Source organism: Peromyscus eremicus, chromosome 8a (assembly GCF_949786415.1).
Source record: "Peromyscus eremicus chromosome 8a, PerEre_H2_v1, whole genome shotgun sequence".
NCBI classification, from domain to species: domain Eukaryota; kingdom Metazoa; phylum Chordata; class Mammalia; order Rodentia; family Cricetidae; genus Peromyscus; species Peromyscus eremicus.
The window spans coordinates 59542917-59830360 of NC_081423.1; the positions used below are offsets into that span (position 1 = coordinate 59542917).

The 287444-nt window shown below is 49.5% G+C and overlaps 4 protein-coding genes and 1 pseudogene across 7 annotated transcripts; 3 read left to right on the plus strand and 2 right to left on the minus strand.

Annotated features, from left to right (window-relative positions):
- Window positions 1-223: 223 nt before the first annotated feature.
- Abr (ABR activator of RhoGEF and GTPase) lies at window positions 224-147127 on the minus strand. Of its 4 annotated transcripts, XM_059271234.1 has the most exons (23): window positions 146718-147127; window positions 95189-95373; window positions 72634-72732; window positions 65030-65215; window positions 58734-58841; window positions 55149-55209; window positions 50694-50746; window positions 50029-50169; window positions 48307-48428; window positions 45984-46149; window positions 43561-43683; window positions 43129-43204; window positions 42596-42700; window positions 41605-41679; window positions 39755-39852; window positions 39263-39394; window positions 8997-9056; window positions 8666-8775; window positions 7793-7932; window positions 6846-6980; window positions 5969-6074; window positions 3185-3332; window positions 224-2619 (listed from the first exon to the last, which is right to left on the minus strand). In XM_059271234.1, exons 1-23 carry the CDS (start codon window positions 146776-146778, stop codon window positions 2530-2532), a joined length of 2580 nt encoding a protein of 859 aa, XP_059127217.1. In that variant the 5' UTR covers window positions 146779-147127; the 3' UTR covers window positions 224-2529. The 4 variants fall into 4 exon arrangements, with proteins under 4 accessions (XP_059127217.1, XP_059127216.1, XP_059127218.1 ...); XM_059271233.1 differs by lacking the exon at window positions 146718-147127 and having other exon boundaries at window positions 95189-95470; XM_059271235.1 differs by lacking the exons at window positions 95189-95373; window positions 146718-147127 and adding an exon at window positions 80246-80414.
- Window positions 147128-177879: 30752 nt separating this feature from the next.
- On the plus strand, window positions 177880-182479 carry LOC131917022 (large ribosomal subunit protein uL11-like; annotated as a pseudogene).
- Window positions 182480-202688: 20209 nt separating this feature from the next.
- Window positions 202689-204118, minus strand: LOC131917024 (breakpoint cluster region protein-like). Its single transcript, XM_059270671.1, has one exon. The coding sequence runs from the start codon at window positions 203817-203819 to the stop codon at window positions 202689-202691; it is 1131 nt and encodes a 376-aa protein (XP_059126654.1). The 5' UTR covers window positions 203820-204118.
- A 41748-nt stretch (window positions 204119-245866) lies between these two features.
- On the plus strand, window positions 245867-246559 carry Bhlha9 (basic helix-loop-helix family member a9). Its single transcript, XM_059269922.1, has one exon. The coding sequence runs from the start codon at window positions 245867-245869 to the stop codon at window positions 246557-246559; it is 693 nt and encodes a 230-aa protein (XP_059125905.1).
- Window positions 246560-252928: 6369 nt separating this feature from the next.
- On the plus strand, window positions 252929-271820 carry Trarg1 (trafficking regulator of GLUT4 (SLC2A4) 1). The gene is made up of 3 exons (XM_059271238.1): window positions 252929-253747; window positions 268367-268499; window positions 270513-271820. Exons 1-3 carry the CDS (start codon window positions 253370-253372, stop codon window positions 270521-270523), a joined length of 522 nt encoding a protein of 173 aa, XP_059127221.1. The 5' UTR covers window positions 252929-253369; the 3' UTR covers window positions 270524-271820.
- Window positions 271821-287444: the final 15624 nt, after the last annotated feature.

Consider the following 287444-nt stretch of genomic DNA (forward strand, 5'->3'; position numbering starts at 1 on the left):
GTGAGTGTCCCATGAAGGGAACTACAGCACCTGGAAATGTGGGTAGAGTGACAAGCAGGCTTTCCCCTCCAACTGCCACAGCCCCAACGTCAGAAGAGAGTTCGAGGATAGACAGATGGACAGGTTCCTGGAAACACATCTGGGTGCAGCTGGAAGGACTTAAATATTTAGATTGGTGATCGTCCCTGGACTACTGAGAACACAAACATCCACACCACAGGGCTGAGTTTTGTGCAAATGTTGGGGCTTTGCATTTTTTTTTATTAACATTTCCCTCTCACATGGTTTACATCAATTTATAATAATCTACATTAAGTTTAAACAGAACAGAGACAAAAAAAATATATCCATACCAACTTATTAGGGGTTCCATCCTACCTCGTCAGCAAAAGCTGGCAGCCCTCATTCACTGCCCAAGCAAGTGCAAGCATGCCTGGGATTCCTGGACCCTGTCTCCCGGTGCCTTGCTGGCAGTGATGGGGTTCTGGGCTGCATGGCCCCTGTCTCAGGAGAAACACCAGATACTTCCTTGGTGCCCCACTTGGGGTGGAATTTATAAATAATAGAAACCATTAATAATTCTCAGTTCCTCTTCCAGCCCTCTTGCTGTTATATTGCCTAAGCAACCTGGGGACTGCAGTAGCTAATGCCCAGAAGCCAACATTCCTTGTTTTGAAGAGACAGGAGGCACTGTTTTGATGGGCTTTGATAATTTGTTACTGTCAATCCTTTGGAAGTAAGAGTGCCACACATCAGCACCTGAGTGCCAAGATAGTAGCTAGATGATATGATCTCTACACTCACAGGCATTCTCTTCCACCTGTCTGAGACAGCAAGGCTCCTTGTTAAACTGCTAATAGGCAGTTGGGAAGTTGGCATTCCTTTCTCCTGTATGCACAAACTGTACCGTTCTGTCAAAGGCAACAGGTATGAATAGGACCTGAAAGAGCCCTGCCTCTCACCTAGCAGACACAATAGCTTGGGGGCCAGCAAACCCATCTTTAGACTTAGCCCTGAGCACACACAATGAGGGCTGGTCTCCCCAATCCTGAGGGCCAAGAATCAACTCTGCCACATAGAAGATACAGGAAGCTGTGTCGTAGCTCAAGCTCCTATGACAGGAGCATCTTTCCCTGCTAATTGCCACTGGACTGGAAATGGTGCTTTGGGAATAAATCTCTTTCTAGTACCAAGCAATAAGTTGCAGAGTTGGGAATGACACCTGCTGACCCATCCTCTGGAGCCCCAGCAGACACACAAGGGCGACAGCCTGTCCTCCAACTTCTAGAAAGCTTGGGATCACCCACAGGGCTGGATTTAGGAGCTGGGGCAGTGCCGGGGCAGGACCATTCCAGCTGGGTTGTGCCTTCTGTTCCTAGGCTCTGGAGCATGCATGGCAATGTGGCTGCCCCGTGGCAGTGCTTGGCTGTTGAGAGTGTAAAATCTAAGGCAAAAGTACCACGAGGTATATGAGGTTCCAGGTTCCAGGACAGAGCCTGCTTTCACCTGGACCCCTGATTCAGCCACAGAAGTTGCCCTCCAGGAGGTCATGCTCCCCTACAACAGCCTCTGCGGGTCTTTACTGTGAAGACTGGCTTCCCTTGACTTGCCCCTGCTGCCTGCTCCATCCGTCTTGTTCCTTCACAGCCTGGGCGCCCACCACACCCTCAGGTGTGTTCCTGACCTCTCTTGATAGCAGGACACTTGTGAGTCATCACACTCAAAACAACACCAGGGGAAAGGGAACAGAAAATTCAGCAGTAGAAGAAACAGTTGAAGATGCCTCATGGTAGGCAGGAAATAGAACAGACAAACCCCAGAAAGGGTAATTCTCAAATAGAACATTCCAGAAATCAGGTCTCCAGCTCTGTGCTAAGCTGAGAATTAGTGTGTGTCTGTCTCCTTGTTCAACGTCTGCACAGACAGCAAGGAAAGCAGGTGTGAGGCCAAGGGTGGCACACAGCACATGGGACAGGCCACCACTGCCCGGGGCCTCTGCAGAACTTTCCAGTGATGGAGCAAAACCCCACGCTGCACATGCATGCAGCAGGCTGGGAAGATGGAGAGGGCAGAGACACTGCAGGGAGGCTGCAGTCTGGGAGCAGGGCCAGGATAGGAGAAGCCGGCAGCAGTCACACAGCGCAAAATAAAAGTCCCCAGACTGGACTCAGGCAGAAAGAAAGCGTTGAAGAAATGAAAGAACAAAGCAGGCCATCTGTGCCCACACCGGCTCAGCCACTACCCTTTCTGCATGACAAATATACATAGAACAATTCTTAGACAGCACGGAGCATCAGACACACACAGGTACAGAGGGCAGGAGCTGGGGGGTGGTGAGGAGGCTCGGGGCTGGTCAGCTGGCTTTGTACAAGGTGGCACAAGAGATGCTCAAGTTGCAGATCTCGGAAGGTGGCTTCCCCTGGACTCCCGAGGGCTAGGCTGGGGAGTTTCGTTGCAGTCTTTTCAAGTCTATGTTGGGCTCTGGCTGGAGGGCTGCCTCCGGCCACCCCCACAGCTGCCCACCTCCGGCTACACATCTGTGGAGAAGTACAGTGTGTTCCGCTTCAGTTCTGCGAAGGAAATGGGGGGATGCTGCAGGTAGTAAAGCAGGACCTGGACCTGTGGGGAAACAAGGAGACTGAGGTTGTGGTCCTCATGTCCCAGACCCTCCTTCACCTGCGAGGCTGAGAAGAAATGACTCCCAAGCTGCAGCCAAGTCTGTGTTGCCCATGTCCCACCCCAGGCTCATTCTGGCCTCTCTCCCTTTTTTGGAAGCCCAGGTTCCTTCGCTCATTTCCAGCACTAGAGGGTGCTGCAGAGCCAAGGGTCAGGGAGCCATTTCCGTGTCTAAGTCAAAAGCTTCTAGTGTGGGCCTGAGATCAGCTTTGGTTGGGCAGCCTATCCTAGGTATTGACCCTGAAAGTAACCCCAGAACTTTCATACATTTGGTCAACCCCCTGGCTCCAAACCTGCTATACCCAAGACTGAGGTACTCTCAGGAAAGCAGCAAGCGCCTGCACAGACACTCTTCAACTCTTGTCTAGACCCATACATTGTGTTTCGGCCTAAGCAGGGAGGATCTGTAGCTCTGTGCTTGGGCACCCTATATACCACTGGTTTAGCTGCTTAGGAGGAGAGGTGGGGCCTCTGAACTGCCTAGAGGCCTCCACAGTGCTGGTAGTACCTGGGCCATGACGTCATGGGACCAGATGTCTGCAGCTGATGTGAGATGTGCTTTGCTCTCCACTTCTGAGGGTCTCAGTAACGTGGGGCCAAACACAGTGGCCAGGTTGTGAAGTGACATCTTGTTGATGGGTTCCTTCTCAGCAACCCTGAGGGAAAGGAAGGAGAACAGAGAAGTCACTCTTCAGCAGCCCCAGGAGACCTGGGATGCCGAGAGCTAAAGGCACTTGAAGAAGCTCCCTCAGGCATCAAGGGAGCAGTCACCTAGCTTCCCTTCCTACAGGTGGGAAGGACATTAGGCTAAGGGATATTTCTGTAACACACCCCCAGCACCTAGGCTATGTGCCAAGCTGATGGAAAACTGCCAGTCAGGACTAACAACTATCAATGGCATCACCCCTGACTTAGATAAAATCATTACAATAAGATGGAGCACACACTGGCTGTGGTGGTACACAACTTTAATCCCAGCACTAGAAAGGAAGGCAGAGGCAAGTGAATCTCTGTGAGTTCAAAGCCAGCCTGGTCTACAGAGTGAGTTCCAGGACAGCCAGGACTACATAGAGAGACCCTGTCTCGAAAACAAACAATGGAGACTACATTGTTCTAAGAACTCTGTGTAATACTGTACACTGTCAGTCATTGTGAGCCAAGTACCATTATCCTAGAGGTGAGGAAACCAAATACAGTCACACACTGAGAGGTGCCAGAGCTGGCTTCGGAGCCCAAGAGCTCATCATCTTACCATTTTGCTTTTTATTCAGAATCCAACAGTAGTACAGTTGTGGGGGTCGACAGTGACTGGGGCAGGCCAGGAGGACATGCTGCCCAGAGGCATCTGCTAGCTGAGTCTGCAGTTAGGCAGGCTGTTGTAGCAGGAGCAGCTGTGACCAGAGGCAAGTCAGCATTGCGTTCCCCACCGCCTCGGATGGGTGTGCTCATGGGCCTGCTCTGGCTCCTTCCAGAGTTTCCCTGCTTTTCTCTTATGTAACAGGCCAGGTACTCTGTTACCATGTCCCCTGAGTGACAGTGGGAGCTGCCATCTGTGGCTACTGTCCAGGAAGACTCAGTATCACCAAACACATCAAGAAATCCTAGACCTCCCCGACTCCATACTAGGAAATGTTTCTGAGGCTTTGATACACACACACCCTGGACAGGGCCTCTCATCCTACTCTCAATGCAACTCCCACCCTCTGGGCAGGAGTCACAAATGTGCCTGCTGACTGCTTTGGAAACGGGTACACACACACACACACACACACACACACACACACACACACACACACACACCCAGATGTGGGCCCAGTTCCCAGGGTGGAAAGCCTAATGAATTTTCCCTCCCATTCCTTCTTAGCGTGTCCTCCCACAATGTTCACCGAACTATTTGGGAACTGGTTGGGACTTTGGTCCTCGCCAAACCAGAGGGAGGGACATTGTCTCATGATGGGAAAAACAAGGCACCAGCCCCGCTGTGTCTAAGTCTCCACTGGCCCGCCAGAGCCTGGCCTGGCAGAACCAGAGCCAGCGCCTGGACGAGGGGATGAGCTCAGAGGTGCTGGCCTAAGGTAGCAGGTGGATTTAAGGGACACCAAGTGACCTAACCTTCCAGCTGGTGTCTGTGATCAGTCCTGGGCTGAAAAGTGAGTGACGAGGACTCCTTGGTACTACGTTTGGTACTCAACACTAGAATGGATGTCACTTGAACAGCTCTGGTTTGCCTTACCATGAGAGGAGTGAGGGAAGGGGAGAAGGGTCGTAGTTTAGGACTTGGAAGATGTGGATTTTAAGTACAATTTTCCAAGCAAGTCCCCACTGGGCTTGGGTCTCCGTTTCTCTGTTTCATAACATATGGGCCAAGACCAGTAAGTTTAAATTCTTTTTTGTTGTTGTTGTTGAAAGATTTATTTATTTACTTATTTATTTATTTATTTATTATATATACAGTGTTCTGCCTGCTGTATGCCTGTGGGCCAGAAGAGGGCGCAGATCTCACTACAGATGGTTGTGATCCACCATGTGGTTGCTGGGAATTGAACCCAGGACCTCTGGAAGAGCAGCCAGTGCTGTTAACCTCTGAGCCATCTCTCCAGCCCCCAGGTTTCAAATTCTTAACTGACTCATAATAAACACAGTTGATGATGTAACCCAGGACACACATCTACAGGTAACTGAACAAACAGTACTTTTGCCGGCAGCACACCCTATTGCTACCCTGTTTCACTGAAAAAAATGCCACACTGGGCTGGTGGGGTGGCTCAGTGGTTAAAGTCCTTGCTGCCAATTCTGACAACCTGAGTCCAGCCCTAGAACCCACATAGGAGGAGAAGAGAAATGACTTCTACAGCTTGTCCTCTGACCTCCACATGCAAGGCACGGCGCACACATACATACACACATGCACAAAATAATAAATGTACACAAAGAAAAATCTACACCGACTAAATGGCTGCATCTGGGGCCCACAGATTAAAACCCACCTGAGGCCCTGTGCTTTACCCCCCATTCTAAGAGGGTCTCCTTATGTTTCCCAAGCTGTTCTTGATTGTTCCAGCAATCCCCTGCCTTAGCATCCTGACAAGAGGCATGTGCCACTGTGCCATGACCAGTTACTTTAGGCTGCAATGAGGAGCCACAGTTTCCCAACAACAGCATGAGTTCAGGGGGTTGAAAACAACCGCTCAGGCGTCTGGGTGGCCGAGCACAGGCCAGTACCCAGGAGGCGGAAGTGAGAAGATGGGTCTGGCGGGACAGGTGACAGCTCTGGGTTGCCCCCCCCCCTTACCTTTTCAAGTGTTCCAGCAGGAAAAGGAAGGTGATGAGGTTGGGGTCGGGCAGGGAGCGGAGCAGGTGCATCATGCAGTTCTCCTTGGCAGCAGGGTCTGACAGGGCTGCAGGAGGAGAAAGGGCAGGGCCTGGTTGGAGGCCCAGAAGCCTGGCCCACAGAGGGAGGGCCTGGTCCGTGCATGGACTGTCTGTCAGCAGCGGGTTCCCCTGAGATGCCGCACCATGGGTAACACGGCTAGAAGGCAGGCTGGGGGAGCAGTCTCTTCCTTCCCTCCTGCGCTAGCCATTACCCCAGGACCACACAATCCACACTCTACGCTGGTTTAATCCAGTAGTTGCACATTACTAGGGGTGGGATGTTTCCCATCAAATACTTCTGAGGCTGGTGCCTACACTGACCAGCCTCCCCTAGGTTTCACATTCTCCATGGGGTCCAAAGCCCTGTCTGCCTCAGGAGAAGATGGGAACACTGTGCCAGGCCTGGAAGAGGCCCATCTAGGTGGGCACAGGAGCTCCACTGGCTAGTACCTGGGCAATGAGGAGAGCCATTCTGTGGGGCTCAGGACAGCTGCCCCCAGTATGGTATGGTTTAAACCAGCTTCCTCTCTGGCCCTGGGAGCTAGCAGCTCAGCGCCTTCTTCCCTAAATGCCTGTGTTTCTAGGAAGCAGATCAGTTTGTAAGGAGGAGCCATAAAGGGGACACCAAGGCAGGGGACAAGGGACAGAAGTCCACCTTCCCACCTCACTCTCAGGTCCTTCAGCCACCAGAGAGAGAGTACACTGGACAAGCCACTGGCAGGAATGCCCGGGGCATCTCCTGCTTTGCAGCCTAGGAGACTTAGCCCAGCCAACCCTCGGGACGCCAGAAACCTCACCGATGCCCTCCATGAAGGCTGGGTAAAGTCGGTCTGTGAGGAGGGGCTCCGGCAGTTCCCGGAAGTAGAGCTTGAGGGTGCCAGCGATGGCGTTGATGTCCATGTCACTCAGCATCAGCAGGATGTCCTTGTTATCTGTACAGGAGGGGGCAGAGCCTGAGGCTACACTGACCTGGGACACCTGTTCCTCACGGGCAGCCCTCAGAACGGTTTCTGTCCCTCAGACCTCGACCCACGGCACTTCAGCCTCTGGCTTCCCCTTACAAAGGCAGGACATACGTGGTGCCCACCAGCTCTGTTATGTCCACTCAGCTGTCATCTGTGGGAAAGGGCAGCAGGGGACAAGCTGGGGTCTATCTGCTGTGGCTTCCCAGCAGAGAGGAGGGACATAACTTGTCACCCAGAGTACCAGAGCCACATCCACACCACATAGCACACACCTAATCGCATGTTCCCATATCCCAGCATGCTCTCAGCCCCTATCCTATCCTTACCTACCTAGACCTAGTTCAGGCATTCTGAGCATTGGGTATGCTAACACTGTCTCAGCCTGACCCAGCAGGATGGAGAAGAGGAACCCGAAGGCCAGACCCCACCACAGAAGGGCTCTGTCGAGGAAGACCTGCCCCATGGTAACGGGGCAGAGACAGCAGTAGAGAGGAGCCTGAGCCAGCAGTATATATTCTGGAGTCCCAAAGGTCTCAGCTGAAGTTCAGGTATGAAAACTTCCACACCGGGTAACCCAGAGTAAGGGACCTGACCTCTCTGAATGCCATCCTTATTTGAGTGAAGAGAGACTAAGTGACAAGATGTAAAACATGTAACTAACTTGTCAGGGGGCCTCAGAAACAGCTTCTCTCATGCTATCACAAACTACAGACCAAGGTTCCTCTGTTCTCCACCAGCTGCTCGGGAACCATCCATGCCCACTGGGCTTCCCTACTCACTGGCATCAAAGACGGCCTTGAGTGCCTGGATGTCCGTGGCCACCCCCGATATCCTGTAGATGCCAACCTCTTCAATGCCCCTCTTCTCCACCTCTTCCACGCACTGCCGCACGATGTAGGGCACCTTGGAGCGCTCCCGCCTGCAGGACATGGGTGCACAGGAGAGGGATGGAGGGAGCTTCTCACACTGGCTGGACCCTCTAGTTCCTCCACAGCCTTTCTCAGCCTTGTGCAGCTTGGGGCCCTTGGGGTCAGGAGTCAAGGCAAGGAAGGCCTGGGGAAAAGGCTATCCCACTCCCTAAAGCCTGCTTGCTGAGGTACGGCATCGAGCATGCGTGGAAGAAGTCCTAGAGACTGGTGACAGAACCCCACTGGATTTGAGTGCTTGTGGGTAGGGTAGTTCAGTGGCAGAGCACTTCTGTAGCAAGTGTGAGACCCTGGGTCTGCACCCTACCCATGCAATTAAAAAAAAAATGTTCAGGGGAAAAGGAAAAACAACAAACAGAAAATGTTCACGGGGAAGCTAAGCAGGGTAGGTCAAGACCTGGGAACAAAGCGCCCAGAGGGGCAGGGTAACCGAAAGGGTGTGGCCCTTTCCCAGCCAGCCACCCTGACTCCAGCTTACTGCTGCCAAGCCCAAACGTGGGCCCAAGGCCACTGTCACTTCTTATTGACTGCAGGGCACAGACACTCTGGCTTCCCCCAGGACCGTCCACTGTTTCCATCCTGGACCACTTATTTCTAAAGTGTCCTAGGAGCCGTTTCTGGCCTCCAAACTACTTGCCTGTGGCACGGGCAGGCAGGGGGGCTGGAAGGTGGGATGGGGCGGGCACCCGGGTACCAAAGCTACTCGGTCTCCACGGCAGTACCTACTTGGTCACCACGCTGATCTTCACTCCGAAGACGCCGGTTTGCTTTTTGGATGGGGTCCTCTTCAGGCTCATGTCACGGCTGGTAAATTTCATGGAGAATTCCACTTTGATCTGGTCAGGGGGTGGAGTAGGTACAAATCCCCCAGGGCATGAGTGTCACCAGACATAGGTCTCTCTCCCCAGGACTGTAAGCAGGGCTACCCTCAAGCTGGCAGGGGATGGGGAAGGGTATGGCCACGGAGGAGAGGACACTGGTCTGAGGGAGGTGCAAGCAGTCTAGCACCCAGGGGAGGGTGGCAGGAGGGTGGCCGCCATGGCTCCGATGTCCTTACCCCATTCATTTCAATCACATCCGTATGCCAGTTCTTGGTTTCCACAGTCTGTGGATCCAGCTGCGGGGGGCGGGGGAGGGGGAGAGAAGGAGGACAGGTCAGGGCCCAGCTTCCCTATCGGTCAGCAGCTGCTTTGCAAGACAGGAAAGGGTTGGAAAGGGTTGGAAAGGCAGAAGCCTGGATGCTCATCTTTAGATCAACCTGCTAAAGTAGTCTGAGCCCACAATCCTCTGCCCACTCCCTCCCAGTCTTTCCTAGGGATGGCCCCTGATTCCCTGAAGAGAAGGGGCACCTTCTATGACACACCGTGCTCGTCACACTGTGCTGGGTCCTGACCACATTACAGTCAGAGGTGACCTGTCACCTCATTTCACAGACACATAAACTGCACACTGAGAGAGCACAACGCAGTACACACTTAGATGAGCGTGGAACGTGAGGGGACAGCAGGGTTTCCTGATTTCCGTGAGGGCACTGAGCCCTTGGCACCTACATGGAGAACGAGACGCTCAAGCTTCACTATGCTCATGCATTTATATCCCCAGCTGTCCTCCACCTCAGCATGTTTTAAAGTCAACATCTCAACATTACTATGGCAAGTTTTAAGTAGCTGTAAAGAATATCATTTCCAGGATAATGTAAATATTGACATCTTAAAATGATGACATCATTCTTTAAGTGTATGCAGTGGAATCTAATTACCATAGTGACTCAACACCCACCATCATCCACTTCAACACAAGGATGAGCTCATCTTTTGAGGTGACAAGGCCCATCTGACAATGCGGTCAGGAGCCAACACAGAGTGATGGGCACAGTGCCTCACAGAGGTTGCCCCTCTCCTCCAAGGGATCGGAGCTGATTCAACTCTCCCTGCCCACCTTCATCCTGGACAAATCTCTATACCTTCAGGGGTACGTGTGCCTAAACACAGGGCACCGTCCCCACAGGGGAAGAAATGTATGTGAGTCAGCCCAGGCCCTTCCTGCGTCGGTCCCCTCTGAAGGGGTCTGGGGTACACCTAGCTGGCTCTGAGCCTGGGTCCAACAGTCAGTTCCATGCACGGAGGAGGAATGGAATTAAGAACAGAAGAAGAATGCAGCATGGGGAGAACCAATACGCACATCTTCCTTGGGCAGAGCCCCTGCCCACAGGAAGGCCTCCAACAAAGACAGCTACCCGTGTGACGCTGCCTAGACCCTCTCATTCAGAAGGCCGCGGACTCTAGTGAGGCCCAACAGAAGCCCCAACTCTGGCCTGAACTTCCGTTTTCTCTCAGCTTTTGTCCCCAAATCCTCGGCCTGCTTTTTCCCAGTTCCTCTTCTGTACCTAGACAGGGCCTCTGTCTGCCCTGATTCTATCCCCTAGAAGTGGCCACACAGGGTAGAGGGATCTCAACTGTCCTTCCCCGGCTGACTGAGACAGATGCATCCCTTGCTTTGGAGGTTTCTGAGACAGGGTCTTGCTATGTCACACTGGCTGCCCTGGAACTCTCAATCCTCCTGCCTCAGCCTCTGAGTGCTGGGATTTCAGATGTGCATAACCATGCCTGGCTTAGGGCCAATCCTTTTGAAAGTAAGTCTTTCTTTCTTTTTTTCTTTTTCCTTCCCTTTCTTTCTTTCTTTCTTTCTTTCTTTCTTTCTTTCTTTCTTTCTTTCTTTCTTTCTTTTTCTTTCTTTCTTTCTTTCTTTTCCCAAGACAGGTGTAGTTTTGGTGTCTGTCCTGGATCTCACTCTGTAGCCCAGGCTGGCCTCGAACTCACAGAGATCCACCTGGCTCTGCCTCCTGAATGCTGGGATTAAAGGCGTGCACCACCACTGCCAGGCTAAAGTAAGTCTTTCTAAGCACCAGCAGAAACCTCAGGCTCTTTGATGTCCCGACACCTACCAGGATTCACCTTACATCCCTTTTCGGTCTTGACCCTATGATCTGGCACCTCCTCTTGATGGAGCCAATGGTCCCCACCCCTGGAGTGGCATCCAGACATAACCGGAGTTTGGAAATGGCAGGTCAGGGCTGACCTGGGGCTCCCATTCTACCTCATGAATTTGGTGGGTCACCGAGGCTCCACGAGCCTTGACTTCTTCCCAGTGGTAGCCATGCCTACCTCACAGGGCTGCCTGACAAGAGTTTGAGCATGCTGTGACAAACCCTTTGCACACACGTCAGTTCATCAACATAACCCACTAGTTAGTATGGTTCAAGCCTTCACAGTCGTTCCCATTCTGAAGACCAGGACACGGAGACTTAAACAGTACAAGGAACCTACCCAGTGTCCAAGACCCAGGGAATGGGTACTGGGTGCAGTCAAGTCTCCCCGACTTACTCTCTCTGCTCAATCTGTAGGACACCATGCAACATGACTAGCCTGGCACCTGTACTTTGGAGTGGTGGCTGCTGGCACCATGATTCTTTCAGAAGAAACACCAGACCTCTTGGGATGGAGTCTGGTGTCTAGCTGCTTCTAGAACAAACTTCCTGTTTCTTCTCTTCCCCATATGAGTCTGTTTTCGTAGGAGATCCCCCGCCCACCACACCCCTACCCCCAGACAGGGTTTCTCTGTGTAGCCCTGGCTGTCCTGGAACTCACTCTGTAGACAAGGCTAGCCTTGAACTCACAGAGATCCCCCTGCCTCTGCCTCCCAAGCGCTGGAATTAAAGATGTGCGCCAACACCCCCACCCCCATCCCGCTCCTGGGAGCTTCTGAAACAGGTAAAGCCCCTTCTGATGCTAAGGTCTAGCTCTAGCTTGCTGTGGGTTCACATGCTCCAGCCTTTCTCAGAACAGCTATGGATAAGGCGCCCTTCTTTTTTCTTTGAGTCCCCACCACTACCATGTTCCTTGGTTCCTGCCACAGGTGTGGCTCTAGCACTCCCTTACAAAGACCTGCCCGGCTTCTCAGTGCCCTGACAATGATGCTCCATTTCCCAGGAGGCCGGCAGCCTCGAGAAACCAAGTCTATTTCAGGATGTCATTTAAATACAGAGAAGGGAGGGTGGGGCGCCAGAGGGACATGGCACATTTTCCAGAGAAATGATGCTGCCTGAGTTGCTGTGACTATTTATAACCCCTGGGAACTGTGGACTCTGCTATTTCCTGATTAGATTAGTGCTCAGGGTACAGGAGCCAGCCCTGGGGATGTCAGTCAGAGGGGACAACCCTGAGTCCCAGAAGACAGGTGCCATCCATGGGTCCCGGGCACAGGCACTGAGTGGGAGGTAGCAGACCATGTGAAGGAGAAAGGCGGATGGGGCTTATGAGGGGCTAGGTGGGGGAGAGCCACAGGTAACATACCTGCAGAGAGGCTCCTCCAGGGTAGGGCTCAGGTAAGAGAGAAACAGGTCCCAAAACCCCTTAGAGGAAGTTATTAAGCAGTGGCCATATACACATAACAACTCAACTGTCTGTGCATTTAGCCTCAATCCCATTGTGGCCACACATTCTGCCTTCTCCCTAAGAGAAGTGGAGGCCTGTAGACTATTGTCCAAGAGTGCACCAGACCATGAGCCACACAATGCAGGGGCTCTGCTAGAATCCCAGTCAGCTATCACTCTTTTCAGACGAAGTGGCCGGTACGTAGGGCAGGAAGCGCCCACATGGTCTTCTAAGGGTGAGGCTCAGAAGCTCCAAGGATAGAGGACACTCAGTGTGAGTTTCGGGAACATCTTCAGATGGGGAAGCCCTTCCTCCCCAGGCCCAGCTTTCACCAGCAGCCCAGGCAGGTAACCCTGTCACTTCTTGGCCACGTCCCTGGGCCTGGCATTTAACAAAGCAAGTCTGTGTGACCCTTACCACCGGAGTCTCTCTTCCTAGTCTCTGTCGGGTGACAAAGCCATCCTCGAGCCTGAATTGTGACTGCTGGGACACATTCCACCATGCCCCATGTCCTCTTCTATCACACAGCCTAGCCCATCGGGGAACGAGGGGTGTTGTTTCACTTTCTGACAGGCCCTCCTGTGGGCTGTTTCATCTTCAGGAAGAGGCCCGGCTTTGAGCAGCTGGGACAGACAGAAAGGCAGAGCCAGCCACCTCGGGTCTCAGTGGAGAGAGGCAGAGGTATGAGCAGTCTTCAGAAGCAGTGCTCTGAGAGGATGCACCCATGGGCTCAGGGGATGATGCATACCCCTGATGACAAGGTTCAGCAAGGTTCCAGGCCTCCACCTCCGAAAGGGAGACCCCCTTCCTTCTCTCTCTCTCTCTCTCTCTCTCTCTCTGTGAGTGAAAATTTAATTGTAATAAAACATTTTAAAGCAAGTTCCTACGGTTAAGAAATCTGCTTTTCCGGCCGGGCAGGCAGATCTCTGTGAGTTCAAGGCTAATCTGGTCTACAAAGCTAGTTCCAGGAAAGGCGCAAAGCTACACAGAGAAACCCTGTCTCGAAAAACCAAAAAAAAAAAAAAAAGAAAAAGAAAAAGAAATCTGCTTTTCCAAGGGGTAGGGGAGCAAGCTGATTTCGCAAGCATTTTTACCGAGTCCACGTTTGGGGGGTTTCTGCTGCTCCTTGTCACCCCATCCATCCTCTTTTCCCACACAAAGTCGCCTCCTGGTATGGCTAGGGCAGGACAGAGCAAGGTGCTTTCTTAGAGCCTCCTCCTACCATTGCCACAGCACTGGAGACCTGAAGTCCCGCCCCCGGGGCTGCTCCTACCATTCCTACACTAATGTGCCTGTGGCCTCCTGAGACGGAGACCCATCCTTGCCCTTTTCTGGAAGGGAATAGTCTCCCCTCTCCCCTCACAAAGTCTTAGAGATTTACAAAAATGAAGCGCTCTTTAACACAGGCAATAAATCCAGGGTGCTAAAGCCGCTCACTCTGACAAGGGCAGCGCAGGAGCCGCGTGAGTCAAGAACCTCGATAAAACCAGCTGCTGACAGGTACTAAATGAAAGGTAGTCTGGGTGTTTCTGGGGATCCTCGTCACTGGCTGACCAGGCCATGGAGCCTGGGCCCCGAGCCTGGCAGGTACCGTGTTGGCTGTGAGTCCAATACTGAGGCCACAGTGGCGGTCTCGGGCTGACTTTCTCCCCTTGCCTTCGGTGCCGTCACAGGCTTAGGGCTGGCTCCCTTGGAAAACTAAGCCAGCCTGTCATTGGGACACACCACAGGCATGAGAGGCACAGCAGGGCAGGCAGAGGGGAAGAGGATCTGCCAAGAGACAGCCTCGCCCTCCTGCAGCAGGGCACTTAAGATTCTGTCCACGTGGCTGCTGAGCTCGGGGAAGGGCAGAGGAACATGCCTCCATCCTGCCTTCCAGCTCAGCAACTGGGTCCGAAGAGACCAGGGTCAGGCTCAGGAAACTGTCGCCTCATCTTCCCAGTGGCCTGGCAGCCTCACTGTGAAGCCCGGCCAGCTCTGCCTTTCTAGGCCTCTCCCTTTGGAGGAGGTACAGCGGGGCTGGGACCAGGCTGCTCTCACAGTGCTCTGTGGCTCTGTGGTTTGTCCTCTCCTCCCAAGCCAGCCACAGGTGAGCTAAGCTGACTCCCTAGTCCCAGACACCCAGGGGAGGCCCCTTTGCTTCTCCTTGCTTCCCCGCCCCCTCGCAAGAACTCTCAAGTTCCCGGGGCCCACATATGGAAGGGGTTTAGCAGCTTGGAAGGAGGCTTTTATTGAAGCCAGGTTAGCGTCTTAGTCCCACAGCAACCTGCCTTTTCCTGCGCTCCACCCAGGGCACTCAGCCTGTCCTAGGCAGACCACACTCTTAGCCTCTGGCTGGGCATGGCTGAACTTTGAGGAGGAGCAGACGAAACTCAAAACTGGGCCGCTTGTGGACCTCCACCTCTCCACTAGTCCTGGCGCTCTGCCAAGGCCTTCCCTACTCAGGGCCACCCTCGGGATTTCACCCCAGGGCCAAGCTGCAAGTAAAAAATAAGTATTCCACCCTGCCCCTGCCCAGGGCCATGCTGGGGTCAGCAGGGCAGCAAGGGCAGGGGGCGGCAGCCCAGTCTGGAGGCATTCAGGACCAAAGCAGCGGAGGAGGCCCTCAGCTGCCTGAGGCAGTAGCCTTTCCAAAGTCCAAGCTGGCTACTGTTGGAATGCCAAGGGTCTGGAAGACCACCATGGGCTCAAAGGCCTCGACTTGCAGTGATTTCATAAGAATTACAAAGTCCTCTTCAGAAGCTGACTTTACCTCCCCACCCTGGCTAGGAACATTTTTTTCTACGGACAGAGCCTACTTCTAGTGAAAATGAGGACACTGGCAATTCCACTGTGCGGATCTGAATAGACTCCTCTCCAGGCCTCACATCTGCTCCGCATCTCACGTTCACATACATCATCAACAACATCCCTGTGGCCGCTGAGGTACAGCAAACTGGGCCAGGTGGCACACCCTACCCACAAAGCAGACGGGCAGGAACCTTGCCCCTCTACATGTTCCCATCTAGGTTATCAACTGCCTGCATGGCCACCTTGCTCACTGGACATCTGAGAAATAGCCATAGAACCCGGGGAAGTTCTGGGCCTCCTCCTTGGAGGCCACATAAGGCTGGTGGTATAGGTGAGAACCTATATATAGAGCCAAGCTGTTTGGATTTTAGAGCCAGCTCCTCTGCTAAGCACTGTGTGACATCATCTGGGTCACTCTCTAAGCCTCCATTCCCTCATATATAAAACGGCACCGAGAACACCAGAACTCACCTCAGAGCATCAAGAGCTAAGACTGATGCCTGGGACCCAGGCACGCTCAAAACACACCAACATTACCGAGTTGGCTGAAAGGCTCCAGGGGCTTCCTTCTTGGTCACTGACAGGTCCCTATGCCTTCAACTTCGATCCCTCCACTCTGCATGACCTGTGCCTGCCTCTGGACACACCTGTGCTGGGGCTTCTGTCTGTAGGTTACTTTGTCTGGACTGCACTGTCCCTAGATCTTCCACAGCCAAACCATGAAAGTCCACCATTTCAATTTTCCATGCTAAGCCTCCCAACTCTCCCTCTCTAATCCACTACCCTATGTTCTTTTCTTCCCAAATCATCCAGCCTGAAGTTACTCTACTTATTGACTGACTTCTTTAGATCAGGCCTCCCTGCCTGGGCCCCTCGATATCCCTTGGCCCTGCACACAGGAAGCACTCCGTCAACATCTATGGCCCAGGATGTGGGGGATGGAGACAGCAATAGCTTTCTACCAGGGTTCCTTCAAGACAGGAGCCAAACATTCCCATTTGTCTCTCTTCTCCATGTTCGGTGAATGGCTGGCCATGGCCCACATGCATCCATGTGGCCTCTCCCCTCCGGACTCTGCTGTGTGTGGAGAGTTTAATGCTTTGTAATAGGGATTAAGTCTTAGCCAAGACCATCGTATGAGCTGGATCCACAGAGATCATCCCATTCAGTTCCTTCACTGCACTGACTCCAGAAAGAAGAGACTTATCCAAGGTCTCACGGCAAGTTAAGCTATTTTTCCAAGACTGAAAGAATGAAGCCCCTTGGCTCCTACCAACCCAGGGCACTTTCTCCTCTAGAAGTCTGTGTCACATGAATCCGGGGCAGCTTCGAGGGTGCATTCTAGAGCATGAGCACAGCACTCAAGTACCTGATGGGAATGGGTGCTGTGGGTGCCACTGCACTGGCTCTGTTTCTCTGAGACACCAGCTATAGATAGGGTCACTGTCCAGGAGAGAGATGACGGCACGTTGTCTCAGGCCCTGTTTCAAGCTAAGCCGGGCTAGGGGACATTTCCTCAGGCACCTTTCCCTCTCTGCAGAAGCCCAGGAATAGCTCCTATGGCTCCTGTGGGACCAAAGACAACACACCTGGTCTATGGCTCCTGGACACCCAAGACCGACACTGGCTTTCTCCTGGGCATTGAGCAGGTCCCAGGAGCAGGGGGTGGTGTGTTCCTCTAGGCCACCAGGGAGCTGACAGAATGCCAGTGTTCCTTCCTGTCCCCAGCATGCTGTGACAGACGAAAGGAAGACAAATAGTCCCTTGTCAGCTCAGCAGAGGGCCGAGTCTCTGCATCTGAGTGCCCTTCACCAACACGTGGACACCCCCAGACAGCACCTGCAGAAGTTTCAGGGAGCCTTCCTAATGCCCTCCACAGCTCTGTCCTGGGCCTGGGACCTCACTATCTCTGGACACTACTGCAGTCCTGGGTGCCAGCAGCTCTGGCCTTTGAGGAACCACTTTGGTTGGCAGGCTCAGAAACCTCTGGTCCAAGGCCATCTAAAAGCAGGGCACCAAGCCCAGGAGGGCCAACTGGCCACCCTGTGTATAGGATCAGACATGCTGGAGAGCACCAGAGAGGCCTGGCACTTACCTCACACAGTACCAAGAGCTAAGACATCCAGGTGCCAAAACCTTTGACAAGTTCATCCTGAGCAAGGACTTCCACCTCAGGGTGTAGGACCCCGTGCACCAGCACATTGTGTACAGTGCGGCTCTGCATCTGGAGGAGGCTACCGTGCATCCGATATGCAGAGTCGCGGACTTTGGAGAGACAGCCCAGTGGAAGGTGGGGGAGCTGGGGTTGAGAGACTATTCGTGTGGTCCCAGAAGTCAGAGTTCCTCACTTCGGAGGGGTAAGCCCAGTGGCTGTGTGGAACGTAAGGGTCACAGAAATCCTACTTCCCAGCTGATGGTCTGACCACAGTCCTGCCCCACAGAGGTCTGGGAGGAAGAGGGTTGTAGGGTCTCTAGTCCCTGGGGAAGCGCTCCTGTTCTTTTGTCTACAGTTGAAGGACTACTACAGGGATGTGGTTGGGTCCGTGAATGGCAAAGGCACACAAAGCAAGTTCTTCTCTTTGAGAGTAAGGAGTCAGGGAGGGTGGCAGCGGGGCCGAGCATCAGGCAGCCACAGGCAGGGCATTTCTACTGCAGAAGCTTTTATCTCTCCTCCCTACCTCCTTCTCAGAAAGGGTTTTATTATTTAGCTTTCTTTTTTATTTATTTATTTTTTTATTATTTTTGTTGTTGTTTTGGTTTTGGCTTTTTTTTTTTTTTTTTTTTTTTGGTTTTTCGAGACAGGGTTTCTCTGTGTAGTTTTGGTGCCTATCCTGGATCTTGCTCTGCAGACCAGGCTGGCCTTGAACTCACAGAGATCCACCTGGCTCTACCTCCCGAGTGCTGGGATTAAAGGCGTGCGCCACTGCCACCTGGCACTATTTAGCTTTCTATGTAGCACAGGCTACACTCAAATATGTGGTGGTCCTCCTGTCTCAGCTTTGAAGACTAGGATGACAGGTTTGTGCCACCACACAAGTGTTAAGGTCTCTCTTGATGTTCAGAGCCAGAATGAATGAACGAGCCTAAGACAGGTGTGTGTATCTTTTATCTAGTACTCTTGAACCCTCCATGGCAGGAACAGCTAGGAAATGGCTAAGTGAATGTCTTGGGATGTGCATGTTGTACACAAACCTGTGCTGGAAAGATCTGTCAAGCTAAATGACACACTAGAGGGGACTAGGAGCTGTCCTAACAATGGAGTCCTCTTCTACGGTCCTCAAGCTAACAATAGAACTCCCTTCTACAGTCCTCCTAAGCTCAAAGGTCCCCTACACAACTGTCCTCAAGGTGTCCTGTATCTTATCCTTTCTCACGTACTACCTCTGACCCTTTATGTAAACAGGGTTGGGTTAACAGCCATCACAGAACATGTGTACTTAGCAACATCAGCCCCCTTCTTGCTAAGAGAAGCTCTTCAAAATCCTGGACTTCTCAGGCCCACAGGGCCATTCTTTGAAACAGAGACAAAGGCTCAGAAGCTTTCCTCAACTCTCCCCTGCCCCCTGTATCTTCAATTCAGACTGAATCTCCACTTCTGGCCAGTATCTGGTCTGAATGAGAAGCATCTTTGTCTTGGGTGAGTGAAATAGAAAGAGTCTTGATTTCCTCACTGGACAAATGTCTCTGGCCTGGCCATGCTTCGGGCTTCTTACTCAGCCTCTGTGATTCCCACAAGGGGCCTTATTAAAACCTTGGGCTGTTCTGGGATTAGGAATGGAATTCCTCCTTCAGTCCCTTCCCCTCTTAGGTTCAATCTAAGAATCTAGATCCAGGCAGGACAGGAGGAAGGGCAAAAACCCTGAGCTTGTTCTACTTGAATATGATTGGAGAGAGAGAGAGAGAGAGAGAGAGAGAGAGAGAGAGAGAGAGAGAGAGAGAAATTGAAATGCAAGTTAAATACTGCACGTCCTGGCAGAACCCACAAAGCCAAATGCCACGTGTGTCCTCTGCTAAATGCTTGCACAACAAACCAACCACCAAGCCAGGGCCTAGAATGAGGCTTCAGCCCCAGAACTCTCCTTGCGGACAAAAGCAACTCCAGCATGGCCCCTAGGAGAGTCCCTGGACCTCCGTCTCTGTTCCTCCAGCAAACACAGGTCTCACACTATTTCAAAGGCTCTATTTTAACATCAGGACCTTTCTATCAGAACAGACTTTTCAGGCCCAGTGTGGGGTCCGAGATGAGTCACCCTCCCCTCCCCTCCGGCTTTTAATGGCTTTGGTTAGAGAGGACCAAAGGCCACAGGTATCTCAGCATTCACGACATCAAATTCTTAGGGCACAGAGTTAATAAGGTGGTCCCTCCTGTCAGGCTGGGCAGACACCCCCCCCCCTCCCCCGCCTAAGGCCTGCCTCATCTCAGCACCCTCAGCCTGGCAGTGAGACACTCTGAAATAAGTAGACTAACTCAGCTACAGAAGGGAGAGGAAAACAGGCTTCTCCCCCCCGCCCCCTCCCCCCACTGGCCTATGCACAATGAGGCAGGCTCAGGAGGGTAGATGTCCCTGTCACCTGCAGTGTCAATGACACTGACACATTTTGTCACACAGCATGTCCTAGGGGACTGAATCACCAGCTACAAAGCACAGCCCTGCGCCACGGCCACCCTGCAGTCACACTGGCACCAACAAGCTCAGCAGCCCAGCACCTGGCTGGCTCGCCGCTGCCACCCTCAGCCAGAGATCACACGAGAAACGGAAGTGTCAGATGCCACTGAAAGCCAAGCCGGCCAATGAGTTCCTAAAGTGGCTTCTGTTTTGCCAGCCGCAAATGAAAGGGGAAGCGAAAATGTGGCTTTCAAGGGTTAGAATTTTAACCAGCCCTGCCAGGTACCCAGGGTAGCAGGCAGGTAGACTGCGAGGCTCTGACCAGCTCACTTTAGGTCAGGAACCTGCTAGAGCACTTTCTTGCCAACCTTGAGGTTTGGGAAGGATGCGCTCTGGGCTGGTGTCTGCTGGCCTCAGCAAGACCTGGGAGAGGAGGACAGGGTGGGGGTGGCTCCAGGCTGCCGGCAACAGACAGCTGCCTCAGCACAGAGGGGCTCTGGTAGCTGCCAGGGCCAGTAGGGCTCTGCTCGCTGGGTCCCCAGGGAGACTGAAGGTGACCCAGGGGCCAAAGCAGGACAGCTCAAGTTGCTGCCCTGCCCAGCACTTTCCAGGACTGATGTCACCTCTATAGGGTCAAGTACGCCTCACTGGCCGGAGATCAAACCAAACAGGAGCCAATGGGCCCAAGATCATTCTTCTTGGCAGGGGCTGGTTGGCACAGGGATTGGCAGAAGATCTTCCTCTAAGATCTAGGGAGACTTGCAAGTCCCATCACAGACTCCATGTCCAGGTGAAGGATTACCAAGGCTCTGGCCAGCCAGAACCGGCACCTTGTAACAACGTAGGCAGTTGATCTGGTCTGTACAGTTATCAAGCGTTTACTGTGTGCTGGGCACTGGGTCTGGCTTCTCCTTGGCTGCCTGAGGCCAGGGCCGAAAGCCAGCCCCAAGGCAGCCTGCCCAGCTGCAGGACAGTTAGCTTCTATCTCGGACTTTAATCCCAACTCAGGTTTGGGGCTGTAGGCAAGACCCTGCAGGGAGCTTGCCCTGGCCTAGCTTGGTCAGGAACCCCCAGACATGCTGTGTGAGTTGCTGGATAACCAGTTGGCACCAGGCCAGCAGTTGTCTGGGTGGTCCCTAAAGAAGCAGTCTACAGCCCCTAGACTCAGCACATTACTCCCTCTCCACCACCAGTCCCTCCTCCCTGGTGGCAATGATCCTTTCAGCTTGCACAAAGAAAGCTCACAAGGCAGAGCATGCTGAGGTGCCCATCAGCAAACGGATGGAGAGCTGACATCCGTAAGAGACGGTTGGGGGTAATCATGCCCGTGCTGGGCTCCTGGGAGGACAGTAAGATCCAGTGAGGCTGTCTGTCTATTTCTATTCCTGCCAGCTTATACTCAGGAGGAAGCCAGTCAGGGTCCACTTGCTTAGGAGACAAACCTCCTTCTGCTGAACGAGGGACAGACACAAAGAAGGCAGCCAGGGTTAGGGTGGGGGTTGCCACTAGCTTTTATCACTAAGTTCAAGCCACTTAAAGCATACTCATACCCATATTCCAGCCTCTGTCTTGGGACTTCCGGGATCCAGCAGGAGCAGTAGTGCAGAGGTAGAGTCCCCAGCGGCCCCAGCCCTCCCTCAGCCCTGCAGCCCTTCTATCCCTCCGCCACCCCTCCAGCCCCTGCTAGCACCTTATGACGGAGCAGCTTACTGCGCACTCGGCCCCAGAGCCGGGCGCCAGTATTGGGCACACGCTTGCTTCCTGGCTCCTCCAGTTGATCCAGGCAGCAGTGATCCAGGGATTCGCACACTGCCTTCAGGCTGCAGTCGGGCTGAGGCAGGATGTCCGTCATGCCAGCGGCCAGCCTGCCGGTCCAGCTCCGGGCAGAAATGTGGAGAGGCGCACAAGCGGCTCTAGGGAGAGCCGCCGCGGTCTGCGCACAAGTGCTTAGCAGGGACTGTTAGTGGGGCAGTCCCGAAGCAGCAGCGGGTGTGGGGCTCCGGTTTCTCCTCCCCTCCCTCGGCGCCCTCCTCCTCCTTCCCCCTCCCTAGAGACTGCAGCCGGGAAGCAGCAGAGTCTGAGCGCAGCACCAGGGCCCAGTGCCTCCCCTCAGGCAGCCTGCTGCCCGGTCAGGTGAGCTGCAGCTCCCGGGACGCGGAGTGCGGTGTGCGCCAGGGCCAGCTGCAGACAGTACACAGAACACTCCCGCCCCACAGAAGGAAGTGACTCAAAGAAGGATTGGGAGCTGCCCCCCCCCCCCAAAACCATGCAGGCCCGGGGTTTAACTCTTGGCAAGCTGGGGCTTCTCCTCACCCACCCTCTACCTCTCCTTCCAGCCTCTACTAAATAGAGTTTGACAAGCAGCTAAGCACAAGCCAGTTCTTAGTCGTTAACTCCTTCACCACCAGGCTGCTCCCGGGACTTGGGTAGGTATCAAGGGCAAGGCAGAGGGGACTTCCAGGGTCCACAGTTGTGGGTAATGGCCATGAAGAGCTGCCCACCTCTCTCACCAAGGACTGCTTTGAAGTTGCACTTCCTACTCACTCAACTCCGGCCCTGAGGCAAGTTCCTCCATGCCAACTTGGTGGCAGGGCCAGACACTTGTTTGTGCTCTCAAGCCTCCTGTGGCAAAGGTACAGAATAAAGAAGCAGTCTCTGGGGCTTCAGCAGTCCCAGCGGGTATCAGGTCTCTGGGACCCTCACCAAGAACTTTGTGAAAGCATATGTGGCCCTGGGGTGTCTGACATTTAGCTGCAGCCCTGTGCACCTCACCAACAAAGACTTTTGCTACAGGGGCGGAGGATGCCCAAGAGCACAGGGCAACGGCAGTGTCTCGGGAGACAGAACTAGTAAGTGCTTGCTTTTTTTCTCTTTTCCTTTTCTGAGGCAGGCCCTCTAATGTAGCACTGGCTCTGTAGACCAGGCTGGCCTCAAACTCAGAGATCCGCCTGCCTCTGCCTCCCCAGCGCTGGGATTAAAGATGTGTGCCACCATGCCCAGCTAGCTCTTGTTCAAACTGCAGAATGAGAACTGACTCCTTTCTCAAGCTAACCATGCAACTTAAGAGTGTGATACTTAGAGAGAAGAGAAAAGCCAGAACCCTAGATGGCAAGGGTATATGCAACCCAGGTATTCTGGCCATCCCATCACTGCAAAGCTGGGCATGTACAGGAAGGAAACTTGGCTCTTCACGGTGCCAACCAAGAACCCTGCATGGGGCTTTCAACACTGCACTTCCACGACAGTGCTGCTCCTCGTTTCCATTTCAGAGTTGTGAGAACTGGGACTCACAGGGAAGCAACGTCCTGGCTTGAGGTACAGATACAGCTGCAGCTGGGAAGGGACAGGCAAAGCCCCCATGGGTCACAATCACTGCCTGGCTGAAGTGTGGATAGTTCTCAGGATTAGAGGGAAAGTGATGGACTGGAGTATAGGTACCAGTCCCGGCCCTCTGAACACCCCTGCTGGTTCCCAACCAGTGACAGTCCCTGGGATTTTTTATTTCTGTCCTTGTTACCTTTCTGGGAAAGGGGCAGTTTAACTGCAGGGCCAGCCAAGAACTGGCAGAGAAAGACTGCTCTCTGAGTGGTCAGCACCACACTGACCCTCTCTCTATAAGGACTAGAAACTTCCCTCCAGCCTCATGAAGGACAAACATTCCTACGTGTACATTTGAGCAAATGGAGTGACTAGAATAGACTGAGATTAGTGTGGCACCTCTGCCCTCTGCACTTCGGAGGACTGACATCTTGGGTGGCGCAGAGGAGTTTTACCTAGGTGCCAGGAGGAGGGCCTGGCTAAGTGTCTGACCCTGGAGTAGGGCCTGAGAAATCAGATGAACCAAAAGCCAGGCATGACAAAGCTGCCAGCCCGGGGGCGGCAGGGGGGAGATGGGACTTAACACTCCACAGAACGCAGAAGGACTTTTGTGCACCTACTATATAGCACATGAGGATGGAGGTGTCCTTCAAGAAGCTCAGGGTTATACCACCAGGACAGTGAAGAAAAACTACCCCAAAAGTTGAGAGGAAGATCAACTATAGCCGGAGGGGATCAGGGATGCTTTGTGGAAAGGAGGCACTCTATGCATGGGTAAAGTCGCTCCATCCCTCCCCCAGGTCCCTGCTGTGCTCAGCATCCTCTTCACAAAGGTGCAGTGGCTGGTTGCATAACTAGCTGGGAAGGCACCATCTGAACTGCTCACCTCATTCACCTGCTGCACACACACAGCTGGTACCTGGTGCTGGCGGGTTCATTTCAGAATGGCTGACATGGGCTTCCTAAGGTTCTCTTCCCAATAGCTGGGTCAAACGCCACGGAGTGCAGTCTCAGGGAAATGTGTACCGCTCCCACCACTAATGTGTGGGAGAAGAGGGGCAGGATAAATCCCGTTCCCAAAGTCCCACACTTGTCTGTCTTGAGAACCCCAGGCTCAACACTTGTCTGGGTAAAGCAAGCTCTGATTGGATGAGCAATGGCCAACTGGTCTCCATGGTGACAAAGGTGCCTTAGCAGATGGGTAGCTGAGTTGGGAGGCTCTTCCCTGGAGATACTCAGCTTTCCTTTCCTCCCAAAGGACTGGGGCCTTCCTCTGGGGACAGCACAGATTTGCCTTTTCTTTTCCAAGCCTCACTCATTCCTTCCTGGAATCTGTGTCCTAGGAGCAGGGTAGAGGAGGGGGTGTCCAAGAAGAACGTCCCAGTGAGTTCCTCAAAAGCAACCGTCTGAACACTGGTCTCTGCAGCCAATCACAGACGGTCCTCATCTGCGCTCTAGATAAGCAAGGCTCACACCAGCCTGGCCACCCAGGAAGTAATCACATCCCCTCCTGCTGTGCTCTCCCTGTTCATTCAGCCACACCTGGCCAAACTGCCTCTGAGGACATGCAGCTCCCCCTCCCCAGCCCTCCATGCCTGTATAAACAGAGCTTGGGTGGTAAGGTCTCCTGAAGGAACAGATGTCGCTGCCTTTGGAATTAAAAACATCCCTGGTGGACTGCCACATTCTCCACCATCCCTTCCCTAGTCTCCTGGCCAGAGCAAAGAGTAGCTGTTCCTAGGGCGAGGTAGGTAGGACCCTAGGCTATATGCAGAGAGAGGGAACCCTCTAAACAGCACAGACGTGACTGAAACAAGATTGGGTTATCAGCAGTCTCACTGCTGAGGGAAAGGAGGTCAAAAGGGCTAATGCCCAGCCTGAAACATGGGCTGGGTCTCCCACACAGGGACAGGGTCTCCCACAGCACTACCTTGCCACCAGCTATGGGTGGGAAAGTTTTCAGGCAAGTCCTCCAGCCTATGAACACAGGAGGAAGGCTCTTTCTCAGAACCTCAGAATATGGAGGCTGCCTCTCCAGAGTGACCTCCATTTTCTCAGAACAACTTTCACCTCCTCCCAGTCTAGACTGGAACCCCAATTCCTTGCCCTTGTCTTGTAGTTCAAATGCTAGCTCCCCCTACTGGGGACTCAAGAGTGATAGAGGAAGCTCCCCAAAACAAGCCACTCTGAGAATCCTGGTAGAACCAGGAGCCTGGGGGAGGTGGGTGAGGAGGGAGCCCCTGGGTCTCAGAAGAGAGCAACATGGCACGGGCCTAAAGAAACAGAGCTGGAAGGCAGACGAATGGAGACCAGGTCCTATGGAAAGGCCATGCCAGCTGGGGATGAGATGGCACATCACAAGAGAAAACAGTGGGGAACAGGAGAGGGCCTGGGCCTCTCCACATTGATGGCTTTGCAGGTAGGTCCTACTGTTCTGGTGGAAACTCCACCTCATCCACTCACCCCGCAACCCCGGCATCCACATACCCAAAGAGTCTGGAATGTTCTGGTGGAAGCTCCACCTCAATCCCCCTCCCCAGTCTCTCTCTCCTCAAACCCTGCCTCATCTCAGCCCGCCAAACACGGCTCCTCCCCCAGAGATGCTCAAGACCACTCCCACAGGGTATTTAAACTGCTCCCCAGAAAACAGTGGTTTTTCAGTCTCTCTTCCACATCTCCTCTGGGGGCCTGGAAAATCACCCAGGAGCGTTTTACCCATTAAACTTAGGCTTTTCCTTAATTTGGTTTGATTTAGTCTGATTTGGATTGCTGTGTCGGTGGAGAAGCTTATTGGGGGTGCAAAAACTTTTCACCTACATTCCTGTGTGCTCTTATCTTGATAGGTACCCATCTGTGCTGGATAGTTTTATGTCAACTTGACTCAAGCTAAAATCATCTGAGAGAAGGGAACCTCAATTAAGAATGTGCCTCCAGCCAGGCATAGTGACACACACCTTTAATCCCAGCACTCAGGAGGCAGAGGCAGGTGGATCTCTGTCAGTTCCAGGCCAGCCAGGGCTACACAGAGAAACCCTGTCTCAAAAAAACAAAACAAAAAAAACCACCACCAACAACAAAAATCTGGCTACAGGCAAACCTGTAGGGCATTTTCTTAATTAGCGATCAATGGGGGAGGGTCCTTCCCCATCTGTGGGTGGTTCCATCCCTGGGCTGAAGGTCCTGGGTTCTATAAGAAAAAGGGCTGAATAAGCCATGGGAAGCAAGCCAGTAAGCAGTACCCCTCTGTTTAGAATAATGTTTTTGTACACTGTGAAGACATATCTTTGCCAAGGTGCCTTCTGATGGATTAATAAAGAGCTAATGGCCAATAGCTAGGCAGGAAGAGGTTAGGTTGGACTTGTGCATAGGGAAAAAGAGTGGGAGTGGGGGGGGGGAATGGGTGTCACTAGCCAGATGCAGAGGAAACAGGAGATGAACATGCTGTAATGAAAAAAGTTACCAACATATGGTAGAGTGTAGATAAGAAAAATGGGTTAATTTAAGATGTAAGAGCTAGTTAGTAACAAGCCTAAGCTATCGACCAAGCTTATCAACCATTTATAATTAATAGGAAGTCTCTGTGTGGTTATTTGGGAGCTGGCTAGTGGGACAGAGCTGACTGACGGGACAGAAAAACTCCGCCTACAAATGGCACAAAATGTGGGGTGAGGCCACATATATCCACATAAAACCTAAAAAAAGCTTAAGAAAAGGTTCCAAACACACAAAAACACAGCCAAACACAGTTTCCTAGTCCCACAGTCTCTCATATGGGCCACGGTACAGAGAGATGTCTCCTGGCCCCTGCCTGCGGGCTTGAGACACCAGGGTGAGTCCTGCCAGCATGCCATGAACTGGTGGGTTTAAGTTTTGCTCATGCAGACAGAAAAGATTACAGATACAGAATAGAGACAGACCCAGATGGAACAGTGTGTTTAAAAATGTACATAGGCTTGGGAGAGAAGAGAAAGGATATAGAAAGTCACAGAAGTTAAAAAAAAAAAAGAGCCATGTAGAGATGGAAAATACACGGAGTCTGGATCCTGTATGTCATTGTGCTGTCTGTAAATTTTTTGATTGTTGATGAAAGAGAGATAGCTGCTAAGAGACATTGGATTATGATAACTGCCAGATTATACCAATCTATATATTTTTAAAATACCTTGACTTCAAAATAGAAGTCAAAAGATATGTTGTTTTGGGGAAAAGGTTATGTTTTTGTTCCCACAGAAAACAAAAGGCTATGGATTCGTTCAAGGTTGAAGATAATCAGGTTTGATCAGGGAAGACCCCCTGAAAATCCAGGCTACAGACATAAAGAAATAAACTAAAAAAAAAAACAAAAAACCAAAAAACAAAACAAACAAACAAAAATCCCCAAAAAACAAACAAACTACAAAACACATAATGTATATTTTACCTGCTCAAATATAAAACAAAAAAATCATCTGTGGCTGATTTGTGTACAATATACAGTCTATACTGTACTAATAATACAGATATATATATATATATATATATATATATATGTTACCTTAAAAGTTTATGTATTTCCAGAGGGCCCAGACACCCATAAAAATGGATGGCCCAGGTGATCCAACATCTCACAATACCTCTGTTGCAGTTTCCTCAGAGTTCTGCATCCAGAACAGCTTCAAGGCTGATGGCTGAGACAGTCCAGCCTCACAGACTACTCCAGCCAAGACTTAATCATTATCCTAAATTTTCTCAGGATCCCCCAAAGATTCCAGCACTCTCAGACAACAGGAAGCAATCTAGAAAAAACACCCACATTCCCAAAAGAAAGATTATGGATGTTTGTCTTTGCTTAGGGGGGTTGGTTGCACATTATTATTGGTCATGATTAAAAAAAAAAAAACTAAGCAAAGGAATTAGATTCAAACATCTCTTTCTGAAGGAAAAAAAGGGGATCTAATATAGAAATGATGAGATAAAAGGATAAATTATTGAATTTACTTTAATCTAAAAGCATCTACTAATCTTAAATATTTTACATGGGTATGGATTTTGGTTTATTGATACAAATTTAACGTTATTTTTGTTATACTGTATGTATGTTTCTACTCTTGTTTGGGGTATTATGCTTATGCAGCTCATTTAAAAATGTAATGTATAATTAAGAAATACAGGTTAGTAGTTAGTCATCTATAATAATCAAACTTATAGTCCTATTAGGTATGTTCCAAATTAGATATATTTAGATAGATAAATGGTCTTCAAACACTTCAAAGACCTATAGAATATGGCATTTTAAATGTTTTAATAACATAAGGCATTTCATGACAGTGAGACATATCAGCTCCTGGCAGCATCAATTTACTTCAGAGAAGATGATGGGCACTGAAGAAACTCCATATGGAGTTTACTTCTTTTGTGGCAAGAGTTAGCCACTGGGCAAAGAAACTACCCTTGCCTCAATTGCTGACAGTATCAAATGCTGCTAAACTGGATGCGAAAGAAAAGTGACTGCCAAGACAAGGCAGGACAGTCCTTCCAGATTCCCTGCTTCTTAGAAATGTCTGTCAGATATACTAGGCCTGTAGGCCAAAGATGGATGCTCCAACATTACAGAAGAACTTTAGGTGATTGTCCAAGCAGTCAGATGTCCCTGTCATTAGGTAATATTACACCTTTCTGGGGTCTTTGATGGAGTTAAAGACTAAATGATTAGACTTAAAAAGTTTTCCTTAGTTATGCGAAAAGGTAAATTAGGTACAAAAACCTTAGACTCACAAAGATAGATAATAGAATATTTTCTCTGCTTTTGCCAAATACAAATGGATTGGATATTGCAACTGTAATTCTTACTTGGTAACTGTTTTTGTTATATATAGTTTACTCTGTTAAAAGTTTAAAACCTTTTTTAATTAGACAGAGGGGGGAAATGTTATGGAATAATCTTTTTGTACACTTTGAAGATTTGTCTTTTCCAAGGTGCCTTCTGATGGATTAATAACGAGCTAATGGCCAAAAGATAGGCAGGAAGAGGTTAGGTGGGACTTGGGGACAGGGAAAAGGGGGGGGGGTGCGGCGGTATGGCAGGGTTGCTAGTCAACATGCAGAGGAAGCAGGAGATTAACATGCTGTACTGGAAAAGGATATGTGGTAGAGTGTAGATAAAAAATGAGTTAATTTAAGATGTAAAAGCTAGTGAGTTAGTAACAAGCCTAAGCTATCAGCTGAGTATTTATAATTAATAATAAGTCTCTGTGTGGTTATTTGGGAGCCGGCTAGCAGGACAAAGCTGACTGGAAGGACAGAAAAACTCCACCTACATCCCTCCATTGCCTCTGCATCAGCTCCTGCTTCCAAGTTTCTGCCCTGCTTGAGTTCCTGTACTGACTTTCTTCAATGATGAATAGTGAGACTAGGTGGTGGCAGCACATGCCTTTAATCCCAGCAGTTGGGAGGCAGAAGCAGGTAGATGTCCGTGAGTTCTAGGCCAGCGTGGTCTACAAAGCAAGGCCCAGGACAGCCAGGGCTGTTGAGAGAAACTCAGTCTCAAAAAAACCATGAAAAAAATTGCAAATGGTGATTTGGAAGTGTAAGCCAAATAAACAGTTTCCTCCCCAAACTGTGTTTGGTCATGGTGTTTCATCACAGAAATAGGAACTCTAACTAAGACACCACCATCCTAGTTAAAACACATATACTGATAGTCAGCAGTCTTTCCAAGCTGAGAAATCAAGACCTGTTTCTAAGGCTATCAAAGTCCTTAGTATCCGCTATGTTCAGACCTCACTAGGCCCAGCAATGGGAACCCCTAGCTCTAAGTCAGCAAGCAACCAATTAGCAGAGCTAAGCCAAGAAGCTACTTTTCACTCACTTATTCATCCACCACTGAATAGATACCCACTACATGCTGGGCAGAGACCTTCTTACAGCTCAGAGCAGAACTCGGCCTAACGGCACCCTGGCCACTCCCCACTGAGTATCCCATGCCCTGACTCAATAGAAGCAATCAGGGCCCTTTAGGAAGTCTGCTCCCCTCCCAGGCTCCAGAGCTTCTCAAGAGCCTTTCCCCTGCCTGATAAACATCCATGTATGGGGTTATAGCAATTTAAGCTCTGGAACCCCGAGTCTTGGTTCCTAAGCAGGTGTCCATAGCTACAGATTCCAGGATTGGCCCGAGTTTGAAATATACTGTAGCTAGGATACAAAAATCTACCAAGGACCCCAAGGTGACCTGTCCCCTCAGAAGCCTGTCCTGGTTTACAGATGGTCCAAAGTCCTGACTCCAATACAGCCTCTCTTCACGCTGCCTGACCACCCCAGGTTGCTGTTCCCAGGGTTTACAGTGGCTATAGGTAGATAAGAGAGGTTGAAATAGCCTACGAGTTTATCTGCTTTGGAAAGACTGGATGGACAGCATGTCCCTGGCAACCCCTGGTGTTTCTCATGGCACATTTGACCGTGGAAAGGGTGGAAAATCCACTTGAGCCTTTGGGAACACTTTGGTTATTTAGAACTAAACCCACCCAGGGGCAGGGTGGGAAAAACACCCACTCCATCCCTACATGCCCATCTACTCTATCCCAACTCCAGGACAGGACACAGGCAGCAGCCAGGAACATGCACAGGCGAGATCCCCTGGGTCACTTGCCTGCTCCTTGTCACTGGAAGGTGTTACCCGATCTCCTGGCATAGCCAGTGAGCAGGGAACCCCAGAGGTGTGCCTTGGACACATGAAGCCTCTCAGGCCACACTACAGCAGAGAGTATCCTGAAACTGGAGTTACAGACAGTTGTGAGTTACCACGTGGGTGCTAGGAACTGAACCCGGGGCCTCTGCAAGGGTAGTAAAAGCTCTTAACTGCTGAGCCATCTCTTTTCCAGCCCCTCAGATGCAATTTCATGCCCCAATCTCTCTACCTCACAATCAGATAAAAAAAATAAAAGCCGAGTGGTGAGTCTGGCTGAGATCGGATGGGGAACTCGTCCACGCTGTTCCTTATCCCTCACCCATCTCGGGGCTATGCACGGTCCTGCTGCAAGTTCCCAGGCTGGACAGGCTGCACCAGGCCTTAGATTCTCCTCTCCGGTGTCTACGGTTCAGAGCCCAAGTTCTCTTAAGCACAGTCCACAGTTCTCAAGAGAAATGCAGCTTCCTTTGACAGCAGCCACCAGCCCCCACTCCCCCTCCTGTGGGTGGGGAAGTAGGGAATTACAGAGATTAAGAACCTTTCTACCCCTTCTGTTTGGTGACAGGGTCTCACTCTGTAGCTCTGGCTAGCCTGAAACTCACTTTGTAGCCCGGGCTGGCCTCGAACTCACAGAGATCTGCCTGGCTCTGCCTCCCGAGTGCTGGGATTAAAGGCGTGCGCCACCACCGCCCGGCTCAATTCTTAATTTCTACTTTGGAAAAACTGCAGGTGCCTCCTACCTCTCAAGGGCTTCCAGTGAGCTGACACTTATCCATTCATTCAGAGCTGTGTTCTCTAGGCCGTTTTGGATTCTCAAGTCACTCTGGAGTCCGCCTGGAAGCTACTGCAGCCCAGCCATTACCTTTAAGGGTATGAACAGGCTGCATGTGGAGCACACTCGCAAAACCAAATACCTAATCGCACAGGGTGAAGACTCAGCCAATAGCAAGCACAGTACCTAGACCCAAGCACAGTACCTAGACCCTCAGTGCCATGAACATCAGACCCTCTTGGGGAAGGCAGCAGAACCCATTCTACGGGTACCCTCTACTGGCACTCATAGGCAGTTTCAGCCATAACTCAGGGAGTTCCTTGAAATTTTTCTGCTGAGTCCTTTTCTTAAAGCTTTTGGAACAAATTAAAGTAGGCATTAGATCAGTTATTTTGATTTCTAGGAGGGCAAAGCAGCAGCCCCCACCTGAAGGGAAGGCTCCTGATGTTCATCTAGGTTTGAGAAGACATGCTCTGGGAGGTATCCAGGGCCACCTGCTGGCACTGAACCTGTCTTCTGCCTCTGAGCCTGGGAGCCCCCAAGCCAGAGCTGAGAGGATAGTAACCTTCCCATGGTTTGCAAAGGTGTTCTGAGAGTCTGAAGGAAGCTTGTAGCAAGATCCTTTCTGGATTGGCTTCCTGGTGTGTCTCCTACCCTCAGAGACGGGGCTAGCGGAGAGGCATCAAGCCTTCATACCAAAATGGAATTCCCAGCTAGAGAGGAGCAGGAGGAAGGGAGCTTCAATCTACTTCCTGTCAAATGCATCTGGTCTCTCCCATCTTCAGGATGCACTGGTAGCGTCCAGGTGCCCCAAATCAGGAACACCTGGGCAATGGAGGCCGCTCAGCTGAGGCTCGCACTCTCACGGGTCTGCCCGTGCCCCCAAGACAAATGTACCTCTACCCACTCTCCATGCATGCCATCCAGACCGGCCCTGAGGGGTGACAGCAGGGCCACTGGGCCGGGGAAAAGGAGTCTACAACAGCTGGAGCAGATGAGTTCCTGGCAGGACAGTCACCTAGATCCTCGTAAGGGGTGATGTATGAGACAAGGAGCAAAACCAAGCCTGTCCCCACGTGCCTCCAGGACTATCAAGTGGTAGTGACCATGGCAAAGGAAGGCACCCCACCTGGGGCAGCACCGAGAGCAGCTGGCAGCAGGACCACAAAACATGAACTGGGGGCAGACAGAGAGAAGCGGGGAGGAAGAGAGCTTGGAAGCTGCCTGGACACTCCTACCTGGCACAGGCTGGAGGCAGGGAGGGAGTCCATCTTTCAGAGAGGCTATCCCTATGTTCTAGGGCAGGGAGCTACCAGGGGGCTGGGATGTGTGTACCAGGACGGGGGTGGAGGGACAAAAGGTGGAGGGCCAGGGCTTCCCCACCCCAGCCCCCTGACTTCCATTCCTAATTCAAACATGCTCTCTCCCAGGGAGCAGGGACCTGGCTGTGGTCACTGTGTTTATAAACAAAGCCTGCTGGACAAACAGGACAAAGTGTCGAGGAGTTCCATTAACAGCCTTGTCATCTACTCAGGGAAAGACTATAGGTCATCTGGGCAGTGTCCCAGAACCAGGCTATCAGGGCAAGAGCTGGCTCATAGGGCCATCAGAGAGAGCCAAGTGGGGACAAGAGACCCCCTCAGGGGCTGGAGGGTAGGGGCTAGTGGGTGAACCTTTGACTCCTGCTCCAGCAGGCTCCCGACCCATGCTCCTTCTAAGCTCTCTCCCTCAGCAGAGTAATTGAGACCAGAAGCAGTTCTCCTACAGCTGACAAAGGCCCCTTGTTCCAGGGCTCCTCACACCGTGCTCTGAGCCAGCAGTGAGCAGCCCTAGGAGAAGAGCACAGCTGCTCCTCACAGAACAGGGTCACCTCGGATCCTCCATCACAGCTGGTCCAACTCCACCACCGAAAGAGAACAGACCCTGACGTGGCCACCCCAGTTCAAACCCAGAGGACTCTGGCAGGTAGCGGCAGCCGTAGGAGGGGACTTTTTGGACAAGGTATCTCCAGAATCCCTGGAGTGAGGAGCAGCTGGGCCTGCCAGCTTAGGGCAAAGGTCCTCGTCATCACCCAAGTATTAAATGTTCCAGGCCCTGTCCCAAGGGCATCAGGGACTCTCACACTCAGTTCTCATCATAACCCGGTTTACAGGGACGGGTGGAACAACTCACCCCATTCTCTCAAATAATGAACAGAAGGAGCTGGACATGGAGCCCTGGCTCTGTCTGGCCTCGAAGACCCTTCCAGGCTGGCTGAAGGAGCAAGTCCTCTCATGGTTTCCTTACTATGTTGGGAAGTCCTGTTCTCTCAGGATCCTCTACTCCCTGTTCGTCCCTTACAGGGGCCCAGCAGACAAATTCAAGGATAAAACAGGGAAAGGCCTGGACGTGACGCAGGCCTCTGACCTGCTCCTCCAGATAGATTGCATTCCCTGCATCTTAGGAGATGGCAGTGAAGAGTGGAATTAGTTCCCACTCCTGAGGAGGAAAATGAGGATCCAAGAGGCCAGGGAACCAGGGGTTAGCTCTCTGACCCACAGCCCGGCTCCCCCAGTCTCAGGCCGTCAGGCAGCACACTCAGTAACTGCCGAGAGGAGGAAGGACAGGAGAGCTGAGGAAGGAAGGAGAGGGAAGAGACAGAGTCTGCGGAAGGTCAGAGGTGGCTTAACCACACCAAGCTCCTAGTTGTGTCCCGGGGTCACGGAACTCTGCTATCTCTTCACAGGTGGAAGTAACAAGCACGCACGGCGCTAGGAAAGGAGACTATGAAATGGCCACCTCCAAAGACTAGGCTGTTTTAATCCACTTAGAACTATGAGCGTCTACGATGGAACAAATGCAAATGTCCACAGATGGATAAACGGTATATCCACGTATAAAATGTGGTGTATCGGTAAGAGTGAAGTATTACTCAGCCCTCAAAAGGAAGGAAGGGGGAAGCTGAACACGTGAACCCTGAAGGCACTATGCTAAGTCTTCCAAGGAGGCAAGCAGAGTGGTGGTGGCCGGAGGGTGGGGGAGGGGGGGAGGGCAGTTAGCATTTGATGGGTCCACGGAGCTGTCAGAGAGGAAGGCGGAAAGTTCCAAAGCCACATGGTGGTGATGGTTACAAGAAAATGTATGAACAGATTCCCACAAGATTCCTCTGACCTCTACAGGTGTGCTGTGGCCTGTGCCTGCCTCCCTACCTCTCCTTCCCCACAAAACAAACAAACAAACAAACAATAAAAGGCTGAAGTAGGGCACAGTGGCACATTCCTATAATCCTACACTAGGGAGAGAGAGGCAAGAGAAGCAGGAACTCAAAGTCAGCCTTGAATACACAGAGAATACGAGGCCAGCCTGGGCTATAACGAACCCTTGTATGGGGGAATAGAAAATTAAGAATGTTTAGATACTGTCAGATCTGCCAGTTTGGGCACTAGAGGTAGTTGACTGGACTTCACGACTTCCTCCATTTATTTATAAGAGCTCTAATCCCTTTTAAGTGGCTTGGTCATAAACGTCAAAGAAATCTCCCCAGCTTGCCTTTCCCCTTCAGACCCAGCCAGCCAGGACAGGTTGGACCCTGGGAATATGCTAATGGGCCAGCGGGTAGGTCTCAGTTGGGGAGATCACATCTGGAGTCTGGAGTGGTGTAGCTGGAAATAGACTAGGATAAACATAGAGGAGTCCCCTGGGAGCAGGGAACCAAAGCAGACTAATGGGGGATGCTTCAGGCTGAGCTGTTACCCTGGCCTGGCTGGGCTGCGGGTAGGCCAGTGGAGAAGAGATACAGTGGGAAGGCTGTAAGCAAATTCCCAAGTAATAACCCAGTGGGTCTGGAAAGAAAGGGATGACTCCTAAGCCTGGAAGAGAGATGGATCAAGCTGGTAAGGTGTTTCAATAAGTCTGCAGTGGCAAGGGCAGAGGCCTACAAGTCCCACACTGTCGCCATTCTACCTATGAACACTGCTATGTACTCATCCGCCCTTCAGCCAACCAGGCTTGGCCAGCTCTGGATGGGGGTCCCTGAACCTGTGAGAACACAGACGAGCTGTGTGAAGGTAGGCAGGCCACTCATCCTTTTCGGTCTTGGATTCCTTCTCCTCAAGACAGGATCAAATTCCTTTGGCCTCAAACCCTACAGACATCTTCTTTTAGTCACTCCTTCAATCCCTCCCGCTTGCCTGGCTCACAGCCCCTCCTGTTCAGGGCAAGCTGGATGCCTTCATTTCCTGGGCTACTCCCTGCACATTCCTGCCCCCATGCGCCTGCCCTGAGGGTTCCTCCCCCAAATGCCTGCCTCACTTCTGCTGACCCAGAACCCACTAGCTAAAGTAACAAAGCCTTAAGAGGGCAATTACCATGCCTCTATATAAACTGATTCAAAGTACTTCCAATAATGTGCTTTTAAAAGGTGTATCTAAAGACTATACCATGAAAATAGAAAAAAAACATACAAAAACACACATTATGATTAAGCCTACTTAGAGGTGTACATACCCAAGGGAGGGGGGAAAAAAGCACAGAATTACATGATAAAGGGGCCGCTCCAGGGCTGTGGGACAGGCTTCTGTAGTGCTGGGCTCTTCTTCAGTCCTCTGCTGGCATCTTGTACTGCTCTCTGGTGGCCTGGGATGCAATGGCATCCTAGCCCTTCGATCTGACAGGGTACCCTCCTACACTTCTGGGTGCTCGCTACAGGGGCACTGGAATCTCTCACCTCCAAATTTATAACCCTGACTGGCTCTTTTCCACGCAATCTACTTCTTTCTAGGTGTACTAGGCAGAGATGTCCTGTGCCCAGAGGTGACGGTGCTCCAATCAAAGGCAGTCTGAGGCTCTTTTGGTTTTTTGAGACAGGGTTTCTCTGTGTAGTTTTGGTGCCTGTCCTGGAACTCACTTTGTAGCCCAGGCTGGCCTTGAACTCACAGAGATCCGCCTGCCTCTGCCTCCTGAGTGCTGGGATTAGAGGCGTGTGCCACCACGGCCCGGCCCTGAGGCTCTTCTTATGCCAGACAGCAGAACATCACTCCAGCTCCTTGACCAGACCGTTAGCCATGCCAAGACCTTTTCACCTGGGCTGCAAAATTCTTGATAAAAGGACCAAGATGCAGAGACACAGCACCAAGGAGATAGTGTGGCCTTCTCTACATCCAGTCAGCAGAGGCACCTTGGCCTCGGTGTCCTCATCTGTGAAGTAGGACAGGGAGGTCACCTTCCTTGCAGAGCTGTAGCAGGATCACCTCAGGCAGCACTTGGATATGAGCTCCCAAGAGTAGAGTACTGAACACACATGGTAGTGACTGGAGCTCCCAACTGCCTGCACTGAATGCTGCATCCAACCAGGCCTCCAGCTCCAGCTGCTCGGCTTCCACCATGGCCAGAGAGAGCAACTCATCACAAGAGCAAGTGCTTAGCACTCACATGAGGAGTCCCCTGGCTGGGCGGCGTGGAGATGAGCTGGGGAGAAAGGGGGCTTTCTCTCCACCTTCCCATTGGGCATTCCTTGGCTCCTAGCTCCACCATAAAGTCACCTTTGGCTCTGCCCCTAGGGCCCACTGAAAGGAAGCAACCTGGGCTCCAGAGCTAAGCCGGTTACCTTCCTTAGATATGTGGCAGCTATGGGAACAGGTTGTTCTACAGCTCTGTGGGGCCTGGCCATGTGGGACCGTCCAGTGCAGACTCTCCTTCCAGCCTGGCTATCCTGAGTGGTTCTGAGGTAGTTACAGAGCAAGACTTTATGAGCCCACAACACCCCTTCCCCAGCGCACAGGAGACTGGTGAGGTAGCACCATGGCTCAGAGCCCAGGGCTGTGCTCAGGAGGCTGAGTGCTAGGGCACTTCAAAGGCCTCTGGAGGCTGTGGGCTTCCAGCTGCCCACTCACTGGCCTGGTCAGCTGGCAGCAGGAACGTTTGTGTTTCTTTTAATATCAACTCCCAGGCATTTAACATTCCTCGAAGCTTAAACACAGAAACATTTCCCTTAGCAGAATGTGCTCTCTGCTTTGCCAAATACAACCTGGAAGCCTCCCCTCCCCCACTACCTCCCATCTGCTCCTGTCTCCAAGAGTCAATGATTTATGGTGTCTCCACGGGCTCTAAGTAGCACATTGAGGGCAGAAGCAGCGGGGCTGCCATCCAGGTGGGATGGCCCTGGCCCTGGTATCTGAATTGTAGAGAGGCTGTGGGCCACAATGCTCTCTGAGCTGGCTGCCCCTGTCACCCTTGCGTTTCACAACCATCAGCGGTCCAGGCAATGTGGCAGCTTCTCACATCTCTTGGCTGAGTGTCTCCCTACCTACAGGCTGGCCAGGCAAGCCTGGGAACCATTCCCTGCCTATTCCTTGGGCCGTGCCCAAGGAAACCGAGATGGGATTCCTGCTACTTAAGAGGCCATGTGACAGGGATTGGATTTAAAGAGCTTTCTGTCATCATCCTCATTCCTGAAACAATGAAAGGCTGGCACAAGGTTGCCTAGCAGCACTGTCTCCCTGGAGACAGCACCAAGGAACGGGGTACAGGTCCCTCAGCACCAGGAAATGCGTGCTTAGGAACACGAGGCAGACGGCTGGGCCTCTACTGGAGGGCACCACTCCTCTCCTCAGACACGGAATGCACGGCAGGTGGGGGATGGGGACACCCACACAGTTCCCAATGGCACCCAGTCAACTTCATATAAAACTTCAGCCTCAAAACGCACCAGAGAACAATCATTTCCTAACAAAAGGCCTAGAGAGATGGCTCAGTGGTTAAGACCACTCGGAGGACCCAGGTTCAGTTCCCAGCACCCACATGGCAGCTCACAAGCATCCTTAACTCCAAGGGATCCATCACCCTCCTCTGGTTCTGTGGGCACCAGGCATATACATGGTGAACACACATACATGCAGATAAAATATGCATAAACATAAAATAATGAAAACAAATATTAAAAAAAAAGTTGACGCTCCCTGCTCAAGACTAACCCAGTGGGCCTATTGGGGTCAAGGGTTAAGAAACCTGGAGCACCAGTGCCTATGGGCCAGCCTTGCCATTATCTCCCTTGATTTCACGGTCACAGATCCTACGGCCACTGTGTCTTCAGCATGAGGCCACATAAAGTGCCAGGCAGCAGTGTGAATGGCTCCATGCTAATGTTATCACTAAGTAGATAGCAACCGCCTTCAGAACTGGCACAATGTTCCATCGGAAAGAGTACGCACAAGACCTTTTTCCCATTTCCATCTTAAGGGCGCCAAGAAATATGAGCACTCACCCTGAGGATCTGACTCTACTGATATTCCAAGGCCCTGCCCTGGGACACTGACTCCCAACACAGGTAAAGCCAGTGTAGCAATTTCGAGCCCAGCTGCCCAGCTGATCCTAAGCCCTTCTGGTAGAACATCGAACAGTGGGGGACACGTGACTCCCTCCGGTCTCACGCTCATAGCAGATACTGCTCATTACAAACAGCGACCTCTTTTCCCCGCTTATGACAGCCTTGGAATGCTTCCCAACACAGTGTCACACAAAAAGCCACCAACAGACTGAAAGTAACTGTGGAAACAAAGGCAGCTACTCCCTTAGACCTGTCTACCTTGCAGAAACACGGTGGTCTACCTGAGCCAGGTATGGTGGCTGGGAATCCAGTATCTATGGGCAGCTGGGACACAGCAAGGAGCCAACTTTGGGGAACTTGTCTCAGCTCTGAGCCAAAGTCACAAAAGATCAAAGGACGTGCGAGGACTCCTTAACTGTCTCAGCCTGGCTCCTTACCTGGATCTGCCCCTTGCCCATGATCTTGTCCACAATCTCATTGTTGTCCTTGTTGACCTTGGTCTTGTCATAGCACTTCTCATAGCACAGGATCCTCAGGGACTGCGAACCCTCCAGCTCAATCTCAAACTCCTGGTGACAGACGGAAGGAACAAAGGCTCTGAGTCCCTGAAGGCTGTGTGGCTTCCCTGCTTCCCAGCAAGAGTGGGCCTTGGCTGTGCAAGGCAGAGGTGAGCAGGACCCTGGAGACCACACCACAAGACACAGAGGGGCACCGGTACTTTCTGGGGACCTCCAGGTGACTGGTGGAGCAGGGTTTGGGAACCTTAGTGGACAGCCCAGGATTCATTGACCTAAACACTGGTCTGCAGGCAGATGACTAACGGGAAGTACCGGTTAAGGGAGACACAGCTGGTGCAGCCAGTGATGCAGCCACCCCCAGCAGAGAGGCATGCTCAACGACAAACAGGGACACGAGCCTCCTCTACTCACCTCATCCCACTTGGGCTCTGTCGTGTCCCGAAACACCCTGGTTTTAGCTTTGCTGACAAAATAGCCAAAGGAATCCACCTCCAGAGTACAGTACAGATCTGCAGGGGGAAACAGACAGACCGAGTGAGGCCCGAACAACCCAGGAACGGAGCCAGGACCCAAGGAGTGGTAGTCAAGGGCTCAGGGAGGAAGGGGCACAGGTTCTGAAGGGCAGGGCCTGAGCCTTGGTATCAAGGGTGCAGCATCTGTATAGACTATGCCACCTGGGCAAATCCTTGGTGCCTCGGCTTCCCACGTACAAAGCAGAAATTGTATTAGTGACCGTAGGGAGATGCCAGGAGACCAGGGCAGGAAATGAGCCTGAAAAGGCTTTGAACATGCCAAGGCACTGGCCACTCTTGTTTTTTCTCTGAGTATGCCGTAGGTGTTCTGTAAATTCAGTGCCGCTCAGCCTTTTGAGCTCCTAACCCTTCAAGGACAAAGGAGACCTGCTTCCTGTCTTTGAAGTGCTCACAGCAGGAGAGGCACATTATAAGAGACACCACAGCAGGGCAGGTGCCAAGACTATACTTCACCCTGAGCATGATGGGGACACAAAGCCTGTTCACCCCAGAAGCATGGGGAGGCTTTCCAGCAATACTGACCGACTTAGGGGCCCATAGCATGAACTTGTTATGAAGCAGCAGGAGGCAGAAGCCCTGAATTTCTGAGCCTGTGTACTATATCAGTAAGTCATTTCATATCCCTGTGACTCAGTTCCCTCATCTGGCACACAGGAACTATAAAGTGACTGTACAAGAAGTAGAGTAGGAAGTTTAATTAAAGATAGGTGTGATGGTTGCACGCCTTTTAATCCCAGCAGGGGCAGGTGGATCTCTGTGAGTTCAAGGCCAGTCTGGTCAACAGAGTGAGTTCCAGGCCAGCCAGAATGACACGGTGAGATCTTGTCTTAAAAAAAGTTTAATTGGGATAGAGTATTGCTCAGCAGTAAAACATTTACCTATTATGTGCAAGAAATGAGGATCTATCTCCAGTATCCCAAACACTGTATACACACACAGTGATATTTAAGCCCAGTTTTAGGTCAATAAAAACAGATGTAATTGCCTTAATTTTTATTTTTTTTGAGGCATAGTAGTACACTTCTTTAATTCCAGTACTCAGGAGGCAGAGGTAAGTAGATCTCTGAGTTTGAAGCTAGCCTGGTCTACATAGCAGGTTCTAGATCAACCAGGGCTACAGAGAGACATTCTCAAACAAAATTTGGAAAAAATCTGTTTTAGATTTATTTTATGTGTGTGAGTGTTTTGCTTGCATATATGTCTATGTACCACATATGTACCTGGGGCTTGAGGAAGGCATCGGATCCCCTGGAACTGGAGTTACAGATGGCTGTGACCCACAATGTGGGTGCTGGGAACTGAACCCAAGTCCCTCTCCAGGAGCAACAAGTGCTCTTAACCACTGAGCCATCTCTCCAGGCCTGTGACTGCCTTTTATGGAGAAGTAAGCTGAAGCTCAGAAAGGTTAGAAAACATGCCCAGGGTCACAGAGTTTACAATCACAAGACCTGGGTTTGAGTCTAGGTGTCTGCAGCTCAAGAGGAAAAGTCTGAAGGACAGCAGATCTTGGAGACAAAGGGGAAAAGTAACTTCGCTGACAAGAGGGATTGGCTTCTGGACTTTGAGGGAAAGTCCCACAACTCCAGGCACATCGGCAGGGCCCCAGCTCAGGGAGATCAGAGCTGAGCAGATGAGGGGAGGAACCCTGCATACTGGGACCACAGGGAGTGGCTATGAACGATGGACAGTGGCCACAGAACGTCTTCCTAGGGTCGAGGAGGCACTTACTGGCTGATTGTTTAAACCCCTTGGCAGAATGGACGATGACGTGAAGGAAACCATACAGTCCTGGAGACTCGTCGTCTGCAAGAGAGCAAAGACTGGAGGATAGAGGTGCCAGGGACTCACCAGCTGGTGGGAAGGCAGACAGGGGGCCTTGGTCCACAGCACCACCTGGTGGCCGGCTGGGAAACAAGCCCAAGGCCCACTATTTTCCCACAGTGTGAGCTACCCTAGGAAGGGAGGGGGTCCCTCTCCCCTCTGTTCAGATTGGGAACTAGAACAAATGTCTTAGGCCAGGCATTTAGTACGTTCCCTCCCTGGGAACACAGCTGATCCCAAGGCTGCCCTCCTCTGCCTAAAATGGAAATGAACTGATCTGAGTCACTCTGTTCTAATGGAAAAGAAAAGCCTCCAAGGAAGGCTTGGCCCTTGTTTGGGACACAAAGGTCCCCAGGTGAGCCTGAAATCCCAGCACTGGGAAGGCAGAGACTGGAGGTTCACAAAGCGGACACCCTCCCAGCACCCGGGAGCACACTCTGGGCCAGTCCCCAGCCTCATAGCAGCTCTCCCTGCTTAGACCCACCCACAAACTCCTTGCTTGGCATTCAAGGCCTTCCATGTCTACCTCCTAAAACACCTGTCCTGATTTCTCACAGCCTTCTCCAGTCTACTATCTCGTCCTTCCCCCCAACCCCTGCCCCATTCTGCAGCCTTCTGTTCTGGTTTGGAGACTTCTTCATGAACTCAACACCACCCCAGTGCTCCAGGGCACAGATTTTCCCCTCAAACTAGAGGGGGCCAAGGAACACCTGAGCCCTTCAGAGAGTACCTCCCATCTACAATCCCTGTGCACCGGCAGGAAAACAGTTCCAGTCACATTGGGCAGAGAGACCAGCCATTAGCAGCCATGCCTTTCCTTGGTCCTTGTATAAGACCCCTAGCAATGTTCCAGTAGCCTGGACCTGCTGGCCGGGCAGCCTAGAGTTCCAAATCTTACCATCTTTATTGCTGGTGACAGGAATGTTGTGCACAGTCCTAAGCTTGAAACAGGATCCCGTGAGCACCTGGAGCTCCACAGAGCTCAGGACAAAGGCCTGGAGATCTGTGGGAGGAGCCAGGAGGAGACAGAGCTTCATTATAGGTTCACTAGGACCTGCAGCTCTTCCTTGAAGATGCTTCAGGGAATCAGCTTAGTTGGAGTTGGTTCTTTGGGTGGAGGGAAGTCCTGCAGGTGTTCACACGATCACGGTTGTGGGTGCTGTCAGAGGCAGCAGTGAGTAAAGAGGCTCGGGTGTGTGAGTGGGAAGCAAGAGGAGGGAGGACACCCAACCCAGAGCCCTGGGTGGCCTGCTATGAATTCACTGTGTGCCTTAATCAGACCTCAACTGATTACGGTAACATCCCAAGATCGTCACCTCCCCAGCATCTTGAAAGGTCACTATGAGGGCTGAAGAGAGTCACTGGACATGCCAAGCTGGGAGAGACACAAGGGACGCCTTCAGAACAGCGTGGGACGGGATGGGGCTCTACCTTTCCTCTGCAGCTTCTGGATTGCTTCTCTCCACTCCGACCTCTCATAGTCAGAGGACAGGAGAAACAGGTAACTCTGGAGGGAGAGAGAAGAGTTCAGTGCAGTGACCACAGCTGGACAAGGCGTACCCCCAACTTCTAGGCTCCCCATCAAAGCCTCTTCTTACTCAGGCCCCTCTGAGACTGAAGGAAGAGGCAGCTAGGGTGGGGCTGTCCTTTTAGGAAGCCAGGTTAACAAGAGTGGCAGTGCCAAGGGTGCCCAGCAGAGGGCAGTAGCTTTCTGCTACCAAGGAGAGCTATCTAGGGCTGTGGCAGATTTCTTGGGAAATGGGGGTCCCAGCCCCCGTCCCTGATTCCCATGGGTCAATGCCAGAAGTGGGCAGCCCTGAACGAAGGGAACAACAGGTAGCCCTTCACCCTGCTCGTCCTGACCTTTCCATTCCGATTGTGTATCCGGAACGGGATTGTGGGGGAATTGAGCAGCAGCAAGAACTCGTTCTCAAACATCTTCTTTTTGAGGCGCTCAATGGCTCGGCTCTGTCCCTTGTTGGCCTTCTGCAGGGGACAAGACACGGGTGTTTTCCCTCGTACAAAAACTTCACATCTTGCTCAGCTGCGCTAAGCACGACATTCTCCTGTGTGCTAATCCGTTTTTTATTTGCCGTATTTCATGAGGTTTTGATATCTAGGGCCTAGGTATGCACCTCCTAAGAGCCAGCTAATTCCCAACTAACCCTTCTGTGAGTTTACCATTCGCATGCAGCTAACACAAGGCTGCAGCCCTGACCCTCTTTACAGAACATCCAATGTCAGGCCAGATAACCAGACCACCCCAAAGCCAGAGCCCCCCAGTAGTATGGGAACTAGCCAATCCGAAGCATCTCCTCTACTGTGCTTCACCGAGGAAACCCCAATGACCTGACTAGTCCTGGATAATAGTAGTAAGGCCTCTTCTCACAGATTCTATAAGTGAACTCTCATACTCTCCCCCGACACTCATCAGCCTCTATTAGAAAGCCCTCGGACACCCTGCAGCATTGAGTCCCAGCTGCTGATCCGACAGCAGGGCCTCCGAGCCTGGCCTGTGACCTCATACGCCACCAAAGCTTGCCCGCTCGCTAACAAGTCTGTCCCGCACTGCCCAAGTAGATTTCTCTAATTTCCCAACTTTCTATTTCATCGAGGAAGCTTCCTGTACTTCAAATCTCAGGGTCACTGACATTCCCAAGCTCTCTGATTTGGATGAACCTCCTCTTTTTTCCCTTCATGGATGTGTGTGATGTGCATGTGTGTGTTCACATGTGTGCTCACACACACGTGCAGGCCTAAAGTCTTGATAGCCAGCTCGCTCTGGGTAATTCCAAGTGCTGGAATTACAGAAGGGCCGCCTCCTTCAGCTAGTGCCTCCTTCAGCTAGTACTCACACAGGTTCTTTTTGTCTGAACTCTGGTCTTCTTGCTTGCACGGCAAGCGTTTTAACCACTGAGCCATCTCCCCAGCCCTTAACGTAAGAGTCTGGCAAAACTCCCACAAACCTCGCAGGCAGCCCTTCCTGTAGGAAGAAGGTAATCAACTTTCTCTGCCAACTGAATGCACACAACTGTCCAGCCATGTCACTTGTAGAGACTCCAGACGCAGGGCAGTAATGTGCACTGTAGACCTGCCTATGGGGAAGGAACCAGGGACACTCCAAATGCACAAATGCACGTTTGGCAGTTGAGACAGAATATACTCTAGCTGCTAAAGGGACTCCGACAGTCCAGAGTTCCAGGTGTAGTTCTGTGAGCAGCTTAGAAAGTACCAGAACAGGACACATGGTCTTGTGACGCACCCCCTCCCCCACATACGCACCCACATATACTTCAAGTTGTTAATAGTGTAAGGTGAGTGGCAATCACTTTTATTCTACCTACTAGCACTGTAAGCATTTATTACACTGACAACTAGAAAAATGAGTTTTAATAATTATTGTATTTATTTGTATATTTTTGATTTTTTGAGACAAGGTCTCTCTGTGTAGCCTTGGCTGTTCTGGAATTCGCTCTATAGACCAGGCTGGCCTCGAACTCAGAGAGCTGTCTGCCTCTGCCTCCCGAGTGCTGGGATTAAAGGCGTGCGCCACCACCGCCTGGCTTTGATTCCTCCTCTTTAAAAGTTCTAACTTTCTAGTTATTTTGTACAGTTTTTCTACAGCATGGTCTGTGAATACGACCCACAGGCTATCAGGTTTTTCAAAAGATTAGAGGTTCACTTTGTGGACTAATATAGAGAACTATTTGGGGACGTTCTATGAGTGACAAGAATCTCAGGGTTTCTTTTGTCTTTAAGGTTTATTTATTTATTTGGTATTTTGCCTGCATGTATGTCTGTGAAGGTGTCAGATCCCCTGGAATTGGAGCTATAGACAGCAGTAAACTGGGTGCTGGGAATTGAACCCGGGTCCTCTGGAAGAGCAGCCAGTGCTCTTAACCTCTGAGCTATCTCTCCAGCCCAAGAATCTCAGTTTTCTTTCTTAGCATACGCTTAGTGCCTGACAGATGAGGACGGCCAACTGTGGTACTCGGGTCCACTCCCTAGTTATCTGCCCTTTAGAGGTGTCACTTCTCATGAGGCCTCCTGTGCTGTTCAGGCTGCTTTTTCTCAAGAAAGCCTCTCATCCCTCCTCCTCTTCCCCTTTCTACACTGTTCAACAAACACCAAGGAAGCGCTCCATAATTAAACCCACTAGCTCTAGGCACTGGTCCTGGCCTCCCTCAGTACTGACACAGCAGGGGCTCCCATTCTTGAGTCCTGCCTCCCCTACCACAGCCAGTCCACCACCTCCCAGAACACCCAGTTCAAAAACATGCACTTACCTCCTTCTGGATCTCACTCTTGAGGGCAGAGATCTTCATTTTCATGTCCTCTAGCTCGTGGTCTGGGAAGGGGTGCACCTGGGGACTGGCCTCTGACTCCTCAGGGGATGGGAACACTAAGTCAGCCAGGGGGATGTACCACTTACAGTCATATTGCTGATGCTTTCTGTAAGCAAGCAGGGAGACGTGAGCTGAGCGAAGTGGCCTCTTCAACGCAAACTGCTCACCCAGAGCAAAAAAACTACCCACAAAGGGATCTGCCGAGACTCATGGGAGGCAGGAGCACTCCCTGCCCTTGAGGACATCAAGCACACACATGTGGAGTATCGAGAATCAGGTCTGGGTCTTCACCTTGATAGTCTTTTCACCCAGTAGGACTAGTGCTTCTAAATATCCAAATTGTTGTGTATTGAGAAGAATGAAGCCTTGCTGGCTGGGCTCATGTTTTCTTACCATGTGCCTTGCACCCTGCCAGCTTCTCTGGTCTATCCATATTGAAGCTCACATTCATGGTCCTTTACAGTAGGGATGGGCAACAGATGCTATTCTGAATGCCAGTTCTGATCCATCTCTATGGATCAGAGAGATGTCACACAGAGCCCTGGACTGAGGGTTATGAAACTACATCCAAGCTGGGTGTGGTGGCATATGACTTTAATCCCAGCACTCAGAGGCAGAGGCAGGTGGATCTCTATAAATTCAAGGCCAACTTGGTCTACATAGACAGTTCCAGGCCAGGTAAGGCTACATAGTAAGACCTCATCCCAATCAATCGCTCGATCAGGCAAGCTAGCTAGCTAGCTACATCCACACCTAGTGGGAAAGGGTGCCATGGCTGATTATTAGTATCTGCTGTGGGAGAAGGACTGAAGGTAGAGGGGGCTCCATGTCTTGCTAGTCATGCTGCAGACCCTGTCCCTGATTACCTCCCTTCCCAGCAGACACTGGTGGCTCATGAATGTAACACAGGAGCATAAACACAGTGCACTGCTTACTACTGGCATCTCCGCGGTCTCATTCCTGGGAGTCGTGCCCTCAGCAGAAGCCCACAGGACCTCCTCCCTGCTCTGACTTCCTCTGAGAATTAGATTTGCTTCCAATTCTGGTCCCTTATGTTTCAATAAGCACACAGATCTTCTACAGTGTGAGGCAACATATTGAGCACATAGTAGGTTATAAATGTAGCTGGAAGAATATGTGAGTAAATACGGAGCAACCTTTTCTGGTCATGCACAAAGTGTGTCCACACTACTGAAAAGGAGTTGAAAAGGAGCGTCTGAGTTACTAGGGTTCAAATCCTATCTCCTCCATTTCTAGTTGTGTGACCTTAGGCAACCTATCTGCCTTCTCCATGACTTCTGACTGTGAGACAGGGAAAACAATAACCACTCCGTGAAGGTGATAGGAAGATTAGAAATAATGTATCTGAAACATTGTCATAGCACTTGGAGTGGCAGAAGCCCTCAACAAATGGCAGCAGATGTAATGAATATTCACAGAATTGTAGTTAGCTGGGAGTAGTGGTGCACACCTTTAATCTCAGCACTTGGGAGGCAGAGACAGGCGGATCTCTGTGAGTTCGAGGCCAGCCTGGGCTACAAAGTGAGTTCCAGGACAGCTAGGGGCTGTTACACAGAGAAATCCTGTCTCGAAAAACAAAAACAAAACTTTGTCTAATGAGGAGAGAATTCTTGCGTAAATTATGGCATACGCACTTAATATCACGCAGAAAAGTAAAGCAGTGGCTGTGACATTCAGCAGCAGTAAGAAAAATGCTTACGGCAAGGAACAGAAAAGGCAGAGCCCAAGCTAGATGAAGTTGTGCACACCTTTAATCCAAGTGCTGGGCAGGCAGAGGCGGCAGATCTCTATGAGTTCAAGGTCTACATAGTGAGTTCCAAGACAGCCAGAGCTACAAAGAGAGATGCTGTCTCAAAAATACCCCCCCAAAAAAATAAATAAAAAAGCAGAGCCCCCAATTGGGCATTCTCTGTTAGTACAACTATGAGAAAAAGCACAAAAAAATTAAAAAAGTACAGGAAAGAAATACAGTCACAGAAGACTTAACACTTATCTTCAAGTAGGTTATTTTTTCCTCTAATATATGACCTTTATCATTAAAACAACATGATTCTTTTTTAGAAAAGATTACACAGTAAAACCGAATTGAACATATGTGTGTGGTCTCACACTGTCACCCTGGAAGCCTTAAACTTGCTGTGAACTCTGTGTTAGCCTCCCTCCAGATGGGAGCCACCGCTCCTGGGTAACACGCGGGCACTGCCGCGGTCCTCGACTGTGACCCCACTCCCCACACTCTCACCCTGCAGAGGTCTTCTTCAGCTTGGCACACAGTAGGACATCTGTGAAGAGAAAGACGTGCCGCAGCTTCCGGGAGCTCTCAGACATTTCTACCAGGAAGCCATCCTTCACCAGCTGCCGAGTCTGAGGGAGACAGGACACCCCGACCTGCTCAGAGGGGAGAGAGCAGCGGGGGCCCGGCCTGCACTGCACTGGTTTTGGAGTCTTGACTCTGTCCTTTCTCAGCTGTGCTCCCCTCTAATCTCGGATTTACTGTCTGTACAGCGCAGAGGCCGGGATCTGCCTTGGGAAGCAGCATCGGCCGTGGGATATAGCACAGTGCGCGGACACAGGGTATGCCATTAACATAACTCAGTAACCACACCCTCTCCCACAGCTCTCAGCAGCTTGCCCTGGATCAAAACTCTCTGGAATGACTTGGTTTCTCCATCCTTGGCCATGAACACCTCCAACCTCACAGCCCTCCACCCCCCCCATGGAGAGTTTGATCTAGTTTTGGCTCATCTTGCCCAGCCAACCTACTCAGGCTCCTCTACACTACTTCTCAGTGGATTATTCAACTGTGGATGGAAGACCCTGGGCTTCCCTGAGGGGGAGGGACTGCAGCAATCCGAAGCATTTCGCTGTCTATGAGCCATGCAGTGTTTCCTCCCTGCCATCCTCGGAGCCGGCGGGCTTCTCCGGAGCGGTCACCATCTATCTAGTCCAGCCTTCCCTGTGTGCACTCTATACTGTGTGACCTACATACACTCCCGTCTGTGCGTGAGCATGCTGAAAGGGTATGATTAAGACAACCCGAAACCGAAGGTGCTCCGTGCCTTCTAGAGATTTTTTTTTTTCAGATACCGCCACAGTAAGACCATTTTCAGCAGTGCCATTTTCCGAGGTGGTGCAAACCAGGGCTGGGCTTGCATGCCCGCTCCATGCCCCATTAGTCATGCTCCAGACCCTGTCTCTCATTACTTCGCTTCCCAGCAGACATGAGAGGCTCATAAATGTAACAAAGGAGCATAAACCCAGTCAGCCTTCCCTCCTAAATGCTACTTAATTATCTCGATTAGACAGAAGGTACTGAATCTGGGCCGGACTGGTGACCCCTGAGGGTCACAGTCTCCCCAATTCTTCACACGGCGTTCTCCCTCTTCCATCAGGAAGCTTCCCACACCATCCCAGGAGAGCCGAAGTGCCACATCTAGGCGTTTCCAAGGACGTTTCAGCAGCCTGGGAGGCCTAAGCCATCTCCAGTACTAGTGCTTCCTGCTGCTGGGCCCGTTGCCTAGTGCTGGCCTACCTACTGTGTAGACGGAGCGTCTCCCAGGGCCTCCCTGAGATCATCACCCCAACCGGAGCAAGGAGATGTCAAGAATGAAGTACCCAGAGGCCCAGCGTCTGGTGGGGGCAATGTGTGGAGATTTACAGCCCAGTAAACATCTGACTCTGACATTTTTGTTTAAGGACGCTTGTACCAGTCTCAGAGATTGTCTAGGCTCAGTTTCCTTTTCTGTCTTACCAGGTTATTACTGGGACCAATGAGACAACAGTCTTAAAAGTTCTTAACTGGACCTGACATGGTATAGATATGGCCGAGGGTGCAGGCCTCCCTTTGGCTGTGGGTACACAGGACACTCAGTATGATGCCTAGCATCAAGGACAGCAGGGACAAGGGACCTGGCCCACTGTCTACTCAGTCTAGGTGTGGAGTTGTGCAGGGCCCAGAACTCACCTCCCCCTTGGGGGTTGTGACTGCAGTCCGGCGGGGATCAATGTCCTCGTTAATGCTAGACAGGAAATTCTGGGAGATTCGGAGGGCATCTTGGAGCAGCGGGTAGTCTGGGTGGTCCACAGGTGTGTGCTTCAACAGATCCTGGGAAAGGACGGGGCAGGGTAGTGAGTTGAGAGGGGACCAGCTCAAGTTCAGTGAGAAGACAGTGGGGGTCACGCAATCCCCCAAAGGACTCTGAGGGGGTACTCTAGGACCCACACTCTAGTCCAGCTCTGCCTGTGTCAGAGCAGCAGTGGTGACTTCTGCGGCGGTCAGGACTCTTTTCCCTAGGGGCAGCAGCTGGGTCGAGCCTCAGCTCACCAAGCAGCTGGGGTACACGCTTCTGCCCACTGCACAGCTGCTCCCAGGACCCTGGAGACCACAAGGCAGGGATGAAGCAGCAGCAAGTGTCTGCCTCCTAGGGAGCATTTGGCCAAATATCAAGCTTACTAGCCAAGCTATATATAGGACCTGGCCCCGTTGGCATGGTTACCATAGGCTAGGCAGGCACAATCAGGGCTCAGGGACCCTCTGCCTTGCTCCCCAAATGGAGTCTCAGTGACTCCCAGTACTTCCACATAAAATTCCTAACCCGCCCCCTGGCCACTCTGGGGCCCCACACTCACGTGTAGGACCAGGGTGCTCCGAGTGACCCGGTCAATAGGCTTGTAGAGCAGAGCTGTAAGGAAGGTGGACAAAGGAAACAGGAAATGAAGTCCCAACTCTGGATCACAGAGGTGAGCTGTTGACCTTTAATCTGTCTTGTTTCTCCGAATGAATATTCACTCGGAAGCCACGTGGGTTCTGTGGCAACCCATACCTCTGTTTTTACTCCATGGACAGGCTAAATAAAAGGAACAGGGGACACACACAGCTCTGTCCACTCTGGCTCCCCCTCCACCTCAACCAGGCTCTCACAGCTGAAGCGCCCCTGGACCCCATTTACAACCACACAGATATACCCAAGGTAGACCCTGCAAGAGTTCAACACACTATAGTGCCCTTGGGACTCCAGGATGGCGGGAGGCACCTGCCACTTTTCCAGAAAGGATACCTCCCTCATGCCAATCATTCTCATGCTCTTCCAGTCTACGACAGACACACCCAGGTGAGAACCTCACTCTGCATTCATCCTCACATATTTGGCCTCAGCTCTATGAAAAAAGACTCTTCTTCATGCCCTCGACCCCATCGACATCATCAGCTGAGGGGCCAAAAGGCAAGCCAGAGCCAGATCACCACCAAAATGCTCCATCCTCCAGCCGGATCACCACCAAAATGCTCCAGCCTCCAGCCGGATCACCACCAAAATGCTCCATCCTCAAGCCGAATCACCACCAGAAGGCTCCATCCTCAAGCCGGATCACCACCAAAATGCTCCATTCTCAAGCCAGTGGCAGATTGAGGGGCAAAGACTTCTTGAAGGAATTTGGGTAGAGTCTTGCTATAGAAGCCCCCAAGAAGCTGCAAATCCAAGGTCAGCCAGGTCCCATGTGCCACGCTCCTCTGTGACCCAGACAATGAATAATGATCACTGAGATTCATTAGGGATAGTAGAGGCCGCAACCAGCAGCCCAACACTTCCTGTGTACTGGTCTTCCCAGCCTGGTGGTTCAGTGCTGGCCCTACACCTGGGTCTTCAAGTCCTGGGACCAGGTCCTTTGGCATGCTGCCACAGGTGCTCTAAGCAAAATGTTGGCTGAGGAAAGAGAACCCTAAGTGAATGTCCCATAGAACCTGGCCAGATCCTAGACACTTCACACTTGGACCTCCCCCAAACCAGAGTCCCAAAGCCCTAGATGCCTTGTGAACTGCTAAGCAAACACTTGAGGGGACACCCTGCAGATCTGAGGACGTGTTCTTGAGGTGTGCTAAGCACCCTAGCCTAGCCCTTGCTTGGCTGCCCATGAGGATCACATGCCAGCTCTTAAAAGAAACAGATGTCCCCTCTACACTCCATCGACTAAATGAAGATCTCCAAAGGATAAAAAAGCTATTCTGCTGACATGGACATGTATTAGCAGCCAGAAAACGCTGTTTTATGCAAACACAACACCTGTAACTTTTTTGTAGCTCTTTCTTAACAGGCCAATTCTAGCTACCCCCTGACGGCCCACAGGGGATGGAATAGGCAGATTCATGGGTTTGGGGTGTACCGGGACAGTGAGGGAAAAGCTTGGTCATGCGCATGGGTCTCATTTCCGAGGCTGTCTAAGGCACCCCACCCACCTGTGGCTCAAGCATCTGCACCACAGTGGGAAGAGTCAGACTAGAACCACTGAGACCTGATGGCAGGCACAAGGTCAACAGACAGGCTGGGTGGGCCCAGAGTCCCATCCCCCAGGAAAGCTGACACTGCACCATCATCCTCTGCAGCCCTCTCCGGGTCCCAGGAGGGAGAGGTTTCTGACTAAGCTCAGAGTCTGCAGAAATGGTGGGTCAGGTTTCAGGGGGGGTTATTAATACGCCTGAAGTCACCTCAAGAGTCCATCTGACAGGGCCATGGAATGAATTCCGCAGTTCTGGCACTGGCCAAGGGGGATCAGATGGGTGGGAGGGGATCGATCAAGGAAGGTTGCCCCCAGTGCCTTTGCTTGCCCTGGCTTCTGAATGACCCCCCCTTGCTCCACTGGCCCCGCCCCTTCCTTGTTCCTGGGCTCTGCAGGGCAGCCAATTTTCTTCTCCTGCATCACACTTTCCCCTCTCTTCTGGGATAGGTGCCTTCCAACAAGTTGTCTTGCTTGTCTCTCTCCCTCCTCCAGGAAGCCTTCCCTGACCACACCTTTATAAACACCAATATGAACAAGCTGGTCTCTTGCCAGGTTTCACGGAACTGCCTTGTGGGCACTGTTTCCTGTCATTATAAAGTGACACAATTTTCACTAGCCCACTTTCACGGTGCACACTCAGGCACACGTTACTTGCCTATCATCACAAAGCCTTGAGAGGTGGTTAGGCTTTGAATTTTGGTTCACCCATGTGCTTACAACTGGACTATCTTCTTCCTCAAGAGAGAGTGGGGTGGTGGAACTCCACATGTAAGTGTTCTCCATCTACCTAGGTGAGTTCTCGCTGTAGAGGCAGCTCCCATCCTACTTCCCACTTTGAAGCAGACTTCAAAGATTATGGTATCACGAGGACCAAAGAGATCCCTGGACTCCAGGTCTCGGGACTGCTTCAGTAAGACCGAGCTACCTTCTCAGGAGGGAAGAGGGAGCAGAGAGCTGACCCTTCTCCCTTGTTAGAAAACCAGCAGACACTTAACCAGCCCCTCAGCCAGGCCCAGCATTTCCTCCCTGACCCGACAACAGCGCTTCAAGACCCGCTCTTCACCGGGCCCCAGCCTGTTGGAATCAGCTGAAGGGCAGCACAAAGGCTGCTCCCACCATGAGCACGGGACACACAGCAACCTGAGGAACACAAGGGGGCGGTGGTCCAGAGCAGCTAGCTCCCTGACATACAGGCCTTTAGGAAAGAGCTGGCAACCTCAGCCAGCATCTTTCCTCCAGCAGACTGCCACCCCCCCCCCTCAGATCAGCCTGAAATGGGAGCCCTAGGTTACCACGGAGATAGGCACGCAGAGTGACTGAGAAGGGTGCAGACAAAACGCCTGGTGGGAGGGGAGAGGAAGGTCCTTCACCAGCTACCTGCCTCCCTGACACACATGGACCCACAGCAGGGAGCCTGGAGGGCAGCATGTGCCCCTCTCACCCTGCCAGAGGCAGCTTAGGTCACCCGCCTGGTCTGGACTCCCTGCCTGCACCTGCTTCGGCATCCTTATGAGCAGGAGCCTGGCTAACAGCATGTGCCCGTCCCAGGACACCTCCTCACCCCAACTGAAGGAACTGAAGGCACAGAGGCTGTTCCAAGTCCCTTCCACTGAAGTGGGCGTGTGACCTTCACAAAGCAGCAGCCGGCCACACCCCCCTCGCAAGCGGACCTTCTGCACTGAGTGTTGGGACCTGGGCTCCGGGTCTTTTAAGGGATGTTAATACTGCTGGGGGTGGGGGGGGGGGAACAACCAGCTAGCTACCCCCTGTTCTCCCAGAGCCGTCCAGAGAGGAGACAGCGTGTGCACTGAGCACACAATACATCGGCTGCTCAGCATCCTCTCTGCTCACGAAACAAAGAAACTCCCAACTTCTCTCTCCCGCTCAGGCTGGCGCCTCGTGCCTTGAGGTGCAGCTGTCCAGACTGTCCCTCTGCTGCTCCCAGCTGTCCTTTGCCCCACCTCAGGCCTTTAGGTACAGCCTGTCACCTTCCTTAGCCTCTTCAGGAAGTTGCTCAATGCCTCTCATGCACGCACATGCTCAAACACCAGTTTCACACACAGCCTCAGGAGTACCTGGACCCTTCTAAGCCTGGACCCTCCATTTCCAAGATACTCTGCCCCTCTGCTGTGCAGCCTCTGGATTTCAACTCCAGGCTGACCACAAAAGCAAACCCAAGTGGGTTCAGCCACATGGCCGTCCTCCCTTCCTTGCAGCCCCTAAATCCTGCTGACCAGACTGAAGTCTATTCTCGCCGGCGGCCCCCAGATGGCTTAAGGCATGGCACTTCCCACGGAGGGGCGCCTGGGTTACCATAGGTGCAGTTACAGCAGAAGCGAATAATGAAGAGGATTTCCATGGCAGCCTCTCTCCCCGCAGCGGGGACCTGCAGCCATTGCTCCAGGCTCCTGGCTCTCCTCCGCACTCCAGCCACACTCCAGCACTCGGCCACCTTGCTGGCTGCTGCTGCACAGCCTCCAGAATCAAGCAGCCGCTTCCTTCCTTCCGAGTGCTCATCCAACAAGGGGGAGGGCAGGAGCGTGGAGAGGCAGGAGGAGGAAGGGAGGGGAGGAGGGAGGAGGGACCAAATGCCTGCTGGCATCCTAAGGAGGAGCACGTTTGTAGCTGGCCTGCTGCCTAGGGAGGAGAGGCAGGCAGGCGGGCAGGCACAAACAGACAGACACACACAGACACACAGACACACACACACACACACACACACACACACACACAGGCCACCACGTTCACACAGCCCATAGTTCACTAAAACAAAGGAAGACAACTGTAATCCAGTCCACTCCCCCAAAGTACCTTCCATGGTGACTGACGTATGGCTGTCCTTAGAGTCCTTGGGACCTTTCACTTTGAGTTCCTGTGAGAAGGAGGAGAAAAATCACTACCAGGTCTGTCCCCCAGCCTCCCTCTCTTATTGGAGAGAAGGGGGGCTTTGAAATTCAGGGCATACGTAATGAAGAGACAGGAAGACAGACTCTGGGAGCCAGAGTTAAGACTGATTACTAGAAAGTTCTGCGGCAAAACGAACTCCTAAGACCTGCCCCCCACCCCCACCCCCCGATGCCCTCTAAAGGATGAGTGTGGCCAAGAGCAGGGACCCTCTCCACTGCCAACCGCTCCTCAGGGATGTACATACATTAGCCCTGGGAAGACAGAGCTGAAGTCAATAAGCATTAGGTATGCCGGCTGACCTTTGGGAATGACAGAGGGGATCTGCACACCTGGGAATATGCAGGGAGGAGATGGGCTTGGAGTCCACAGGGCGGGCGAAGCTGAACCCTCCCCACATAAGGACTAACCCAGCCCCAGCCCTGTCGACATTCCCCACTACCTCTCCTGGGACCTATGACAAGTGATCCAGGAATACATTCGGGGAACAGACTTTGGGCACCAGAGATCTTCAGATCTAAACCTCTTCCATCTGCTTTAGACGAAGAGACACCCCAGCCTTTGCCAACAGGACAGTGCAGCCTGAAACTGGAGCTGAAATGCAACTCTCACTAGGCAAGATGAGCCGCAGTCTACAAGAGGCATGTCCTCCTGGGAGGCAAGGGGGCAAGGTGAGGCCAAGGTCATGTGCCCATGTGATGCTGCCTGCTCTGCTTGGAGGGAGGCAAGGCCCACACAGTAGGAGCTCATTTCCTACACCATCTCCAGCTGTTTCTAGACAGAGAAAACCCCCAGGAAATGAGCCTGGCATGGGGTGGGGTGGGGTGGGGGAGGCGGGTGGTTAACTCAGCTTCTCTAGACTGAGTCTGTCTCTCACTGGTGCCTGGATTCCCTGCTTTAAGGGATTGTGGTCCACACCCCCTCCAGTGCAGCCTAGAGGTATGAAATCACTGCTGCTGCAGAGAAGGACCTAATTGCAGTAATTAAGTGGCAGCGCCAGCAGGAAGCATCAGCGTCATCTCTACTGAGTGAGTCAAGATGAGCAGCCACCTGGCAGAGGGCCATGGGCCTGGCTCTGTCCTCTGGAATAGGCTTTGGGGACTGGGGGGGCGGGGAGTACTTAATGCATGGATGCGAGGGGGTACTTCTGCATGGATGCACAGAGAACAAGCAGTCAGCCAGGCTAAGAGGGGACTTCACAGTCTCTGGACACTCTCTAGACCATGATGACCTCTGGGTACCCAGGGACACAGCAGCCACTGTGAACACACACCAGGGAGTCCAGTTCATTCCCAGAGAAGGTGGGATGCTGAAAGGAAGCATCATGTCTCCAGCCAAGAGGGATTTCCCCACCCTTGTCCTAGGAGGACACTAGGGACAAGAAGTTTCTTCTTGGGAGAAGAAACTGAGCACAAGCCTCCTCTCTGCGGCTTCCTATTCTTCTAGAAACTGAACAGAACATGTGTTTCTAGAGGTGAAGCATAAGATCCATGTGATTATACACCCAAACCTACAATTTCACATCTGCTTTTTCTAATAATCAAACTGCCATTTTTTTCTTTTTTAAAATTTATCTTATTTATTTAGGCTGTCTACCTCTCCCTCCCCTCATCACCATCTCGCTTGCTTTTATTTTTTTATTTTATATGCATTGATGTAAAGGCGTCAGATCCCCTGGAAACGGAGTTACAGACAGCTGTGAGCTGCCATGTGGGTGCTGGGAATTGAACCCGGGTCCTCTGGAAAAGCAGCCAGTGCTCTTAGCTGCTGAGCCATCTCTCCAGCCCCTCCATCTCTCCCTTTCTTAAGACAGGGTCTCACTATCTATGTAGCCCTGGCTGGCCTGGAAGTGGCTATATAGACCAGGCTGGCCTTGAACTCACAGAGATCCACTTGCCTCTGCCTCCTGAGTCCTGGGATTACAGGTGTGTGTCATCACACCTGGCATCACATTTTCATTTCCACCTGTCCAACTGCTGCGTGGTCTCTAGACTGATTCCAAGTTAGGTATAATGTGGAATCCCAGCAGTTTCAGGGAATTATGTGTCTCCCTTGCTCTTCTAGCACCAAAGCTGGGGAAAGGGGAACTTCAAGGCAGGAAACTTTCAAAACTATAGAAGGACCCCCACCCCCCAGATCCCTCTGAAACAGAGGCTCAGGGAAGTACCCTGAGCTCCAATGGGTACTTCCTCCAAGGCTAGTGCTTAGGAGTGTCACAGGGGTCTTTCTGGATAATGAGCTGAACAGAGCTGAAGGATCCCAGAGAATCAGCCTCTCCTTGCCACTTTCTGGATAGAAATGCCAAAGCCAAGTGGGGCACAGAGGTCCACATCTATAACCCTAGCACCCAGGAGGAATGCTGCAAGTCTGAGGCCAGCCTGGGTTAAGTGAGTTTCAGGCCCATCGAGAATACGTGGTAAGACCTTGTCTCAAAAACCAAACAACAATAATAACAACCAAAGAGTGCCAATGGCAAGTAAATTCCTACCTCTACCATACATAGGTGTAGGAGGAGCAGGCTTGGCTGTAGAGCAGCGGCAGGCATGTTCCTAGCCAAAGGGATCTAAGGGCTTCTTCTGTCCTTAACTGACTCTGGGTGATTCCATGAGACTGAGTCTTAGAGCTGCAAGTACTTTTCAAAACTACTTACTTAGTCCAGAGTTCCCCAAACCTCCCTTCCTGAGGGTAAGTCAGGAGCCCATCAGAATGTAAACTCCTGCCTCTGATCCACCCCCCACCCCCACCCCAGTAAGAAGATCTGGCCATCAGGAGGCTGAGGCAGGAAGATTGTGGCCTGAACTGCACAGAGTGAGAGAGAGAGAGAGAGAGAGAGAGAGAGAGAGAGAGAGAGAGAGAGAGAGAGGAGATGCCCGAGAGAGAAGAAAAGATAAAAGGCGTGAGCTTTCCAAGTAACGAGGAGCCTGGGCACCTGCACTTTAAACAATGCCTCTGGTGATTCCGTTCTTAAAATGATGTGTGTGGGTATGTACACAGGAATGCAGGTACCCGAGAAGGGCAGAGGCATGGAATCTGCAGCTGGAATTACAAGTGGTCACCCAACTTGGGTGCTAGAAACCAAACTCAGATCTTCTAAAGAACAGCAGGAGCTTTTAACTGCTGGCCGGACCATCATCTTTCCAAGCCAACCCCCATCGGGAAAGTTTTGAGATGAGCTAGACAGGTCCAAAAGGCTCATTCCACAGAAGAAACAAAGGCCAAGGTGGAGAAGTCACTTGGGAATGTCACGGGGAATATTGCCCCTCCTTTATTTATTTATTTATTTATTTGCCTCCTCTGTTCTACTTTCTAATCTGAAAAAACAAATCAAACCAATCGATATTCTTGTATTAAGAGGAAAAATGTCAGTTGCAAGAAAGCAAATGTCAGGCTGAGCATTATTGTGGCGAAGAGCTTCCCTGGGGCAAGCCAGGGAGGAATCCATAGACTTGGAGCCCAGGGTGGATGGGGATGGTTGTAGGGAGAGCTGCCTACCTCAGAGATCTTCTGGAACTGGTTGTTGGACTGGCTGCACTTCTCGGCTGTCTCCAGAGCGACTTTATAGTTATCCACAAAGGCTTTGTACACGCCAAGCTGGCTGGCCTGCAGGGAGGAGACGGGATGTGGGGAGTGGAGGGTGACAGCGGGATGGAGAGAGGGTTAGTGAATGGATGAACGCTGAACCTGAGCTCCTGGAGCCCCCTTAGCACTCAGAACCTCTAACTCAGCTCCAAAAAGGCTCGCTGGAAACCAGGGGAAAGGCAGAGACGAACATACTACAGTATCCCTTTGAACTTGACAGTTTCCATGGAAACCGGCTCAGCCAATAGGTTAGCAAGGGGGTACTGGGAGTGGGGAGGGCAGGGCAGGGCTTTTGTTGGCATGCCAGAAATTTAATGTATCATAACACTTGGTTTTCTGTAGTGTTGTTTTTTGTTGCTATTGGTTTGTTTGTTTGTTTTCCCTTAGTACCATCAAGGTCTCCCAGGCTTGAAGCCTTTAATGCCTTACACTTCTTTCACATCTTGGAATTAAACAGAGCAGGGGAGACAAAGCAGCCGGTGGGCATGTGTAGCTCGCTCAGCCTCCTTCTCCATGCTGAGTCCCTTAGGTCCTGTCCCCACCCCTTCAGCTTCCGGGGAGCCAGAACCCCTGCCTCACTACACACCTGCATGCCCACCTGGACCCTAACACACTTGTCCTGACTGGCGAAGCCTGACCTGTCATTATGAGGCAAGGATGGGTCCGTCACCCTTTCTTCAAAAAGGAAAAGTGAGGCTTGGCTAATTTAATTGCTCAAATATTTATGGCTGCTCAAATATTTTTCTGGGCTGTGTACAAGTATTCCCTCTCGAGAGAACAAAGAGCAGGCAGGCAAATTAAAGCTACAATTCCATGCCATGTCCATTTGAAGGGTCAAAATTGAGAGTCTGACGGCATTAAGCTTTGGTTCGAGCCCTCAGACTATAGTATGTCACTACAACTAATTTGTCAGTGACTAATCAAACTGACCAGAGGCACAGCTTCAGCCTACGGCTTAGCAAATCTACCACTAACACAAATCACAACACTATGTTGTCTAATACAGTGGCTGTGAGTAACATGAATACTGAACATGTACAATGTGGCCAATGCAAATTGACATATGTTACATGTAAAAACTCCACATTGGTGGCCAGGTGTGGTAACACATCTTTACTCCTAGCATTCAGGAGGCAGAGGCAGATGGGTCTCAAGGCCAACATGGACTAACTACATAGGCACTTTCAGGACAGCCAAGAATACACAGTGAGACCCTATCTCAACAAAAATAAATAAAACAGTAACAAATCCACACTGGATTTCAAGGACTTGGTATATAAAAGAGGATATAAGTTATCCCCTACGTATACATATCTTTATTCATTTGTTTTTTTGAAACAGTGTCTCATGTATTCCAGGCTGGCCTAGGACTTGTTATGTAGTTGAGAATGACCTTGAACTCTTCATCCAATTGCCTCCACCTTCTGAGTCCTGAGATTACAGGCACGTGCCACCATGCCTAGCCCTGCTCCCAATTATTTTTTTAATTCATTTTCTTTTGTATGTGTGGATGTTAACCTGCATCTCTGTCTGTGCACCACATTATAGGCAGTTGTAAGCCACACTATGTGGGTACTGGAAACCAATTCTGGATCGTCTGAAAGAGCAGAAGCGATCTTCACTGCCCAGCCATCACTCCAACCCTTTTACAGTTTTTATTATCTGTATGTGCACGATGGAAGTGTGTTGAGTACAAGTGCTCATGTGCCACAGCATTCAGGCCAGAAGACAACTTTCAGGGACTGGAGAGATAGCTCAGCAGTTGCGAGCACTGGCTGCAATTCCAAAGGACCCAGGTTCAATTCCTAGCACCCACACAGCAGCTCACAACTGGCTGTGACTCTGGTCCCAAGTGATCCAAAGCCCTCTTCTAGCCTCAGAGGGCACCTATGTGGTGCACAAACATACAGTTAGGCAAATGCTTATATGCATAAAACAGTCAGGAGTCAGTTACATCTTTCTATTATTGTGGAATCCAGGGATCGAACTCAGGTCATCTCACCAGCTCTGTGTGTCTCCTTCTTCCTTTTCTCTCTGCTCTTACTGCACCGCCCAGCCAGCCCCAAACGCCTGAGTTCAAGTGATCTTTCTGCCTCAGTCTCCCTGGCAGCTGGGAGATCAAGCAGGCGCTACCACATCCACCTTGTATTTTTTTTTTTTTTCTGTCTTCCTGGATCAAACCCAGAGCTTTGGGTATGGGAAGCAACCACCTTACCATGGAGCTACTTCCAGTCTTTATTTTTACTTTTAAAAACTGTGCTTCCTAGGACTGGGAACACAGCGAAGTGTTAAGAGTTTCCCTGTATGTGTGAGGCCCTGGGTTCAAACCCCACTACTGTTTGTTTTTTTTTTTTTTTAAGTGGCTACTAGGACATTTCAATGTATATATGCGAGACCAGCAAGCCAGCAGAGTGGGCAAAATAGCTTATTGCATTTAGTTCAGTTCCTAAACCCTTGGTCAGTGAGAATCAACTCCTGAAAGTTGCCCCCTCTGACCTCCACACATGCACCATCGCTGCCTCCACATCTATACTCACTCTCTCACACACAATTATAATTAATAAAATAATGAAAAATTATATGCGGCTCACAACCTGTTTCCATTGGCTAATACTGCTCTTAAAAAACCTAGACATGATCGTGCCCAAGGAGACCTGAGCAAGGATACTCACAGCCTCCTTCCTTCTTCCCTATGGTCAGAGAGCTGAACAAATGCTCCCAAACACAGAAACTCTGCTAGACACAGTCCAAATGAGTGAACACTGATGCGTGTCAAAGGCAAGTAGTGGCTGAATTGCAAAATGCTTACACACACGTGCTTGCACATTTTAAAAGTGCATACAGTATCACAAGAATATGAAGTATCAAAAATACAAACTGCAGTCTCTACAACTCCACATCCAATTCCCAGCAAGCTGCTTCAAGAGGAAAAGGGAAAGGAGGAGCAGACTTCACCTTTGTTTAGAATTCTTCATATGTTTTTAATTTTGTTTACTGTTTATCAGACAGGGTCTCGTGGAGCTCAGGCTAGTCTCAAATTCCTTATGTAGCCAGGGATGGCCTTGAACTCCTGATCTTTCTGTTTCCACCTTCCAAGCGCTGGAATTACAGATGTGCTTTTTACTTTCCATTTGGAGAAAAGGTCTCACTCACTAAGTGGCCCAGTCTGGCCTTGAACTTGTAATTCTCCTGCCTCAGCCTCCTGGCTAAAACTTAATTTTTATTAGAAAGTTTTACTAGGGGAGGGACCAACAAGATGACTCATCGAGTAAAGGCTCTTGCCACATAGCCTGGTGACCGGAATTTGATCCCCAGAATCCATGTAATGGTGGAAGGAGAAAACAGACTGTATACACCCTTCCCCGATTGCCCTTACACATTATGCAGTCACACAGATAATAATAATAATAATAATAATAATAATAATAATAATAATAATAATGTTTTATGAAGGGAGGGAGGAGGAAGAAGAGGATAAAATAACAGAAAAAAGTAAACATTTCTCTGCTGATCCTAACATCTGTTACTCTGAGAGCTGCAGGCACAGTTGTCTACTCTATTATCCTCAAGATTTTCTGGTTTAAGTTTTTTTCTCAATGAAGCAGCAAAAGGACACAGCTGCTGCAGGCGCCCTCGGGAGCTTCTACTTCCAGCCAAGGTGCCGGGAATGTGTGCTGCTCCTGTGCCCCACTCAAGATCACTCTGTTCCTTCAGGACCCAAAGGCTGGGCAGGGGCAGGGTGCAGTGTGTCTGTCAGGAAAGTCTAGCACCACCCAGGGAGGAGAGGCCCCTCCTGGAAGCTGCAGAGGCTGCCCTTGGGATGGGTAAGCCAGAGAGGAGTTTGAACTGGGATGCTGGAGAGGACAAAGGCCCAAGGAAAGCTCCCGGCAGAGGGCTCAAGTGCGCTTTTCTCCAGGTGCTCCAAGCCGCAGAAGACGTCCCAGACAGACACTTCCGAAGTCAGCACGATCTTCCAGGAAGGGTTCCTGTACCCTCTCTTCTCATGATTTCTTTTTCTTTTTTTTTTTTTTGTTTTGTTTGAGTGTCTCCCGTATCCCAGCCTGGTCTCAAACTCACTATGCAGCCAAGGTGCCTGTTGCCTCCAGAGTGCAAGGGTTACAGGTGTGGCTCACCACACCCAGTTTTATTTAGAGAAAGGGACTGAACTCAGGCCTTCCTGCAAGCTAGGCAAACACTCAAGAGACCGAGCTACACCCTGGTCTCCTGTATTACCACGAGAAAAACAAAGCACGGGGATGTGTGTTGCTACCCTCTTGTGACCCAGAAGCCACCTGTGTGCAGGGGTCATGGGCCATGCCAGGTTCTTTCATCTCCATAGTTATCTGAGGCTGGAAGGCCAGAGGCCCGGCCTGCCAGGGTCATTAACTGGGAAGTGCAGGTTGCCTGGAAACAGGAGTTTGGCACTGGAGTGATCTCATAAAACAAACAGCAGAGATGCTAATTCCCTCCTCTTGGTAATGGATAATCAAATACCCAGAGACTTCATCTGAAATAAACTGTCTCCAGATGCCTAGCTTGCCCTGGCTCCACCCAGGCCTCGCCAAGCAGGCAGCCTCAGGGTGGCAGGCATCAGTTCACGATGCTGGGGGTTCGGGACAGTGGGAAGCAAATTCATAACCAGACCAGTGGAGCTAAGACCTAGCGGACGATGGGGGGGAATAATACAGACAAATTGGTAAAGCTATGCGTGGTAGCTCACACCTGCTGTCCCAGCACTTGGGAGATTGAGGCAGAAGGATAGTTGCAAGTTCAAGGTCACCCTGGGTTACAGAGACCCTGCACCAAAAAGCAACAGAAACGTCAAACCGGAGAGCTCTGCCTCTCCGCTCTGGCTACCTGTCCTCCCTCCCATCAGCGTTGGTTGTTTGCTGTGAAGGTTGAGCAGCAGCTGCCCCATGCCAGTCATCTCAGACTTCTGTGAACAGGGAAAGATGACTAGGTATTCACCATGCCTGCACCAGGGGAAGCAGCCGGTCCCCTACAACCAGAAGTATGGCATTCTGGGAAATGACACCTTCCGAGTACCTCTTCCTAAAACAGTAGTAATGACAACAGTTGTTAACTCACTCCTGCCAATAATCCAACTGACTATTAGTACCCCTCTTTATAGAGGAGGACGCTGAGAATAGGAGGCAGGGTAAGCTGTCCCAGGATCATCTGCGGCAGAGCTGGGATTCAAGCCCAGCTGTGACCTGGCTCTGGCTGTGCTTGTCCCCACAACACTTGTGGTCTTAAAAACATGGCTGTCAGGACACAGGTATCTCCGACACTCAAGTTCTCCCCAGCCTCAATCAAGGTCACAGTGCATCTATCCATCCATTCACTCATCATCCATCACTGGGGTGGTTCTGGGAGTCTAATGAGAAGAATATACAGATTGTTCCAGAGTTTATAGCTTCAGGGGACAGGCAGTTATAAGTGTTCATGAGGGACAAACACAGGGCCTGAAAAGCTTCTCTGAGGTCATTCGAACTTGAGACTAGACCAAGAAAAGCCAGGGAGAGAGGGAAGGTCATTTTACGTAGACAAAGCCACAAGTCTGTAGAGGTCGGGAAGTGCCTTGGTATAAAGGGGACTTAGAGCTAGGGGAGAGAGTGTCATGGAAGCCTTGGCAACCAGAGAACTTCGTGAACACCTTCTAACACTGAGCCTTTGCTCTTGCCCTCCGAGCAGCGGCACATAAAGCCGGCTGTTGGTGCTCTCTGCTCTGGGGACCAACCACACTCGTCAGGACCTATGAGTCCAGCTGCTTCACTGTGCAAGGGCAGCAGTGGACGCAGGGGCCTCCCAAGGTCTCAGGTGAGCCGTCCTTCTCCTGAAGCCTGTCACATGCTTCTTGGTCCACAGAGTGGCAGAGGACCTGCATCCTGGCAGAGGAAGCTCCTCCATTCCAGCGCTCAAAGGAACTACCATACACACAAAAGCAGCATTCCCCAGAAACACTCACACACCCGGCCTTCTCCACTGCTATGCCTAGAAGCTCTTTCAGGGCTCTGCTAGGCTGGGGCTGGGGCTAAAGAGCCAAGCTCAGCTGCCTGAAAGAACATAGGCCTAGACTGGCCTCCAAGGGCTCAGAGGTGACCTACCTAAAGAAGGCCAAGAGGGCTAGAGTGACCAGTCCTCTCCCAAGGTCCTATTCCACCATGACACCAGTCTGTCATGGAGACAAGCCCTCTTGGGAAACTCACCAGCTTCTGGAAAAGGTGGCCCATGGTGACTTGGCTGTCCCATTGCTGCACCTTGGGGCAGAGGTTGTCGTAGAACTCCTTGTGGATCTCATAAATATCCTGGATCTTGTAGAAGATGGTCTCGATCTGCTGGATGGTGAGCACGGGCTGGGAGGTGGTGGCTGTGGCCTTCAGGGGTTTCATGGGCTGAAGAGGGACAAAGTGCAGAGGTGGGGATGAATGAACCAGAACGTTGGCAGGTCCCAGGCAGATTGTGACCCTAATTAACATACAATGCCGCCCAAGTCCTGCCTAGACAAGGCCGCTGAAGGCGGAGCACCTTGGACAGTTTCTGTCTCAGAGTTGGTGTCGCAGGTCCCAACAAGCCATTTGCAAAGAGAGGGAACCTGGCAGAAGCAATCTGCCAGGGCAGCCATGGCACATCCCTTCCCCCATCGGAGCTCACAACCCCTAACCCCTGGCTGCTATGTGTTCACTGCTCCATCTAACAGGTCCCTGGTCTCTTCCCCAACAGCCTCCTGCCCCAGTCATAAGCCTCTTCGTCACGCTTCAGTGGAAGAGAGTGTTGCCTGGGAGGCCAGCTCCTTAGCTGCTTCCTTTTGAGAAACAGAAGGCGGTTCTCGTACTCAGGGGGTCAAACCATGAAGAAACTGAAGACCAGCTCAAGCCAGGTCTGGAATGGTAACACTCCAGAGGGTGAGGCAGGAGGACTGCACGCAGACCAGCCTGTGCGACACAATGAGAGCCCGTCCCAACAAAACCAAACCACTGGCTCGGATTCACTGCTATCTCGGCTCTAGTCACTTGGTAAGGGAGAGGAGCAGGGACGACATGCCACCCTCCTACTTCCCACATCCGTGGCAGACACGTAGACATGGCTAAGTGAGCAGGATCTTTCCCACAGCGTGGGTTTTGGTCTCAAGACTCTTTCTCAATGCCTGTTGACATGAAAACGAAAGCAACCTTTCTTTGCTTATCTGCACCAAGATCACCCCGGCCGACAAGTGGAAGGGGCAGTGACTTGGTAACTCAGCCGCCCCTAAGCACTGCCTGGGATAAGGGGGCTTTGGGTGCACTCTCCTCAGAAAGGGCCTTTGGTATTTTCTAAATCACCCACAATGAGGCTGAGCATCATGGTGCGTGCCTGTGGTCCCAGCTGCTCAGGAGGCTGAGGCAGAAGGATTGCACAATTATAAGCATTTGATAACAGCCTGGAAAACAAAGGGAAACCCCCGCCTCAAATTTTAAAAAAATGAATCAACACTATACCCCAGTGGGCCAGCAGCGGACACACAGGCAGGGAGGACACACCTAACCAAAGGAGAGCAGCCTGTGTTAGATACGGCTAATACTCTTCTGTCTGACGGCAGCATGGAAAGGGTTCTCCAATAGCCTGTGTTTCCCTGCAGACCCAGGAGCAGTGGGGGAGAGGAGAGGGGTCCAGCCTGGGCTTACTGGGGCTGTCGACTCTCACAGGATGACGTCGTGAGCTGTCTAACAAGAGAGGCACTCTAGCAGATCAAGGGTGAGGCAACTGCTGGGATCACCCACCCTGAGCTGGTCACAGGAGCCAGCCTCCCAACTGTACTCCATCTTCCTGCTGATGGTGGCTAAGCCCACATCTGTCCACGAGAGACGTCTCAAATACCCAGACGATAGCTGACTTCTGACTTTCTTTGTCCTCCACAAAGTCCAGATACGATGACAAAGCCAGGGCCAAGAAGACCCACTGACCCTCTTGACACTAGAACCAAGTAGCCTTCAGTACCAAGTCCTTGCTAGAGGACAGGATGGGAGTCAAGCTGGGTCAGGCCAGGCAGTGTGGCCTGGAGCCCAGGGCCTGCCATTTAAATAGCTGTGGGCAAGTCACTCCCCATTTCTGGGTGTGTCATCACTGCACTAGCAGACTCCTGTTGGACTGACATGGTATTACTTTCTCAAGTCACACATTACATAAAGTATCTAGGGAGATGGCTCAGCAGTTGAGATTGCTTCCTGCTCCTGCAGAGGACCTGGGTTCAGTCCTCAGCACCCACACGACGGCTTGCAACCACCTGTAACTCCGGTTCCAGGGGATCTGATGACCTCTTCTTGTCTCTTGCTGGTGCGTGCATGTGGTGCACATAAACTCATGCAGACATGCACATATACATAGAAAAAAATAAATCTTTAAAAAAAAACAAAGTATCTATTACATGTTTGGCATATAGAAGACAAGCAACACTGTGAAAACTGAACCAAGTGCCAGACATAAGGGCGATCCCTAACACCCAGTGGTATGCCTGGAACACATACAATCCCAGACCTCATGGGGTTTCCAGTCTAGCAGAGGAGACAAATGAAACACAAGGAAACGATCCAGCATCTAATTATACGCACCAGTGAGTACAATGAAGAAAATAAGGAGAGGACCCCCGAGGCAGGATGGTCAGATGGCTTCTCCAGAGAGGGGACATTTACTCTGAGATAGAAACAGGGCGGCCTAAGGAGCTCACACTCATCAAGATTTCCTTGATGGCTGATCTCGGGCAAGGAGAGGAGCGGGGCTGAGGCAGGGCTGGATGGATCGCGGAGGACGGCCATGCAGAGAGAAGTACAGCTTTGACCACACAACTGACCATGCGTTCTGCAGGGGGATTTAAGCAGAGGGAGTGACACAAGCCTAGTATGTGGGAGATCATTTTGATGATCCCTGATCTCCTTCCTTAAGAACATTAGACTCTATTTGCAAAACGGACTGGAACAAATCAAACCACTTGGTAGCGGCCAGCGTGAGGCAGGATAATCCAAACTTGGATTGTAAATCCCAATCAAGTGGTTCCAAGACTGTACTGGAGCAGCTAGGTTAAGGCTTCCTGGAGGAGGTACAAGGAATGGGGCCTCTGAAGCTGGGGAGAGCTGAGCAGGTGGAGAGCTGCATGAACACAAGGGAGCAGGAGGAACCAGGAGGAAGGCATGGCGTTCTCCCTTGCCCAAGTGGAAGGATACAAGGGACTCCCCTGCAGATGTGATGTAACAGGCTACCCTTTCCATTTCATCTAAGACCCAACGGACAGGTACAAATCGCCCCAGAGCCCCAAAGCCACTCATCCTTGTATCGTGGCACAATCCCCACTCTGGAGGGAGCCAAGGAAGGAGGAGAACAGTCCTGGCAAGGTTAAGATTTCTCAGAAGCAGGCTGCTAGGGAAGCTACCTCCTACGCCAAGACAGGCCCAACAGCTCTGCTTCCTCCTAAACTTCCCACTGTCTACAAAAGGGGAAGAAAAGTCGTCTAACCAGGACCAGTCACATGGACCAGCCTGCACTGGAGGCATGAGACTTTCTCACCAGATGAAGGACGTTTGCTCTCACCCCCATCCTCCACAGGAAGGGGGAAGGGCTGGCTGGTCCTCAGTCAGTTATTTTTATCTGAAGATTCACATATAGGCCTCTGGGCCAGGAGGGGCTTAGAGGCCAGTCCCCTCTCACTGAGCTTTGACTCAACACTGCCAGGAGGGCCAGGGAGCTGGTACACCAGCTCCCTCCACTCTCCTCCCTGGTCCAGCTGCACGGCGAGGCTGAGAGAAAGGCTGTGAGGACTCTCAGAGAGAACCCCTGGGTGACCTCAACTCCGACCCTGGGAGCTTCTCCCAAGGACAGGGCTGGGCCAGTTCTGACCTCCCATAGTCATGTCTACTTAGTCCTCCAGCAAGCGGCCTTTCGAAACAGGAGAAAGAAATCTGCCCACTTCCTCCACCTCCCGTGGAGGCTTGGTCCCTGCCAGGCGCAGTTACTAACCTAGCCTTGGTTGCGTCTCGGAGCTCAGGGAGGTGTAGTTAACCTATCACACAGATAAGCAGGCGGAGATGCCCTAGGACTACGGACCCAAACGGCCAAAATGAAAGGCTAAGAGAAGGAGGCAATGGGGCTAGCTGTGGCAAACCACGGCTTCAAAGTGGGTTGGACTGTAGGCAACAGTCCACACCTGTACAGGACACATGTAGAACTACAACCCATTCAGTTTTCTCCTCTTTCTTTTACAGCCCCTCCCCCCTACCACACACACACACACACACACACACACACACACACACACACACAAACTGGTCTGGGTTCCCAGACCTCAAGAGTAACAGACAGGCATCAGTTAGGAACAGTGACTTGGAGAAGATTACTAAACCTGGCTCCAGCCGACACCCAGGGGCTGGGAACAGAGCCCCGGTGTGACTTTTCTGTCTGTGTGTTCTCTGTCTGCCTGTGTGTACAGTCTTGGGTACACAGGCCTAGTCCTTTGCATACCAGGAAGTATGAGGAGGAAACAAGACACTCTGCACTTCCAAGTCACTTTCCATTTTGAAGGCACTCCCTGAGGGATAAGGGGACCTGTGGTTAGAGGAGGGGAGAGAAAGCCGAAGGAAGGAAGGAACGCTTTTGCCTCTAAGCTAGACCACCCACGGAAAAGCAGCACTGAGCTCCTCAGTGGCAGAAAGGGGAGGCCTCCCAATTTGTGAAGGAGGGAGGGACGAGTCCTTATCTTTTAGGTTTATCCTGGGAGCAGAGGCTGGGGAGAGCCCAGCCCACCTACTCCCTGGGTCTTCCAGCAATAAAACCTTCCACCCTTCTCTCTGTCTCTCGGGCTCCTGAGCGGCCAGAGTGAACAGGGTGGGAGTGGCGGAGTGTGCAAATGCACAGCACAGCACAGTTGTGCCTCACGGCCAGAGTGAACAGGGTGGGAGTGGCGGAGTGTGCAAATACACAGCACAGTCGTGCCTTTGGGGCAGGAGCTGTTAGGAAGGTGTGGCAGGGAGAGGCTATCCTGGCTCCTAAATCTATCTTTGCCCAGATGAGAACATCTCATGAAGGAGGTTGGAATGTAAGAGAGGCATGCCTCTCAGGGGTACCTCCTCCTCCGTTGGGGTGTGTATGTGGGGGAGGGTAGCCCAAAGCCTCCTGCAGCCTCTAGAGTGCTGGGATTACAGGCACATACCATTATACTTGGCAAGACATCAATTTTCACACCCACAGGAGGCAGAAGCAGGAAGATAGTTCCAAGTTTGGGGTCAGCCTGATCGACATAGCAAGACCCTGGCTCAAAACAAAACCAAAAGGAACACAGGAGCCTTCCCTGTCTTTGCTCAGCTCTGTAGGAAATAGTAAGCCTGCCAGGTAACACACAGGCCCCTTTCTAAGAACTGAATACAGTTCACGATCCTCACTGCAGTCCCATGCAGAGGGCACTACTTGTGAACCCAGACTGCGGATGGAAACACGAAGCACACGTCTTCTCACTAAGGTGTGAAGTGGGGCTCACAGGCAGGCAGTCCCGTCCCTGTCAGACCTGCATTCTGCTAGTAATACAGCTTTGGATACAGTAACCCCAGGTCTGGCTGCCTCCTGTCTTTAGTACCCAGCACTGGACTAGGTCCCAAAGGATCACCCGATCTTCTCAATCCAGAGAGCGGGAGAGGTGCCAACTGTTTTGCTACCATTAGTTTGCTGTGGTCACCCACGTTCTGAAAACTCCAGTGTGTGTTTGGACTTTTCAAGGCAGAGGCCACACGACTTTTATTATGATATACTGCTAACATCATTCAACTTTATTAATTATTGCTAATAACTTATTGTACCTAATTTGTCTATAGGGTTGTATTCATAGGAAAATACACAGTATTTTAGTGTATCTAGGATTCAGTACTATCCAAGGTTTTTCAGGCACTCACTGCGAGTCCTGGAACAGATCCTCAAGAGAAGGGAGGGGGCAACTGTATAATCTTCAGATAAGAAAACCGAGGATCAAAGAGTTTATGCATAACTTTCCAAAGACAGTGGTCTTATCTGTTTGTTTTGAGACAAGGTCTCATTATCTAGCTCAGGTTGGCATTTAACTCATGACTGTCCAGCCTCAGCCTATGGAGTGCGGGAATTACAAGCATACACTCTCACATCTGGCAAAGCAGTGGTTTTTGAATCCCCAAAACATTTTTTGTTTGTTTTGTTTTTCAAGAAATGGTTTCTCTGTGTAGCTCTGGCTGTCCTGGAACTAGCTCTGTAGACCAGGCTGGCCTCAAACTCACAGAGATGGGCCTGCCTCTACCTCCTGAGTGCTGGGATTAAAGGTGTGCCCCACTACCACTCAGGGAATCCACAAAACATTTACAAAATAATGTAGTGGGTCCACACATAAGTGTAACTGTAGCACTTGGGAGGTGGAGGTTAAGGATCAGGTGTTCAAAGCCAGCCTCAGCTACAGAGTGAGTTCAAGACTACATAAGAAAGAAAGAGAGAAAGAGACGGGCAGGGAGAGAAGAGGAGCAGGACTAAAATAAAAGGCAAAGTGCCCCTGGACACACCTATATACACACATCCTAATAGCACCTGACCTTTACTGCTGATGATGCACACTGACATTCTTTTTCATTTGTTTTAAAATGCTGATTCAAGACTCCACACTTTCACAACCCACTAACGGGTCGAGATGCATAGTTTGTAAACAATGCACTATCCTGTTAACAGCAGGGTAAGGCTGTGTCCTAGTCCTGGCTCTAGATTCAGACCAGACTCCTATCTGCCATTGTCTCCCATTTGGGAATCATCACTGGGCTTACCAATAAACTCCCAGGGAGACTCTAAAACAAGCTCAGCACAGTGCCCTGCAAGTAGCTTTACATTTCAATAGCCATTCCTTGGGTAATAAATGTCACGACACTGAAAGACACCTCATATCACAGCAAGTATATAAACGTTATATTACTTACGAGGACCATCCTCTACTGATCTACGTTTATCTCTGATTCTCTAGCACTTTTTATTTGTTTGCTTTGTCTTTTTAGCTTTTTGAGATAAGGTTTTTGGACTGGCCTGAAATTCAATATGTAGCCCACCCACACTGGCTTCAAACTCATGATGATCCTCCTGCCTCAGTTTTTTTTTTTAAACAGTATTTTATGCGATCTGACTGCACAACACCCAGAGAAAAGAATTCACACTACACAATCACTCTGCATAATACCCAGACACATCTAATAAGCACTTTCCTCAAAGGCAAACGCATCTGTGTGGTGCTTTTATCTCTGGAGAATGTTTTAATAGTCACCACCCGATCTGATTCACACAACACCACCTTCATCGTTACCGAGAGCTCAGGCTGGTCTAACGCTTCTGCATTACAGCACTTTTAAAAACAGACATCTTCCATCTCACATTTCCCGACAGAGAGCCTTCAGGATGGTGCTAATGGTCTCTTTTTCCTGGGGAAGGGGAAGGACTTGGACCCAGGGTGACGAAGAGGTCTCAGCTTGATTGACTGGTAGACACTACCCAGAGCACAGTGTTGGGGAGGTAACAAGGTGCCCAGCGGTACATAGCACTTGTATCATTCATAATACAACGTCACAGTCATCACGACTGAATAGAGTGCTAGTCCTCCCACACCTGGGTGTCTTTTCCTGCCTCTCAGAGTGGGGTCATGGAGTGTCGGCAGTGACTGACCCAGTTCTCAGATGCCCAGCTGTGAACACGACAGCTGTTGTCTCTCCTGTATGGGTCCCCTTCCTCTCCAACGCCAAGAGCAGTTTTTGAGCACCACATTGGCTAACAGGGGCAACACCCTCCTTCAGGTACTCACCAGCAACAGGGCTTCCAGCTGGTTAATGTAGATTTCTTCACTGGCCAGAAAGCCTGAGAGAACCAGCTTCCTCATCTCCAGGCCCTTCCCTGCCTCCACCTGCAAGAAAGCAAGCCAAAAGCCAACAGCTCATGAGAAAAGGGCCAAAGCTCGATGCTTCTTTGCATTTTTCCCTCTTCTTTTAACCAACATGTTCAAAGGTGATAAAAAGCCAGATGATTAACATTTTTTTGGATTTAACATTATTACAGCTGTTTGTTTTCACAGAGACTCCCATTCTGTAGTCCAGGCTGGTCTGGAACCCACAGCAATGCTCCTGCCTCAACATCTCAAGTGCCGAGGTTGCCGTCATGAGCCTCCATGCTCTGCCAGGTACTGTCTTATAGAAATTTTGGAAAATCCTAGCATGTCAAAGAAAAAGCGGTCACCCACATTCCCACTACCATCTTGTGTTGCTTCCTCCCCCATCCTTCTCAGCTCTTCTGCTCTCAACCATTTTCTACCCGGTGAACCTTCTAACGGTGACTAGGGTCACCAAGGGCCTGCTTTACGTCTGGGCTGAAGAGGTAAGAGGGGATAAAGATACTCTCTCGTGACTAAGGCCGAGCCTGGTTACCAACAATGGAATGTCAAAGGACAGACAGCACCCCCCCCCCCCCAGAGGAAGTGATATATAAACTCAGATGGGGTTAGAGAATGGGACGGAAATGGGTATGGGAGCCCTGGCCTTGTGGCCACTTGTGCTGAGGTCTTCCTGTCCTAGGGGCTCAGCAATGTAACAGGTGTCAGCTGTGGGCCACCCACGCTCACCTCAGCCATTCCTTATGATGTAAGGCACAGACCCATGCTAGATTTCCCTTCCTCTTGAATTCCTGTTCCCCTGTGGTGGTGGATCATGCCTTGTTCAGCCCAGATGCCACCAACCAGCACAGTGGTTGGTACAGAGGAAATGTTAAAATTTATCTACCTTCAGTGAAAAGCATGGAATTGTCACCATGGAGGACCCTCAAGCTTTATTCCTGGCTGCTCTTCAGTATTTCTCCCTCTGCCATGTTTGGAAGCGTCCTTGGCTATCTCCAGGACTGGTTCCTCCCACCTAAGTTCTCCTAACTGACCTCTGAATTCTCCCTCTCTCCAGCCCACTGCAGTAAGGTCCATCTCCCAAGAACACCTTCTGGTCAAAGACTTGATAGAAATACTACAAAATTCAATTAGGAGAGATACGTTCACTTATCTGTTCACTCAACAAACAGTTACTGAATGCATGGCAGCCCCTATGGCTACAACAGGAAAGAAGCAGAACCCTGTGCCTGCTGTCACCTGGTTTATAATCCAGTCGGAGAGAAAGACAATGAAATAAACAAACAAATAAATAGAGAGGACATCAATTGTGACCTGGGCTGGAGCAGATCTTACCTAAATATCTGCAGCGGCCTCAGGGTCTTCCCTATCTCTGCCTTCCCAACAAGCGAGTCATGCTCAGCCCCTGAAGCTGGCCTCTCCCTGCTTGCGGGGCCTGATGCGCCCTTCCCTTGGCTAAGTGACACCTCTTCCCAACAGCACAGTTGAAGTCTCACTTCTCCCCCCAGCCTCAGCACCTAAAACCTGTATAGCCTTGAGGTTACCTGCCTGGCTAGTGGGTGATCTCCCGCAGGCCTTTGCAACAACTGTATTACACTCTTCTTCCCCAAGGCAAGCCTCAATCCAGTGTCACATCTGACCTTTACTAAGAAAGCCTTTTAACTCCTCTCCATACTTGCTTTACGGCCTCAGGCACCCACACTGAAGTGGGCTCTGCATTTCCCCATTGTACAATAGAAACAAATGAGACTGTAAAGAGGCAGAGTGGGCACCCACCCCAGGTCCTCCAACACCAGCTCACCCTTGGGATGATGTCCTCCCTCTGCTGCACCCTTTCCAAGCTTGTACTTATACACCTATTGTCTCAAACAGCTCCCTTCTGGGCATCAAACGCACATCCTTAGAGTGAGCCAGAAGAGTGCATCAAGCCACCAGAAACCTCTCAAGCCACAGAGAAAACCCACCCCAGTGTCCCAGAAGGCTTTCCGAAGGAGTATTCTTCACACCTTTTCCTAAGTGGTTCAAAGGTCTGAGGCTGCTGGGCCCCCAACTCTAAAATGTTCTCTCACCCTAGAGTAAAGAGAACGATGACTCCACAGGTGTCCAGGTGTGGCTCCCTCAAACCTATGCCTGTGTAACTTGGATGACTCGGGGACTTGGTGGGTGTGATTAAATATAAGAAGATTCCTGGATTACCTAAGTGGGCCTTTAGCAGTCATAGGGTCCCCTATAAGAGGGAAGTAAGAGAGCAGGCAATGTGACAATGAGGTGGGGGGGGGGGGGGTAAAGGCTGAATTGCTGGCTTTTAGGCTAGAGAATGGGACCTGCAGCCAGGGAGCGTAGGGGAAACGCAAAATGGGTTTAGTCCTTGAAAGCTTCCAGAAGCTATGCAAGGCTCTAGATCAGGTTTGTTTGTTCCTAGCCGTACGTTTGTGGCGATCTGTTTCGGCAGCAGTACGAACTCAGGACAAACCCCACATGAAGGAAGGGCAGAGTTATTTATTGATGGCTTCCCAGCTACCAGGACCTGTGCTAAATGCTCTTCATGGGCATCTCACAATCTGGTAGGTGTAACCATGAGGGCCCTGAGGCACAGAGGGTGGGAACGGCCAGTTGCTTGGAGACAGCCCAGCCTCCAACACAGCCTGGAGTACAGATCAGAGTTGGCAGCAGGGCTCCAGCCCTCAGGCCGGGGTCCGCAGTGGCCTCCCAGCTCTTCCCAAACCTGACCTGCACTTGCCCTCCACTGCAGACCACTGCTCCCCTTCTGCACCTCCTTCCTCCCTTGTCGTCCCCCGACACCCAGGCATTACCTGAGCATCTGGTAAACACCTCATAGAGAGGTGAGCTCCTTAGTGCTCCTTAGGCTCTGGAGATCAGGCGGTCTGCAGGCCCTGCTCGGAAGAAGCCTTCTCTCGATGTGGAGCAAGACCCCTCGGCCTTTTAACAGTCTATTTTAACACGACCCTCACCTCATAATCCTATCCCTAAGACTGGTTTTGAGACGAGATCTCTGGAAGACTGGCTCTTAAAAGGTGATAATCAGTCACCGCCCCCCAGAGTCCCCACTCTGGGTTACACCCCTAAAATTCAAGCGAGGATGGGGTGTAGGCACTTGAGAGTTTAGTGATGTGAAATTAAGCCCTGTAAATCTTACTAATAGTACCTGTTGCTTAGTTAGCCCTAAAGAGACTACTTCCATCTTTGGACAACGGGCCGCTCTCTCGAGATCCTATGTGTTTCTTTCTGCTTTGGAACAATCTGGAAATAGTTGTACCTGCTTCTTGAGTTACTGTCTGGTTTCTGCCCTCTTGCAACGTACCCGATACACTTAAAAACAAGTAAGTAAATAACAACGGTGAATTCACAACTGTTTCTTCCGTCCTTGTAGGGGACCTGCTTGTCTCATAAAACACCAGGGCTCAGCATTCATTTGCTCCTTCACTACTACAGGCCGGACTCTGCTAACACAGTGCAGAGACGGTTGTTCTCGGCATGTTTTCCAGAGACGCCCATGTGCACCGAACACCCTGGGCAAATGCTCTGCCACACAGCTAGCCTTTCCCCAACACAGGAAAGCTGTCATCTCTTTCTCTCCACTCAGGGCTGATAAACTACAGCCCCAGTGAACCCCTTTATCCCCAGCAATTTACACAGCCTGCTAGGCTGAAAGTCTGTCATCTCGAGGCTCCCAGGACACTACGGCAGTATCTATTGATAAGCTGTGGCCAGCTCTGGCCTGGGCTTCCGCAGTGTTTAGGGGCTAAATAAAGCCTCCTAAGGTTTGGTTCTCGGCCAAGTCAAGAAACAATCTTTCCAGGGCCCTTTATCTTTTCCGAGGCCACAGTGGCGGCTGAGCAGGCGGGGCCCGCTCTTGCTCTACTTTAAAGCCATAAGCTGAGCAGCAAGGGCCTTGGACTCTGCAGACAGCACAGGTTAGCCCATGGGCCATACCAGTTTGCAAGGAACACTTAGCACAGCTGGACCCTGTCCTACCTAAGAGAGTGCAGTACATGGAGTCTCTCCTCTCCCCAAGGGCTCCTTCTCTTGGTGGTAGATCTTCATGGTCTACCTGGATGCGATCTAAAGCTCTGGGCAGATCCCATACTCCACACATGTGTAAGAACCTCAGTTGCTCATGACCCACCACTACAGCCCGGTCGCACTGGCGTGTTACTTAATACCATTCTTTACAACTGTTTTTTTTTTTTTTTCTTTTTGAGACAGAGTCCTTATATATGGCCTTAAATTTGTCCTCCTCGGCCTCAGCCTCCAAGCACTGGGATTATAGGTATGTACCACTAAACACAGCCAGTGCTGATATTCTCTCTCTTTCCTTTTTTTTTTTTTTTTTTTTTGAGACAAGTTCTCACCAGTTAGACCAGGATGACCCTTGAATTCACAGAGATTCTCCTGCCTCTGCCTCCCAAGTGCTGGGATTAAAGACATGCTCTACCACGCCCTACTAAGTACTGATTTTTTTTTTTTAAAGACAGTCTTATCCTAAGCCTTATATCAAATCATAGGAATGATGTATGAGTCCTATTTCTTCTTCATCTACATTAAACCATGTATTTAACTTGAAGATGTATATATCAAGGTGTCACCTATAATCGTCCCTCAAGTCACCACCCCTGTGGCTCATACTTCAGGAAACACCCAGGGGGAGCTGGAGACCTGCTGGAGCCTGAGAGAGTAGGAGAGACCGAGTGGCTGAACAGGAATACAGGCATTTCAGACAATCCATTCTCTTTAAGCACAGAATACCACCTGAAGAGTTAATATGGAATACAAAAGGGCTTTTTATTCCTGACAAATGAGTTCCTTGAAATAGCAGCCTCCACCAGGCCCCACCCGTCAGCCCTCTCTACCTTTAAATAGAACCGTGTGAAAATCTTTTTGGAAAAGTATGCACCGTTTTGCAGATGGGATGTGATGTTGCTATCAGTATCCGCATTAGGAGTTTACAGATCGTTAACTCCTCAAAGGAAGCTGGGCTGTGTGTGAGACCCAGCAAGCTCCAGCTCCGGCTCTGGAGAAGACTGCCAGCCAGCTATGCACCTACCCCTTAGGAAGATGAAGCACCTCGGAGATTACAGCGCAAGCAGGATTGATTTATAGGGCTGGCGTTTGGGCAAGTGCACAGCAACACAACTACTGTTTAAGGTAAGTACTCCTGAAGCAAAGTAATAGCAAAGAGCAAATTGCCTTGGAGTCCTACCAGCTGCCACGGAGGAGTGAGCCAAGACCATCTGCAGCCAGGACGCTGAGAGCACCATCTAGAAAGGCCCTTGGTCCCCTGCACACCTGCATGTGCGCACAGGTTCCTGGTCCAGCCCTGACTCAATCAGAAGTGCTCTCTCTCCTCCTCTGAATCTGGGGGCCTTTTTGTTGTTTCTGAAACAGTCTACTCATAACCCATACTGACTTGGAACTCACTACGTAGTTCAGGCTGGCCTTGAACATGGTGCTCCCCCTGCCTCAGTCTCCTGAAGTCACCACCACACCTGGCTGCTGGTATTCTCTGATCGGAATGCTTCTCACGGCCTGGATGCTCTCTGACTTCACTTTCCTGTCCCCCTTGAACTTGATCCTTGACTCTGTGAGCAAGGACCCTGCCTTGTTCCCTTGTCGCCTCCACGGAGCCAGGCTGAGCGCTTAGGCTGGAACACAACCTGACAGCATTCGTGGAAGGGGCTGATGGGCTCGAACTCCACTTCCCTGCAGCCCTGGTCTATCTAAGGCCAAGCCCGATGGAGGAAATGGTGTTGGAGAGGTATTACAGATGAGCAAGAAGCTCCCAGGCTGAAGTTAACTCCAGAAACACCGAAGCAGGGACGAGAAGGGGGAGGGAGGGGGAGGGGAAGGGAGAGGAGGGCTCTATCCAGGCATCATGGGACCTGGGAGGAAGGATGATGTCAGGCCTGCTGTGTGTCCAGGACCCCTTTGACAACCATGTGCCACCCACCAAGAACACCTTTGAGATGAAATAAGGCCAGGAATCTGGCATAGCTTTTGTGTGTCCAGACAACTCTCAGTCATTCCAAAAATTCTCACTGGTCTCAGGCATATACCCGGCACCACGCAGTGGTCAGCAGTGAGCACGATGAAGCTATATACCACAACCCAGAGAAAGGAAGTGCCTAGGAGGCAGCATGAGTGGTGCTGATACCTGTGCATTAGGAACCTTATCAACCGGCCATCCCTTGACTGAACTCCAGCATGCTCCTTGGATCATAAAGAGACTGGTGGGAAGGCTGGCCAAAACCGAAGTACAGAGGTCTTGTGGGTCCGAGGGCCACGACTTACTCCGGTACTCTAAACTAGCACCAGATTACCAAACAGAGATGCGGTGCCAGGATCCCATTGCAGCTCCCACCCAAGCCTGCAGTCCCTGCTCCACCCCAACCCCGCGTATCTGCCACCTACCTAACCTGGGTCTGCAGTCTATTTTTAACCTCCATGAGCTCCTTCTTGGAGCCACACCGGAGTGTGGGTAGAGCTGCGATCATCTCATGGTAAGGGAAGACTCAGGGAGTCTCAGACACCTAGTCCTGCCGATGTGTTGGACACCACACCCTCCGGGGCCCATGTGGTTAGGCAGCTGGCTTTGCAGTGTGCATACTCCCTACTACAGTCCCCACAGGCCCTCCCTCTGGGCACAGAAGAGAGGAATGACAGGCTGTGGCTGGAGTTCTTAAAGGTAAGTGTAGGTGAGAGAAAGACCAATCCCGGAGCTGGCATTCCCGGGGGGGGGGGGGGGGACTGGACCCCTGGGGAGAGGAAGGGCAGAGAAGAAGGCAAAGTATTGGCCCAGCCTCTTCCCTCCTGATCTGACTCTCTAGGCGCTCTGATGCAGGTTTACAGCCCTAGAGGAGGTGGGCCAGTCCTGCCTATGCCCACCCTGGGGAAAATGCTTACCTACCTGACAGCTGTTCCCACCCCCTCTCCCTAGCTGATTCAATGATTTCCCTTCAAGCAGGTCCAAGTGACCCCCGACTCTTGATCTTTCTAAATGACCACTTGCATCAGTCAAGAGGCATCAAGTCGCCAGTCTCCTCCTTGGAAAAGGGGCAGCTCCCACGGCCACACTTCACAAATGCCCTTCTCCTCTGGTTGCCACGGAAACAATGAATTATTGCCCACCAGTTTCAAGTCAGCCAGCTCCTCTAGGGGCAATAGACTCACATCAGTGACAGGCCACCAGGTGACTCATGTCACTGCCAAAAAAGATCCCCTAACACAGCTGACTGAGGGGAAAGCCAGCAGTCACTGCCCCTGAGGACAACTGGTACAGTTGGGCAAGCAGGCGCTCCACCTCTCCCTCAGGAACAGCTGCTGAGAGGGCACAGCCCTCCATCCTCCGGCAGGAACGTACCAGCCCATCTCACGCTGAGTTAAGACTCTTCCACTCAGCCATGAGGCTTGTGCACACATCAGCCATTTCTCTCCAAACACGGCTTCAGCATCAGTCAAGAGCTGCCAGCCCTGCCCCCTCCCCACAAGCATCCAGGGCGTGTCACATTCCCACCTTCACGGCCACCAAGAAGGGGGACCCTGAGCCGGGGCTGGTCGGGGTTCCCAGTTCACACTCCTCCAGGAGAAACACATCTTCATCCTCCAGAACCTTGTCCAAAAAGCCTATTGCCTCCTCTTCCTCTTCCATGGCAGCCAGAGCCGCAGAGGGCAAACAGGAAGCAGGGTCCACGCAGCGGCGGCAGCAGCAGCGGCGGCGGCGGCGGCGGCAGCAGCAGCAGCAGCAGCAGCCGCCGCGCGCCCCAGCAGGGAGGCAGGCAGCGGACGGGCGGGCGGGGAAGAGCGTAGGGCAGGCCTACACCAGCATGTTGGCCTCCGCGGAGTCGGTCCTGGCACCGGGCCACCGGCTCGCGATGAAAGGCTCCATTATGAACCTTTTCCTGCTGCCGCTTTCCAGCCGTCCTGCGCGCCGGGCCCGCCTCCCGCGTGTCCCCACCCTGCGAAAGGGGAAGCGGGGCCTCCGGGCAGCCGCTCGCGGGATGAACGCAGGGCAGGGGCGGCAGCCAGTGTCCTCCGCGGTCCCTTCCTTCTTCGGGCGCCGCTCCGCTCGCCCCAGGCCCGCTGCCGGGGCTCGTCCAGGCGCCCTGCCGCTGCGCTGCCGGCCCCACAGAGCCCGCCCTTTCTGGACCCGGAGGCCCGATTGCTCCAAATGCACAGGAAGCGCACGTCTTGACTTGCGAGGTGGAGCTGCTCGTTCCCTCTGTGGTCACCGGGCGGGCGAGCGGCTGGCGGAGGCTTCTGGAGCAGAGGAGGGAGGGAGGGAGGAGGCCGCAGACAGGCCGGGCGGGCGCGGGGGGAGGTCTGCTTCCCAGAGACAAGCTTTATTTACAACTTCTCGCCGGAGCCCTCGGGCAAGGGGGGTGGGGGCGCACAGGAGAGCGGCTTCCCCCAGAAGCCACCCTTCATCCGTCTACGTCCCAGTGGGATCGTCACCAGCCAGAGCCCCCTTCGCACCTCGGCCTCCACAGCACCTTCCCGGCGGGGAGGCCCACTGCCGGTGAGAAACCGCAGTTGCCATTGCACCACGGTAGAGTGAACAAGGCTTTGTATTTGTACAGCACGGGACTGGCCTGCTTCATGCTCAACCCGAGCACAGTGCCAGACAGGGTCCTAAGCACGTGTCACTGGGCACTATGGACCACCCGAGAGCCACATCATGGTCAGGTGCTGCTGGCAATGGCACTTCCTTGGGAGTATTTCCGTTCCACACAAGGGGAGAGCCAGCCCCACAAGGCCAGGCAGGGCACACACTCTAGGACAGGTGGCATTATCCACCCTCCTCGCTACCAGAGTGCTTCCCTCCATATTCCAGAAACCAAATTCATGCAGAGGGTTGAGGCTCACAACCCAGCCAGTCCCCTTACCCTGACCCTAAGAGACACACACCCACGGGGGAGGAGTCTAGGGCCAGCTGCGGGAACTCTTTCACAACTCAACATCCAAGGCAACTGTGGCACATCTCTAGCACTCATTCCAAGTTCAGGTAAGGCAAGCACTGAGCCACAGAGGGCAAAGAGCACCCTGAAGAAACCACCACGGCTCCAGCTAATTAATGTTCCCCAAAGGCAGGCAACACAGGCTCAAGTTTGCCAAGTCTGTATTCTTTATGGTTTTAGTTTTGTTTTGAGACAGGATCTCTGTATGTCGCCAAGCTAGACTTGGTTTTTTGTTTTGTTTTGTTTTAATTTTACTGTGCATGTATGATTGTTTTGCCTGCCTCTGTGTGTGTGTGTGTGTGTGTGTGTGTGTGTGTGTGTGTGTGTACCAATTGTGTGTCTCATGCTTGCAGTGGTCAGAAGACCTCAGATCCAGTTCAGATCCCCTGGAACAGTAGTGACAGATGGTTGTGAACCACCATGTAGATGGAGGAACTGAACCCAGGTCTTCTGCAAGAATAGCAAGTGCTTGTAACCACTGAGCCATCTCCCCAGCTCCCTACAGTTGTTTTTGAGAGGAAGTCTTTCTGTGTGGCCCTGGCCATCCTGGAACCAGCTCTGTAGATCAGGCTGGCTTGGAACTCAGAGATCTGCCTGCCTCTGTCTCATCCTGTGGCACCACACATAAGGGAAAACATGAATGCTTATACAAAATCTCCTGACTTTAAAAATGAAAGCAAGTAATTTACATTTTTAAAAAAGCACAGCACATTGTAAACCACATCTCTGCTCTGAGCTAGGCTTAAGGATGCCTTTATTCTTGCAACTGGTTGTTAGCTGTGGTTATATGGGAGGAGTTTCCTCTTAAGTGTCCTTCTGTCCCATCGCCTCTTAGAATATCCGGCAGCCTGGAATAAAATCCAGCTTCATATACCAACCCACCACTTTATCTTTGTCAATCTGTGGAACAGGTGCCCCCAACCAGGTGGTGCCGTGTCTGAATCTGTCCGTCAAAACCTCATGTGCCTTTTATGACGGCCTTTCATACACAACACAAGTGGCAATCATACAGCCACCAGGCAGAGTCAAACAGTTGAGGCCATTTCCAAAGGAAGGCAAACTGTCTCAGCTGGGGCCACTATGTCAATTCTTCTCTACTCTGTTGAGCACCTTAGCTGAGAAGCAGCATGTAGAAGGCCAGTGGGGATGAAAGGGAACGAGTGGTTTCTCATCCCACTCCTTAACACATTTTCTGGAACTCTGAAGTCTGGGGGAGGCTCTTGCCATTTGGTCAATAGCAGAAAACCTGCCCTCACCAGATGCAGGCTCCATCCTGTCACCCAAACTGAAACAGACTGAGAGAGGTGTGATGGGATCTCTAGCGCCTGGGCCAGTCCGGTTCTGTCCCACCAGGGCCCTGCAAAGACATCTCGTACCCGTCATCCATTACTTTCTCTCTCAGTCCAGTTTTGCTCTGGCTGAGTTATAAATAGCCAAGACACATCTGAAGGGCCCTCTCGAGGCACAATTCCTCATTTGGTTTGGGCGGGTGAGGCTGTTCCCATGGTTTGGGAACAGCCAGGCTTGGCATTCCCTAGGGCACAAGTGTGCCAGCTCAGTGCCCTGTGCTACAGGTTCTTCTGTCTTCTACCCTGTGGGCTCTACATGCACAGCATACAGTATCCAAGTGGGTCAGACCGGCAGGCAGCACAATAGGGTCTTTCTATGTCCCTACTGCCAACCCAAGAAAACTTGAGGTACCCTGAAGCAGTCTAATTTTAGGGTACCTTAACTTCCCCACACTCCTACTCATAGTAGACTCAATACCCACTTCTTCCCTAAACCCTTGAACCTCACAGAACTGCTCCCCAAACATCCAAGACTACCCCACCCACTCCAACTGGTTGGAAATTCCAGTGAGTAACAAGAATGTCCCCTTCAGTGGACACAGAGGCTCCACTCACAGGCCCTCCGTCCTCCCTCTGGAGGGGAAATGACTCACAAATCCCCAGGGTGCTCCCTCCCATTCCCTCCCAAATGTGCAAGAAGGCCCCAGACCTAGGTTTCCTCTCTACTTTGACTGCCCAGCCTGGTTCCAGACCCTTCTCTCCAGAGAAACAGCCAATATGACCCTTGTCCTCTGATTTTCTCGAAGTGCTCGGGCCTCTGGGGCCACACAGTGGGTTTAGGTCGATCTTTCCTCCCGCCTCCTGTACCCATGAAGTCATGGTTCAAGGTCCCATCCCACAGCCCTACGCTCCCAGCCTTTGGAGAGCTGACCTCATCCCCCTCTCCTGCACTGTCACCTCTAGACCTGAGACCTGCACAGGCAGCTGCATCTCCTCACCTGAAGTCAGAGCAGCAACCCCCCTCAGCTCCTCAAATCCACACCAATAAGCCCCTCCTCTTCCCCACCCCAGCTTCCCTTCTGGCCTCGCCACTTCCATCAGTGGGCTGTCACCCTGTGGCTCTGTACCCACGGCCCCACACACCCCTTTTACCAAACTCTTTGCTTCTTCTGTCTTTCCCTCTTCCAAACCACAGGCCAGCTAGGCTCTGCAACACCTCACACCTACACAGCCCTTAAAAAACATTGCACTGGGACTCCCCATCTCCTTTGTCCATCTATCTGCTCATTGGCACATGTGCATCACACCCCGAGGAGGCCTGGCATGTGTGACCAAACCGTACCACTGGTATACTCTCAAATCCCCGAGGTGAGGGACGTACGAAAAGTAGGATGGCGTGAACACAGGTATCCATGCCAAGGAAAAACTTCACTGGAGAGTGTCTGCTGACTAAGGCAGTAATGGGGTGAGAGGGCGGAGGCAGAGAAGGCCATGTGTGGGGAGCTGAAGACTGCAGGCTTTGAGAAGGGAACCTGGTGGGCCTCTGAGCAGCACCTGGAAACAGGGAGGTCTTCCCAGGCAAAGGGAGGAAGGCCCAAAAGAAAGGGCTTCTTCCTTTCTTTCCTTTTGGCTGGAACCCAGGGTCTTGTATAAGCTATTTCACTCCCCAGCCCTAGGGACGGTTTCTTGAGGAGCTTCACGAAGCAGTTAGGGGACAGGAGAGAAAAGAAGCAGGACATAAGTACACAGAGGGCAGCTGAAACAGGAGCATGGAGGACAAGGGCCGTGAACTTCCTACTGCAGCACGGTACCAATGGAGACTTCTGACACAAGGGCCGTGAACTTCCTAGTGCAGCACGGTACCAATGGAGACTTCTGACACAAGGGCCGTGAACTTCCTAGTGCAGCACGGTACCAATGGAGACTTCTGACACAAGGGCCGTGAACTTCCTAGTGCAGCACAGTACCAATGGAGACTTCTGACACAAGGGCTGTGAACTTCCTAGTGCAGCACGGTACCAATGGAGACTTCTGACACAAGGGCCGTGAACTTCCTATGGCAATAGGTATCGGTCAAGACTGTTGACACCTGCTAGGTCAACATCTCAAAGCCTGCAGTGGGTTGTCTGTCTGTCTGTCTGTCTGTCTGTCTCTCTCTCTCTCTCTCTCTCTCTCACACACACACACACACACACACACACACACACACACACACACACGGAGGGATTTCTTCACATTCAAATCTCCACCCTCACTCCCTTACCAACTCAATCAGCAAGCACTTATTAACGGCCTACTGTATACCAGGCATTGTGCTCACATTCAGAATGTAGTGGCAAATGGGGAACACTGCCCTTTGTGGAGCTGACGTCTCAGGAGCAGATTGGTCATGTGACTGACTCCCACGGGTGTGCCAAAGGAAAGGCAGGACTGACTGGGGAGGGGCACATTTTAGTTATGTTGTTGAGGTACAACTCCAGAAAGGGTAACGTGGAAATGGCTATTGTGATTTTAAATGTTCACACCCTCTGACTCAGCAATTCCACTCTAGGGAATTGTCTGAAAAGAACACCGCTAAAAGGGCACAAAGGTGTGTGCATGCAAGTGTTCAGTGGAGTGAGAGAGCAGCAAAGACTGCTAAGAGGCCACACGTCTGACAGCGTGAAGCGGAATCTGGTTGATGGTACACCAGTAATTCTGGCACTCAGGCCAGGGCAGGAAGATTTCGAGTCCCAGGCCTGCCTGAGCTATACAGTGGTCAGACACAGACACACACACACACACAGACACACACACACACACACACACACACAGACACAGACACACACACACAGACACACACACACATACACCAATCTCAAAGCAACACACAAAAAGTGGCTTGATTAGGACTAGAACTGTAACTCAGTGGCAGAGTATTTGACCAATTGTGCAAGGCCCTGGGTTCAATCCCCAGCATTGCCCCACCCCCTCTGAATCCCTCCTTTAAAAAAAAAAAAAAAAAGAAAGAAAGAAAGAAAGAAAGCAGGGAGGGAGAGGGGAGCTGGTTAAATGAATTCTGGTATATCCATAGAATGAAATACTACAAAAGGAATGCAGTAGATCTCAATTCCAGGTATGTCAGTCTTCACCAAGTAAAATAACAAGCTACCTACCAATAGTGTGATCTCATTTCAATATATAGTCTACATATGGGAAAAAAATAAGGAGAATTAAATAAACTCTCAATAGTTCTCTGTAGGATGTGAGTGTTCATGTACTAGATGATGTATTTCTGATCACTGAGAATTTTGAGTATGTAATCAGAGAAAATGAAGTTATAAAAAGAAATGTGGGGGCTGGGGTGTCGCTCAGTCACAGAGTGAGTACTTAGCATTCTCAAGGCTGTATAACTGCTTCCCCTCCCACACACACACAGTGTTATGGCGGGAATTTAGAATGAATTGGGAGGGTGCAAACAGACGCATCTGATAAATGAGAACCCATGGGAGACTCCCTGGAGGAGGTGACATGAAAACCCAGCCCTAGCTGAGCATGGCAATACACACTTGAAATTCTAGCACTTAGGAGTCTAAGACAAGAGGGTTACAAGTTCAAAACCAAACTGGGCTACACAGGGAGACTCTGTCTCAAAGAAACAAGCTCAGTAGTAGAATGCTTCCTTCACACACAAGTCCTTACCATCAAGCCTCAGAACACAATAAAGTAAACTAACAATGAATGGGCAGGCCACACTGATGGAGACGGAGAGAGTCAGGGTAGTCTTGTAGAGTTAAATTCCAAGTGGGAGGTTGGCAGGCCAGCAAAGAATCAAGTGATCGAATCTGACAGGGTGGAGGGCTTTGGATTTCACCATTATAGCCACAGAGAAGGTGTGGAAGGATTCCAGGCAATCACATGACCATTCTCTGGCGCACCCCTCCTCTGACATCACATCACTCATTCTCAAACACTGCTCATCTGACATCACATCACTCATTCTCAAACACTGCTCACTCTGTGCTCAACAGGAAACCACTAAGTCAGACCAAACAAGGGCAGCTGACCCATTGGCTCCTCACTGATGACTCAACCCGTCACACTGGGACAAGAACTCAAGAAAGGGCTAGGCACATTCCCACCTCCAAGCCTTCGCCAGATGCAGTTTCCTTGGCCTGAAGATCTTCATCTAACTCTCCTGGCAGAAGCTCAAGCCCCACCACCAGGCTGGGGAGCTTGGCAGGCCCCTGGAGCAGTGCCAAGGCAGGTGGAGTCACTAGAGCCACAGAAAGAACCAGACTCTCACCCCTCACACCCTTGCTCCTTTCTCTGCCTTCCCTTTCCATCACAGCAGACAACACTCAAAAGATTGCTATGAGTCTGGCATGGTGGCTCATGGTTGTCAAGTTCCAGGAAGACAGAGAGAGAAGAACTGCCATAGGTTCAAGGCTAACCTGGGCTACAGTGTGATACTGTCTCCAGACAAAACTCATATAGAATTCAATAGCATAAAGCTATTGGGTATAAGCCAATGCTGCTTATATGGTAAAACAAATGAACAAAATCAGGGGCTAGAGAGAAGACTCAATGGTTAAGAGAGCTTACTGCTCTTCTAGAGGATAGAGGACCTGGGTTCAGTTCCCAGCACTCCCATGGTGGCTCACAACTGTCTGTAACCCCAACTCCAGGGAATCCAACACCCTCTTTTGGCCTCTATGGGCTCCTGCACACTTGTGGTGCACATAAATTCATGAGAGCACACACACACACACACACACACACACAAATACTAAATAAATAAAGTGTTTAATAAACACTCAGGACTCAGGAGATGTCTCAGTGGAATAAGTGCTTGCTACATAACCTGATCACCTGATAGTGCAATTATCTGTAATCCCAGCATGTTCCTGTTACAGGGAATGTGAGGCTAAGATGGAAGTCTCCAGAAGCTTACAGACCAAACTTGTTATACACAACAGAAAACAGTAAAAGAGATTTGCTTTCCAACAAGACAGAAGGCAAAGACTAACACCCAAGGCTGTCCTCTGACCACACGCATGGAGGCAGTACACACACACACTCACACACACACAGACAGAGACAGAGACAGAGGGAGGGAGAGAGGAGGGAGGAGGAGGGAGGAGGAGGGAGGGAGAGAGAGAATAAACTCCATTGGATTCTGGATTTGAATTCTAGTTTTTGCCTCTTGCCAGTTCTGTAACACAGGGCAAAGCATTTAAATGTGCCTTGGTTTCCTCATCTATAAAATGGGAACAGCCTTGCTGTGCAGAGGTGGTGTGTCTGACTCCATAAGATGGGGATCGTTACTGCGCCATCTCTAGGGCTGCCAGGAGGCCTGATGCACACAGGGCAGCATTTTGAACTGTGCTAAGCACTTAGTAAACACCAGTTCTTCTCCCCTTCTTCCTTTGGCAGGTGTGTGGGAAGGAACATGGGGTGGGAGTGGCGGGGGATGGGGGAAGGCCCACCAGAGACTCACCTCCAACCTCTTCCTGGAAACCCAATAACTCACCCACACCAGACCATTCTGTTTCTCAACCCTCTAGGGACTTTTCCACACTCAGTGGTTGTACAGCTCCCTTATCTCTACCTCCACCATGACTCCATCCCTAAGATCCCACCTAAGGTCACATGACTTTCTTTTGGGGATATTGTACATTTCTTTCTTTTTTTTTTTTTTTTTATGTTTACAGTGTTCTGCCTGCATGTGTTCCTGCAAGCCAGAAGAGGGCACCAGGTCTCATTACAGATGGTTGTGAGCCACCATGTGGTTGCTGGGAATTGAACTCAGGACCTCTGGAAGAACAGTCAGTGCTCTTAACCTCTGAGCCATCTCTCCAGCCCTTTTTTTTGGTTTTTTGGTTTTGCTTTTTAAGACAGGGTTTCTCTGTGTAGCCTTGGCTATCCTGGGACTTGCTCTGTAGACCAGGCTGGCCTCGAACTTATAGAGATCCACCTGCCTCTGCCTCTGCTTCCCATGTGCTGGGATTAAAGGCGTGCATTACCACCACCTGGCTTGTGGATATTGTGCATTTCTTACAGATGTTGCATGGATGACCTTCATATAGGCGGAATCTGGGGGCTTGGGATGTGGCTTGGTGATAGAGCACCTGCTTAGCATATACACAGCCCTGGGTCTCCCAAGAATCAGATAAAAAGAGGGTTCAGATTAGGACAATGGTTCCTATAGAACTCAGTCAATGAAGTGTTATCCTAGAGCAAAAGGCACTCCAAAAGATATCTACCAAGGGAGGAATCTCTTCTCTGCCTCAGTCATTAGCCTCTGCTGGGATCCTTCCAAGAACAGGAAGCTCATTACTTGTCCAAATGCTAGATAGCTATTTTCTTATCTTCCTCACCCCACCCCACCCCCAAGACAGGGTCTTACTAAGAAGCCCAGACCAACCTGGAACTGCAATCCCCCTGCCTCAACCCCCTAAATGCTAAGATTACAGGCATTTACTCTGTCATGACTAGCTTGCTAGACAGTTAACAGCTGAACTCAAATCTTTTTTGTTTGGTTTTAGAGGCAGGGTTTCTCTGTGTAGTCCTGTCTGTCCTGAAACTCGCTCTGTAGACCAGGCTGGCCTTGAACTCACAGAGATCTGCCTTCCTCTGCCTCTCAAGTGCTGGGATTAAAGTGGTGTGCCACCACCACCCGGCCACTGAGCTCAAATCATATCTCACAGTAATTACTCTTTCTGTCCTCCAAAGCAACACAAGACATATAGTTTTCATTCATATTAATGGAGTAATATGTTTACTTTGTTCAAACATCAGGTCTGTAAGTGGCACAGGTCTGTAATCCCAGCACTCCAGAGGCAGAAGCCCAAGACAAAGTGGTATTTACATCCCAGATGGATTCAAATTCAACTAACCCCCAGGACAGTTCACCTTATCACAACTGTTCCTTGGTTCCTGCAGAAGCAGGAATGATAAATAAATGATTATTTATCCCCCATTTACAGTAGAGGGGAATGATGCTTGCTAAACTGTCCCATGTCACATGGCACGAGGTAAAATTTAGACAAGCACAGTGGCTCAAGCCTGTAATCCCAGCATGCAAGAGGCCCAGGCAGGATGACTGCAAATTCAAGGCCAGCCTGTACTTCAGGATGAGACTGCCTCAAAAGAGGCAAAAGGGTACTAAAGGCTCATGTCTGGGGAGGGGCAGAGGACAGCAGTTATAGTGCCCTGTCATACCCTACATTACATCTCAACGTGCATCCGGGGCCCACATCTGTGATGCGACAGGAGTAAGGCCCACCCTCCAAGGCAGTGCAGAAGACTAGACTAGAGTACTATGGAGTACTATGGTGTGTGTAGTCTTCCTCTACTTCTTCCTGCCATTCAGGCAGTGGGTGAGGGCTGTGTGGACCACCTACCACACCAGCACATGACTCCTGGGCAGGTGAATGAGGGCATCCTCTCTGGGAAGGGCAGAAAACTGCTCTGGCCTTGCTAGCACCTACCAGTGGAGAAACTCACTAACAACAGAAAACAATATAGTAGAGACTAAGAGTCTGCTGGGTTCTCTGGGACCCTTCTGAGCCCCTGGGAGAACACAAAGAAGAGAGGCAGAGCATCGGACCCCAGTAGCTCAGTGTCTTTTTAAGACACTGTCTCCTTATTTAGTCTAGGCAAGCCTAGGACTCCCCATGGGTCCAAGCTGGCCTCAAACTCAAACATCGTCCTGCTTCAGCTTCCTCGGTGCTAGCTACAGAAACAGGCCACCATATCCAGCTTGAGGACACTCTTGCTGCCTGTTACCACGCTTGTTTCTTGGGCAACTTAACATCTGCTGGAATCATTAGTTTGATCAGACGCCAGAACAGGCAGAGCACTGTTCTGGCTGGGCCCACCTTCCTACCCGAAGTGCCCTGAGCACCTGTAGATTATCACACCTTTATTGAATAAATATGACTTTGGGACTAGCCTCGCCTGCAGGTAAGAAATACATTCATGAACTGTGGTCCTAGCAGGCTAGCAGGAGGTCTGGGAGCCATAGGGGTGGCCAGGCCAGTCGGGTGCAGTCTGTGCAGTCAGGTACAGTGGGGCAGTCTCTCCCTGCTGCCTGCCAATCCAGATGTAGAACTCTCAGCCCCTCTCAAGTACCATGTCTGCCTGCATGCTGCCATGCTTCCCAGCATGCCAATAATGGACTAAACCCCTGAAACTACAAGCCGGTCCCAATGAAATATTTTCCTTTCCATGAGTTGCTGTGGCCACGGTGTCTCTTCACAGCCACAGAAGCCCTCACTGAGACAGTAATGACGGTGTCACTTCACTTCACTTCTATCACGGGTTCCTCACGCCAGCTGAGGTCTGCACCCAAATGGACATTATGGATTCCATGGCATTCTGGCCCTTAACCACACCTCATGGCAGACTTGTGACAGCTGTCAGGACACATGGGAAGATATTCTCAGTATCTGCCATTTACAGATGAATAAATGAACTCAGAGAGGGTGACATGTCTTGGGTGACACACCTCCAAAGTAGCAGGAGACAGACAAAACCCAGATCTTTTCTCTGTCCTGGGGTTCCTCTGACTGCACCATCCAGAGAGGAGACAGGAATTGTGGTCTACGGGAACGAGGTTTTCTCTAAGATTGTGGTTCTGGGACAGGAAGTTGAGTGGGGGTGTCATTACCCTACCTCCCCAGGGAAATGACCAACACATTCCAAGTGAACTGGTCACCCCCGGCCCTGGGCCAGGGTACCCTGCCCAGCCTAGGTTTAGGAAAGGCCTGAAGGGCAGGGTTTTTTCACCTCCGGGGCACAAGCCAAGATGAAAATATCACAGCAGGGTATGCTGGGGAGTGAGGAGACCATGTCTTGGCTGAGGGTATCACCTGAGAGGACAGACTCAGGAGGGAGGTCTCAAGGAGGAGGACGCAAACGCAGCGTCAATTCTCAGCATGTATTTACCAGATTGAGTCCTTGCAATGCTGCTGGTCCCAGCTCTCTGAAAACCAATGACAAAAGTCTTGTGGGTTTGTTTGTGTGTGTGTGGGGTCCTCATGTAGCCCAGTCTGGCCTGGAAGCCACAATTCCTCTGCCTTTGCCTTCTGAGAGCTGGAACTGAATGTATTCAATGCAATAAGGCTCCCTGTGAGCAAGCCCAGCCATTCCTCACGCTTCCCTTCCGAGGAGCCAATGCTATTCAGACCTGAGGACACGGGGCTCCGGGGTATTACGACCCTTGCTCAGTGTCCTACAGTCAGCAATATTTTCATCTGTCCAAAGCTTACATTATTTCCAGGCTCTAGGTTACTGGCACAAAACACTGATAGTTCATTCTATGTGTCAACTTGACTGGGTCATAGGGTGTCTAAACATTATCCTGGGTGTCTGTGGGATGATGGTTCACGATGAGATTAACAGCTGAATCTGCCGACTGAGCAAAGCAGATGCCCTCCCCAAGGTGAGCTGGCCTTGCCTCATCCAGTCTACTGACAACTGAGATCAAAAAGAGGGGCTCCTCCCAGCCAGCATGCATGACCCAGGCCCAGGAGGCCCAGGCAGAAGGATGAGGAGTGTCAGGCCTACAAAGTAAATTTCAGGACAGCCTCAGAAACTTAGAGATCGGGTCTCAAACAAACAAGGACAGAGGGGCTCCACGCACATGGCTGCTAGCGCTGGGACACCGGTCTCTTCCAGCCTTGGACTCAGACTGAACACTGGGTGTCCTTGAGCTTAAGCCTACTGGTTTTTCACCTAGAATCTTCTACTTTGGCTCACCTGATTCTCGGGCCTTTGGACTTGGACTAGAACTACACATTGGCTCTCCTGAACCTCCCAGCATCCACTGCAGAGGGTAGGATTTCTTAGACTCCATACCCACAAGTCAGTTCCTATCAAATCTCTCTATATACAAACTGTACCTACACACACACACACACACACACACACACACACACACACACACACACCACCCATTCGGGTTATGTTTTTCTAACATATAAACCAAATTTTGATCTCCCAGGTACAGCTTGGCTGCATGTTTGGGTGTGGAAAGTTCAGCTGCCAGGCTGTGCCAAAGGCTAGATATCTGAATATCTAGAACAATTGTCTGATTTGGTCCAAAAATCCCCTCTGTTCCCAAGTTCCTAACAGGAAGCCTAGCAGGGGAGGAGACCGCCTGGCCAAATGAGCACAGCCAAGTGCAGAAACACACACACACACACACACACACACACACACACACACACACTTTTTTAAAAAACAAAAACAAATCATCCCAAGTACTGGGAAAGGGGGTTTGCACCTTCCAGGCACCCTATTGCAAATGGCAATAATTGCAAGGTCCACTAGATGGGGCCAGTGATGCAATAGAAAGAGCAGAAAGGCAGCTAGCTCCAGGCAGGCAGGGGTAGAACAGGGGTAGCTGGGGCAGGCAGGCAGGAGTAGATTAGCTTGCAGCTGGAACTGTCCCAGCCATTCCCAACTGGCATCAATGACCCCCCCCCTACCTATCAGTGATGTGAAAATCGGTACGGAGGGCCCCGAGTACTTCAGGTGACTGTTCTCTCTGTAAAATTTAACATTTCAAGATCTTCCACTCAAGTTATTCCCTTCTGACCACCAAGAACAATGGGAGCAAAGTGAAGCTGCTACCCAAAGCTGAGAACACCAGGACCACATAGTCCTGCTCTGCATAAAGCATGGGTAGGATTTGTCACCAGGAAATCCAAATATCCATGGGTGAATGCTCCTACAATGTAGTCATGAGGAAGGAGAGGAAGAGAGACAAGAGGCAGAGACAAGTGAGGAGAATGCACAGACCAGGCCCTGCATGGAGATTACATAGGAGCATCATCCTGCAGCTGCTTACAGTGGGATATGGGCTAAGTGCCTAGGGGAGATCTGAACCCCACTGACCTACAACCAGAAGGCAGAGATGGGGAACCAGAGTTCTCTCTTCCTTCTTTCTCCTGGTTGGCCTGAGTCCAGGTCCCAGAACAGCCCCTCTTCCATTGGTCCAAACACTCTGCCTCTACATGGCCAAAATGGCTGTCTCTAATCCACTACCCCTCCTTAGGGTAACAACACCCCAGAATGCTGGCTGTGGGGAACCTGAAACAGGACAATACCCACACCCATCCCCTCCACCTCTTACCTGCCCCCCACCATCCCTTCCCAAACTTGCACCACCTGGCAGGCGCTGAGCTCTGCCTGGGCCTCTGTTGCTATGACAACAATGTGGCTTCCCCCAAGTGGGATGCTGGTTGCCAAGGCCCTTGTTGCCAAAGGCTATAACAGCCACCCCAGTGTGTGAAGAGGGGGTGAAGAGCCTGCAGAGGGTGGGAAGGAGCAGGGTTCTTCCAAATGGTAGAGTCCAGGCAGCCTCCAGGTGGGGTGGGGGTGTTAGGCATTAGAGAAGGGAAATGCATTACAGAGCACTGCTGAAGCTCCCTGGGGGCTTCAGAGAGGAAAGAGAACCCCACAAAATATGCCTGGACAAGCTGAACCAAAAGAACCTGTGAAACTGAGCTCCCTCCACCAAAACAAATGGCTATGATTCTTTTCCCCAACTCTAGAAAAAGCCCCAAGGAATCTCTCCGCCTGGCTTGCTCATGTATTTCAGATGCGTATACTCATGAGCTGGGCCCAGTGTCCGTCCCGGTCACCAGGAACTGCATTAATTAGAAGTACTACAATCCTCCACACATTCCTATCTCCCTGCCCTGTCAAAGCACACTTAATCTTCCTTACCGAAGGTTTCTGAGGGGGGAGTCCCTGCCTCTTCTGGATGCAGGGAACTTAGGCACCCCAGGCGTATTCCTTTCCTGTGGAACAGAACAGAGCTGGAGGCCCTCAGTCCTGGGGAACACTACAGAAGCACTATGTTTTACCCCACGGGAGGCTTGAGACCAGTCCTGGCTCTGTGGGACACTCGTTGTCCGCAGGCCACTGTGCACCCAGCCAGATACAGATCGAGAAGCCTGGTCCTTCCAGAGCCCCCTCCCCATCCTGATGAGAGACGAAGAGATAGCTGAAGGGGAATGAGGATGCCCAGGAGGCAGCAGAACCAACAGCTGGCAGAGCAGGGAAAGGGGTACCCGAAGAGGAGCTAGATGACAGGGCATCGGGGGTCCAGGCCCGCCCTCCCCCAGCCCCACTCCAATACTGTCCTAAGCAGACCCTGGCCCACTTTTCCCACAAGCTGTCCTATCTCCCCTCCCCAGAAGAGGAAACAGGAGTACCTACCCCAGGTGCCAACCCCTCAGGTGGGGTGGGTGAGATGCTGTCCCCACCGCCCTGGCTGCGGGCGCTGAGCTGGGGCGACATGGTGGGTGACTCGTCGATGTACGGCATGGTCTCCGAGCCCTCGGGGGGCCCCTTCTGCTCCTCATGCCCCTCTGCGTCGTAGTCCTCGGCACCGTAGCTGAAGTCTGAGACAAGGAACAAGAAAGGCCACTGAGAGTCTTCCACCAGGGCTGCCAGGGACTGGTAGCGCGGTGGGCGCCGGCGCCGGCCCCCAGCTGCCATGGTCCCTGCTGCACCATGCACCCCGGGCCAGGGCAGGGGCTGCACAGCCAGGCCTGGGGGGGAGGGTGGGAGCTCTGCTGAGTCCCTCAGAGGCTGCTGGGAGCCGGGGAGGAGCGGCCCTGCTGTCGCCACCCGCCTAATAGCATGTCAGCTGCGTATGTGGCGCTGTGTTTCCCTTGCCTCCTGCCTAATTCCACGTCTAAAAATTAACAGCGGGAGAAGGAGGCAGGACGAGTCCAACTCTTCTCTCTGAGTCACCATTTTGCTTTTTATAGGGAATAAGGAGGTGGGGGCGGGCCAAGCGATGTCACTTCCTCGGTCCCTCCTCCCTGGGTACCATGGTACACTGAGCTCAATCCCTGGGGGGTGAGCAGGGCAGCTTTGGGGTAGGGAGGGCCCAGAAAGTGTGCCCTAGGAGGCCCTCAGTCCTTTGAATGGGGCCCTGCGTGCAGGACAGAGCCCAAGGAAGGCAGGCGTGGGAGAGAGGGGTTGTGCCCAGGCCTGGCAGGGACCGGGTGAGCAGCAGGCTCCTCAAAAGGCAGCAATGTGTCTATAATTCCCTCAGAGCAGGAGGCAGAGAAGGAGGTGACAGAAGGTAGAGCTGTGTTAACCCCTCAGTGCTCCCAGCACCACACAAGCTCCAGCGCCCACACAGGTACCCTCCGAGGGCAGGCAGCAGGGTAGGCCACCAGGGTAGTACCGCTAGGCTCTGCACAAGAGCTATAGGGCAGCCTCCTGAAGACCCTGCAACGTTCCCAGCCAGCGACTGGCCAGTGAGTGGGGTGTTGTTTCCAACATTCCAGTCCACTGTCAGGAGGTCTGAAAGTACGGTAGGGTTGCTGCGAGCAAGGTGCAAAGTCTCCTCCCACTTGAACCCTGGTTCAGGGTCATCAGTGAGGAGGGGTCAAGAGTACAGCCTCTGGAAGACCAGAAGGAGCTGGTACCAAGTCTCACAGAGGAAAGCAAACAAAGAGTCGTGGAGCCCTTGGTGGTAGTCAGTGCCCTGCACACTGGACCTGCTGAAAACACACGGATTTGTCATATGGTTCCTAAACCTTGACAGAGGCCTGGGTTTGGGGACTGTGGCCAGTATGTCAGAGGAGCCTGGCTGGGCCTGTCCCATTATCTGCTCAGACATCACTTCCTCCAGGATGTTCTCCCTGGGAACCCAGTTTACGGTACCCATAGCACATGGCCTCCTGGAAGCCTCAGGGGCAGGAACTGAGTGTTTCAGCTGTGGCTGGGTGCCCGGCACCCACAAAATGACACCCAGCAGGCTCTTGGAAAGTGTGAGTAGCAGAATGAACAAGTGGAAGATGCACCATCCATCGCAGGCCCGAGGTCTAAGCCAGGCAGGCCCGTGAGTCAAGCTCTCTGTGGAGGCCCAGGCTCCTCCTCCGCTGTCATAACACACCAGCCCACAGGCAGCCAGCAGCCTGAGAATGGTGTCACCAGGTCACTGGGGCGCCAGGCCATGGCTACACTCAGTCCAATCTGGCTGTTGGCAGTCGATAGCTTCCCCTGGGCTCTCTGCACCTGCTCCTGCCGACTTCCTCTCCCAGGGCTCAGCAGATGCCCAGTAAGGTGTCTGGGTACATAGGCTATATTTCCTCAGGTCAGGCATGTACACAAAAACCCACAGACCTCTTTACTCCTCCAGGGGCTCTGGGTCTCCCTGGTCATGCTGGAGCTAAGAGTATGGGTGAATGAACTATGGTGGCCCCTGGCCTAGCCAACAGCTAGCCTGACCTGTATCAGGCATCACAGGAAAGAAGGTAGTACCCAAGGGTAGAGTTCACAGATGGGCCAAAAGAGACCATGCCCTGGTTCACTTCTAATACAATACCTGGCATCTCCCACGGGAAAGGAAGGTCTCTGGCACCCTTTTATCTGGTATGCACATCAGACCCCACCAGCTCCCGCTCGGTCTAACCCCACCTCTCCAAAGCAGTTCTCACAGAAGAGGCCACTAAGCCTCAGACATCTGCCTAAGATCAAGGAAAGGATACCAACCTGGGTCTGTCTGAGTCTTCAAGGGCTATCTTATCCCATTTGAATTTCACTGCAAAGAACTCCCAGCACCTGCCTTTGGCCCTCCGCATGGGACAGGTTGACCAAGGAGGGGAGTACAGGGTGCAGACATGGAGACCGGCACAGTGTCCTCTACAAGCATTTCTAGGTCACTCCTTCCTTGTTCATGCCTTTCATAAAATACTGGGAGTATGGAACACTTCTATTAGGAAAAGGGCTACATAAAAGGATGGAGAAACGGGAGGGGGGACGGGGGGGCGGCAGGAGGGGGGAGAGGGGGATCTGTGGTTGGTATGTAAAAGGAAAAGAAAATATCTTAATAATAAATAAAGAAAAATAATAAAATAAAAAAGGATGGAGAAACCAACTCTCTAGGAAAATAGGGCTGGGGGAAAAAAAACAAACAAACCCAGCACAGACAGGCTTCAGTCTCTGAAGGCCACAGGTGAGAACACTAAGCGGATGTGGCCTGGCCACTAGTTTCAAAAGAAAGCAAGACGATGGAAGTCGCTGACAGTCAGCTCCGCTTCCCCTCTCGGTGGCGGAAACCCCACTGTATTTGGAGTGGCACTATGCTCAGCGGCTAGTGGAGGGACCACATTTCTTAGTATGTGATTAAGTCCTCACTAATGAACAAGTGGAACAGCTGGGCGTGGTAGCCTAGACCTGTAACCCCAGCACTTGGGAGGCCAGGGCAGAAGAGTCATTACAAGTTCAAGGCCAGCCTGGAATACATAGCAAGACCCTGTTTCAAGGTGGGGGTGTTGGGTGGACATGTGTGTGCGCTCACGAAACAAGGATACAACACACCACACACATATAATTTGATAATAATAGTAAGAAGTAGTACACTGGGTCTGCCCTCATGGTTCTTCCTTTTGTCACCAGTTTGTATGGCTGGAGCCACAGCAGCCATGATCAACCATAAGCTGACTTTGAAGACAGACGGCAGAATTGAAGATGACCGAACAGAAGACTAAGAATCTGAGTCACTGACGGGATGATGGCCTCCTTTTGACTCTGGAATGATCTACCCCTAGACTTCTTTTATAAAAGAGAAGTCAAGAAGCGAGGAGGTTTAGGAGTGGGGAGAGAAAGAGAAGCCCATGTTATATGAACCACTACTGTATTTAGTTTTCTCCAACTACCTTCACTGTTCTTGATCTCCTTGGTGGAATCTTTCAACATCCATCTCTTAAAAACTGCGCTGTGTACAGATTCTTAAAATAGACTACCACCAGGCAACAAAAAGGAACTGCATTAGTAATTCTCGAACATACTACGCTAAGTGAAAGAAGCTAGATACAAGTGCACAGCCTGAATGCTTCTGCTTGTATAATGTTCTGGAACAGACAAAGCTGACCAATGTTTGGAAACACTAACCATAAAAACACTGGCAGCCTCTGGGAATGGGGTGTGGACAGGAGCTGATGACAGTGGGCACAAGGGAACTTCCTGGGCCAATGAAACCATCCCTTACCTTGGCAGGGATCTGAGGTACAGAGACACGCAGCCACCAGAATTTACCAAATCTTAGTACAGTTAATATTTATGCAGTTCACTGACTACTGAATGCTTGGTTAATGATCTGCCAGCCTGAAGGAGTCATCTGCAATTCTGAGATACATAAAATGTAAGAGCGGATGGGATGGGGAGATGGATAGATGTGAAAGGGAGGAGCCACGGGGAAGTGGTAATTGCAGACTCTATCTAGCAGTAAATGGGCTGTTCAGTGTGCGATACTCTCAACCCTTCTCCATGTCTGATAGTTTCTCATAATAAAATGATGGGGCAGGGGACAGCACCCTCCAGACTGCTGCCACCCTTTCCTTTGCGTCCTCTCCCCCCCCCCTTTTTTTTTTAAACACTCCATGGAGAGGTCTGGGCTGCACAGCCACCTCTGATTATTTCCTGGACATGCATCTTTCAGTGCCCAACTTTTACCTGAGGTTAGTTCAGCAGATGATGGGAGACCTCCAAGTCTCTCCAGCCCCCTCCTGCCCACTGTGCAAGGATCTCCTCAAATCCCCACTCTTGCCAATTTTCTCCCCACAGCAGCCCAGCTCCAACCCAATCACACCTCGTGCCACAGTCCTCCGCTAACTCCAATGGTTCAAACAGCCTAAACTTAGCAGCTGAAGACTCCTCGTAGTGCACACCGGCCTCCACTTTCCAAGGTCATCTCCTACTGCCCTGTAGTATCAGATCATTTCCGGGTTCCCACATTTGTCTGAGTATATAAGCCAAAGGGTCTAGTCTTAAACCCTGGTACCCATAAATATGACCTTACTTGAAAGAAAAGATACTTGAAGACGTCACCAAGTGGAAGACCTCAAACTGAAATCATCTTGGATGAACGCCCCCATAGGTGTTAAATCCCCTGAAGTCCTTAGGAGACAGAAGGGGAAAACAAAAACAGAAAAGGCCCCGTGAACACAGGGAGGGAACATATGCAGCCAGCACTAGCTGAGAGAAGCAAGCAAGAATTCGACCCTTGAAGCCTTGAAGAAAGGGCTTCCCAACAGGCCTTGGTCTGGGACCTATAATGTGCACAGTGTGAGATAACTCTCTGTGGCTTAAAGCCACCAATGTTTGTGACGGTGTGTATAGCAAGGAAAATATTCCATGACTACCCATCCCCTGTCCCACTCCTAGACCACTGCACCTGCTGCTATGGTGCCTAAGCCCTCTCCTCAGCCCTCTGCCCATCAATGAGACCCTCTCTCGCCCTCAAAGCCAGCTAGCTGCACCCTCTCCTACGAACTTCCCTGTGTTCCTCACACGGTACCTGGATGGATAAAGCACTTTCACAAAGCCGATGAGAAAAGGGTAATTATGTCATATTCTAATGAGCAAAGGAAAGAAGAAGAAAACTTAAAATAGAACAGCAAATGGCCAGAGATATTCTTTTTAAAGGTTAACCTCACTGCAATCAAAGAAAGTGCAACCTACTTTTCCTTCTCCTTTGGTGTAATTTTCCTATCAAATTAACAAGAACTTAAAAATAATGATAGGCTTCTTGTCTAGGATGTGTGAGGCCCTGAGGGTGAAGGCCAGCACCACAAAATAATAGTAGTAATTAATAAAGCCCAAAGCTGTAAAGGAATACACTCTCAGGGCTCCTGAAAGGTATATTTAACTGCTACAACTTTGCTCAGTTTATCTGGTAAATGGCACAAAAAGATTTAGTAGTCAGCACAGCCATGAACTCAGAATAATTCAAAACTGTGCCCTAAGACTATGTAATTAATTAAAATACTCATAAAATATACTTGCATGGGGGCTGTGCAGTTGGCTCAGCGGTAAAGAGCTCTGACTGCTCTTCCAGAGAGCCTGGGTTTGATTCCCAGCACCCTCATGGTAACTCACAATCAGTCCAGTTCCAGGGACCTGACACTCTCTTCTGGCCTTTGTGGGCACCATGCACAGACACACATACAGGCAAGCATCCATACAAGGCCAAGTGTGGTGGCGCACGCCTTTAATCTCAGCACTTGGGAGGCAGAGATTGGTGGATCTCTGTTGAGTTTGAGGCCAGCCTGGTCTACACAGTGAATTCTTGGTCAGCCAGAGCAAATAATGAGGCCCTGTTTCAAAAAGCAACATAAACATAAAAACCCCAAAACAAGGCTCCCCCCCCAAAAAAACCACCCATACCCAAAGTAAAATTTTGAAAGAACTTTAAATAGACTTACAAGGCTGTTTGTGATTGCAAAAATATATTTAGAACAATCTGAATGACTACGTATCGGGAATTGGCTGAGTAAATTACTTCGAGACAGACTAATATACAACCACCTAACATTATGTGGGTGATATTTGTCATCATGTAAGTGAAAAGAGTGACAGCAGCATGGTAGTATGTCTGGAAAAAACAACGAGGAAGGTCTAGATGTCCACAGAAGCTGGGGAGACCACAAACAACATGATTATAAACCCCAGGAAGGTCTGGATGTCCGCAGAAGCTGGGGAGACCACAGACAACATGAGTATAAAAACTGGGGGTGGTGGTGGCTCGCATCTACAATGCCAGCACTTAGGAGGCTGGGGCAGGAGAATCATGAGTTCAAGATCAGCCCGGGCTAAACAGCAAGACCCTGGGCCTCACCTCACCCCCTCAAAGAACCAAACAAAAGCAAACTGAAAGGGGAAAAAACCATCGAGCATTCAGAGTCTGGAAACCTGGAAGAAAAGGAACGTGTGGCCTCGCTGCTCCCAGGACGCTTGTTTTCTACCACCTCCTCTTCCCTGCTTGGTTTTACAGGAAGCAGAAATGGACCCCGTCCTCACAGAGACGCCGTGAGCTACCGAGCCAATGAAAATCAGTCAGTCCACCTCATTTCTTACTTAGTAGGAAAGAAAAGCCCTAGTATGTCAGGTTTTCTGCCACATAAAGTGAACACATTTCTAAGTGATACCCTTACCTCCCAGTAAAGAAAGACAGTCTAGCATGCTATAAAATTTCCCGGGCATGGTGAAGTAGAGAAGAGGGGCGAGAGGATTAAATACTCAAGGGATTATCGCTTCCCAAGAGCAAGGGATGGAGAGGACAGACTCAAATATCCCCTCCATTTTCTGACACTTTTCAACCTCCCTGTGCCTAGCACCAGGTAGCCCCTTCTCAACGATACCGGCTGGTGAATGTAAAGAGGACAGTTAGAGGACTCACTGGAAGATAGTGTGAAGCACTTAGCACACAGTAAGCACCCAATAAATCTCAGCTGCTATTGTTAATATTATTAACTGACTCTCGAACGATGTGGGGTTGCTTGCCAGGGGGGTGGGGGCCGGGAGCAGAGTTCTAGGCAAGGAGGAGGCTTGGCAATGGCACAAGTATGAAACAGCAGGGCCCCTTAAGGGGAATATAAATAGCCACCATTGCTGGAACACTGAGTGAGCAAGGGGGTGAGGGGAAATGGTACAACAGAAGGGGGCACAGACTAGATCCTGAGTCAAGCCTGGAGGCTGGGCAGGACTCAGGGCCCTGCTGAGACAGCCCACTGCTAGTCCAGGGATCCCAGCTATGGAGTCACAGAACACAGCTACCTCTCAGCAGTTCCTCCTGACATACACTCCTGTGTGGAGTCTCTACGCAGGCATAATCCTGTGTCACTCAGAGAAGACGTTCACCTGTGAATGTGAGCTACCCTATTTTCAGTCTGTAATGAAGCCAGTATACTTGAGAGATGCCAGATGACAGGCCCTCAAACACAGATTCATACAACAAAGAAAACTAGCCAGTGAGAAGTAAATTCAACCCAAGTGGCTAGACCTCATTCCTACCACCTCAAGTGCCCAACGTGGGAAGATCACTGTTTACAATCTTGCCTTGAGGCTGTCCTGAACCAGGGACCAACGGGTATGGCTAGACAGACACACTGGGGGCTTCAAGCTTCACGCAGACACCAATGAAAGGTGTAGAGTCCTCTCTTCCTCTTCCGGGGACTCTAAGAACCTACAGGTACAGGATATAATCATTCCAGGTGTGGCATGGTCCTGACCTCCAAGCAGGGGTGACATCACGGCTAACTGTAAGTAATAAAAGCGATAAATTTATTTTCTACTTGGGAACCAATGGGGGGCAGCTGGGCCGGGGGGCAGGGAAGAAGCAAGGAGGGAAGCCCAAGCCTAACCATCGGTCCTACCAAAGCAGCATCAGGACGGTCTTGAGAGAGCTGTCCTGCCCCAGGAGCTCCTGTGACCAACGCTTATACACCATGGCTCACAACTGTGCAGCACTCGACGTGTACCTTCATTTCACCCACAACGGCTGATCTGACGGACCCTATGTGGGACAAAACCAGCCAGACAGGAAGTACACGACGGCACAGAACTCTGCTGCATAGAGTTGAAGAACAAAGGAAACCCAGGGCTGGAGGTGGGAAGTGTGCTGACTGGGAGAGGCATGAGGGAACTTTTCACGGGTGATGGGAACCTTCTCCACCTCGATCCACATGTTGCTTATGTAAAGAGACATGCAAACATGTTCACTCAGCTGGATACCTAGGATGTGGTGAACTTTAAAAGTGTGGTTTTCTTGTTTGGTTGGGTATCTGGCTTGGCTCTTGTTTGCCTGTTTGAGACAAGGCCTTGCTATGGGTTTCAGGCTAGCCTTTAACTCACTTTGTGGCTCAGGCTGTTTCTGAACTCACACGGATCCTCTTGCCTCATCCTCCTGAGTGCTGGGGTTACGGATGTACACTACCACACCTGACACACAACAGGTTTAAGAAGAGTTTGGCAGTGTGGTACCCAATCTGTGATCTTAGCACACAGTGGAGGATCACTGAGAGTTCAGGGCCTGCTTGGGTTACACAAACCTGTCTCAGGAAAGGGGAAAAGGTTTAGGAATTTAAGAATCACGTGAGCTGTACTATTTCCATTTATAATTGAGGCAATGATGGCATACGCAGTTTAACTACTTGACCAAGGCTGAGGGTCTAGGTAGAAAAGCAGACTGAAATGGTCATTTCATGCTGGGACCAATGCTATTCCATCGTGTAATCTGGACATACAATGACATGGAAATACCGTGCAGGAGACTTCTTTCAAGGATGCCCGTGAATAAAGAAACAACCCGTGTTGAGAAGGAATGGAGGAAGAAGAGGTTCCCATGCTGAGGGGAGGAACAGCACCGAGAAGCCGACTCACGTGACTGAAGCTGCAGTCCAGGGGGATCAGGCTGTGGAGGGACCAGCACGTTACCCTCCAGAGTCAACTCCAGTCAGGAGCAGGGAACCACTAAAGCCCAAAGAGCAGCGCGGCTTCAAGAGAATGAAGCCACTCAAGACAGAGGGGCCGATCTGGAGTGGAGCCAACAGTCCTCCTGTGGACTGCCAAGGGTGGTGCCAACAGCCAGGGAACAAGACTGGATGTGGAAAATAGTAAACAAGGGACTGCCAGGAAGGGGACCCTCTGGGCTTGAATGACCAAAGGTACCATGGATAGAAAGGGGGACAAGGCTCCTGGGCACAGACTCTGGGTTCAGATGTAGCAGGTGTGGACCGAGAGCAAGCAAGGTCCTGCCTGTAGAGCTCCAACCTAGAGATGCAGAGCCAGACGCTGGATCACAGAACCAACTAGATGATGCTCAGCTGCTATTTCCTGGTGTACCACAAGGGCCAGATCATGCTCTTTGGAACGATAGTAGTAGGATGGTACATCAGACATGGATCTGACATTAAACCTACAAAGACAGGGTCCTGGTCTCTTATTGCAGTTAAGTATGACAGCTGTAACAATTGGCCTTGGTGTCAGAAATCAAGATGGAGACGAGGCTGAAACAAAAATGTACCATGGCCCACGATCAGTCCTCACCTCTGACCCATGCTCTGGGAAGGAACAAAGTTGGAACCCAAGGAGAAACAACTCTCACCTGACATCCAGAGGGGAGGTACTTAGATCAAAGCATGGTCAAAGTCAGTCCTCACTTAACTCAGCCCCATTCAGGGTGGTGGATCACTCCTCCTTCCATTTGGCTTCCGGGAACTGTTCTACAGATGTTTACTCCTCCTTGCCCAACACCTATCTCAGCACAGGGTCTGAGTGCTCCTGCCTCCTCGGCCCAGGACTTGAGAACTTGGAAACGAGTTGAGTCTTCCCAACTCGTCTCTCCCTCATCCGGTCTCCTACTCGGAAACACCTTCTACATGCTGACAACGCTCAGATATATATTCAACCCACGTCTCCCTCCTTTACCCAGACTGCCTGTCTGTTCAAGTTCAATGTCTAAGAGGCATCCCAGTGTAAAACATCTAACCAAGGCGCCACACGGCTGCTGTATCACAGCTTCCCCCACTCGGCTAGAGGTATCATCCTCTTGACAGTCATTCAGGTTCTTTTACACCCACATCCATCCCATCAGAAATCCTTGTCGGCTCCACCTGTGGAGCAGAGTCACCGCTCAGCACCACTCCCCCGCCCCCCCCCCCCGCCGCCCCCCCCCCCCCCCCCCGCCTGGGCTGAGTGGCACATATTCTCAGAGAAAGCCCTTCTGGATGGGTCTCTCTGCTCTCACCCTCCCCCCTACAGTATATCCCACCTGTTTTCTTTTGTGTTTAGTGCTGAGGATTAAGCCCAGGGCCTTATGCATGCTAGTTAGGTGCTCTGTCTACCAAAGAGCCACAAAATGGGCCATCCCCACCTGGTCCCAGCAAAGTATTCTTGTCTTGTATTGTGACAGGGTCTCACACTACATCCCAGGCTGGCCTAGACTCTCAGCAAAGCTACCCTGTCTCAGCCTCCTAAGTGCTAGAATTACAGGTGTGAGCCACCCCACCTGTATATCACCAATTTTTCAAAGTGGGCTCCAGGTGACATATCAGAATTTTCATTTATCTCATGGCCAACTCTCCACCTCCTACAAACCTGTCTTGGGCAGCTCCACCCTGAATGCCATTTAAAATCACAAGCAGTAACCATTTCCATGTGGCTGGTGGCTCTTACTCCATCTTCTAACAGATGAGGTCATTTATTCTGAGGTTCTTACTATTTCTTGTCTCCTCATGATGAGGACATGAATTCCCAAAGGATGTGGATTCTTACATTTTATGCCCTATTGGATCCCTGGTGTTTATACCACAACACATGTTGTTCCCATGAATGAATGAATGATCAAAAAGAGTGAGAGCCCTCATATAAACACTGTGTGGTGAAAGATCTGACCTTCCTGTTACTTCTAGTCTGTTCAGATATAGGAGACCATGTTAGCACCCAGGGCATCTTGGGAACAGGTGCCAGCAGCCTGCAGGTCAGTGAAGGAGAGCAGAAAGCAGCTGGGATGAGGCTAGACTCTGTGAATCACTCTTGATGGAGAAGTTAAGAATGAGCCAGGAGTGGGGGGGAGGGGGGAGACGACCGCACACCATTAATCCCAGCCCTCGGGAGGCAGAGGCAGGTGGATCTCTGAGTTCAAGGCCAGCCTGGTCTACAGAGTGAGTTCCAGGACAGCCAAGGCTACACAGAGAAACCCTGACTCAAAACAAAACAAAACAAAATGAAGGAAAGAAGGGGCAGAGCAAAGAAGGCACCCAAGTCCAAGGAGGGGTTGCTGAGGACTAAAAAGGATGATGTGTGGCTGCCATGGAAGCCATATGAAGTTGAAATCTAGAGAGCAAGAGCTGTACAGGTCTAGAAGAGAATCAAGATGGAAGGATGTCCTGGTGTGGGAACACGGGGACACCTGGGATTCTGGTACAGCACATTTGAGGGGGAAGCAAAGGCCAAATTCATTAGCAAGGGGAACGCGACGAGAGCTGGTGAAGGAAGTGTTACTCTTCCACGAAAAGGCCAGGAGAGATTCTGAGCAGGTGAACTAAAGCAGAGCCAGAGGCTTTGTCGCTGCCCACTCCAAGGGAGCGGGGCACAGAGAACAGTCTTGTTAGGCAGGGGCTGCTGGAGGCACTAGACCCTCCTCCTGCTGAGTGAGCAGCCATTTCCCAGTCCCCAAACTAAACAGCAGAACAGAGGGCTAGAATGTTAGAGCCAGAGCTTAAGTCTGGGCCGGTCACTATATTTCTGAGCTCAGGATGCCTCGAGGCAGCAGGGTTTCAGGGTACTGTTGGGAAGGAGGCTATGACAGAGTCCACAGCCACTTATCACCGAGTGGCCCACCCTCCCCTCACCATGAGGCTCCAGATGGACACCATCTTCTGGGTGCCTGCATTGTCCTACTACCACAGGTCTTGCTTGAGTCCCAGGGACACTTGGACTTCTGTCCATAGCCCCTGCATACAAGCACAGCCTCGTGGATAACCAGAGTTCACTCCTACCATCTGTCCTGATACGACAGTCTTTATAGAACCCCCAAGTCCATCAGATGCAAGCCTCGTTTCACAGCCTCCTATCCCCCTCTGCTATTGGCTTGTCCTTGGCTCCCTCTACCCCGATGGAAAGCCAGTTCCCAAGGCACGCAAATAATCCAGTGTCGTCTTGCCCATGCCAAAGCTGAGCTGCCATGAAGCTAGAAGCCTGGATTTAAACACTAGATGTAGATGAGCAGCTGGTTGGCTTTGGGTTTCTTTGAGTCCCAGCCTCTCTGAGCTTCAGTTTTTCTCTGTAAGATAAGGACAATGCCCACACAACAGAGTGTCTGTCAGGACGACATTAAAGAACTTGGTGTGGTAAATAACAGTAGAGGCTAAGGTGGCACCCAGGGAACACAGAAGAGTGGAGGGCTGACACCTTCAGAGCCCAAAGGACTGTGCCGATCAGGTGATACCACGTGGAGCCCTTGGTCATGGCCTAACATCAAGATGAGGTATTCTCCTGGCACAAGCCACCTCCTCTCAGCACTTGCTGTCCCATACATGAGGGCTGGCTGGGATAACACAGTGGTCAAGGGCACAGGCTACGGAATCAGATAACACGTCTACCCTCAATATTCTTACTTACCAGCCATGAGAGCCTCAGTTTTTCCCATCTGTAAAATAGGTGATTAATAACATCTGTACTTCATGAGTCTTGCTTTACTTTTCTCTTCCTCTCCCCTTTTGAGACAGGGTCTCATGTAACCTCGTTCTATGCAGCTGAGGATGACCTGAAGTCCCTCTGGTCCTCCTGTTTCCACTTCCTGAGTTCTGGAATTGTAAGTATGTACCACCTCAATCTGCTGATGGGGTGTTGGGGGCTGAGCCCAGGGGATGGACTCTACAAATTGAATATTTACTTTATATGTATGTGTGTTTTGCTTACATGTATGTATGTGTACTATATGTATGCCTGGCACCCATGGAGGAGAGAGTGTCAGATCCCCCTAAAACTGGAGTTACAGATGTCTGTAAGCCATCATGTGGGTTCTGGGGACCAAACCCAGGTCCTCTGCAAGAGCAACAGTGCTCTAACCACTGAGCAATCTCTCTAGCATCCTTAAGTTTTTTTTAAAGGCACTTTCAATCTGCAATTTTTTTATTTTTAATTTTTTAATACATTCCTAGCTACTTATTTTCTTTTGAGATAGGGTCTCATTCAACCCAGGCTGGCCTCAAACTTGCTATTTGATCAAGACAGGCTTTGAACTCCTGATCCTTGGGCCTCCACACTCCCAAGTGCTGGGACACCAGTTTTACACCTCTAAACCCAATGCTCACCAAGTTTTCATGAACTTGTAATGGGAAAAATATATGCAATGCCCAGGGCAAGCACTAAATAAACAACAGCTATTATAATTACAACCCTGATTGCACCCCAGGATGAGTGCCCTGAAGGATCTCCTGGTTCTTAAACTACAAAAACAAAACAAAAAAAAAACAAAACCAAAAAACAAAAAACAGGGCTTTGTTGGAACTGATGGCGACAAGGCCACAACAAACTCCCATCAGTTGCCATGACCACCCTCCATTAAGTAGGCTCAGCATGGAGGAAGGCATCAAGGACCATTGTGGTTCACATGCTGAGTTTTAAGACATACGTTCCTAACTTCACATGTGATGGAAGTTCCTGGTGACTAGCTCTATGCCAGACACTCAAGCTGAATCCATGTGGGTAGGCGGAGCATCAGGGCTATGAATACTGCCCTGACCCTGGGCAATTCTACTTCTTAGAAAAGCAGAAAGCCACCAGCTTTAGGTAAGAATTCTATCGAAAGCCCAATGGATCTCAGACTCTGAAGCAGCCCTACAGCCCTACAGTGCCTTAGGCAGCACCATCAATTCAGCAGCTATCAACTCTCTAAGCATGGGGAGGCTGCTGGCAAGAAGCAGGGTTTGCAGAAGTCTTTAAGGGATTCAGGGTTTGCCTGGGGATAGAGAAGGAAGCAGTGGACAGAAGAGCTTTGCTTCCCTTTGCTCTGATCTCATCATATACTGTGAACTGGCAAGGGGGGTAGCCCATGGTCCCTCACCCAGATCCCAGGAGTCAGCATGCAGCAAATCCGTGGAGCACAGAACGGCCCCCTAAATTACTAAATCAGCAAGGAGCAGCTGGTCACCTGGCCAGAGACATGTGGCAGCTCACGGCTGGATGTGTGGCTAATGTCACTGGAGTTCTGCATTCTGGCTCCGCCCCCACTGCTGGGAACAGACTCAAGGCCCGCTGTGGGAGTGCAGAAGGACCTCTTTGGTTGCCATGGAGATGGTGATCTGATCATCCACCTCCAAGATTCCTCTGGGAAGAGAAGGCAGAGACCATGGCCGCTTGGAGAAGGCCAGGGCTCCAAAGTCAGAGACAAAAGAAATCTTGGGGTCTTGGACAAGAGGAAGGAGGTATGCTAACTGGTTCCGAGTAGAAGAGGAAACATCTTCACTGGTTTCCACGATCTGAGGGTGGGCAGAAATGCAGACTGGAACCTGCACCCTGTTTCTTAGTGCGCACAGCAAGCCTACAGCTCGGAGCTCATCTCATCCTTGCTAGCCAGGCAGGTTGTCAAGAGTGCTATCACTCCCTGCTTATCTACCCCTTTGTACATAAACGGGGCATAAACTGAGGCTCAAAGAAATTGCAGGTGTCAACCAAGGCCATCAGGTAATGAACAACTGAGCTGCAACTTAAAGCCTGCTCTTTGAACCGAGTCTTTTTATGCTCTGACATAATTCCCTTTTCAGGCAAACTACAATTTCTAGATTCTCTGGAATATATGTGTCACGTGTGCACGCACGCACGCACCCAGGCATGTATGTGTACCTCTATCGTTCTCCACCCTTGAGGCAGGGTCTCTCTCTGAACCTGGAACTCACCATTTTTCAGTTAGACTGGCCAGCAAGTCTTTGTGATTGTCCTGTCTCCAATCCCCACCCCCTGCTGCCAGGCTAGGGTTACAAGTGTGCGCAGCAACTCCTGGCTTTTCACAAGGGTACTTGCTGTGGGCGGGACTAACAGAGAGGAGAATTGAGGGAACAGGAAGGCGGAGGGAGTCACTGCCAGCACCCACCATGACAAGCAGCATGTGAAGATGCCAGTAAGCCACTAGCCACATGGCAAGGTATAGATTTATGGAAATGGATTAATTTAAGCTATAAGAACAGTTAGCAAGAAGCCTGCCATGGCCATACAGTTTGTAAGCAATATAAGTCTCTGTGTTTACTTGGTTGGGTCTGAGCGGCTGTGGAACTGGCGGGTGACAGAGATTTGTCCTGACTATGGGCAAGGCAGGAAAACTCTAGCTACAGGTACTAGGGATCCAACACGGGTCCTCATGCTCGCGCAGCAAGTGCTCTTACCCCATCAAACCATCCCTCCAGTTCCTACATCTCTTTCACAGAGACAGGGTCTCATTAGATAGCCCAGACTGGCCTTGATTTCATGATCCCCCTGCTTCTGTCTGCTGAGTTGCTAGGATTATAGGCATGCAACATCACACCTGGAGGGAAAAAAATCCCAATTACTGTAGGAAAGGCAGTGACATGTGTACTGAACATATAGGACAGACACTACCAAACAACATGTGTCTTTCCTCCCATAACGGAGGGGAAGCCTACTGCATGTGTGAATAATCCTGCCAATCAACAAACACCCCGTAAGATATCACATGCCAGATGCAGGGGTAGGAGCCGACCCCAGCTCCATTACAGGAGCCTATCACTTCAATGAGACCGAGGCCAAGCCAGGGCTCTGAGAGACCTAGTCCAGATCCCAGCTCTATACATTTTCTGAAAGTTTCTCATTCTCTTGGCACCTCCAATTCCTCATCTGTAACTGGGATGTTTACTACATCCTGGAGACAGTCGATGAGGGGGACACTTCTCAGACAATAAATCATTTAGTCAGCCAGACCAAAAGAACAATAATAAATCTTCTGTGTGGTGATATTGTGTTCCCCAAAATATTGTGCACATTAATAAACTTATCTGGGGTCAGAGAACAGAACAGTCGCTAGATAGACAGAGGCCAGAAAATGGTGGCACACACACCTTTAATCCTAGCATTCTGGAGGCAGAGATCCATCCGGATCTCTGTGAGTTCAAAGCCACACTGGAAACTGCCAGGCATGGTGACACACGCCTTTAATCCCAGGAAGTGATGGCAGGAAGCAGAAAGGTATGTAAGGCGTGAGGACCAGAAACTAGAGTCTGTTAAGCTTTTAGGCTTTTAAGCAGCAGTTCAGATGAGATCCATTTGGGTGAGGACACACATAGAAGCTTTCAGTCTGAGGAAACAAGATCAGCTGAGGAATTGGTGAGATGAGGTTAGCTGTGGCCTGTTCTGTCTCTCTGCTCTTTCTGTTCTGTTTTCTCCACTAGGTGGCAGGAGACTAGAGGGCAAGGAGCCTTGGTTTGCAAACTGTTACTCTGGCATTGGGGACAGGATTCACACAGCACACATTGGGGAGCTACTGACCGGCTGAAAAGTCCCTAAAAAGCTTCCTAAGCTCTCCTCGGAACAATTGATTTGATTATTTAGGGTGTAGGAGCAGGAGGTTGCTCTGATAAATCTTTAGGGATTCGAACCCCCATCAGAGCTAACAGTCCCTCTGGACCTTCTCAGGGTTGATAACAAGGGTGGAACCTGGTCTGGTTTGATTTAAGGCCCTTCTCTTCCTCCCCTTGTCCCCAGTGGGAAATGTTCAGCCCCAAAGCCACAAAGGGGTTGCAGCCAGGAGGCATGATGGGGAGTCGAGAGACCACTGTGATGATGATCTTCAAATCCCCAGGCTCTTTATCACCTGCCTGCAATGTCCCCCTCAGAGCCCCTCTCCCATTCAATGGTTTCAGAAGTCCTCAGGGTATTCATGGAAAATTAAATGATTCTCAATCTGGTGCTGAGAAGCAGTAAGGGGCAGTTCAGAGAAAAGTATCAGGAGGCTTCCAGTCGGGGAGAGCTGAGAGCAATGTTGTGGGCTGGCAGCCACCAGGACCAGAATCCCCAAAGGCACGTGGCTCCATGCTTCCACACTTCCTTATGAAAGTCAACAAAGGCATTCCCAACTTGTTTACTCTTGCACACCCTCTCTCACAGAGGCACTTCCGCCCAATGTGTCTAGAAAGACACCCGATGGCATTCAGCTCCAGCTGCTGGCTCTCCACCCAGACCTTAAAAAGCACTCTACCACTGAGGCTGAGGCTGTGGCTCAATGGTGGAACACTCGCCTAGCATGTGTAAGCACCTGGATTCAGATTCCAGCCTTCAAAGAAACTTCTTTTTTCTACTGAATAGAACTAAAAGAAGTCCTTCCAATTTCACTGCGTGCCTTCCCCCGGCTCCAGCACAGCAGTGATTTTGCTGCTTCACAGAGACAAAAAGATTCATTCAAATTTATGGAAGCATTACCTTCTGGGGATGTGGAAGCAAAGCCAAGTGAGGTCTGAGCCCAGGAAAAGTGAAGCCCATGTCCTTATGCACATGTGGACACACACAGATACGGCCAGCCACCTCCTGTGGCCCCGCCACCTCCTGCGGCCCCGCCACCTCTAACATCCACTACTCTGGTCCGTCCCAGCACAGGAAATGCTTGCCAGCAAGCACAGCCATCACACTGAGGCAGGTAGCCTCGGTTGAGTCTGTGGCCTGGAGCTATGGCTCACTTGACAGTCAAACAGAATGACAAGTTCGTGGTGAGGAAGGATTCCCTGAGACAAGGACAGTAAAAAGCTCAGCCCAAGTGACACACAAACCCACCTGCCAGGATCACTCCTGAAACAGAGCGGGGCTTGAGGGCCTTCTTCCTTCACACCGGTGTCACGGCCCTGGTATGTCCAACAGGACCAGCACTCAACAATATCCCATTCAACTCTCCTGGATGCACCAAAGACCACTGTTTCCAGCTGTCCTGCAGATGGACAAGGCCATGCGGTCAGTTCTGGCCATCAACATTTAGGTGGACATTGGACTGAAGCAGAGAGAAACCACACACAATTCACTTTTCCTCATCCCCTGAGGCCGTGGGCCTTGGAGGCCAGGGCTCCAGATAACGAAGTCTCCATCAGGCAAGGTCCCCGACTATCCACAGGGCACAGAGAACCCTGTCTACCTGCAATGGACCTATGTGTAGAGGCAGTTTCTGCTGTGTTAAGTCAGGACTTCAAGGGTTAACTTTGACCCTATAACATAACCAACAACCCTAACATGGAAATCCAGCTCTTCTGTGGTCATCTGGCCAGTCCTGGGCTCACCGGTGCCACACCCACACTTCCTCTTTTCCTAACAAGGCCTATGCCAGCTCATGGTAAGCTACAGATACATACCCTTCTGCCGAGAGAACCAGAACTCAACACTTTGTTCTGGGTGCTGAGGGGGAGGGAATCTGGAACGTACTCCAGCAGGTGCTGACTCCAGGAGCCCCCAAATCTAAAGAGTTTGCTTTGTTTTGTCGAGATGGGATTTATATAGATCAGGCTATCCAGACACTATGTAGCCCTGGTTGGCCTTGAACTTTCTGATCCTCATGCCTCAGCCTGCCTGGGACTGGGATCTCACGCAGGTACTACTATGCCAGGCTTATGATAGGTTTAGTAAAAGCTGATAACACAGAGCCAGGCCCTCCATTCATGATGCTGCCACTCCTGCCCTCTGCCATTACCAATGTCCAAGTCCACAGACCCAGCCGAGATTAAGACTCAAGGATAGCCTACTAACATACGAAGGGAGCCCAAAGTCGGTGGGGAACACCCCTGTTCACAGAAACACTCTTCACAAGAGCCAAAAAGTGGAAGCAACACAGGGTCCCTCAGGAGTGAAAGGATAAACAAGTGTGGTACCTATAAGCAATGGAGTATCTTCCACCTCGAGATGGGAAGAAATTCAGACCCATGCTATACTCCTAATGAATCCTGAGGACATTATACTCTATGAAATAAGCTGGTGTCAATAAGTGAATGAATGAAGCCGGGCGGTGGTGGCGCACGCCTTTAATCCTAGCACTTGGGAGGCAGAGCCAGGCGGATCTCTGTGAGTTCGAGGCCAGCCTGGGCTACCAAGTGAGATCCAGGAAAAGACGCAAAGCTACACAGAGAAACCCTGTCTCGAAAAACCAAAATAAATAAATAAATAAATAAATAAATAAGTGAATGAATGAATGAATGAATGAATGAATGTAGTGTCCCTTGTGGAAACACAAAGTAAAGTGGGAGCTGCTGGTGTTAGGAGAGACGAGTGGGGAGCTGCTGCTGAATGAGGTAATTTCATTCTGCAAGATGAGAAGGGCCCCAGGGGATGGCTAGGGGTGGTTGTACAATCATGTGACTGTATTTAAGTCCAACGAACCGTGCACTTAAAATGATGGCAAATTTAATAGATATACACATGTAGATCATGCTATCTGAAAAGAAATATAAAAATTTATTTTTGAAGTCATGGTCTTACTATATAACCCTAGCTGGCCTGGAACTCACAGAGATCCTCCTGCCTCCGGAATGCTGGGATTAAAGGTGTGTACTACCACACCTGACTAAAATAAGTATTTCAGAAAGGAAGACAGAGAGGGATCAATACCAGGGATAAGAACCCTTGCAAGGGAATGAAGAGATGCCTCAGTGTTCAAGAGCACTTGCTGCTCTCGCAGAGGACCTGAGTTAAGAGTCCAGGACCCACTCGGGGCTCACAACCATCCAGTTCCAGACAAATCTGTGATGCCTTCTTTTGGCCTTTACAGACACCACGTGCACATGCTGCACTTAAAATGCAGACAAAACTCTCACAGTATAAAATAAAAAGAAATCTTTGGAAAAAAAAAAAAACCTTTCAAGGTGGCTGACACACAGTCTCTGGGGTTGCAAAGGCAGGTTTCATTAGCAGAATGCACTCTGCTTTGTGATTAGCATCTTGGCACAAGACAAGCCTGGCTCAGCTCTAAGCAGGGCTGCCAGGCAGTTGTAGGCTCTAATTCCGCTGTTCCCTCTCCCCCATCAGGCAGCACCTCAGCTCCTACTCCAGAGCCCGATCGATCTGCACATCAGGTTGATGCCAGGGGGCAGTGTCTCTGGGACCATGCTGAGCAGTCGTGGTCATGGCCAGAAGGACATCCCCCATGGTATTACTTGCCCTGGCTCTGAGTCCCACCTCCCTTCTACCACCTAGGTCCCCTGCTCAGTCTGGAGAGTCCCACCCTCCCACCTGGCTGTAAGATATGCCAGCCTCATCTCCAGAGAATAGCAGCCTCCAGCAGGAAACAAGCACAAGGCCAGACATGATGAGAGGATCAGATGTCTGTGCTTGGCTGCCCCAGCAAGGAGAGCTGCAGAGAACAGGCCATACAGATTAAGAGGCCAAGAGACACAGGACACAAGGCCTCCAGGTTAGCGGGCCTGCCTGCTCTAGGTAGACCAGTAGGGCTATATAGCGCCAGCCACCTTTGCTCCAAAGAGAGCTAGAAATGTCCCTTCCATGCCTGGACATGAGGACAAAGGACGAAACTGCTCCCACAAAAACCAGGGCCTGGCTAATAATGTAAATCACATTCCACACATGGGACAGAGGGCAGGCAAATGACACACGTGCGATTCTGGATAGAAGGCCAGGGCGGGGCAGTTTCTCCAGGAGACGCAAGAGGACATGGTAATATACAGACTTCCAGGCTACCTGAATTCAAACCCCACCTTTAACTGTGTGACTCTGGCAAACTGCTTAACTTCTCTGTGTTTATAAAATGAAATAACAGTAGCATGCAGTATCTCAGGGTTTTTGCGACCGCTGAATGAGTTAGTGAAGCCCTAAGAACAGTGCCTGGCATGTAACAAGTGTTGTTGCTGGCTATTATTATCATCACTCTTGTTATTGTTTTTGTTCTTATTTCTTCACTGTCTTGGCCCTGGGAAAGAGCCCAAGAAGGCCAGCTGCATGCTGGGTGGGTAGCGCACACACTGCCAAGTGTAACAGAGGCACAACAGGATGGACCTCACACATGGTAGCTGTACTCTCCAGTCAGACAGCCCGCTTCCTCCGTGGCTGCCACTCACTCTCAGCCCTAGACCTGGACTCCTTCCTTCCTGAGAGCCCAGGACCCTTCCACGGAGCTGGGCAAGCTGTCTACGCACGTGGTCCATGCAACGGCCCCCCCCCCCCCCCAGGAACCACTCAGGGAGGGAAGAGGTGAGAGGCAGGAGGTGCAGAGACGTGGCCTCCCTACCCCCACACTCCTACAAAAGCATGAAGTGCAACCACCAACACACGCAGCTCACGGCACTGTCCCCAGCTGTCCCGCCAGCACTAGCAGGTTGGTGTGCACTTGTACACTTGCTCCTTCCTCTTTGTCTCTCCCGGGTGGAGGAGGTCACATGAGCTGACTCACAACCATCTTTCTGGAAGGCGAGAGTCGGCGGAACATTTGGTAAGAGCTCAAGCTCTGGAACCAGACTGCCTGGCTTGAATCCCAGGCTCCACCTCCTATCAGCTGTGTGACCTTGGCAAGTCACTGAAACCTCTCTGTGCCTCTGCTTTGCCTTCAAAATGGGTTAACAATAGCGTCCAACGCAAAGGGTTTCTGTGAGGAGGGATGAGTAAGTACATCCTGAGTGAACTCTGAAGAGTGTCAGCCATGGCTGTTATTCCTCATAAGCTCAGTGAGGCAGATCCAATTTCTGAGCTCTCAACAGGCCCAGGTTCTCCTCCAGATCCACACAGCTTTTTCACTCCTAATCACTTCTGAGAATTCCTCTGGTCCTTATCCCCAAAGGGTCCTGAGGGTCTGGGAAAAGCCCAAGCTTGAGCTAAATCCCAAGCACAGGTTCTGTCAATGTCTTGCCCTGACAGGTCTCCTCTGCCTCCAGCTGTACCATGCAGTCCCCACACCTATCATCACTCCTGTCTAGAAATCACAGCAGCCTCTCCGTGTGTCACACCCCACACAGACCTGGGGACATTCCCTGCAGAGACACTGCTGTGACTTTCCCACCCAAGGATGGACTGTGCGTCCCTTCACTGACACCATAAGGGCGATTTGGAGAGGTCTCTGGAATCCAAAAAAAGCACAGGACACAGAGACCCAGGATTGTGATTTCTTACGCTCTCTGCTGCTTTGCCTCCCAGGGGCAGCATTTCCTGAGCAGAGTGAGCACAGGCTACTCAGAAGGATGGGGCAGGTCTACCGTGACCCTGACACCTGACAGGTGCTCGGTGTGCCAAGACAGACTTTGGTCTCCTTTCTCACCGAAGACAGATGAAAGACAGATCTGACTGCTTACCCAAGTCTGTTATATTCAGTTAAATGACATGCTGTTAGGTGGGAAGGATAAGGAGAGGGGAGGAGGAAGACGAAGATGAAGAAGAAGCTGCACTAAGCAGCCCAAGCAGGTTTACATCTAGCATTTGGAGCTCTGGGAGATGAGGGTATACCGGGACCTTTGTCTTTCCCCAGAATCTAGCTCACGTAGTGAAATTCTAGTCTCACCTCAACCCCAAAACTAGGCAGAGGAGCCACGGAGGGGCCACCTGTGTCCTTTGGTTAAACACACCCGACGCCCACTAGTTGTTGGCACAGTCTCATCCCGCCTGCTGAAGTAGATGGCACCTCCACGAAGTGGTGGGAACGCAGGCCCACCAGAACTGGTGCCTATCCCACAGCCACATCACAAGGTGAGGAAAACACACCCCGCCACTACCTCATCCTTCCCTCTGGTTTGAAGCCTGGTAGTCACCATAGCAACAGGCTCCCGCTCCAGCCTGCCAGACCGGGCTGATGCAATCCTCCGGCAGTGAGGACTCACTCGCACAGCTCTGTTCTCACTTGGGGGTGGGTGAGTGGGGAGAACACATGAAGAGGGAGGAGATGGGTGCCCAGCCTTCAGACACCCTGCTCCCGACTCCACTCGGGGGTGGAATCTAAGGGATCAAGACCATGAAGTGAGCAGTGGGTTCTCGTCCCCCATCCCTAATAAGCGTAGTGTCTCACCACTGCAGTGGATGCCACCTGCAGCAGATGCACCTCAGAGGCCTTGGAAGACATGGAAAGACAGACTGTGCCGTGGTACCCTCTACTCTCACGAGACTCCTTCCCCGTCTGCTGTGTCAGCATCCTGCAGCCCACCCCTTCTCTGGGCCCACAGGTAGCCCAACTCTCAGAAGTCAACAGTCCAGGGTTGGGGGTGTGGCCCAGTAGTAGGAGCATTTGCTAAGTATGGACCCAGCCCTGTGTTCCATCTCCAACACAGCAAAACACACCAACAAAAAAACAGGACAAATCAGAATTGACAGATGCAGGCTCACAACCCTCTGCGAGTCATACGCTCGGTATTAGCTGCATGAAAGTACCCATAATCTCAGGACTCTCTTGCAGGCTAACACATCCCCCTGATGCCACCAAACTTTCAGTCCCACTCTGAGGGACCCCAGCTTCCTGGAAAGTTCTATTCATTCTACATTTAAGACATAGCTTCCAAGACCCACCCAACCTATCAGCCCACCAATGCCCCCAACTTCACAGAAGAAGCACTCAGAAAGTCGAGGGGTCAACTCGCCCAGGCCCCACCCCACAAAGGCCCATGTCTGCAGGAGAGCTGGCCAGGCTGGTGTCCCCCAGCCTCCGGGTGCCTACCCATAGATGCAGGGCTCACCCTCCCTCGTAGGCCAGCCAGTGCGAATGCCTCTAGTGCCAGGAATGTCTCCTTCTTCCAGCAGCCTGGCTCTCTTTCCCACCTAGTCCTCAGAGCTCTCCTACCTGTGGCATTCAGGGCATCCACCCAATCAGTAGCTGGGCTTCACACAAACAGGCCCTGCCCTGGGACCTGCACCCTGACAGAGGCCTGCCCCGGGGCGCCCCACTGCAACCTCCCAGCGATCACCCTGACAGATGCGGGAAGTGATTAGCTGTGGGAGCCTCTTGGGAGAAGCCTTCACCATGGGATGCCCAGTAACGTGTCCTGTGGGAACTTCCAGGACTAGAGAGAGGCAGAAAACTGCTGGGCCGTGGCTTCCAACAAACATCTCCAGGGCAGATCTGAAAAGCCCAGAAATAAACCTGTGTATCTGTGCTCAAGGAATTTTGTTTTTTGTTTTTGTTTTTGTTTTTTTTTTTTCAGTCTCTCTCTCTCTGGCCTAACTGGTCTCAAATCTAATGTCCTCTGCCTTAGCCTCCCAAAGGGGACACTATAGGTAGCCAACTGATTTTCTGCTTTGTTTTCTTGTACTGGGATCAAACCCTGGACCCTGGGCACACGAGGCAAGCACCTCCTCCAATCAACTGATAGAGAGTGCCACATCTACTCAGTAGGGAAAGAACGGTCTTCAACAAACGGTGCCATACAACCTCACAACCAGATGACCAAATGCAAGAGAGTGAACGGAACTCACTTCAAAACTGAACTCTGGGGCCATCAATCAAGGTGGCTCGGCCAGGAAAGGAACCTGCCATGCGAGCTTGGTAACCCAAGTTCAACCCCTGGGACCCATGTGAAAGTGGAAGGAGAGAACCCCACAAAGTTGTCCTCTGACCCACACACACATATATGTGCTCATACATGTGCACACAGAATAATGATAATTTTAAAAATTTAACTCAGGCCGGGCAGTAGTGGCGCACGCCTTTAATCCCAGCACTTGGGAGGCAGAGCCAGGCGGATCTCTGTGAGTTCGAGGCCAGCCTGGTCTACAGAGCGAGGATCCAGGACAGGCACCAAAACTACACAGAGAAACCCTGTTTTGAAAAACAACAACAACAACAACAAAACTAACTGGGCATGGCAGCACATGCCATTAACCGCCAGCTCTCAGGAGAGGCAAACGTAAACAGGTATCTATGAATTTCAGGCCAGCCCAATCTACCCAGTGAGTTTCGGGCCAGCCAGGGCTACACAATGAGACTCTGAAAAATAAAACAAAACCACAACACTATTAACTGAGCTAGGTATAGTGGTTCATACTTGTAATCTTACCACTCAGTAGGCTAAGGCAGGAATTTGAGGCTAGCCTACACTACATAGTGAAACCAGTCTCTACAAAACAACAAAAACATTTAATTAGCGATTAATTAAAAGCCAGGTGGTGGTGGCACATGCCTTTAATCCCAGCACTCAGGTGGATCTGTGAGTTTGAGGCCAGCCAGAACTGTTACACAGAGAAACCTTGTCTCGAAAAGCAAAAAAAAAAAAAAAAAAAAAAAAGATTAATTAAAGGGGGCCAGAAAGATGGCTCAGTGGTTAAGAACACTGGTTCTCTTCCAGAGGAGCTGGTTTTGGGACCCAGCACCCACATGGTGATTCACAACCCTCTGTAACTCCAGTCCCAGAGGACCTGATGCCCTCTTCTGGCCTCTAGGCATGCACGTGGTGCACAGACATAAATGCAAGAAAACATTCACACACATAAGTCAATAACTGAATTAGAGACCTACATGTAAAAGCTACAGCTATGAAATACTTAGAAGAAAATCCAGAGATAGCTCTTCACAACCTTGGGTTGGACAAAGGATTCTTAGATAATGAAATCAAAAGTGTGGTTTGAATGAAAATGGTCCCCATAGGCTGTATGTTTGAATGTTTGGTTCCTAGCTGGTAGACTGTTTAGGAAGGATTAGAAGGTGTGGCCTTGGAGAAGTGTCCAAGTGTCACTGGGGTGAAGTTTGAGGTTTCAAAAGTCCATGCCACTTCCCTTCCCACCCCTCTCTCTGCCTCATGGTTGTCTCAAGATGTGAGCTCTCAATTACAGCTCCAGGGCCCTGCCTGCCTGCTGCCCGCCTTCCTGCCTGCCTACCTGCTGCCATGTTCTGAAACTGTAAGCAAGCCTCCAACTGAAAGCTGTATTTTATAAGTTGCCTTGGTCACGGTGACTCTTCACAGCAACAGGAAAGTAACCGACCAAAAGCAACAAAAGAAAATAGAGAACTGTAATCATCAAAATTAAAATTTCTGTACATCAATAAAGTTTGAAAAGGACATCCACGGAATGCAAATATCTAGAAACCAGTTACCTGCCAAGAGCCTTGAATCTAGAACATCCAAAGAAATTTCACAATTCAACAATAAAAGACACCTAACCCAAGTGAAAACTGGGCAAAGGATCTATGATGTCCTTCTCCAAAAAGAGGAAGGGTCCTTTACTCCACTGACAGCTGTCCAATGTGCATTAAGTGTACCAGGGTGAGCAGGTGCCAGGGTGGGTAGGTGCCAGGGTGGGTAGGTGCTAGGTAACAGGGACAGAACTGGGAAGCAAAGCAGACTCAACCCGTGTGCTCATGATGGACAGAAATTAAATGCATTCATTAGGCGCTCCAAATGGGTAGTGGCTCTTTTAGTTCTCAGTTCCCATGTGTCCTGGTTTAGTTTCTACCACTGAGATCAACATCATTACCAAACCAACCAGGTGAGGAAAGGGTTTATTTGACTCATATGTCCTGATCACAGTGGAGCGCTGAGGAAAAAGTCAGAACAGGAACTCAGGCAGAGGCAAAGGCAGCGAGCTCAGAGGAAAGCTGCTCCCTGGCTTGCTCCCAGGCTCTCACGTTCAGCTTCCTTTCTTACACCTCCCAGGACCACCACCCAGGGGCTGCACTGCCCACACTGGGCTGGGCCCTTCCACCAAAACCAACAACTAAGAAAATACCAGAGACATGCTTACAAGCCAATCCCATGCAGGCATTTGTCTTTCTTTTCTTTTTTGGAGACAGGGTTTCTTTCTGCAGCTCTGGCTGTTCTAGAACTAGCTCTGTAGACCAGGCTGGCCTCAAACTCAAGAGATCCGCCTGCCTCTGCCTCCAGTGCTGGGATTAAAGGCGTGCGCCACCGCCTTACTCAGGCATCTCTTTATGAAGGGTCCTTCTCCCAGGTGACTGTAGTTTGTGTCAAGCTGACAAAACCTAACCAGCAAGTCATGCCATTGATGCGGAAAAGAGCTCAAGATCACACAGCTATGAAGTTGTGTGGCGAGGACAGTCTGCTCTGAGGTCTGTATTCTGAACTATTACATGACCTTGAGCATTGTGATGGCCACTCATGGTGGTCAACTTGACTACATCTGGAATTAACTAAAACCCAAGGTGCTGTGCATACCTGTGAGGGATTTTTTTCCCCACTTCTAATTCGGATCTTTGAGGTGGGGAGATCCACACTTAATCTGGGCCACACCTTCTGTTGGCAGCCTGTATAAAGGACGTGGGAGAAGGACACTTGTTCTCTTTGCCTTCTTGCTTTCACTCTTGATAGCAAGTCTATTCCTTCAAGGGCATTAGAGTCTACTTCTTCAAGATTCCAGTGTACACTGAAGACCAGCTGAGACATCCAGCTTGAACAAGTACTGGATTCTTGGACCTTCTGTGTAGACAGTGGTCTAGCTAGATCTCTCTCTCTCTCTCTCTCTCTCTCTCTCTCTCTCTCTCTCTCTCTCTCTCACACACACACACACACACACACACACACACAGAGTTCTGCTCCTTTAGAGAACCCCAACTATTATAATACAAGCATTATCCAAAATGACTCTCTTAGGAACTGGGGAGCTTCTGGAAGCTGGGGATAGTTAAGTGGGCTTGAAGGTCCTCAAGCAAATAAAAAGGGAAGGCGATGTACAGAATTTGGGGGACACTGAGGTATAAATGAAAGGGGTAGGGTGAATGACCAGGTGGGAGAGGACAGTAGACCACATTCATGAAGCTCGGCGGAAGACAGCACCAGATACCCACAGAGCAACAGAGCCATGAAACGGTTCATGGCTTTTTTTTCCCCCCACTTTTTTGAGACAGGGTCTCAGGTAGCTCAGGCTGGCCTTGAACTAGCTTTGTAGCCAAGAATGACTCTGAACTTCTGATCTCCCTGTCCCCACCTCCCAATCCCAAAGGCTGGAATTACAGGCATATTACTACTATGCCTGGCTCTCCCAAAAGAGAGGGGGTCTTAAAGGTTTTAAGCAAGAAGGACTAAGGAGAGTCTGATTTAAGGAAGCCGTGAGAACTAAGAGAAGACAAAGGATGGGCAGCTGTGGCTAGCAGCGGAAGCTCAGGACAAATGATGACAACGTGTGTGCAGATAGAATGTGTGCCCACTCCATCCATGGCTGTAACCAGAACAGAGAGGGCAGGGACAGTCAGAATACTGGCCATGGTGGGTAGGAAAGGTGCCTACTAGGGGACACAGCATGCCTGGTGACTGGCTGACCTGGTTCAACTCCACTTATGGGATCCTCTCTGAACCCTGTGGGGATCTAAATGAAGTTGTCACTTGCCTGCAAAGAAAAAGGGCTGCATCCGAGGAGCAGAGACCAGTGGGTAAGAGCCCAGGCCTCTGCTCAAGGGGACAGCTGTGAACTGAATCTTTACAAAGGCATCAACTCGGCCAGGTGGCTGCCCTCTGCATACAGGGTCACAGTGTCCTTTTCTTTTTCCTCTCCCTTGACTCTGGCTGGGTTAGGCTGTGGAAGCAGAGCTAGGCACTCTACTAAAGCTTTCTATGAACTCTCGCACCCAATCGTCTTAAGGATTGTTCGCCCTGCTTCCTCAGAACCCCGTTTTGCAGATGCCTTAGCCCAGAAGCAAGAAGTCTAGTCAACTGGCTCACAGGAACACGGCCACTGAACTTCGAGCCGGGATCCCACTGCCGCAGCCTGAAACCAGAATCTGCTCTTCTCCCCGCCTCCACCAGGTGTTTGACATTTTGACCTCTCTCCGAGGAAGCCACTGTGTCCAGAGATACCCAGTAAAAACTAGAGCCATTGCAGGTTCTGGTGCCAAGGTGGGCTCAAAAGGACAGCCCCTCATGCAGGCTCAACAACTGACCTCACTTCACCGGTACACGGCCCCACGGAGTAGGCATACTTACATTCCCATCTCAGGAAGAACCTGTGACATGGTCATCAAGCTTTATCTCCTTTGAGTCATACTGCTGCTAAGTGGCCAAGTTAGAACCTCGGGCATCTGGCTGCAGATACGAGCCTGACTCCCTCTTTAACCTAAGTCGGAACTGCCACGGCACACACGCAGCTAACGTGTCTGGATAGAGTGGGGATGTGTGGGTCTGTGATCTCGTAGGTCATGGCAACTGCAAGGACAAGACCACAACCAGAACATACTCAACAGGAGCAGGGAGAAGCCAAAGGTGACAGATGGAGGATGAAAACCTGCAGACATGTGGTCTCGCCTCAGTGGGTGGACAGACAGACAGCTGGTGAGACCAGCAGGACCATGGCCCCGGCTTACCTGCCAGGCAGGGAACCACAGAGCCACCGAGGCAGACACATGATACATAACAGGTGCATCAGCCTCCAGCACTTTCACACAGCAGGGTGGCTTGTTAGTGGACTGCACAATCAATCTGGTAGGTTGCTTTCTGGAAGGGGCTGTAAAGGAATTTCTTTTTCTATGGTACTGGCCCTATCACTGAACGGTGCAAAATATCTTTCCCGCTAGGGGAAGGCACTATTTTGTAACGCTTGCTCCATTCACATTAAATATGAATACACTGAACATACACATGTACGTGGGAATACCATTAGCACTAATCAAGCTGTATTTCATTCCTACTACAGAACTGACAATGAATAATTTAGAGCTATAGGCAAGAAAGACAAACCTAAAAAACAATCGTTTTTAAATTTTGTTTTGTTTTTCAAGACAGTTTTTCTGAGTAGCTCTATAAAGTACAAGCAAAACTACATAGTTATATTATTTAACAATGTACAGCTAGGCATGGTGGTACACACCTTTACTCCCAGCACTCAGGAGGCAGAGACTGGTAAAGCTCTGTGAGTTCAAGGACAGTCTAGTCTACACAGCAAGTTCCAGGCTGGTCAGAGCTACAGAGTGAGACCTTGTTATTAAAAGATATTTCCCCATGCATCGTAGCACAGGCCTTTAAACCCAGCACTCGGAAGGCAGAGGCAGGCAGATCTCTCTGAGTTTGAGGCCAGCCTGGTCTACCAAAGCAAGATCCAGGACAGCCAGGGCTGTTACACAGAGAAACCCTGTCTCAAAAAACCAAAACCAAAACAAACAAACAAACAATCTATGTAGGAAAATAAAGGTGAGAATGACTAACACAAAATTCAAGATAGTTAGTCCCTCTGACTGCAATGTGAAGTAGGGCAGCACACTGGATAAAGAGATGCTGGAGTCTTGACACCAGGACCTTAGGATGTGACCTGATTTGGAAACAGGAACTTTCTATTGGCAACAAAATTGACATAACGTCCTGGGGGCAGGCCTTACTCCAATGTGCCTTGTATCCTTCTACAAAAAAGAAATCCTAACACAGACACAGAGGGAAGGATGGGAGAAGACAAAGGTACCACATCTTGGTGGTTGTCTACAAAGACACTCAGCAACCGCCACAGGAAGGCAGCAGAGACTCTCAGCTCTCAGAAGGAACCAACCCTGCTGACGTCAACCTTGATCTCGAGCTTCTGTCCTGCAGAACTGAGAAAGGGCATATACCCACATCTTTCTGGCTCTAAGGAAAATGCTGAATCCATCCAGAACCACCCACCTTCTCTCTCTCTCTCTCTCTCTCTCTCTCTCTCCCTCCCTCCCTCCCTCCCTCCCTCCCTCTCTCCCTCTCGAAGTAATTCTTGTATCTCAGACACTATCGCAGAAGCTGCAGGTATGACAGAACCAAAGAGACAAAATGCCCACGCTTTGGCACCAAGTTTACACAACCAACCCCCAGGGTATAAACACCAACCAGACTCCTGAGGGACGTTAGCAGATGACCGGGACAATGGCTGCCTTGTGGAGCCCACAGTCCAGCTAGTAAGCTACCATTCCCCACGAAACAGCAAAGGACTAACCACTCGGTAGTACCCGGCACTTCAAACGACTAAAGCTTAACAAGATCTGGGCTACAAGAAGGAAACCAGTTATCCAATGATCCCCTCTGGGAAGCCGTGGAGACACTGGTGCTGAACGGAACTGTTGTTTACTTTCCAGCCTCCAGGGGGTGCTGCTGTCGAGAGAAGAGTGAAGGAGGTGGGCTGTGCTCCAGCCTTCTACAGACCCAGACACACTGTCCCTTCTCAAGGACGCAGGACTGAGGCCCACAAAGTTCACCTGTCCAGCACTTTCCTGGGCTTTTCAGAAGCCCCAACAATCCACACATCAAGGCTTTTTTAGACATCAAGGCTTTTTTAGAGCTGGGTCAAGGACACCCGCTGGGTCCTCCCAACTACCCTCTGTGTCACCAGCTAGTACTGTCCAATCCCCTCTGAGCCTCAAAACTAGCTGTATGAGGTTCATGTCACTGGTAAGAGAGGGTCATAAATAGACTTGCTTGGGCCGGGCATAGTGGTACACACCTTTTTTTATTTGTTTGTTCATTTTGGTTTTTCCGAGACAGGGTTTCACTGTGTTACCCAGCCTGGTTGTCCTGGAGCTCACTCTATAGACCAGGCTGGCCTCGAACTCACGGAGAACCACCTGCCTCTGCCTCTAGCCTATGGTGTGCACCTTTAATCTCAGCACTCAAGAGAGCAGAGGCGGGGAAACCTCTGTGAGACTGTGAGGCAGAGATGGATAGAGAGGCAGGGAGGGAGGGAAAGAGAGGAAGAAAGGGAGAGAGCGGGAGGAAGGAGGAGAGAGGATGGGAGGGGGAGAGAGGGAGGGAGAAAACACACCAGTCTAACTTGCTTTATGCTGCTACTTGGACATTCAGTGGGCGAGCAGGGATTTAAATCTAGGCTTTGCAGCTGTGTGGTTTTTCTTCCTTCACCTACAATCCTTCCGAGGTTAGAGGCACCAGAGTAGAAAAGAGGATGTTTAAGCCTCACTTGAGTTGAGCGCCTAGCCAGCACACATCACTAACGCCAACAATCCCTTGCTCGGGAATAAAACAGTGCAGTTGACAGCAGTACACATCACCATCTTGGCTGGTTTTCACACAGATCAAGACGCGTGGAGGTGGGTATTTGTGTCCCTGCAACTGGCATGGTGATGGGAAGAAGTTCAGCATGCATTTCATCTAGACAGGTTGGCTTCCTGGACCCACATCCTGTCCTCTTTCCACCTCCTCCCTGCAGCTCCACTGCATGCTACAGCTCCTTCCTGGAAGCCCTGACTTCATCGCCTCCAGCTCCAGCTCTGGAAGCCAGACCCTGCGCTCATCCTGACCACACAGTGGTCACAGTCCTTGTTAGAAGTCCCCAAACTCCCATCTAACTGTGCCACTTGCTTCCTGCTCACTCCCATGGATGAGGCAGTGAGTAACCAGGTTAGGACCTGGTCTCCTGGTGGGCAGACCAGGACCCCCCTGAATCTCCTAACAAACACGGAGGAGCTCCTTGGGGACTGGGGAGCAGGCCAGGGGCAGGGAGAAAGGAGGATGGCAAGGGACTGGGAGCAGAAACAGCTAGGAGGCTGGGCTAGGGAGGCCAGAGGCAGGAGAAGGGAGGACGCCTTGGAATCTGGGTGTCAAGGCAGCCAGGGCTGACAGTGATACCTGAGGACTCTGGGTTTTCCTAATCTTCAATCACTCTACATCCTCACTTCATCTTTCTTTCTTTTCTTTTCTTTCTCTCTTTTATTGAGAATTTAATACATGAATATTATATTGTATTTACATCATCTCTACCCTTGCCTATATAACTCACATCCATATTCCCACCCACCCACCCACCCTCCTGGCCCCTTACTCCACCCCCACCCCTGCACATTGTTTGAGACAGGGTTTCTCTCTGTAGCCTGGGCTCTCCTGGAACTCACTCTGTAGCCCAGGCTGGCCTGGAACTCAAGAGATCTGCCTGCCTCTGCCTCTGCTGAGATTAAAGGTATGCGCCACCACCATGCCCAGCTACAATTCATTTTTAAAAAATTTTTAAAATTTTCTGTGTATGGGTGTTTTATCTGCATGTCTGTCTGTATACCATGTGCACACAGTGTTCACAGAGGCCAGAAGAGGATGTCGGATCCCCTGGAACTGGAGTTAAGATGCTTGTGAGCCATCATGCTAGGAACTGAACCTGGGTCCTGTATAAGAGATGTTCTTAACCCTGAGCCATCTCTCCAGCCCCTACAACTCATTTCTTAAAAGGGGGACATTTGTGTCCTGGAGGATTACTATGAGTTCCAGAAGGAAGCCATCACACAGTGGCACCAGTCTCTGTGAATTAGGAAGTCTGAAGCGGAGCAAGCATAAGGACTTGTCAGCGCAGATTTCAGAGAGGCCTGCAGGTCAGCCTGATGGGAATTCTCACTTCAGTGACACTCTCAGTAACACTCAAGGATGCGTGGAATGTATTGCACCTGGGATAGGCTAACACACGGCAGGTGTCTCCATGACAGTCAAGGGTGTTAGGCAGGAACATCATCTCCCATGTGGCTCCTTAGGCCAGGCTGTTCTTTCTCCATGTAAAGATCACAGGGAACCCAGGCAGTAAGTCACAGTCACATCTCCTTCTGGGAGCATGCTATGTATCTCCTGCTTTGCAAAGCCCACCCCTGGAGGTTTCCATGTCCTTGACCTTGGAAAACAAGGTAGTCTTTGAACTCCTGCAGTTGCGGAAACAAGACAGAACAATACAGCATCCTGAGTAAGAGCAAGAACACAAGACTAGGGATATAGCTCAGTGGTAGCACACCAGAGGCCCTAAGCCCTAGGTTCTAGCCCCAGGACCACCCACTGAAAAAGAAAGGAAAAAACAAAAGTAAAGAGCAAGGATTGCAGTTGGGAGTGGTGGCACACACCTTCAATCCCAGCACTTGGGAGGCAGAGGCAGGCGGATCTCTGTGAGTTCGAGGCCAGCCTGGCCTACAAAGTGAGTTCCAGGACAGCCTGAGCTGTAACACAGAGAAACCTTGTCTTAAAAAACCAAAACCCAAACCAAAACCCCATGGACTGCTTACCTTCTATGTCTCCTTCAGGAGTCTGTTTCAAATAAAGGCATTCGCACACATAAAGTCTCAGGAACCATGTGGGGCCCACAGCAAGTGCTAAATTGCTCAGCATTTTTTACTGGCATCTTTCCATAAATTCCATCATTATTTTTGTGTCAACTCTCCTAAAACAATCTCAATATTTCTATGACAACTCCCAGGACTTTTTTTTTTTTTTTTTTTTTTTTTATCAGCTTGGTCTCTGGGCTTAAGAGGATAATAGAACATAGGAAAGGGATCCTCAAAAGTGTTATATTACATACCATTTAATCCTGTGGTAGGGATACCAGATTAAACATGATATACCAGGGCACAGTACAGCACCCCTTTAATCCCACCACTCAGGAGGCAGAGGCAGGCAGATCTCTGAGTTTGAGACCAACCAGATACATAACAAGTTCCAGGTCAATCAGGGCTACATAGTGAGACCCTGTCTTTAAAAAGAACAATGAGAGTGAGACAGCCAGCTAAATGTAAATTTTGGATAAACAACAAATAGATTTTTAGTATATATGCATGTCCCAAATTTTACATGGTACAATAGTCTTTAACTTCTTCATTACTGTCTTAGCTTGCTTTCTATTGCTATGCTAAAACAATTTTTATCAAGAGCAACTCGGGGAGGAAAAGGTTTATTTGGCTTACTTTTTAGTGTCCACCATTGAGGAAAGTCAGGGCAGGAACCTGGAGGCAGAAACTGAAGCAGAACCTGGAAGAACGCTGCTTACTGGCTCACTCTCTGTGACTTACTCAGCTTGCATTTTATGGAACCCAGGACAGCGTGCCCAGAGGTGGCACTGCCTACAGTGAGCTGGGTCCTTCTACACCAGACTGCCTAGAAGCGGATCTGATGGAAGCATTTTCTCAATTTAGTTTTCCTTCTTCCCAGTGATTCCAATTTGTATTAAGTTAACAAAAAACAAAACAAACAAACAAACAAAAACCCCAACACATTACTGCTCTAAAATTCTAATTTAACTGAGCACCCTAGGTAGGATTTTGCTTGTTTTTTTGCTTTTGGCTTGTTTTCTGGTTTGGGGGTTTTGTTTGGTTGCTGCTACTGCTACTGTTATTTGGGTGAGGGGGGTCTTGTTATGTTGCCAAGGTGGGTCTAGAACTCCTAGGCTCAAGGGATCCTCCTGTTTCAGCCTGCAGAATGGCTGGAACTACCGGCTTACCAGATTATAACATCCTGGAATGCTGAAGATCCAACCCAGTGCCTTGTATATACTGGGCAGGTTCTCTACCAACGAGCTACACAGCCAGCCCCTCTCTGACCCTCTCCTCTCCTCTCCTCTTCCTTCTTTGTTCCTCCTCCTCCTCCTCATCTTTTCCTCTTCCTTTTCTGCCCCCTCCCCCTTCCAGGATCTCAATAATTTGCCCACATTGGCTTACAGGCACTACATGGTCTAGGTAGGCCTCAAACTTGAAAGCATCTTATAGTTTTATTTGCTAAAAACTTCAGCAACCCTTTCCTGGACTTGCTAAAGTACCAATTACATATATTGTCTCCCCGCCCTCATTTTCTAGGCGAGGAAACAAAGCCCAAAGGAGTAGACGGTAGAGTAAACAGTCCCTCCAAGGCCCATGTGTGAGTGAATCAACAGCTCTCTCCAGAGGAGGCGACAGGCTGCAGCCAAGAACTGTGCCCCCAGCCTGCTCCTCAACTCCTATACAGAGAGAGGGTGCTGCTGATGCCCAACACCCGTCCGTCTATCAGGAAACCTCAGTAGCGGAGTAGTCAGGATGGTGCTCACAGCCCTTCTGAGAACATCCCTGCCAGGAGGCTGGGACCTGAACACAGGAAGTCCAAAAGAAAACTCAGGAAGCCCCAGAGGAATTCCTGCAGCAAGTCCTGAAACCGTCATTCCATGGTGGAGCTCTGCTCTAGAGCCTGGAGGGGTCAGTCCACCTCCTGACGCTTTCTCAGAAGGCCGTCTGGCTTCAGGCCACCTTCACAGAGGGTCAGGCACACAGCTTCCCCAGGATTCCCCACCTCTCCACCTCTCATCTCCAGGACCCACAGGAGCATTGCATTTCAGTCACACTCAGCTCTATTTTTACTCAAAGGTGCCAAGAAACGACAAATGTTCAAAGCCAGACAACTGAGTCACCTGATTTCACCTCTCCCTGCAAGACCAAGGCCTGTGGTTGACTCTGACTGTGAGGAGAGACAGGGAAAGATTCTAGAAACTTCTGGAGGGCCTCTCTCTAGGACCAGGAATGTAGGTCTAGACCCCATTCCCCCAGAAAGTCACTGCTGAGGTGACCTTCAGCCTCAACTTGACCTGACTCAGAAAGGTCCAAATGCATGCCTACAGGCCAAAGAGCAGAATTTGCAAAGCGCATGGTGGGTCTGAACCATGAGGTAAGGGGTCCCTACCGCGGATGGGGCAGCAGGAAAGGTTGTGCCAGAGATGAGTAGCCCCAGTCTCTGTACTCGATCCCAGCTAAAAGGCCTAGAAGCAACAGGAGCTAGGCTCCTATGTCACTCTAAGGAGTTGAGACCCTATCCTACAGGAATCGGGGAGCTGGGAGGTAAATCAGTCACTGGCTGAATGAGTGCTGGCATGGGTATTGGAATCTAGGTCCTTCTCACTCAGGTGGACATCAGAGGCATCACTGGAGCCTCTTTATAAATGTAGAACAGGAGGCTAAATCTGCAGGTGCTGAGTAAGAATGCTCACTTTCACAGGACACGCAGGTGATTAATAGCTTTGGTTAAGGCCAGGACAGAAAGCGGGTCACTAATCTGGACTCTGCAATCTTTTCCCAATGCCCTCTGCTCTCCTGGGACCCAGCTCTCCCTCCCCCTGGCATCCTCCTTGCTCAACAATTCTCTTGGATGCTCCTGTGCTACAAAAGCAGATCTCAGTCTCCAGCATGCTCCTTTCTATCCCAACCCCCAACCAATCACAAAGCATTCCTAAAACTCCCACCTGCTCAGCTCAGGGCACCCCTCCCAAAATATGACTGTAGGAGACCAAGAATATGCCATCCCAAATTGGTTTTTTTTTTAACATTTATTTATTTATTATGTGTGCGTACTCACAGCAATGGTACACCCTATGTCAAAACCAGCGTGTTAAGGTCAGGGTAACCTGCAGGAGTCAGTTCTCTCCTTCCACCAGGTGGGTCCCAGGGAATGAACTCAGACTGGCTCCTTCTCTGGCATGTTTTGAGCTAGTTACTCTAAGACAGCTCTGAAACATTGTCATTTTAAAATAAATTTACATCTGCAAAGGAGATCTATGTTAGTAAAGTATCTGTGACAGGAAGAGGACTAATCCAGACAGTTATTACCATCAGATGTTTCTTTATTACCCTAGATGTTCTAACACATAACAAAATAACCTGGATTCACTAAAAAAAAAAAAAAAAAAGCCCACCCCCGCCCCTCCCATAGCTTGTACTGTTGTTATCCCCAGAAGCCCCAGGTCTTACTCCTTTCTGTAGCTCAGGAATCTGTACTGACATGGGGGTGGGGAGACTGAGTTCAGGATCCCCAAGGGATCTGAAAATCCCTGGATGCTGAAAAACTTTGTAAAAAATGGCCTAAGAAGTAGTTACAGTTTGATCATTACAGGGCCTTCTCAAGGTCCTGGGTTTCAACCCAAGCATTACACAAAGTAAATAAGGCACAAGGAGGGGCTAGAGTTGTAGCCCAGCAATTAAGCTCATGTTCCACACTCTGAAGGCCCTAGGTTCAAGCCCTAGCCTACACCCTCTAAATGGTCGTTATGTTACATATAACACAGATATTGTATAATGGCCATTCTGCTGAATATTTTTTCATCTGTAGTTGTCTGAATCCCTGGATGTAGACGCCAGAGACAAAGAGGACCATATGCACACACTTCAACCATCTGAGCATTCGGAGGATCATATTCTGTGGGACTCATTGCATAGGCACCAAATTAAAGTCATTTTGCGCCTGTTCATCTGTCTCATGTCATGAATTTGTAGCTTAGCCACAGAACCCAGAATGGATAGAGGAAAGGGAAAAAGAGGAAAGGAAAGAATTAGTTAAACAGTTAAGTATCCTGATCTCCAAATCTGGCTGGACAAGTAGAGGAGTTTTTCAAACACTGAATAAGGTTCTCCAGAAAGCCCCAGACTCTGGGAACATGCAGAACAAATGCCCCCAGACAGACCTGGGCGGTGACCTAAGGAAGACACGGTAGGGGACGAGCAGATGAGCTCCTTCGTTAAAAATGAACAGGAACAGTTGGCACTTTGGTGGGCAGGTGAAGGTTAAATGGGACATTGTAAAGTGCTGAGAATAGTGTCTAGCATCCTACAAATACAGCCTTTGTTACTCTCCATGGCTCTAAGGATAGAGTCTGGCAAAGAACTGACATGAAACACTGCAGCACTGTAAGACAGTAGATAAGAAGTGCTAAAGCATGTGGCGCAGAGCAAGCAGAGTTAGCATCTTATTAAGATGAGGACTACAGTCAGGCCAGGCGGGCATCCCAGAGGTAGCGATGACTGAGGTGAGGCAGGACGTTGAGGAGTTCTCTAGCAGCACAGGTTTGCTGTGGGACAGTGAAGCAAAGTCTCAATGGCTACAGCATGCAGAGTGTGCCAAGATGCTGGGGAATCAGAGTGTGTAACGAGGGGTCTCTAGGCACGGGGGAGGGGGGGATCTTAAAGGCAGTTTGGACCAGTTATGGCGGGAACAGAATGGCCCCACTGAATATTCTGAAAGAAACAGAGGCAGATGGATGGAGCTTACTTCATTATTCCTTCTTTAGCTTAGGGAATCGTGACAAGAAAAAAAAGTCTGCATGTGCTCAATATATGCATTTTTCCCCTGAATAACTGCAATCTGCAGTGGGTTGAATCTACAAATGCACACCCAACTGGAAAGGAGAGAGGCCTGTGCCTCAGGGACGGGGTTAAGGATGCTTGCAGGCACCTGCTGAAAGACCCAAGCTGTGGTGGCAGCTCACTAGTCACAGAGGGTCCTCAGGCCACAAACAGCTCTGAAAGCAAGTTTGTGTCCCCTCCCTCCCTTCCAGGAGCCAGAGAAAGAAACCAGCTCTGGCTTTCATTCACTGAAGGTTCTGTACCAGGGACAGCGCACAGCTCCTACCGCCCATTAAGGTGGACTCCCCTCAAACCCGCAAGTCGGGGACCGTTAACTCAGGAGATGCCTCGGGGTCTACAAAAATGCTTGTCAGCCTGAATCAGGGGAAAGGGCTTTTCTAGGCAACTTGGTAGTAGACCAGATGGTCTCTCATTAACCCTCTCAATGATGCACTACAAAATTAACAACCATTTCTGCTCCATTAACACCACACTTGGCCCATCATGGGGGGAAAGGGAGGTGGGAAGAACGTGGGTTTTCGTCTAGACAGAGACACTCATAAAGACCAGATGCCTGAGCTGCTGCCACTTAAGAAGGAGGCAGACCCTGTGTGCCCCCTATACAGGGTGCCCCAAGGCAAAAGTCACCAGCAGTGGCTAATCACAATGTCAGGCCCCCTTTCATCCTTAAAACAGGGGTAACAACCTTCCACAGGCTCGCTGCATTAGGGCTGGAGTATGAAGCGTCTCTGAGACGCATGTGTTGAATGAAGGCTTGCTTGGCTGCTGGCTGACAGACTTCTGGGAGGAGACTGGATCAGGAGGGCTATAAATTTAAGAGTAGATTAATGCACTGACGGATTCATAATTTGATGGCATTACTGGGAGATGGTAAAGAGCAGGAGGCAGGCCACCAGGGGCGTTGTCTTTGAAGGGTGTGTCTGTCTCATGTCAGCTTCCCCCTGCCATGTTCTTTTACCATGGTGCTCTGCCTCACCACAAGCCCAGAAACATGAAGGCAAGCGGCCAACGGACTGAGGCTCTGAAACCAGGAGCTGAGTCTTTCTTTCTTTCAGGTGTTTATGGAGGGACTGGGGACTTGCTGCCTAAGCATGAGGCCCTGAGTTCAGATCTCCAACATTCACACAGAAAGCCAAGTGTGGTAGTGTGCACATGCAATCCTAGCTTGGGGAGCAGAAACAGGAGGATCCCTGGGGCTCGGGGACAGCCAATCTGTGACCTCCAGGTTCACTAAGAGACCCCGTCTCACCACACATACGGTGTACGCTTTTAATCCCAGCAGTCAGGAGGCAAGCAGATCTCTGTGAGTTCAAGACCAGCCTGGTCATGACGCAAAAATGCATGCTTTATGTAATGGCTTTGCAGCCCATGGACTTAAGTCACCTATCTAGCGCCTCTCTGAAAAAAATAAGGTGGAGTGCCATAAAGACGGGCACCCAGTATCAACCATCAACCTCTGGCCTGCACATGCATGTGTACACTACACACACACACACACACACACTCACTCACTCGGGGGAGGGGGGGTATGTATGTCAAGTATTTGTCACAGTGAAGACAGGCTGACTGACATACTGCAAGGATTAAAGGAGATCCTGAATGTGAGAATGCTAATTCAAGTCTCATTCTCTTTTTTTGAGGTACAGGGGTGAGGGTTGGAGGGGGCTTAAGACAGAGTCTCACTACGCATCCCTGACTGGTACTCACTATATAATCCAAACTAGCCTTAAACTCATTGCAATCCCCCTACCTAGGCTAGGACTACAGGTGTATACCACCATGACCATCTGGGCCATTTTCTCTTGTCTAGAATCTAGAGCAGCAGTTTTTAATCTGTGGGTCCCGACCCATTTGGGAACTCACATATCAGATATCCTGCATATCAAATATTTACATTACAATTCATAACAGTAGCAAAATTACAGTTATGAAGTAGCAATGAAATAATTTTATGGTTGGGCAGGGTCACCACAACATGAGGAACGGCATTAATGGGTCACAGCATTACGGAGGTGGAGAAGGACCAGAAGGGTCTGACTTGGGTCAGAGTTCACAATCAGCCCCTCTCTGAGTGGGTATAAAAGACTCTGGGCACTCTTACCCAAACTATGTTCTTTGAACCGGCAGCAGCTGCAGCTGTGGTACCTGTTAGAATGCAGAACCTTCGGCTTCATCCAAGACCTACTGAACAGAGAAGCTTAAATGATCCCCAGGAGGTTCCAACGCACACTGGAATGTGAGAACCTACTCTAGGCATTTGGTCCTAGGGAAAACCATCTCTTCCCACACTGTTCCTGCTACAAGAAACACTGGGCGTCCATCTGGAGGTGGATGGAAGTAGGAGTCAAGGCAGAGGGGCGTTTGATGAGCATCTGCTTGCTAGTCACAATGCACGCTTAAGCCCAGTCACACAGTAAGACAATGAATCTTCCCTGTGTGTAAGGAGTCAAGACCTCACTTGGAGCCGTAAGTCTTTAAGGTCTCTCGATCCTCCATCAATCTCTCTCTCCACAAAGCAGCAAGAAGGCTCAAACTCGGAACTTTCCAAGAGCAACAGCGTGACCCCAGAACTAATAACTCCACTTAGTTTTCAGTACGTTTATTTGAAAGATAACCTTTTATTTACCACAAATGCTGCACTTCTCACTTGTTTTCCAAGTTTTATCTTAACTAATCAATCAAATGGAAGAAATACTCAGCGACTGTGGCAAAACTCACAGCGGCAGCACATTAATGATGGCGGTCTGCTGAGTTATGACTTCCCAGTGACTTAGAGTCCCTTAATGTCAGCACCACTATCTTATCTTAAACAATGTAGATGACAACCAACACTTCTGTTCGTTCTTTATTTCTTTATTTCTTTATTAATATTAATTAATTTATTTATTTATGGTTTTTCGAGGTTTCTTCATGGGTTTCTCCATGTAGTTTTGGTGTCTGTCCTGGATCTCACTCTGTAGACCAGGCTGGCCTCGAACTCACAGAGATTCGCCTGGCTTTGCCTCCTGAGTACTGGGATTAAAGGCATGCACCACTGTGGCTGGGCCACTTCTGTTCTTTATTTAAATGGAGTTGAAATGGAAAAGAACAGGTGGGTATAAAAACGTGAATGCCCTGCGAATTTGCTAGAGGAAGGTCGGTGGCAGAATATGGAGGATTCTGTGGAATTTCATTTCAGTTTGGGTATGTGCTGGCTCACAGAGCTTTAGAGTCCATGGAGTTGGTAAGTCACTCATCCGGCTCCTAGACTACACTAAATAAAGCAATGGTAAGAGGGCCAGGGAGAGAGCTCAACTGGGAGAAGTACTTGTTCTGCACGCCTGATGATATGGGTTCGGACCACTTAAAAGTCGGGCACAGTGGCTGATGTTTGTAATTCCAGCAACCCTACAGTATAGGCCAGCTAGCCTGGGGTATGTGCCACCTAGCCTGGGGTATGTGCCACCTAGCCTGGGATATGTGCCACCTAGCCTGGGATATGGAGCACAGTGGCAACCAGGAAAGACCCTGCCTCAAACAGGGTGGAAGGCAAGGACAAACACCACGGTTGTCCTGACCTACACACACACACACACACACACACACACACACACACACTATGGCATATGTGTACCCTCGCATACAACACACACAAATAAAATACTTTAAAAAACAAAAAACCACTCATCCCTTAAATACTTTTTAAAAAATAATCACAAGGGTGTAGTGTTCGCTTTCTTGGTTAGACCACCCATGACCAAATTTAATGCTCTGTCCTAGACTTCCCCATAACTCCCTGGCTCTTCTCTGACATAGAATCAACAGCAGCCTCTACCACAAGCCTCTAAACCAGTGGGGACTCACCAACCCTGCTTTGCCCCCACCAAATCACTGTTTCCACCTGCACAGGGCGACCTGTGGAGAAGCTACCGGAGCAGGGTGTATTTTGGAGGCTTGGAGTTTCATCACCAGGATCTGCTCTCCTAACCTCAAATCACTTTGGGAGTTGGCAGCCTTTTGGTGGTCTTCCCAGAGAGACGTCGCTCCCTTGAAAGGAAGTGAAGAGGGTGGAGGGGAAGGGGCAGGAAGAGCAGAGGGGAGCTCCAGGTGGGCGAGGGACCTAGAGGAGGGAACTTGGCAGGGCTGAGCCTCTGCGCTGGCTACATTCTGGAACCAAGCGGGGGAAGGGCTAGGAGGTGGGACGGAGCAGGACCACAGAAGGAGGCAGCCAGAGTGGTGGGAGAAGTGGAGTCAGGAGGAAGTAAGGCCCTTAGAGCAGCTGGAATTGCATGTGTCACCATAGGAAAACGTGACAAGATATAGGGGTCCCTAGACCCCTAGACCCTAGCATGCAGAGGTTCCTTAAAAAAAAAAAAAAAAACAACAACCACTGCTGAGTCAATACAGGATGTGAGCTGTCCTTGAAATTTTCCACACCAACGGGAAGAAAGAGAATGGAGCTGGAGAGCCTTCCCCCAACCCACGTGCGTGTGCGTGTGTGGTACACTTCGGCCTTCCTTGTTTAATTCCTGCTCAAGCTTTCTTCCCTCTGCTCACCACACACAAACCCTTTGTGAAAGGAGGCCTTCAGTCTTATTTAGGCCTTTTTGGCCCTAGCCAAAGGGGGGATATACAAAGGTCTGAGTCACCAGGCTCAGCCTCTCCCTGAGGACTTCCACCTCAGGGAGGGGCTCCCTGGGCCAGGGGACCTCCATGGGTGTAGACAGGGGGACTGGAGGCTACTACCCCAGCGTCACATCACCCATAATTAACATGCTGCACTGGGTAAGTTCAGACATCAGCCAGATCTCCACCCAACAGGCCCTGGGCCTGGGCAAGGGACTTTGGTGCTCAGTGGCCTAATTTATGGCTGAGGGCTCTTTCTTCTCCTTCTGGAACAGTGGAGGTGAATTTTAAAAGATCCAAGAGCAGGGCCAGCACACTCTGGCTCTGCCAAATCCTCTCTTCCAGTTCCCACTTCTTTACCCCTAGCTCCAAGTGCTCTGAAAACAAGGCATTAAGTACAGCCCATCCCCACCTCCAAAACCTAGATTCATGGTCAAGCAGTCTCTCTCCTTCTCCCACCTTCCCCCTCTCATTACCAAGTACCAAAAATGAGGTCATGCAGGGACAGGAGCTCCAAATATCTATGGGGGGGGGGGCATCCCTCGGAAAAGGCAGCCAATTGGTGAGGCACATAAAGGATCCCTAGGAGCTGAGCTGCTCACATGCCCTAGATAAACAAGACTCAATCTTGGTAGTGCTTGCCTACAGTCTCAGCTATCTGGGAAGTTGAGGCTGGAGGATCAAGGGTTCAAGGCCAGCCTTGTCAACCTTAGAAGCGACTGTCTCAAAAATAAAAGTAAAGGGGCTGGGGATACAGCTCAGCGGTACAGCATTTACTTAGCACACATAAAGCCCCAGGTTCAACCATCAGCACTACCCCCGACACACACCCTGGAAAAAATCCTCACAGTTGTAACACTGGTCAGAGATATCCAGATCTATGCACCTCAGTGAAACAGGGGCTGCTGCGGCCCTCGCTGATCCACGGTGGAAAGGACCAGTGTAGAAAGTGGAGCCGTTTTTTTAAGGGTCAATTTTAGGGTCAGGCCAACCTGATGTTCCCAGCCCAGTGCCTACTCCTCCAATCAATCCCTAACCTCTCCAAGTCCAGTTTCTCCCTATCAAACAGAGGAAGGCCACCTGCACATGCCTAGAGGAGCCGCGGTGATGTGTGAAATGCCTGTGCCAACTTGGCACACAGCAGGTACTAGAGAGCATTGTTGTACTGACACTGTGTAGGAAGCTGAGTGGTCGGTCACTGGAGTCAGAACACTGAGATCTGGTCAAGTGCAAGCTGAGACATCTGCCCTAACAACTGAATCTCTCAGATCCTCCGCTTTCTCATTTCTATCAAGATAAACTACCTGTTTGGGGTTTTATAGATAATGCACAGAAAACATCTAGCTAACTAATTGTCCATTTTCTTTACTTTTTTCTTTGGGATTCACTCAGCAGTCCAGGCTATTCTAGAACTTACTATGTAGCCCAGGCTAACCTCAAAACCATGCCTCAGTCTTTGGTCGCTGGGTTTACAGGCATGAGACCTCACATCCGGCTCTGAGATCAAGTTTCCTTTGGCCCAAACTCCCCATACAGCCAAGGCTAACCTTGAACTCTCAATCCTCCAGGGTGGCAACCACACTCAAGTTTTGTGGGGTGCTCTGGCTTTATCCCAGGGCTTTGTGAATCCCAGGCAAGCACTTTACCCACTGAGCTCTATCCCCAACTCCCACTTCCAATTGTTCTAAAGAAAACAGAAGGCTGACAAGATGGTCCGCTGGGTAAAAGTGCTTGCTGAACAAGCTTGCCAACCAGAGTTGAACCCCCAGAATCCATTTAAAATGTGGAAAGAGAGAGCCGACTCCATAAATTTGTTTTCTAGCCTCCACACACAAGCCACCATGCATGCATGCATGCATGCATATATATATTAAGTAACAATAAACAATTTTTTATATTGGAAGACAAGATCTTCTCAAATGGAAAAACCTAATTTCTCTAAGTCCAGCAGGACTCAGGGATTCTTCTCATTGGAAGATGTCATTCAGGGCTCTGAGGACAAGGTTTCTCTTCAAAACGCAGTTTTTTCCTAAAGAGGGCTCCACTAGGTACCATCACAGAACACACTGGCACCCTAACTCCAAACTCTTCATAAAAGAGCCTTTCTCATAAAGGCATGTCTTCAAGGCAGAGAATCACCAAAAAAGAAAGAAAGAAAGAAAATTTTTTTAAATGCTCAGGATAGCCACCAATAACCAAGGTAACCACAAAGGAAGAACTCAATTGGTGCTGTGTGGTGATGTCCCCCAGCCGGGGAGGTAACTGAGCTTAATTACACAGCTGCTGTGTAATCGTGATCCATTAAACTCTTACTGCTGCCTGGGAGGCAATGCCCAGGAGGAAGGGGTTAGCCCAGCCCACTAACAGGATCAGCCCTTCAATCCCATGGAGATAATTACAGCCACATCCTTCCCCAGAAGCCCTAAGTAAATCCACAGATCCCTCAACAACCCCAAGCTCTCCAAGGTACCCAATCCCTTCTGCAAACCTTGCCCACTTTAGGCAAAATGACATCTCCATGTAATGTGGTCTAAAGGGACATAAAGGCATGTGAGTGAGGGCAGAGACAAGGAAGAGGGGATTGGACCTGGACCTGGACCTGACCAACTAGGTCATTACAGAACTCACCCCATCTAGCCTTATCTCCGAATATGTCCGATGACCCTGACATTTTCTATAAAACCCATAAAGCCAGATTCCTCTTGTTCTGGCATGAGAAAACTGAGGGAGACTAAATCTCATCTGAATCTAGAAACCAGAGAACTGGTTGCCCCATCCATAAAGAGCCATAGGCCCACTTGAGGTACCACCTCAAAGGGCTCTTTCCAAATGCCTTGGAGGTAGCAGGAGCAGGACCTAGCATCTGTCATCAACTTCCATATGGGTACTGTGTAGTCAGCCCATTGCCCTGGTTTCTTTTTTCCTCCCCACTAACATGTAGGATCTAAAGAAGGTTTTGCCCAAGCTTCAAGACCAACAATAGACTCCTGTTACCAAGCATGGGTCCTCACAGCTCTAAGTGACTAAATCTTACCTTAAGAAATACAAGGTGGAACTAAGACTAAGTCATACAGCAAAACAATCTAGCCTGGCTTATTTAGCAGAGCGCTTGTATAGAACACATGAAACCCTGGTTAGATCTCCAGTGCTGCATAAAGCCTGTAATCCCAAGTGTTCGGGGAACGAGATCTTAGCTACACAGTGAGTTCAAGGCTAGTCTCAGCTACATGAGAGCTTGTCTTCCTTTTGACAGCTCTGGAGACAGACAGGCTTGCATGCTTCTCTCACAGATCCAGGCAACCCTGAGAGAAAAGTGCTAAGACCCCGTAAGAGCACAGTGGGCAGTATCCCCACATATCCCCTTAGCCCACCACAGCCTAAAACCTAAGGTAAGGGAATCAGGCTTGTCCCAGAACCATCTGAAGTGGAGCTGCAGGTTTTTCCCACAAGGCTTAAGCAACACAAACACAGCAGAGAAGTCTTCCAATCACAGGCCCTGGCAAGCACAGGACTCCCCTGGGGGGGTCTCCGAATTCACTACACGCTACTACAATTACCAAATACACATGCCAGGAAACTCATGAATGGGTCAGATAATGTGTTTCTGGGATTTCTGGTGGAGTCGGGAGTTAAAGAAGCCAAAAAAAAAATAAATAAATAAATAAGGGGGAAAATATTTGCTCCCTCTCAAACTTAACACCACCAAAAACTACCGAGGGCTTATGCATGAGCTACTAGCTAGGTACTCCCTAAAACTCTGTGGGTACAGCTGAGTAGAACATTTGCATAGCACTCTGTTCCTATCGGTTCCCTCACCATCTTCTCAGATGCAAGGCTCTCCCAGAACCTGATCGAATACGAGACTGTGATGAGCTGGACAGCCAGGCAGTTCAAGAGCGTACCTCATCCTCAAAGATGTTAACAGACATTAACTACTGACCCACGTGACACCCCTGAGAGACATTACTTTACAGAGGAGTGGGCACAAGGTAGGTACAGAATCATCCCAGGAAACATATCATACTTCGGAGAAGAGCCTAAGCATTCCATCCTGCCCCCATGACAAAGGCAAAATGGGTTTTCTCAACATCCTCCTCCTCATCTAATCCAACCCCAAGAAGTACCTCCTAGCTAATTCCCCACGAACGTTCCCACCATTCCTTCCTTTTTCCAAGCAACAGCAATGGTCACAACAAATAAAGTTTTATTCTGTCAGTCCTACCTCTGAGACTCCAACTGTCATGACAATTATGGACTGGTGCTGATGAGAAGGAATAAATTACTACTCAGCAGAGAACACCCATCTGCAGGTGTTCACTGGAACATCGGGAGCGGTCTGATGGAGCCTGGCTGAGCGACCTGCTCTGATTAAACTCGGGGCTGGTGGCTTGGTCCTAAGGCACACAGCAAATGTAGGACTAGCATGAGACACTGAGGTGGGCTTCAGATGGTCTGAGATGGGTTTGTATCCTCATAGCCCCTGGCATACAGGCTATGATTCTATAAGGGGCATGAAAATATAGCAAGAGACTAATTAGTCTTTGAATGCTACTGGAGTAGAAGACACTCATTCCATAAGGCGGGTTTCTTCTAACTACAGATGGTCACGTTCTGCCTTCTATGGAGTCCAAGAAAGCATGGGCTTCTGCTTGGCTCAGCAGGGTAGGTATGTTTGGGATCTGCACTGAATTGCTTGGGGTAAAGGAAGCTAAAATGGCAAAAGAGGAGGCCTGAAAATGCAGCCCTGTGCCTCCCTCCCTTCTAAATAAATCTAGAGCACATATGTAAAGATTTCCCATCTGAAGAGGAGCTAAAGGATGAGCCTGCCTAGTGCACATATGTGCCTCAGTCCAGATCTCCTTGGAGGGCTGTCTCTACTTGGGAGGGACAGGCAGAGTTTCAGAATATCCTTGTGTTTGTGTTCCTTCACAGAACTTAATTCAGTCCAGATTACCTCCATGGTACAGTAGAGAGGACAGGAAGTGTCTAGTGGAAAGGGTGACTGATGAAAAGACATGTAGGAATTATGAGAAAGAAAGTAAGCCCACAGAGAGACTCATACCAGCCACTGGGGAAGAATCAAGACAAAGCATTGAGGAAGGAGCTGGCAATATTATATCCATACAGAAAATGAGAAGTAAAGAGGCAGGAACCTGAAGTGGCTGCAGCCCTCAGTGGCCACTTCAGGCTCTCAGGGCCAAGAATCCTGCCCCAATCAGTCCCAGATCACACTGGGAACTGATCTAACGCTTTTCCTTGTGCCTAACGGATGTCCATGGCCCAGCCATTCAGGACTCCAGCTACAAGCAGAGGGGATTTGCTGCTACCACCTTTACTTACACCCTCCTTCTGCTGCCACCGTTACTTACACCCTCCTTCTGCTGCCACCAGAAAGAAGAGGCCAGGGACTCCAGTAACAAGAAGTCTGTGGGGGGAGCGGTTGGTGGCTAGTGTGACAGGAATAGAGGGCCACTGGCTTGAGAGGGAGCCTCGGTCAACGTGGCAAGGGCTCCGAAACCAGGCCCAGATACGGAACATGGTACCGGAGTTACCAAAGCCGCTTATCCTGCGGGATCATTTCAGGGAAACATCTGAAGACAGGACTAAACAGAGAGGTGTCCCCATCTGCATGACAGCCCAGGGCCCTGAGGAAGCTCAGACACATCTGGGAGGCACCCAAGTCCTCCTTATAGTCCCGGGTATGATCTGAATTCCCTTCTGTCCTTTATCAGCTGGGTGACTGTGAGTACACGACTGAAGTCTACTCAGCGCCCCACCCCCTTGCTAATCTGTGAGATTTCAGGGTAATGAGGTTTGGAAATAGGAGGTAGAAAGTACCTAGCCCAGTACTTGGCACACTCTGAACAACCCGGAAAGGGTATGAGTACTTTTACACGAACATCACTCACACTGAGCGTCTATCACTGCATCACTTCACATCTCTAAGGGGTCACATTGACTGCCGTTTGTGCCCCGTTTACAATTCCTGGATCTAGCATTTGGGGGACCTGCGAGTGTGGTAAGCAAAAAGCTTCCAGAGAGGCAGAGGAGCTTCCCAGGGAGCCACAGAACCACGCTGCCAGGCAAATGACAGCCTGGTTATTTATTTAACTTAGGTTCTTGTCAAAAAGAAAACTTGATGGCTAGCAGCCCAAATATGACTGCATAGAACCTTCCCAGGAAGCCTTCTGCTACAGACTCCCAAATAAGCCATTCCAGAAAGTGAGGTGGGGACACCATGCACGACGCCAAGTTAGTGCCCCTGCCCACCACCCCACCCTCCCTCCAGCTGCTCCAGGGCCTTACAATAGATTAGACAGTTCAGGTGCCAGGCTGTTGGAGTGAGGACTGGTTTATAGAGCACCCCCAAAGAGACCCTTGGCCTAATTCCCTACTCTGACATTCCTCTGGTCAAGAAATCTCAAGGCAATTTTGCCCCACAACTCCAGGCTGGGGCTAGGGGTGGGGATTTGGATGATCAAGTTATAGAACTAACTTTAGTAATAGAAAGAAAACCACAAATTGCTTTCCATAGGATTCAACGTTTTGGGAAATAAGGAAACCAGGAATGGGTTTTGCAGAGAGCCAGAAATACCCAAGAGCATAAGCAGCAGATGAATATGAGGCATTGTTATGACTGTTATTTGCAAGAGCTCAGCTAAACACAGGTCACTAATCCGTCCTTTGAGTCAGGAGCTGATCTGCATCAGGCCTCTGAACAGATGTGTGTCCCCATTTGCACAGACACACGTGTACACACACGCCACACAGCTGTGAGCCCTGACCTTCACCCAATGATGCTGGCCTCTACTGGAAAAGAGCAGATGGACCGGCTGGGTTTGGCCAGGATGGACACCCAGGGGAACCAGATTTGCCTCTTTGATGTTGAAAACCCAAAGCAGAATGAACCATTATAAGGAGAGCTCCTGGGAGGAGGGGTAGGAAACTGGGATAAGAGGCTGGGGAGAAGATATGAGAAATACAGGACCCAGAGGGAGCAGAGGGCATGGACCCAGAGGGAGCAGAAGGCAGAGGCTGGACCCAGAGGGAGCAGAAGGCAGAGGCTGGACCTAAAGGGATGTAGAGGGCAGAGCAATGCAGAGACACCAAGGCAAGATCTCCAGGCTCAAAACATCATCTCCTCTCACCGGGGAATGTGACTATTAGAAAAGAACTCAAGCCAGGTTAAGCCTTCAAAACGTCCTTGTTCCGTGGTATCTAATGTTCATAGTCACCACCTAGGTGTACCTGCCTCAGAGTTGGGGGTGTGCTAAGAGAGAGTGGGAGGGCTCCCAGCATTACCACAATAAAGAGCAAAATGCACTGTCTTCCTTGGAGGCCAGCAGGACCATCTCCCTACGCCAGAATGTCAATGAGTTGGGGGGAGGGGAACGGCATGGCATTGCCACCTAAGGTTAAGGGGTGGGGGAAATGGTTCCCGTTTGAGTAAGCCCCAGTGATCAACTACACATCCCCCAGGCTGTGCAAGAGCAATCACATGATCGCAGCTGATTTGGGAACGAGGGGGTGGAGTACCGGAGGTTTTTTTTTTTTTTTCTTCATTTGCTTTTCTGGGGGTGGTGGTGGTAGTGATGATAATGGGGGTGGCGATGAGGCTGGAAAGAGAGACTGCTGAGCCAGGGGGTTGGCTCTTTCATCCAAATGGCCCCCACGGAGATCCGTACCTACAGCCTCTCTTCCAACCTGATCCCATCATCTACCCGAATCACACATCGGCTTCAGAATGTCCCCGAGATAGTAAACTAGAGCACCAAAGACTTTTCCCAAGATGGCCTTTCTGCTTCAATGTGGGGAGAAGAGCTGCCAATCCAGAAGGCCGAGGTAGCGCCCTAAAAAGGGCGCTCCCCACTCACGCAGCGCTGGAGTGCTGGGTTACACAACAGGTGTGAGGGGACACAATTCCCCCGGCCCCGGTGCGTGCAAGCCCCCCGCCCCCCAAGTCTGCTTGAACGACCCCACACCGCTGCTCCTCCTCCTGGCCGGCTGCACACCTGGAGGACCATGCCCGCAAACCCTCGCCAGTGCCTGGCTGCACCTGGGACCCAGAGGGCGTCAGGGATCCTGGGAGGGCGCAGGGTCTCCCTCCCACCCCCGGCCAAAGCGCACACGTACTGCTGTAGAGGGTGTCGATCCAGGAGAGGCGCGGCAGGCCCCGGTGGCTGAGCGGCTCCATGCCCGCGGCTCCGCGCGATAGCGGCTCCTTGGTCAGATGGGAAACCCGACCCTCATCGCACAACAAAGGAGGGAGGGCGCCGGCGGGCGGGGTGCCGGGGCCGGGAGGGGCGGCCAGACTCGGAGGCCGAAGTTGCAGAGCTCAGGGTGGAGGAGGGCGCGCCAGGGAAACAGGTAGCAGGGAGGAGCAAGCCGGAGCTGCGGAGGTGAAGGCGGGGGAGCGCCCCCGGGAGTCCAGTGTGCCCGTTGCGGCCACCGCTAACCCGCTGCGGATCCGGGAGCCGCGGCCCCGCAGCCCGCGCGCCAACTAGCAACTTCCCGGGGGCTGCGCTGCGCCCGGGGCGGGGGGCGGAGGCGGCAGCCAATCAGCGTGAGGCTCAGCGCGCCCACCCCCAGCCGCAGAAGGCCGGTGGGGTGTGAGAGCAGCCCGCAGCCCCACCGACGGCCTCCAGCCCGCGCACAGCACTCCCGCGGGGTCTCCGGGAGGCGGCGCAGGGCCAGAGGCTCCCCTCCTCCTCCGGTTGGGCTCAGCAGAAATTCTGGCAACCCGCAGACTAGGGAGACCTATGAGCTCGCAGGGGTGACATCACCTGCCACCCCAGGATCTCTAAGCACGGTTTTGGGGCTGGTGCCGTTGCCAGGCCCCACCCCTAGACAAGCATAGATAGCAGCGTGGACTAGGTTAACGCCGTCCTGCACCCGCTGGAAGGCTGGGCCACCCAGGGATTGTTTCCTACCAAACCTCAAAGCGTCCATCTATTCACACCAAGGGTGGGTGGTTAAAGTAAGAGGGCCCCGCAGGGGTCAGAGTCAAACATTGCCATCGGAGGAAGGACCGTCTCTCACATGTGCCCCTTGAGGCATAGAGACAAACTGGGGTACAGAAGGCCCCGGGCTCTCCCAGTCCCTCCAGGAGCCCTTTACCTCTGGCCTCAGTGCAGGCCTGTCGTATGTGCATAATCACATAGGAGTTGAAGGAAGATAGGGGTCAGATGCCTCAGAGAAGAGAGTCTTCAACAAAATTCCTAACAGTGACCTCAACAGCACTGAAGGCTTGGGAGTTGAGGGGTGGGGGGTAACATAGGGGACTCTGGCAACTTTCCCATAGATTAGGTACACAGATCTCCTTGGGCCAAGTGACTTGGAGACAGAACTGGACTAAAAGGGACCCAGGCTAGGGTGGTCCAGGACAGCGGAGGCTGAAGCCTGTTTCCTGAATTCCCAGGGAAGGAGGCAATCAAACCCACTAAGGAAGACCTGGATTAGACCTTTCATATACCAGGATAGTGCATTTCTACTAAGGGAGCAGTTCATCCCATCCCATCCCATCTTCAGACAGCTTTAGGGCAAAACCTTCTTGGGCTCCAGGAACACAGAGGTCTACAAAGAGTTAAGCTACTCTATGACCTCTATGGAAAGCAGTGTTGTTAGCACCCACAGAACACAGAGGGGGGCTCCTCCTCATCCCAAACAAGTACAGGTATAGTTTTGAACGGTAGAAGCAGACCTTTATCCATAAGGCAACTTGTGCCCAGCCTTGTAAACTGCCCAGTTGTCTGGACACCGGCCTCCATAACTGCCCAAGAAGAGCACAGGATAGAGCCTGTGGACCTCTGGGGTGTTCAGGGGTAGATGCTCTTGTGTATAGGAGCCCCTACAACTGCCTGCAGCATACGGAGGCCCTCCTGTACCCATTCAGCTCTCATGACCCCAGGCCTAACCCAAGCTTCTGGTTCTGTGGCTTGCTGGCCCTCCCTGCTCAACTGTTACCCTCCCACTGTCCCTGACTGACATAGAAGATTGGGAGGGCCCAACCGACACCTGGAGCATGGCAAGGGAGGGGGTGGTGCATCTCTAGCAAGACTATCCAGAAATAGAGTTCCGGGATGGGAGAGGGAACAAGCAGGCTCTCTGAGGAAGCAGACAGACGAGCAGAGAAAGGACAAGGGCATTCCTTATTCTTGCACATCACTTTCTGAAGGCATAGAACCCAGGAGAAAGGCATAGAATACATGCCTGGGTATAGCCATCAGCTAGCTACAAACCCTTGAAGGCTGCAGCACCGACCCCTCCCCACAATATCAAGGCAGCTTAGGCCCTCTCACTACACTACAGGGATTTTCCTGCCGGCCACAGCCCTACATCTCCACATCCGGTGCTGACTGTGAGGAGGCTGTGGATATATGTTTCTATGTGAGTCACATACATTTGCATACATTTTACATTTTTATCTACAAAGGCTTGAGCAAGCTATTTTTGGTGTTTTTTTTTTTCTAACTAAAACGTTACAGTTACTTTTCCTAGTGTTATCATAGTTTGCTTTATTCTACATTCTGTCCAATCTTGCCCAGGATTGTCCCCTCCACAATATAGTGGAGGGTACAAAGACAATCTTGCAGACCATAGTGCTAATATCTGACACTGAATACTTGCTGTTTCTAGCTTAAATCTTCAGAGTTTTTCACAAGGATGAGCTTGCTATGGACGTCACTGTTACTTCAGGTTCCTTCCTTTCTTATCCCTTCTCCTTGCCATCTCTTTCTGCACGCTAGGAACTGAACTCAGGACCTCCCTCATGCTTTCCACTCCAAAGCTGTATCTCCAGCTCTCTTTTTACCTTTTGAGATAGTGCAGTGGTTTGAATGAATATGGCACCTGCAGGCTCATATATTTGAATATCTGGTCCTCGGTCCTTGGAACTGTTTGGGGAGGATTAGAGGGTGTGGCCTTGTTAGAGGAGGTGTGTCACTGGGGGCCAATTTTGAGGTTTCAAAAGCTGGGACTAGAGGCCTGTGCTACCAGATCCGGCTCTCACCTAATTTCTGAATTTTCCAGATGAGAAAACTGGGGCACAGCTCAGTGACCAAATTGCATAGTGTGGGCTGGATCCATAGCATGCCACCTCACTGTCAGCTGACTGGTAATCCAAGGCATTGAAAGTTCCTGGAAATCTTTCCTGGTTCATGCGTGCAGGACCATTTGTTACAAAGCCCTCACCGAAGCCCTTACTGTTCTGTTCCATAGCCATGGCCCCACCTGTTGTGTAAGTTTCCTCCAAGACTGAAACATTCCATCCTGCTAGGACGTTCCTCAAGTGGGAAGGTAAACAAAACAGCTTCAGGAAGTTCCAGAAACTGACCAGATTCACTAGACACTTCCCACCCCACCCCCACCAGAGTAAGTAATAAGCGCTGAGAATTCCCCTCAGAAGGAAGGAAGCTGAGCTGCAAAGACTCAGACCAGGCCAGCTGCCTAGACCAGGTTTAGACCAGAGTTATTTGGGAAGGACACTCCATCCTTCTGAGCGATACCTGAAGGCTGTGCAGTGTGCTTGGGGTTTCCTAGCTTTTGTGGGCGATCACCCCTTCTGGGGTGGGCCTTGGTGATGTACCTGTCTGTGAGTCATTTCTGCTCCTGTAAGTAACCCCAATAAAAGCCAGCAAATCGCCGGGCGGTAGTGGCGCACGCCTTTAATCCCAGTACTCGGGAGGCAGAGCCAGGCGGATCTCTGTGAGTTCGAGGCCAGCCTGGGCTACCAAGTGAGTTCCAGGAGAGGCGCAAAGCTACACAGAGAAACCCTGTCTCGAAAAACCAAAAAAAAAAAAAAAAAAGCCAGCAGATCACCAAGTTGGATTTGGTGGTATCCGCTGGAGGGCCCTGATAGGCCCGAGCATGGCAAACACAGCTCTGGCAGGCCTTGTCCTTCCCCATCCCCTCTGCCTTGCTAAAAACCCTTAGATTACACTCCTAAAGCTAGCCACCAAGGTCTGTTCCCTTATATGGCCACTTCCTCCTCCTGAGGCTGACTAGCAAGGTCCAGTTATCAAAGTATTGAAGTCCAGCCATCAAAAGCCCCCTTTCGACCACCCTAATTAGCATGCCCAATCAAAATTAAACATCTCATCCTAACCCAGGGTTTCCTCTTTTACCTTTATAAACCGCCATTTGCCTACAGGCCACATCTGTCTCCTCTCTACCCAGAGGCAGTCCTTTACTCCTCTGGGGGCAAATATCCCTTCCCCTTCTCCCTTGCCCTCTGTCTCCTGTCTCTGTCTCTTGTTCCCTGCCCTTTGTCCCTCTGGGGCAAATACATTTCCTTTGAGCTGAGAACTTGTTCTTGGGGTGTCTCGTGCAGATACTGGTGCTTCCTCTATACTTTGCTCTGTCGTGGGCTCCCTCTCAGGGGTGAGTAGATGTGTATTACGACTCTTCAGGGAACGTTTTGTCACACAACTCCACTGCTGAACTACTGTGTTGGGACAGGGTAGTTACTGGAAGACTCCCACCACACAGCCTGATTCTAACCTTGTTTACAGAGATAAGTGGATGGGCCTTGGACCACCTGGGTGACTTGAGATTGTAACAAATGCCTCCAGTTAGATCAAGGGGCACTGAGGGCAGGAAAAGGCTGGGGAAATCCTAACTCAGCCCATGCTCTGGGAACTAAGGAGTTAAAGAGGCATCCTCCTCTGTAGCTTGCCCAAGGCCTGCTATCCTGAAGTGCTCTTAACCCCAGCTATCAGCCCCAATCTGTCAGAGCAGCAGGGAGGTATCCTTATGGACAGACCTCCCCGATTCAGCTAAGTGCCTGGATGTACAGATGCATGGTTCACCCCAAGGCACTGAGTCAGCATTCAATACACTACTTCCCCCAAGCCCCTAGTAACCATTCCCTATCCAGTTGGAAGGGCCAACACTTTCCATATCCCAACCTGTGTACTCAGTTTATCCTGCCCTTCCCCCCCACCCGTCTCCATGGTTACCTACCTGCTCCTCCCTCATCATAGGATTTAAGGTTAGTTACACAGCCTTGAGTGTTGTACAGGTTCTGGGGGGCTGAAAGGACACAGACCCCATCATGAAGACCAGCAGCTTTCCCCTCTATTCCTAGGGAGTGTGCTACGTATTGCTTCTCTAACAACCAGCCCTCATGTCTACCAACCACTCTGCCAGGATGCAACCAGAGTGATGTCACCTAGATCAACTAGGTCTCTGCACTTTTCTCCCCTTCTCGCGTTAGCATCACAGGAAGGGCCCAGAAGTTTGATTTCCCAGTGGTAACTGCTGGGGGGGAAAAAGTGTCTCTGTTGCTGGGGCCACGCAGGAAGCGTGTGTGTGTGTGTGTGTGTGTGTGTGTGTGTGTGTGTAAACCTTCAAAAATGCTGTTACAGCAATGTGGCTTCACACACAAACAGGTTTTTGCCGAAAGCTCAGCCGACTGGCATTCAGAAATGCGTGTTTAGTCAGGTCTAGCGGTGCATGCTCACTTGTGATTCCAACCACTCTGAAGGCTGAGGCAGGAGTTCAAATCCTGTCTCAAAAAAAAAAAAAAAAAAAAAAAAAACAAGGCATATTGAGGGGCTAGAGAGATGGTAAGTCTTCCAAAGGACCCAAGTTGATTTCCAGCATCTTCATGCTGAATCACAACCATCTGTAACTTCAGTTCCAGGCGATCTGACACCTTCTTCTTGCCTCTGCAGGCACGAGGCATGTACACAATGCAAAACACTCATACACATAAGAGAAAAATAAAAGGATTTTTAAAATGCATATTGGTTCATAAAAGTTAAGGACAGCTAACACTGACTGATGCTTAACTGCCAGGTACTGTTCTGTGTGCTTTACAAGCTTCTTCTGGCCTAATCCTCGCAGTAAGCAAGCAAGATAGGGACTATTAGCTCCATTTCACAGACAAAGAAACAGAGGCACAGAAAGGCTAAGCCACTGGCCAGCCAGCAGGGGGCAACACTTGAAAATGAATCGTCTGGACCCAGAGACCAAGTGTGTAGTGAATGCTATACTGGACTATGGACGAACAAATGAAAAAACAAAAGAGCTAAGCCCAGGGAAGAAGAAATTGGAGCTGCATAAAAAGGTAAGACGATGTCATTCCAGAACTCCCAGGGGCCACCAATAAGCAAGCAAACAGAGAACTGCTTCCCAAAGAAAACCTTACCTACTACAGGTCAGATGGCCCTGCAGACAAGCTGGAAAGCAATCCAGACAGCCTATTAGGCTGGGTCCCTCACCCTCTGCTTATATGCCTGAGGCCAGATGCAAGCTTTTCCAACCTTAGTTTTTTTCACAGGTGCAGAAGGTGACAGACACCCAGGTAAGTCAGGTACATGACCTCCACGTCTCTTATTAGTCCTGAAAGACTGTAAACTCTGCTTCCCAAAAGATCCCGGGGTAGCTTGCTTTTCTGTTTCCCACAGATGAGGTTTTTGTTGTTTGGTGGGTATGTACATGTATGTGGTTGGTTTTTCTGTCTGTTTTTTTTTTTTTTTTTTTTTTTTGAGATAGTCTCACTATGTAGCCCTGGCTGGTCTCGAACTCGCCATGCAGACCAGGCTGGTCTCAAACTCACAGGGAAGTGCTGGGATCAAAGGCATATGTCACCATGCCTGGCAAGTAACCTGTTTTCACTCCCTGTTTCATTTCCCTTTCCTTGGTAGAAGCAAAGCAGCATTTACTGTTCTCAAAATTCACCTTCAGTCCTGAGGTCTGGGAAGAAGGAAATCTTAGAGCAGGTTTACTACCAAGCCTGAGAACCTGAGTTTGATCCTTGGGACTCACATGGCAGGCAGCAGACTCCCTACAAGTTGTCCTCTGATCTTTCCTGACCTCCACATAGGTACCGTGGCACTCATATGCATGTGAGCGAGCAACACACACACACACACACACACACACACACACACACACACACACACAATGAATGAATAAATGTAAATTTAAAGTAATTTAAGAAGCAAGTTCCTCAGGCCAGGCCTCCCATGAGTTGCCTCTCAGGGAGAGAGCTTGGCCTAAGACTCTGTCCTTTACTCTCTTCCTACCTGCCCCTTTACAGCCTCCTGGCTTTTCCAGAAGACAGTGAGATCTACAGACAACAGAAACTACCTCCCAAGCCCGCTTCCCACCCCATATCCAACTCATTTCTCTCCAGAAGTTTTATGTCAGATCCAGTCATGGGAAAGAGCTGTACCCTTGGTAAGATGTGGACTGATCCCCAGAGAACTACATTCATACTCTTGATGCTTTCCTCTATCACTCCCAGGGCAGTACCCAAGGACAGACAGCCACAGGGGACACTCCACACACGCATACATCCCAGGCCCTGTCCCTACCCCCTGGAACCAAAAAGAGTTAGCACCATGGCAGAGCAGCTGGCTTAGCTAAGGCTAAAGAAAGACACTTGGAGGAGGGCCCCTTCCCCAGCTCCAGCTAATGTGGCATTTTCAGCCCTCACCCCGCAGGGCGGGCGGGCGGCATGGGAAGGGTCCTACAGTGGAGTCTAGGGACTCTTCCCTCGTTTACTTACCTCGGAGTCCCCATCAGCATTTGGGAAGACACGAGCTGAGGAAGACACAAGGAGTCTCAAAATCCCCCAGACCCAGAGACCAAATCTAAAAGCTCCAGGGAAGCAGAGTCAAGTCCTGCAGAGGTCAGAGCTCACAAGCTGGCCCTCTGCCCTCCTGTGGTCATCACTGCCCCGAAGCTGGCCCTTCTTCCCACTCTTTCCTTCTCAGTTCTGCAGATGCATCCCAGCTCCAGCGCTGCTCTGCCAGGAGCTCTGACACCACTCTCCAGGCTGGTTCTGTCCCCTCAGACTCAGGAGGAAGGTTGCAGGGACTGAGAGTCACCAGGGAGATTGGATCAACATCCAGGAAGGCAAAGACAAAGAAGCTACTGGCCCTGGACAGTGGTGCTTGCCATGGTGGAGTCTCAGTCTGTAGATTTAAGGCTCCATCCCGAGGGTATGTGGCTGTGTCTCTTTAAGCATCGGCCTCTTTTAAGGCAAGTTCTTCTCTCTGCAGTCAACTCCTGTTACCACCAGTCCTGCGGCAGAGAACAAGGACTCCCAGGTGCCATCTGGTGGCCAAACACAGTAGCACCTCAGCCACACGAGGTGTTCTACATAGGCAGTCTCCAAGGGCTTGAACTCAAATCTCAGCTCCTCCACCAGACTCTATCTAGGGCTGCAGGTTACCACTGTGAGCAAAGAGCCTGAGAAAGTGTTGTAAGCAGAGTACACTCCCATAGGGTAAATCCTCCAGTAACATCTCTTTAAAGGATAATTTTTATTTTTACTCATGCGTATGCTTATGTATCTGTGTGGTGGTATGTGCACGTGTATGTGAGTGCCTGTTGAGTACAGATTCCCTTGGAGCTGGGAGTTAACAGGCAGTTGTAAGCCTTGTGACATGTGGGAATTGAACCCAGGTCCTCTGGAAGAGCAGTAAGTGCCCTTAACTGATAAGCCATCTCTCCAGCTCCTCCAGTAACATCTTAAATGAGGAGACTTCCTTACCTCCCTGCTTGCCAGCTACAGGGGCTTGAGACACAGCTGAACATCACCTTGTCCTGTCATCACGAGACAGAGGTTCTTAACGGGGAGAGGAGTAGCTGCCATTGCTGTACCAAAAAGTATTTTTAAATGTGAAGGAGCAGGGCCTTCAATAGGCAGAAGCCAGGAATGCCAAAGGAAGCCTGTCCTTCATGTCAACAGTATTGAGGACCCTCCACGGTTAGCAGAAAGAGAATGGCTCCTTGGCAAACTCCAGAACCCACTTTCTTTCCCCATAATGCTGCCTTTGGTGTCTTCCCTAACCAAACACAAATGGGTCAGAGGCCAACTTACAGTCAGTTCTGGATTCTTTCCTTCACCCCATGGGTTCTGGAGATCCAACTCAGGCTGTCAGGCTGGCCAGCAAGCTCTTCTACCCACTGAGTTTGCCATCTTGTTGGCCCAACATCATCTTTATAAACGTAAAGGGTGAGAGGAGGTTGATCTGGCCCAGGCCACTTCTACAAGGGCTGCCAGTGCTCAAGGTTGTCCCCTGCCTAGAAGCCAAGCACATAAATCTGCACCCAGTCACCCTCTCTGGGTCACCACTACCCTGGAAGGGAGAAGCAGACAGGCTGGCAGGTCCTTAGGGGTCCAAAGAGGATCACTGAGAAACAACAAGACCACCCATCTCAATCCCCTAAGGGACCACCCTGCTGTTCTTCATGTGGAAGGGGATGACTCAGCCCAGCCATGCTTTCTACTCAGGAACTGTCCCGGGTTATGCATCTCTCACATGATGTGCTTCTCGTTACAGAACGGCGTGACTCTGAATTTCCTCTCCGCACCCCGTTCTAGGCTTCTCAGCTCGATTGCACACACACATTATCTGATGCTGATAGGAAAGACCAACACACATGAGTCAGATCCTAGTGGAGGGAAAGTGAGAAAGCATGGGACCGGCAGCAAGAGTCGGTGAAAGTTGTAAAGGGTCTGTTGGTTTGAGCAGCCCCAGGCTCAGGAGGATGCCAGCATAGACTTGAAGCTCTTGATCAAAGTCTCCTGCATCCCAAAGTCACAGACAGGATGCTGTAGGACAACCTAACATACCACACCTAAGGCACACTCATGGCACTTTCTAGAGAAAGGTGCATTATTTTCTCTCTTCCTTTTTCTTTTTGTGATGTAAAGGACCAAACCCTGGGTCTTGTGCATGCTGAGCTGCTGTTCTTCCACTGAGCTACAACCCTAAGCCCCATTACTATTTTCATGGCCTACCAGGTCCTGTGGCCCTACCTGCATACCCCTTTGGATAACCTAGCACATCCACCCTGCTCCTTCCTGCTGTCGCCTGCCTTTGAACTTCTGTACGGGTTGATACAGCTGGTTAAAATGTTCTGCCCTCAGGGCTACAGAGGTGGCTCAGTGGTTAAGAGCACTTGTTGTTCTTGCAGAGAACCTGGGTTCAATTCCCAGCATCCACATAGTGGTTCACAAATATCTGATCCAGGGGATCCGATGCCCTCTTTTGATCTCTGTGGCACCAGGCACACAGTGGTACACCTACATACGTGCCGAGAAAACACCCATACACATAAAATAAATCTTTAAAAAAGTTAAAGAAAATGTCCTCTCCTTATCCTGGCATGATGGCACATGCCCGTTATTCCTGCACTTGAGAGGCTGACAGGAAGACACAGTAAGCACAAGGCCAGGCTGGCTGACATAATGAGACCCTGTCTCAAGAAAACAAATCAAAATACCGCTTCCTCCACTCTGCCTGAGCATCTCCTACTTACTTTATGGTGTTAATCTGAAATACCACTGCTTCAAAGGTGCTTTCCTTAACAACCAAGCCGGGGGAGACCTGCTTCTCTTTGTCTGATTCCTTGCTGCTCTTAAAAATCATTCAGGACCTGGAGAGATGGCTCAGTGGTTAAGAGTACTGGTTGCTCTTCCAGAGGACCTAGATTTGATTCTCAGCATCCACATGATGGCTAACCACCATCTGTAACTCCAGTTCCAAAGGATCAACATCCTCTTCAGGCCTCCAGGGGCTCCAGGCCCACATATGGTGTCCAGACATACCCACAGGCAAAACTCCCATATGCATAGAATAAAGGCTTAAAAAATTTTAAGATCATTCAGGGCCATCCATCTCTTGCTAGACAGTGAGCTCTGTTCTTGGCAACCCCAGTATGTTGTTCAAATAGTGGTTCAAGTGAATGGATGGTCCTTGGCTACGAAGAGCCTAGAATGAAATAATATTGATATTTAGCTAGCCAGGTTCCAACTGGAAATGAACTGGCCTGGATGGTTGACATGTGGCCACATCCTCTGAAATGACTCTGGGGGAACTAAAATCAGATTTGGGGCAGGACAATTGCTGCTCTAATTATTTTATAGCCGCTCACACGAAGCCCCAACTAAAAACTCCCCAGTGCACAGCCTCCCCTGCGAAGCAGCCAACATCCTTGGAAGTACTCTTTTCCACCCAATCAGGTTCCAACATGGAAATAGAATAGAAACCTAGAAAGGATTCAGCCCACTAAGGGAATTTCAGTCTCTGTAGCTCGAGTCTTTCTCCTAGACCTGTCCCAAATTTACAAGGCAATTTGATTTTGGAGTAGGGAAATGAACTGATGCTTTCATGGAGGAAGATCGCCTCTGGAGGCAGTCCGTTTGGCCTGAATCCTCTGCTCTCGGTAGGGTGGAAAGCCTGGGAATCTGTGGAAGAAGATTTGGGATGCTGGCAGTGATGCTGAACTGCTTTGCCTAAGGCACTACAGGCTGAACCAGGAAGCCTCCCAGAGTGACTTAATGCACTCACATCTCCAGAAGCCCTGTAAACATCAGACTGGAAACCTGCTTTTCAGTTCAGTGATGGGAGAAGTTGATGGAACCTGATTCTGGACTCCTGCCCACTCAAAAGAACCTAGTTTGAGGGGGTCTACAGGAAGTCTGGTTGAGAGTGTGGGGGGTGGGGGTGGGGGTGGGGCTCAGCTAAGGAGACCTTCTGTAATGCTATGTGCCTGGGTCCCCAGTGACTGCTGAGTGGGCCACAGAATCCCAGAGAATACAGGACTCATCTGGTCTATTGGGGCATGCAAGGTTTCATTTATTGGACCTTTACCCCAGAAAATCACATGACGCTATCAGGGTCCATACTCCAGATGGTTAGTATGTGCATGCACACACGTCCGTCTGTCTGTCTGTCTGTCTGTGTAAGCAGTAAGTAAGCAGTCTATTATGAGCTATATACCCAGCTCTTTTATTTCCCTTCTCTCCCTCCCCCAGGTGTCTAATCTGAGGTTCCTGCCAGTGTAAGGATGTTATGGTGTGTTTAACTCACTTCAGGTCCTATCTCTCCTCTCCTGTGCTATGGTTTGAACATAATCTGTGCCCCCCTGGACTTATGCAAAAGTCTAATTTGCAAAGTCACGTGTTAATATTAAGAGGGTAGAAACTTAGGGCTAAAGAGATGGCTAAGCTGTTAAGAGTGTGTATTGCTCTTGCAGAGGAGACCTAAGTTTGGTTCCTAGCACCCACACCTGAAAGTCAAAACCACCTATAACTCCAGCTCTCTCTCTCTCACACACAGAGACACACAGACAGACAGAGAAAGGCAGAGAGTGACAGAGACTCACATACATACTTAAGTAAATCCTTTTAAACAGAGGGTAGGAAATCTGCATACGGTCTTTAGAAGTGGGGACTTTGCTTTGTCTTGCTGTTTGGTTGCAATGTTGGGGATGGAACCCAGGGCCTCACATTCTAGACAATCGTTCTCCCCAAGAAGTCCAAAAGAGAGAACTCTGGGAAATGGCTGGGTCATTAAGGGAGAGTTTCAGGATCAAATCCCAGTGGCTTTATGCAGAGGGAGAGTGACAACACAGAGATGCATGTGTGCCCCTGCCATGACGTCATGACGTCAAGGCGACCCATCATCAGGACCTAGGCTGTGCTGTGTGGACTTCCAGAGCTGGGAGGTAAATAAAACTCTTTATCAAGTGGTCTGCCTCAGGAACTTTATAGTAACAAAAGGCCAGTACACCTAGAGAGAGGTATTAATGAGAAGAGTGGGGGAAAAAAAGAAAAAGAAAAAAGAGAAACATGCCTGGAAATCTCAAAGAGCCCAGGTTGATGCCTGGTAGATCCAGAGAGTAGCCTGGAGAGTGTGTTATGGTGTTGGGGAATATTATTTTAAGGTGTGTTACTTTTGTTTATGTTGCATTTGTTTAACTCTGTGAAGCTGTGTTACTGTGCCTGTCTAAAACACCTGATGGTCTGATAAAGAACCAAACGACCAATAGCAAGACAGGAGAAAGGATAGGCGGGGCTGGCGGGCAGAGAGAATCTATAGAGGGAGAAATCTGGGAGAAAGAAGGAAAAGTAAGTAGCCAGAGGAGGAGGAAGAGGAGGAGGACTCCAGGGCCAGCCACCCAGCAAGCCACAGAAAAAGAGTAAGATTTACAGAAGAGAATGAGAAAAGTCCAGAGGCAAAAGGTAGACAGGTTAGTTTAAAGTTAAGAAAAGCTGGTAAGAAACAAGCCAAGCTAAGTGAAGGGAAGGCTGGGCATTCATAAATAAGAATAAGCCTCTGTGTGTGATTTATTTGGGAGCTGGGTGGTGGGTCCCTGAAGAGACAAAGAGTAAAAACAAAGAAGAACATTATGGGGCAGGTGGTCACCATTTCCAACTGAGCTGATAACCAAATGCCTTCTGTCTTAGTCAGGGTTCCTGTTGCTGAAATGAAATACTATGACCATAAAGCAAGTTAGAACCCGAGATCACTAGCCCAGGGTTGGCACCACCCACCATGGGCTGGGCCCTCCCCTATTGATCACTACCCACCATGGGCTGGGCCCTCCCCTATTGATCACTAATTGAGAAAATGTCTTACAGACAGATCTTACGGAAACATTTTCTCAAGTAGGGTTCCTTCCTTTCAGATAACTTTAGCTTGTTTCAAATTGGTATAAACTAGCCAGTACACTTTCTAAAGAGGCCTGGAATTTGAACTGAGGCCTGGAATGACAACTAATGTTTCACTGGCAAAGTTAAAAGGGTGGAGAGGCAAGGCATTCTGGGAAAGAAGGAAAAGTGTGAACAATTATAGAGTCAAAAATGAAGGTGGAGAGCTAGACACCTGGAAGACTGAGGCAGGGATCACTTATGCCCGGAGTTAGAGACCAGTCTGGACAACACAGTGAAACGCTGTCTTAAAAAGAAAATGGGAAGAAGGCTGTGGATGTAGCTCACTTGGTAAAGTACAGGCTAAGCATGCAGAAAACCCTGGGTTTGAGCCCCAGCACCACATAAAACCAAATGTGGTGGTGTACACCTGTAATCCCAGCACCTGCGGAGAAAGGCAAGAAGATCAGAAGTTCAAGGTCATCCTCTGCAACACGGCAAGTTGGAGGCCAGCCTGAGATATACGAGACAAGGAGGAGGAAGAGGAGGAGGAGGAGGAGGAGGAGGAGGAGGAGGAGGAGGAGGAGAAAGAAAAGGCATGGGGGAACTAGAAGGGGTCCCTGAAGAAGGCTTGCTACTCACAGGTATTGCCTTAGCATGAGCTCAGAGATCTGTGGTGATTTGAATGAGAATGGCACTCCCCATAGGCTCAGGTTTGAATGCTTGGTCTCCAATTGTTGGAACTGTTTGAGAAGGATTGGAAGGTGTGGTTTTGTTGGAAGAAGTATATCACTGGAGGTGGGCTTTGAGGTTCCCAAATCCACAGCAATTAGAGAAGAGTTAGCGCTCTCTGCCTCTCGGTTATTGCCTCGAAATGCAAGCTTCCAGCTGTCACTCCAGTGCCGTGCCTGCCTGCTGTCCTAGTCCCTGCCACGAGGGTCAGGTACTGGCTCTCTGAAACTGTGAGTCCCTGATAAACTGTTTCTTCTATAAATTGCCTTGGTCATGGCGTTTTGTCACAGCAATAGAGAAGTAACTAAGACAATACCCAACAGAATCTGTAGCTCTTCTTAGACCTGACCTCTCCCCTTCAATGCACACCAGACCTTAGAAACAATTTCCCCTATTCAATTACTGAAAAGCCCTTTAGTTAACATGTCCCCAGTGTCACCAAGGTTTATGTTCTAGACACTGTGACTGTGTTAAACACATTGCTTTCACCTTTCTAGTATGTGATACCTCTTGTGGAAGACAGAATCATTTCCCCCACTTTGAAGAAGAGGCCCTGGGTCACAAGACCAGCAAAGGGTAGAGTGAAGTTCACACTGTGGTCTGGCTACTGGCCTTGAGGCTTCAGCAAGCATCCTCACCAGATGCCCTATTGATAATTGCTGGTGAGAAACTGCACTTCAGGCAGCACAGGTACAAGATGCCGATGTGAATTTATCAGCAGGGCTTTTTGTATGTTTTATTTCTCTTTGATTTTCTGACAGTTCCATACATACATACAATGTATGTAATCATATTCATTTTCCATTACCTTCTGTTATCCCATTTCCTTTTCCTCTGCACCCTTCTTCTTCCCATCTAGTCCCCAAGTGGCTACATCATTTAAGAAAATGACACACCCCCCTCCCTGCAGAAACCATTAACAATCAATAGCGCCTCAGGATGTGATGAGGCCTCATGGGCACCTCTTCTATCCATGATGGCATGTTGAAGGGCCCAATCTTGTGCATATATCTACTGCTGCTGTGTGTTCATGACTACAGTGGTACTCCTCCCAAGCTGGCTTCAAACTCTCAATCCTCCTGCCTCAGCTTCCTAAGTGCCAGGATTCCAGGATGTGCCTCCACGCCCAGTACCAGTAGAGCTCTTAAGCTGTTTGTCAAAGGAACTGGCAGGACCTGTTTTCTCCTTTAAATGAGGTCTAACCCACCCTGGGGTCTTCAGGCATGATACCTGTGCCTAGAGGGTCCCTGGTGGTCTGGGCACTTAATGACTTTGGAGTTAACTAGTCTCTAGGCGTCTCTCTCACATAGGCAGCCCTGAGCTGGCATAGACTCAACTAAGTAAGGATTATAAAGAAAAAGATGTTTCTTTTTCCTTTATGCTACTGGAGATGGAATCCAGGGCCTTTCAGTACATGCTTTACCACTGAGCTATACCCTCAGCCCATATAAGGAGCACTTTAATTATTTTATAGTGTGCCGGTGTCTGTGTGTATGTGAGGTGTGTGTGGGTACACAGGTGCCTCCATCCATGTACGGAGTCAGAGGATGACTTTCAGGAGTCAGTTCTCTCCTTCCCCTGTGGGTTCTGAGGATTGAATTCAGGCCATCAGGCTTGCAGAGCAAGCACTTGTACTGGCTGACCACCTCACTGGCCCCACAGGGAACACTTCGAGGAAAAGTGTCGCAGGGGAACACAGGAGGAAACTGAGGTAATAGCTGTATAGCCTGCCCCACCCACCCCCTTCTCAAATTTCCATGCCTCTGCCGTCCAGAGCTTGAACTTTCTGGAACATTCTCTGTCCAGTGCTCTGAATAGAGAGGGATGCATGCCATCCTGGGAGAAGACCACTCCACATGACTCGCTTTTCTAAGGAGGTGCAGCTGGGCTTCTGAGAAACGTCCACCCAGGAACTGGAAACACAAAGGCAGTGAGGCATTTCAGTTCCATTACAGAGAGAGCCACCAGGACAGGGGCCCTGGGCGGTGCTCGGGAGTTATCTGCTTTAGGAGGTACTCCTCACTAGCAGCAGCCATCCCTGGGCCCAGGGAGCATGTTAAGGGGGATAATTCAGAGCAATCAGAACAGGAGCTCTGCCTGATCTGCTCTAGGGTGACAAAGCAATAGCCTGGTGACTCTCAAACCTCCGTCCCTGCCTGCCTCTGCCAGAGCAGGCCAGCGCCATGCCCGATTTTCATCTGACAGGCAGAGGGCTGAGGACACCAGGCCTGTGCCTCTTGACCACTCAGATAGCTCAGGCTCTAGGGGCCTCCTCAGACACAGACATGACTCAGAGGAAACCTGGATTCCTTCTCAAGACCCAAAGTCTCCTAGACACCTCATTGCCCAATTCTTTATGTGCCACACTGACTTATCTCCCAGTTTCCTATTTCTGTATGATTGTGCAAGTTTCTCTCCTAAGAAGCCACATGTTTATCACATGATGGTAGCCACAGGCCACCAGCAGAGGGAGGAAGGATGTTGGGAAGTCTCCTATTCTGGATCCCATTCTAGTTCAAAACTGTGGGTAGTGCCATCATTCTAAGCTTTGGCTCCCCCAGGGGACCAGCAGAGGCCAGGATGAGATCACAACTCAGCTTTCAGTTCCGCAGAAGGCAGTTTCCATGTTCCTTTCCTCTACATACTTAGGAGGACCTGGACTCTGAGCCCTCCCTTCCCCTAAGATCTCTAACTTCGAGGGGCAAATGTGCCCTAAGACCATGAGATCAGAGCATGCTGTAGGCTGAGGAGACATGTGCTGTTGTTGGTGCATCAGGCTGACCAGCACCTCAATGCTTGGGTGAGTTCTTCAGGGGCCCTTTAGGAAAGCAGAGCTGTCTTTCTCTAGGGTTTCAGGGTTGTTTTTGTAAAAAAAAAAAAAAAAAAAAAAAAAGACAGACCCTCTCTGCGTCCCACCACAGTGAAGCAGAGAAGAGGAAGCTTACCACAGAGAGGCTCACTCTCTGGGAGCCACACACAGAGCTGCATACATATGTAGGCCACACTTCCTCCCAGGCCTGACAGGAACCTTGACTTCCGCAAAGACCACTAAACCCCAACACCAGTACTCATGGGCACATCTGCCCACAGCTGAGCTGCTGAGGATTTCCAGTGTGACTTCAGGACCAAAAAAGGAAGAGGTCCTTCTCTTGCCAAAAAGTAGCATGGCCCTGAGACACAAACAAGTTGGCTTTCCATATGACTCACCTGATTCTACAAGCAAAGGTGTCTGCATCTAAGCACAAGGCACCCACTCTCCACACAGACCTTCATCCTCTCAGCAAGCTAGTGAGGGTGCAAACACTGCTTGGGAATTATCAGGTTTACAAACACCTTGTTTTAGAAAACAATACCTCTCTCCAGCTCTGCAGGTGTTGGGGGTGGGGGGGCTGACAGATGAAATGTGCCAAGGTCCTGCTACCAAGAAGGCCCAAGCTGCTGGCTCAGAAGCCACACCACAATTAGCATCCTGTCACTTGCTCATTTGTGTGCATTTCATGTATCACAAGGAGGCCACAGAGAGCATGAAATATATTGGCTATTTTTTGTTTTGTGTTTCCGCTTGCTGAGCAAATGCTCTACCACTGAGCTATATGTCCAACCCCCTGGTTTAAAACGTATTTTGTTATCACTATTTTTTTTCTGTATGTGTGTGTGTGGAGATGTGCACAAGTAGGGGTCAGAGGACAACTCTTAGGAGTTGGTTCTCTCCTGCCACCTTGTGGGATCCAAGGACTAAACAAGTCATCAGGCCAGCATGCAAGTTGCCTCTATTCACTGAACCAGCTCACCACACCCCTGCCCCTAATTGTCTTAACTGCATGTCTATTCAATAATCTAATTTTCTCTGTTGTAAAAGTCATAGAGTCACAATAAAAATTCCTCCTGATGGGGGTTGGGGCTGCAGCTGAGGGACAGAGCTTGCCTAACACACACAAAACCCTGCCACTGGGGGGCGGGGCATTCTTTTAAACAATAAAAGCAAACTATGACTCAAATGCACCACCCCACTTAGTACACAACAGGGTCATTACATCCTTGACATCAGAGAGGTTCTGCAAACAGCCCTGGAGTTTCTCAGCCTCATCATGGGTAGGTCCATCATCCTTCACTTCCTTCTCCTGTCCCATTACGTCAAGCAGGGTGACTTCTACATAAATGAGGGATCAGCGTCACTCTGTTTAGGGCCTGTTTGCAAAAATGAGACCATGTGTGGGAACTCTAGGACATCATTCAAGTTTGCTCACAGCGTGAGATGTCCCTGGTCTCTCTGGTGGGTAATGAGCATTGCTGGATTTTCAGTGCTGTCCAGGGCCACCAGGGATAAGGTCTGCCCTGTAGTGTTCCTTGATACGAAGCCAAGAACTTGAGCTAGTTCTTCCTTTGGGTTAGCAGTTCAAAGTTGTAGCATTTAATTGGGAAAAAGCCTGTTATCCACTTGTCGAGGCTTAACCCCGCCCCCAAAGGCCTGTATCAGTGGCATTAGCTTTTTGGCAATGGAAACAGAGAGGAGATAGGATGCAGGAAGCATTGTTATGAACAAAGGCTTGGGTCCACCACATAAATCTCAGTCTCAACCTGACAGAAGACAGAGACGCTTTTCAGCCTTGTCACTCTGTGGACAAGGGAGTGACAGATATGCACAACACCCTCAGGTTGAGTCAGCTCTTAGTGGTCAGACATGAGATGGGGGGAGGGGAACTTTATGTCCTCACATTTCTAACACAGTCTGGGCACATTCATTGGGAAAACTCTGAGAGAAGAAAAACCTTGAACTTCTAGTTAATCATTCCAAGTGGCTGCAAACTTCATAGACATTTCTGATTTAATTTAGGTTTTAAAGACAGGGTCTCATGTAGCCTAGGCTGGCCTTAAACTCATGATCCACCTGCTTCAGCATCCCTAGTTTTAGGACTGCATATAGTTGATTTTATATTTTTAAGACAGGGTCTCACTATATTGCTCTGGTTGGCCCAGAACTCAGTATGTAGATCAGGCTGGCTTGGAACTCACAGATCCGCCTCCCTCTGCCTACCAAGTGCTGGGATTAAAAGTGTGTGTCACTACACCCAAACAAGTGTATGCTATCTCAATCAGCTCAGCATTTCTGACTTCAGAAGCCTCCACACAATCGTGATAAAATCAATGGCACCATGCAAGGCAGCTACCCAAGCCCACATCGATTTGAGGCAGTGTCTAGGTCAGTTCACCTACACAATGAGGCGTACGACACACTTGCCAGGAGGACACAATATTGCTAGTGTGGCTACTGACAAAGCTTCACTGAGAGCCTGGGACTGCCCCAGCCCAGCTTGTGCCAGACATCAGGCAATCTTGTCAAAATGTTCCGACCTCCACCCCCAAGTCAGGAGTTTACAAGCCTAGTACTAAAGCAAAAACTGACAGTTTCTTTAATTTTAAAAGCAGGGATGCCAGCACAACCTCAGCTCTCCTCTCATGCTCCCTGCCTGGCTCAGCTGATGCTCCTATCCCTGGCTCGAGTGTAGAGCATCTAATTGCACCGGGCACCACTAGAGCGCATGTGCAGCATGCGTAGGGCATCATCTCTTACAGCTGTTCACACTAGCTTCACTGAGCTAGTGCCAGGGCTGCTGCTGAGGCTGCTGGAGAGTTTAACAGTGTAGCTCCGATGGGGGTCCTAGAAACCATGTATCAAGACTCAACACCTGCTGTCTCTTATTTAAACTCTCTGAACTTTGATTTCACTTGCTGTCAAATGAGAATAGCAGTGTTGTGGAATATTAGTTGGAGATATGTTACATTTGTTTATGTTGTGGAACATTTGTTTTAATGATGCAAAGATGTGTTGTATTCATTTATGTTGCATTTGTTTAACTTGGTGAAGCTGTGTTACTTTGTCTGTCTAAAACACCTGATTGGTCTACTAAAGAGCTGAGTGGCCAATACCGAGGCAGGAGAAAGAACAGGCGGGACTGGCAGGCACAGAGAATAAATAGAAGGTGAAATCTGGGAGGAGAGATCAAGAAGAACAAGGGAAGGAGGACACAAGGAACCAGCCACCCAGCCATCCACGGAGTAAGAGTGAAAGTAAGATTACAGAAGTAAGAAAAGGAAAATCTGGGGCTGGAGAGATGGTTCAGCAGTTAAGAGCACTGACTGCTCTTCCAGAGGTCCTGAGTTCAATTCCCAGCACCCACATGGTGGCTCTGTAATGAGATCTGGCACCCTCTTCTGTATACATAATAAATAAATAAATCTTAAAAAAAAAAAAAAGAAAGAAAAGGAAAATCCAAGAGCCAAAAGGTAGACAGGATAATTTAAGGTAAGAAAAGCTAGCTAGAAACGAGCCAAGCTAAGGCCAGGCATTTATAAGAAAGAATAAGCCTCTGTGTGTGATTAATTTGGGAGCTGGGTAGCGGGCCCCCACAAGAGTAAGTGCCAAAAGAGCAAAAACAAATAAACAAAACAAACAAACAAACAAAAAATCAGCAATGTAACAGGACTTGAGAAATGGCTCAGCAGGCCAAAGTGCTTCACACTAAAGTCTGATGACCAGAGTTTAATCCCCAGAACCCACATAAAGGTGGAAGGACAAGACTCCACAAAGTTATTCTTCAACTTCCACACACACACTATAGCACGTGTGCACACTCACATATACACACGATAATAAATATTTTTTTAATGATGATAGTCCCCTGTCCTGGTTAGTGTTTTTGTCAACTTGACACAAGCTAAAGTCATCTGAGAGGAAGGAACCTCAACTGAGAAAATGCCTCCACAAGATCAGGCTGTAGGCAGGCCTGTAGGGCATTTTCTTAATTAGTGATGGATAAAAGGATCTAGCCATTGTGGGTGGGGATGTCCTGGGCTGGTGGCCCTATGTTCTGTAAAAAAAGAAAGCAGGCTGAGTAAGCCATGAGGAGCAAGCCAGTAAGCAACACTCCTCCATGGCCTCTGCACCAGCTCCTGCCTCCAGGTTTCTGCTCAGTTTGAGTTCCTGTTTTGGGCTTATCTCAATGAACTGTGATTCAGGATATGTAAGCCAAATAAAGCCTTTCCTCCCCTAGCTGCTTTTGGTCATGGTGTTTCAACACAGCAATAGTAACCCTAAGCAAGACTCCCCCTTCAAAAGTGCCAGGGGAAAGCTGGAAGGATTGCTCAATGGTTAAGAGAGCATATACTGCTCTTGTAAATGAACCATTTTACTTTTTTATTGCTATGACAAGACATCACGATCAAGGCAATTTATAGAAGAAAGGTCATTGGAGCTTACAGTTTCAGAGGCTCCATGATCATGAGTCCATGATCATATGCCAGGGAGCATGACATCAGGTAGGCAGACATGGCACTGGAGCAGTAGCTGAGAGCTTATATCATGATCCACAAACACATGGCAGAGAAAGGGCTAACTGGAAATGGTGACATACCTCCTCAGTAAGGCCACACCTCCTAATCCTTTCCAAACAGTTCCACTAATTGGGGACTAAGCATTCAAATACATGAGCCTATGAGAGCCATTCTCATTCAAACCATCACAGGACCCAAGTTAAGTTCCCAAAACCTGTGTTGAGCAGCGTACAACCACCTGAAACTTCAGGGGATCTGACGCCCTCTCTGGCCTCATTGAGCATCTGCACACACACACACACACACACACACACACACACACACACACACAAAATGATGACAATGGTAATGGGCTCAACTGAGATGGTTCAGAGGACAAATGAGATAACTGATGAAAGACACCAAGCACAGGGATCCTAATCTCAGAGACTAAGAGTGCATACTGCTCTTACAGAAGACCTGAGTTCAGTTCTCAGGACCCGCATTGGGATCATAACTGCCTGTGATTCCAGCCCCAGGGGGATTCAAATGCCTCTGACCTCTGTAAAACACTCACTGCACATACTACACACACCCACACACAGGTGTGTAGAACCACGCCATTTCTTGGGTTTTTTGTGGGAGTTTTATTGAGTGACAAAAGGTCTCACTACATGCCGGGCGGTGGTGGCGCACGCCTTTAATCCCAGCACTCGGGAGGCAGAGCCAGGCGGATCTCTGTGAGTTCGAGGCCAGCCTGGGCTACCAAGTGAGTCCCAGGAAAGGCGCAAAGCTACACAGAGAAACCCTGTCTCGAAAAACCAAAAAACAAACAAAAAAAAAAAAGGTCTCACTACATAGCTCAGGCTAGCCTCAAACTTGTGAGCCACATGCCTGCTAGCCCCTATTAAGTGTATTCCCTTTGTTGTGTTGGTATTCAAGAGTACCTAGAATAAGAAAAAGATCTGTCTAGAAAGAATACAATCCCTTCACCTTAAATTCAGAGCTGTCATGTTGGAAAGAGGCAAGGGCTTCTTGAGATTGACAAAGGTCTCTGAAAGATTTCAAAGACAACAAAAGATACAAATTTGAATTTAATATAAACTTTCTCAACAAGTGATTTTCTCCAGGGTACTAAAGTGAAGGCCCCTTCCAGAGCAAACCAAAAACTAAAGCCCAAAGACTCCAAGTGTCTAAATATGTTCAAAGAGATATGAGGATCATTTTCTACAAAAAAAATTATAAACTTTGGAGCCAGGAAGGTAGGTAGAGGGTTTGCTAAGTGTTCACCTACGCATGGAGCCCTGGGTTCAACTCTAGCACCACATAAATTAGACACAGTAGTGTATGCCTGCAATCCGAGCACTCTGGAAGCTGAGGCAGGAGGATCAAAAGTTCAAGGCCATGGGTCTGTAGAGATATCTCAGGGGTGAGGAACACTTGCTGTTCTTGCAAAGGACCAGGATTCAGTTTCCAGCACCCACACTGTTGCTCACCAAGCATCTATGGCACACACACAGGGTGCACATACATACATGCAGGCAAAATATTCAAACATATAAAATAATCTTAAAAAATTTTAGCTGAGTGGTGGTGGTGCATGCCTTTAATCCCAGCACTCCAGAGGCAGAGGCAGGCAGATCTCTGAGTTCGAGGCTAGCTTGGTCTACAGAGCAAATTCCAGGACAGCCAAGGCTACATGGAAAAACCCTGTCTCCAAAACAAAAACAAAAACAGAATAAAATTAATTAATTAATTAATTAAATTTAAAAAATAAAAGTTCAAGGCCAGACTAGATTACAGAGCAAGGCATTATCTTCAAAAAGCAAAAACAAAGAGGGCCTGGAGGGACGGTTCAGTGGTTAAGAGCACTTGTTGCTCTTGCAGAGACTGAGGTTCAATTCCTAGAACTCACTTGGTGGCTCACAATCATCAGTAACTCTAGTTCGAGGGGGTCTGATACCCTCTTCTGACCTCCTTGGGCAACAGGCACAAATGTGGTGCACAGATAAATGCTCAGGGCAAAACACCCATACACATAAAATAAATATATCTCAAAAATTGTTTTAACCTTAGAATTAGAGGCTAGGCCAGGGGAGTCAGGGGTAGAATTAGCTCAATAGTAGAGCACATGCTCAGCATATATGATGTCCTGGGTTTGGTTCCTATCCCCCCCACCCCTCCCCATACACACAAAATTAACTTGGGATAGGCCTGAACATTATAGTAAGATCCTAAGATCATGTTTCAATCAGAAGAATGTCTGTTTTATTTGTTGTTTGGTTGGTTTGGTTTGGTTTAGTTTTGAGACAAGGTTTCTCTGTGTAGCCCTGGCTGTCCTAGTACTCTGTAGATCAGGCTGGCCTGGATTTCAGAGCTCTACCTGCCTCTGCCTCCTGAGTGCTGGCATTAAAGGCATGTACCAACATACCTGGCCCCCAGAAGAATGTCTTTGATATCAGATTCAGCTGTTCTAGAGCCCCACAGTTTATACTCAACAGAAACTCTGTGCTGTAGTGGCACTTTCCTGTAATCCTGGCTGCTTAGAGACTGAGGATGGGGAAATGAAGGACCTAAGTTTGCTGGCCAGCCTGGGAAGCTATATAGCAAATTCAAGGCCAGATTAGGCTACTTACCCCAAACTGTTTAAAATCAAAAATTTTTTAAAAAGCAGTATGGAAGTGGGTGCTGGAGGTGGGGAAGCTGCCAGGGATGTAGCTCAGTGACAGGGTGCCTGCCAGCATGTACAAGCCGTGAGTTCAGTCCCCAGCACTACACACAGAAAAGAAAATCTCTCTTCCTCTTACCCACGTTAGACTTCGGTGTGAGCACTCATTCTTGGTTGCAAATTGAGTGACTGTCGCTGGTGCACTTCCTATTCTCTAGTGAACTGTCCTCAGATACAAACGTGCCTTGCCTCCGCCTCGCACTCCTAAGGGCGCGTCTGTGAACGGGGCTGATTCTCAGTGATCCCAGCTCTCCCGAGCTCTTCAGTGTTACACAGCCCCCTTTCATGTCTCTACGGAGTATCTCTTAGTAAATGTTATGTGAAAGTTGATGATCCTGTTAGCTAAGGGAAGATAATCCACAGTCACTATTCCGAACCCCCAGCCCCTTGATAAACTCTCCACCAGGTTGCAGAGCTTAGAAACTACAAATTGATGGTTTGGAGACAAAATCACCAAGAGGCCTTAACTGCCTCCCCAGCCCCAGCTAGCTTCTCTACTTGTTCTGATGAAATGTCACGTCACCCAGGTCAAGGGGTACTCTCAGCTACAGCTTCCAAGCCAAGCAGGGTAGGGAGGTAGGGAGGTCCGTCCTGGTCATGTGAAGACCCTGCGGCTTTTAAACATGAAATCCTGCACCCACGGTGGATGATTGAGGGCAAGCAGAATTGCCCTCTTTTGCACGCAAGATTAGCCTGGCGTCAAATGAGAAGCCTCGCTGCTGCTGCAGGCTGCTGGAGGAAGCAGCCCTGGTTTCTGGGGTTTAGACAGCAGTCAAGATGCAAAGACAGTCGTAGCCTAGACCCCTCCCAAGAGGCAGCTGCAGCAACCTTCTCGAGGCCTCTGTTTTGTGAGATGAAGGGAAGCCCAGGCTGTGGGGAAAGGAGATGTGACATGGGGGTGTACCCTGCCACCTCCCACAGTAATGGCCAGCAGGCGGGCAGCAAGGGGCAATTCCAGGAGGTGCCAACTGAAGTGGGAGATGACACCAGACCTAACCCTTTGTTTAGGCTTTAAAATCAGTAGAGTTTTCATTTCCTAGCCTCCAGGGTAGGGTTGGCTGCGAAGTTCTTGAACAGAGGCAAGAAAGAGAAGGCCCAGCCCCAGCTGCCAGGGCCAGGGCCAGCCCACATCCTCTCGGTTTCCCCTATAGCTCACTCGGCTGGTATCTGAACCTGGGATTTCCCCTCGAGGCATGTTGGAATAACCATCTTGTGCAATCCTCCCTGGCGGATTTTAAAAAATTTAAAAAAAAAATGTCTTTGCATGGGGCTTAAAGTGGTCCAGCAAAAGAGAAAGGCTAAAGTCCAAGGGAGGTTGGTTGGATCAAATCAAGCAAGGCCATGTCCAGCTCAGGTGTGACAGGACAGAGTGGAACAGGGTTGAAAGGCTCAGCCCCACCCAGTGTCTCTGCCTCAGATCAATCTTAGTATTTAAGAATTATACTCCTGGGGTTGGGAAGAGAGCTGGGCTGTTACTGCTTGCCTTGCAAGAGTAAGGACTCAGTTTCATCCCCATAATCCATATTAAAAACAAAACAAAAAAGTCCTTGGGCATGGTGGTGAGCCTGTAATCCCAATGCTGGCCAGCCTAGCCTACTGGGGCAATTCTGAGCTGTTGGGAAGCCCTATGGCAAAGGAGAAAAAAAAAGAAGTGGATCAAACACATACAGCCACACATAAAATATTCTCCTAAGCAAGGCTCCTTCATGTGTTTTCAAGAGCTGTGAACTATTTCTCAAAAGGGCACTAGCGCTTCAAAATGGGAAGATGGCCCATTAGTTTGTTACGTCAGGGCTCAGCTTTCTCTTCTGCAAACCAAGTTTCTAATACAAACTTTCATCAGTGTGTAGTACACCGGTTAAGCCAGCATTCTGGAGGCTGAGACAGAAGGGTTGGAAGTTTGAGACCCTGCCCGTGCTACATAGGGAGTTCAGGTTAGCCAGGACTCTATAATGAGACCTTGTCTCAAAAAAAAAAAACAAAACTAACTAATAAAAATAATTGTCCCTTATGGTTTTTGTAAGAATCAAACAGTGCACAAATTAGATACAAATCCTTTTAAGTGTGCCACAAAAGGACAAAATGAAAGATAAACCATGTACAACACGCCATTAACTTCAAGTTCCCTGAGGTGAGGAGTGACAGAATTGAGGAACTGACACGTTCTGTTCCAAACATTTCAATATATTTGAATTTTTTATTCTGAAAATGAATAGTAAAGGGCTTTTGCCATGGTAGTCAGATGATGATTTAAAACACTTTTTCATATAGCTAGGCAGTGGTGGCGTACAACTTTAATCCCAGCATTGAAGAGACAGGCATTTGGATCTGAGTTCAAGGCCAGCCTAGTCTACAGACCAAGTTCCAGGATAGCCAGGGCTACATAGAGGAAACACCGTATTTAAATTATTTTTATGTGTATGGGTCCTGTGTCTGCATCTATGTCTATGTACCGCAAGTGTGTCTGATGCCCAAGAAGACCAGAAGAAGGTATCAGATCCCCTAGAACTGCGGTTACTGGTGGTTGTGGGGCACCATGTAGGTGTTAGGAATCGAGTCCAGGTCCTTTGCAAGAGCAACCAGTGGGTTTTTTGTTTGTTTGTTTTGTTTTGTTTTTTTAAGACAGGGTTTCTCTATAGCCCTGGCTGTCCTGGAACTCACTCTGTAGACCAGGCTGGCCTCGAACTCAGAGATCCACCCACCTCCAAGTGCTGGGGCTAAAGGTGTGAGCCACTACAACCGGTGTTCTTAAGCACTCCAGTTCTCTTAGTGCATGTTTTATCATCTTTATTTAAGTGAAGGGGTGGAGAGAGAGGGAGGGAGGAAGGGAGAGAGAGAGAGAGAGAATATGAACAAGTCAGAATGCAAGCGAGTACACACATGTACCGGTGCTCCCAGAAGCCAGAAAAGGTACCAGATCACCAGGAGCTGGAGTTACAGGCGTCTGTGAGCTGCCTGATGTGGGTGCTGGGAGTCGAACGTGGATCCTCTGAAGAACAGCCACTGCTGCTCTTCCTATCCACTGAGCCATCTCTCCAGCCCTGAGATGTTGAGTTCTAAACAGATCTTCCAGCACTTGGGAGGATCACCGAGAGGTTAAATCCAGCCTGAGCTGAATGTGACCCTACTGAAAAAAACCACCACCTCCTCCAAGAACAAAACTCAGATCTTCATGTTAACTTTCTCCCCTTTGGTAACAGGCTCATCCTGCCATTCCTGGCTTTTCCGTGGATACTGAAGATTCCAATTCAGGTCCTCACGATCGCACAGCAAACACTCTACTCACCGAACCAACCCTAATGCTGGGATTAAAGGAGTATGACACCCCACCTGCCTCCCAAGTCATTCTTTTTAAGATTTATTTTTATTATTTTTAATTATGTGTAGGTGCTTGTCTGCATGTGGGTATGCTCGGGTGAGTGCAGGTACCCGAAGAAGATGAAGGCATCAGATCCTCTGGAGCTGGTTTTAAGCTACCTGGTGTGGGTGCTGGAACTGAACTCAGATCCTCTGCAAGAGCAGAGCAGCGGCCATTCTCAACCTCTGAACCATTTCTCCAGCTCATCCCAGGAATTCAAGCCTCATTCAACATTTGAAAATCTGCGCAATCTACTACATTAATATATTAAGGATGAAAAGCATATGAACATCCCACCATGCTTGAGCAAAGCATTTGTGAAAAGTCAAAATCTATTTCTGCTTTAAAATGATAGGGAAATGGCTCTTGGAAACTAGAAATATAAAGATCAAGAAACTTCCTTAAGTCAAATGATTATGATCATGCTACTCAGTCTTGAGGCGTGAGGCATATTCATATCAAATCCAAAAATGGGCAAAGGATATGACAAAGAAGAAATAACCAAAGAATGTAAGAGAAGGCACCAAGCTTTATCAGCAATCAGGACCATATGAACACTGAGATGCTATTTTGACCCATTAGATTGGCACAGCTACACATAATAACAAATGTGGGTAACAGTGAGAACAGATTCTCTTAGAAGGTAGTTTAGGGGCAGGGATATAGCTCAATAGTAGGAAATTTGCCCACCATGCCCAAGGCCCTGGGTTGGATCTTCGACCATAAGAAAAAGTATGGTGAGGATATAAACTGTGTTAACCATTTTTTCCCCCAGGACTGTGCCTATTGATATTTAAAATGCTATGTAGTCATGGCTGACTTGGAACTCAACTATGTAGACCAAACTAGCCTCTAACTCAGAGATCTACCTGTCTCTGCTTCCTGAGTGATAGGATTATAGGTATGTGCCACCAAGCCTAGCTAGTTTTTTTTTAATTTTCATTTTTTAGTTTTTATTTCATATATGTATTTGCTTGTATGTGTGTATGTGCATCATGTGTGTTCCTGATGCCCACAGAGAAGGGCATCAGATCCTCTGGAACTGGAGTTACAGGCAATTGTGAGTCACGGTGTAGATGCTGGGAACTAGACCCAAGTCCTTTAGAACAGCAGCAAGAGCTCTTACCCGCTGAGCCATCTCTCCAGTCCCACATCTGGATACTTTTTTAAGGCAGCATTCATTTGTGTGACCCATGGTTTTTTTGAACCATATATGGTTTCTCATGGCAGTATTATTTGAATAGCAAAAGCTGAGGTTAATTTGCCAAGAATTAGTGTTATCTCCCATGTCTTTTCTCTACCAAGAACATGGGGGCTAGAGGAGATCTTGGAAGAGAAAACCTTGTCATTTTACAATTCTGTAGGCAGCACCTCTTAGAAGATGAGCCACTTTGGGGCCATTGCTGTCAGAACTACCTCCCTGCTACTGTCTAGGAAGTAGGTGTGAGTAGACCCACTGAGTTCTAAGGGTTTAAAAAGGTTTCCAGAGCACCAACTGAGTCCCTAGGGGTGTCAAGGATGTGGTGGATACTAGAAGCTACCTTGATAGGTTTTCCTGGGAAGGTTGTCACTTGACTGACAATTCTATCTGTAATCAAAAAAAAAAAAAAAAAAAGTGGGGTGTGTGTGTGTGAGGAGCAGCAATTCAGGGCATCCAAGCCTCCTAAGCACTGAGGAATCAATATTTTCTCTAACAGTGGCAGCTGTGCTGGGTTTCTCAACAGTATCTACCACCAAAATTTGCTGGCCTGTGAACAGCAGTCTTAGAACCCTCCTGTGAGAGTGAGGGGCTGGCTACTAACAAGATCAGGTCCTCTGCCAACCTAGGAGAATATCAGCATGGACGTGGCTTCCTTGACTGCGAGAAGGCTTCAGGAGGAGGAGGCTGCTAGGTTTTCTGTAGATACTGGAGCTGAAGAAATATGGCGAAACCCCCAAGGATGTGCGACAGATAGTGGATCAGATGCTGCCAGTCCTTTGCCTCCTGGTCAGCCGGCAAAGGTGGGCCATTTGTTGCCACTGTTCAGCTTGTGAACAGTAGTGGTTGCCAACTGTGTCTAAAGAGCAACCTGAGTCATACAAGCTAGTTAGAGATGGCAAGTCCTTGGCTTGTTGTCTGCACCCATGCCCTTAGTATGGTCTCTGTGGCCAGCATTTATGCAGCCACATTTACCAACCTGGCCCGACAGGAGGACCCCAGTCCTTGAAGCAGAATGTAGGACTCTTTTTCCCCTGTGGTGCTGCCTGCCACAATCAGAGATCAGTAATATTTGGGTTAATGGTCCCTGCACCCCTTTTCCTAGATATGAGTAGTTTAAGGTAGCCCAGAATTGATCTCCCATGGGTCATAAAGTCAGACAGACAATGCTTTACTCTCTGGTCCTGCTCTGAAGTGGGTGTGTTTTATTGCCTTCATCCTTCTCTTTGAACCTTCTGATTCTTGGTGGTTTGGTCACTCCATCAACACTGAGAACTCTACGAAAAGTCTTTTGTTGACCTTTTCACTGATTGGATTGGAGGCTACAAGCGCACTTCAGAATGGTTTTTAAAACATCAGGAAAGGTTCCATTTATCAAAATCCAGCAGGTACACCCAACTATTTATAAATTCAGCAGACTTAGAAACCACAGCAAAGCAGTCTTAAGTACAGAGATCTCCACTCCTGAACAACACACACATTTTCCATGCCACCCACATCTAAATTAACAGAGGCACTTTTCTCTGAGCAAGGGGGAAGAACAGACACAGAAGATAATGGACTCAGAGATACAGAAGCTCAGTTACATTGGGACTGTGAGGCTGTCACTTGTCACTAGAGAGAAAGATCTGATACCACCTCGGAATCGCCCTTCCCTGCAGTTAGGGGAGAGCCAGTAAATACAGACACAGAAGCTGAACATCAGGTTGTCAAATACCACAGTGACTATCTGGGGGCAGGAAAGGGTCACTTGCATGAATCAAACCCAGGCTAGTCGAGGGTTTGGAAACAGTAAATCTGAAAAAAACTGTGTGCCATTGTCCAAGTGCTACTCAGCTATGTTTCTCTGGAGCTAAAGGTCACCATGGGCTCCTTCTGTTTGCAGGCTCCAAACACAAATGGATTATTTTATCAGCGCTCTAGCAATGTCTTATCTACTCACACACCACTCCAAAAGGACTTTCCCTCCCTGTTTTGTTTGGAATGCTGCAAGTTCTTAAGAAAACCGGTGCCCTTTTCCTTCCTTCTGGCTTCTTTTCAGTGTCAACCTTTGGGTTGTGGGGGCAGAAAGGGGCCTATATTTAAACTCACTAGACAGTCATTACCACCCGACAGCAACCTTAGGGAAGCCTGCCAAACCCTGGTGGCTGGGCTTGGCTATTCAGAATCCCCTGGGATGGATAAAAATACAGATTCCAGAGCCCGGTGCTGTGGCCCACACCTATAGCCCCAGCTTTTCAAAAGGCTAAAGCAGAAAAATGGCTCCTTGAGGCCATAAGATTCCAGGCCAGCATGGATGACAAAGCAAGGACTCCATTGTCATCACCATTGTCAACAAGGGGGAAGGAGGGCAGTGCCATAGCTCAGTGAGCAAAGGTGCTCACCTGGTGACCCGAATTCCATCCCCAGGGCACACACGGTGGAGAGAGGACCAAACCCCACCGGTTGTCCTCTGATCTCCACTCACATGCTGCGGCACCTGCACACTCTCCAAATTAATACTTCCTTAAATTTTAAACTTTTACACACACACACACACACACACACACACACACACACACACACACACACTTCCTTCAGTAGTCCCAAATCCTGGTTCATCCAACACCAGCTGCATCTTTCATGCCATTGAAGTTCAACCCCAATGAGATCAAAGTCATGCCCCTGAAGTGCACAGGAGACATTCCAGTCCACATCCACCTTGGCCCCTAGAGTGGTCCCCCTGGGTCTGTCTCCAAAAAAAGGAAGAAAGAAAGAAAGAAAGAAAGAAAGAAAGAAAGAAAGAAAGAAAGAAAGAAAGAAAGAAAGAAAGAAAGAAAAAGGTGATGACGTTGCCTTGGCAACAAGTGATTGGGAAGGTCTAAGGATGACAGTGGAAGTGACCATTCTGGACAGACCCAGATCAAGGTGGTTCCTTCTGCCTCTGCCCTGATCATCAGGGCCCCTGAGGAACCACCAAGAGAGAAAGTAGCAGGAAAAAAAAAACACATAAAACACGGTGGAAATAACACTTTTGATGAGATTGCCAACACTGACCAACAGATTCTTCACCAGTTTCGTTTTGTTGGTTTGGTTTGCTTGTTTTTTGTTTTTGTGTGAGGCAGGTTTTCTGTGGGAGCCCACAGAGGCTTCCTAGTGACAATTTACTCAGGGTCAGAGAGTCTGAGCTTGCTTTACCCAGCAGGGCTGCATAACAGGATGATTTGACCATGGGCATAGTTACCAGGTGTTTGGAAGGGTCTACACTTGGCTGTACAGTGTGCTTTGATCTTGCAAGGGGGAGGTCTTCTGCCTCTCCCCTTGGCATATTATAAAAAGCTCTTTTCAATAAAGAACTGGGCGGTTGGGTATTGACCCAGTCCCTCCCAAAGCTATCCTGTGTTTCTGTCTTTCTTCTTGTCAGCTAGGTCTCTCTTTCTATCTATCATTTCTTAATTCCTCTCTCCTCCACCTAAGACCCTTCAAAAGGTGGGAGCTGGACTCCCATAGTTTTCTCTCTGTAGCCCTGGCTATCCTGAAGCTTGCCATGTAGACCAGGCTGATTTTAAACTCACAGAGATCTTCCTACCTCTGCCTCCTGAGTGCTGGGATTAAAGTATGCAACACCACACCTACAACACTAGTCTTTAGCCAGAGAACTTTCTGGAATTATTTAGGAGCTCCTGGGTACTTCAGTCTATAGATAGCTGTGGATGGCATCACTTCATGACATCATAGAGGACATCAGCAGTGGTGCAATGGGATGCCCAGCTACTTATGAAGTAGCAAGAGAAAATAATTTCAATAAAAGATCATCTGATCCCCAAAATTTTATATATATATATATATATATATATATATATATATATATGGAGAGAGAAACAGAGACAGAGACACAGAGATACTGAGACTTTACATTTTTCATTTTAGAGGGGCCAGGCACAAGAAATATGTCCATTCATTCATTTTTTGAGACAGTCCTCACTGTGTAGCCCAGGCTAGCCTCAAAACTCTAATCCTAGGGCTGGAGAGATGGCTCCAAGGTTACAAGCACAGGTTGCTCCTACAGAGGACCCAGGTTTATTTCCCAACATCCAACTGCTTGGTGGCTCACAAATCTGTAACTCTAGTTCCAGGGAATCCAATGTCCTCTTCTGCTCTCTTCAGGCACCAGGCGGCATGTAGTACACAGAAATACATGCAGGCAAAAAACATTCATATAAAGTCAGGTGGCAGTGACGCATGCCTTTAATACCAGCACTTGGGAGGCAGAGCCAGCCTGGTCTACAGAGCGAGATCTAGGATAGGTATCAAAACTACACAGAGAAATCCTGTCTCAAAAAACAAACAAAAAAACAACAACAAAGCCGGGCGGTGGTGGCGCACGCCTTTAATCCCAGCACTCGGGAGGCAGAGGCAGGCGGATCTCTGTGAGTTCGAGGCCAGCCTGGTCTACAGAGCGAGATCCAGGAAAGGCACAAAGCTACACAGAGAAACCCTGTCTCGAAAAAACCAAAAAAAAAAAAAAAAAAAAAAAAAAAAAAAAAAAAAAAAAAAAAAAACAAAAAAACAAAAAACACTCATATACAAAAACAAAAACAAAAACAAAAAAAAAACACTGCAAATCTCCTGCCTCAGCCTCCCAAGTACTGGAATTATGGTGTATATCATTATGCCTGGTTAGGAAGCTGCTTTAAAAAAAAAAAATCACATTGCTTACTCATCTGGGGAGGGGTCCATGCAAAGATCAGAAGACAACTTGCAGGAGTCAGTTCTCTCCTTCCACCATGAGGGTCTTGGGAATCGAACTCAAGCTGGTAGGCTTAGCACCAAGTGCCTCTACCAGTGAGCCATCTCACCAGCCTTTGAAGCTCCTGTTTTAGAACGCTCTTTCAGATGATTTAACATTCAGTCAAATTTTTTTTTTTTTTTTGTTTTTTTTTTTTTGTTTTTCGAGACAGGGTTTCTCTGTGTAGCTTTGCACCTTTCCTGGAACTCACTTGGTAGACCAGGCTGGCCTCGAACTCACAGAGATCCGCCTGGCTCTGCCTCCCGAGTGCTGGGATTAAAGGCGTGTGACACCACAGCCCGGCTTCAGTCAATTTTTAAAAATTTATTTATTTTCTTTTTTTTAAAAGAATTTATTTATTTTTATTTTATGTGCATTAGTGTATGTATGTCTGTGTGAGGGTGTCAGGTACCCTGGAACTGGAGTTACAGCCAGTTGTGAGCTGCCATGTGGGTGCTGGGAATTGAACCTGGGTCCTCTGGAAGAGCATTCAGTGCTCTTAACCGCTGAGCCATCTCTCCAGCCCCATATTTATTTTCTTGTGTGTATGAGCATAGGGGCGTGTGTGTGTGTGTGTGTGTGTGTGTGTGTGTGTGTGTGTGTGAGAGAGAGAGAGAGAGAGAGAGAGAGAGAGAGAGACAGACAGACAACTCAGAGACCAGAAGACGACACTGAGTATCCTCCTATTATTCTGCCTATTGCTTTGAGGCAGGGTTTTTCTCTAAAATTAGGGCTTGTGCTTTTCTTGGCTAGGCCGGAAACCAGAAAGCTCCAGTGATCCTCCTGTCTCCACCCTTTCTTAGAGCTGAGATTACAGGTGTACGCCAGACACCAGGCTTGTTACATGGGTGCTGGGATCCGAAGTCTGGTCCTCATGACTGCATAGGAAACACTCTTAACATCTGAGCCATCTCTCTAGTCTCCAGTCAGTTTCCTATCTAGAATATTTCAGAGGTAGAGGAACAATCATGAGCTAGTACTCTTTCTTTTGGGTTAATCAGAAAATACTTATCAGGTAGAGTGATAAATGATGCTCCAGTAGCTACTGGGAAAACAAAGGTGACTGACAGGTATTTATTGATGACTCACTACATGTCAGGTCTATGGAAGGTTTACCAAGCATTCTCCAGTTCAGCTTCACAACACTCCAGAAGATAGAAGCTACCAATACATCCACTACACTGACAAAACCAGGCACGAAGAGGCAGAACCACCTTTTAAATCCTCATAACTGAGGATGGGGATGTGGGTCAGTTAGTAGAGTGCATGCCTACCATACAGGAAGCCCTGGGTTCAGTCCCCAGCACAATGCAAACCATGCACACACTGATAATCCCAGTTCTTGAGAGGAAGAGTTAGGAGGCTCACTACAAGTTTGGGGGCAGCCTGAGCTACACAGTGAGCCTCTGTCTCAGAACAAACCTACAGATAAACAAGTAAATAAATTCTCCCAATAAGTGGCAGAACAGTTGTAAAGGTAAGCACTCGGCTTACCACTGGAAGCCAGTATCTGCTTTTAGCAAATCCAGTAACACAGAAGGAAACAGGTGTTAAATCAAGATATAAAGACAGGTAATTGGAATAAGGGTTTGACTCAAGATATATATATATATATATATATATATATATATATATATATATATATATATATATATATATATATATATATATATTGAGACAGGGTTTCTCTATGTAGCCCTGGCTGTCCTGGAACTAACTCTATAGACCAGACTGGCCTCGAAATCACAGCAATCTGCCTGCCTATGCCTCCCGGGTGCTGGATTAAAGGTGTGCCACCACTGCCCAGCTTGAGTTTTTTTTTTAATTGTTTGCCAAACAGCTGTAGGCATATAAAATTCTCAACAGAATATAAAATTCTCCTTGACTAGAGCTACAAAGAGTGAGGTCATCCTATCTAAGCAGAGCACAGGGTCTCCTCCAGCGAGCTTCAGCCCAGAGAGGAAGAAGGCCCATCATTTCTCTAGTTCAGATTCTAAAACTTCTTGATTTCATAATGTACTAGGGTAGGAGTCAGGCCAGTCTGTGAACCAGGGAGACAAGAAACTGCAGATTCTGATTATTTTTCCATAAACTGTGCCTGAGCTGATTCTCCTAGATGGTGATTTAGGGGACAGAGAAAGCTGTCTGTCAGTCTGGGACCAGAACAGCAAGCCAAGGGTCAGGGTTACCTTCAGAGCAAGAGGGTGCTTAGTCACTGCCCCCTTAGTGACTACACATATTATTTGGTTTGAATTGGGTTTGCAGGGGTTGAAGGTCATTCTTTGTCTCCTGTGCTTCTCTGAGGCTACCTGCAAGCGGCAGCACACTTCTGTCATGCCCGTAGTGACAGGCAGGGGTGAGGCACGCCACTGTGCCTACCGATCTTCAAGAGCTGTGAAGTGCTAAACAAGACCCCTTCCTTCCTTCAACCCAATGGTCAGCTGGTCCCGGCTCCTCAACTTCAAATAAAGACTAACTTTGGGAGTTAGGCATGGCGGTGTATGCCTGTAATCTCAGTGCTTGGAAAGTAGAGGCAGGAAGACCAGCCCTGGCTATGTAGTGAGTTCAAGGACAGGCTGGGTACAGGAAACCTCGTCTCAAAAATAAATAAACAAACAAATAAATAAATGAATGAGCATTTTGGGACTTTCAGCAATTTTTAGGATCTTTGATTTGCTATGCACTCCCCTCCTTTTCCCTCTGCCCCTCCTCCCTCCCTCCCTCTCTGCCCCTCCCTCTCTGCCTCTCCCTCCTCCCTTCCTTCCTTCCTCCTCCCCTTTCTTCCTTCCTTTCATGAATAATCTCCCTCCACCCTGATGACTTAAGCAAAATATGTAAATTACTCCTTACAAATTACCTTAACAAAGCCAAATGCTAAAAATGTCTACAGGGCAACAGTAATTAAAAAAAAAGAAAAGAGCCAGGGATTTAAGACGCGAGCCTAAAGAGCTGGGGTGGGACTCGATGGTAGAACATCAGCTTAACATCCCTGAAGCCCCAGGTTTGATTTCCAGAAGAGGGTATCCAGGATTAGATCTGTTCTGGATGTGGTGGCAACACTCAGGTCACAAGTGCAAGGCTAGCCTTGGCTAAATATTAGGACCCTGTCTCAAAGATAAAAATAACAGAGCTCAGGCCTGTAATTCCAGCACTTGGGAGGCAGGAGGGATCAGAGAGGTACATGGTGAGTTTATGGTCAAGTGAGGCTACATAAAACACTATCTCAAAACAAAATAATAATGGCAAATTAAAAAATTAAAAGACTTGGATATAAAAATTGTGGCTGTAAATGTTTCTACCCCAATTTAGCACAAAGTACATATGTATAGTTGTACCTCTCGCTTAAAAAATGAAATATTGTCTGAGTCAGATTCATGCCCAGTCCTCTCCCCAGCCTGGCAGAGCTGAGTTCGCTATTGTCCCCTGAAAGCTGAGAACTCCACGACCTGCAGGAGGGCAGATTGACAGGCGCTCAGGAGGCTGGTGTGCCAGTCAGTGTTGCCAACTTGATCCAAACCTAGATATAGCTGAGAAGAGGGAGCCTCAACTGAGGAATTACCTCCATCAAACCAGCCTTGCAGACAAATCTACCCGGCATTTTCTTGATTAGTCATTGATGTGGGAAGGCCCAGCTCACGGTGGGTAGTATAACCCCTGGGTAGATGGTCCTAGGACTTATAAGACAGCAAGTTGAGCAAGCTGTGAACAAGCCAATAACCATTATTCTTTCATGGCCTTTGTCCTGACTCCAGGTTCTTGCCTTGAGTTCCTGGACTATGACAAGAAAATGTAATATTTTTCCTCCCCAAGTTGTTTTGGTCATGTCTTTATCACAGCAACAGAATATACATACACACATGAGGTTCAGCCACCAGAACACTGAGGAAGTCTGGCTACCTGAGATGGTGTTACTCTACTATAATTACATTCCAGTAACATAACTGCTACATCCCAAGGCCTGAGACCTAGTCGAGGGGATGGAGAAAAAGCTTATTAGCCAGCTCAGAGGTACACGAGGAGAGAAAGGCTTTTTGTCTTCTGTGAAAAAACTCTTAACATAAGCAATGTAACCCCAAATGCCTATGGCGACTAGAAGACTGTGTAACACTGGTAGATAGAGACATCTAAGTAGCACTTAGTGTGTGCCAGGCTGAACACACACGAACTCAGTTCCTTTTCACATAGCTGTGAAGTAAACTATTATAAACTCCATTTTTTATGGAAGGAAAGTGAGGCCACTAGAGTTATGTAATTTGGTTATGGTCATGCAGCTAAACTAAGAAGAGGCAGGACATAAAGCCAGGAAGCCTCACACTTGAGTTTGGCTCTGCCCAGTGTCTTCAGTACCCTCGGTGCTTGTAGATAAAGGGGTCAGGAGGATAAGGTCACTGCAACTGGCAAAATTCCATCTAGTCTACCTGAGGCATGAACTGTCAGTCTCCCCATCCGTCAAGAAAAGACAGAAGTACGTACATTCACAGAAAAATCTCCAAACTTAAAAAAAAAAAATCCGTTTTATTTTAACCCTCTGCAGTTCAAACAAAGCAGGTCATCAGACTTTTCTGAGCTTGGAGCGTGGTCACAGCTGCCTCCTGTCTGACCAAAGGTCCCTGTGGGATTGTGGGTCTAGAGACCAGAGGGAGTTCCTCAGCGAACAACAGCTCCTTCAGGCCCACTGATATGAATAGTTAATTTGTTTTAGCATTGCTGCCCACAAAGATTACCAACAAGCCCAACATTCAGAAAGCAACTCGATGCCCTTCTAAGACAAAGAAGACAGGCGTGGGAGATCCTAGGGGACCTTGGGGAGCCCCATGATGTGAAATCTGGTGGGGCTATCCGTGTTCAAAGGGACCAGTGGATGCTGACCTAGGCCGTGCGTCTGCTCTGGTCTAGTTGCCTCAGTGGGGCCTAAGAGTGTCTGCAAGACTCATTAGAGCTGTGACATGCTGTGGCTTTCACTGATGTCAGTGGGAGTGGGCTCCGGATTCCTCAAGATGCTTTAAAATAAGACAAAAAGGCACAATTATGCAGCCAAGCGAAGCCACGCCAGCTGCATACAAAGCAGGGCCTTCTCCATAATAGGATCACAACCCAACTAGACCTTGTGGAGGCCTCCTGGATGGGCTGCTGCTGAGAGGCATCTGTAATTGGATACTTCATTGCTCCAGCTCCTAGACGATTCAAAGTGCAAGATTTCCAGAAGCCTCAGGTTTCAATGAAGAATATGACCAGGCAACATGATGAGCATATTTTTCGCCCTTGCAGTTTATTTCAACAATGCCCATGGCCACAGTAGTGATGACAGGGACGAGGTTAGCCAGCCTGCAAGGAGTGTCTGCTGTGTGCCAGCCACTGTCCAAAGTGCTTCGTAAACACATACTGATCTGTACTCTCTCTTCACCCAACTTAATGAGACATTGATTTTGTATTAGTATGGTTCCCATGGTCTACAGATATAGACACTAAGACACAAAAAGGTCAAGAAACTTACTCAAGGACACACAACAATTATGTGACAGAGCTAGGACTTGCATCTAAGTAATACAGCCCCAGATCTTGATTATTACACCAACGACTATTTGCATTTACACAGCTCTGACTGTAAGTTACACCCTGTGCCACTTGCTCTTTGTACATTATTTCTTTAAATTGTGTGTGTGTGTGTGTGTGTGTGTGTGTGTGTGTGTGTGTGTGTGCATGCATGTGTATGTATGTGTGTGGTATTGGGAATCAAATTAGCCCCATCCCTGCTAGGTAAGCCCCTACCAACTGAGTTACATGCCCAGGCCTCATTTAATCTTTGCAACACAAAATGAGGTAAAAGTCATCCCTATTGTTCAGAAAAGAAAGTATCTCTATAGAGAGGTGACATAATCTGGTTAATGGAGCAAATTTACAGAGGCATGGCTATAAACCTAGTGCATCCATTACACTAGGAATAATTTATTTTGGCTCACAGTCTCAGAGGGTTGCAGCCCATCATAAGAAGGCACTGTGGAGCATCTTAATCCAAGACAATACGGGCTTATATAGCTGTTCACAGAGCAATGAACTGAGAAGCAGCAGGTGATGGGAAACTAAGAACCCAATCATAATCTTCAACGACCAACCCCTAGTGACCTGCTTCCTTCAGCCAGGACCCACCTCTTTTTTTATCTGTTTGTTTTTGGTTTTTTGTTTGTTTTGTTTTGTTGAGACAGGGTTTCTCTGTGTAGCTTGGCTGTCCTGAAATTCATTCTGTAGACCAGGCTAGCCTCTAATTCACAGAGATCCACCTGGCTCTGCCTCCCGACTGCTGGGATTAAAGGCATGTGCCACCACCACCCAGCCAGGGCCCACTTCTTAGGCTCCAAAGCATCCCTAAATAGTGCCACCAGCTGGGAAACAAAAGTTCAAAACACGAATGTGTGGGGGACATTTCAGGTCTGCACCATAACTCAAGTTCTTCTGTCAACCTCACAAGTTTCAGAGTCCCTGATCACTTAACTTACTGGATTTCATAAAATCTGTGATTGGAAAACCATCAAGTCCAGCCTCATTGTTTCAGATCTACAGTCTGAAGAAATTAATAGTTGGTGGTGAGGGCTGAAGACGCAGCTCAGCTGGTAGAGCATTTGCCTAGCACGCATGAAGCCCTGGGTTGGATCCCTAGTAACGCACAAACCAGGCATGGTGGTACATGATGGTAATACCAGGACTCAAGAGATACAAGCAGAAGAACCAGAAGTTCAAGCCACCCTTGGCTACGTAACAAGCTTAAGATCAACTAAGCTCCATGAGGAACTATTACCCTCCCCCCCCCCACACACACACATACACACACCAACAAAACAAAACAAAACAAAACATAGTTCTGGGCAACCAGTTGAAGGATGAATAAGTCACCTGACTCCTCTCCAACTGTCAAGACCACTAGCACCACCTCAAAGAACTACAGACCAGAGAGAGTAATAGATGTTTAATAGTTATCATAAGTGATAAACAAAAGAAAGTATATGTGTATAATATATACTTTGAATGATAATGTAGTGAGCAGTCTCTAACTTACAGATTAATAGCTTCATACTTTTGTTTACAAGTCTGTTCTTTATGGTTAGAAATAATGATGTAAGGGCCAGGCAGTGGTTGAGCATTCCAGCGCTAGAGAGGTAGAGGCAGGCAGATCTCTATGAGTTCAAGGCCAGCATGGTCTACAGAGTGAGTTGCAGGATAGCCAAGGATACACAGAGAAATTCTGTCTCAAAAAACAAAACAAACAAACAAAAAGAATGAATGATATAAGCAATAAGAACACTGCCCAAGATGACTCCAAAAATCTGCAATGGGTATGGTAATGCACACCTTTAATCCCAGTACTTCAGAGGCAGAAGCAGAACTCTGTGAGTTCGAGGCCAGCCAGGGATACACAGCAAGATCCTGTATTAAAAAAAAATCTAATTACCAGACAAGGACCCCAACACTTGCATTGCACATCTGTAGTTCTACCACTTCCAGATGTGTGGGATTCCCAGGGAAATCATACTTCTCAGCAAGCTGGACAATGGGCACTTGGGTCTTCCACTCTCACTAATAAGCAATATACCAACAGACCCATGTCAAGCCAAACAAAACAGGTTTGTATGGTTTTAAATTCTAGGATCCTTTTCACTGCTAGTGATTTAGTGATTTTTTTATTTGGAGCCATGGGCCTTGACATAATGGCTTGACAGACTCCTTTAAACAACACCAAAACTTAGATCAGGGCTGGAGAGTTGGCTCAGAAGTTAAGAGCACTGGCTGCTCTTCCAGGGGACCAGGATTCAATTCCCAGCACCCACATGGCCACTCAAAACCATCTCCAGTTCCAGTTCCAACAATCTCTTCTTACCTCCCAAGCACACAGGGATATGGAGCACAAACATATATGCAGGCAAAACAGCCATATCCATAAAAAAATAAAATTTATTGCTGGGTGGTGGTGGCGCATGCCTTTAATCCCAGTACTTGGGAGGTAGAGGCAGGTAGATCTCTGAGTTAAAGGCCAGCCTGGTCTACAGAAGGTGTTCCAGGGCAACCAAGGCTACACAGAGAAACTCTATCTCAAAAACAAACAAACAAAAACCCAACAAATATATATATATATATATATATGAAAATGTTTTATGTACACATGCACACACATACAGCTCTCGGAATACTCTATTAACTCTTATAATTGTCCCAGTCGATTACTGAATGAAGCCGCAGCAACTCAAGACTGCACAGCAGCACTGGCCTTGAGTCCCAGCGCTTAGGAAGCTGAGGATGTCTTGAGCCCAGGAGTTTGAGAACATCTTCATAACAAAGTGACAACACAGTGAAACCTTGTTTCAAAAGAGAAGAAAGAGAATGAGAATGGGTTAGGATGGGGTAGAGAGGCTGAACCGAGAGAGAAAAACAGTTCAGCCGTTTACTTCTAATAGAATTTTTCACATTTGTGAGGCTCAACTCTTACATTTTTGTTCAAGCAGCCAGGGAGCCCATCCATCACATTACAAGATCCTGTAATTGCAGTGCTTGAGGTCAGGCAAGAGAATCAGGAGTTCAAGGAAACTTCCAGATGCAAATGTATTCTGACCACCAAGTTAACATTCCAGCAGTTTTAATTAAAAGCAGGAACAGGTATATAAATAAATTAGAAACTTGGGGGCTGTAAAGCCTGGGAAGGGTAAAATAAGAAAAATCCACCACAAACCAGGCATGATAGTGCACACCTTTAATCCTAGCATCCAGAAGGCAGAGGCAAGTAGATCTCTGCGTGTTCAAGACCAGACTGGACTACATAGCATATTCTAGCCCCAGACTATATGGTGAGACCATGTCAAAAGAAATAAGGAAGAAATTAAAGGAAAGAAAGGAAGGAGGGAGGGAGCGGACACAGGGAGGGAGAGGAAGGAGGGAAGGAGGGAGGGAGAGAGGGAAAGAGGGAGAGAGGAAGGGAGGGAACAGAAAAATCCACCACAGCTCTTGAGTAGTACAAAAGATGAAGAAGAGAAGATGTACATGAAGAAAAAGGTAACAATAATAAAGAGAGGGAAGCCAGGTGATGTCACATTGCTGTGATCCCAGAGCTTATCTATACAGTTTGGGACTAGCCTGAGCTGCAGGAGCAGGGGGAAGGGGAGGAGGAAAAAATGGGGGAGAGAAAAATTAAAAGGTCTTTTAATTCTTAGAGATCAATAGCCTGCTGAGGTATTCCAAATCCCACCAAATCCTCACTTGAAGGGCTGGAGAGATGGTTCAGTGATGAAGAGCACTGGTTGCTCTTCCAGAAGATTGGAGTTCAATTCCCAGCACTCACATGGCAGCTCACAACCATCTGTAACACCAGTCTCAGGGGATCCAACATCTCCTGATCTTTCCCCAACAGCCACCAACTGGAAACCAAGTTTTCAAATGCCTGAGACCTATAGGAGACAGCTCCTTCAAACCATTACACCATCCATAACACATAAAAATAAAAATAAACAAACAGGGTCTGGGTAGATAGCCCTCTCTTACAGAGGATCAGGGTTCAATTCCCACCACCCAAATGGCAGCTCACAACTATCTGTAACTCCAGGGAATCCAACGACACCTTCTGCCTCCTTGAGCACCAGGCCCTCACCAGACATACAAGCGGACAAAATACCCATACCCATAAAATAAATTAATTAAAAATAAATCCTCACTTGAAAATACACGACCAGTAGCTCATGCCTGCCATCCCAGCACCAGGAAGGCAGAAGCAGGAGAATCTTGAGTTCAAGTCTAACCTGCCTCAAATATATAGTGAGACCCTGCCTCAAAATATATATACCCACCAAAAAAAGTTTTTTTATACTTGTTCAACAAGAAACATTACATCAGCATTGTCTAAGAGGCAGGAATACCACAATTAAAAGAAGTGACCAGTATATGGAGGGTAGGGAGGGTGGCAAATCACTTAAAAACAATTTATATAGCTGCCCTGACATACCAGTGTGCAAAGTTCAGGGAAGGATGGTAGAGCCAACCCTGGGCTGTTTTCCAAAAGCCATTCACTGTTCCATTTCCCCGATCAACCTAGGCAGCTAAAGATGGCCATGTGACCCAGCTGGGCCCCAAAAACAATAGGAGTTGTTAGGTAAGACTTCCATGAGTGCTGTCACCATTTTTTTTTTAATTTAGTTTTGAAACGGGGTCTTCCTCTGTAGCCCAGGCAGGCCTAGAACTCACGGAGACCAATGCAGACTGCTAGGATTACGGGCACCAACCACCATACTTGGCTCCATTCTTAGAGGGACAACCAGCTAGAACAATCAGCCTGAGTCCTTTGCTCCCTTTTCCTCCCCAGATCCCAAGCACACACAAGGTAATACAGCAGATACACATTTCAAACTGTATGTCACAAGCAAGAGGACAAACCTCACGGTAAGACACTGGGAGGCTCTGAAACAAAAGGCCCCATTGAGTCCCTGTAACCCACCAAGAAGTCCTTGCAATGGGAGGAAAACGAACCCCTAGCCTATCAAGCCACTGTAGTGAACCCTGGGGCTGCTGTTAACAAATCGCAGCACACAGTGGCTTAAAATAATACCAACTTAGCCGGGCAGTGGTGGCACACGTCATTAATCCCAGCACTTGGGAGGCAGAGGCAGGTGGATCTCTGTGAGTTGGAGGCCAGCCTGGTCTACAGAGTGAGTCCCAGGACAACCAGGGCTGTTTCACAGAGAAACAGTGTCTCAAAAAACAAAAACAAACAAACAAACAAAAAATAGCACCAACTTATTGTCTTAGAGTTCTGCACCTTGGAAACCTGAGGAGGTTCTTACTCTGTAGTCCAGGCTAGCCTAGGATTTACTGGCTAACGAGTTCCTTTCTGGAGACTGGAGGAATCATTTCCTTGCATTCTGTGGCTTCTAGAGGCCACTTGCATTTCTTGGCTAGTCATCTCTTTCTTCAAATTCAAAATCATCAGCAAGGAGTTATATCACCCTGACCTCTTCAGCCTGCTTCTCCCAAGTTCAGTTTAAGATCTTTGTGACTGGGGTTGGAGAGATGGCTCAGCGGCCTCTCTTACAGAGGACCTGGCTTCAGTTCCCAGCACCCCTATGATGGCTCTGAACCTACTGTAACTCCAAGGGATCCAGCACCTTCTTTCAGCCTCCACAAGTGCTACACACACACACACACACACACACACACACACACACACTCTCCCCAAAGTCTCCAGTTTATATGCAAAGTCTCTTTGTTATATACAAGGGTCCAGGTATCAGCATGTGGGCCTCTTTGGGGACCACAATTTTGCCTGTCATGACCATTGTGGAAGTGTGGAGCAATATAGTTATATAAGCACTGTAGAAGGAAGCTTTCAGTTACTTGAAGCCAAGTGCATTTTATTTTATGTGTATGAGTGCATGCATGTCTTCTGTGCACCACATGCATGCCTGGCACCTGTGAAGGCCAGAAGAGGACATTGGACCCCTTGGAAGTGGAGTTACAGACAACTGTAAGCCACCATGCAAGTGCTGGGACTTGAACCCGGGACCTCTGCAAGAGCAGCCGGTGCTCTTACCTGCTGAACCATCTCTCCAGCCCCTCAAATGCACTCTTAACTGACAGCCAAGTCCTGGTTCTACATAGAGGAAACAAACAAGACTTCACAGAGCAGGGAGACTCCCAGGTTAGGCTTAAAGAATGGATCGAAATCTGTCCTAAAGACATGGGAGAGGAGCATTCAAGACAAAGGCAGAGAGAGAAGGGTGTGTTCAGTGTTGGGCAGTTCAGTGCTGCTGGGCATACAGTGTGTATGTGTGGAAGAAAAGGGGTTTCGCAGAGAGCCTCGTAAAAAGCCTCAGATCTTACTCTGTGTGTATGGAGAGCCACTGCGCATTGGGAATAAAGGTACAAATTTTGACTTGGGAGCATACAGCAACCATTTATCTTTAACGTGAATGTAACCTGAGGCTGGAGAGGAAAGGGTAGAGGCAAACCAAATGGCCCTTGACGTGGTCTGGGTTTGGATGATGGACCTCTAGCTCCTCATAAACATTTATTGAGCACCTCCCATGTGGCCAGGCACTGTGTTATCCTGAAGCTACAAAACCCGAAGCATAGGTCAGAACAAGGTCCCCTGTCAGCCTGACAACCACAACCCAAGGCATAAATGATGTTCAAGGGAGGAGCCTCATGTTTGGGACACTGCAACACCTGCCCCCAAACCTGAAACACAGACAGGCAGGGAAGGGACCCGGAAGACTTAAGGCAGTCTCACCCAGAAGAAAGGGGCCCCGGGGGTCTGCAATAATGGGTGACTGACGAGGCCAACAGCCTCCCCTTTAAAAATATTTATTTTCATTTGTAATTATGTGTATTGGGGGGGCGGTATGTGCACATGTGAGTAGGTCCCCACAGAGACCAGAAGAGGGCTTCAGATCCCCTGGAAATGGGGTTACAAGTGGTTGTGAGCCACCTAACATGGGTGCTAAGAATCAAACTCGTGTCCTCGGCAAAAACAGTAGACATTCTTAAGCTCTTAACTGCTGACCCGCCCCACGCAACAGCCCTTCTGTGTATATATCACTCAAAAGAGAGCAAAAAGTCCGGAAGCTTCCCCACATATCAGGGTTTTTTATTATATTTTTTCTTGAGACAGAATCTCTTGTAGCCCAGCATGGCCTCAGATATACTATATAGCCAAGGACGACCTTGAAAGTCCGGTCCTCCAGACTCTACCTCCTCAGTGCTGGGATCACAGGCCATGCATCATGACACTCCATTTAACACTTATCAGGCGCTGGGAATCGAACCCAGAGTTTTGTGAATGTTTACACACTCTACCACCTGAACACCATTCCCAGCCTCAGACCAGTCTCACCTGTTTTAAATCACTGCACACGCCAAATGAAGAAATGGAATGGCAGGGTTTGAGGTTTGAGCCTGTGCTCAAAATGTTCCCAAGTCCTCCACAGGACAAAAAAAAAAGTCTGAAATTAGAGAATAGTGGTAATTTCATAACTTTGTGAATGTTCTAAAATCCATCACTGAATGCAATAGAGGCCAATTTAATAATATATGAATTCTCAATTTAAAAAAAAAGGAATCCAGCACTGAGAGATCTTGGGCTGGCTTGTTAACCCACTGGCGACAGTTTCCTCATCTGTAGAATGAGAAGAGTAGTGTATCCTTCCCTTTTTCTGTTTCCTGCTGTCCTGGGAATTGAACCTAGGCCCTCTTGCATGCTGGGCAAGTACTCTGCCACTGAGCTATAATCTCAGCCTTCTTTTCCTTTTGAGATAGAATTTCATTAAATTATTCAGGCTGAAACCAGGCAATGGTGGTGTACGCCTTTAATCCCAGCACTTGGGAGGCAGAGCCAGGTGGATCTCTGTGAGTTTGAGGTCAGTCTGGTTTACAGAGTGAGTTCCAGGACAGGCTCCAAAGCTACACTGAGAAACCCTGTCTCGGAAAAAAAAAAAAAAAAAAAAAAAATCAGGCTGACCTTGAGCTTCTGACCGTCCCACCTCAGTTTCCTGAGTCGCTAGGGTTTCAGGCCTGTGCGGTAGAGTGCCCCTTAGATTGCTCTGAATACTAACCATGACAGGAAGAAAGCCAAGACAGTGGGTGCTAAGTCTATTTTAGTTCCTTCTCTCCCAGGTGCCAACAAACCTTTAAAGCTATCTTTTGCTCAGCAATCACAAGACGTGCTTCGAGCTCCAGGCAACCTTCCTCCAGACAGTCTAGTCGCAGGCAGATGATAGCAGGAATCAAACAGGGAGACAGGATGGGGAACGAACGAACGAAGCAGACTCTCACCGAGACACTGCAGGTTTTCTCTGCAGCTATGTGGTGCAGAGATGACAAGGGAGAGTCACGTGGCAGAAACAGCTCCGGGAAAAGCAGTGGGGAGGGAAGCAGGTGGGCACAAAGACTTCTACTCGTGTTTGGTATGCAAACAAAGTTCAGTGGCCAAAACAGACAACTGAGCTGCAGTGCAGCTCTGATGTTTGGAGATGGTTCATGGTCCACCCTCAAAACCAGAAGGGACCCAAAACACCACACTTTTCTAGCATAGAAATAAGTCGGGGAAGTTTTTATTGTTTTGTTTTTTTACCCTGGGCTTCTCACTTGTGACGGCTATAAAATCAACCAGGTGCTTTTCTGGTGCCTGCCATATGCTCAGCCTTGGGAAAGATACTGCTGAGAGAAACGGACCCTGGTCCCTGCCCTCAAGGAGCCAGCCAACCCCTTGGCTTGAGAGCGATGCTTCAGAATATCACAGGCACCATGCCTTGCAGAGAGAAGAGGTTCTGTTGTCATTTGTCCATGGGGTCAATGAATTAACAGACGGCATAATAATAAAAACAATTGTGCAGTGTGGGCTCACTCTAAGAACCACAGGCGGGATGGAGTAGTTGGAAAGACTTGTGCCAGAGGCCGCTAGCTGCCACTCACTATCTATTCTTCCATTTTTCCTGGTAACAGAGACCCCATTTGATTTGAGAGGGCCGTATGCCCATATAAAGTACTCCATTTCCCAGCCTCCCTGGGAGCTAGAGGTGGCTGATGTGATTTAAAACAGAAACTGTCTAGAGAGGGTTCTAGGAAAGTGCCTCAAATAGTAGGACCCAACAACTGCCACTCACTCCTTTTCCTGCTCTGAAAATTCTTGCCGGAAGCACAAACATGATGGGTGGATCTCCAGGAGCCATTCTGAACCATGATACCAAAAGATCAAAAAAGCCTGACTCCCTGATGATTACGCAGTCATACCATCTCTATATGGCTTACTTATGGAGTTCTTCACGTGAACTCTCATCTTGCTGAAGTACCAATATAAGATTTTATCCTATTTAGCGAACTTGTAGCTTAATCAATACAGGTTCTATGGAAGAGGCAGGCCTCAAAGGATTGATTTGGGGAATAGTGGGCATGCATCTCAAACGCCAGAAAGAACACATGAATAAGCAGCAGCAGCTGCAGCTGCAGCAGCAGCAGCAGCAGCAGCAGCAAGAATGTTAGCTGCAGCAGACAGAAGAGAGCATGAGCCACAGACATCCCAGGGGATGGCTTTGCAGATGTTTGGGAATAGAGAGAGACCAGAGACCACAAACAACCAAGAAAGCTGGTCTCCTCTGAAAGAACAACACAATTATAGACAGAGTAAAAACAAACAAACACAGAGACTGAGAGCTTCTTTATGTGAAGAGATGCAAATATGGGGTGTAGCTCAGGGACAGAGTGTTTGCCCAGCATGCACCAGGCCCTGGCTTCCATGCCCAACACGGAAGGAAGAAAAGGAGGGAGGGAGGGAGGCAGGGAGGGAAGGAAGGAGAGACAATGGGTTGGAGAGAGAGAGAGAAAGAAGAAAAAACGTAACTACAAGCCCAGCTCAGCCAGCTGAAAACTTCTGGACTTTACAGTTACTGTAACCATCTCAGAGGTGCTAAACACCATGTGTCCAGTGCTGTGCTGTGTGACGTCCACACATCATCTCATTACGGCATCATAACAAGTCTAGGATATACTCCTATTATCGCCATCTCCATCTCATAGACGAAGAACCTGACGCTTTGAGAAAGTCAGAGTTGTCCCAGGGAAGTATCACAACCCGGAAGCCCTGTCTGCTGTCCAGACACATCCTCTTTTTTCCAGACAAGGGAAGTGGAGTTTGTTTTGTTGTTGTGAAGATATTAAGGTGTGTGTGTGTGTGTGTGTGTGTGTGTGTGTGTGTGTTCCATCTCTCCAGTCTTAAGAGAAAGTGTTTACACCATTATTTAAAAGAAAGGAAAGTGGGGTATGAAGAGAGGGCTCAGCAGTAAAGAGCACTTACTGTTCTTACACAGGACCTGGGTTCAGTTCCCAACTCCCATATGATGGTTCACAACAGTCCTTAACTACAGTTCCAGGGAATCCTATGCCCTCTTCTGGTTCCATGAGCACCAAGCATGCACACACACACATACACGCTCGCTTGCGCTCTCTCTCTCTCTCTCTCTCTCTCTCTCTCTCTCTCTCTCTCTCACACACACACACACACACACACACACACACACACACACACACACCAATCCTGATGTATGACAGAAGGATCTAGAGGCAAATACAAAACACTATTCACCAGAAGAAAATCAGACCAGAGGAATCACAGTTTCAAGGCTGGTTGCACTTCCTACTTGTATAGAAGGGCATGCTAATAGGACCCACATATTAATGATGAGGGTAAGATGGTAGAGGTGAGTAGTGGTGGGAGGCAAGCCCTGGAGAGCCAGTGACTCAACTTTGTCAACTTTGGTCACCAATGAACCATGACAAACCACCAATGCGTGTGTCTTAGGCAGCTTTGTTTTGGAGGTAAGGTTCATGACACAGCACAGGCTGGCCTGGAGCTCTTGATCCTCCCACTGAGCCTCACAAATGCTAGGATTACAGGCATGTACCACCACACTTGGCATGAAATGGTTTTTTAATATCTCACTACAACAGGAACTATAACAGAATTATTTTATTATAGCTACCGCTAAAAATTCAATTTGAATTAAGTTATTTAGACACATCACTGAATGCAAGGAATTCTTCCCAGAGCAACAATCTTATTAGTCATTGCCGGAAAGTGGGGGGGGGGGGGGAGACAGACACTGTCAGATTACTAATGAGTGAGGTAACATGAGAATTTCAGCAGGAAATGCATTTTCCATGAAGATTAAAAATAAAAGGTCTCCAGCAGAAGCCAGCAGACCCCGACGGCCAGGCCTCCAGGTATAGAAACCAGACCCTGAGTTGGGTAGCTGTGGTGCACACCTTTAATCCCAGCACTCAGGAACCAGAGGCAGATGGATCTCTGAGTTTGAGGCCAGCCTGGTCTACAGAGCGAGTTCCAGGACAGCCAGGGCTACAGAGAAACCCTGTCTTGAGCAACAAAGAAAAAGAAAGAAGAAACCAGGCCCCGAACAGCTGGCCCAGCATGGCATTGCAGGTAGAATGCCACGTACCACCTTTGTGGACAGACCCGTGTCCCAATGCCAGCTCCACAAGCTCTCTACACAGCTCTGGCTGGCTCCTTCAGAGCCTCAGCTGGCCACCTATAAGGTGGGCATCACCACTGCCATCTGCAGAGGTGGGTGGTGCTGAGGCTGAGACGGCTCTTCTCTCACCTGGCCTCTCAGAGACTACAGCTTTAGGGTCCTCTGATTAGATTCCTGGAAAAGGCCATGGACACAATAGGACAGTCCAGATCTGACTGCAACCCTCCTCAGGGTCCTGAGTGTGACCTTGAGGTTGCTTTTAGGGTCCAGGGTGCTCACCTGTCTGAGACAGACAGGAACACAGGTCAACTCAGGATTTTCTTCTGGTCTTCTGGTCTAGGCTCTTTTTAAATGTATTTTACTCCATTTGTTATTATCGGGTTCCAGGATCAAATGCAGATCTCCAGGCTTCCATAGTCGGGTGCAAGCACCTTACCCACTAAGCGCTCTCTCTCCAGCTCACATTTCTTCTTTAGAATGTTTTTTCTTTTTATGAAACACGCTGAGCCTGGTGGCCCCAAACTCACACCCCTCCTGCTTTAGCCCCTCAAGTGTTGGGATTACAGGCATGTGCCTCCATGTCTGGTTCCTTACTCAGTATTTAACAGTAGTCACCCATTAGAAAGTTGTTTCTTTGTCCAAAAATCAAGGTTTCTACCCAGCAAAGAGACAGCAAAAACGATGAGGGTGGGCCACCAACCTGAGCAGTTTTAGTCCTGAACACAGCTTGCACGAAGCATGACCTTGATAAACACTTGCTGAGTAGGACAGATGGATGGGTGGATGGATGGACAGCCAAGGGCCAACAAAAACAGAGAAATAGAGAGTACTTGGGGGCTGGATTATAGCTGTGGTAGAGGGCTTATTTAGTATGTACAAGACCCTGGGTTCAATCTCCCATCTCAGAAGCAAAGGAAGGGTGTGTGGAGAGAACTTGTCTTCACTGAGCAAAATTTAACGCAAGAAGGAAATGGCACCCATTTACAATATTAATGATACTTACTTTGATATTTGAACTGAAGCCAGAATATCAGATAAATAGTCTAACAGTCAAAAAAATGCTGGATATGGAAGAGCCACCTCTGAGCTTTGTTAGAAGGGCAGCATTTGGATCCACAAGGAGTGCAGACACACAGAGGAAACCACAGACTGCAGAAGGGACTCATGAACCCTGGGGACAGAGCCGTTGACTCTGGGGCAGGGGTGGTGCAGAAGCATGCTAGCACAAGAGGGAAACCCCGGCCTCCATTTAAGGATATTCAGCTGTATGTGCCCAGGACTGGCTGGCCACTGAGGGGAAGTCTAAAATCTAGCATGTGACCTGCTATAAGGCTCAGTTCATAGGAGCCCCATAGTAGGTACCAGCCCTGAGAAGTGACCCAGCTTCTGATGATCTGGAGTCTGGTAGGGACTTCAGTGATAATGAAGGCTATAATAACACACATAGACATATACTGATATCATGGTCATAAGTCAAGTGTGATATTAACCCATTTAAAAGGTTCCTAGTTTCCTGAATTCAATCTTTACAGCTATCCTAGGAGGTACTAAAATTTGTAGCAAGAAGCTTAGCATTTGTTTGAAAGCGGGGACTTGAGAAACAGACTGCCTGGGTTCAAATCCTAGGCACTCCTTTTGTAAGCTGAGTGATTGGTGGAAGATCATTTAAGCTTTCTAAGCCTCAAGACTCTCATATATAAAGTGGAAACAACGGTAGTTTCTGTGTCATGAGGCTGTTTGTCATAAATTAATTACTAGGCATAAAGTGCTCAGAACAGGGGCCGGCAAAAGTAAGCCATGAATACTATGCTTCTCATTGCTGCTTGTGAAACACAGGCCGAGACTGCAAAGGCCAGACTTGCCCAGGGCCTCACATCTATTAAGAGAGGATAGGCAGACTCAGGTCTAACGTCACAGTACATATGACCCAACACATCAGATTCTGCTCTGCCCTCCCCCTCCATTAGTGCCTCTGCCCTATGCCAAACCCCCAATAACTAACCATGTTATCATGGCCCAGACTTCTCTCAAACTAGTCAAGGCAATAAAGATGATCAAGGAAAGATGCCTAAAGTGAACTGGCATGTCTATTAATTAAACTCTGATTTTATTCTCACATGTGAAGAGAAACCTAAAAGGTATACACAGGTTTATGGATCTGCTCTTTACTTAGTAGAAAATGTCCCTTTTCCATGGAGGGGTGCCCCTTAGTTTTTTGGTTTTTTTTTTTTTGTTGTTTGTTCGTTTTTTTAAGATTTATTTGTTATGTATACAATGTTCTACCTGCATGTATGCCTTTATGCCAGAATAGGGCACCAGATCTCATTATAGATGGTTGTGAGACACCATGTGGTTGCTGGGAATTGAACTCAGGACCTCTGGAAGGGCAGCCAGTGCTCTTAACCTCTGAGCCACCTCTCTAGTCCTGTCCTTTAGTTGTTTTCATATGCTACCTCAGGTGTTTCCTTAAACCCCTGTGGCTAAGGCAAAGCCTGCTCTATTATCCAATAAAATCTGGCCTACAGTTAAGTCCTCTGGATACAGATACGGGTGTGGCCACTGGTAGAGAGGGAGAAATAACACAAAGGGCCAACCCAAAGAGGCTCAGAAGCCAAGGTTAATGCCCTGCCCTGTTGCTTGGAAGCTTCTAGAAAGGGCCACAGTTGTGCTAGGAAAACAAAGATGTCCTATAGCAACCAAGCCATCTGTGATCTAGAATATTCTGGAAGTAGAAAGTTTTGTAGAGTCAAACTGAAGAGCACAGCTTGTAGCAGTAGTCAGTTCATATACTCACATGCTCTTTACATTCCCAGACCTGTTCAAAGCTCTTTAGAGACGATAGCCCACTTACTCCTCATAGCAACAGTGTGAGGAGGGCCCGTTTTACTGATGGAGAAAACAAGCCACAGAAAAGTCAGATAACTTCTCCCACTGTCACACAAGTACCGTGACTCAGAGACCATGACTTTTTCATTTTCTAGATCAGGTCTTACTTTGCAGCCTAGGCTAGCTAGGAACTTGCCATAGATCCTCCTGCCTCAGTCTTCTAGAGTGCTGAGATTACAAGAGTGTACCATCACCCCGGCATACATATTACCCGAACATTTACATGTCATTGAAACAAAATTTTAAAGCAGTGGTACTAACCGTGTACAATGCTTTCTCATGTTTCCTCCCTCCATCCCTTCCGTCCTTCCGTCCATCCTTCCTTCCTTCCTTTCTTCCTTCCTTCCTTCTTCCTTCCTTCTTCCTTCCTTCCTCCCTCTCTCCCTCCTTCCCTCCCTCCCTTCCTTTCCTTCCTTCCTTCCCTCCTTCCTTCCTTCCTTCTTGGTTTTGGTGCTAGGGGCTGAACCCAGGGCCTTGAGCATGCTAAGCATGTATTCTATCCATGAATCATGAATTCACTCCATTTTTTTTTTCAATTCTGTTCTATCATACTAAAAATACATCACATCACTCTGAGGGCCAGGCATGGCGGCACACACCTTTAGTCCCAGAGCTCAGTAAGCAAAGGCAGACAGACCACTGAGAGTTCAAGGCTCGCCTGGTTTATATAGTGAGTTCCAGACCAGCCAGAGCTGCACAGTGAGACCCTGTCTCAAAAACAACAACAACAACAAAACCCAAATAAACATATCACTCTGGGCCAGTGAGTGAGATGGCTCAGTAGATATGGGCATTTGTCAGCAAGTCTGAGGACCTGAGTTCTGTCCTTGGGACTCACATGATGGAAGGAGAGAATCACAAAAGCCATCCTCTGGCCTTCCCATATGCACTGCAGCACATGCATCGCCCCCCTCTACACACACACACACAATAAATGTAAAAACACACCATTCAACAAACACTTCTGGGAAACTCAATATATGTTAGACACATTTGTATAAATGAAGACACAAAGATTTCCTGTGTTCTTACAGTTCCCATTTCACCAGGGATTGAGCTTGAATCCAGGGAAAGATATTGGAACCACATACGAAACAGTAGTGTCTGAGGAGCTAGTTTAATGAGAACTATAGGAAAAGCAAGCAAGGATGACCTCACAATGCGTCCACTGCCCGCGAACCATTTTGCAGTGGAAAAAAAGATGCCTGCTGGAGTGTGCTGTGACTGTGCACATGTATTACATGTTTCACTGTGTACGTCTTCCCTATGACATCCGAAGAGGGAAGGCAGGATCTCTACCTGCAGCTGTGCAGGGGTGGTGGTGGTGAGGGTGTTCCTATACAAGTTTGCCTTGAAGACAGCCTGGAGGGATTTGGCCTTGGCACGCCAGGCCAAAGCCACTGGTGCTAGACCACGTGCTCTGGAGTCTTTAGTCCAAAGGAAAGCGAATCTTTTCATCCCTGATGTACCCTGAGGAGCACCTGTGTGGTTAGCCCCAAGCCTGCGCATCAAGGTGCAAAGAACAGACTGCTTGCAGAATTAATAATCACTCCTGGGGAAAATCCAGAGCCCTGAGCACACCTGACAGTGACAGATGTGGGTCTTGGGAGCGGTGGGACAGACGCCAACTGTAAAGCAGCTGAGGAGGGCATTTGAAACTTGGCACCAGAGGAAAGGCTTCAACCCTTGCTTTAAAGGAAAGGGGAACATAAAAATGATTACTAGCAGGGGTGGCAGGAGCTTTGCCTATGGGAAAAGCGGCCGATATCTGCTAATGAATAAGTGTAATTGATCAAAACAGATGACTTGATGGAGCTTCCAAATGGGCTTTTAGCAGAGTGGGCAGTTTTTCATTCAAATGCGGACTCACCCAGAGAAGACCTAATAATGGAGATTTTGGAACAATCCCAGAATCTCTGGTATGTCTCTCCCCCCACACACCACCCCACTCACGGAGCAAGGAGGCATCTTAAGTTCCTTACCGCAACTCAATCAAACCAGACACCAATGTATGCTTTCTGCATGCCTGAGGAGACCCTAACAGTCTGGAGATGCAGCAAAGGGGCGGTCACCTACCACCCCACGGCCCGATAACTAGTTCTCCTTACCTAGTTCTTCTCCCTTACCTATGAAGAGCTGGGCAGCCTCATTAATTCAGACATTATTTATTGAGCACTATGATGACCACAACAAGATAAAAAACAGCGGAGACCAGATCCCGTTGTCAAGAGGGCAGACAGGAGAGGAAGCAAAGGGCAGAGGACACCAGCAAAGGTCTCAGGTCACCTGCTTGAACACATCTGAGATTCAGTTCCTTATCAGGTGGAGGCATTGGATCAAACAGGCTCTCTAGGAACCAGGCCGGCTCGAAACTGGGGTTCCAAGCCTTTCCCTCTTCTCGGGCTCCTGGGAAGCCAGCTGACTCAGAGCAGCCCTCCCGGAAAGAACGGTCCAATCCACAAAGAGGAGCCTCAGGCACCTCTGCAGCGAACTAGGCCCCCAGCATGAGACGCAGGCTGGAGAAATACAAGCTAACTTCAGAACACTTAGGGAAAGATTCAGACTTCCACACCAAGGAATCTCGGGGAAGTGGGGGACTTCTGGAGTTTCTGCAGAGAGTACTATCGGGGTGGTGCAAAGGACTCTCAGAGGACTGAAGACCAAGGTCTGGTCAAGTGCGCCCTCCCATCAACCCCCCCCCCCCTGCACAGCCATCATGCTCATTTTCGTAAACTCACCCGAACCCCAGATTCACTTGGCACGCTCTTGTACCTAGAGATGGGGGTACGCCTACCTCCAGAGAAGCCGTCTTCGTGGTCTGAGCTGTTGTGGCTGCAGTCACTGCCTCTCTCGGGCGAGCTGTGGCTGGGCGAGTCTCGGTCCGGCACGCGCAGGAACCTCTTGCGCCCCCACTGGGCGAGATGCTCCCGCGCCCCGCGCTTGGGGGGCTCATCCTCCGCCTCCAGCTGCTCCAGGTCTCGACTCCGCCGGTGGTGCCGCCAGCCTCCGGGGATCAGGTGCATCCAGCGGTGGGGGCTGCACGGCCGCGCCGGCTTCTCGGCCTCGTCGCGGGTCCCAAACCGGTAGGGGGCCACAAGTAGATGGCCGAGGACGAATTTCTCATTCAAATCCACCATCTCGAAGTCGTGGTCACTGCCCTCGCCTCCATCATCCCCACCTGAAGCGTCCGGTTCGCCCTCCTCCGAGCCCCGCCCTGCACGGGTCCCGGAGGACTGCTCCTCTGCGGGTGCGGAGGACCCGGTGCCATCGTGGCCGGGGGACGCACAGTCCTCCCGGAGCCCGAAGAGCAGACGAGGCTGCACCAGCTGCTGGTGGATGGCGGCAGTCAGGCTGCGCACGGCGCCTCCTCCCTCCACCGCGCCGGGCCAGGCAGGAAGGTCCAGGCACACGTAGGGGGATGGCTCGGCTGTTGTCGCCACCTCCGGACCGGGGTGCGCGGGGCCTGGGGAATCGGGGTCGCGGCCCGCTGCACCCTCCTCCTCCTCCTCGCGCGGTGGCGGCGCGCGCAAGGGCCCAGCTGGCTCCTGCTCCTCCACGGAGGCTCCCCCGCTGCCGCCGCCGCTGCGGCCGCCGCCGTCTCCGCCGCCTCCGGCGTCCCCGCCCTCCGGCCGGCCGCCCGGTAGGTCCATCTTCTCCCCAGCCAGGGCCGCCTGCAGGTACCAGACTTTGAACTTCTCCTCAGCCAACACCTGTTGCAGGCGCTTCAGGTTGAGTTTGCAACGCTCGAGCTCGCGCTCCATGTCCGGCACCGACTCCAGCCTCATGACCGGAGCCTCCTCCCCGGGGAACTCGGCCTGCCAGTGGCGTTCGAACTCCTGCGGGTCCCACATCCCGGCCGCGCCGTCGGGCCTCCCGGGCCCGGCTCCTGTGCGCCTCGGCAGGCGGAGGTGGCGCCTGGAGCTCTCTCGGAAGCGCGCGCTGTCGCAGTCGCCTGCCCCTCGCTTCGGTGCCTGGAGGAGAAAAAGAAATAAAGTTTTTCCCCTTCCGCCCTCGTGCCTTTTTTTTTTCCCCCTGTTCTTCTTCTTCTGGGTTTCGCCTCCTTGACGTAAGCAGCCTCCCGGGCCGCGGGGGCGGGGGCCTGGGGCCGCAAGCGCCGAGACCGCTGTCCGAAGCCACTCGGCTCGGCCCCGGTGGGCTCGGGCACGCGGAGAGCCGCGGCGGAGGCGGAGCCTCGGTGGCGCAGGGCCAGAGCCTGCGGGCGCGCCTCGGAGCCGCGCGGGCAGCCTGGCGAGGGCTACGGCAGGGCGGACCGGCCTGGGCTGCCCACCTCAGAGGAGCAGGCGCTGCCCGCCGCGCGGCCGGCTCGCACCCTCCGGGAGGGCCGTGTTGCGCAGCTCCAGCCGCAGCGCGCCGTCCGCGCCCCCTCCCTGCACCCAAGCGCGCGGCCGGGCGGGAGCGGGGTGGCTGGAGAGAGGGAGCGCGCGGAGCGCCGTGGGTCCCGGCCAGCCCTGCCCCCCTCGGCCCCCATCCCTGTCCCGCTCTCTGCAAGCTCTGCAAAGACCCTGCCTTGGGTCAGGGAGGCACCCTGGACTAAGGAGAGAAAGAGGCGGGAAAAGCGATTTGGCAGGTTCCTTTGGGTTGCCCAGAGCCAGGATTTATCCATCGCCTTGGATGAATTTGTCCAAGATCATGCAGCGGCTCAACCCCAAATTGGGGATAACACTTTGGTATTGGGGTCCCTTTAAATGTTCTCTTCATTGCTCCCTAGAGATTTTCCGAAGGGAAAATTGTGGTGGTCCTGTGACCTCAAAGCTGAGGACATTCCCAAGTGACTAGAGGCAAACGGTGGTTGTGGAGGCCTAGGTCTAGTAGACGGCCCTCCAGTCCACCTTCTCTTTGTGGCTGCAGACAGCGCCCTTGAAGGTAGGGAGCGAAAACAGGAGCTGGGGGAAGGCATGAGGGGGGCCGCCTAGGGACTCCAGCTGCACCCTCTGGTGAGCTGGACAGCCTGCAGAGAGCCCTGATACGTTGTCTCCTGCTTGCTGGAGAACGGAGACCTTATCAGTGATTCAGGATTCCTTCATTTCAAGGATGAGGAAATTGATACTATGTAGAAGCAAAGTGACTCCAGAGCTGGAGGCTTCCTTCCTTTCATCTCTCACTTTGGGAACTGGAGCTAAACAAACGCATGGGGGTGGGGTGGGGTGGGGGTGGGGACAACGACCATGATGACAGGACTTCTTTCCAGACTCCTGCCACTCAGCTGTTGTCACCTGAACCACAGGCATAGGCCAGCCAGCTCCCTCTTTTCAATCCAATTCATACTTGCAGGTTCTGAGATATAACCTTTGTCTGATGTGTGTGTGTGTGTGTGTATGTGTGTGTACACATGTGCATGTGCATGCACAAGCATGGTGTGTGCCTGTATATACTGATCAGTGCCTACTCTTGTAAAGGTTGGAGGTCCAGTGTCTTCCTTTATCACTTTCACCCCACCATACTCTTTGAGACAATTTCTGTTTGCTCCACATGCTGGCCAGGAAGTCCCCCCCACCACCACCACCACTACCACCACACCAGGATCTGCCTATTTTGCTCTCTCGGTTGGTTACACCAGGTTTTAAATGAGTACTAGGGTCTGAACTCAAGGTCCTCGTGCTTTGGAGGCAAATACTTTATCAACGGAACTATCTCCCGGCTGGCTAGATGTTTCCTAACCACAAAGAAGATCCTGTCAATGCTTTGGTTCCAACTCCTTCAGTGGTTGGTTCCCTGTCACCCACAGGGTGGAGTCCAGGCTCCTGGTGTGGCATAGGGGCCCCTGCCAGGTTTGGTCTCCGCCTTCCTCCTGTACTGTAGCCTTAACAACTCAATGCTCTTCCCAAAGTTTCCTTAAGAAAAAAAAAAAATCTTTATTTTTGGTGGGGCATGGTGGCACACGCTTTTAATCCTAGTACTCAGGAAGCAGAGGCAGGTGGATTTCTGTGAGTTAGAATCCAAACAGAAAAGCACAGGGGGCGGGCTGTTATTATTGAACCATTTCTCCAGTCTCCGTCCCGCCCCTTGAAGTTATTTTATGTGTGGTTTTCTTCTTGAAACCCACCCATACACGTACATACGCGCACACACACACACACACACACACACACACACCCCTTTCTGTTCCTGCTCAGCTCATATTCTGCAGCCTTCAGGACTGGGCCAATTGTGCTTCCCCCAGAGGCTTACCACTCTGGAATTTTCTTTCTTGTCCAAGTCAAGTCTGTGTTTACTGACTTTACTACTGCCCCCTCTCCCTTCTCTGTTTTCTGTTTGTTTTTGTTTTTTTTTTTTCTGATTTGGTGCGACACTAGCATGGACTGTCGTAGCATTTGTCTTCGTTTCAGACTGTTACGGAGGGCTGAATGTCTTTTAAAATACACTAAATTCATAACCCCCAGTTGGGATGATTTCGAAATCTTTCACCTAGTTATTCACTCTGCTGCATTCTCTCACCTTCGCTCTATATCCTGAAGTCCACGGAGGCCACCACAACCTCTTTTGTCTACGGGGAAGGCTGAGACACGCCCCATCCCTGCAAGCAGCCAGTTCAGGGACATTCCGTCAGAATCTATAGGCATCAAGGCCTCTGTGAAGACTCCAGCAGTGATGGATGACCCCAGTCAGTAGCATATTGATCCGAAGCTCTTGCAGTGAGTATCCTGAAACGGACAAGGAAAGAGGAAACACTGTAAGTTACTATAAGCATCAATTTCTGAAGGCCTCAATTCCCAGGGAGGATACTTTCAACTCTGTCCTTTAATTAAAGCTGCGCTAGGATTTCCTTTCGGCTCAAGGAAGTTGTTACCAAAACCTCTAATTTTTCCCACTAGGACCTATATGGCTGGGAACTGCAGCATACATCTTCCACAAACAGATCCCAGAGCAGCCTTCACTGTCTCTCGTTGGTGAGTGGTTCAGCTTTGTTACCTGGCTTCTGGTTACCATGAGGCTAGAAGTAGGGTGGCTAACGTTTATTAAGTCCACAATTCTAGTGGACGCACAGCTTTGATCTTGTCTAATTCCTCACAACAACCCTATAAAGAAAGAGCTATTGTTGCTGCCAGAGAGAGAGAGAGAGAGAGAGAGAGAGAGAGAGAGAGAGATATGAAAGGTCACAGAGGTTAGAGGTCATATAGCTAGTCGGCCAGGTTCTGAAGCCCGGAGGCTTTGCAGCACTGTGGTCCAGATGCATTTGTCATTTCCATTAGTTCTTCCAGTGAAGACACACTGAGCACCTGGAAGGTGCTAGGGCCAGGCCAATGAGGGCTAAACTTTATAACCTGGCATGTCAGATTCTTCCCAGTGTCTGCTCTAAAGCCAGCCTGTTTTCCCACGTCATTTCCTGAATTCTTTCTGCTTGCTGCACCCATTCAACCTTCAACCTGAATGTCTCTCCATAGCAGATGATTTAAGTCCCATGTCAGCTACCCTTGGTCTATTTGAGGGTCTTTGCTGCCGCTGGGGTGGACAGCCTCCCTGGACTGTGGTAAACTTACCCCAAATGCAAACTCCCACCACACTCTATTTTGTTTGAGATTAGATCCCATTATGTAGGCCTGGCTTGTCTGCAACTCACTGTGTAGACCAGACTGGCTTTGAACTCACAGAGATCCGCCTGCCTCTGCCTCCTGATGTTTGAAACAAACAATGGATAATCTCGGTATTATACAAAGGACCACATGAATAAAATGAAAGCAGCTAGGTGAGACCATTTCTTTGTGCAAAAACTGTTCACCAGAACCTCAACTGGCTAGCGGGCAGACTGGGGGGGGGGGGCAGGACGTTCACTTGGGTTCTGTGCTAACACGGGTGGTGACTGTGTCTTTTGCCCATTATCTGGAGACAAGCCTCATGGTCTTTCGAGATTGCTAGTGTGTTTTGAAAGAATGCATGAAGAGCAAGTCAAAGAAGGGGCAGAGCTCACAGCTCCGAGACACCACGTTTCTGGAAGTAGAGGGGGGTGGAGAGAGGTAGAGGGGTGTTGTCTAGACAAAAGTTTTACCAGGCGTGGGAAGTTACAAGGTTTACAAATGAGTTTTACTAGGTTGGGGAGATTCCTGCAGTATTGACCCTTACTGGGCCAGCTACTTTTGATAAAAAAACAAAAACATTTCCCAAACTCAGTGCTGGGATTAAAGACATGTGCTAACACCCTGGCTATGCTCCCTTTCTATCTCTTACTTTTTTTTTTTCTTGAAATCATAAAGTTATCAAGAGTGGTCCAGCTAGAAACTTCCATGGGGAAGTTCTCATGAAATAGGCATTGGTTAGTAAATGCTCCCAGCTCCTCTCTCCCCCTCCCTGTTCCCTCTTTTTTTTTTTTTTCCAGGCAGGCATTGAACTTTATAGGTAACCAATCAGGGCCTTGAGCTCCTGATCCTCCTGCTTCTACCTCCCAAGTGCTGGGATTACAGACATGCACCATCACACTGCTAGGCTCCTATCTTTGAGGACCTTTCTGAGGCATACGTTAAAATGTTTGTTTAGAAATCTCTAACAGCCGGTGGTGGTGGCGGCGCATACCTTTAATCCCAGCACTCGAGAGGCAGAGCCAGGCGGATCTCTGTGAGTTCAAGACCAGCCTGTTCTACAGAGCAAGATCCAGGACAAGCACCAAAACTACACAGAGAAACCTTGTCTCGAAAAACCACACACACACACACACACACACACACACACACACACACACACACACGAAAAGGTCTCTGACAGCCAGGTATGGCACATGCTTTAATCCCAACACTCCAGGGGATCTGTGAATTCGAGCCCATCCTGGTCTACATTGTAAGGTCCAGGCCAGCTACTGAGTGAGACCCTGTCTCAAAAAATAAACAAAATAAAGAAGTCGCTAACAGAACTGAGCCCTACTGCTCACAGTAGTGAGAACCATCCAGTAAGGAGCTCTCTATCGGCTTCCCCTCTGTTCTGTCTCTCTTCTAAGTCCCAGCTCTGCTTTACTCTCCTCACTAAGACTCCCTCCAATGTCCCCACGCTCTCTCTGCTATATCCACAAGAATGCACATCACTGTCCTTCCCCACCTCCTCCTTGGGGTCCCATGCCTAGTCACAGGGAGTGGAACTGTTTGAGGAGGATTAGGAGGTGTGGCCTTGTTGGAGTAGGTATCATCTTGTTGGAGGAGGCATGTTGATAGGGGTGGGCTTTGAGATTTCAAAAGCCAGGCCTACCCAGTCTGTCTGTCTGTCTCTGTCTCTGTCTCTGTGTCTCTGTCTCTGTGTCTCTGTCTCTGTCTCTCTCTCTGTCTCTCTCTCTCTCTCTCTCTCTCTCTCTCTGCCTGCTGCCTGCAAATCAGAATGTAAAATACTTCTCAGCCCCATTCCTGCCGCTATGCTCCTCTCCATGATGATAATGGACTGACCCCTCTGAAACTGTAAGCAAGCCCCTAATTAAATGCTTTATTTTCTAAGAGCTCCCTTGGTCATGATGTCTATTCCCAGCAACAAAACAGCAACTAAGACACCCAGCCACCCCATGACTTTCTAGAACCTCTCCTTCCCCAGCAACAGTCAGGCATGGCCCTCTACAGAGGGACTTCCCTTGGTTCCAACAGCACATTGTATTAATTCTGTGGTTCTTCTAGATCTTTGCCTCTCCAGTCTCTCGGCTCCCTTCCTTCCTCTTTCCCCCACGCCTTTCTCCTTCACTCCCTCCCTTCCTTCCTCCTCCCCCTCCTTCTCCTTCAGGTTAGCCTGAAACTCAATCTTCCCACCTTAGCCTGGGCTGACAGATACCCCCAGCCTTGATCTTCACCCTGATACTATTCAGGAACCAGCTGTAAATGGTGTATCCTCATCACCCCCCCACCCCCTTACCCCCCTACCCCACCCCACCCCCGCCACACATACACCTTCTGCCCAGCAGGCTACAAATAAGAGTTCCCACAGCCCTCCTCTTCTGGCTTGATAATTCACTAGAATGGCTTACAGAAAACAGGCTAGTCTCAATTACAGTGCATTTTAGAGAACACAAACACTAGAAGAGAACCCTAGGAAAGGTCTGTAGGACACCATAGCTTCTGTCCTGTCTGGATGTGTCTCCCTCCTCCATGTGTTCAAGAACCCAGAAATTCTGAACTTCTTTAGGGATGTTCATGAAAATTTCGTGGTTGATTGGGGGTTGAGAGTCCTGAGATTTCTAATACCCTAATCTCCTGCTTGGTTTTTCTGGCCATCAGACCTGATCCAGAAGCTAACCAGCCCCATGAGTCACCTCATTAACATACAATGTTCAGTGAATTCCAAAAATTCTAGGGCTTCTGTGTCACAGCTAAGGATGGTAAATATTTATTTTTCATTGTCGTAGGTGGCGATAGTGCTCTTGTCGCCTCAGGGAATTCTGTGGTATAGATGGACCTTGCTTTATGGACTATTTCCTATTGACGGCCACCACCAGTATTTGCCTATCCCTGCTAGTCCTCACAGTGGTTGACTAAATCTCCCCTATTGATAGACATTTGAGTTGGTGGTGGTTTCCCTATTACAAAAAGAACATTGTCAGGAGGGTCACTGTATGACTTTAGGTTACATGCCCCAGAGAGGACTTCCTGTGTCATAGAATATGTGACATCTGGACAGACACTGCTAAATTGCCTCCCAAAGTCTAGACCAGTCTGTGTTCTCATCCACAGTGTGTGCGGAAGTTGGGCCTGTAGACTCAGCTACCCTGGAGCCTGAGGCAGGAAGAGCCCGTGTTTAAACTCTACTTGGGCTACAGAGAGAGTTCAAGATCTGCCAGGGCATCTTAGGAAGCCAGTTACTAGATGTCTTAGTCAGGGTTTTTATTGCTGTGATGAAACACTGTGACCCAAAAGCAAGTTGGGGAGGAAAGGGTTTATTTGGCTTACATTTCTTATTGCTGTTCATCACTGAAGGAAGTCAGGACAGGAACTCAAGCAGGGAAGGATGCTGGAGGCAGGAGCTGATGCAGAGGCCGTGGCAGGGAGCTGCTTACTGGCTTGCTTCCCTTGGCTTGCTCAACCTGCTTTCTTTTAGATCCCAGGACCACCAGTCCAAGGGTGGTACCATCCACCATGGGCTGGGCCCTCCCGCATTGATCACTAATTGAGAAAATGCCTTACAGCTGGATCTCATGGAGCCATTTCCTCAACTGAGGCTCCTTCCTCTCTGATGACTCTAGCTTGTGTCAAGTTGACACACACAACCACCCAGCACACCAGAGTTTGTAGGGTCAAAGCCTGGACGCTCAGCCGCCTGTCCCCAGCATGCCAATTAAAGAGACAGTACTAGTGAACATCAGGGAAAGGAGAGCTGTTCAATGTCACCACATAGAGATGAGGAACAGGGGATCCAGTGACCCTCCAGGTCACTTCAGGGCATTGACAAAAGATTTAGACTTAAAGAAAGGACAAGAGGCATGCAAAATTAAGCAGTCCTGGTGAAGGGGTGGTCCTGCCCAGCACTGACCCATCATTGTCTTGGTTCCAGGGTGCCCTGCAAGGTGGTCAGACTGGTCATCAGAACTGAGTAAAATCCCTTTCTGGGAGACAAGTTCTTCTTCTCGTGGTCAGAAGGAATTCAGCCTTTCTCTTCTTCCAGCCTGGGCTTCTTGGGGAAATATAACTCTCTGGGGTCCACTGTTTCAGTAGTCTGATAGTGCAAGTGTCCGTCTTTAATATATATTATCTCCTGGAGCTAGAGAGATGGCTTATCAGTTAAGAGTATATACCCAGCATCCTGCCAGGAGGGTAACAAGACCCTGTCTCAACCTAAAAAGTGAGTGAGGATTTAGTCTGTAGTTCAGTGGTACAGCACTTGCCTAGCATGGGCAAGGGTCTGGGTTCTATCCCCAGCAACACACTCACAAATACAGAGTTGTGAGAGAGACCAATTCTCTAAATCTTTGCCAATATTGAATACTTTTAACTAAAGATAATTTTTGTTGTAGGAAATTTCACACACATAAACAGGAAGGCATGTAGCTTGATGGAGCCCTTGTCTAGCATGTACAAGGTCCTGGGTTCGGTCCTCGGCACTCATAAACTAAGCATGATAGCACATGTCTGTAATCCTAGCTCAGAGTGGAGGCAGGAAGATCAGAAGTTGAAGCCAGCTTGAGCTACATAAGATGCTGTTTCAAAAAAAAAAAAAAGTAGATGGAGAGAGCTGGGCACAGTAGCATACACCTGGAATCCCCATCAGTCAAGGGGCAGAGGAAGGAGGATTACTGTAGGTTCAAAAACCAGTCTTCTTGGTCCATATAATGAGTTCCAGGGCTGAAGAGATAGTGAAATGGTTAAGAACATGTAGATGTTTGCTAGATTGTCTACCAGTGAGCTCCAGGGATGCTCTTGTCTTTACCTCCCAACCCCTCCTTATACATACAAAATAAAGATAAATAAACCTTTAAAAAATACATCTAAGCCACAGTGGTGATGCACGCCTTTAGTCCCAGCATTTGGGAGGCAGAGGCAAGTGAATCTCTATGAGTTTGAGGCCAGCCTGGGCTACAGAGTGAGTTCTGGGACAGCCAGTGCTGTTACACAGAGAAACTGTGTCTCAAAAAAAAAACAAAATAAATAAATAAATAAAATAAATACATTTTAAGACAATGAGTTGGTTCATTAGTATTCCTGAAAGGCAACCAGTGAGGTTTTCCTTTGTTCTGAATTATTTTTAATATAACAATAACTCTGGCACTAAAATATATTTATGTGCTCTGATTGGGGTGTAAATTTGTATTGTCCCATCTTTGCCTGGTGAGGGCTTTCTGAGTTGGCTTTCGAGGCCCTTTGTGTCACCCTGGTATCTCCAGTAGCTTTTCGCTGGCTTTCTGGTTTAGCAAGATGTTCTTAGCTTATCTCGTATGTTTTCTGTCCCAGACCAAACATCCCCCTTTCTCAAAAGAGCCCTGGTATTTTTCAATGAGACACGGATTTTTAGAGACCTCAATCAGGAGATTAGAAGCGTTTATACTTGCTGGGTTAGTTCAGTAGACAAAACTAGAAAATACATGTTTTGCATATTCTATGAGTGCATGGTGAATTTTCCGATTAGTATTCAAGATGACAGGATTTTGACTTAATCTCAGAGATCTCACTTTTCTCTGCTCAAAGAGGAGTCCTTGTCCTCAGGCATGCCAACTCAACCACTCACACAGCAGTCACCCGAAACCTGTCACTGTCTATATGTCACCCCGGCCCAGGACTGCGCTGACACTGTGTCATTCCAAGCTCCGTCTGTGTGCTGCCGAAGTGAGAACGCTCTGGAGTCTTTGCAGAGTGCCAGGGGGGAGCCAGGCTCTGTGAAGCTGGATTTAGGATTTCCTTGGTAATTAGAGTCTGGAAGGTATGTCTGCGTTACAGGCAAGTCCCCGGGTTAAGCCTCTTCCCCCACCCAGTGTTGATATTCTCAGCACCTGCCAGACTTCAGGCATCTCTGTAGTGTGTGTTTTCCAGCCCGTGAATCACCTATACATGTATCTACTGGCTGTCCATGCTATACTTTTGTTTTCTGAGCGTCTTGCTGAGCCATCATGTACAAAATATGAGCACATTTGCTGTCTGCCTATGTGAATGCTTATGTGCTGAGTGCACATTCAAATAAATACATCGCTGAAGAGATGGCTCAGTGGTTAAGATCACTTGCTGATCTTTTCAGAGGACCTGGGTTCAGTTCCCAGGACCCACATGATGGATCACAACCACCTGTAACTCCAGTTCAAGGGCATCAGACACTTTCTTCTGGCCTCTGCAGGCACTGGGCCCACACAAGCAAACCACTCATACACATAAAATAAAAACAAATAAATCAATTTTTTTAAAAAATATTTTTATTTTATAATTAATTTAATTTTACACTGATTCCCCTGTCCTCCCTCCTCCCACCCTGAATCAATTTTTTTAAATTAATTTTTAAAATGTGAAACTGGGTCTCATTGTGTAGCTCTGGCTAGCCTGAACTCTCTATGTAGACAAGGCTGGCCTCCAACTCACAGAGATCTGCCTCCCTCTGCCTTGTGTACATGAGGTGCTTCAGGTGGTACCCACATTTTTAAGAGTAACATGTTGTGGGCTGGAGAGATGGCTCAGAGGTTAAGAGCACTGCCTGCTCTTCCAGAGGTCCTGAGTTCAATTCCCAGCAACCACATGGTGGCTCACAACCATCTGTAATGAGATCTGGTGCCCTCTTCTGGCCTACAGTCATACTGCTGTATACATAATAAATAAATAAATTAAAAAAAAAAAAAAAAAAAAAAAAAGAGTAACATGTTGTGTCAGCTATAATGGTGTGTGTCCATACACCTATTCCAGCTGTTTGGGAAGCTGAGGCAGGAGGACCTTGAGTCTGAGGTCAGATTGAGCTATATAACAAGAGGGAGCTGGGCAGTGGTGGCACACGCCTTTAATCCCAGCACTTGGGAGGCAGAGGCAGATCTCTGAGTTCAAGGCCAGCCTGGTCTACAGAGTGAGTTCCAGGATAGCCAGGGATACACAGAGAAACCCTGTCTCAGGGGAAAAAAGAGAGGGAAATGTATTTTTTAAATATTTATTTTTAGCTGGGTATGGTGGCACATGCCTGCCCCCCCCACACACACACACAGGGTTTCTCTGTGTAGCTTTGGAGCTGTTCCTGGAACTCACTCTGTAGCCCTGGCTGGCCTCGAACTCACAGAAGTCCTCCTGCCTCTGCCTCCTGAGTGCTGGGATTAAAGGCGTGCAGCACCACCACCTGGCTAGTGGCACATGCCTATAATCTCAGGATTTAAGAGGCAGGCAGAGAGAGGTGGAGCTCTCTCTGAGTTGGAGCTCAGCCTGATCTACATAGAGTTCCAGGATAGTCAGGGCTATGTGGAGAGACATTGTCTCAAAAAGCCTAAATAATAATAATAATAATAGTAATAATAATAATAATAAAATATTATTTAAACAAAGAGCTCCTTGTTTAGAAGTAAGAGCATTGCTCAGTTACTCACTTTCGCATCAGGACTTGTGGCCCCAGAACTAACCAGCATCAGCCAAGAGAATTCATCCCCGGAGTGCCAGCCCATTCCTAACTGTAGCAAGAAGAGTTTAAAGTGGTGCTGTGTATTGGTACGGTGGGGTCAGCATGAAAGGGCCTGGTCATGATCCAGGCTAGACAAGACTGTTTAGAAAACCTGGATGCCCAGATTGTGAGGATCATGTGTGTGTACTGAGACTAAGACTCTGTGTATGTGTGTGTGTGTGTGTGTGTGTGTGTGTGTGTGTGTGTGTGTGTGAGGCGGGGGGAAGGAGGGAGGGAGGGGGAGAGGGGGAGAGAGAGAGAGAGAGAGAGAGAGAGAGAGAGAGAGAGAGAGAGAGAACTACCTCTCCCTAGTCCTTTTCCTTCAGTCCTGGGTAAACCTTGAACCCAGAATGAGTCTGGACTACTTTACCATTATCTTTTACTATATTATTATTATTATATTATATTATATTATATTATATTATATTATATTATATTATATTATATTATATTATATTATACCCTTTCTTTGTCATTACCTTTTCTTTTTGATATTTGAGACAAAGTCTCACTATATAGTCCTGGCTGTCCTGAAACTCACTATGGAGACCGGGCTGGCCTCCAACTCACAGAGATCCACCTGTCTCTGCCTCCTCAGTGCTGGGATTAAAGACAAGAGCCTCTACACCAGGCTTACATCCTTTCTCATTTGCACACTTCACCCAGAGGGGAGTGCTGGTCTCGAACTCACAGAGATCCGCCTGCCTCTGCCTCCCCAGTGCTGGGATTAAAGGCGTGCACCACCACCGCCCGGCTGTGTGGGGGGGGGGGGGCGGTGCTTTTCATTCTCAGCAACACCAGTATCCTCTTACTGGTTTAGGTTAAGTGCTACTTTATTTTTTCATTTATGCTTTATTATTTTTGAATATAACTGTGTATATGTGTGTAGGTATGCACATGTTGGAGTACCAGTGCCTACAGAGGTGAGAAAGTGCCCAGTTCCCTAGAGCTGGGTTACAGGTGGTGGTGAGCCACCTGATGTGGGTGCTGGGAACCAAACCAAACTCCTGTCCTGGGCATTACCACCTGAGCCATCTCTCCAGCCCCTTAAGTGGCATTTTACAACCAATCACCACAGTCAAAGGTCAGGATGCTGTCTTAGGCCAATCACCATCCAGCTGTAGAGCTGGGGGTTGGGTTAATTGTGCCTCCATTGCAGGGCTTATTATCTGGGAAAGTTAATTTCTCCATGAGAAATCAGGCCAGTATTGGCAACGGAGGAGGAGGATGGCAAGTGAAAATGGATGGTTTAGGGGGCTGGAGAGATGGCTCAGTGGTTAAGAGCACTGGCTGCTCTTCCCAAGGACCCAGGTTCAATTCTCAGCATCCACATGGCAGCTTACAACTGTCTGTAACTCCAGCTCCAGGGGATCGGCGTCGTCACACAGACACACATGCAGACAAAACACCAATGCACATAAAATAAAAATAAACAATTATAAAGAAGAAAATGGATGGGTTAGGAGCCAGTGAGATGGTTCAGTGGGTAAAGGTGCCTGCCACCAGGCCTGGGGATCTGAGTTCCATTCCTGGGACTCAGACAGTGGAAGGAGAGGACTGGAGTCCTGGGACCTCCATGCATGTGTGGTGATGTGTGTGTGTGCCCACACACATATACATGTAAATAAATAAATGTAATGGAGAACATACATTAAAAGCAGAAAATGTGTAGCATGAACTAAGATGGCTCTCTCTTGTCTGTCTCTGCTCTAGGCAGAGGAGACTGGGCACACAGCATCCTTGTGCTAGCTCTTGATGCTATGGTGAGCCTCACTCAGCCATCTGCCTGCCATGTGGACGCTGCATCCATGGTGAAGGTGGAGCAGCCGTGCATATACCTAACAGGCACGTCTCTGCCAGCCTGGTGTGTGACCAAAGGTGGAAGGTGAGAGTGACCCACTGGACAAAGGTTTAGAGGAAGCAGGCTTGGGAAGAGCCAGGCTAAATGCCCAGAGTGGGGAGAAAGTGATGTCAGTGAAGGGAGTGGACGGAGTGAGTCTTTCACTCAGAACAGCAGTCAGTGCCCTTCCCAAAAGCCCTCTCAGGGGCCGGAAGTAACAGCCGATTATTGAGCTTGCAGACCTTTCCAGAGTTCTAAGTGGCAGACAGCTATAGTGGTGTCCCCGCAGGCCAGTTTCACAAGGTGCCAAAGGTAACAAAACCTCACTGTTTGCTGACTGGCAGGTGGCTGCTGCGGGTCATCTGTTCTTCCTGTACAAGCCAAGGAGGGGTGCCTGGCAGGTGGCTTTTGAAATCCTTGGGCCTCGGGACGAACACTGATACAAAAGAGACAAGCACACAGGTTTGCTTGTAGGAACAAAGGAACTATGGTGAAATATTGAAGCCTGTGACCATTAGGCTGTAACGCTTTATTTTATTTGTTTTTGAGACAGGGTCTCTCTATGTAGACCAGGCTGGCCTTGAACTCACATGCCTGTCATGTTCTGGTATTAAAGGTGTGTGCCACCATGCCTAGCTTGTAATGCATATTTTTAAAAAAGGATTTACTTACTTACAAAACTTTTTAAAGACTCATTGATTTTCTGTGAATAATTCTTCTGCCTATGTATCTGTATGTACACCATGCATGCAGTGCCCATGGGAGAAAGAAGAGGGCGTCAGATCCCCTGGAACGGGAGTTAACAGGCGGTTGTGAACTGGCCTGGGTCCTCTGAAGGAGAGATATGCAGTTTTAACACAGGGTCATATCTCCAGGCCCCTAGAATGCATTTATATTGAGAAGGAACTTGTTTATATTGTGCTGTCTACAGTTTAGCTTCTCAATTTTCCTTTCCTTTTGAAAAACCGATACCCTCTTTTTAACATCCCCCCCTAATCTTAGAGATATATCACTCTGGGTTAGCTCAGCTCATTAAAAACAAAATTAGAGTACTTGCACTCTCAAGTACACATATCCCAAAGATGTGGAACTCAAACAGATATTTGTGCAAGTCTGAATCAATATTCACAGCAAGATTATTCATAAGAGGTCAAGGGTAGAGACAATCCAAATATCCATCAACCAGTGAAATAGGATTGATAGACGGACAAATAGGATACCCTTATCCAATGGAATATTATTCAGCCATAAATAAGGAGACACTTCTGATGTGTGCTGTGATGTGGATGAGGCATGAAGTGAACTGTGTCAGGCACGAAGCACAGACATCGTGTGATTCACACTTTCGTGAGCGCATTTTTCAGAAATTATGGTTACTGGGAACTAAATGGCCAAGGGGTGGGCAGAAGGGAATGGAGGGTCATTGTCTAAAGATTCGGGAGTTTCAGTATGGAATCCATGACAAAGCTCTAGATCAGTGGGTCTCAACCTTCCTAATGCTGTGACTCTCAACCATAAAACTATTTTGCTGATACTTCATAACTGTAATCTTGCTACTGTTATGAATCATACTGTAAATATATGATATGCAGGATATCTGATGTGCAGGCCCTGTGAAAGGGTTATTTGACCCCCAAAGGGGTCATGACCCACAGGTTGAGAACCACTCTTCTAGCAAGCTGGAATAGCTGCATATCATTGTGAGTGTGCTTTATGTCACTCAACTGTACCCCCCACCCCACCCCAAGACAGGGTTTCCCTGTGTAGCCCTGACTGTTCTGGAACTCACTCTGTATACCTGCAACTCAGAGATCCTCCTGCCTCTGCCTTCCAAGTGCTGGGATTAAAGGCATGGGCCACCACCACTCCTAGCAACTCTATACTTGAAGATGGTTAAAAATGGGCTCAGTGATAGAGTGTCTGTCTGTTTTATTTTTGTTTTTTTAGACAGGGTCTCATTATATAACCTTGCCTAGAGCTCACTACATAGTCGAGGCTGGCCTTAAACTCATGATCCTCCTGTCTCCTCCTCTCAAGTGCCAGGATCACAGATATGCACTATTGAACATGGTTTTATTTGGTGCTAAGGATTAAAGTTGGCTTTATGCATGCTAGGCAAGCATTCTCTAAATGGAATGGCATCCCCTCCCCTATGTGTGCTTTACTACAATTTAAATTTTTCAGTCACCAGGCATGGTAGCACATGCCTTTAATCCCAGTACTCAGAAGGCAGAGGCAGGAGGACCCCTATGAGTTTCAGGCCAGCTTGGTCTACAGAGTGAGTTCTAGGCCAGTCAAGGTTATGTAGAGAGACCCCAACTAAAAAAAAAATTATTTAAGTCAAAGAGACAACAGTTAAGAGAGGCCAACAAGTTCCATTCTCTCTCAGGAAGCCTGGGCCAGAGAGCCCAGCTGATGATAGAAACAATCAATGCCTTTGCCCAGAAGAGAGACTATTTCAGGGCAGCGTCTTCTGGTTGCTCGGAAATATGGTCCATCTGCTGCTTTAAAAGCAGGTGAGAATCCTGCAGGGTGACACCTGAGGTCACAGCGCAGCTGCGAAAGATAAGACACCCACATGGCTCAAACAGCAAACAAAGCATGTCATAAAAAGTCTCCCACAGTTTGCACGCCACTCAGTCCCCGGTGCCCTAACCCTGTTTGGTATCGTATTTACCCGTCTAGAGAATTCTAAATGTACATCCCATACAAGTTACTATGAATATATATCGGTTTCCTTTTTTTCTAAGATTTATTATTTATTGATTTATGTGTGTGTGCTTATTTGTTATGTGCACGTGTATGTGGGTACCTGTGGCAGCCAAAAGAGGGCGCCAGATCCCCTGGAGCTGGAGTTGCAGCTAGTTGTTCCCTGCCTGGTGTGGAGGACAGGAACTCAAGTCTGGTCCTCTGAAAGAGCAGCGGAGCTTCAACCACAGGGCCATCTCCAGCCTCTCTCCTCTTTCCTTTTTACATTTTTAATTTATACACATATTTGCTGTACATTGAGAGTACGCCCCCAGTGCCCACTACCTCCCTTTTGTGTCCCTCTTCTTTCCTCCTCTTAGTCCCCTTTCCCCCTGGACAGCTTCACTTCAGCCTCCACGTCATACATAGCATGATTTGATGTATCGGTATAAAACCAAGAAAGTACAAGAGAGAAAACTTTATCTTTCTGAAACAGACTTAAATCACTAACATGATTATCTCTGGTTCCGTCTTCCTGCAAACAACAGAACTTCTTTATCTCACCTCTGTTTTAATCCAGACAGTTACTTGGGTTTGTTGTTACCATGCATCTTCATTTAAATGTTTTAATTACATATTTATTTATTTTGTGTGTGTGTGCACCCACACCTGTGCCTGTCAGGGTGCACAGGTGGAGGCAGCCAGAGGATAATTATTGGGAGTCAATCCTCTCCCTTCTACCACATGGGTCCTGGGAACAGAACTCAGGGCACTAGACATGGCGGCAAAGGTGGTCATGAATTTTCTGTACAGCTGAGGTGGGCCTTGAACTCACAACCCTCGTGCCCCTGCCTTCTGAGTGCTGAGATTATAGGTCCTCTAGTCACCAAAGTGAGTTCCTGACCTTTCACACATAGAACAGACTCTCATTAATTATCTAGGTGGGCTGTGATATAGCTCGGTGGTAGAACATTTGCCGGGCATACACAAGGTCCTAAGTTCATATTACAGCAGTGCGAAAATGAATAATGATAACTAAAAATTCGAGCAAAGCAAAACAAAACACCAAATAACTTAGTCTACGATGGCCAGAAGAAGTTGCGGTGATGATGGTAGAGATTCCTATGATAAACCATCCTTGAGTTCCTAGGACACATACTATATAATTATCATAAATTAGTTAGGATATTGTGTGTTATAGTATATCCTAATGTTTCATTTGTACTTTTTTGCACTGCTGTTAATTAGTGAGTTAATTCACAGTCATAGTTTTGGAAGTCTTGGTTGAGTTAGCTCTCAGTCCTGTGCTCATGTAGCCTCTTCTCTCTATAACATTTTAAGCAATCCTCAGTATTATCTTCTTTTCAAAGGTTTGATAGACTTGCTCTGTGAACCATCCAGTGAGTGGTTTAATTGTGTTCCTTGGGACCTTGCTGGGGGCTATGGAGGGGAGACATATAATCCAGATGACAGATAGTATTGATTCACACCAGTGCACACAGCTGTCGCTGGTGCGATTGTGTGCCTGGGAAACAATGGTAACCGCAAAAACAAAGCATTTCGTTGGGGTAAAAATCTCAATACTGTGATATTGTAGCGATCCAATTATTGGGTTTTGTTGCTGCAAGAATGAAGGGGGAAAAAACCACTTTGAAGCCTTTTCTTTGATTCATTTCATGCTCCAGCCTTTTTTTCAGAAGCCAGATTTTTGCATGAAACCATTTCCCAAACATTTACTCTGCTCTACAAACGAGTCTGAGTTGCTTCAGGCCGTAATGACAGCTCTTCCTGCTATCCCAAAGTTTATCTGCAGAATGTGGCATTTGCTCATCAGAAAGCAATGGCCATCTGGGGGTTTGTGTGTGCGGCTGGCCCTCACAGGGAGCAGGCTTCTCTTTACAGCACCTATAAGCAGTTATTAAGCATACAGACAAAAGCCTGGGAAGGCGAGCACCAGGTCTAGCCACAGATTCTGCAACATCAAACCAGCAAGCTGGGTGTGGTGGTTCACATGAGAAACTTAGGCCGGAGGATTGCTATGAATTCAAGGCCACACCACCAACAGCGAAAGGCCCACCTCCTTTAAAACACATACTATCAGTGTGTTGTTTTCTCATTTCCGGTCGTGAGGAAACTAGACTCAGACAAAACCCTGATGCACCGTCAGCATGACCTCGGCAAGGAGGTCTGGTTTCATAGGAAGGATCAGATGTGGAGTGTAAGCTGGGGCTGCAAAGTAACGGAACCCGAGGAAAGGTTGAGAGTCAAGTTCATGGTGGTTGAATTTCAGAGGGCTGTTGTTAGTCCGGCCAGCCAGCAGCCTTCTTGTGTGATGGTGTGAAATTAACTGCCACCCCAGAGGAAGTTGGAAATTCAAGTTGCCCAGATTCATGTCTGCCTTCCTCTGCTTACAAGTCTCTTTGAGGACAGGAATCATGCCTTTTATGTCTGATTCCCCGCTGCCTGGTACAGAGTGCGTGCTCAGTACATGGGGAATGAAAGAGCTGACACTTGGATTCACATGAGTTACATGACTGCACTCGTTAAGTGTTTCTGGAGTGTCTGTGTCAGACACTGCGCTGATTGCTGGAGAGAGAGAGCACAGAAGATGCCCCCAGTAGCTGCCCCGGTGGGGTTTGTAGTCCGTGACAGGCAATAGATGGTGAAGCCTAGTAAGTTGAAGAAGGGTCAGTGGATAAGGGCTCATGTCAGGCTGGGGAGAGGCGCCCCACCTGCTGTCAGTGGGACCTGCAGAGCACAGAGCATCTGGAAGCAGGGTTTTCCGAACCAGAAGTCTAGGAAGAAGTGGCTTAGATGCCCAGAGCCTCTTGTCACAGCCCCGGTGCAGTGAGCAGCGAGGTTCTGCTTTTTTGTAAAAAGATGAAGGAAGCCAGAGCGTGTGCCTTGACAGCCTCTGATAGCCCAAGGCCAGACGTGCGCAGAGATTGTGATCAGCTTCCTTGCTGTTAGCAGAGACGGAAAAAACAACACAGTCCTAGAGAGAGCCATGCTACGCTCGCAGATGGTGGGAGTGTGTTGCCCTGGAGGCGAGAGCATCTAAAACAGGCGGTGGCGCGCCCTCTGCTGGACTAAGACTGTTCTGCACCCAGCGGAGTCTGCAAAGTCAGGTTGGACAGCGACAGGAAGGAAGCTCAGATCCAAATAGTCCAATCCACATATTAGTCCTGCTACTTCCTCCCAAAGCCAAAGCCAAAATCTCCCAAGGCCTGAATCTACCCACGCAGATCCAGTAACTGGCTCTCCTAACTGCCACCAACTTCCTTACTGCCCAAGAACCCCAAAGTAATAAGGAATGGGTGACCAGTCAGGCCCACTCTTAGGAAAAGTACTAAAACTGGTTTGAAGACGGTTGGTAGTGTTTGTGAACATTCGCAAGGCTCTGGGTTCCATCCCCAACACTGAAAACAAATACTCTATGGTAGTTCACAGATTGTGTAGGGCTGGGGATGGATCTCAGGGACTCGGGGCCTGCAGCATGCTGAGAAGTGCTCTACCCCTGAGCTAGACCTCACTCAGCCCTTTCCTCCTCCATTTTCTGCAGTAATGAGACGTGGATCGTGATGCAGAGAGCTGCAACAGCCAGCTCTATGTCCTGCTTATTGGCATCTCTGTTAACAGGATTTTCTTAAAAGACTTTAACGCCCCCAACTAATCTTTTCTAAACAGCGATAATTATAAATTCCAAATAAAAACCCAGAGGCATGTGTGCCTCTCTCAGCCTTTTCATTTTAATAGCTCCTCTAATTAAAAGCTATAATTTAACAAATAATGACCTAACCGTCTCACTCTGAAACCAAACGAAAACCCACTACTAAAATGCTGGACTAGATAGGGATAATGGATTCAGGCTGGATTCCGGCTCCTGCTGGGTCCAGCCTGGCCTTCTTCCAGCTGCCTCTGATTAGCTGCAATGGTTTTCCAAGTCATTTGGAGAAAACTCACTATAGAGAGGATAAGTGAGCAATTCACGGGGCTAAGTGTTTTTTTGGACCCACTCCCGCTGCTGACGGCACAAGACAGAATGTTTACCCCTTCCTGACCCTTGCTCATTGTCGCTTGGTCAATGTCATTTTCTCCCCATCCTTCTTTGGCTTCCGCAGGGAGAAGGTTGCTTGAGAAGGAGCAGGAAGGAGTTGTGGCAAGGAAAACTAGCCATGGACCCAGGTCGTGCCCCCTGCACCCAGCATCCCGAGTGGTTAATAAAACAGTAAGTCACGAAGGCAAGATTGCTTCCCACCTACCACACCCCCTCCCTTAGCTGGGACTAGGGCATCTGTGCCAGGTTAAAATTAGCCTTGTGTTCTGGAACTCCCCCGCTGCTGCCCAAGCTCACGCCAGTCTCCTGTGCTACCCAGTGTTCAGCAGGAGCTCATTCTACATGGTGGGAGGGCCTCAAACACCGGCCCCTTCCTGGAGTCCTAGGAGGGGCACTGGGGACTCTGAAGGTGGCAGGGAGGGAAAAGGTTTTCCCGTGTGGAGCCGAGGCATGAAGAATGAGCATGAGGTGAGACCCAGCAGAATACAAGGCCTAGAGCTTCAGGACCAGTCAGTGTGCAGGCTTGGGGAGGCAGTTTCCAAGTTGTTCTCATTTCCTTTCTGTAGCCGTGATAAAACTCTGTGACCCAAAGCAATCTGGGGAGGAAAGGGTTGACTTCATCTTACACATCCCGGTCGCAAGTCCTTCAGTGAGGGAAGTCAAGACAGGAACTCAAGGCCGGAACCTGAAGGGAGGACTGCTTACTGGTCCATGATGTACTGCTTCTGACAAGGCAATGCACTCACAGCTCAAGAAAGCATGGGAGGAACCTTGAAGGATGCTGCTTCCTAGGTGGCCCACTTGTAGGCTCATGCTTAGCTAGTGTTCTCATACAGCCCAGGACCACCTGCCTAGGGATGGTGCCGCCCCCAGTGGGCTGGGCCCTCCTGCATCAATTAATAATCAAAACAGTCTCCTCCAATCTGATCTAGACAATTCCTCAGTTGAGGCTTTCCTCTTAAGTCACTCTGGGCTGTGTCAAAATCACAATGAAAACTGTTTAGGACAACTGTATTCCTGTTCCCAGGACCTTAGCTTGAATGGTTACCTCCACTCAGATGTGGGGTTCAAGAAGGACACCAGCTGGGTGGTAGTGACCCACGCCTTTAGTCCCAGCCCTCTGGATGCAGAGGCAAGTGGATCTCTGAGTTCAAGGCCAGCCTGGTCTACAGAGGAGTGCCAGGACATCCAAGGCTACGCAGAGAAACCCTGTCTAAAAAAAAAAGGGGGGGGGGGTTTACACCAAAACAGATTGTTGGGGGTAAGAGGTTTATTTAAAGGGTTACTACGGGCAGACAGACAAACAAACAAACAAACGAACAGCATGGTGGAGCCTCTGAGGAGAGTCCGGCCCCCTGCACTAGAGACTGTAAAATGGAATCAGGCCCATGTGGCGGAGTCTGGGTCCCTTCTTATAGGTCTCTGAGGAAAGGGTTGGGTTTCGCTGCACAAGCCTACAGCCAGGCTCTCTGGTTCTGCAACAGGAAACAGGGACAGGGCAAGGAGAGCAGGATGTGAGCAGCAAGTAGCCTTTTGATGACCTTGATATCCAGGAGCCTGCAAACATCTGGAAGTCTGTTACCTGGAGAGCCACAGATAGCAATCTTAGTGGGGAGCCTGGCCGTATCTGTAAGGCTGCAGGTGTGGCCTGAGCACCAGTCTGGATCCTGCCAATCACCATCACCCTAGTCTTTGACCTCCTCATTCCCAGTGTTTACAGGGTGCCCAGCACTTGAGCAGTACTGTGTCTCAACAACCATAAAACAAAAAGTATGCCTTTCTATCCCTTTCACTTCCTCCCAGCCCTTTCCTGATTCTGTTTCTTTCCTAACCAACCACGCTGCACGAACCCACCGGTTCCGAGTGCCTGCTCCCCTCAGGGTTCTCTTCCATGCAAATCTGTTTCTGAGGGAATGCGGACAGTCCTGCTTCACTCTGTTGTGTGACTGTTCTGCTGGTGTGTGATATTTTCATCGCATTCTGACAAAGTTTGCTTTGAATCAGAGGGCAGAGCTAGCCACTAGCTGGCTAAAGTTAGCCATAGAGGTTTTGAAGGACAGAACAGATAGAAGACAGGAAGTAGTAGGACAGAGCAGAGAGAGGATCTCAGCCCTTTTGGATTGAGGAACGGAAGAGAGAGGGTCACTGGTGGCTTCTCCGCTTCTCTGATCATTCCAATTCTTACCCTGATATCTGACACCTGATTTTTTTTATTGATAAAGAATCATTAGAGAAACACTTCATTCTGCTGCTGCAAAGACCCAGGCCGGCATTAGATTTTCATCTTTGTAATGAAATACCTGAGACAGGCTTACTTTATAAAGAAAAGAGGTTCACAGGGCTGGGGAGATGGCTCAGTGATTAAGAGCATTTGCTGATCTTATAGAAGACCTGAGTTCAGTTCCCAACACATCTACCAGGAGGCTCAGGACTGCCTGAAACCCGCCTCTAGGGTATCTGGATGCCTTCTGGCCTCCATGAGCATATGTTCACATGTGTTCATATGTCCACATCCACACAGATACACACCCGTACAGATAAATAAAAATTAATTTTAAAATAGAAAAAAGAAGTTTAGAGGTCTAGCAATGCTAGCACATACCTGTAATCCCAGCACTTGGGAGGTGGAGGCAGCAGATGGAGGCCAGCCTGGGTTGAATGAGACTCTGTCTTGAAAATCAAAAACAGGGCTGGTGAAATGGCTTGATGCAAAAAAAAAAAAAAAAAAAAAAAAAGAAAGAAAGAAAGAAAAAGAAAAAAAAAGTCCTTGCCCCTTAAACTGGTGACCTGACCTGAGTTCAATCCCCATAACCACATAAAGGTGGAAGGAGAGATCCAACTTCACAGAGCTGGCCTCTGGCCTCCACTTGTATGCCATGGTAAGAGCATGCCACACACATACATCCCACATACGCACTGATTTTTTAGGTAGAAAATAACTAGCATTTTGCAGGCAGAGGCAGCAGATCTCTGAGTTTGAGGCCAGCCTGGTCTACACAGCGAGTTCCAGGACAGTCAAGGGTACACAGTGAAACCCTGTCTCAAAAAAACAAAAACAAAAAAAAATTAAGTTAGCCAGCACTCTGGAGGTGGAGGCAGAGGGATCAGAAGTTCAAGGTCATTTTCAGCTACACAGTGGGTTTGAAGCCAGGGTGGGCTATAGGATACCCTATCTCAAACAAAATAAAACAAGAAAAAAAATGTGGTTTTTTTTTTTTCCTTTTTTTCCCCCATTAGGAAACAGGAGCACAAGCAAACGTTCCCAGCACTTGGGGTCCTAGGGATAGTTTCTCACTGTTCTGTGCCCCGTGAGAAGGAGGCTGTTTGACAGAGTTTGCTTTATGTCTTATCTTTTCATCCTTCAGGGTGTTCTGAGGACCCGGGAACATCTGATTCTGTAGAGACAGAATGTTTCTCCCATAAGTGTAGGGCTCTATGGTTTTGGGTTTTTGTTTTTGAAACTCAGTCTCACCATGTTGCCTAGGCTGGCCTTGGATTTGGGCTCAAAGAGTCCTCCTGCCTCAGCCTCCGAAGAAACTGGGACTGGGCCAGGAAGGTGGCTCTGCAGATACAAACCACCACAGCGTGTGTATGAATTTATTTTAATGTTTGCTATTTGCTTTTTGAGACAGGATCTTGCTATGTACCCCAAACTGATCTCAGACCTACGATCGTTCTGCCTTAGCCTCCCAGCTGGGACTTGTGTGGACACTCCTTTACTCATCCCCTAACGGATGTATGTATCTCCTCCTTCTTCAGTTTAACGTGTGTGGGTGTTTTGCCTGCATGTATTTGTGCACCATGTTGGTGCCTGGTACCCAAAGGAGCCTAAAAGAGGACATCAGATCCCCTGGAACTGGAGTTGCAGATGTTGTGAGCTGCCTTGTGGGTGCTGGGAATTGAACCCAGGTCCTCTGGAAGCAAGTGCTTTAAACTGCTGAGCCCTTCCCCCAGCCCCTGAGATAGGGTCTTGTTATAAAACTTACGCTGGCCTTGAACTTGGTGTGTGGCCCAAAGTGGCTTTGAACTTGTGATTCTCCTGCTTCAGCCTCCCGAGTGTGCACCACCATACACGGCCCTCAATATTTGTGTTTTCTGATTGCTTAGTTGTTTTTGCTTTTATGGGAGGTAGTCTCTTGTCACAGGCTCAAAATCTCCCTGCCTCTGCCCTTGGAATACTGGACCACTGAGATTGCCATTACCAGCCACTTCACCCAGCCTGATATTTAATATGAAAACTATGCTGCAGAGGCCAGAACTGTAGCGGTACAATGCTTTCCTATTATGCTTAAAGCCCTGGGTTCAGCCTTTAGCACCACATTTAATAAAAAGGTGATGGCACGCCGGGCGGTGGTGGCGCACGCCTTTAATCCCAGCACTCGGGAGGCAGAGCCAGGCGGATCTCTGTGAGTTCGAGGCCAGCCTGGGCTACCAAGTGAGTTCCAGGAAAAGGCGCAAAGCTACACAGAGAAACCCTGTCTCGAAAAACCAAAAAAAAAAAAAAAAAAAAAAAAAAAGGTGATGGCTCCCTGATTAAGAACACTGGCTGATCTTCCAGAGGACCCCGAGTTCAATTCCCAGAACCGATTTGATGGCCTTTTACTTTTACGCTCCCTTTTGGCCTCCCTGGGCACCTGCACTCACATGCACAAACACACACTTTTTTTTTTTTTTTTTTTTTTTGAGTCAGGCTTTCTTTATGTAGCTCTGGCTGTCCCGGAACTAGCTCTGTAGACCAGGCTGGCTTCGAACTCACAGAGATCTGCCTGCCTCTGCCTCCTGAGTGGTGGTTAATATTAAAGGCTTGTGCCACCACTGCTCAGCTTCATATACACATCTTTTTTTTTAATCTTCAAAATGGGCAAGGACCAGGGTTTGATTAACTGCACCGTGAAAACAACAAGATGGCTCGGTGGGTAAGGCACTGGCCTTGAAAGCCTGATGATTCGAGTTTGATCCCCAGTATGGTCATGCTGGAGAGAGAGCCAGTCCCTGCCAGTTGTCCTCTGACCTTTTCACATGCAGTGTGACACTCACACACATGCGTGCGTACACACACAATAAATACAGGTATGTAATAAAATCCCAAACCACCCCCCTCCTTAAACCTGCTGGGAAGGGAAAGCTGTAAGGAGCTGGAGGAGCCCCTCACCCCAGCAGCAGGAGCTAGGCGACACGTGAGAATAAACTTCCGCAGTTGCTGTCACCCCAGCGGGAGCCGCAAGCCCCAGAGCCTGCGTCGGCGCAATTGTTCATCTCTTTAAAGTTCCACGTCATGACCAGCAGAGAGCGCAAGCGAGCCATCTACATCTTCTTTTGCCTTTCCAAGGTACCCTTGCCAAAGTTGTAGAGCTTTCGATTTTAGGAGTCCAAGTTTTCTCAGCTACCCATGCTTAAGGGACGGGAGACTGTGAATCAGCCTAAGTGACGGCTCCGGAAAGAAAGAATTGACTCAGGCTTCTGAAACCTCTTTTCCTGCTTCCTTCACACCCTCCAGGAAGGGCTGGCGAAGGACAGGACCCACTGTGTGTGGGTTGCGGATCCTCTAAGGTAGCTTTCAGTGTGACACCAACGGTGGCACATCCACGGAGTCTTCTTAGTTCTGGATGTTGCTCGATGGGATCTGTCTGCTTGGCTCCGGGGCTAAGCTGGATTTCCCCTCCCCGCCCTCTCCCCCCCCCACCCCCTTTATTTTAAAGACAGAGTCTCACTACATAGGCTGGCCCGGAACTCCAGAGATTTGCCTGCCACTTACAACCCCTACCCCAACCCTGACAGCTGGCATTAAAACTGGCCACTATGCTCCGCTGTATTCCTAGCTGATTGTAACCAGTTAACGACGGAAGTCTGTATGTTGGAACATTTGTGGAGGAGCAGACAGACCGGAGAACAAGTCCGGATTGGAGCTGCCTGCCTTAGTGGGCCACAGGCTTGGCAAAGTAGGCAGTGGGGGCATGCAGGATGCTCCTGGGCTCATCTGGGGACTGCAAATCTGAGCACTTCATCCATACAGGGCTGTTTAAAATCTTTCCACGCAGATGAGTGTGGTGGTGTATGCTTTTAACCCCAGTGCTAGGGAGGCCAGCCTGGTCTACATAGCAAGTTCCAGGTCACTCAAGGTTACACAGTGAGACCCTGCCCCAAACATCGCCCCCTCATTTCTTCCACTCATGACCCTTTTCACCCTAGAAAATCTTATCTCTAAATTTTGGGTATATAAGTATGTAAAAGAGGTATACATATCAAACTTTTGTGAAGAGATTATTTTAAAATAATTCTTTGGTATATAATTTATTTTTAAATTTAATTTCTTAAAAAAAAATCACTTATACCTGGCGGTGGTGGTGCATGCCTTTAACCCCAGCACTGGGGAGGCAAAGGCAGGTGAATCTCTGTGAGTTCTAGGCCAGCCTGGTCTACAAAGTGAGATCCAGGACAGGTTCCAAAGCTACACAGAGAAACCTTGTCTCAAAAAGCAAAACAAACAAAAAAACTAATTATTATTACTTTGTGTGTCTGTGTGTCTGAGTGTTTTTCCTACATGTATGTCCATGTACCATGTTCATGACTAGTACCCAAGTAAGTCAGAAGAGGGCATCAGAACCTCTGGAACTGGAGTTAGACAGTTGTGAGCCACCATGTAGGTGCTGGAAATCAAATACGGGTCCTCTGGAGGAGCAGCCAGGGCTCTTAACCATTGAGCCATATTTCCAGCCCCTGCTCTTCCTTAATTAATAAACTATATATCAGGGACAAGCAAAACACTCATCTATGTAAAATAAAAAATAAAGGAAAAAAATTTAAAACAGTAAAAAGCAAATTTGCAGCTGGGTGGCGCACGTTTTTAATCCGAGCACTTGGGATGCAGAAGCAGGCAGATCTCTGTGAGTTCAAGGTCTGCAGAGCGAGTTCCAGGACAGCCAGGACTATGCAGAGAGTCTGTGTCTGGAAAAACCAGGGGGGAAAAAGAAAATTTGCATACAAAGGAGATGGACGTGCCTATGTTCATGTGTATGCGTATGTTCATGTGTGTGTTCATGTGTGTGTATGTGTGTGTATATGTGTGTGTATGTGTGTACATAAAGACCAGGGGTGAAGTGGCAGCGTCATCTGTCACTCATCACTTTTTTGAGAGCACCAGCACTTAATGACTGAGCCGTTCCCTCTGCCCTTGTTTGTTTACTGAAGATTTAGTTTTATTTTCCCTTATGTGGTGCTCGTGAGCCACCTGACTTTTTTTTTGTCTCTGTTTGTGTTTTTTGTGGTGTGTATGTGTGGTACATGATTTGTGAGTGTGCAGGCTGTGTGTGTGGTGTGTATGTGTGGCACATTCTATGTGAGTGTGCAGGCTGTGTGTGTGTTGTGTATGTGTGGCACATGCTATATGAGTGCAGACTGTGTGTGTGTGTTGTGTATGTGTGGCACATGCTATGTGAGTGTGCAGGCTGTGTGTGTGTTTTGTGTGGTGTGTGCGGCACATGCTATGTGAGTGTGCAAGTGCACATACTATATGAGTGCAGACTGTGTGTGTGTGTGTTGTGTGTGTGTGGTGCATGCTATGTGAGTGTGCAGGCTGTGTGTATGTTTTGTGTGGTGTGTGCGGCACATTCTATGTGAGTGTGCAGGTGCACATGCTATGCACGCACGTGTGGAAACTGGAGCAGAAAGTCTGTCGTCTCTCCCTAATGCTCTCCTCAACCTCGCCATCTTGAGGCAGGTCCTCACTGGCCTGGAGGCTCACTAGTTTGGCTGAGCTGGCTGGCCAGTGAACCTCCAACTCCGTTTGTCTCTGCCTTGCCAATGTTGGTGTTACAGGCATGCATGAGCCACACACGGATTTTCTCTCTTGTTATTTTTCATTACATTTATTCATTGTGTATGTGTGTGGGGTGCGCACATATACATGCTGTGTGTACATGTGGAAGTCAGGGAACAATTTTGGGAGTGGGTTCTCTCTTTTACTTTATGGGTCCCAGGAATTGAACTCAGGTGGTTGGGCTTGGAAGCAAGCAAGCTTTCTTTCCTGATGAAAGTGCCTTTGGTTGCTAGGGATTTGAACTCTGGTCCTTACACTTAGGGAGCAAGCACTCCCCTTTTGAGCCATCTCCCCACCCCCCACCCCTGTCCCTGCCCCATGGTTTTATTGGTCTAATTGTTCACAGGAGGAATCAGGGTCAGAGAGGTTAAATCACTTGCCTGAGGTGAAACCTGAGTCTGAGTCAAATCCTCTCAAAGAGGGCCAGGTATGGTGCATGCCTACAATCGCAGCTCTCTGGAGGCAAGGCAGGACAGATCTCTACAACTTCAAGGCCAGCCAGGGCTCCCTTCTAAAATAAATGAACAAAGAGATAACCCATTGGGGCTGAATGGTAACCACTGGGTCGTAAAGAGCACTCAGTGTCCCTCCAGAGTTCAGTTCCCAGCACCCACATGGCAACTCACAGAGGTTGGTAACTCCACTTCCAGGACATCCAATACCCTCTTTTGGACTCCACAGGCACCAGGCAGGCATGTGGTGCACAGACATACATGCTGGCAAATTGTCCACACACATAAACTAAAATAAAACATTGAAAAAATCTGTTGGAAAGCATTCCTTTCTTGGACTGAAGATCGTCAACAAGGGTGGTACATATTCCTCCTAGCAGGACTGCCTAGCATGACTATGGGGGAGGGGGGCGGTTTCTGAACCCCTGCTGAGCACAAAAGCTTTTGGAATTTCACAAATGCCCTTTCAGAAGCTGGCATATTCCAGGTGGGCAAGGGTTGAGTGCTCCATCAGTGAATAGGCTTCATGTCCTACCCGAGGTGTGACTGTTGGGCATATTCCTAGAAGAGAGAGACCTGGTTATACCCGCTAGGCCGTGTCTTGGCCTCTTCCTGAAGCTGACGCCCCAGGCCCCAAGGCCCTTTGCTCCCAGGAGTTCCCATGAATTGTGTCCTTCAATCTATTCTGTTTTACCAGTAGCCCCAGGTCTCTTCCAACTGTACCCAAAGCCACTCAGATGCCTGCTCACTTTGAGCTGTGTGCCCACCAGGAAGCTCTTTCCACTTTCATGAAATGGGTACAAAAATACACGAAGGCTGGACATTGTGGTGTATGCCTATAATCCCAGCATTTGGAAGCTGGGGCAGGAGGATCAGCGCTTCAAGATTAGCTTTGGCTATTTGTTGAGTTTGAGGCCAGCCTGGGTTAAAAGAGACCCTGTCTCCAAATACAAAATAAACAAACAAACAAAAATGTGTCCATCGTTCTGGACTCAAATCTAATGAGCCTCTGCAGGGCCTGGAGGATGTCTCTTTTGTTCCCTCCCCTGAACCACCTGGTGTCTGTCCTCACCTAGGTCCTTGCCTTAGGGGTGTGAGCCACCTTAGGGTGGCTGACTCTCCAGAGGCCACTGGGCTATGCAGTGAAAGCAACACAATCTCACATTTCATTTTTTTTTTTTCATCTGAAAATCAAGGTGATAGATCTAAGGACGCAGCCGGAAGTCCTATAGAATCATCAAGCTGAAGGAGCTGCCCCAGGAGCCAGGAGCTGGTGTTCTGCAAGCAGTCACCCCCTTCCATGGGCCCACTTGGCACGGGACACCCATGGCTGTCACCAAGTGTCCTGCACCACGTTCCCCATGCTCCCACCTTGGTCCGGCTCCAGGTCTTGGCTCATAAATCTCCTTCACACAGAATGGCCATAAATTAGGGGCCTGCAGAGGGACCCCCCAGCTCCCAGCCCATCCCTCCTCCTCTGGAGGGGCGGGGTGCAGGAAGCCCCTGGGACAGGGTGGGCTCAGCCCGCCTTCGTGGTCCCTTAATTACAGGCCTGTGGGGCCTGATTTATGGTGTAAGCAAAGGCCCAGGCCTGCAAGTCTGGGGGAGCCTGGGGATGTGGGGGCTGGAGGCCTGAGAGACTTCCAAATTCCAGGGTCTCATAGAAATGACAGCCCTGAGAGTAATAAGCTGTAGTATGTTTATATATGAAGTAAATCTAAACAGGAACAATGGGTGACTTTCGGCCGAGTTGTGCTAAACACTATTTTAATTCCTTTATCAAATATTTGCTGAATGCGTATGAGGTGCTGGGAGTCTGACACACATTACCTCCTGAACAGTCCCCAACAGCCCTGAGAGTTTGTCCCAGTGGAAGGAAGAAATTAAATGACAAGGTCACTTGACTGGTAAGCAGCGGCGCCTGCAGGACTCATGCTCCTGGCCACCTGTCCCAGCACTTGGAGCTTTTTGGACCAGATTATCCCACCTCTTTGCTACCACGACCTGCCCTGTCCTGCTCCAGCCATGGGCTGTGTGTCCTTGGGCGAATGCATGGTCTCTCTGAAGCTCAGCACTCCTCATGGGCTGAAGAGGACTTGGCCTTACCTACTGCACAAGGAGCTAGGAGCAAATTTAGGGGAAACATTTGAAAATCTCCCTGTTGCGGTAATTTTAGGTACTGTGATACCTTAGTTCCCAGTCTCGGTGCCTTGAACATAGAGTTATTTGCCGTCCATGTACCTTCGATGAGAGTGTTTCCAGCCAGTCACTCTGGGTTTCTTCCAGGCATCATGAAGTCCGGACGTCACTGTCTGGTACCGCTGTCATTTCTAGCCTGTGGGCGGCATGGCTTGGCAGCTTTGAAAGGGAAGCAGCATGAGGGAAGCTAGTGTGTGTCGGGGCAGGCTGGGAGGGGAGCCCACTGGGTCTGCACACGTCGGACGCCCCAGTCAACTGTGGTCAAGGCTTGGAAGTGACTGTAGCTTGTTTCACCAACTCTTAGCAAACCTATTGGTTTAAAACAAGTCCAGCGTGGTGGGGCACACCTGGAGTCTCCACACTGCCAAGGCTGAGGTAGGAGGCCTGCTCAGAGACCCTACCTTGACAAACAAAAGCAACAAGAGCCTGGAGAGGTGGCTCAGTGGTTTAGAGCACTGGATGGTCTTCCAGAGGACAGGGTGAGGACCTGGGTTCAATTCCCGATGTCCACTTGGTGGCTCATAATGGTCTATAACTCTAATTTAGGGGAGTCCATGCCTTCTTCTGGCCTTTGTGGGCACTGCACTCATGTGGTACACATACATACATGAAGGCAAAACACCAATATACGTAAAATAGAAATAAATAAATCTTGTTTTAAAAAATCATATTAGCTCACAGTCTCTATGATTCAAGACTTTAGGGGAGGGTAACTGCCTGGGTCACTCTTCCTCTTTTGGGCATAATGGAGTATACACATGAATTCTAGAATTACTGTGGCTTTTCTTTTCTCTCTCAACACTAGGGAAGTCACCTTGAGAAAGAAAGATGCCTAGGAGTGGATTTCAAAAGAAACCACAGGATAGGGACAGCGAGAGGGCTCAGAAGCGCTTGCTGTTAAGTCTGGTGACCTGAGTTCAACCCCGAAGACCCACACAGTGGAAGGGATAAAATGATCCCCACAAGTTGTCTTCTGACACATATACACAACTACATAAGTAACTTAACTTTTTTTAAATCACACAATCGTCATGGAACTACACAAAGGGATTCTTACATTTCTTTGAATGTGTAAAGGTGTAAATGGTAGGTGATGAAGAAGAATGAGATCCAGGTAATGGACACTTGATTCATGAAAGAGAACATAAAGCTAATTGGTTTTTGTTTGTTTGTTTGTTTTTTGTTTTTGTTTTTGTTTTACTTTTAACTGTCATGAATTTTTCAGTGTGTGTGTGTGTGTGTGTGTGTGTGTGTGTGTGTGTGTGTGTGTGTGTTGGTTAAGTATATAAAAATATAATTGATAGTGAAGGTGTAAAATTTAGAGTGTGGCCCCACAGCTTCAGAATGGCTATTCTAACTGTATAGAAGTTCATTGAAATGTATAGACTTTGGGTCTGGTTAGTATTTTTTGTTTGGTTAATTTGAATTATAATAAAAGTTTTATTATGAATGTATTTTTTTTTTTTTGTTTTTTTGTTTTTTTGTTTTTCGAGACAGGGTTTCTCTGTGTAGCTTTGCGCCTTTCCTGGAACTCACTTGGTAGACCAGGCTGGCCTCGAACTCACAGAGATCCACCTGGCTCTGCCTCCCGAGTGCTGGGATTAAAGGCATGCGCCACCACCGCCCGGCTATGAATGTATTTTTATGTGTATGGATGTTTTGTCTGCACGGCTGTGCACCATGAGCATGTAGTGCCCACAGAGGCCAGAAGAGGGCGTCAGATCCCCTGGAACTAGAGTTAGAGATGGTTGTGAGGTGCCATGTGGGTTCCTGAGTCCTTGGAAAGGGCGGTCAGTGCTTTATAACTGTTGCGTCATCTCTCTATCCTGAGGTTTTAATTACATATTAAAAAAAACAAAACCAAAAACAAACAAACAAAACCAAGAGTGTGAAAGGCCAAGAACACCCAGGACAGTTCTGAAGAATGAACCTGGCCAGCCAGACCTTACACACAGATGGTTGGTGGCAGGGCAGAGATGTGGCACTGGACACCTTTGAAGACAGTGAACTAGACCCCCAATGGAACTGAAAGATTGGTACCTGATTCCCGGTAACAGCGATGAAAGCTATCAGTCATACCTCCCTCCTGCTCATCTGTGGACATCTACAAACACTAGAACTTTATTTTTGGTCTATCCCACTTTCTTTTCACCCTGACCCTAGACCAAAGGAGGGCAAAGATTGCCATCGTTGAGTCCACCCCTGGCCTTTAGCCATCTGAACCCAGGATAGGAGGCCTGCTTGTCCTCGTCATGGAAGCAGAGTCCTTTCCAGAGGACTTCTGTATTCATCAGTCCGGGTCAGAGCAGAAGCTGCCTCTCCAGGAGGCAGAGCCCCGCTTCCTCATGCCAGACCAGCCCCCTAGACCTGGCATCCCTGCTTCAGTCCCCACTTACTGGGGCAGGTCTCGAAATTGGACCCCAGCTAAGCACAGAGGCCTCTTTGTCATTTTCTTAATGAGGAGCCAATGGCCCTGTCATTAGTGGGTGGAGGGGTGAGGAGTGCTGGGCTGGGATGCCAGAGGCTGCTCCTGGTCAAGTGAATGATTTACAGCCTGACAGGGAGAAGGTAATGTAAGGAAGAGGAAGTGTCCATGTCCCCGAAGACCTCTAGGAGGGGACTGAGTTCTCCATTAACACACTCCATTTTATTTAATTCTAACAAGAAGTCTCATGAGGTGGCCCTGTTACACTTGCCCATTTGACAGACAAGGAAACCGAAGCCTGAAGTGGATAAGCATCTGTCCAAGGCTGTCGAGCTAAAAAAAGAGACGGATTCCGGCCCAATTCAACTCCTGGCTGTGGGGTGTAGGCAGAGTAGAGGGGAATGGAGGTGTTTGGAGACCCATGAGCCAGAGCAGCAAGCGGAGGCTTCGAAGGAGGCGATCCACTCAGGGGTGATGCTGTGTGGGCTGGAAGTGGGAGTGGTAGAAGGGGCTGGATGTGTGCATGAAGATGGCACTCCTGGAGTGCCAGCCTTGCCAGAAAGAGGACAAGAAAACTCAACTGTTTTGTCCAAGATTTATTTTTTGTGAGTGTGAGTGTTTTGCCTGAATGTGTGCCTGGTGCCCTTGGAGGTCAGAAGGGGGCGTCGGATCCCCCTGAAACAGCCAGAGCTTTGTAGAAAGACCCTGTCTTGAATTGTTTTTAATTTTATGTGTACGAGTGTTTTGCCTGTATGCATCTATGTGCCACTTGCATGTAGTATCCTCAGAGACCAAAAGAAGGTGTCAGATGCCCTGAAACTGGAGTTACAGACAGACAACCATGTAGGTGCCGGAGATCAAATCAGCAACCTCTTGATTTTTTTTGTTTTTGTTTTTGTTTTTTGTTTTTTGTTTTTTCGAGACAGGGTTTCTCTGTGTAGCTTTGCGCCTTTCCTGGAACTCACTTGGTAGTCTAGGCTGGCCTCGAACTCACAGAGATCCACCTGGCTCTGCCTCCTGAGTGCTGGGACTAAAGGCGTGCGCCACCACCGCCCGGCAGCAACCTCTTGAAAAGTAGGTCGTACCAGAAAGTAGACAGCTGAGCGTCTCTCCAGCTCCCAATGCCTCCCATATTTGTAATCTATCGTTCGTCCATTTGTGTGTTCCTTCCTTTCTTTCTTTTCTTTCCATAGTATGGATATGTGACCCAGACAGTCCTTAAATGCGAGATCCCCCTGCCTCAGCCTTCCGGATACTGGGATTACAGTTATGTGTCACTATGCTGGTTTTGACAATACTTATTTAATACATAATTTAGTGTGTGTGTGTGTGTGTGTGTGTGTGTGTGTGTGTGTGGTGTTGTTGTTGTTGTTGTTGTTGTTGGTGGTGGTGGTGGTTTGTTTGCTTTTGAGGCAGCATCTCACTAGGTAGCCACTTGGCCTGGAACTCAATAATGTAGACCAGGCTGGTTTTGAACTCACAGAGATCCATCTAACTCTCTGTCTTGAGTGCTGGGATAAGAACACACGCACCCCCACAGGGACCTGGATAAAGATTAGCTTTATTTTTTTAATAATTTATTTATTTTTATTTTATGTATATTGGTACTTTGCCTGTATGTATGTCTGTGTGAGGGTGTCAGACAGTTACAGACAGTTGTGAGCTGCCATGTGGGTGCTGGGCATTGAATCTGGGTCCTCTGGAAGAACAGCCAGTGCTCTTAACCGCTGAGCCATCTCTCCAGCCCCCACCCCCAAGATTAGCTTTATTATTTCATGTTGTGGAAAATGTGTTATTAAGCTACTAACTTTTTACATTTTTTTCTGCTTTAAAACTTTATATATATACACGATCTCATGTAGCCCACACTGGCCTTGAACTCTCTATGTAGCCTAGGATGATTTTGAACTTCTTATTTGCCTGCTTCTACCTCTTGAGTGCTGGGATTACAAACCTGTGTAACCATACCTAGTTTATGCAGTGCTGGGAATGGAAGCCAGGCCTCCTGCATGCTAGGCAAGTACTCAACAACTGAGCTACATCTCTAGCCCTCAATACACAAATTACTTATTATTATTTGCTCTCCAGGACCCCAGTAGGTTAAGTTTTTGGCCATATCAGCCTCTTCTCTAAACCATCTGTAACAACCCAGTAAGCAGTAAACTATTATTTTATTGTGTGGGTGTTTTTGCCTGCATGTGCTATGTGATTCAGCATAGTTCAGAAGAGGCTTCAGAAACCCCTGGATCTGGAGTTACAGATAGTTGTGAGTCCTGGGAATTGAACCCATGTCCTCTGAAAATAGTTTTGTTGTTGGCAGCTGGGGTGGCGACAGAAGTGTAGGTCAGTGGTAGAGTGGGGACTTAGTATGGCATGCAGTATGGGTTCATACTGCCTGGATTGGCCATGGTCCGAGTAGCAAGAAGAGGGCCTGGGTCTGGTAGGGCAGAGGCACAGCGCTCTTCTCGACCCTCCTAGGTGTGGCTCCCCGCTTTTCTTCCAAGGTGGGATCCTGTGCTCCCCTGAGGGAGCGACGCCGGAGAAGAATTTCTGAAATCCAGGCCAGCCTAGGCGATAATAGGCACCTTGGCGGCCGCAGCGGAACCGCCCGGCCCTAAATCACCTGCAGCGGCTCCTCCTCCGGGCGGGCAGGAGCTGCGGAGCTGCGGGTGCTGCGGGCAGGGCGGCTCCAGGGCCAGCGCCGCAGGGGCCGCGGAAGCGCTTTGAAGATCTCTGCACAGCGAGGATCCCAACGTGCTCACCTAGGAGCCAATGGCCAAGACAGCGTGGTCCCAGAGTTAGGGACGAACAGCTGCGGGCTTTTCTTTTTCTTTTCTCTTTCTCCCCCATTCCTTTTTTTTTTCCCCTCCGGAGACAGGGTCCCACTAACTTGCCTAGGCTGGCTGCAAACACAAAATACTACTGCTGTCTCTGTTTCCTGGAGTGCCAGGTTACAGACGTGACTCACCATGCTCAGCTCTGAACAATGTTTTGTTGTTGTTTTTGTTTCGAGACAGGGTTTCTCTGTGTAGCTCTGGCTGTCCTGGAACTTGCTCTGGAGACCAGGCTGGCCTCGAACTCACAGAGATATGTCTGCCTCTGCCTCCCCTGAACAATGTTTTTATGCAAGGTAAACTTTGCTGTGGTTGAGACCCTTGCTGACCTAGAACTTGCTATGTGGACCAAATTGGTTTTGGCACCTTCCTGCCTCTGTCTCTCCTGAGTGCTGGGATTACAGGGGTGCTTCGCCACACCTGGCTATGAAAGTTAAAATTAGGCCTCGGGAGATCATAAGAAAGCATGGGATCCCTTGGAGCTGGAGTTACAGGTGGTTGAGAGACACACAACACACATCATATATACATAACACACACACACACACACACACACACACACACACACACACACCTTGCTGAACTCCCATCTGCAAGGGCAGAAGGTGCCCATAACTGCTGTACCATCTCTCCAGATCCTATACTCTAAACACATCTTGCTAAGCAGTTAAACTGCTTTGTTGTGGAGACAGTTCTGAATACAACAGCTGGTGCAGGTGTGTGTGTGTGTGTGTGTGTGTGTGTGTGTGTGTGTGTGTGTGTGTGGTGATGTCTCTGGAAGTCACCGCTGCCACATTTGAGAACCACAGCTTCAAGACAACTATGAAATCGACCCCTCCCCCACCCCAGGTGATGGGGGTGGTGGCAGCTGGTTGGTGGCTCTCAAACATTTCCATGTGGCTGCAGGGTTGTCTCCCTTCTATGTTAACACTAAGCCTCATGGACTTGAGTTAATGCATTCACTTATGAGTGTCTTTGCACAGTGCTCGCGTACTTGGTAGATGCTCAGTCAGTATTCACTCTGTATGAACGGGAAGCCTGCTTGATCAGACCCATGTTGGGGTTTCTAGTTTAATGATGGTTATTTGAGACAAAGTCTTGCTGGGCCTCAAATTTACAATCCTCCTGCATCCACCTCCCTAGTACCAGGCTTGCAGGTGTGAGCCTCCACGACTGTCAATCATGATTATCTTAATAACAGGGATTGCATCATTTAGGCAACATTGAGAAATGCTTCCTTGAAGCTGCTACGTTCTGTGCTAGAGCTGAGGCTTTCAGGAGGCCTAAAGGTGGCCCCAGCATGAATGCAGGAGTGCTCAACTCTGAGACCTAGTCCAGGAGACCAAAGGGAACCTCTAGAGGGGAAGGCTCAGGGGTTGCTCCCTGGAGGGGGAAATGTCACTCTGCTGAGGCTGGTGTACTGCATGACGCCACGGGAACTCAGTGGAGAAGTCTCCCAACAAAGACACCGATATGCATACAGACTCAGAGCCGCAGGCTGATCCTGAATCCCTCCAGGCTACTTTGGGTTAACCTGCTGGAGCAGTCAGGCTGCTTGTTCCCTCTGCTTTCTGCTGCTATCCCTGGGTTCCCATGGATCATCTGTTCCATCAGGTTGATTACGGTTAGCCAAGGAAGCCTGAGGCCACCAGCTGCTCTGGCCTTCTCCTGACTTTCAGCCCAGTCCTCCATAGCTCATGTCTCCATTTCCTCTGACCTCAACCTCCCAGAGTTCCTCCATATCGGCCAAGAGATTTTCATTTTTCATTACTTGGTTGAAAAGACTTTTTAAAACTTGAAACAGGATGAACAGCTTACAAACACCTGTAATTCCAACTCCAGAGGCATCTGCTGCCTCTGAGGGCACCTGCATCATGTACACACACATACACTTCAAAATAAAATAAATCCCTAAAATAAATAAATAAATAAATAAATAAATAAATAAATAAATAAGTAAATAAGTAAATAAGTAAATAAATAAATTGAGACAGAGTCTCACTCTGTAGTCCAGGCTGGCCTTGAACTCTCAATCTTCCTGCTTTGGCCTTCCTAGTGCTGAGATTTGCAGGTATGTACTGCCACACCAGTGAGTGGCATTGGAGAGAATGGAATCCATGGGATTCTGGGGAACCCTCACTTGGAATGGAATCCACAGCCCTTGCTCGTGATAAGCAAGTGTTCTGCCACTGAGTTCCAGCCCTGGTTCTTTGGTAGCTTTTGCTTCAAAAGACCAACGTCAGGCTTCTAAGAGCTACAGGTGGCCAGTGGGACTTTGGGTACTGGGGCAAGAGCTCAGGAGCTGAGAGTGCAGGCCCAAACCAGAAGGCTTAAGACCTTACTTAGTGTTAGAAGAGGAGCCACACTACAGGTCAGCGCACTGGCTTGGCGTAAGTTCCTGTTTCTCCGAGTCTCGGTTTACAGTCTGTGAAATAGGTATTATAATAATAGGCCTTCCACATAGGATTGCTGGGAGGCTAAGATAATGTATGCTTAAGAGCACTTAGTCTGATGCCTCGGTTACGGTAAACACTTCGCAGAAGTCGGTATCAGTACTATTAAGACTATTATTTTTATGATTAATTATTACTAAGCTGCATAGTGTCCATAGTGGAGTTTGAGTTCTAAAATCCTGAGTCACTGGAGGAAGGAAGGCGTCAGAAGTAATTTAAGCTTATTTACCACCCACTGGCACCTTCCCCTTCACTTCCGGGAAGCTCTCTGGGGATGGAGGAGGAAGGACAGCTTGCTTGGATTGGTCCCCTCCAAATGTGCATGGTGATAGGGATGCGCAGGGCTTGCCCATCTTTGGCTGTAGTGAAGGTCTTGTTAGGTATCCAGACGAGCATCTATTCATTGCTTGAGCTCTTTCTTTTTTTTATTTTTTATTTTTATTTTTTTGGCTATTTATATTTATTTTATTCCATGGCTGGCCTGGAACTCACAGAGATCCACCTGGCTCTGCCTCCCAAGTACTGGGATCAAAGGCATGCACCACCACTGCCCAGCTTGAGCTCTTTCTTACCTTCCTGGGTCTGAGAACTATTCAGTGCTTCCAAACACCAGGGTTTGGTTAAGTGCTGTCTGTCTCCATCTTCAAATTCTTAAAACTTTTGAACAAGGGCTCCACATTTTTATTTGGCTTTACACTTGGCCTGGTCGGTCTACACTCGTGGTTTTTTTTTTTTTTTGTTTTTTTTTTTTTGTTTTTTTTTTAAGCGATTTATTTATTTATTATGTATACAGTGTTCTGCCTGCCAGAAGAGGGTGCCAGATCTCATTACAAGTGGTTGTGAGCCACCATGTGGTTGCTGGGAATTGAAATCAGGACCTCTGGAAGAACAGCCAGTGCTCTTAACCGCTGAGTCATCTCTCCAGCCCAGGTCTACACTCTTTTTGTCTGTCTGTCTCTCTCTTTTTTTCTGGTGTTCCTGTGTGTAGTATATGTATGTGTGCAGGCAAGAGTGTGTGCACATGTATGTGCACACAAGTGGAGGTTAGAGGTTCACATCAGGTATGAAGGGTTAATGACCTAAAAAAGCCCAGGGGAACTGAAAAGCTCTAGACAGGCCAATTGACTTGACTGGTGACACCTGTGGATGTTAGGGTCCCAGGAGGAGCCACAAACCACTTTCTGTCCTGTTTACCCCTTTTTTTGTTTGTTTGAGACAGTGTTTCTCTGTCCTGGAATTCTCTATGTAGACCAGGCTGGCCTCAGACTCACAGAGATCCACCTGCCTCTGCCTCCCAAGTGCTGGGATTAAAGGCGTGCAGCTGTTTGGGGGTGTCTACCACTTTGAGAGTGCAGGGGAACTGACCTGCACATGAAACCTTTCATCCACCCCTTGTCTACCCTATAAAGCCTCCAAGCTCCCTGTGCCTTTGTGCGAACAGTCCCCACTCCGGAGAGAGTGTGGTCCTTTAGCTGTTCTGATTAGAGGAAGAATTCTGCTTCTGAGGATGCCTGTCTGTCTGCTCTCTTTTCTTTCCACATCACCTCCATCAACCCCAGTTTAACTAAGGGTTTTCCTCAGTTGCTCTCCACCTTGTATTTTTGAGATACAATCTTTTACTGAACCTGAGCTCATCAGTATGGCCAGGCTGCCTTGTCAGTGGGCTCCTGGGGTCTACCTGTCTCCATCTACCCTGGGACTACAGATGCTATGCCCAGCTTTGATATGGGTGCTGAGGATCTGAACAGGTCTTCCTGTTTCTACAACAGACCCTTTACTGACTGAATCATCTCCCCAGCCTCCCTAGCTAAACTCTCACAGAGAAGGCATCTTCTACAGAAAACAAAAAGAACTAAGGTAAACAGATGAGATGATGGGCACAGATTTACACAGTAAGGAGCCACTGGCTGGAGTGGACGGGAGGAAGAGCCCCACCACCAAGCTTCCTTTGGTACCAAACTGTCGAGTGCACCACCCTGTCCAAGGCTCTCTACCCTAGACTCAGGCTTTTCTTAGAGGCTTGGCAAGGCCCTGAGTCCCAGAGTCTGCCTGGATGAACAGGGTCATGAGTCAGCAGTCTCTAGCATGGCTTCAACAGGCTAAAAGACGTGGTAGAGTAGCCACGGAATGCGACACTCAGGAGCCCGATGCCTGGTCTTTGGTCTGGTCTGTCTTCTGCTCTGAGAGCTATCTAAACTGGCATCCTGCTGCTTGAGCATGATGGTGGGCAGGGATGCTCAGACACTGGGGCTATCGGGTTGTAGCCTGTTTTTTTTTAATTTGTTTGTTTTTGTTTAGTAGTACTAGGCTTTGAATCAGGGCTTTATGCATAGACACTCTACCACTGAGCTAAACTCCCAGCTCTTCCCTGCCTCTTCTAAAACAAGGTCTCTGTGAGCAGTCCAGACTGGCCTCAAACTGGTGATCTTGATTCAGTCTTCCTGAGTGCAGAGGTGCAAGGCATGCACTATTATGCCTAGCTTCTAGCCACTGTTTTGTTTTGTTCTTGAGGCAAGGTCTCACGTAGCTGGCATCTAACTCCTGATCCTCCTGCCTCTACCTCCCAAGTGCTGGGATTATAGGTGTGTGCCAACAGGCTGGACTTAGATGCTTTCTATTCCACATGTATTGGACATTTTGGAGAAACTGATCCTGAAAAATGCAGTCTTTAGGTTATTTTCTGTCAAGTGGACAAGACAGACAATCACAAGTAAACACATGCGCCGGACGGTGGTGGCGCACGCCTTTAATCCCAGTACTCGGGAGGCAGAGCCAGGCGGATCTCTGTGAGTTCGAGGCCAGCCTGGGCTACCAAGTGAGTTCCAGGAAAGGCACAAAGCTATACAGAGAAACCCTGTCTCGAAAAACCAAAAAAAAAAAAAAAAAAAAAAAAAAAAACCAAAAAAAAAAAAAAAAACAAGTAAACACATGCAGTTGGTTTCCCAGTGCTCTGTTCTCTTCTTCTGCAGGAAAACTCAGCTTGAAGTAATGATGTTATTGGTAATATGGATGTGAACTGTGTGCCCATCCTGGCTGGTGCCACAACATTTGGAATGTGGCTGGAAGTGAGATTAATCTTAATCTTATGTTGCTCCTGATAAATCATGAATGCATACCTGAAATTCCATTGGGGATCTGTTCCTAGGAGTAACCATTATTCTTTCCTTCCTTCCTTCCTTTTTTCCCCCTCTCTTTTTGATCTTGTTTAAAATTCCAGTCCTTGGTGATGGCAATGGGGATTGTCCACTGTACTCATAACCTGACCATACTGGGCAGGGCGATAGGGCTGCTCAAAGGCCCTGCCTGGACTTTAAGGGTTGCTCCCTGATGGGTACTACAAGACAATCCAGAAATAAAAGTCTTCATCACTCTGCCTCTGACTCATCCCAGCTCTGCCTGCAGAAGTGGGAGCCCAAAAGAGATAGGGGGAATGCAGAATCCAGACCAGCCTCACCGTGGTAGCTCGAGGTTACTTGCAGGACCCTGCAGGGCCTGCTGCATCAGATCTGCCCCTCCTTTGTGGATTCTTCTGGGATGGTCATGCTTTACCTTAGTGTCAACTCTGGCTGCTCACAGACTGAGCTCAGGTGGTAATGTCTGGCAGCAGGTGCCCTTACTCATAGGAACATCTCATGGGTGCTCAAGGTTCTTAAAACTCACTCAACCCTCCTTTGCTACTCTTCTGTAAGCTTATCTGCTCTCTTGCCCAGAATCAAACGTGACATTCTATCTGGGGCCAGGAGACGGAAACAGAAATCAGTCACACCAGAGGGTCTGTGAGCAGGACAAGCATGTTCCCTGTGATAACTAGAGCACTGCCTCGGGCATGACCAGGCTACCCAGCTAGTGCAGTGTACAAGAATCTGCAGGCTTCCTTCCTTGTTTCCTTCCTTCCTCTGAGATCCTCCCTCACTGTCTTACCTGGGGGCAGGTAATAAAGCAGGAGGAGGGAGATGGATGGACAGGGAGGGCGGGGAGACACGTGGTGCCATAAAGCCTAGCTAGAGAGGGCCTGTCCAGAGAGTGTCCAGCCAGCAAGCGCCAAACAGTCAGAGTAGACCAGCAGCCCTTTGGACCCGAAGCTGAAGCTGCAGGACCAGGGCTTAGGCCATGCTCCGAGGCACGCCAGGACTAGGCCTCAGAGGCCTGAAACGAAGTGAGGGTTCTGTGGAGGACTTGGGGCGCTCTTGCCCCGAGGCTGGCAGGAATTTTGGAGTGTTGAGGCGCAGCCTGGACGAGGCAGAGGAGGCGGCAGGCAGAAGGCACGAGCGGCCGGCACGGTCCAAGGCTCGGCGCATGGCGGCCAACGTGCGGGAGCGCAAGCGCATCCTGGATTACAACGAGGCGTTCAACGCGCTGCGCCGGGCGCTGCAGCACGACCTGGGCGGCAAGAGGCTCTCCAAGATCGCCACGCTGCGCAGAGCCATCCACCGCATCACTGCGCTCTCCCTGGTGCTGCGCGCCAGCCCGGCACCCCGCTGGCCCTGCGGCCACCTGGAGTGTCACGGCCAAGCTGCTCACGACTCAGGTGCCGGGGACTCCGGCTTCAGTGCTCCGCGGTCCGCGCCGCCGCCCGCAGCGCCTGGCCTCGCGCGCAGGGACGTCACCAGCTCCTTCGTGCCGCCTGCACCGCGCTGCGCTTCGTGCTCCCCGCACGCGCACTTGGGGCGGCCCAGGGTGATGGCCGAAGGGCCCACTTTGGCCCAGGCCTCCAGCGGAAGCTGGCGCCGATGTCCCGGGGCTCCCCCTGTTGGACCGATTTCGTGGCGGTGGGGCTCCGGGATGGGCTACCAGCACTCCTGACCCGGCGGCCACCGAGAGGGAAACCAGGTTGGTGGAATAATGACTGCAAAAGAGAAGACTGCAAAAGTCATCCTGGACACAGCAAAACTGAATGGATTGGGACTTGAGTGGCAGAGGAGGCTGCCTTACCAGTGGGAAGGAACTCTGGGAACCGGGGCAGCCTCCCAGCCTTGGTTGCTGAAAAAGGAGTGAGATCTTAGGTTTGGACTTGGTCAACCTTTTCTTCCTGGAAAATGGCCTTTGCTTTCCTGTGCTTCTGAGCCCTTGTTTCTCTTGCCGCATTTGGACAGCGGGACTTGTGGGGTTTTGTGGGTAGACAGCTGCTGTGATCTGAGGGCACATGCTGTGGCCCTCTTACCATGTTTGGGGGGCTGCTGATCTGAGAGGTCCGGAAAATGACCAAATAAAAAGGGAAAGTGTCTTGTCCATCTGCTACCAGGACTCCACTGAGTTCAGTGACTTAGTGTGACAGGAAAGCCTCGGAATCTGGGGATTACTTTGGAAGGGTGGGTAGGAGCTACAGCCCCCCCAGGCATCCGCGCACTGGTTTATAGCAAGACCCTGGGAATGGCTGGACCCGGGGAAAGAGACATCTAGAGAAATTCCTCCCTGTAGTCTCCCATCAGAGGCTAAGGTCATTCATTGTCAGCCTTACCTGTGAGCCTCCCGGCAGGACTGCTGTCTGGAGAGCCTCATCCAGGCTGCCTTGAGAAGAGTCAAGGGCAAGGTCAGGGGTTCAGGGTCAGGGACCCAGAGTGACAGGCAGAGCTCTCAGCCAATAGAGCGCCAGGGCTTCTGTAGCGAGGTAGACTAGTAATCCAGAAGGGTTTTGAGGAGCGGGTTGGGGGAAGAGCGGTCTTAGGCCAAGGCCAAGGGCGGTGCATGAGCACCTTTCCCTGAGAACGATGGAGAACTGGCCAGCTATAGGATGGGTTCCTGCTGGGGGTGCTAACGTGGCAGGCACTGTTTGCTGGGCCGTTGCCACCTCTGGATGGAGGCTGCACAGATGCCACAGGCACAGACTCAGGAGAATGAGGGTTTCTCAGCACAGTCGAGGTGAAGTTCATGGCCACAACTGAAGCTATCTGCTTTCTGTGACATCCTGTCTCCAGTCAGAGCCTTAAGGCTCCTGTTTTCAGCCAAGGTTGTGAGCCAGTCCGCAGGAAGGCTTCTGCTCTGGGTCTAGACAGGAGCAAAGTATGAGACTAGAGCTTCGGTCCTGTCCCTAAGTAGATGGACGCTGGAAAGAAAGAACCTGGGCCTGCCTGGGATCGACCTCCCTGCTCCTTCATCTCTGATGTGGACAGTGACACCACCTCAGGGAGGCTGAGATAGTTTCCGGCGGTTGTTTATAAACTGTTACTGTTCAGTACTACAATTCTATGTTTGGGAGGCCCAGACAACGCTTTACCCATGTTTTACCTTCAGGGACTTTTTCAATGGAAATAAGATAAATAACTAGCAAATCCTATTTTCCTAAATTCTAAGATAATAAGATTTTTCTCACCCAATCGCATTCTTCACCTAAGGGCAGCGTTGGCACCCCCCTACGGGTAGAACTAGGGTATGCAGCACAGAGATGAGCCACCTTGAGTGAATCGCCTAAGCTCTTTGTATAATGGGCTACAGTCAGTTGTGACATCACGAGCTGCAGTACAGAGCAAACGAGTCACACGTTTTTAAAGCACCTGGCAGAGTGTCTAGCTCCTCCGTGAGCACTCACTGGAAGCTATTTAATCAATCTGTTCCCGAGGTTGCTTTAAGAGACTGTAGGGAAAGGTGTTTAGAAGCCAGGGAGTCTGCAGCGCGGTTCCTTTTATCGCTTTCTCAGGACTCTGTGTTGGAGTGCTGGGATGCTGATACGGATTTGCCTATCATGAAATCTTTTGGCACATACATATTGTATATGGACTTATGTAGATGAATGACTGAGTGAAGATGTGTGCGTTCATGTATGTACCAACCTAACAGGAGCTGCTTCCTCTCCCCCATGCTTTAGGGGGATCCCAAGCCAGAAGAACCCCAATTATGTGCCTACATCATTTTTCTACAAAGTGTTTCTACAATGTTTGCATGAGTTTTGAAAAAAAAAATTTGCTTCCCAAGATCATAGCCACTCTCCTAGATGAGTGATCCTGTAAAAGAAAGATAAATTTGAGACTATTAAAGAGATGGTGCTTATCAACTGAGACCAGATGGGTTCGTCCAAACATACCAAAAAAAAAAAAAAAAAAGAGAGAAAAGAGTACAATGGTATGATTTAAAATGCTTATTAAAAGCAAAGTGCCTGAAAGGGAAAGCACACTACAATAGTGCTGCTATATCTATATCTATATCTATATCTATATCTATATCTATATCTATATCTATATCTATATCTATCTATCTATCTATCTATCTATATCCTGATACGCATGAAGAAATTCTTTACGCAAGATTAGTAAAAACATCACTCAGTCTCCCAAGGGGATTTTTATATCATTTTTATATTATTATTATTAGTAGCAGTAGAAGTATTGGTACTTTTAAAAGTTTGCCTGAATTTAAAAAAGTTTTAATTGTGTGTGTGTATGGGGGTGGTATGTGCACATGAGTACAGGTGCCCTCAGAATCCAGAAAAGGGTACTAGATCCTCTGAAGCTGGAGTTGAGTGTGGTTGTGAGTCACCTAATAACGGGTGCTGGGAACTGAACTCTGGTCCTCTGCAAGAGCCACACATGCTCGCCAACCCCCTTACTGGTTTTTAAAAATTTTTGGTAGTTTATTCATTTTAATTTTTGTGTGTTTTGCCTGTTTAGATGTCTGCACACCATGTACATGCTTGGTGCCTACAGAGGTCAGGAGATCCCCTAGAATTAAAGTTACACATGGTTGTGCGCCACAGTGTGCATGCTGGGAGTTGAGCCCAGATCCCCTGCAAGAGCAATAAGTGCTTTTAACAGCTGAGCCATCTCTCCAGCCTGTTAAATCCTGAGTACTGGGATTAAAAGTGTGAACCACCATGCCCAGTTCTCTCTCTCTCTCTCTCTCTCTCTCTCTCTCTCTCTCTCTCTCTCTCTCTGTGTGTGTGTGTGTGTGTGTGTGTGTGTTGGTTTGCTTGCTTTTGTTTTGTTTTTTGAGATAGTACCTGCTTGGAAAGCCCAGGGTGGCCAGGACCTCACCATTCTCCTGCCTCAGTCTCGGAAGTGCTGAGCTCACAGGCCCATGTCACTAAGCCGGTCAGAGGCTGACTTCTAATGGAGATTACAAAAGCTGCAGTACTTCAGCATCTTCACAGCTCAGGGCTCTGCAGTCTACTTGTCCATCTGGGGCAGGGCTCAGCACTCTCATCCCCAGGCAGGCTGGGCCGTGTGAACAAGGAACTGGTCGAAGAGTTCAAAGCTCTTCAGGTCCCAATATCTTCATATTAAAATTCTGAAACCCCATTTTTTTTCATTTGTTTATTGTTGTTTTGAGACAGGGTTTCCCTGTGTAGCTTTGGAGCTTGTCCTGGAACTCACTCTGTAGACCAGGCTGGCCTCAAACTCATAAAGATCCACCTGTCTCTGCCTCCCGAGTTCTGGGATTAAATGCGTGCACCACCACCGCCCGGCTGAAACCCCAATTTTTATATGGAGTAAGTTAAAACAAAAAAATTGTTAAGGGTTGGGGAGATGGCTCAGTAGGTAAAGTCACATGCTGCCAAACCCGACAACCTAAGTTTGACCTCAGGGGCCTCCAGAGTGGAAGAAGAGACCCAGCTCCTTCTAGCTGTCCTCTGACTTTCACATGTTTGCCATGGCACACACATGCACCCCACCCCCAACAAAATAAATAAATGTAAGAAGAATATTTTTTAAGAAGAGAGGACAATGGAGGGATAGAGAAAAAAAAAACTACCATGTGTTAGAACCCAGGAGATGCCTTAGTTAGTGACTACTGGGGGATCTGAGCTCAGCACCTAGCATCCATGTCAACCAGGTGTGCACATCCCTGTCATCCCGGCACTGGGGAGGCAGAAAGGGGAAAATCCCGGGGCTTGCTGTCCAGCCAGGCTAGCTAATCAGCAATCTCCAGGTTCAGTGAATGACTCTGTCTCAAAAACTAAGGTTGAGAGTGATTGAGGTTGAGAGGACACTGGATACCAGTGTCTGGCCTCTACACACACATCCACGTAGGCCAAGTCCACCCTAGAATGGATAGAATCCATGAGCCTCTCTGGGTCCTGGATGGGACCCTATCTGGGACTACCGCATAATGGACCAGCACACTTGTACCACTGGCCGGGTTGGATTCATCTAGAAACACCAAAACATCTACTACTCTGCTCACTCCCACCCTCCGAGGTTCCCACCCCCAACTCTGGTCCTTCCCTATCACTGTCACCCACTAGGTGGCACTGCAGACCCAGTATTTTACACTGGTCAACCTGACTTGGTGGCCCCCCCAATACCAGTCTATCCAGGCCCCTTTCCTGCTACTGCCCAACACCACTCTGGGGGCATCTTGACTTTTTTTTCCTTGTATCTCTTGCTAAGCCAAAAAAGGTCTCTTTATGTCTGCTTCCCTCCAATATGTATTTACTGGAAATATTTTTTACCAGCACATGTTTATTTGGACTAGTCACATTTCAAGCGGTTGGAGCCACAGCTGGCCGGAAGCTCTGCTCAGATTGGGCTGGGCCTGGGTTCCTTCGTCCAAGGGATAGCTCCCACATTGTAACCTGACACCTGTGCACCTTGGAAATCTTTTTCTCTCTGAAAGGCAGTAGCTTATTTTCTGAACCTCGCAGGCTGGGCCACCCATGCAGTACATTTCCCTGCCATTCTCCTGGCTTGAGATAGAAAGAGCCCCCCTGAGGTCTGAGATGGAGAAAGTGTCTCCCTAGAGGGCTGCCTTTTACAAATAACAATGGTTTCCCCTTACTTTTAAAAGTTCCTTTTTTATGGGGTAGAATAGCATGAGTATGTGTGGGAGGTGGTCATGTGTGCTGGTACACATGCATGTTTGTGCTCATGTTGTGGAGGCCAGTGGTTGACAGTGGCCATCTTCTTCGACATTAAGTCAGCAACTCACTAATTTCTGGACCAGCAGCTCACTAGTTCACAGGCTGGTGATCCCTATTTCTGCCTCCTGAGGGCTGGGAGTGCAGGAAGGCTGTCATTCCTGCCCACTAAGCCATCTTCCTAGCCCTTGAATAAAAAAATTATCTAATATAGCTTAATTTATCAAACATAAAAATTCACCTTAAATTCTCAAACATTTTCTAAGCTTACTAGTTCCCGGGTGTGTCTTCAGCACCCAGGTCTCACTTCGGGCAGGTCCTAGATGTGACTCCTCCTCAGGACTGGCGTCCCTTCCTCTCTTCCCTCCAGCCAGCTCTCTGTGGCTCCCCTTCTACCTCTGCTAGAAGCAGTATTTCTGAAATAAACTTGAAACCAACCAAAGCCATCTCCCCCGACCAACATGGCTGGTTTTGCTCCTTGCCAGCCCCAGGACATAGGCCAGGGATTGCTAGCTGACTGAGATGACTGTTCCTTCCCATCTGGGCCTCTATTTCTAAATGATAAAAGCAATAGATTTGAACTCCATGGTCTCAGCGGCCCTCCCAGCTCTGGTTTCACACATCAGGCATGACTCTGGAACTTTAAATGATTTCATATGCCCCCTCCAAGCTATGCTCCTCTATACACCTTGGTGGCTTTGGGGTCTGGTGAAACCAAGGGCGGAGACAGGGAAGGGAAGGGAAGGGAAGGAGAATGAGATGAAGAGAATGGAGGAGGCAGAAACAGAGGAGGAAAGAGAGTCTGAGGAAAGACAGGCGGAGTCTCTGGCCCTTTCAGAGCCGGCATCTGTCAGAGAAATCCCAAGAGGGTCTCTGCCTACAGCTCAGCACCATAAGCCATGGAAGGCATGAGACGGAGAGGCATTTACCCCACAGGCCCCTTCGTCAGCTCTTGGTGAGCTGTTTAGAAACTTAGGCTTGGGCCCCACTGGGTCCTTCAGGGACCACACGGCCCTCACATCTCTTTCCCCAGATAAGTGTTGAGGGTGAAGGTCTAGGTGGGAGACGATGGACCCAGAGCCCAGAATTTCCCAACAGACAATAGGAAGCACCAGGCTGCTTAGTAGAGGAGCAGGAGGCTTGCTTTGGTGATCACTGTCTTTCCCCCTATCTAAGCCATGGCCCAGAGGAGCAGGTCTGGGACTGCAGAGGAAACCAGGGGCTGGCCCAAGTCCCTGTGGACTCTGCTGGGCTGGGCCGGGCCAGGGGCGAGATGCTGCTGGGATGATTCTCTGGGGAGAAGGGAATTGAAAAAGAGAGACATCTCCAAGGAGGGTGGAGAGTGAGGGAGGCTGTGTCACACACACACACACACACACACACACACACACACACACACACACACACACAGCTTCCCTGCCTCAGCCTCAGCCTCACTCACTAGAGAGGCGAGGAGAAGAGCCTTCTTCCTCTGCTCTCGCCACTTTCTCTCACTTCCCCGCCCATCTGTGCAGACAGCAGCTCCACAAAGTTGCCCTCAAACTTGAACGGAGCTGAAGCCTCCAGCTTCCTGGGAGGTTCTCACAGCAGTAGCAGCAGCAGCAGCAGCAGCAGCAGCAGCAGCAGCAGACTCCAGCTGTGAACTCTGCTAGCCTTGAGAAGCTCTTCTGAGTCTTCCAGCAGCCAGCTGGCCCCCAGGCCCCTGCAAAAACACATCCACCCTTATCCCGGAGGTTTGAAATCTGAGCTGGGGAATGGTGTGCTGAGGACCCTCTGGAGCACACTGTGCCTACCTGGACCTGAAGAAACCCAAGGCCCACACCAACATGGCCAACCCAGGGCAGCCTCAGTTTCAAGACCCAGGCTCCACCTCACCCCTGGAGCTGCCTGAGATGGAGAAGCTTCTCACCAAAGTGGAAAACAAGGATGACAAGGCTCTGGGTCTGTCCAAGTCTCTGTCGGGGGCTCTGGACCTGGAGCAGAATGGCCACAGCCTGCCCTTCAAGGTCATCTCCGAGGTGCACCGCCAGCCCTCCCTCCCTGGCTCCCCTTCCCGGGCCAGCTCTCGGCGAGCGTCCTCTGTTGTCACCACCTCCTATGCCCAGGACCAAGAAGCTCCCAAAGATTACCTGATCCTTGCCATCGCCTCTTGCTTCTGCCCCGTCTGGCCCCTCAACCTCATCCCCCTCATTTTTTCTATCATGGTAAGTCCCGTGCTTTGTGCGGGAGGAACGGGGTGGGCGCCCCAGGATGGCAGGCATGTCCTCTGGGAAGGGACTTAAAGCAGAGAACGGTGGGGTGGTGGAGCCTTGGTGAGAAACATTTTCTTATCTCCTGACTTCCCTTCTAGAGGGACCGAAGGCTCCATTCTGTTTCTTCTTTCTTCATGTCTGCCCCCCCCCCCCCCCCCCCGTATCCCTGGGAAAGTTCTTCCTGACCCTTCTGGCAGAAGCATTCAGGGGTTCATCTGGAGTGAAATTCTGCAGGAGAGAGTGACAGCCAACGGGTGTGTGTGTGTGTGTGTGTGTGTGTGTGTGTGTGTGTGTGTGTGTGTGTCTTGATTGCTTTTTTTTTTGAGGTGTAGGGGGGCTGTCTGAGTGGGGTTCTGTATCAACAGGGAGCGTAGCCAGAAGAGGGCTAAGGGGTTCTGAATGCCCCAAGGAGAGGCAAGCCTCTTGGGCCACCAGGGCATTATACCAGCTGCCTCTGTTTCCAAGAGCCACAGTGGCCTTGCTGCACTGGGATCCTGGGGCCTGACTTCCCTTGGGGCCCATGGGGAGGGAGGGAGTTGTCAGGGTGCTGGGGGTTGGGGCACAATGGAGATCTCGAGGCTCTGAGTCTCCTGATTTTCCAGATTCCACCAGCCAGCTTTTTTTGGTTTTGTTTTGTTTTTGTTTTTCAAGACAAGGTTTCTCTATGTAGCTGTGGAGCCTGTCCTGGAAGTTGCTCTGTAGACCAGGCTGACCTCAAACTCACGGAGATCCGTCTGCTTCTGCCTCCCAAGTGCTGGGATTAAAGGCGTGTACCACCACCACCCGGCCCAGCTGGCTTTTGCTGGAGATCTGGGCACAAGTCAGAGAGCATGGCCAGCCTTGCCAAGGAGGGGGCATGTGAGCTAGTCTTGGCTTCTGCAGGACTCTGAATTCTGTCTTGGGTTGTCCTCAAGCGAAGTCACTGGGTAGGGCGGCTACTTCCAGAAGATCTCACAGAGAATGTGTGCTGACAGACAGGGCTAGAAAGTACAGAGACTTTGTACTTTGAGGTTGGGGACAGCGGGAGAAAACAGGCCAGTTAGAGCCAGAGAGCTGGGTGGGTGACACCGTCTCCTTTGGAGTGACAGTACTGCTGAGTCATTGATTATCAAGCCACTGGAAACTGTGGTCACTCCTTCTGTACTTCTTCAGACATCTCTGTCCACTCCATTAGGTTCCCATATGATCCAGAGCCACCTGACAGGCCATGGGGACAGTGGCGGCATCTCGAGTATAGAGGCTTAATTCAGGAGACAGGGTGAGGCAGGGTCCCGAGCAGGGCCCATCTGAACTTCCCAGGCTGCCGGCTGCACTTGGGGACCACACCAGGCTCCAGGGTGTAGCTAATGGCTCTGGGCAGAGCCAACTTCTTGGTTACAGAGAAAGATCCCAGGAAGGGAGACAGGAGGGAAACCACACAAGAGCTCAGGAGAAAACAGATTCTAGAATTATCTTCTGGGAATTGGGGGCAGAGTGCATTGTCCTTGCCCGAAAGAAGCTGGGTTGAAGACCGTGAGACCACTGGACCTATCTCTGTCACTTCTTTCTCTTTTTCTGTATTTGAGTCGGGTCTGATGGGCTAGGAGGAAGGGACAGGACTCTAAACCAGACACTGGGACAGAGTCCCTGGGGCTGCTCTCCGGGCAGAGAAGCTTCTAAACAGGTCCTTAGGACATACTGCAAGAAGTGCCCAGGCCAGACACAAACACAAGGGAATTAAGTCATCTTGGGCAAGGTACTCAACCTGCCATCAGTTTACCCATCTGTAAAGTGGGCAGAAGCCTAATGCCTGCATTAAAGAGCTGAGAGAGGCTGAGATGAATCCCCACAAAGTGCTTAAGAACAGCCCAGCCCAGTGTAAGTGTGTTCTGTGGTCACAGGGACTAAGTGTTGTAGGAAGTCTCCCTTCTGGGGGATGAGAAGTCACTGTGGGCCTTATTTATTTATTTTTCGGATTTTTTTTTTTTTTTGGTTTTTCGAGACAGGGTTTCTCTGTGCAGCTTTGCACCTTTCCTGGAACTCGCTTGGGAGACCAGGCTGGCCTCGAACTCACAGAGATCCGCCTGGCTCTGCCTCCCGAGTGCTGGGATTAAAGGCATGCGCCGCCACCACCGCCCGGCTTATTTTTCGGATTTTTGAAACATGGTCTTGCAATATAGCCCAGGCTGGCCTCAGACCCATGTCAATTCTCCTACTTCAGCCTCCCAACGCTAAGGTGACAAGAGCGGGCCACTACACCCTTCATTTTCTAACGGGGTTTAAAAATAGCTTTATTAATGTAGTGATTTATTAATGTAATTCGTAATGTAATGCTTTATTAGTGTAGTTCATATATAACTCACCCACCTAAAGTGCATGGTTTAATGGGTTCCCTCTCCTTGCCCCCTCCTCTATCTCATATGTAGCCCTAGATAGTCTAGAACTTGCTGGATGAACCAGGTTGGCCTTGAACTCATAGATATGCCTGCCTCTGCCTCCCGGCTAAAAATAAAAAAAAACTAGCCAGGTGTGGTGGTGCACACTTCTAAAACCAGCACTCAGGAAGCAGAGGCAGGAGAGTCTCTGTGAGTTCAAGGCCAGCCTTGTCTATACAGTGAGTTCTAGCACAGCCAGAATTACATAGTGAAACTCCATCTCAACAAACAAACAAAATAAAGCAAAACAACACCTAAAGATTACATACGACAATGGAATGCCATGTACTGTTTCAATATAGTATACACAGTGTCATATTCAAATTAAACATTGATATCTCCTCACCATTTCCTTATTGTAGAAACTTTCAGAACACTTTCTTATAGTTTTAAAAATGTATAAACTGGATGGTGGCGGTGCACACCTTTGATCCCAGCACTCTGAAGGCAAAGGCAGGCAGATCTTTGAGTTTGAGGCCAGCCCAGTCTACAGAGAGAGTTCCAGATCAGCCAGAGCTACACTGAGAAACCCTGTCTTGAAAAAAACAAAAAACCAACCAACCAAACAAAAAATGGATAGTGCATTGGGCTGGGGAGAAAGCTCAATTCGTAAAGTGCTTTTCTTGCAAGATGAGGGCCTGAGTTCAAACCCACAATTCACATAAAAAAGCTGGGCACTACACATCTGTAATCCTGATGCTGGGGAAGTGGAAATAGGCAGATCCCTGGGACTTGCAGCCAGCCTAGGCAACTTGCTGTACTCCGAGCAGATGGCTGGGGATGTAGCTCAGTAGTAGAGCACTTGCTTAATTTGCCCAAGGCCTTGTGTTCAATTCCCAGCACACACACACACACACACACACACACACACACACACACACACACACTCCCCATCATGGTTGCCCTAGTTGGGGCTATATGCACACATCCCTGCCCCTGTTTGTCTTGAGACCCTGTGGCTTAGGTCTTGAGGGTGTGGACATCCTCCCGCCTCAGCCTTCCTAGTGCTGAGATTCTTAGGCAGGAGCCTCCATACCTAGCTTTAGATCAACTGTTAGACTGAGCAGGAGCAAGAGAACTTCCTGTGCCTGGCTTGTGGTTCCACCCAAGCTGTTGCAAATGACAGGACCCATCCTCTTTATGGCTGAATGGTCATTCCATGGTTTTCGGTGCACTCAACAAGTTACATCTTAACCCCAGCTGATTGTAGAATACTTTCCTTGTCTTCAAAAGAAACCCTGTGTGTGTGTTAGATATTACTTGTGTCCTGGATCCCTCCCAGCCCAGGGTGGCACCAATTTTCCTGTCTTCAGAGTTGCCTATTCCAGGCACTTTAGAAATGGAATTATATATAGCTGGGTGGTAGCAGCCCATGCCTTTAATCCCAGCACTCAGGAGGCAGAGATAGCCAGATCTGAGTTCAAGACCAGCCTGGTCTACAGAGCAAGTTCCAGGACAGCCAGGGCTACACACAGAGAAACCCTGTCTTTGGCCTTTTGTGACTGACTGCTTTCACACACACAGCCTTCATATGTCATCTGTGGTTAGATTTCCATCAAGGTCTGGGGTAGGGGACAAGAGAGACTGAAGGGTCTGGCTGAGCATGGCATTCAATGCACCTGGTGGTACAGGTCTATAATTAAACTACTGAGAAGGCTAAGGCAGGAGGATTGTAAGTTCAAGGTCTGCTTGGATCACAGAGTAAGCTCAAGGCTAGCTTGAATGACTTAGGAATACCCTACCTCAAAATTTTCATTTTTTTTAAAGGGCTGGGTTATAGGTCAGTGATAGAGCACTTGCCCAGCATGTGCCAGGTGCTGGGTCTCATCGCCAGTAATAACAACAACCACAACCACAACCACAGCAACACCAACAAGAGTGGTAGAGGTTTGAGACCTGGACCAGGCTTACTGGCAGCGGGCAGAGGTGGCTTCTGGGAACCCCCTAAGATGTGGATCCACCCACCTTCCACTCATTTGGTTCTTTACTGATTTATTCATTCATCTTGAACGGCCAGTTGCTTCTTTGGAGGGAACAGAGTAGTAGGGGATACCGCCTTCACATGGGTGAGCGAGCCTGTCTTAGGAAACAAGCAGGTGCTAGACAAAGAGGTGGATGGCTAAGATAAGCGGCTGCTGTTTGGCACTGAGGGAGGGGACTAGAGTGTGCTGGGGGCTGTTGAAAGGCAGGGCCTCGCTCTTGGAATTCAAGCCTCTGAAGAGCCCCTGGGGAGTTTTGGGCTGAGGCACCATGTAGTCAGTTCATATTGCAAAACCAACCTTCAGTTGCATGGTGGGAAATGGGTTACTGGAAGGAGATCCCATGTATAGGAAGGGATGGGGATGTCTAAGCTCTAGATGGACTGGGAAGGAAGAACATGAAGGCCTCTGTGTGTGTGTGTGTGTGTGTGTGTGTGTGTGTGTGTGTGTGTGTGTGTGTGTAGCATGTGGTCAGGCTCCACCTCAGGGATATTGGAGCCTGTTCTCAAAGCTAGCTCTGGGACTGTCCACATTTATAGAGTGGAGCTGCTTGTGGCCCACAGGCCTGTCATCCTAGCACACGGGATGTAAAGGCCAGAGGATTGCTGTGAACTCAAGGTCAGAGGATTGCCATGAGGTCAAGGTCAGTCTTGGCTACAGAGCGAGTCCTATTAACTAGCCTGGGCTACAAAACAAGATCCTGTCTCAAAAACCAAACCCAACCCAAATCAACCAACCAAAGAACAACAAAAAGCATGTACTGAGAGAAGCTTCTAGAAGGTTCAAGCAAAGCTGGAAAGGAGGGAGGGAATGAAGGGCAGTCTGAAGAGTCCAGGAGTGGTCCAAGGCCCTGGAGAGGTTAGGTTCAAGGAGGGTGGTTCGTCTGCTGGGTTGGCCATTCCTAGATTCTGGGTGTCTTGGTGGAGAGGTATAGACAAAGGAGAGACGTGAGGGGTCCCTGGAGAGGAGAGGCCTTGAAGCAGAAATACTCAGAGGAAAGGGAGCTGCCAGGGAGTGGAAGGCAGTGTCTCCATTTGCTGAGCAAAAAGGGCCTCATGGCACAGGAGATGGGATGTGACCAGGGACAGAGAGATAATGGCTGTGCGGAGGCTGGAGACTCCGGGTGGGGACTGCCATCAGCTTCTGGGGTAGTGTCACTTGCTCCAATATTATTGTGTAGATTTGTAGACACTGGGCTCTGAGTGCAGAGATGGCATTAGACCAGGGCCAGGTGGTACAGCCGATGTGGGCAAGAGTGGCTGAGGTGACATGACAAAGAGTAGGGCTGGTCAGTGAGCAGGTGATGGCCTTGGATGTGAACAGAGATCACAGGCGGGGACTCAGAGAAGGGCAGGTCCCACCAGTATAACAGGCTGAAGGAAATGTTGGGGGTTCAGATTTCAGAGCGGCGATGGCAAAGGGTGGAATGTAGTTATGGGAATGAATGTCCAAGGGAAGCATCAGGACCAGGGATGAGGAAATCGAAGGATGATGTTACTCAAATTCACGGATGCTTAGTAAGGGTTAGGCACAGCTCCAAATGGTTTAGATGTATTCTCTCATTTAGCTCTGACTGTAGCCCTGTGAGGTCTGGGTGCTATTATTATTCTCATGGTAAAGAAAGAAAGAAAGAAAGAAAGAAAGAAAAAAGGAAGGAAGGAAGGAAGGAAGGAAAGAAGGAAGGAAGGGAGGGAGGGAGGGAGAGAGAGAGAAAGAAAGAAAGAAAGAAAGAAAGAAAGAGAGAGAAAGAAAGGAAGGAAGGAAGGAAGGAAGGAAAGAAGGAAAGAAGGAAGGAAGGAAGGAAAGAAGGAAAGAAGGAAGGAAGGAAGGAAGGAAGGGAGGGAGGGAGAGAGAGAGAGAGAGAGAGAGAGAGAGAGAGAGAGAGAGAAAGAAAGGAAGGAAGGAAGGAAGGGAGGAAGGAAGGAAGGAAGGAAGAAGGGGAAAAGAAAACCTTAAGTGTAGAGACAAGAAGGTAATAAGTGGGAAGCCTAGGGTTGGAACCCAGCCTGGCTGCCTTGATCACAGTGCATGTTCCTACCAACCACACCTCTTGCCTTCTTGGGTGTTCCTGCAGCTACTTGACTTCAAAGCCAGTCTATCTTCTAGGCCATTTCCATGCCCCGGGGATGAAAGGGTCAGCTATCCATCTAGGGTTCCACACTATGTCCTTCCTGGAGGCAGCAGGGTAACAGTCCCCAGAGGGGGTGGTCAGTTTCCTACACTGGGGCTCCAAGTCTTGAAGATACTAGAAGTCCCTGCAGACACAGGTTCAAGCTCTTGGCCTCAGAGAATGCTGCTGTCCGCAGACACACATCCTATGCACAATGGGCCATGGCCACATGGCTGGTAGGAGGTCCACCAGCTGGATGCTCAGTCCATCATTCTCTCATAGTCTGGATCTGAGGACACTTCCAGGAAAGTCAACCCCTCTGTGTGTGTGTGTGTGTGTGTGTGTGTGTGTGTGTGTGTGTGTAGGGAAGCACCATGCCCTCGCTCGTCTTCCTCCTCTCACTCATCTGTCCTCCCCATTAAGGCCATCAGAGGAAGACAAATGGCTCTGACAAGGCTTACGGTGGCCAGGGAGGTGGGGTTAGTGGCTCTGTCTGAAGAGCAGTGGTTACAGATGTCCAGCTCCAGCTCAAGTATGCACTGCAATCTTTGTGATTCCATGGGGGAGGGGCAGATTGGCACACAGGACAGACTGAGAAATGGCCATGTTCTTGTAGCAAGGTTTCGTGTCAGCAGAGTAAGACCCCGGGCAATGGGCCCTCTGTGAGTAATAGTGATAAAACAGGCCAATAGCTGGGCATGTGGCACATGCTGGTTAATCCCAGCATTTGGGAAGTAGAGACAGGAGGATAGGAGTTCAAGGTTAACACCAGCTATGTAACAAGGTATTGGCCAGTCTGGGCTACAGGAGACCTTGACTCAGAGCATCAACAAATATTATTTTTAAAGTCATTATAATAGAAACACCCATCTCGCAGAGCTGTTGGGAGGATTGAGTGAGCTAATGTGTTCCTCCAGCACCTGCACAAAATCTGCACGTAGTAGATGCTTAATACATGGGGCTGGCCCCTGTTTTTACTGACACTAAATGAAACTTTGCAAGGCCAGAGGAAAGGATAAAACTCCTGTGAATGGGAAAGTCTGGCTTTCACCACTTTGAAAATTATCAGGTCCCACAAGGCATTACTGGCACCACTCCATCTGCAGTGGTGACTACAGGACTGTCACTTCTTTGTGGGTTATTCCTATAACACAGGACAGTGCCTCATAGATCCACAGGGACAGCTTCCTCAGGCTTCCCCTGCTCCCAGACAGGATCTCAAGTATCCTAGCCCGGCTTTGTATACTTGATGTAGCCCAAGGATGACCTTGAAGGTGTGTGTGTGTGTGTGTGTGTGTGTGTGTGTGTGTGATTTTGTTTTGTCTTGTGGGACAGGAGCTTGCTATGTAGTCTTGGATGGCCTAGAACTTGCTACTAGACCAAACTGCCTTTGGACTCACAGACATCTGCCTCCTTGACTCCCAAGTGCTTAGATTTAAAGACTTGAACCAACATACCCAGCTTGACCTTGGACTCTTGAATCTCCTGCCTTCTCCTCCTCCTAAGTGCTGGGATTAGAGGCGTGTATCACCATGCCTGGCTTATGTGGTGCTGGGGGCAGAGCCCAGGGCTCTGTACATGCTAGGTAAACACTCCTGCACTTCTTGCCCTCCTTAGGCACGTTCTGTAGCCAGTTGACTAGTGTGTTGTAGGAGCAGCACATTTTTTTTTCATGCTTAGATCTGTTTAATTGTCCATTCATCAACTTAGAGGACAGATGTGCTTAGTCTCATCCAGAGGTTATGTGCTGGTGTCTCCCAGGCCCAAAGACACATGCATAGCTGGGATCTGGGGACTTGTGCCTCTGTGCATAAGGGAGAGACAAAGAAGGGGGCGGAAATGTTTCCTCTTCCTCACCTCTCTCTTTCCAGCAGGGACACTAGTCTCTCTCCATGGTCCTGAATCATTATTGCACGTGCTGCTGTTTCTCTGAAGTGAAGTTGGAGCTTCACTCATTGCAAACCCTGCTCCTGTGTCCTGCACATAAAGTTTACTTCTTAGAGCCCTCAGAAATTACCCAAGGCAACTTCAGAGTTTCTCCATCCCATCTTTTCTTTTGCAGTGCTGGGGACTGAACCCACCGCCCTGCGCACGCTAGGCTAGTGAACACATTTCCTCAAACCTTTCAAACGTTTATTTTGAGACAGGGTCAGTTTCTCCAAGTTGTCCAGACTGGCCTTGAATATTTGATCCTTCTTCCTTTGACTCCCAAGTAGCTGGGATTACAGGTGTATGCCACTGTGCTCGACAGTCCTAAAATTGCTGATTTTGAACTTCTTGTAAATCCCCAAGGTCTTTATCTACATTAGCCTCTCTTTCTTCTAATGTTGCCTAAACATTGATGTCATGGATTCAGTGACCTGGGATAACCATCCAGGTGGCGGGGGGTGACATGGATTCATGACTGTGTCCCAAACTTAGACAAATTCATAGTGCCCAGGCATCTCAACTCCACTTTTCCATCAATCCAGCCGGAGACCTCCACATCATCTCAGACAGTCTCTTTTCCCTCTGTGTATTACCTCCGGTTCCATCACTTCTCCAGGCTGGGCTCTTGTCTAGATCATTATTCATTTCAGGTCTTTGAATCTGCCTCCATCTGTCTAGCCTAGCCGCCACACTAGTCAGACTTACATTCCCCGATGCAAGTCTCGTTTGGTCCACCATTAAAATCCTTCATTAGGACAAGGCCGGCTGTGATGGCATACGCCTTTAATCCCAACACTCAGGAGGCAGAAGCAGGTGGATCTCTGAGGTCCAGGACAGCCAAGGCTACACACAGAAACCCTGTCTGAATAAACAACAACAAAAATAAACCCATTTATTGCCCTCCCGGATCAAATCTAGCCTCTGCTACATACACAGCAGCCAAGGCACCTCCTGCTCCCCTCCCCCTCCTCCCTTCTTTGCCCTCTTCTTCCACAAGATCTCACTGTTTAGCCCAGGCTACCCTCAAATTGGCTATGTAACCCAGGCTAGCCTCAAGCTCACAGTCTTCCTGACTCAGTATCCCAGAGTGCTGGGAAGTGTCACAGCCAGGTGTCAGCCATACTGTATATGGTGGCTCTTCCTGATGTGGCCTTTCTCTGGTAACTGCATCTCCCACCATGCACACACAGTGCTCTACGTTCTGGCTCCTTCCCCCCTCATAAGTGTATTCAGAGAATGAAATACCCTCAGTATAGATCTTTTGTTGTTGTTTTTTTGAGACAGGGTTTCTCTGTGTAGCTTTGCGCCTTTCCTGGAACTCATTCTGTAGCCCAGGCTGGCCTCGAACTCACAGAGATCCACCTGGCTCTGCCTCCCGAGTGCTGGGATTAAACGTGTGAGCCACCAGTAAAGATCTTGACACAAGGTTAACACCCAAATATTAGGAGGGTTTGTTTTTTACACCCCAGAGGTGGGAGAATCTTGGCATGCTTCACAGAGGAGGTGTTACTGGAGTAAGCCCTTGATTGGTGGGAGGATTTGGCCACATAGGATTGGGGGAAGCAGAAGACTGGAAAGGAGCAAAGGTCAGGACTCATCATGCCTTGGGCAGCACAGAGTGGCCTCCTGAAGCTCATGGAAGAGAGCAGTAAGGGTTTAAAGTTGACCGGAGTTGGGTTTTTTTCTGTGGACAGCCTATGAGTGAGTAGATAGGACTATGCTGAGTAGATAGGACTACCTCAGTCTCCATTGTGTGCAGGTGTATGTGCATGTGGGAGCCAAATTATGTGTGTGGTGTATGTGTACATGCGCATTTGTGCACAGGTGTATGTGTGCATGTGCATTTGTGCACAGGTGTATGTGTGCATGTGCATTCATGTGCGGTGTATGTATGTGTGGCAGCCAGAGGAGGACTTGGGGTGTCTTCCTCTATCGCTCTCTTATTGCCTTGTGATGGAGTCTCTCACAGAACCAGAAGCTCTGTTCTATCTACACTGGCTGGCATGTGAACTTGGGATCTGTCTCTTCACCTCCTCTCCCAATGCTGGGCTAACAGACATGCAACTAATAATTTTAAAAATTATTATTTTACATGTATAGTGTTTTGCCTGTGTGTATATCTGTTCACGACATTCATGCATCACCCTCAGAGGCCAGAAGAAGGTGTCAGATCTTCTGGAACTGTTACAGAAGGTTATGAGCTGCCATGTGGGCGTTGGGAATCAAACCTGGGTCCTCTGGAGGAAAGACCAGTGCTCTTACCCACTGAGACATCTCTTCAGCCTCTAAATTCTCTCTCTCTCTCTCTCTCTCTCTCTCTCTCTCTCTCTCTCTGTGTGTGTGTGTGTGTGTGTGTGTGTGTGTGTGTGTGTGTGTATAGCAGGGTGCATGTACATGTGGAGACCAGAGGTCAATTTCTGATGTCTTTCTTAGTTACTCTCCACCTTACTATTCTTTTTTTGGAGTTAGCAATTTAAATTTTAAACTAAGTTTTACCAGTCTTTCATAGTCTCAACAGAGCTGAATGAACATATTTTTTTTTTCAAGACAGAGTTTCTCTGTGCAACAGTCCTGGCTGTCCTGGAACTCACTCTGTAGACCAGGCTGGCCTTGAACTCCCTGAGATCTGCCTGCCTCTGCCTCCCAAGTGCTGGGATTAAAGGTGTGCGACACCACCGCCCTGCTAAATGGACACATTTTACTACGAGTTTGAATTACTCTTTTTATTTTTTAACTGTCACGTTTTCTACGTTTTGGTGTACACACACACACACACACACACACACACACACACACACACACACCCCTTGTGCAGAGGCTGGAGAGATGGTTCGGTGGTTAAGAGCACTTGCTGCTCTTCCAGAGGACTCAGCACCCACACCCGGCAGCTCACAACTGCCTGGAACTCCAGCTGCAGGGGATCTGACGCCCTCTTCTGGCCTCCACAGGCATTCACACATGTGACATGCTCTCACACAGATACACACATACAGATTGAAAAGTCTGAACCTTGTGCTCAGGCATACCAACATGCCTGATTCTGTGCATGGGCGCTGTGGACCTGCAGAGCAAGCGCTGTGTGAACTGAGTCATCATCTCTCCAGCTTTTTGTTGTTGTTGTTGTTTGGTTGGTTGGTTTTTTGAGACAGAGTTTCTCCGTGTAATTTTGGAGCCTGTCTTGGATCTCGCTCTGTAGACCAGGCTGACCTCGAACTCACAGAGAACCACCTGCCTCTGCCTCCCAAGTGCTGGGGTTAAAGGTGTACGCCACCACTGCCTGGCTCATCCCTCCAGCTTTTAAAAAAATTATTATCATTCTTGAGACAGGCCCTCACTATGGTGCTCAGGCTAAGCTTTAACTTGTGATTCTCCTGCCTCAGCCTCCTGAGCACTAGTATGATGGACTCACTCTGCCACACCATGCTCTCTCCACCTCCATTCTGATCCTCACTAACAGCTAGAGAGGCCTTTCAGAAGTGGGTTTCCAACCATTCCACCCCCCTGCCCTTCCTTTATCAGCTCCAGCTGTTTATTGAACCAAGACACATTTTGGGGGGGATGGGGGAGGCTTCTGGAAGTTACTGGAAGACACCAGTAACTAGCAAAGACACCCTTCCCATCCTATAGCCTCTTATCCCCACTCTGTCAACTCTAGGCACACTGGCCTTTATCTGACACCTCCTACTATCCTCAGGAGTGACTATTGAGCATGTGCACATCTGCCCTACAGGCCATTTGCACACGGCACTCCTACCCATCCTTCACATCAGCATTGCAGCCCTGACATGGTGCGTGGTATAAGTATCAGCAGAATGAAATGGTAGAGAACAGAGATCCTATCTAGAAGGATCTGGTTTTTTTATTTTATTTTGTTATTTTTAAAAATTTTATTTATTTATTTATTTTTTTTGGTTTTTCGAGACAGGGTTTCTCTGTGTAGCTTTGCGCCTTTCTTGGAACTTTGTAGACCAGGCTGGCCTCGAACTCACAGAGATCCACCTGCCTCTGCCTCCCGAGTGCTAGGATTAAAGGCATGCGCCACCTTCGCCTGGTTTCCAGAAGGATCTTTAGGAAGCTATTGCCACAGCTCAGGTAAAAGGGGAAAACTAGGTACAAGGATGTTAGAGAGCAGCATAGCAACGGATTTGACTAGGAGAGGAAACACATTATTATGGTGGGCTCTGAGAATGTGGCTCAGTGGTAGGGCCATTGCTTAGCATGCACAGGCCCTAGGTTCAATCCCCAGTGCTTAAAATGAACAAAGAGACAAGAAACCAGTTGTGACTTAGGTGGTGGATGCAGCTGTTGCCAGTAAGTGGGGTGTAGGCAAGTGAGAGGCGTCTCAGAGAGCAAGGGGCAGCTGGATGCCACTATGTCCTGGCAGTCGCTTGGGGTGGAATGCAGTTAGGAGATGGGTTAGAATCTGAGAAAAGAGGTCAGGGCACTGACACAGGGGTGGGGATACATTCATGAGGAGAGAAGAGAGGTTATGTCTCAGGTCTCTGGCCCTTAGTTTTTTGTTTGTTTTTGTTTTCGTTTTTTTTAAGTCAGGGAAGTGGGGCAGCACCTGCCACCCTGATAGGACGATTCTGAGGCAGGGTGAGATCTCTAGGTGGCACCCTGAGCAAGCTGCCTGGTACAAGTCAGGGCTCAGTTAATCACTGTCATCATTACCACCACCTCCACCACCTCCACCACCACCACCACCACCACCACCACCCCACCATCAAGGTACTCAACTACATGTCTCTGCTGCACAGGTCCTGAGCCTCTTTGAGTCAGAAGATAAAATATCTGTGTGGGCCTGGTCATGCAGGCCTGGAACTCCAACTACTTGGCAGGCTGAGGCAGGAGGATTGAGGGTTCAACAATTGCTTGGGCTACAGAATGAATTTAAGATCAGACCAGAAGCCAGGCGGTGGTGGTGCACGCCTTTAATCCTAGTACTCAGAAGTCAGAGCCAGGCGGATCTCTGTACAAAGGTGTATATAGATATAGTTCAGCAGTAAAGTGCTTGCCAAGCACAGGCAAAGCCCCAGGTTTTATCCTTAACACTACAAAACTCCAAAACAAATTCATCTTATGCCCGGACTTGCTGGATCAATAGAAAGAAAAATACAAAGGGGCTGAGAGTCAGAGGCTCCATGTCCAGTCTCAGCTCTGATGACCTGGGACCTGGGCCAGTGTCCTGTCTGGCTGAACACTGTGTTTTCAAGTATAAAGTACTGAGAAGAAGCCTCCAGTGTGTCTGTGGCCCCAAAAGCAGCCACACCCCAGTTAACCCTCTGTGCCTGGGCAGCCTAGAGTTTTGGGCAAGTGCATGAAGCCCAAGAGGGACAGAGAGACTCTAGGGTAAGGACTTTGAAGACATGAAGCCAGCCCTGGCTGGCAGATAGTCTTAGGCCATAACAGAAGAGGCCTGGGGTCCCTGTGTGGATGTTTGGATACACCTCCTACTAAGGCAGCCAGAGCTAACCCAGGGGCCTCCCTGTCCTTACCGTCTCCACTCCTTCCACATCCACCTGATTTCACCAGATTCACTGGGCCCCAGAGAACTGAAGCTCACCACCAAGAGACCACCAGGGTTATCACAGCCTGGCTTCCCTTGTGGGATCACAAAGGTGGGCTGTGTTGAACAAGGTCATGGCCATGGAAGGAACTAGGAGAGAGGCCAGTGCCTTTGGTTTTGTGGCAAGGAGGAGGTCATGGGAGAAGGGGATCAGGCATGCTGTGAGTAGAGAAAACCACAGGACTGTCTTCCTGTCCCCATGTGCCTGTGGAATTGCACTTAGGAGGGGTCTGCAGGGTCTCTAGCCTGTCTCTTCCTGCAAGTTGGCTTGGACCTGCCCCCCTCTTAGTTCCTTGATCTCCACTATATCACCTGCCCCTGCCACTCTGTCCCTGCCCTGTCACTACCCTGAGAAGAAGCACCTGATATTGCTTGTTTCCTTTGCCCGGCAGTCCCCTGGGAGAGGGGTCTGCCCAAGAAGCCCAGGTCATGTGTCCTGGAGGAGCCTACTGGACTGTAGGTGGTCAGGAGGGTGAGGCGTATCTGGAAGTTCACAAGACCATTGTGTGGCTCCCATGCCACACGGTTGAGGGGCAAGCTTCCTGAGGTTTCTCTGCCCTCTCTCTGCAGTCTCGAAGTAGTGTGCAGCAGGGGGACATGGATGGGGCACGGAGGCTGGGCCGCCTGGCACGACTGCTCAGTATCACCTTCATCATCCTGGGCATCGTTATCATCATTGTGGCTGTCACTGTCAACTTCACAGGTGAGTCACAGGGGCACGGAGCAGAGAGAGAGCCCTGGGGACAGGGCAGTGGTAAGGGTGTAGCCATACCCTTTCACTTCAGTCAAGACTGTTTAGGTGAAGAGGGGTTTTCTGACTCATCTTATGCCTGGACTTATGGATCAATAGAAAAGCGTCTAGAATGGGCACTGCCCTAGGAATCAGAGACAAATTCCAGTCTCAACTTTGATGGCCTGGGACCCGGGCCAGTGTCCCATTTGGCCGAACCTTGCATTTTCAAGTATAAAGTGCCGAGAGGAAGCCTCTACCACAGAGGGCTTTTGTAAGCCTTACTTGGGATAACGGATGCGATGGCTTTGGAGACTGATGACTAGGCCTCCTTGCTGCACAGTCAGGGTAGACTGGAAACACGCTGCGTGTTCGGAAGAAGACAGCAAGCAGCGCTGTTAGTACCTGAAGGTGGCCCAGGGCACTGGTCTGAGGTGTAAACCTTTTTCAGAGGACACTGTCAGCCCTAGCTTTAAGGGTGTGGAGGCTATTTATCTCAGAGCTGTCCCAAGCGTGGGACACTCTGGGACATTTCTGTTTATTTCAGAGATCAATATAAGCCTCTCCCATAAAGACCTTGCTGTTCAAAATGTGCTCTGTGGTCTTGCTGTACCTGGGGCTGTTTTAGACTCTCAGACCCCACTGAATGGAAATCTGCATCTTAGACTCTTTCTTCCTTTCTTTGGTGGTGTTGAGGCTGGAACTGAGGGCCTCACTCATGCTAAGGAAGCGACCTCCCATAGAACTAGCCACCAGCCCAGAATGTGCATTCTAGTAAGATTTCCAATTCAGGTACCAGTGCAGGTGGTGCTGGCCTAGAGTAGGAAGTGCTCAGAGCCTGGGGCCCAGTGTAGGGTCATGGGCAGTCTTGTCTACTCAGGAGAAGCAAGTGTACAGGTTTTCGGTCAGAGTTCAGATCCTCCATCCACTTCCTGTGTAAATGAAGTTTCATGTTTCATAAGCTCTGAGCCTCGACTTCCTCTGTCAGCGCGGAGTTTGATGGGCGTTCAGGCATGCGAGTGGCAGGGACCAGCAGCCGGAAGCATTGGGATCCCTATCACTTACTGTGTCCCAGGCTACTTGTTCTGCTGCTTGTCACTGTTGCTGGGACAACTTTGGAACTCAGTTTGGCAAAAGAAGTTTGTAGCTTTCCTAAAAGGTATTTCCAGATGGGCGGCTCTAGTCCTGTGCAAAGCTGTATCTAGACACGTGAAGGGAAGTGACAGGAATGTGTCTCATGATCTTGTCCGGCTTTCAGTGTGTTGACTTAATTTCTATGCAGGGTCTCTCCTTAGGATGGCAGGTGACAATCACCAGGGATAACAGTGTTCTAATAGAGTCAAACATGCAAACCAGTCCAGTAATTAAGCGGTAATTTTAAAAAGGTGATGTACGGGGCACTGTGGCTTGTGTCTGTGATCCTAGCACTTAGGAGGTGGCTGCTGGAGGATCAGAAGTTTAAGGCCAGTGAGTTTAGGGACAACCCTAGGTCACATGAGACTCTGCCTAAAAGAAAATCAATCATCTTTAGGTTGGGTGTGGTAGCTTGTGTTTTTCATTTCAGTACTCGGGAGGCAGAGGCAGGTGGCCTGATCTACATGGCAAGCTCTAGGCTAGCCAAGGCTACTTAGTGAGACCTTGTCTTCAAAATAAATAAATAGATAAATAAATAAATAAATAAATAAATAAATAAATAAAAAAAATTGCTTCTAACAACAGACTAAAGGTCCCAGGATTGATTTTGGTTGGTTCAGTTAGTGTCACATGACCTTTCTCTAACCAATCACCAAAGCCACAGTCTTCTCATTGGTGGGAGTCCCTGCATCAAGAACCCCAAACCAAAGATGTTCCTGGCCCTGTACCTCATCCTGGTCACCACTTCCCACCAAGAGACAATTTAACACGGGCTCACAGCTCCTTAAATCGGGGCTCTGAAGGCCCAGTGTCCTCTGCACAGTTTCACTATAACCCTTCTTTTCTTTACAGTTCCGAAGTAACCGCAGAGCTGTTTCTAGCGGAGGCAGATGCCAGCCAGCTGGAGAGCTTCGAACCCACACATCCCCACACATTACGGAGGACAGGACGGTGGCTGCCAAGTCCCCACCTGTTCCCAAGCTCCAAAAGCACAAACTTGGAGGGAAACCTCTACAGCACTCCACTGTTAGCCCATGGCAGACGGGAAGGAAAATCTGGAATGAAGTTGGCCGTGAACCCAATGAATAAGCTCATAGACACATCACTTGCCTTTTGACCTCAGTTCTCAGGCTTGTTTCTTATCCCCACGATTCCTGGGACTTACACACAGCATAAACTGCCAGAATGGGAAGAAAACCAGCTCCACAGCCAAGAAAGAAGCACCGCACACCCTGGTGTCTGTGAACACGAGCACAGTTTGGGCCGCTGTCTTTTCTACTTTTCTTGATAGGGAGCAAGCAGACTCCTTGCATGCTTTGCGTGGAGCATCCACGGTGATCCTAGCCTGAGTCCAAAGGTGAAGGTTTCACTCAGCATGGGCCCTGAATACCCACCGGCAAAGAGGCAAGAGCCATGTGGAAATCTTCCACTGAAGATTGGATAGGGATAGCATGACACACCGGGCCCTCTTACTGAACTTCAGCCTCGAGGTTTCTCTACCAAGGACTCTGGTTCCAGAGCACCTTCCAGAACCATGGGGCCTGCCTCTTGCTCCCCACCTGTGCTGTAGCCAGAGGCACCAACCTGGAAGTCCTTGAACTTGACCTGACCCAGGTCAGCCATGGGGGAGGGGCAGAGCCTGGGCTCTCTCCTGCCACTGACTCCTTAGGGGTCTGGGATCCCATCTTGGTAACCCGTGCAAGTGACTCAGGGGCCCTCTATAGGGCGTTCAGGGATCCTACAGAGAAGAGCTGAGGTGGACCCTGGCTTCAGGCTGTTAGCCCAGCTTTAATGGATGCTCTGTGCCTGGTCCCGTGTCCCTGGCCATCCATAGCAACCAAGGCTCTCCCTAGGGGTAACTTTGAAGCTCTTACTGGACTCTCTGATTCATAGGCTCTCGGGAGTCTTTGCTGCATTTTGTAAGGGAGGGGGCTAGAGAATTCTTAAGAAGGCTTGTTATTTCTTAATCTGGAGCCCCCGGAGTCTAGAAGGAAAGGCCCAGCTGAAGGGTCAGTCTAGAGAGTGGGGACTGGGGCAGGGAGTAAGGGCCCAGTAGCTACAGCCTCTGTCTTAGGACCTAGCAGAACATGGGAAAGGAGCCGAACAGAACCCTCTGCCAACCAGCCACCTGCTTTTTGCCTCTGCTTCTCCAGTTTTCTGCCAGGCTTCACCTGCTGGCCTTGCTTGCTCTGAGCTACCACTACCCAATGTCATACCCCCACCACCACCACCACCTTCAGCTCAGATCTGGGAGGAGAGGAACGATCCAGGCTTTCCTTGCCCGGCGGCTAGGGCTACTGGCTTCAATGGGGGGAATGGGCCTAAAACCACAGCCACACTGGGTGGGGAATGGAAGTTCATCTCCTCTGAGCAAAATTAGGACCTGCTACCTCCTCCCCAGGGCTCCCTGCCTGGCTCCCTACAATCTCAGGGGCCCTGGGCAGGGCAGGTTAGCAGAGAGCACTGGCCGCTAGGAGAGGCTCTGGGGCTCCCAGACAAGGTCAGAGCACCTGCTGGGAGGGCCGAGGGGTTGGGAGTGTCTCTCTGGGGTTGATGCCCCTAAATCAGGCTCCCACTGGGGGAATAAACTTGGGCTTATGTTCCCAAAGCAGGGACTGGCTGTGCACCCTTTACAGGATCTTTGAACCTAAACTAGAGATGTCCCCATTTGCTGTGGGAAGTAGGTGTGTGAGCCCAGAACATGTGTGTGAGGTGAGAGGTTGGGTCAGAGGAGATGTACTGTCTATGGAAACAGCCTATCACAGGCTCCTGATCTTGAGTGGACGGTTTGCTAAAGTACCCCCCAACACACACACACACACACACACACACACACACACACACACACACACACACACACACTGGGGGTCCAGCTTCAGGACCCTCAAGAAGAGGGAACTGTTATGAGGGATTGTCATGAGGGGAGAAGAGGCAGAGGTGACTTTATCTTCAGCCGCTGCATCCCTGGAGTCCAGCCCACGCCCAGCCATTCCTCCCCAATCCCTAGTCACAAGTGTACAGTAGGTCTGTCATTCACACCCTCACACACGCTCACACTTATTTACACTTCAGTCCGGAACAATTGGAGTCTCTGCATCAGGGAATGGCTTAGCTGAGAGCCTTCCCATGGTTCCAGAGACACAGCCTAGGGGTTTCCGGGGTATCCCTTGGGCAGAGGGGAGTACAGGGCAGGAGGAAAAAGCCATTAGGATGGGAGAAGACTGAGGAAGAGTTCTCTCGGCACCCAGTCCCCACGAAGCTGGGAGGGACAAGGGCCCTGCTGTCCTAACTGGGAGGGACAAGGGCCCTGCTGTCCTAACATTGTCTTGGCTCGGGGCCAGCTGCATGAACACAGTGGCTGGGGGAACTGACCTTGCCTCTCTTTGGGCATCCTGGTGAACAGCAAGAACTGCCCCCTCCCCACCACACACACACTAGTGACTCTGTATTTCTTGGCATGGAAAGAAATAAAGCTGAACATATGTGTTCCCTGTGTGTGTGTATTGCTGAGGTTGGGGCTTCCAAACAGCCAAGCAGGAGCAGTCTACTCAGGCTGTCAATCCCTGGATTTGATTTGGGCCAGGGGATCCTGTGGTCATTGGGGCTCCATAGACAATTCATGGTATTCCTATGGGCGAGCCACCATTCTTTCCAGGCCTCAGTTTACATACTACAAAGCAGATGGGCAATGGCTATTCCCACCTTCCCTGTCTTGTGTGTGGATGCAGATGTGTGTACATGCTTGTGGAGGCCAGAGTCAACCTCAAGTGTTGTTCCTCGGGAGCCATCTAGCTTGTGTCTTGAGACAGTCTCCCACTGGGACCGGGGCTTGCTGACTAGGCTAGGCTACTGGTCAGCCAGCCTCAGGCATCCATCTGTTTCTACCTCTCAGCAGTGGATTACCAACTGAGCCATCTCCCAAGACCCCTTCCGTCCTTTCTGCTCATGGCCCAAGATCTTGAGCTGGAGAAAAGAAGGCAGGAACGAGCTCTTGTCCCAGGCAAATCCACATGGCAGCCCTGTGGGGTAGCTAGCATCACTATCCCTGTACTCACATGGGTAAACTGAGGCCCAGAAAGATTCTGGGTCTTATCTAAAGCCACACCACGTTTGACACACAGAAAACAGTAAAGACATTTTGGTGACAGGATTCCATCCTCAGCTTTTGCCACACACTTTGCTGGCCCAGAAGGAAAAGCCCAGTGGAAGGAAGGCAGACATGGATGGTTTGAGGGGGAAACGAAGCAGCTCTCTAGCTGCTGTAGGCCACAAGCAGGGGCTGTTTTCCCGGCAGTGGGGGGGTTGTTGAGGGAGCATTGGCAGGGTCACCAGGCTAGGCAGCCAATGGGCATGGAAGGAAATGCTGAGAGCCCAGAAACGGGAGGGGAGGTGGGGGAGGAAGGGTCTTAGGACTCAAGAGGCTGCAGAACAAAGTGGGTCAGGTTATGGTGCTGGGTTCAAATCTCAGTTGGCTATTTACTAGTTGAGGGCCCCTGGGGAAGCTCCTAACCTCTCTGAGCCTTGTCAGATCTGAAGTGTGAGCATCCAATGAAATAATCCATGTCAAGATGAGAACATCACATTCACAATCACCTCAGACCTACCTATCACCCAAGAACTGAAGCTGGAGTGCACATGGCCCATGAGGCTGGCTGGAGGCTTAGTCCTTTTCTCCCCATGCCTTAGGAGGAATGCCCACGCCCGTGCTTGGAGCCTCTGCTTCCTTCTGCTGCAGAAAAAAAATCAGTGCCTAGTCTACCTGCTCTATACACGTGTCGGGGAGTTCATGAACAACCATCCCTAAGATAGATCTGGTAGCACAAACCTGTAATCCCAGCTACCTGGGAAGCTGAGGCAGGTGTATTGAAAGTTCAAGACTAACTTGATTGTTGAATGAGCTCAAGTCCATCATCCTAGGCAATTTAGGGAAGTCCCATCTCAATATAAAAAGCCTTGGGATACAGCTCAGTGGTAGAGCACTTACCTAGCACATGATGCCTTGGGCTCAATCCCCAGTAACACACACACAGGTACACACACACACACACACACACATACACACACACATGCACACCTCCCCCCTGCTTTTATAGTACCCTAGTCACACTCCATTCCTTGGTACGTGCTTCCTGTGGGGTCAATGGGGTACCACATGGTTAGCAGCTAGCTCCCCTTCCATCTGGTCTCATGTTCAGTCCTCATCTGTGTAACAAGCACCCTCCCTCCTTTATGTGACATGGATGAGCGAAGTGAGGCACTGGGTGAGGAAGACACACAGCGCATACTCATGGGGACCTGTGTGGGGTTTCCCAGAGCGGGAGGAAGTCCCAGGGTCTGCCTGGAAGGGGAACCTTGTACTAAAGACCTCCTGTGTATCAGGCCCGTCACTGGACCCCAGAGACACAAAGATGAAAAGGACAGGCAGGCTTCCTGGATCATGTGATCTTTGATCTCAAGAGAAGCTCTAGGTGGGAAGGGGTGGGTTTGTTGTGGCCTGGGGAGCTGCCTGGAGAGGTGATGGCAGTAGGTTAGCAGACTGTTCCAGGAGGTCAGGGGAAGCCATCAGGAGAGTGGCCCCCTCAGGAGCTTCCCCTGGAATCCGGGGAGGGGGGGGGGGACAGGCAGCTCTCCTCACTGTCTTGTTGAGTGGTAAATTTCACAGTGAGAGTCGCTCTTCTTGAGACTGGCCATTTGTGTAAGGTGCCCTGGGTCCCTGGGGTCAGGCTCTAGATGTCTGCATAAGACATCCCCACTCAGGTTCCAGAGGGCCCTGCCCTGATCGTTACAGTATGGGCTCTTGCTTTATGCTTGCCTTTGTCTCTGTAGCCCTAATAATGGTGCCCCCGTAAGTGTCTGTTCACCGAAGTGTTGCTGGTGACATCACCCTGGTGGCATTTCTCCTTACTGTAGACCCTCAGTCAAGTAGTGCTGAGGCTAGCACTTCTTTATCCTGGGTACCAGCATCATCTTAACCCTCCTAACACCTCTGAGAGGGCTCATTCATCTTCCTGAGATGAAACTGGACTCAGAGAGGCACAGAGTTAGACAGGGAGAAACAATGGAGAAGCAGAAATGTCCTTGGAAAAGCAGTGTGGGGGCTGGAGAGAAGGCTCTGGGTTTAAGAGCACTGGCTGGACCTGGGTTTGATATCCACTGCCCATGGCAGCTCACGTAATTCCAGTTCCAGGGGATCCAACACCCTCTTCTGACTTTCATGGGCACCAAGCATGCACGTGTTTTCCATACATACTGTTAGGGTCCACAAGAAGTCCCACAAAAGACCACTGGACACGTATGCAATCAGCAGGTGTTTATTATCTCAAGAGTAAGAGTTCCAGCATGCTGAGACTATACATCTGACACAAAGGCAAAATGGTGACCCCGAGAGAAGCTCCCAGGCTCCCTTTATACACAGCTAAAGGAATTCTAGAAGCAGTTAAGTCATCCTATCTATGATTGGCTTACATAAGTGGCAACTATGTTAATACATTTCTAATTGGCTAGGGCTAGCAGTGGCTCACTAGGGCTACAGCTTTACCATCTTTGGGCAAGTTTGGTCAAGTTCCAAGGCAGGATAGAAGATTTGTCTCTGGCCATTGCCTTGAGACACTGTAAGGGATGGCCCAGGCTTGGTACATGCTATCTCCCTCGTCCCTGCTGTCAGGTATGGTGATATTTTATTTGTACTGAAATGTGATTTGTATGTTAATAAATAAAGTTGTCTGGGGGTCAGAGCTATTAGCAAGCCATAGTGAAAGCTGGGCGGTGGTGGTGCACGCCTTTAATCCCAGAACTTGGTAGGCAGAGCTGGGTAGATCTCTGTGTGTTCAAGGATACAGCCAGCATTGGAGAAACATGCCTTTAATCTCAATACCAACCATAGAAGACCTGGAGGTCTGTACAGACAGGCAGTGACTAGGAGGTCATGTGGTTGGGTTTACAACCAATGAGAAGGCAGAACAGAAACTCTATAAAAAAAAGACAGACACAGGAAGTAGGTCTCTTTCGGAGAGGTACAGCAACAGTGAAGGGCAAGGTTTTTAGCTCTTAGCTATTGCTCTGACCTCTTGGCTTTCATCTCTGTATTGGCTCTGTGTTTCTTATTTAATAAGACGGTTGGTTACATCTACAGTCAGGGGTGTTGAAGATTGATTGTCCACGGTTCGTGGTTCTTACAGAAACTGCTTGCTCAGTCTCAGGAAACTGAAACTGAGGCTTGATCTCTGACAGAAGACTGAGTGAGCAGCCTGTTATGGCATCTGCTTGCCTCCCTCATATACATGCATGGAAAACACTCATATACATAAAATTTAAAAAATTTTCTCCTAAGACAGGGTTTCTCTGTATATCCCTGATTGTCTTGGAACTCATTTTATAGACCAGGCTGGCCTTGAACTCACAGAGATCTACTTGACTCTGTCTCCTGAGTGCTGGGATTAAAGATGTGTGCCACCACTTCAGGCTGCTGCTTCTTCTTCTTCTTCTTCTTCTTCTTCTTCTTCTTCTTCTTCTTCATCTTCTCCTCCTTCTCTTGATTCTTCTCTTTCTCCTTCCTTTCTTCCTTCCTTCCTTCCTTCCTTCCTACCTTCCTTCCTTCCTTCCTTCCTTCCTTTCTTTTTAAAGGAAATAAAAGCAGTATGGGTTACAGGGGCCTCTCTAGGCCTTAAAAAGCCTCCATAAAGATCAACAGCCGGGCAGTGGTGGCACACACCTTTAATCTCAGCACTTGGGAAGCAGAGGCAGAGGCAGGTGAATCTCTGTGAGTTTGAGGCCATCCTGGTCTACAGAGCAAGTTTCAGGACAGTCAGAGCTACACAGGGAAACCCTGTTGTGAAAAACCAAAAACCAAAAAAAAGGAGAGATGGACAACTTCTAAGATGGCGGGCTTCCTCCTCACCCTCCTGCACTGTGACTAAAGCAGCTTGAAACAAAGGCCTTGTGGCATTTTCCTCCCAGGAGTACGGCCCCCTTCTGAGGGACCAGTAAGTTCAAAGCCTGGTCAAGACACAGTTACATAACAGCTGTGGCTCAATCAGCCACCATCTAGACTTTCTTCAAACTGATCAGCCCTCAATTAGGGGAGGAAGATCCTTCGAAGACATAAAAAACCAAACCAAACCGAAACACCAGCCTTGGGGGAGAGGCCGGGCTTCCTGCATGCCCCCTCTGCTTTGGGGAGGGTCTTTCTCTCTGTGTATGTGTGCATTTCCTTTCTCCTAATAAGAGACATGTACTGGCTGGGGAGCCGGGGACCCTGTAAGCCTGCACTCTCTCTTCCTGGAGAACTGGTCATTTTAATGTACTTCACTACACGGCTGGGTATATGACCTTGGCACTGCCCCGCAGCCTCTGCCTTAGGGCTGCATGACAGCCATCTTTTAAAGAGCATTAAGCAATCCCTGAAGGTCTCCAGTAAGAAGAAATGCCACCATGGTGATGTCACCAGCAACACTTTGGTGAACAGACACTTACGGGGGCGCCATTATTAGGGCTACAGAGACAAAGGCAAGCATAAAGCAAGAGCCCATACTGTAACGATCAGGCCAGGGCCCTCTGGAACCTGAGTGGGGATGTCTTACACAGACATCTAGAGCCTGACCCCGGGGACCCAGGGCACCTTACACAAATGGCTAGTCTCAAGAAGAGCGACTCTCACTGTGAAATTATCACTCAACAAGACAGTAAGTGGGCTGCCTGTCCCCCAGATACCGGGGTGCACAGTAGTCCTTGGATGATCAGAATGGGGAGTCTCCCCATTCTATGGAAGTACTTATACCCCCTCTCTGTGGTGCTGTCCCCTCTCAGTGAAGTGATCCCCTCTTGGAACTTAACCATTGCCTTCACATAGTGCATTTCAATAAATTCTCTCCCGTCCATTTGTGTCTTAGTAAATTCTTTCACTGCCCAAGTCATCAGTCTTTTCTAAGCTGTTTCACATGACCGTGACCACACTACTTGGCTTGATGGTCTGAAAGTGACTCTGGTACCTTTTTGTCTCATTTGCCTGAGACAATCAAATTTTGGAAATGTAAGAGTGGACCGGAAGGAACTTTGGAACCAGAAAGGGGGAAGCTGGAGCCCTCAACACAGAAAGTTTCAAATGACCGAGGTGGTGCCTCATGAGGACAGAGGGCCTCCCTTGTCTCCCATGAGCTCTGGCATTTGAACACCCCAGTTGGTGGTGCTCTTTGGGGGTGCTTAGGAGATGTGGCCTTGATGAGAAAGTGTGTCCCTGAAAGTGGCCTTTGAGAGTTTAAAGATTCTCTCTACTGCTAGTTCTCTCTGTTTCTTGTTGCAGTTCAAGATGTGAGCAAGCCCTCAGCTTCCAGTGCCTGCCACTATGTCTGCCCCCTACTGTCACGATTCCCTGCCATGACGGACTCTTATCCCTCCGGAACTGTAAGCCTTCCTTCGATAAGCTAACTTGGTCACGGTGTTTTACCACAGCAACAGAGGTAACTCACACACCATCTGTGCACAAGGCGATGGCTCCCCACCACCCCAAGGAAGCTGGGAGAACGGACAAGAGCTGTATACATATGAGGGTCATGGATAGCGTTGTCTTAAGACAGCCTGAAGGCCTGTGCATCCTAGAACCTGGTCCCTGCTTCCTGCTCCCAAGTCCTGGCTGTCTTTCACCCTCCTCCTCTGACCCACAGCCCTGTTTGCCCAGGAGTGAAGCTCAGGAACTTCGTGCTGGTCATGTGTCCCCAGCTCTCAGTCCTGTCGTCCTCTGAGCCTTTCAGGCCGTGGAGAGGCACCTCAGGCTTCATCTCTCCAAAAGTCCTCCTCTCAAGTGACTTTCCCTGTTCAGTCTTTTCCTGATGGTGCTGGGGATCGAACCCAGGGTCCTGTAGATGCTCGGCAAGAACTCTACTCCCAAACCACGCCCCAGCTTCCACTGGTCCCTCTTACTCTCCTTCCTTTTAAGGGTTTATCGTAATGACCCGAGAACACCCAGGCAGTCTTGCTTCTCAGACATCTTTCTTGTTTGAGATGCACGGGGAAGGACAAGATAAACCCCAGCTCAGCTTAGTGGGTGTTTCTTAGCAGTGGAGAACTTCACCTCACTTTCTAAAGTGTTTGCCAGTGAGGTTGCAGCCCAGGTGTGAGGGTGGGAGGCTCAAGGAGGGTATATCCCCAGATTGCAATACCTGAGGGATGGTAGGCCTTCTGGAAGCTTCCTCAGGGCAGGAGAAGGAAAGCCAAGCAGGTGCCTGGACAGAAATTTCTACTTACAACCGAAAGAAGACTCTAGGCTCCAGAGGGCCTTTTTTCTCAGCCTTCAGGACTAGATGGGGCAGGTGGAGGAAGGCACCTTGGGAGACTCACTTCCTCCTTCATTCCTGGCTGAATAGGCATTCCCGTCCCAGAAGGGGTCCAGGTGCCATTACCAAATGGCTCCCGGTAGGCAGAGGAAGTAGGGAAGTTGCAAGAGACCTTCCTTCCTGTCTGCAGCCCCTGACACTGACCCTGAGCCACCGAGGGCAGCTGGGTTTCAGAGGCCTCAAGTAACACCCCATAACCGGAGCAGAGCACAAGCCTTTCCCCAGAGCCTTTAGCAGCTGAGTGGGTCAACTGGAATCTGGGCCCTGCCCAGGCTGCTGCCTGCTGCATTATTGATGTGCCGCCTGGCCACGAGGATGAATAATTCACCAGGACAAGGAAATAGGAGGTTCACCAACTGGAGGCATCCCGGCTCCTCCCCACCCTCCCCTGGCTTTGGGTTACTTTTCTTGTCTTAATGGGTCTATCTAAACCTCAGCTTTTTCTTCCCACCTACGGGGGAGGCATGGGCATGGCCTCCTACGCTTGAAATTGGTCTAACCCAGGATGGAGCTGCCAGCAACCTGGACACACGGAGCCTCACCTCTCTGAGCCTCTGAGCCTCAGGGCCATATTGGAGACTACGCTATTATGTGGATGAGTGGGGCATCCCCTGCCCTGTAGCCCATGGTTGTGAAATGTGCTGCCCATGTTGTTTATAATTAATGCTGGTTCCCGTCAGTGTCACCAAGGGCTTAGGAAGGGGGACACACTGGACAGCTCAGTGCTTCAGGGGAGTGGTTGCCTTTGAGAGTGGGGAGCCCAAGCCAGTGAGTCTTTGGGTGGGGTGGGCAGGAAGGATCAAAGGGCAGACATTGAAAAGTTATAGAATCACCCAGAATCCTGCAGTAATTTCTCCTCCCTGATCAGAGTTTCTGAAGTCTAGTCTCGGGGGCTTCCCTGTAGGCTAGAAAGACATTGCCATGGAGCCACTGCAAGAGGATAACAGTGGATCTGGCCAGCTCAGTCCTCATACATTGAAGACCCTAAGCTCAGTTCTGGTCAGTAGAACATATTACTGAAGGCAATAGAATGCCTGACTCTAAGGCCAAACTCACCTGTACAAGAAATGGTGGCGTTTCCTTATAATCTAACTTAATTGTCCCCATTCTGTCAAGTGGATGCTTTAGTCAGATCCCTGAGGGTTACAGCAGGGTCACATCAGGCTAAGGCAGAAATGATTTGGCCCTTTCATTTGTCACTGAGATCTCTCCATTCCATTGTCCTTAATATCTGCCATGGTCCTGAGTTATCTGTCCCTGCTGTGGAGTATTACTTTAACTATGTAAAGACGTGCTACATTTGTTTCTGCTGTGGAGTATTACTTTAACGACCTGAAGGTGTGCTACATTTGTTTCTGCTGTGGAGTATTACTTTAACGACCTGAAGGTGTGCTACATTTGTTTCTGCTGTGGAGTATTACTTTAACTATGTAAAGACGTGCTACATTTGTTTCTGCTGTGGAGTATTACTTTAACGACCTGAAGGTGTGCTACATTTGTTTCTGCTGTGGAGTATTACTTTAACGACCTGAAGGTGTGCTACATTTGTTTCTGCTGTGGAGTATTACTTTAACGACCTGAAGGTGTGCTACATTTGTTTCTGCTGTGGAGTATTACTTTAACGACCTGAAGGTGTGCTACATTTGTTTCTGCTGTGGAGTATTACTTTAACGACCTGAAGGTGTGCTACATTTGTTTCTGCTGTGGAGTATTACTTTAACGACCTGAAGGTGTGCTACATTTGTTTCTGCTGTGGAGTATTACTTTAACGACCTGAAGGTGTGCTACATTTGTTTCTGCTGTGGAGTATTACTTTAACTATGTAAAGACGTGCTACATTTGTTTCTGCTGTGGAGTATTACTTTAACTATGTAAAGATGTGCTACATTTGTTTCTGCTGTGGAGTATTACTTTAACGACCTGAAGGTGTGCTACATTTGTTTCTGCTGTGGAGTATTACTTTAACGACCTGAAGGTGTGCTACATTTGTTTCTGCTGTGGAGTATTACTTTAACTATGTAAAGACGTGCTACATTTGTTTCTGCTGTGGAGTATTACTTTAACTATGTAAAGATGTGCTACATTTGTTTCTGCTGTGGAGTATTACTTTAACGACCTGAAGGTGTGCTACATTTGTTTCTGCTGCCTTTGTTAAGGATGTAAAGATGTGTTACATTCCTTTCACTTTGCCTGCCTAAGGCTGATTGGTCTAATAAAAAAACTGAAGGACCAATAGCTAGGCAGGAGAAAGGACAGGCAGGGCTGGCAGGCAGAGAGAATAAGGAGGAGAAATCTAGGTTCAAGAACGAGAGAAAAGAGGAGAGAACAAGGGAGAAAGAGAGGGACACACCCCGGGCCAGAAGCCAGGCCGCCTCCAGCCAGCCATGGAGAAGCAGTGAGAGTGAGATACATGGAAGGAAAGAAAGGAAAAAAGGTCCAAGACAAGCCATAGATGAAGAGAAACGGGTGAAGTTATAAGAGCTAGCAAGAAACAAGCATAAGCTAAGGCCAAGAATTCATAACTAATAATAAGTCTCTGTGTCATGATTTGGAAGCTGGTTAGCGGCCTAAAAGGAAGCCGGGGTACAAGTCTCCAAACTGCTGTTCTGCTCTCTCCTGCTCAGGGACAATTTAGTTAAATCCATTAGGAAACACGTTTGGCTGAGCACACACAGGCCTTCCAAACACTGGTGTAGACAGGATAGGATTGTTTTGTGCTCACTTAACAAGAAGGCCATGGTCAGGTGCATGGCTCAGTGGTAGGGAACTTCAGACCCAGCCTTAGGTTTGATCCCTGGTACTGAAAAGGGAAAGAAAAAAAAAGGTCCAGACATGGGCAGCTCAGGCAGGTTCAAGGCCTCCATGATGTCATCATTCGTGTCCCGGGCACTTTCATGGCCTTTGTCTAGCTACAGACTACCTCATGGCCACAGGATGGCTGCTACAGTTCTAGCCATTGCATGCATCAAGGAGGAAGGCATACGGGCACGTGGCAGTGGAGTGGGTGGCTTTTGAAGAGCTTTCCTAGAGGTTCCAACTTCTGCCTTATATTCTCTGACCATGATATGCCACGGCACCAACCCTAGCTGTGAGTCAGTCACCGAGAGAAGAGTTGCTAAGTGTCTCCTGTGTGACAGCTTGTGCTGAGCTTCCAAACTTACATTCCAGTGTTTAGAGGGACAGACAGATGGACACATACTCACAGTGTGTGTGAGGGGATGTTAGGAGGCATCTATGAACATGTGTTCTGGGGAACCACCTGATTGATGATCAGTGACCTGAGGAAGATGCTTATATCATCCTGGTGTGTGGAAGGGCAGGTGTCCAGTCAGGGCCAGGCCAAAGGTCAAGGTCCAGTCAGAGGCAGGCCAAAGGTCAAGGTCCGGTCAGAGGCAGGCCAAAGGTCAGGGTCCGGTTGGGCCAGTGTGGGGGTGCTCCTGTAGCCATGTAGGGCCCTGGCTCATGCCCGTTCAGTGATGCAGCCTGGTGTAGGTGGAGGGATGACAGGGTGGGCTGAGTGACTGCTGACATGCTGTGATAAACGCCATTGGAAGGAGAAGGGACCGTGAGGTCCCCAGCAGCCCTGTCCTATAGAAAAGGGCTTTGTCACCCGATAGAACACTCTAGATTAAACAAGTTGAGCAAGTGGCCAGAATGGTGAAGACTTCTCTGAGCCTTTGGTGGGCTGATAGGCCTGAGACTTTCCAAGGTCGAGAGAATAGTCAGTATTCCCCAGTTCGTGGGAAGCTGAGCTTTCTTTGAGAGGCATTTTCCCCCAAAACCTATTTTAGATTTCGTATCCCAAGTATTTCTCTATTTTATTTAAAAACTCTTTGTAAATATCCTTCATTTATATATTTGAGACTCCCTTATATGGATTAATTAGGTTGAACTCAATGGCCTCCTGCTTCCACTAACTGCTGGGATCACATCCTTTTAAAATGGCTGAATGCACTGTGTGAACCATACCTGTTTACCGACCTGCCTTTTCCCACATTGCTGGGCATCCCCGTGTCCAGCCTTGTTCTCCCCACCTGTTTTCCTGTCTACAGGTTAAACACCAGGCTGTAAACTCTGAAGGCACTTCAGGGCATCTCCTGCTGCTCACATCTGAGTTCCGTGCTCTGTGGGCTGGTGATGACATCCAGAGCCTAGCTTCCCACAGGGGCACCTGATCTAGTCACTGTGGCAACCTAGGAGTCAGGAACGGGGAAGCTGCTCTTGGATGGGGCTGGAAGCCCATGCCAGGCAGCCAGGAGGCTGGCACTGAGGTTGTCTAGACCAGACTGCTGGGGATCCCCTGGGAACGATAGCTGTCCTTTTCCTCATGACTCTGGAGAGTGCCAGGCAACCAGAGTCTCAGTTAGAAACCTTATTCTTCCCTGAGTATGCCTGCTGGGGCGAAGGTCAGGCTGGGAAGTTGAGTGGTTGGGGCTGAGTAGCCTTCACTCCCACTCAGGGCATGGGTACCCTTGGTCCCTAAAGGTCTGCCCTACCCCCTGCATTTTTCACTGCATGGAGATCTTCTTCTAGAAATAGTTCAATCTGGTTTAAATTCTAGGTTTCTTCAGGAATTTGTAACAGGGATCCCCTTTTGCATAGTTGACTGTCAGAAGTTTCTGGGTGAGAGGAGACCCTGGTGTTCTTGGGACATTTCTGGGAATGTAGCCAGCAGGGGACCAGTGTCCCAAGGGTCCGTGTCTGGTGGTTCAACCCTCACCCTGACTCTCAGACAGCTGTCCAGTTCTGTACAAAGGTGGGACTGGGGGCAGCTCAGACGTTTGCCTATTGTGTGTGAGTTTCAGGGTTCCATCCCAGCACCTCACAATGAAAACCAAACAAAACCAACGCAAGTTCCATGCACCAGGCTACCGGCTGCAGTCACGTGGGGTGGCCTTGGCCCGGGAGAGGTGAGGAAGCCAGCCTTTGGGTTTTTTGTTTTCCAAGACAGGGTTTCTCTGTGCAGTCCTGGCTGTCCTGGAACTCGCTCTGTAGACCAGGTTTGTAGCTCAGAGATCCGCCTGCCTCTGCCTCTGCTGAGATTAAAGGTGTGTACCACCATGCCCAGCTTTTTATTTTTATTTTTTTATTATATCTTGTTGAAGCCTTTGGGTTTTTATTCCAAATACATCACATCATCAGAAACTTACAGCAAGCCTTTATTCCTACATTACTTTTATAATTCATAATTTAATTTAAGAAATAAGAATGTATGAGGGAGGAAGAATTATTCCCCGTGATCCATTAGCTGAGGCAATCAATGTGAATATCTGAGCATTTGTCTGCAGGCTTTTAAAAGGGGGTTTGTTTTGAATATATAGTGAGAGCCACTTTGCAACAGGGCTTGGCTAAGTGCTCTCTGGCCGCTGGACTTCACGGAGCTTTTAAGCCACAGGCCTCTTCCGTCCCTGCAGCCGGCCTCCTTCAGATGTTAGCCTCACACACTGAAATGCAGGAGGAGTCCTGGGAAGTGAAACAGCCTGGGAGAGGTGAGAGGGGCTGAGTGCCCAGAGCCTGCTCTACCCACTCGGGGACGGGGGACGCCGCAGGGAAGTGCCCTTGCAGCTCACCACCGGGGCCCACAGGACCCATCCTCCTGTCCCACGCTGTGGATTTCATGGTCCTGGAACTGTGAGCACCTCGGCTCCTGTCAACAGTTTCCCCTCAGCCCCACCATGTCTTTCTTTGTCTGAACACTGTCCCCTTGCCACCCCAGATGCAGAGGCCCAAGTCTGAACCCCGCTCCCCGGCTGAGAAGCCAGTCCCCAGGACAGGGCTGGGGCAGCAAAGGAGGCTTTCTTTCTCCCCAAGTCAGATTCTAGAGACCTGTCAGTGTTCACATCACCTTCCTTGACTGGATTCGAATTCACCATGGAAACGCCTCTGGGCCCAGCTGTGTGTGTGTGTTTCCAGAGACTGAGGAGAAAGACCCAACCGGAATGTGGGCAGCATCATCACTTGGGCTGAGGTCCCTGACTGAATAAAGGGGAGCAAGCAAGCTGAGCACCAGCACGCATCTCTCTCTGCTTCCAGTCCAGCTGCCTCCCCCTCCCCCTGCCACGCCTTCCTCCTGCACAATCATGATGAACGGTACTATCAAACTGAGCCCAAAGCCTTTAGTCCTGAAGTTGCTTTTCTCGGGTATTTTGTAACAACAAGAGGAAAGCAACTCATGTACCCACCATCTGTAGGGGGTTGGGTAGACTGGAAGGCCCTAGGCCCGGCTGGGAGGTGGAGATACTCCCCAGAGAGGGGAACGCACAGTTCCAGGCAGGCCAGGCTGTCCTCTAGGGGACCCATGCTGGATGAACTCATGTTTTGATGGTGGCCCGTGGGAGCTGCTCTTGGGATGGTTAAACAGGCAAGAGGTAAACACATGCCAGGGTGACAGAGGAGGGTTTCATCATAAGCACAATACAATGAAGCGGGACAGACTTAGGGACATGGCGTGGGGGGATACTCTCTCTGTACTTGTGGCCTCCGTGATCTGCCTGTCTGGGGCCTGGTTGCGGGGAGGGGAGCTTTGTTTCTTCCCTGGTTTCATCTTCCTCGCATCATCAGTACAGTCTCACTGCAGCAAACTGGGAGAACTCGAACGTGCAGGGTAGAGAAGGACCCTTGCCCCACTTGCTGGGCCGGACTTCCTCACACTCAGCCTGAAGCCCTCTTCCCACAGCGGCTCCTCCTGCAGACTTGTTGACTGCCGGCTTCTTCCTGCTGCACTGCTAAGTCCCGCGAGAGCGGGGCCTGTCTGCTGTTTGCGGGGAGCACACAGTAGGGGCTCGGTTTGCTATATGGTGGTTGATCGGTGAGCGTTTGTGCTCAGGTGTGATCACACAGTTCCTGCCACTTTGCACATTGATTCCTTCCCTTCCTACCCCTTTCTCCTTCCCTCTCCTCTCTCCTCTCCTCCCCTCTCTCCCTTCCTGTGCTGGCTAGTTTTAGGTCAGCCTGACACAAGCTAGAGTCACCTGATAGGAAACAGCCTCGTCTGAGAAAATGGTACCATAAGATCGGGCTGTAGGCAGGCCTGTAGGGCATTTTCTTTCTTCGTGATTGATGTGGGAGGGACCAGCCCATTGTGGGCGGAGCCACCACTGGGCTGGTGGTCCTGGGTTCTATAAAACAGGCTGTGCAAACCATGGGAGGCAGGGCAGTAGGTAGCACTCCCCCATGGCCTCTGCATCAGCTCCTGCCTCCTCATTCCTACCCTGCTGGAGTTGCTGTCCTTATTGCTTCTGATGATGAACTGTTATGTGGGAATATGAGTGAAGTAAGCCCACCCTTCCTGTCTCAGTCACTGTTTTATTGCTGTGAAGAGACATCATGACCAAAACAACTTTTATAAAAGAAAGAATTTAACTGGGGGGCCTTGCTTACGGTTTCAGAGGGTTAGTCCATTATCATCATGGGAGGGCCATGGCTGGACCATGGCAGTACTCACGATGCTGGAGCA

Bases quoted from the DNA above. Each gene is read 5' to 3' on its own strand.
- Abr (XM_059271233.1), bottom strand. From the start codon at position 95,470: ATGGCAGCTGGGGGCCGGCGCCGGCGCCCACCGCGCTACCAGTCCCTG. The intron at 41,680-42,595 runs GTAAGATTTGGA...GCTCTCTTGCAG, and splicing joins TGTCACCAGCAATAAAGATG to ACGACGAGTCTCCAGGACTG. The intron at 8,776-8,996 runs GTAAGGACATCG...CCCCCTGACCAG, and splicing joins ATGTGATTGAAATGAATGGG to ATCAAAGTGGAATTCTCCAT.
- LOC131917024 (XM_059270671.1), bottom strand. From the start codon at position 203,819: ATGTGGGACCCGCAGGAGTTCGAACGCCACTGGCAGGCCGAGTTCCCC.
- Bhlha9 (XM_059269922.1), top strand. From the start codon at position 245,867: ATGCTCCGAGGCACGCCAGGACTAGGCCTCAGAGGCCTGAAACGAAGT.
- Trarg1 (XM_059271238.1), top strand. From the start codon at position 253,370: ATGGCCAACCCAGGGCAGCCTCAGTTTCAAGACCCAGGCTCCACCTCA. The intron at 253,748-268,366 runs GTAAGTCCCGTG...CTCTCTCTGCAG, and splicing joins CCCTCATTTTTTCTATCATG to TCTCGAAGTAGTGTGCAGCA.